Genomic DNA, 288,358 nt, shown 5'->3' with positions numbered 1-288,358 from the left:
ACAAGAGCATAACTAAAAAGCTTAGCGAAACTCGGTCTCCCCGTATAGGTGCAGTGATAGGTTTGTGTAATTGTTTACAGAATAAGCTAACATATTTATATTGAAGCATTGCAAAAACTGGTCATCTTTCGAAGCGATTCACGAATCGATCCAATTTTTTACTTCTTCATAAAACCGGAAATGCTGGTCAGCTAGGCCGTGTGCCGTGAAAGTCCGAGAGAGCAATGTCTGAAGAATACGGCGGATGGGGTAGGACGTTCTATTTTATTGATTTCAGGTATGTCTTGACAACTTTGGCAATATGGGGTCGAGCATTGTCATGCTGTAAAATCACTTCATCATGTCTCTCCTTGTATTGCGGCCCTTTGTTTTTCAATGCTCGACTCAAACGCATCAGTTGCGTTCGATAACGATCTTCAGTGATTGTTTTAGTCGGTTTTAACAATTCATGATACACTGCGCTGAGCTGGTCCCACCAAATACTGAGCATGACCTTGGAACCGTGAATATTCGGTATGGCCGTTGACATGGAAGCATGGCCAGGATATTCCCATGATTTTCTGCACTTGGGATTATCGTAATGAACCCATTTTTGGTATCCAGTCACAATGTGATGCAGAAATCTCTTCCGTCTTTGCCTTGCAAGCAGCTGTTCACAAGCAAACAAACGCCGTTCAACATATCTCGACTTCAACTCGTACGGCACCCGATTTCCTTGTTTCTGAATCATTTTATGACTTTCAGGTGTTTTCAAATGGCTTGTTGTGTCACTCCCAATGATCCTGCCAATTCTTGTTGCGTTTGACTCGAGTCTGGATCAAGTAATGCATCCAATTCTACATCTTCGAAAACCTTCTCTCTTCCATTGCCATGCTGATTTTGACGTCCAAATCATCGTTCTTGAAGCGTTGAAACCACTCTCAGCACGTTATTTCACAAATAGTGGCTTCACCGTAGGTATTCTATAGCATTCGATGAGCCTCAGTAGCAGATTTCAACATAATAATATGTTGGGTACACGCTAGACGTGTTTTCTTGGTTCCCCGTATAAAGTCGAATAAATTGTTGATATCTATAAGAACGCTTTTCTATCAGTTACAAAGTGTATAGTGTGCATAACAGTTACTTCAGAAGTGGTTTCTTTTTGTGAAAATATCAAGGGTAAGCGATTTATGAGTCATCATGCCACTCACACGAGAACAACAGGCAGAGATTAAAATTCTGGCTGAAGAAATGGTCAAGCAGATTTGTATGAATGATGATTTCATAAATAAGATCGCTAATAAAGTTTCGATCAATATTCAGAATTCAATTGACGTAAAACTAGGTCAATTCGAATCAAAACTCGATGAAGTTAAAAAAGGTATCGAGATAATGGACCACAAATATGCAGAAGAGATTACTAATTTGTCAGAACATGTTGATGAACTCCACAAAAAAGTGCATGATTTCAGGAGGGAATCCCCAAACATCGCACAGATTGTGTCTGAAGTGAACGATATAAGAAGGAGAGAAAATAACATTTTGATTTTCGGGATTTCTGATGATGTTTCTGATGAATTAAATTATGTCCTTGATATATGTAAAATAGTTATTCCTAAAGTAAATGTAGGGGATATTAAGGTTAATCGCTTAGGACGCTCCCAGCCAAATAAATCACGTCCAATTAAAGTTCATTTTCCGGATGTTAATAACGTTTCTCTTATGCTGAGGAACAAAAAGAAACTTGCGAACTATGATATATACAAAGATGTCAATATTCGTGCAGACCTAACACCGAATCAGAGAGAATATCATTCTCAAGTTTGGAATGATCTTAAGGCACGACAAAACAATGGAGAGCAAGATATCTTTGTGGGCTATATAAATGGTGTTCCAGTAATACGTAAAAAAAACCAGTCAATTCATCCAGCAAGCGGAGTGTAACTCTGAATGGTGATCTATCTGTATATTATCAGAACTGCAGAGGACTAAATACCAAAACTCATGTATTTTTAAAGAATATATTGGCTAGTAATTATAAAATTTTTGCATTATCCGAAACCTGGTTAAGAGACGGCTTATTAAGTTCAGAACTATTCCCAGATAGCTTTGTGGTATATCGTAAAGATAGATCATACGGTTGTCGCGGGGGTGGTGTTATAATTGCCATTGACAGTAATTATTTTAAGTCAGAAGTATGCGACGTTGAATGTCCTCTGCAATCTGTTGATGTTATTTGTGTTAAATTGATTATTTCGCCAAGTGTGTCAATTCATTTACTATTATTGTATATTCCTCCTGAAACTAATTATATGAAATATGATGAACTATTCGAATTTTTAGAAGGCTTCGAACACATCGACAACACTGTTGTTATGGGTGATTTCAATATTCCTGAATTGCAGCGCTTTTACGAAACTAATGAGTCATCAAACCTAGTACTCAGATATAAATCATTTGTAAGCTACTGTAATTTCGCCCAAAAGAATTTCATAAAAAACTGTAATGGCAGGTTGCTGGATTTGGTGCTTGCACCTGAAAATTTGAAATGTGAGGTAGTACAAGACTTCGAACCGTTGGTCAGGGATGACTCGCATCACCCGAGTCTTGCTGTGGATTTGGGCGTCGACTATCGATCCGAGGTGAAATTTTTCTCTTGTGTTGAACGTTTCAATTTCCGCAAAATTGACCATCGAAAGTTTGAGGAACTATTTCTTAAATCGGATTGGGACTTTTTGACAACAACTTCTAATAGTGACTTTGCTTGTGAACAGTTTAATGCGAAAGTTCAGGGTATTTTCTCTGAATGTTGTCCGCTCAAAGCTCGTAACAGCCGCAAATATCCATCCTGGTACACAAAAAATCTCATCATTAATATAAAAAGAAAAAATCATTACCGTCGAATGTATAATCAAAGAAGATCCTTATTTTATCTTGAACGTTTTAGAAATATGAGACGGGTTGTTAAGAGAGAAATATGTTCTGCATACTCGGAATTTATAAAAAAGTCTGAAGATAGTTTGGTGACAAATCCGCATGATTTTTGGTCATATTTCAATTCTAAAAATAATAAAACCCGTATTCCTGGAGTTATGTTTAATGGGGATAAAAAGTTCGATGCCCCAAAAGCAATTCTTGATGCCTTTGCTGATTATTTCAATAATGTATATGAGTGTTCGGGGGATGGGGGAACGGATGTCGGTGTTGATGATCAGGAAGATCCCTCTAAATATCTGCATATCCAGGAGATTGCGTGCGAACAGATACTCAAGGCAGCCGGAAAACTTAAAAATAGGCTGAGCTTTGGTCCTGACAATGTTCCTGCTAGTGTAGTAAAAAAACATATAAGTTTGTTCTGTCATCCATTGGCACTTATATTCAACACAATATTGAGAACCAAACTGTTTCCTGCAGTATGGAAAATCTCACGTGTATGTCCCATATTCAAATCGGGTAAGGTTGCAGATGTCAGAAACTACAGGCCCATCACACTTATATCCGTGTTTTCGAAGTTATTTGAGATTGTGCTCTTCGATCTGATCTATTCACATGTGCACAGCAGTTTATCAGAGTCCCAGCATGGCTTTGTGCGGTCGAGGAGCGCGGTCTCGAATCTTTGCACCTTCACTCAGTACATTTCGGGCTCACTGGATAATCACAGGCAAATTGATGTAGTTTACGCAGATTTCAGCAAAGCGTTCGACAAAGTGTCCCATAAACAGCTCTTGAGAAAGTTGGCGAGGTTCGGTATTTCTGTCGACATTCGGTTGCTCTTGAAGTCCTATTTGGGTGACAGGCGGTTGTATGTTGAATATGAGGGAATGAAATCTTATTATTTTACAGCTTGTTCTGGAGTTCCACAGGGTTCCAACCTGGGGCCACTACTGTTCCTCATGTTCATCAACGACGTTAGTAATATTTTAGTATCGTTAAGGCTTCTTTTCGCAGATGATCTTAAATTTTTTAGGGAAGTTGTCAGTATAGCTGATTGTGTTATCCTGCAGGACGATATCCGGCGCTTGTCTGAATGGTGTTCATCTAACAAATTACCCTTAAATATAGAGAAATGTAAAGTAATGAGTTACTCCAGAAAACTCTCACCTGTTGAGTTCAACTATACAATAGAGGGTAAAACTTTGAAAAGGGTTGTTGAAACTAGAGACTTGGGCGTCTTGTTCGACCGCAAGCTGTCATTCAGTGCTCATATCGAAAATATCATTTGCGGTGCCAATAAGTCTTTGGGTTTTCTATTGCGCAACTGCAGGGAATTCTCAAATCTTAGAGCGATCCAATCAGTGTATTTCTGCTTGGTGCGTGGCAAGCTTGAATACTGCAGTGTGGTGTGGAATCCATATCACAATAAATACATTTCTGCGTTGGAATCTATTCAGAGAAAGTTTTTGAAGTTTTTGTATTTTAAGAAGCATAATATTTATCCCATTCATCCCGACCATCAGTCTTTGTTAAGGGAGTTTAATTTTACTAGTTTGAGGAAAAGAAGAGAAATTGCTGATGCTACTTTTGCATATAAATTGATCAATAATCATATTGACTCAGCATCGTTACTTTCTCTTCTGGATTTCAATGTGCCTAGACTTGCATCGAGATCTAATTTAATGTTTAGGATTAGTGTCCCAGGTTCACAGCGCCATTTTCACAGTCCTGTTTTGTCGATGTGTAGAAGCCTGAACAATGTCCCTTCAGTTGATGTTTTTTTTCTGTCCTTAAATGAGTTTAAAAGAAAATTGTATTATCTGGTAGAAAATTGATATTGATTTTTTGATTTTTTTTTTTTTTTTCTGCTTACGGCGATTCCGTTAGTTATCATTATTTGGTAATTTTTTCATGTTACTTACACCTGTAATTGGGCATATGCCTGTTGGATGTAATACATTTAAATAAATAAATAAATAAATAAATAAATATTAGAGCAGAAAATTAAAACCTCCCGCAATGACAGGAATTTGGCCGGTAAGCTGACATGTTAACTTTATCATGCAGACTCAAATCGACTAATATTTTGATGGTGTCATGTTTACAACAGAAACATACAATTATACAATTGAAACCTTTGAAATACGTCCATAGAAAGACAATCCCATATACCAAACTGAATTAATGCTCGGTGCACACATCCAACCAGAAAATGAAAATATTTATTTCACGATAGAAACTAATACAAATTTCACGCTCTGTACATTATCCAAATTAGTCACATTTCCGGATTAAGCCGCTCAAGCGGAAACAGCTTCCGTACCATTTCAAAACGAGCTAACTCATGCCTCATAACCGAGTTCCAGAAACAACATTAACAATTTATACTCCCAATTTAAATAACCTGTAGTGCGGTTGTTGTTATATCGCTGCTGGAAATAATGGAAACTTTTTCCTTGTAGCCGTATGCAGAGAGACATTATTTATGTATGCTTCATTCATATCCTCCATATAGTACAATGTACGAATTGAGTTTATATATACCTTTTCCTGTTGGCTCGTTAATATTTCAGTAACTTTTGAATTTTGGAGTAAATGGCCTGAAATAATGCGGTAACAGTTTCCTTCTTGATATATTATGCGAGCGGTGTGACGTACGGGTATTTTTTCCGGCAGTGGAACTCGACGTGATGAAATACCGTCTCAGTGATGGACGGACAGAATTATCATATCAAAAGAAGTAAGAGTCAGAACTATCGTCTACCTAGTAGGAAAATGTAATAACGTTCAATTCAATGTTTTTTTAATCAAGCATCTCACTAAACCTAGCCTATTGTTTTTGAGTTTTTATTATTATTATTATTACATGAAATAAGAGCTGAGGTTCAGAACCTATAAAAGCTCAGAAATGAAAAAAAATTAAATTAAACAGAAGTACATTAGAAAAAACTGAACTAAAGTAAAACAAAAAGCACAAAGGTAAATATACAAAGTACACCATCCATCGTATCTTGACTTGAATGAGTTCACAGAAGGAGCCCCAACAATATCCGCTGGCAGATTGTTCCAGACGTTGAACACTCGATTTGGCAAAAAATGCTGTCCAGCAGTTGTTCTGAAATTTTGTTTCGGGAGCTTATATTCATGACCACGTAGATGGTTGAAATTGAGGAAAAAGGTGTTGACATGATCGATTCCGTAGAGCATTTGGTGCGTGACTCTATATGTAATTATTATATCCCCTCTCAAGCGACGCTCCGCAAAGGATGATAGGTGGATTAGTTTGAGTCGTTGTTCATAAGCTGGTCTAGACCGACCATATGGGATCCTTGTAGCCCATCTCTGCACCTTCTCTAGTGCTTCGACATCTCGCATCAGGTGGGGGTTCCATACTGGACCGGAAAACTCCATAATAGTAGAATGTAGACTGAATAGATCTTCACACAAACCTCGGGGTGACATCCATGAAAAGCTTTGCTCATCAAGTAGGTAGATCGTCTCGCCTTTGTTACCACGTACTCAACATGCTTGAACCACGAAAGATCCTCCGTCACTATCACTCCCAAGTCGTTATGGCTGTCGGTTGTCCTTCAAACATTATTCTGCAAAAACATAGCTATGTCTCGGGTTATTTTTGCCGACATGCAAGACCATACACTTTTCAACATTCAGGGGGAGCAGCCACTCAGTACACCACCTCGAAATCGTCTCAAGATCTCTCTGTAGGATATAATGATGTAGAAAAGGATTGGCATACAATTTGAGATCGTCAGCATATTGAGAGCAGATGGAAGTCAGAAGAGAAGGCAAATCAGAGACATATAAGAGAAAAGCAGAGGACCCAAGGCAGATCCCTGTGGTACACCACTATTGGTAGATCTGGGAGAAGACAACTGATCATGAATACGGACCTGAAATTCTCTATCACCAAGAAAGGATACAATCCAATGCAACAATTTTTTGTTCCTTTGACTGTTATTGTTTCTATCTCTTCCACAATTTTGCCTCATTGTTTTTGTGTATAACTGTGTATTTCATAGTCTCTTCTTTCTGATATTTCCATCGTAGTGAATCTCTTTCTCTTTCGAAATAGGATAGTATCCTAATCACCTCTTGGATAGGATTTGAGTCAACTAGCCCTTTCAGCTCGTTATTTGAATGTTGACTTGCTTTCTCGAAAATTCTTTTGGCCTTTCTCTTCTCTATGCTACTCAATGTACTGAGATTGACAGCAATCACGTAAAAATTTCAGAGGGTTACAACTCATTCATCTAGTCATAATACCTTCTCTGAGGCTTCAGAATAGTCTAGTTACCGAGCACCTTTTGCGCCTTTAATAGAGAGCAATCAAATATATAGATGATACTGAAGAATAGTGAAATATACTGAAATCCAAACATAATTTCAAAAAGTCAAAATGAATATTGCCTTATCCGGAGATTATTATTTAGTGATCCAGGAATGATATAATTTTTAACAAAACTAGCTCGGATACATAAATTACTGGTGAATATGATATGCTCATTATAGCTCAGGAAACAGCTACATGTGGATTTCTGGGAAACTAATGAAAATAGTACTAGAACAGTTTCCAAACTGGGGTTGATGCGCAAGAGCAAAACCTACCAGAAATATGAAATAGCTGAAATATTCTTTAAACTACTTACTACCTTACCAAAATATCCTTACCATTTTTTTAATCTATCACAAAATATCCATATTGTTCGTAAATGTCTAACTAGTAGAACAGCAGATTATCAACTGAATTGAATAAATCAAATTGATTTATCTGATTGAAAAATATATCAAATAAATCAGATATTGAAATATCGATTGATTCGATGTTTACGCATTGAATTCGTATTTGGTGAATGAAAATTAGTTATTCCAACTGAATACTTAAAAGGACAATCCACAAGTTTTTCAGATATTTTCATTAACGTCAACTCCTCATCACACCAGATATATATAATGATATAAATGCACTGGGTGCGTATATGACACACCCATGTTCGAGCGCATTCTCCATCTGAAAAAGCTGAAATCCTATAAGAATTGGAGCTAGGATGTGAGGACAAACAGACTGACAAACAGGCAGGTTGAGGTCCGGGTGACAGTCTAAAAAGAAATTAAAGTAGTTCAAGATTATCTGAAATTAATTTTTCGAGTTGAAAGGGATCCAATTTTTTTTTATTCAAAAAGTGTTGACATCGCTAATGCAATACCTAGGTGTAATAAAAGAGTCTAGAGTAGCAAAGAAGTTTCTGCATAAATGAAACTCATGTTGGTTGAAATAAAAAAAATTTGGTTCGATTCCAAATTTCTCATCGGCATGTTCTCCTGGAAAGTCAATTTGAATTAATCACTCACTGTCAGAATGAAAGGAAAGAGATTTTGTCACTTTATATTCACAGATCGAGGTACACGAAAATTGAGTTACGGATCATCTGGGCATGGAGTAGGAATTCATCTCGGGACATATTTTACAGAGGTGGTATCAATCTTCATTGAGATCCCCTCAAGCCCAGTAAAGAGTCTGCTTTGACATTATATCCATAAAATCAATCACGATTTTCAATATGCTTTCTGGATGATGGGCCGGAATATCAGGATTCTATGAAAAGGACGGCCAGAAATCCTTATCTCTTTTAGGATATGCTGAATTATATAATATATTGAGAGCATGATGTTGCTTCCATTTAGTGGGAGAAAGAAGAGAACAGTCTATATTTTATGAGTTATAAAGGCAGTAAGTAGACGAACTATTTCTTCATAACGTCCAAGAAGAATTCAAATTTCATTATAAATCCTAGTATATTTTTTACATGCCTTTTGTCCTTCGAATTATCCAAGGTATCTTTCATTTACTTTTTTTTCTTCCAATTCAGGTGTACCTTCTATAATTCTTTTCCTTATTGAAATACAATTATAGAGATAATAATTTGTTGCCTAGTTAACAATTAACGAATTTAGGCATTACAAAATTTTCATGTAGAATCCATTGAGTGTCAATTAACAAAATTGTTCAGTAGTGAATTTTTCTCAATGATATTATACAAACTCAATTGATGAGTAAGTGAGTACCTCTTCTCTTTTTATTCCTTTATTATGAATTTCATGGATAACCATAACTAACGACTGTCAATAAATTATATCTATTATGTTTTTGACTGTCATGTTCTTCCTAATGATTTTCATCGCGAACATCTCACCAGTGAATTAACAAACCTCATGCCGTATGTGAATATTTGGACAAAATCCATCAAATGAATTCAGCAGAAACTTCAATTTCGAGCATAACTGTGTATTAGTTTATCAACACTGCTAGGTATCTGTGCTCACAGATGGGATGTCATTGCAGCTAAATTGCATCCATTACAATTGATATTAATTGAATAATCATCGGGCATATTGGACGTGTCTGTTTCAAACGGATTTGCATCAATTAATTTACTTCCAATCAAAAATGCTGAATAGAATATGGGATCGCATAATTACTGGAAATATAATAATTTAGCGGCGACAGATTTTACACGTATTCGAAAATGGAACAAAAATCTAGGAGATGTTATAATGAACGAAAAGAGAGAAAAAAGTCAACAATAATTGGCATGCAAAGTAACAATGTTCAAGCAGCTTAGGGAGGATATTCTGACACTTCATAAAACCATATTACTTCTAATGATTTAAGGCATTGAGACCTAAAATATAAGGAATTGCTGAAGTGAAGTTGGTAGCAGAACGATGGATAAGAATACTAGATCACCATTTTTCGTGGACTGAGTTTGCTCCTAGGAAGCACACATTGTTGAATGATTGAAGAAGAAATCACATGTGTTCACTAGCACAATACGAAATTCAAGCAGAAGACTCCTCTCAGCATTCCTTGTCTAGCGTTTTAATCACATCACCATAAAACTCTCATGTAATAATAATAATAATTTAATAATAATAATTTATTCATACTTATCTCACAAAATACATGTAAAACAGCGTATAAACAATAATAAAAACAATAACAATATTTATCCAGCATTTTGTTACATACAATTCTAGGTTTTAATTTCAAACACTACAAGCAAACAAAATAAATAGAATAAAAACAATAAACAACAATCTATGATCTCGAGATTGCAGTATCACATATAAATGGTTGGGATTCACAGATATACAGAATCACAGAAGATGAAAAATGGAAACATGAACTCACTTAAGTTCATTGAAGAACTTGTCCGTGAGCACACCTCCATCCTCCATCTCTTCCCATGGTTTCAAGATTTCTCAGGGGATACAGTATGCCATTAAGGCTTTGTTCAAAATTTTTCAACTGAAACAGTTCTGTTTAAGAAAGAACAAAAAAAAAAATATGTATATACATATACAGGGTGTCCCGTAAAGACCACGTCAAACCGAGGGAGAATGTAGATCAAAGGATAACCCACCTGCTATGACAAAATTCCCATTATAAAAGTCTTACCGTTTTCGAGATATTTTTTTTGTTGAAAATAATGAATTTTTGCCCCTTTCAATAGTTTTGTCCTTACGGTTGCTACAATTTTACATCTTTTTGATTAATTTTTTTAGTAAAATATTGCTGAAGAATGATTTTAACGTTTACATTAAAAACATCCTCCGAACATTTTAAAGGGGGGCTATGAGAAATATTTTTATTGGAAATTTTGGTAGTGGATTATTTTGTTCATGAAGTTTAGCCCATCGTAGTGGAAAAAAAATGTACCGAGCTACTGCTGCACATTACACCAATAAATTGTCTATTTTATAGTGATTTCAAAGAGGTATCGCACAAGTCATTTGTTATTCAAAGAAAAAAGATATGGCTGTTTTTATCCAAATGGGTAGGTACGTTTCTGGCAAAATCAAGTTTGTCAATTCTGTTAAGAAATCTTCGATATTGCTTTACTTAGTGAACAATGGCAATTGTTTACGTGCGAAAATATTACTCGCATAATTATTCACCTCAACGAAATTCAATTTTGCCGGCAAATTTTGCGAAAACATCATGCAGATCCAGATTTTTTTAATAAGATCATTAGGAGGGACGAGTCTTCCTGTACCAAGGATGGGTACATGAATCTCCACAATTTGCATGGCTGGAATATCATAAATCCACACGAGGTGAGAGAAGATAGATCACAATATCGATTCAAGACCAATTTATGGACTGGAATATTTAATGGTGCAATTTTGGGCCCGATCGAACTGCCGCCATCACTGAACGCAAACATTTATCTGGAATTTTCAACCAACCAGCTGCCCATTTTATTGGAAGATGTGCCACTGGCGCTGCGACGTAGTCTGTGGTTTCAACATGATGGATGCCCAACACATTACGGACTCGAAGTTACCCCTCATTTAAATAGAATTTATCCCCACCGGTGGATTGGAAGAGAAGGTGAAATTTTGTGGCCTCCTCGTTCACCTGACTTAAATCCTATGGACTTTTATTATTGGGGCTACCTAAAAGACAAAGTATACGCAACACCCATGCGTGATGAAGCCGAATTGAGAGAACGCATCCGCAATTCGGCTTCATCACGTATGGGTGTTGCGTATACTTTGTCTTTTAGGCAGCCCCAATATTGAAAGTCCAGAGGATTTAGGTCTTCATGTACCCATCCTTGGTACAGGGAGACTCTTCGCTCCAAATGATCTTATTAAAAAAATCTGGATCTGCATGATGTTTTCGCAAAATTTGCCGGCAAAATTGAATTTCGTTGAGGTGAATAATTATGCGAGTAATATTTTCGCACGTAAGCAATTGCCATTGTTCACTAAGTAAAGCAATATCGAAGATTTCTTAACAGAATTGACAAACTTGATTTTGTCAGAAACGTACCTACCCATTTGGATAAAAACAGCCATATCTTTTTTCTTTGAATAACAAATGACTTGTGTGATACCTCTTTGAAATCACTATAAAATAGACAATTTATTGGTGTAATGTGCAGCAGTAGCTCGGTACATTTTTTTCCACTACAATGGGCTAAACTTCATGAACAAAATAATCCACTACCAAAATTTCCAATAAAAATATTTCTCATAGCCCCCCTTTAAAATGTTCGGAGGATGTTTTTAATGTAAACGTTAAAATCATTCTTCAGCAATATTTTACAAAAAAAATTAATCAAAAAGATGTGAAATTGTAGCAACCGTAAGGACAAAACTATTGAAAGGGGCAAAAATTCATTATTTTCAAAAAAAAAAAATATCTCGAAAACGGTAAGACTTTTATAATGGGAATTTTGTCATAGCAGGTGGGTTATCCTTTGATCTACATTCTCCCTCGGTTTGACGTGGTCTTTACGGGACACCCTGTATATGATCATAAGTAACGTCACAAACGAAATTACAGGATATCGGCCAGTTTTACAGTCCTCATCAAGAAAACATGATAACAATTTTTTCCTCTTTATGTAGACACATTCGGAAGGGTTTCGATGAAGTGGATACAAGGGAGATAGCAAATATATAGAATCAGCAGTTGATAATGCTATGAATTCTTGCTTTATCGGTATTCAGAGGCCAACGTTTCAGTCTTTTCTTAAATAATGATTTTGAATTGATTCCTTGAAGTTCATCAGGCAACAAGCGAAGTAAACGAGGAGCAAGGTAGGAGAAACATCTCACCCATAAATGAAATTAAAAAAAATAGGACTGAAGATAAATCTGACAAAACGAAATTAATGTGCTGCAGCCAGGAAAATATTATTATAGATAACATCATCATAGAAAAAGTAGAACAATATAAATATTTGGGGCATATAATTAAACACGAAAAGGAACATCAAACGTTAGAGATTAAGAGAAGAATATGGCTAATGTGGGCAGCTTTCGGCAAGCTCAGTTTCATTTTCAAGGATAAAAATGTCCAGTACTGTTGAAACGTAAGACTTACAACAGTTGTATTTTATCAGTGGCACTTATGGTCTAAAGACTATGGCATTGACGAGAAAAGTGGCAGAACAACTGAGAGTAACTCAAAGAGCCATGGAAAGGACTATGATGGGTGTGAGCTTGAGAAACAGAATTCCAAACTCCGAAATACGTTGAAGAACTGGCGTAACCGACATCATGGATAGAGTGGCTAGGCTTAGGTGGCAGAGGCTGGCACACGAAACAAGGTAAGATGTGGAAAAATGGTCGCACAGAGAAGCATAAGACAATTCAGGAAGAGATAGATAGACGACACAATCGCTATAGCAGGAAAACAAAGGAGGAGATTGGCAAATGACAGAGAAGCATGGAAGAAACTGGAAGAATCCTATGTCCGACACTGGATGAGTAAAGGCTGAAGAAGAAGACATACTCATATACAGTTATATAGTCTCAAAGGGAGAAATAGACGCAGAAGCTCTTGAAAGTCAATGGTTTGCTCGAATTTTTTTACACCCAATCCTTCCATAGTGAAAGATGCATTGAAATCTTCAAGAGAGAATATTCCGCCGGTATCTCACCTATCTATGAAAACGTTCAGAAATGATATGCCGTTAATTTCCTGTCGTAAGTGACAACGATCCCACTTTTGCGATATGTGGATGTGGAAGACGCTGCTGCAGCCCCATTGAAGGAAGCCAGTCGTCTGTGAGACAGATAATAAGCTTCACAATAGAACCGAGGTATCGCTTATGAGGAAACTTCCCAATAAACGCTGTCTGTTGACTTCGCATACAGCCGGCTGAAGAGTTATTCAACGACAACATTGTATTGTGATGAGGGGGGGAAGACAGGGGACTATTTTGATTGCGTTAATAGCGGAACGTTATTAAGGTCTTCATTTAGCTTCATAATCAACGGATTTCCTTTTTTTTGGAAAAGACTAAGTATAAATTGAGGTAGTGCTCCAAGATGTTCATGTGAAATGATTGTAATGATGATATTGCGTGAGACGAAAAAAGAGGTTGTAGTTATGTTTAAGGTTAAAAAAATATTCTATAAATATGATGTAAGGTTGAGTTGACGAAATAAAGGAAAGAAAACTATAGTAAGGTAGGATCCAGTTATTGTTCCCTGTAAATAATTGAGATAGTCAACAGGATGCTTGGAGACCTATTAGTTTCTTCAAGTGTCGAAGGCATGACAGTTTCAATGAATTTACAGGGAACGAATTGCTTTTGTATATAACTTAGAAAAGAAGTGTTAATTCTTCGACTGTCGAAGACATTTCGGGTCGATTACTCGATTGTAAATCTTAGGAGATTTACTGGAGTTAGGAAAGATCGAAAACAAGACGGATGTACCAGATGTGTCACATCTGTATATCAGGTTCTAGTCTTTCGAGAATATTCGATTTCCAGGAATCCGCGAAGATCTTTGTGGTGGTACGGCAAAACTCTTATAGGACCAGGGGAGGTACTTGGTACTTACCCAGATATCGAGATGATGTGAAGAATGTGGCCAAGTCGGAAGAAGAGAAGTCGATATTCAGGGGAGATAAGTAAGTCCGAGTCAAGAGAGAGTTCAAGTTCGGTCTAAGTCGAAGTAAGAGTAAGTTCAGTCGATTGAAACTTAAGACGTAAGACGAAAAGACGGTTCGCGGACTAGATTAAGACGAGTCGCGAACGAGTTAAAGACGAGACGACCGAAACTAGAATTAAAGACGAAGACGTGATCTGCGAAGACGTTTCGAGTAATTATCACTCAAGTAAGACGAAATTCAGTACCGTATCTACTGTGTTTGTACTGAAGTGTGACTTTGTAAATATATGTATATAATTAAAAAGAGTTTCATTATTACAAATACAACCAAAGTCACGGAGGAGAAGTGGAAAGGGCAGGTAATCGAATCATACCTCTAGACGATCGATTAACCAAGCCTACAGTTATATTATGAAGAGGTAACTTTTGTTTGTATGTTACTTTTGACGATGTGTGTATGCTTGTTGTGAATAGGCCCTTTAACCACTGAATCAATTTCAAAATTTCTTCCACCTGTCTTAAGGTAGTGACTGGTTTGTGTAAACGTTTACAGAATAAGCTGACATAATTTATATCGAAGGACTTCCTCTTTGGTTGAAGAGGAAGTCCTTCAATATAAATCAGCTTATTCTGTAAACGTTTACACAAACCAGTCACTACACCGATACGGGGAGACGGAGTTTTTGCTGAGGTTTTTATCTGTTCTCTTGTATCATACGTTGAAATGTATGATGCCCCGTTACATTTCCTCTGCTAATACTGAGATTCATCGACACATATGCTTGATTGTTTGAAATTAATATTTTGTATTGCTCTTTCTCAAAAGAATATATATATATATATATATATATATCGCCGAGTAACATAGACCAAGTTTTATCCCGATACCAGGGCCCCCGCAACCGCGCGTTCAACGCGTGCACCGCACGCGGGCGCCACTCTTAAGGGGCGCCAAAATCTCTTATAGACCGCATGAAAATCCGAAAGACCAAAGGTTTTTGAAAAATCTTTTTTTTTATTTTTTCAACAATTTTAAACGTTCAAAGACATCTTTTACACATCCAAACAAGTTCCCGAACGTCACAATCCCTATAAAGTAACCTCGGCCACAGATTGCAATTATACGATTCTTTTCAAGTAAACAAATCATAAATAATCATCCCTTTGTCAGTACGGGATTTCTTTATGGACCACCTTGCACCGGACGGCGGGCACCATTTCTTCGATCATCACTAGAAGGCATATGGTACACATAAACAATCATAAATACCAAAGCGATAGCTTTTAGCCAGGGGAATTACTGAAACTTTCGCCACCATCTGTAGGAAAATTCTACATGTTACAGAGAATTTCTGAAACTACCAAAATCTGCTTGCTATGCTTTAACAGCAGAAACCTATCCAAAGAATAGTTATTTTGTTTCGAAACGTTTAGGGGTTGAGGTCAAGACGCAAAAAATTAAAATACTCAGATAATTGGAAAGATTTGTATTTTGTGTAATTGTGGTTTGTGTTACTGTTTCTTGTTGTGATTAAATTAAATTTTATGAAATGGTAAGTACCTATCCACATACAGAATTAGCATTTCTATTATTCTATAAAATTCGATATTTTTTTTTTCTGTTTAAAATGGTGCACATCCTAAATTAGCCCATACCTATATACTATAATATTATTTTTATTTGCTTCAAATAGGAAAGTATTGTTTGTAATCGTGAAAAAATTGAATCGACTTTGATATTTTGAATTGGTTACCAGGGGCCACCATCATATTATACTTAATTTTTTTTTTAAAATGCACCCTGGATCTGTATTATTTATTTGATGTTCGTAGCCGTTTGACATTCTAAAAAAATTTTATTACACCTTTGCCAAAAATTAATTATTATAACAGGAACAGGGTATGTGCTTCAGATTGGTCTTAACTTATTATTATTATTAATATTAACTCCGTTTAGGTTTAAAGGCTCGGATTTAAGGTTTAAATTCATAAAAATGAAAACATACGGGTTATTCTCAAAGGGATGGCGCAAAGTAAATCATGGGTGAATGTCCTTACCAATTTTGGATCAAGTTTTTCTTAAATTCTAGGAGCCATACAAGAGAAAACGACCTTCTGGTGCAAAATTTCGAGAGCAAAAAAAAGCTAGACTTCAACAAAGGGAGAAGATGGCTGGGAGTATGGAATAATATTTAATAATTATTAATAATAATATTAATATTTTAATATAATATTATGAATAATTTAAAGAAGAATAAAGCTCAGGTTTTGAAAACTGTGCAGTTTCATTACAAAATTAAAATAAAATGCGGTTTTGAAAGAATGCTTGAATAAAATAATGAAACATTTAAAAAATGTATCATGCAACAACTGACAGCATAAAGTTCTTAAGGCATTCAATAAAGGTTGCTGATAGTTTTTTTAACCCTCCTACAAATAAATTCCTAACAAAAACTGAAACATTTTTTGCCGATTATCCTGCGACGTTTTTCTCCACTTCCCCCCTTTTTGGGGCGCCAAAATATTTTCGGCACGCGGGCGTTGATGACCCTTGCGGGGGCCCTGCCCGATACTCCCACGGGATCGAGACTTACTTGAGTTTAACTGGAAAAAGTCTGTGAAAAAAGTGCTATCGAAATTATTTCCGATAGCATTTTGAGTTTTGGTTAGCTATACGTAAGTACAATGTTCTACAAAAATGATAGTTTTGAGTAGATCTAGAAAAAAGTCGGCGACAACATATATCTATCTTCCATGAAAAAATTTGCCATTTTGTTTGGAAATAATACAAAAAAGTGAAAGCTGATTTTCGAGCATCATCTTGAAGCAAGCGTTTAAATCCTTACTGATGAAATATACATCATCGTAAAATAAATTTCATAAAGGTGGACTGTGTCTCTCAAAGTTCTCCATCTGAACGCATACTTTGTAAGATAATGTCAAATGAAGATATTAGGTGTCTATTAGATACTAGGAAAAAAGTGGGCGTGGCGTGACCGCTGGTATAATAAGTTTATAAATACCGAACTACGCTCTCCGATTCTCATTACGTATCCAGATTTGGACGAGAAACGTAAACACTAATGAGAGCGTGCAGTTTTTAACAACTTTCGACAAAATAGTTCTTCTTAGAACTGAATCAAGTTCTGATTCAACTACTTTCTTCTAATCTCTTTTATTTCATCATATATTTTCATAGAATTATTTTTTTGTAGCTTCTAAACATATAGTAGTTATATTTATTCACTGCTTTACTTTGGAAAGGTAATATTTTATTTAGTTTATTTACTCCTATTGAATTATGTATTCATTATCCAACCGCTTTTGAACAATTAATAGTATCTTTTAACAAACAGCGTGATTTATAATAACTCACTACTATAACTCACTATAATAAATCGGGAAAGATGGATATGTGCTTCTATACTTCTCTGCTTCTATTCGATTGGCCAAAAAGGAACATTCCATTATTGTTATTGAGGGGAGGAATGTCCGAGGTAATGTCACTTTAATAATTTTGACGTTTTCAAATTAAGTTGATATCTAATTATTGGGAATGTTTTGCTGAAAACGAATGATTCAGATAGTGAAGATGGAATATTCTGTACACATTACCAAAAGCAAACATTTAATGTTACCATATAGAATTACTTGCCCGAAAAATATATAAAGGAGTTTACAAAAATTTTCAAGATTGTTGTAGCAGTAAGATCATCAAGTCATCGTTTACAGGGAATTTTTTTGGTATATTTCAATGCATTTTTATAGGCAACTATTGAGGTTTTTCAATAAAGTTATATCTCTGTACTCTGTACTGAATTCGAGTTAGCCGAAGCTAGTTCAATTATGATTGGTGACACTAAGTTTTCTTCTCTATTGTACTCGGGATCGAGCACATTTGGTTATTTCCCGTTCCTTCTGTCTATATTCTAAGTCTGTATTTGTTTCTAAGTATTTATTGATATAGTCGTAGATAAAGTATAGTATTCAACTTGCGGTAATAGTCATAACTCACTTGATGAATTACAGCACTCGCCTGCGGCTCGTGCTGCAAACTTCATCTGCGTGAGTTATGACCTACATTACCGCTCGTTGAATAATATACTATTATTTTTCATTTTAGCAAGTTGAAAATGATAACGCAAAAGCATTATTCCATCTGAACGAATTCAAATTGCATTTACCACAAGAAATTAAATCTTGGAAATTATTACCCCCACACAATGCGCAATACGCTTTTAACTCTCAGCATTGTGTTCTATATTTCACGCAATTTAGCTCTTTTCACTCCCCACAAATTGACGTCAAAATTGGCTCTAAAGCTGTGTCTCGGAATAGAGTGCAGAGAGATCAACTCGACGAAATATTCTAGATATTGACGAGATGAAGTGCAGAAACAAAATCCTCGACGTTAGTGGTTCATAATGAGGGTAAGTACCAATTCAGGCAGACGAGAGAAATCCACACCTTACTCAGAGCGGGACTAATTTGATGAAAGGAAAATTGTATAATGGGATCACTCAATGCTGAATGAGAACGAATTAGATTGATGATGAGTTTCTGCGAGAAGGTAGGAGAAATAAGGCATGAAGAGGGTGAACACTCATGATGGCGGTGGGTATAATTTTCCTCTTTCTGTTAATGGGGCAAATGGGGAAGGTTGAAGGTAAGAAGTATTCAAATTTCTTGAATGTTTCGGGATATTCAATTTCGAGAGATGGGAGAATGTGTATAATATAACTTGTATGTTCAATATGTACTCTCAGTAATGAATAAATGTAATAATTATTGAACAACAATACTGCCATACAGGGTATCTAAAAAAAAAGGGTTCTTCAATAAGAAGATTAATTTTTTATAACTCGTTATATGGGTGGCTGTCACTTTTGAAACTGTCATCTTTAGAGATTTAACGAGTGAAAACTATGCCATTACTAACTAAGAATGAAGATGAACCGGATTGAAATCTTATAAAGATATAGCCCTTACACTAAGAATCCAGGTATGTAGGTATACAAAATCACATCCTTAACGGGACCATCTAGAGCAAAAATGACAACCCCTTCGAAATCTTCTCGAAACACCAGGAAAACTTTCAAACCTTCTATTTTCTCGCAGTTTTCGAGTATTCGGAGTGTTGCGGATTATTTTGACATTCAAGTCTCATTCCTTTATGAGCAATTTGAAAGTACCACGACGAAAAATCTACTTTGGGTTACAATCTCATAATTCATTAGTTATTATCTCGATATTTGAGGTTAGATGTTTTCTTTAATGATCGAAATTTTGATACTATTTCTTTCACCAATATTTGAAAAAAAAAAAGTTATTTGTATCAAATATTTTCATGTGGAAAGGAGGCAATCGGTAGGTCCTAGGAAAGAAAGTCATATGGAGTACCCTTCCTAAAATCAAACGAGTATACCGGGTGGATCGTCTAAAATCAGCTCAAAATCTGGGTGTTTTTTTTTCTTGACGGATACCCAGTGAGAGATTTACCGGCATAGTAATGGGGTCTGAGGAAAGGAGCCCCTTTGGCGATCAAAGCAAGTTTTTATAATATGATCACTGTAGTAGACGGAGCTTCCAAGGCATTGTAATAGTAATTTCCAGTATTTCTATGACAACAAATACTAAATAATCAGCTTAGTCAACTTTCTAATTTAATTACATCTCATTATCTACAGTTATGTGGTCTCCAAGGGCGCAATGAGCCAATGAACGAACGAACCGCTGACTCACATAGATGTTCCGAATTCTGAATTGCTGTACTCAGGGCCGACTTTAGGGGTGAAACAGTGAAGCGAATGTTTCAGGCGCCTCTTTACGAAGGGCGGCAATCTAGCCCAGTTTGTGGCTGCCCTTTCATATTTCTGAGAAAATATAGTCTTGATTCTTAAAAATAACATGAGGTTGGTCCGCTTTGCTGCGTTAATCAACATTCCCTGCAATAAAAATCTCCAAACCGTCTTTACTAAGCCGCAACGGTTCAATAAATAAGACATGGCAACGCAACCAATATAAGTAGTATTGCCTATTACCTTAATTGAATGAGGGATGGAATGTATTTCACAAAGACGAAAAACCACACTTCGAATTACTTGGAAGTTGTTTACACATTCAACATATGGAAAATTCCTACGATTCTGAATTTGAAACTAGTTACTGCTAAATGTTTAGTTTTCGAAGCTTTGCATGCCTTACCGCCTTTTGTATCTTGTGGTGTGATAGGTAATCATTCATCGATCATACGCAGTGTCTTGTGAATGTGAGAATCAGATATATTACTTACGCATTGTTTATCGGCGTCGAAGAAATCCAGGAATTTATTTTAGGTAAAATTGTCCGAAAAAAAAGAAATCCAGTGACTTTAGAAGAAACGATTAGCAAAAACGCTAGATCAATCAAAATTGCGAATTATCATAGGAGCAGGTAATTTTTTTTGTTGGGGGGTGTGGTGTTTATTGATACTTTTTCAGCGGGGGCGCCAAAAAATTCTTTGCTTCAGTCGCCAAAATTGCTTTCGCCGGCCCTGGCTGTACTGATTCTTCAATCACATCTAATATTTCTTCAGCTTCGTAGGCTTCATGATGTTTTCCTGGTTCAACAATGGAAGTGTTATTATTATTATTTATTTTAGAACTTCTTCATTATTATCGAATTTATATTATCTCGAAGAAGGAAATGTTTCCATGCCCAATATTTCCACCTCATCAATTTGATTTCTACGATTCTCAATCACGCACTCATTCCATAAAAATCCCCCAACTGCTATTTTATTTATACACATCATTCTAGCATCATCCATTCAATGAATGCACAACTCCCATCTTGATATAATTTTGTACGACAGTGTTTATGACGAGTTTAATGAAAAGGCGCAAATTAATGATTTCTAATGGGAGATATGCCCATACATCACTTCACCATTAAACCACACTGGAGATAATTAATTCACTTTGTATCACAGAAATTTCGTCTTGTTGAACGTCCGCAGTTTAATGAACAAAATGAATGAGTTAACATAACTCTCTGGAATTGATCGTGATTTGGTTCAGTGGAGCAGAAATTTGGATGTTGAAACACATTAATATATGTGCGAAGCGTCCTAGATGTCGAGACTTTTATCCAAATTTCAAGAAAGAACAACTTTGAAATGAATTCAGGATGTCTCTGAATAAGTGGTCTATAATTCTTACCGTATACTACCATAAAAATAATATATTTTCGAAAAATGTTTCTCGGCAGTGAAAACATTGTGACAAAACTATAGAGTGATCTGTTTGGTGAACATGATATAATTTCCAAATTGAAAATCGTTTTTTTTGTATCATTCCATACGAAAGAAAAGCGTGAAACAATCGAAAGTAAATATTTCATCATGGCCATTTCGTTCGCCGGATTTAAATCTTATAAGGAGTTGTAAAAATAATTCTATTAATTCAGCATGAAAAACAAGGCTTCGATTACCATAATTAGAATGATCCGATTCAGATCAAATTGAAGGTAATATCATTATGCCTCCCTCATAGAAGCCCTGGTCCCTATTGGCAAAAAATTGAGATTGTCGATTTTCACAAACCTCTGTTGAAGCAAATTTTTCACCAGCAAAATTGTTCGCCACGGACAGGAACAGATGATAATCACTTGGTGCCAGGTCCGGACTATAATGTGGATGCACCTCCCAGCTAAGCTCTTCGAACTTCTGGCGTTGTCCTGATGAAACACAATTCCTCTCCTATTGGCAAGAGCTGGCCGATCTGGGTGATTTTTTCAATCAGAGGGTCCAATTGTTGACAGTACAGCTTCGAGTTAATAGTTATACCGCGAGTGAGCGAGGTTATAGATGTTTCCTTGCCAATCCCACCAAAAATACAGCAAATCTTCCTGGCCGTCAATCCTAGCTTGGCCACCGGCTCACCAAGTTTCGACCAAAACCGTTTTCGCTTGACGTTGTCGTAAGTGATCCACATTTCATCACTAGTCACCAACCACATCAATAATGAGTCACAAACTGAAGAAAATTTGGTCGAAAAGCATAGGAGCCGAAGGCAGTCTACACTTAAAATTTTCAGTGACAGCAGTGCTAAAGAAATTCCATTCAAAATCATTCATGGAATCAAATTTGGAAGGGGTAAAAAGAAAAATCCGAGATAGCGAGAAAAACAAAAAAATTCGACATCTATTTAATAAAAAACTGAATGAACTGAAGATTTTGGAAGAAAATCATTAATAGAACATCCTAACTAACCAGACAAGATATTTCAAAATAAACTGTGAAGAATGCCAAGAAAAAAAGGTGACATAAGAATTAACCTTGAAAAAACATTGGATATTGCTATGTAGAATCAAATACAAGGTACAGGTTATATGAATTTGTTATGAAACTTCAATTGTTGAAGAAAATATAATTCTTAATATATATAATTTAAAATTAATCAGCTAGAAGCCACCCCCTAATTTTAAAATCTTTTTCAAAGTATAACATAATTTGATAATATATTTTTTCGGCAACCGTCCGTGAAGTGCTCACTTCCCGGACGCTTTTTCTCTGAGCAAGTAGCATTTCCCGGCCTAGTCCGGAAAGTACGTACTTACTTCCCGGACTAGGCCGGAAAAAAATCACGTCGTTTGTGTCATTGTGAATATGATAATCTTGGTAGTTATATTTTTAATAAATGCAGTTGATCATTACCATAGCAGCCGAGAAAACGGCTGACACTTCATATGAAATTAGTTTTCAACAATTTGCATGTTTTTTTATCGCAATCGCAATAAAATATGAAAAGCAGCAGCGATAGTGTTATTCTTCATGGTTGCCGAAAAAATATTGTACGCAACACGCCCAAAAATAGTTTTTTTGGACTCACAGACTTTTGTCTATTCGTCCAAAAAAAACCCTATTTTCCGGACTTGTTACGTAAATTATTATTGATCTCACACTTCGTGGAATCATATCAAGTATGTGTTCATAAAATTCCTCATAAATATCAGCGTTGCATTTCTGACTGCAATATCGATATTGCGAAGAATCAAGTTCATATTCTTTATGATGGATGTAAAGTGAAACTTTTGTCACGAAATATTTTTCTGGATCTCTAATGAATACGAGTATAATTGTTATGAGTAGTTCAACTGGAAGAACTTCACTTATTGCGACTGTAATAAACTTTCAAGTCCTATCCAGTCCCATTGACAACTCCAGATTGGAATTTGCTATGAACGAATCAAGGCATCTCGAGCAGCTGTGATTAACTCGGGAAAATGCCCACCAACACAAGAATTCGTGCAGGAAAAAGGAGAAGAAATTTAGTATCCTTCGCCTGGCGTTTCACACCCACGTAAAATTGATTGGACAATAAGTCTACCTCCGTTAAATCACCAGATAATCTAAGATGGGAGCCCGTTAACCTGGAGGATCTGTGATTCACTTTTTACATTTTGAACCGGTTCTAGGCAATAAAAATAAATCGATCGTTAACGGTTCAACGTTGAAGGAAAAGTGAGATCGGTTTGAGGTGGAGAAGTTATACGTTCTCCACCTCAAATGCTCGATCTTGGAATTAGGTTCTTGGTGAGGGAGGTGGCGATAAGTATCGTCATCGATTGATGTTGGTGGTCACCTTTTCCTTATTCTGAGATCGTTCAACTTGCACTGATTGCGAGGATTTAATCTTTTTTTTATTATTATTAATTTTTAAAAAATCTTGGTTGAAAAATATTCAATAAGCAATGTATATTTTACCACAGTATCGTGCATAGGAAAAGAACTCTGAAGTTAGAGTAGAGGACACAATTTCATACACCAGAAATTATAATATAGTATTATACATCAGAGTTCAAAGTTGGGACCTTCTTGTTCATACGCACTCTTCCTGAAATATTACATAGGCGTACAACAATGCTTCCGCCATTTTCTCGAAATTCGAGGCTTTATTGTAAAAAAACTGGTTATACATTCATGATTGTTTGTATTGTCCATCGCTGAACACTACACCTTCTTCAAGAGCTAAGAGAACACCACCAATCAGAATGCACTTCCAGCCATTGCATGATTTCCAGACATTTATGATTCAAAGTATTGACCATCTCTGGCCACTACTTTCTCCCATCTTTCAGGCAGCGTACGAAAAGACTTCTCAATTTTTGAAGCCATCCACGAACCGATCAAATTTTTTACTTCTTCATAAGACCGGAAGTGTTGGTCAGTCAGGCTGTGTGGCAATGATTGAAACAAGAGATGGTCCGAGGAAGCAACGTCTGGAGAATACGGCGGGTGGGTTAAGACTGCCCATTTCAAAGTTTTCATGTATGTCTTAACCACTTTCGCAACATGGAGTTGAGCATTGTCATGTTATAAAATCATTTTATCATATCTATCGTTGTATTGTGGCCGTTTGTCTTTCAATGCCCTTCTCAAATGCATTAATAGCCTTCGATAACGATTGCCTGTGAATGCTTCAGTCGGGTTTAACAACTCATAATACACTACGCCGAGCTGGACTCGTAATCCTGAGCATTACCTTGGAACTGTCAATATTTGGTTCGGCCGTCGACGTTGAAGCATGGCCGGGATATCCCATTATTTTCTGCGCTTGGCATTATTGTAATGGACCCATTTTTCGTCTTTAGTCACAATGCGATGCAGAAATCTCTTCCGTTTTTGCCTTGCAAGCAGCTGTTCACAAGCAAACTAACGCCGTTCAACATCTCTCGGCTTCAACTCGTACGGCACCCAATTTGCTTGTTTCCGAATCTTTCCCATGACTTTCAGGCGTTTTGAAATGGCTTGTTGCGTCACTCCTAATGATACTGCCAATTGTTGTTGACATGAGTCTTGATCAAATAAAGCCTCCACTTCTGCATCTTCGACAGGCTTCTCTCTTCCACCGCCTACTGGTCTTCGACGTCAAAATTACCGTTCTTGAAGCGTTGAAACTACTCTCGGCACGTTCTTTCTCCAAAAGCGGCCTCACCATAAGTATTTGTCTGTTTGTCCGTCTCTCTGTCACACTTAACTTCTAGAAGTATTCGATTTCAATGAATGTTTTTTGTTTAGACTGTAAATTTCAGTTTTTCCAGTAGTTTTCATCTCGATTTCTGTTTGTCCGATTTCGATGGAATTCATTATATATGTTCGGTTTCGGTCCTTGATAAAGTAGAACTTTTTTGCAGATAATACTTATAGTAAGTCCAAAAATAATGTACTGTATAGAGCTGATTTTGGGAAAATTTTAGGACGAGAAAACATATGGTCACACTCAGTAACAAGAAAAATTTGCTTTCAGTAGCTTACAAAACAATATAATCCATCACCAAGCCGCACTCCTTCCTCGCAAATCTGGCAACCTCGCATTTCTCCGATCGTCTGTTCCTGAACTGCTAACAGACCTGTCTTTCCGAATTCTCGTCACTTCCCAGGACCTAATTACACCATTCTGATTACTGGTATACAATTCCTATTGATTTCCAATCTTCCATCAGCTTGATAATGAAAAAGACACGGCGAAGAATCCAAGATTTGCGCAAGGTTGCATCACGTCGCTATCCAGCATCCGAAACAGCACACTCTGATTAGATCTCACGAACACGTGGTCAATCTTCTTTCTAACGGCTCTGCGGTACAGCTTTACAGCTTCAGTTAATGCCGGAAGACATTCGGCTTTCGTCCCTATTCCAGGAGACCGTGACGTTAATTTTCAACTTGATGGATTAGAAGCCATAATTTCTGGAACAGGCTGCTCCTGACTGTCTGGAAATATGTCGGAGACGATATTAGTTGAGATTTTCACTTCTCACTTCACATTTTCTGAATTCAAACCAACATCAATAACGGTAGGAAGCGTTTCATACCTGGAATTGAAACGGTGATTAAAAAAGGACTATTCTACTGTAGTAGGGGATATACAAAGTTGATAAAGGATTTTTAAGAACACGATTGACCAATAGTAATGAATTTTGAATGGCAGAAATCGTTCATTTCAATAAGTGGTTAAGTAACGGGTGTTTTTTGTCGAGGTATATAACTTTAGGTTGGCATTACTGTTCAAGATGGCGACCGATTTAACAGCTGTTAAGTCATTTATTCTAAGTTTGGTTTGACAATTTATCATGAATAGACTCACGCCTGAACAATGCTCGCAAATAGTGCAATTTCATTTTCTTCGAAAACGATGATGGCCAGAACGTTACAGTCAATGGTGATCGGTATAGAGCCATGATTACTAACTTTTTCATTCCTGAATTGAACAACAATGATGTCCAGGAGCTGTGGTTCCAACAAGACGGCGCAACATGTCACACAGCTCGTGCCACAATCGATTTATTGAAAGACACGTTTGGTGACCGCCTATTTTCACGTTTTGGATCTGTGAATTGGCCTCCAAGATCTTGTGATTTAACACCGCTAGACTACTTTCTGTGGGGCTATGTAAAGTCATTGGTCTATGCGGATAAGCCACAAACCCTTGACCATTTGGAAGACAACATTCGCCGTGTTATTGCCGATATACGGCCACAAATGTTGGAAAAAGTCATCGAAAATTGGACGTCCAGATTGGACTACATCCGAGTCAGCCGTGGCGGTCATATGCCAGAAATCATATTTAAAATGTAATGCCACAAGATTATCTTGCGGATAAATAAAATTCATGTCAATCGAATAATCCATCGTTATTTTATTGCAATTTAAAGTTCTATAGCTCTAAAAAAACACCCTTTAGTTCCACTGATAATTCTCATAGAAAGTTAAGCTGTGCATCAGTTTTATGAAAATGAGTACTATTGAACCAAACAGAACTACAGTATTCAGTAGCAGAAAAAACCAAGGCCAAAGCTGCCATTCAATGGTCAATATCAGTCAATTCAGTCTTTCTGATTGTTCACTAACAGGATACTTTGGGAAAGAAGAGGCTCTTAGTTCCATTGGAAAAGTTCTTAAACCAAACAAATTTTATCCGTACAAAATCAAAATTCAGCAGAAGCTAACTGGGCACGACCCAGATCGTTTGTATAATAACAGATATGATGAACTCTAATCCGCAACGCATCATTAATATTTGCTTCACATATGAATTAAGTTTTTATATGAATGTCAATGTGAATAAACAAAAATGTCGTTATCGGAGCGATGAAAATCGCTCATAATAATTTCATCAAATAATAAATTGTATATGAATTCTTTATTGGTCCAGTTAGACAATACAGTATGAGACATGTGAATTCAATCAAACATTTCACCCACTATAAATAAGATTGAGTGATCACAGAACCACCTCTGACAAGAATCTCAGAAGCCCAGAAGGCTGGTGGAAAATACTTACATCTCTCGTATCGTTTTTCTTTTGTCAAATGAACCGCCAACAATTAATTTTCATTTCACGAAATTCTAAAGAAAACCCCATTTAGTTATGTCTTTATAGTGAAGTTCACTAGCGATTGAGATACCGTAACCGGCAATTATGTGTTAAACATTATCGAAAACAAACAGCCAGGTACTTCAAACTAGAATATGAATTGTTTTTAGACACGCAACAAAAATATCGATCACGTAATTAAATTTTGTGGTTTATATAGTGGAAGGATGGATTCTTTGGTTTCGAAGGTACTTTATTTCGATAAATTTGCGATAAAACTTCTGAGGGATATTCTGTTCGTGAGATGGATGAATTATTTTCGAATGGTAAAAGTCTGCATATTGAATACTGAGATTCATTCGAGAATAAATCAAGTCTCTTCTAGATTTTTGGATAATTATTCACAATAATGAATTTTGTATTTGTTCGAGGATAATATTCTTTCTGTTATAAAATTCTGGATATTTGGAGAAGCAAAACTAAACGTACAACACCTATTTGCTGCCTGTGAAATATTATCGGGTATACCAAAATCAACTAAGATATTATTGGATAACTCGCGTTCAAGTATTTCTATATTAGGTACCTATAAATTTTTTTGATTATTGCGAATTGTTGTTTCACCAACGACACCATTGAACACAGAAACATGCTACAGTCGACGCAACGCGTCGATTGACTTTGTAAAGCCTCACTCGACGCGTCAATTCACTTTTGTGAGCAACTGATACATAATAATCAAAATATAGAATAGTTCTTCTGAAGAGCTTGATGAGGAGATAAAAGAAATAGCAATAGCTAAGTTACTATGATGTCCCGACAGAAAATATTCGAAATACGAAAACTTTATTGCCCAATTTTTACAGAATAACGAGAATGCCAAATAAATATTAATGTCTTCCACGTGGATATTTCGAAGTCAACGCATAAATGACCTTGATGAATTGACGAAAATCTGGATCCTCCAGATCGGTAGCTGACGGTAGCCTTCAACCAGCGTCAAGTTATGCTTGTAAAGGATGTTTTTTTTAGAGCTATAGAACTTTAAATTGCAATTAAACAATGATGGATTATTCGATTGACATCAATTTTATTCATCCGCAAGATAATCTTGTGGCATTATATTTTAAATATGATTTCTGGCATATGACTGCCACGGCTGACTCGGATGTAGTCCAATCTGGACGTCCAATTTTCGAGGACTTTTTCCAATATTTGTAGCCGTATATCGGCAATAACACGGCGAATGTTGTCTTCCAAATGGTCAAGGGTTTGTGGCTTATCTGCATAGGCCAATGACTTTACATAGCCCCACAGAAAGTAGTCTAGCGGTGTTAAATCACAATATGGTGGCCAATTCACATGTCCAAAATGTGAAATGAGGCGGTCACCAAACGTGATTTTCAATAAATCGATTATGCCACGAGCTGTGTGACATGTTGCGCCGTCTTGTTGGAACCACAGCTCCTGGACAACATTGTCGCTCAATTCAGGAATGAAAAAGTTAGTAATCATGGCTCTATACCGAGCACCATTGACTGTAACTTTCTGATCATCATCGTTTTTGAAGAAGTACGGACCAATGATTCCAGCAGCCCATAAAGCGCACCAAACAGTCAGTTTTTCTGGATGTAACGGTGTTTCGACATACACTTGAGGATTAGCTTCACTCCAAATGCGGCAGTTTTGTTTGTTGACGTAGCCATTCAACCAGAAGTGCGCTTCATCGCTAAACAACATAAAATGGACGTAGTGCGCGATACGTATTCTGCACAGAACCATTATTTTGGAAATAAAATTGCACTATTTGCAAGCGTTTTTCAGACGTGAGTCTATCCACAATGAAATGCCAAACCAAATTGAGAATAAATCACTTGACAACTGTCAAATCGATCGCCATCTTGAACAGTAGTGCCAACTTAAAGTTATATACCTCGAAAAAAAACACCCATTATGTTTGCTTATAGGGAAAGCAGTGCTCCAGGTTTTCGTGCTCAATATCAGTCTTCTCTGCATGGTTTCAGCCTCAAATCTGAAAATACAAATAGAATAATATGCGATTCAAAATGCTTGGAACTTGCCATATTATGAATTACAAAGATTCTAGTTACATCAGTAGACATTATTTTTATAAATAATAAACGAAAATGTATTAGTTTCAACTCTTTTTCTCTGTGTTTCATATGCATCAATTCCCCATTGAACGTTCGTTAAAGGAATTTATGCCATTTCTCCCTACCACCGACAGAGGTCGCAGCCATCCATTCTCACTTCTGAATCCGCCGAAACCAACCTTCAAGGTTTCCAATAATTGAACTCGCATGGATTTAAAAAGGGTCTGTTTAATATATTCCCGTCCCAAGGAAGCGAGAATGGCTGTGATATATGTTGGAGCTCATTTATAACGAGGTCCTCTAGGAATTTGGACTGTAATGAAGCGTCACTTCCAGTGCAGATTGGTGGCTTTGCCGCCTCTTTCAACCTTCACGAATAGGATTTACGGGGACCAATGGAAATATTCCCAATTTCCTCGGGAGCAAAAGAAACTCCGGAAGATATTCGAGTAGAAGATATTTCAAAGATATTATTATTTTGGTGCATGGATTTTTCGATTAACATTCTCTTTGAAATATTCTCGATGTATAATTAGGTACTTATTTCGTAAAAAGTTTCCAGTTGGAAATATTATTGGACAACTCCAATTTATTGGATGTATCAGGTTACAACAAATTGAAAAAAAAAATCTCAATGTCATTGGTCCTGCTACGATGATGACTTGTCCTTGGCTTCTGAAGAGACAAAACTCCACAAAACTTTTTCATATATTTTCTAAAGCATGTAACCTCTTCGTTACAACTCAAAATGCCCGAGAACAGTCGTTTGTTTGAGTCGTGGTTCAGATCCCTGAATCTACCAAATGGAAGGGACAAAAACCCAGGTCGATCAAACACCTCTTATAATTACATAAGTATTTCACAATCCGAATCTTTAAAATATCTGGTACCAGAAAAATTTACATACAATATTTATAAAATGAAAATATATACAAGTGAATCCGAAATTTATAATTGTATAAAAAAAAATGAAATTTTCTAAGATCCTAAATTACTTTCCTGAAGAGGTAAAAGTCCTAGCTCTATACTGAGCCAATCTTCCTCCACCGAAGTTGATAAGAACTTAGGTCTGGCAGTTCTTCAATTGTAAGGAGAGTAAATAATTTGACTTGTAAGTTGACAATTGACAATGATGGGCTGTCTTTAGACGAAGAACTCTCAATGTAATTATCCAACTTTCAACGTTTATCAAGAACCAATCAGGAATTCAGCAAAGAAAATTTACCAAAAAAAAACTGAAAATCAGAGAACAGAAATTAATAAGAAGCCAAATTAAGGTGATGGCTTTTCTGTTTCTGAAACAACCAAAGTTTACATAAAAGATATTAATACTCATGTACTTATTTTATCGCTTGAACAAAATGACTGCCAAATGAGATAAGAAACTAAAAGGATGATCTCAAGGCAATCATATGTAGATTGTTTCAGAAAAGATCTCTTTCAAAAATGTAACAAACGAAAAATGTAAAAAATAATAGATACGAAAAACATCCTCTACATAAAAGTTTTGTGAAAATACTCATAAACTGAGTTATAACTTATTATGCTTCATTTAAGATAAAAATTCACGATAGTTAAAACGAAGTTACATTTAAACATCAATAATAGGTATTAAAAATATTTGATTATAATAAATTATATTTAAATAAAGAATAAAAATGTTCATTTCACGTAAAATGATGAAATGTTAAAATGGCGGATGCATTCCTTTATCAAATTAAATCTTAATATCAAAAATTTTCATATATATTACGTATACAACAATCAAATAATGACGATAAGAAAAATATACAACTTACCCTTTTTTTCAGGGTTTTATGAATGAACTAGAGAAAAACAATTATAACTATTTTGCAGCGATAATTATCGATATATGTACGTTCGAAGAAACTAGAAAAGAAAATGATATCATAATTTCGAAGTATCGAGTACATATGCACGAAGATACGCATTGGCGTACGCCCAGATTTCCATCAACTGTCTGACTCAGTTGAATATATGAAATTTGAAATGTAGCACGCTACACACTCCTCATTCCCCCCAAAAAAAAGGTCTTTGCTCACAATGAGCTTTTTTTTTATCCACAAAGTTAACTGAACGAGAAAATGATGGGCGCCAGTGATCCAGGGATCACAAGGTATATCAAGGAAATTGACTTCATAGAGACATAGAACTGCATCTGAAAAGACACAAAAGACTTAGTTACTTCAAAACAACAAAACAGTTACACCAAAGATTTATGCAATGCACATTAGATACTGTATAACTGCACGTTGATTCGAACAGAGGTAGAAGCATATAATAAAGGCTGAAAAGTAATTATACTAGAGCAGAAAAGATAAAGATAATTGCAATGGCCAAGACTACTTTCCATTACAAGAAGATAATTGCTCGTAGTACAAAGAGAGATAAATAAGAGATAAAGATAAATGAGAGATAGAAATAAAGATAAGTGCCTTAAATGCTTCAATTTATAATTTTTGTCTCAATTCAATCAATTCAATCGAATACTGAAAAGGAAAGGATAAGAGGAAAGGAGGAATGAAAAACGGCATTTGTTATTCCAGGCGATACAAACCAATACCTAATACTAACAAAACACAAAACATTCAGGTCATTCGGATTGAACATCTGAGAAATCAGTAGGATCATCTTCTCTACTTAAATCGGGCTTAATGTCCTTGATATGGAAATTTCCGAGGTCTCTACCAGACAAATCAACGAGATTGTAGACAAGCGAAGAAATCGCCTTATTCACAATACATGGGACAAACCTTGGAGCAAGCTTGGCGGTGAAATTCTTAGAAGCATCAGAAAGCACAAAATTCCGCTTCCACACTCTATCTCCAACCTTCAGCCGTAAATCTCGTCTTCTGAGGTTGTATCTACGAGCGTTGATCTCGTAAGAATGCTTCAAACGTTTTCGAATGTCTTCATAAAGTTCAGGCAGTTGTTGAACAATATCGGAATCCAAAACTTTATTTCCTACAGTGACGGCGTTATTGGCATTATCAGTAATAAGACCATAAAATGATCCATCTGTGGCTACATTCCTTAGAAAAACTAAAAATGAGGGACTATATTTCAAAGTTTCACTCCTAGCAAGTCTAATTGCTTGAGCGATTTCCAGAATATTCTGGTCCCAAAGTTTATGATCACCATCAATATATGATCTGATGGCGGTGACGATCGTCTTGTTCACACGCTCTGTAGGATTGATTTGGGGATGGAAACGAGCATTATAGAAGATTTTCTGGACCTTATACTTTTTCATTAGGTTTTTAAATTCAGCAGAAACAAACTGTGAACCATTATCCACAGCAAAAATTTGAGGAACACCGAAAATCAGGAAAATTTGATTCTCGATAAATTTCACAATGGACCTGCTAGTGGCCTTAGAAAGTGGCTGAACAAAAACAAATTTGGTGAACCAGTCAGTTACAACTAAAACATACTGATTACCTGCTCTAGATCTTGTATAAGGTCCCAACAAATCGGCACTTAAGAACTGAAATGGGAAGTTAATATTCCGATACTTGCCCATTAATCCAGCCTGAGGTAGGTTTCCAGGTTTACAAGAAGCACATACCTTGCAACTCTTAACATACTTTACAATAGAGTTTTTCATCCTGGGCCAGTAATATAGAGACGAGACACGGTGTAATGTCTTGTAAACACCAAAATGTCCAGCTGTTGGCTCGTCATGAAATTCCTTCATAATTTCCAACCGATGAGGAGTGGGCACAACAATTTTCCATTCGGGAGAGTCATTTACTAAGCGATACCTAGGCAAAATATGTTTATATAAGACACGATTTTCTATTTTAAATTCGGGATACAGATCTGGACTATTACTAACTTTTGTCAGCAAATTGCTATACCATTTATCAACCTTCAACTGAGAAAGATTCAAAATTGAAACCTGTATACTGTCAGTCGACATACGAGAGAGTGAATCAGCAACAGTGTTGAGGGATCCACTTCGATGCACTATTTTGAAACGATAAGAAGATAATCTCATAATCCATCTAGAGATTCGTTGATTTGGATTCTTCATCGAATTAAGCCACACCAACGAAGAGTGATCCGTTATGACAGTAAACTCGGTGCCTTCAATATATGGTCTGAATTTCTCAATAGACAGTACGATAGCCAGTAGTTCTTTCTCTGTGGTTGAGTAGTTACGTTGACTCTTATTCAAAACCTTACTGAAGTAGGCGACTGGATGTTCTAGTCCATCTTCCTCCTGAAACAAAACTGCTCCAACACCACTATCACTTGCATCACAAGCAAGACTAAATGGTCTTGAAAAATCTGGACTCGCCAAAATAGGGGCTGAAGTTAACAATGATTTTATCTTGAGGAAAGCATTATTTGCATCATCTGTCCACACAACTGGTTGACCTTCCTTCCTACCCTTTAATAAATCAGTTATTGGACTACACACTGAAGCAAAATCTCTTAAAAATCTGCGATAATAACCGATTAAACCAATCAACCGACGAATTTGTGTGGTATTTTTGGGAATGGGATAATCCAAAATATCTTGAACTTTAGATGGATCCGTTCTTAGACCATTCTCATCTACAACAAATCCCAAAAAATTTAATGAGGGTCTACAAAACTTACATTTATCAAAGTTTATTGTCAAATTTGCCTCTTTTAGACAGTGAAATAGTTTTCTGAGGACAGCGAGATGCATTTCAAAAGTAGGGGTACAAACGATTATGTCATCGACATAATAGAATATTTGGCGAGTCTGTCTCGAGCCAATATTTAGGTGCGCCCTCTCCCGGGGGTATTGTGTTTCGTCCCGAGATCGCTGGTGGACTCATCGGTTAGGCTATCCAGCGATCTCTGCCTAAGACACACCTTCCCACCCATCGGGTGAGAAGTGAATCGGTTGCTTTGCGTCGACCCCTATAAATACGCCGGGGCCGATGTTGTGTGGCGCATTACGACCATGGCGCCATCTCTGAGCAAACCGAGTCACTACAAATACATAGGGCTCCAAAGAAGGTCCAATGACCATATCCATAAGTCTCACCATTGCTTGACAAGCACAATTTAAACCAAACGGTAATACATTGAAACAGAACAAGCCTCTGCCTGAAATAGCGAAAGTTGTTTTTATTTTGGATTCTTCATCCAACGGAATTTGGAAAAATGCTTGTTTTAAATCTATTGAGCTAAGATAACATGCATCACGTACCTTACTCAGAACAGAATCAATTGGAGGCATAGGATAACTGTCAGGTAGGGTGATGGAATTCAACTTCCTGGCATCAAATACAACCCTGTGTGTACCATCCTTCTTGGGGACCAACCAAAGTGGAGACAACCATGGGCTACACCCGGAGATAGGTTTGATAATGTTGAGCTCCAACATCTTATCAATTTCCACATTCAAAACTTTCTGCATTGCTGGAGAAAGTGGATACTGTCTTTGTCTAACTGGCTTGGCATCTCCTGTATCGATATGATGCCGATACAAATGAGTCCTACCTAATCTATCAGAGGGCGCAATTTGTTTAAATAAATCTATAACGAAGTCCAATTCGTACTTTTGAGGCTCTGTCAATGAATCAGATCCGAGTATAGCTCGAACCACAGCTACAGAGTTATCCGAAGACAAACAAGAGGAACCATAGGAAAAATCTCTGAAATCAAGAGTCAGATTAAAATCATGTATGAAATCCATACCCAAAATAAGGTCGTGAGTTATTGAGGGTACGACAAGTACCCTGAGTACCTTGGTCACCTCGTTCAAACTTATGGGAAGGTTGACATACCCCAAAGTATTCTGAGGCTTTCCATCGGCCGTTGTAAGGTTAACCGATACGTCGTAGTGGAGGCCTAGATTCATCTTCCGTAAAAGGTGAATAGAAGAAGAACCTAAAATTGTGACGTTGCTACCACTATCTACCAAGGAAGATATAAGCTCACCTCCTACCTGAACTGTTAGATAAGGACGATTGTCCTTCTGACGAAGTTCTAATAAGGGATTGGTCTCTCTCAAGACACTATGGTTCTTTTTAACCTTTCTTACCGCTTCAGGAACAGATAAATCGGAGTTCTCCATAACTATGGGTGACGAAGAAATTAATTCTTCTTCTGATTCGATTTCTGTTTCGGTTTTGGAGCAGGTTTTTGACTTGAGGGGCCTCCAATACCTGCGGGATTGTGGACCCTCTGTTCGTTTTTTGAACACCGAGGACAGTTGGACCTGATAACGTTCCTCTGACCGCAACCAAAGCAGAAGCGCGTTCTCAACTTCCTACATTCGTTGTAACGATGGTTTTCCTCACCACAGTTCCAACATCTGACATTAGATCGAGTTTCAGACACCTGGAGCTCTCCCAACTGATTTGAAACGCTTAAACAGAGAGCATCCTCAACTCTCCTACAAAGAGATGTCAGCTGAGATACTGATGCAATATCCTGTAAAACAAGGGCTTTTACATAGTCAGGAAGTAAATTATTCCTTATAATATTAACCATTTCAATCTCTGAAGGACATTTATTTAATCTATAAAATTGTGCCTCCATAAAAGTGATATACAGCGCAACTGACTCTCGAGGATTCTGCTTACGAGATTTGATATCCTGCAATAACATTGAGTCATAATTACTATGCAAAAATGTGGATTTCAGGGCATCAACGAGTTCGTTCCAGTTCAGGAAACGATTCTTGATGTGGTTGTTATGCCACCAAGTCCACGCATCATTTTCAAACAAATCCCCAGCAGAGTCGAATAGGTCCGAATCTGTACAACCTCTAGAAACCTTAAGGGACTCAACCAACTCCAAGAATGGAATTAATGGTTCCTTTCCCGAAAACTTTTTTAAACCCCACTTATAAACAGGTATACATTTAGAATTAGTTGGAGCGTTGACAGGAGACAGAGGATGATGCAAACCTGCAGACTTCACAGGTGTTGAGGTAGAAGGAAAATGAGCTTCAGAAGGGGACACCTTTTCTGCTATATCAGACTCCAACATAAGGACTTCTTTATAAAGATTCTGTCTGATAGCAGATTCATCATCTTTATCAACCGATAGCCGTTGAATTCTACCAGTTACATGAGTTAAACGAGTGAGTATACGTTTGTGATCAATTTGAGGAGAATTTGAATTGAACTTAGCGCAAATCTCCTTCAAATCTGTTAAACTCTCTTTAATGCCTTCAACATTTTCTTTGAAGGAAAAAGGATCAGACAAGACAGTGAAACTACGATCTGAGGATTCTTGTGAAAGTAAACCTCTCAAAATTTTACGTTTGTCATCCACTGATGACGGGATCTCAATACCTCGAATCGCAATCTCATAAGCGAGTTCATTTTGTTTTAGATAATTTGGGTTGAGAGACATTTTCCACGATAGAAAATTCAAAGGAATAAGATAAGGTAGAAGAGAAAAATTGAAAACTTATCAAAAAAAAACAAACAAAAAATAAATCCCGACTGAAAAATCAGATATAATTGCCGAGAGATGATCCCAAAAATAATAACCTGAACTATCCGGAACGAGGATAATGATCAACCCCAAATAAACAGTCACCCCCACCAGGCAAACTGAGAGATCTAGTGATCGAATGGCCAAAAAGACCTTAACTGCCCCACGTTGGGCGCCAAAATTATGTGTAACCTCTTCGTTACAACTCAAAATGCCCGAGAACAGTCGTTTGTTTGAGTCGTGGTTCAGATCCCTGAATCTACCAAATGGAAGGGACAAAAACCCAGGTCGATCAAACACCTCTTATAATTACATAAGTATTTCACAATCCGAATCTTTAAAATATCTGGTACCAGAAAAATTTACATACAATATTTATAAAATGAAAATATATACAAGTGAATCCGAAATTTATAATTGTATAAAAAAAAATGAAATTTTCTAAGATCCTAAATTACTTTCCTGAAGAGGTAAAAGTCCTAGCTCTATACTGAGCCAATCTTCCTCCACCGAAGTTGATAAGAACTTAGGTCTGGCAGTTCTTCAATTGTAAGGAGAGTAAATAATTTGACTTGTAAGTTGACAATTGACAATGATGGGCTGTCTTTAGACGAAGAACTCTCAATGTAATTATCCAACTTTCAACGTTTATCAAGAACCAATCAGGAATTCAGCAAAGAAAATATACCAAAAAAAAACTGAAAATCAGAGAACAGAAATTAATAAGAAGCCAAATTAAGGTGATGGCTTTTCTGTTTCTGAAACAACCAAAGTTTACATAAAAGATATTAATACTCATGTACTTATTTTATCGCTTGAACAAAATGACTGCCAAATGAGATAAGAAACTAAAAGGATGATCTCAAGGCAATCATATGTAGATTGTTTCAGAAAAGATCTCTTTCAAAAATGTAACAAACGAAAAATGTAAAAAATAATAGATACGAAAAACATCCTCTACATAAAAGTTTTGTGAAAATACTCATAAACTGAGTTATAACTTATTATGCTTCATTTAAGATAAAAATTCACGATAGTTAAAACGAAGTTACATTTAAACATCAATAATAGGTATTAAAAATATTTGATTATAATAAATTATATTTAAATAAAGAATAAAAATTTTCATTTCACGTAAAATGATGAAATGTTAAAATGGCGGATGCATTCCTTTATCAAATTAAATCTGAATATCAAAAATTTTCATATATATTACGTATACAACAATCAAATAATGACGATAAGAAAAATATACAACTTACCCCTTTTTTCAGGGTTTTATGAATGAACTAGAGAAAAACAATTATAACTATTTTGCAGCGATAATTATCGATATATGTACGTTCGAAGAAACTAGAAAAGAAAATGATATCATAATTTCGAAGTATCGAGTACATATGCACGAAGATACGCATTGGCGTACGCCCAGATTTCCATCAACTGTCTGACTCAGTTGAATATATGAAATTTGAAATGTAGCACGCTACAAGCAATTGTCCTGAAAATTTCTAATATACACATTCACAACATACACCGTATATCGGGTTATTGACAAAGACTGTAGGATAGTGTATTTCAAAGAAAGACTCGAAGTTAATACTTGAAATTTTATATAGTTGAGCTTTTTTGAGAAGGATGAGTACTTGGAATGCCTCCAGATACTTATGAATTCCCAAGAAGAAAGTTAGACTTTACTGAATATAATCTGAAAAATAGCAGACCCCTGCCTCCTTTATTGCTCGGCAGTGTTGTCCTTTCAAAGCTGTTTTTCGGATGGTGCTTGTGTGCTTTTGTCATCAAAGTTCTCATTTTTCGTTGCAGGTATTCTATATTTGATTTTCTCCACGAAAGGATATGTTAAAATTGAACATGCATATGTATTCATGGCTCTCGTCATGTTATTGCTGTTTGTTTTTGAAATTTTGTTGGTTCTTCTAATGAATAATAATAATAATAATTTATTCAGATGTTAACTTTTAACATAATGAATAATAAAGCCCATCAAGTATTACATGGTGTGTCAGTAAATATATATATATACATATACATAAAAGGTATGAAGATATATGGACAATTTAACTTAAACAATCCAGACGAACATTATAAGCTAGCAAATTTGCATTTCCAGAATTCTTCCATGCTATAATAAGCCTTTTGTATCAGAAAGCTCTCGAGTATCTTCTTAAGTTCCTCTTTCTTCATTATTTTCAATCGTTCTGGTATGCAGTTGTAAATCAATAGAGCCTCGTGGTTGACACTTGTTTGGGATGCCAATACTCTGTGATGTGGCGTCATCAAATCACCTGTGTTTCTAGTACGGTATGTGTGGTACTTCCAATTCTTTGCCATCTCATCAACACGCTACATTACGCCGGAGAGTAAGTAAAGTGAGGTAAGTGTCATGACATTTTCTGATGGAAAGTGATCTCTACAGCTTTCCGTCCCTTTTAAGTTACAGATGATGCGTAGAACATTCTTCTGTTTAGGGAAAACTCTATGGCTCTCAGATCTTCCTCCCCAGAATAGAATTCCATAACTAATGAGGCTGTGAAAAAAAGCAAAATATGTTGTTTTGGCTGCGATTTTTCCTGCTAACTGTTTGGTCCTCCTGATCGTATATGTTGCAACCGATAATCTCTTGATTAGGTGTTCAATATGGGCATGAAATTTTAGACTCGGATGCAATATGACGCCCAGAATCTTCAATGTGGTATCGACTATTGGACGAGTCTCAAATGTGTTTGGTTTTGTCTTTGTTCACTTTGAAGTTGTTCGCCCAAAACCATTTTTTAGCTTCTTGCCTAGTTATCAGGGATTTCATTTTTAATTCCTCCTGATTTTTACCCTTGTTCAAGAAAGATGAATCGTCAACATACAATGATTGAGCATCGGAATGGACATTTGAGGGTAGATCATTTATGTACAGTAGAAAGAGTATCGGTCCCAAGATGGATCCTTGAGGCACTCCTCAGTTGTTTAGTCTTCCTTCATTTTCTGATGGTTGATTCGTTGGCGTTGTTTCATTCCAAGGTATTTGTAAAGATTGTCCGATTTCATTCTATCTCTTGTCCATCCGAAAGAGCATCGGTTCATCTTGAATCATTCCACGCTCTACGCTTAAAGTACACTTGTCTAGTCCGAATAACATATCATCCTCATAGGCAACATCACGAAATTTTCTACCAGTTTGGGCATAGGTTGCAAGTGGTTTTTGTGGGCTCTTATTAGTTTCAAATCACCCATGTATAGCAAATGATTGAGTGTGATAAAATAACTATTGCCTTTGATATTGAAACTTTTTCGAACTGTGGATTCTTATCACTTCTGTTTCTGTGTGTCATCAAACCCATTTGGACGTATGGAATTGAACTTTGGGGCTGTGCGTCCAAGTCAAATATTGACATTATACAAAGATGTCAGTCAATAATTCTTCGACAGATGGTCAGTGCTCTTTGGTTTGTAACAAACCATACGCTACACACAGATCTAAACATCCCAAATATCCAAGAGACAATCCGAAGCAGATCTGAAATCTACCATCAGAAATTAGAAGCCCACCAAAACGATCTGATGCAACCTATGCTGATTCCTATAAACATCAAACGATTAAAGAAAATATGGCCAATCGAATTAACAAGTTTGACCAGGTGATGCTAAGGGGCATCAACCTGCAACAGTCTTTTTAATCAATTTTATTTTTGTATTTTTTTTACTACCTTTTAATTTTGTCACCACTTCATCTTTTAGATTCTTCTTTTTATTGTATCTGATTGCTGATTAAGGAATTCAAAAAAGACAAAAAAAACTTCTGTTTCTGTTCAATCAATAAAAGGACTTCAACTCTGAATCAAATTTTTCATAATCTTTTATGGATATAAATATGTTTTTGCTTAATTTCGTTCTGAGCACTTGTGTATTCGTAAGTTAAAAATAAATTGTCCAAATTACAAATACTGTTCCATTCTCTCCCAGAATCACTCAAACAATACGCATTGTTTGAAAGCTGTCCCAAACTCAACGAGGAGATTTCCAAAACACTTCGTTTTCGTACCTGTAAATTCCATTTTGGAGAGCAAATTCCATCGGCCAAGATATTGAAGGAACATGAACTCTACGAAATGACAAAGGGCCATATTTTCAAAGGAGAGCTGAACCGTGGGATGTAATTTGAAGGAGAACGTTGAGAATTCTGCGATATCGAATTCAGATTGTCCCAATTCACGCGCGAATCGAATTTTACCAGGGATATTTCCTATGGGAATCTATTTACAAACGTTTGACGTTCGAAAAATTTCGACTTCTGCTGGGCTATAATGATGACATGGGTTGGTATCGCGTTCAAGTTTGCTGATATCCTCTTTCACAGTGTTCAGAAACGACAGATGGAGATTTTTTCCACTTTGTATTTTTCAGTATAGCTGTAAAAAGAACCGACTGAAACAATGTCTCGTGTATCATGTCTGCAATTTTCAATATCGGAAATTTCAACTACAATCAGAGGAATTTACCAAAGTAATAATACAGGATGTTTCATTAGAAAACGGAAATACTTCACAGGTGCATAGGTGGCACCAAGGCGGTTCTGGAGATACCCCATTTATTGGGTCTTACTGTCTTCGTAGCCGAGACACAGGGTGTTTTATGAACTTTGCCCGTTTCTTTCTGAGGCCATATCAAACGAACCACCCGGTATTGTTTCGTCATATTTGGCAAATATGTTCCTAATTGAGAGCCCAAACGTATCATGCAATAACCGCCTTGAAAATCCAGGTCCGGGTTAACAAAAAATTATGAATCGTTTGAATCCTCGTAACAACACCCTGTACATCGGAATTTTGAAAATCTGTTTCAATATTCGGAAACACCACTAAAAACTTAACTGAGACATGTACTTCAAATTTTCGCGCAGACAGTTTTACTGCACAAATTTTCAACGTAAAAGTGAAGTTGTTCAGAAAGTGGATACCTGAAAGTGGTTTGAAGTGACTTTTAACAATGAATTATCAAAAATATTGCATCCATAATTATTTCAAGATTACTTGTAATTCATTTTCACATTGGTTTTTATTTTTATATATATGAGTTACTCTCTCAGCCTCTCGTCGTTTCTCATTACTGCACAAATTTTCAACGAAAACTTGAATTTTTTACGAATTTGGTTTGCTGGAAGTGGTTTAAAGTAACTTTTAGTGATTAATCTATGAGTTAGTTATTGAGATCATAGTCCTCTTTCGTGTGTGAAGTCTATTGATTCTTTCAGCAGAGCTTTTCACTACTGCGAATAAACATAAAATTTCGTATTCAATCAAGTAGGTTGACAACCATCACTTTGACAGGAGACCATTGTTGTTAAGAATAATTCAGATTAATTAATAATTTTGTTATTATATTTTTTTATTCATAATTGTTTCAAAATATACGATATCGACCTAATGCAACTCAATTCTCAATAAATAGAAACCGAAATAGTACACAGCTATAAAAAAGAAAAACAATGCAAAAATGAATTACAAAGTAATCTTGAAATAATTATGGATTCCATATTTTTGATAATTCATTGTCACTTCAAACCACTTTCCAAAGGTATCCAAGTTCTTAAAAACTTCACTTTAACGTTGAAAATTTGTGCAGTGAAACTATCTGCGCGAAAATTTGAAGTACACGTCTCAGTTTAGTTTTTAGTGGTGTTTCCGGATATTAAAACAGATTTTCAAAATTCCGATGTTGTTTCGAGGATTCAAACGATTTATAATTTTTTGTTAACCCGGACCTGGATTTTCAAGGCGATTATTGCATAATACTTTTGGGCTCTCAATTAGGAACATATTTTCCAAATATGAAGAAAATATGTTTGATATGGCCTCAGAAAGAAACGGGCAAAATTCATAAAACACCCTGTATCTCGGCTACGAAGACAGTAAGACCCAATAAATGGGGTATCTCCAGAACCGCCTTGGTGCCACCTATGCACCTGTGAAGTATTTCCGTTTCCCAATGAAACACCCTGTATATTCCCACTGGTTGCTTGAATCTTTTTTATTCGAAAAGTTTCATGATGTCTATTATGTGTACTTACCTATTACATGTGAATGCCACGTGTTAGACGATTGAGAATATTCCATGGTGAAAACCACCCAAAATTCTTGAGAACCGTAAAAACTTTTCATTGAACAAGGGGTGGTACTTAGTACTCTGCCCGATACCAAAAAGATGCTAGGTTATGGCCCAAATGGAGGGGGAAAATTAAATATCCATGGTAGAATGAGATGAGAGGACAGTTTTCGGTCAGCTCAATTAGTACAACCTTAAGCAAAGTCAACTAGAACAAGTCGATTAGCCAGGTTATAGAATCAAACCCCTAGAAGATCGATAATCCAAGCCTACATATATTCCAGCATTCGAAAAGTGGCAATACCCTAGTCACTTCAGAAAACCTTCATCAACACAACTGACGATCTTAACTGGGGTCTAAGTGGAATTACAAAATTATTACCTAGACTATTATAATGTCACTCACATTAGGTCCATGTAGGTGAGGGATAAACCATTTTGAAATCTGCCCGCAAGAAACAATCAGCTTACAGTAACAAAAAGGGTTAATGTCTGCATTATACAAACCACCTAATGTTTCCCTGCTTATTTCTTGCTCGAAGCCAGGGGACAAATTTCTTGCGTAGTCAAATTGGAAGGCTAATTACATTTTGCTGTAGGCGAAGGTCGATGGCTTCTGGATATAATTGAATAAATCGCTGCCAAACCAGTTCAGGCTCATCAGACTTTGGGTTTTATATTTCTGTTATAATAAGAGGAGTTGCGATCTCTCTGGTGCAGATAATCGAACATTTTGGATACTATGAGCGGAAATATTTCGAGAGGAAAACAGAACAACGCTGTGACTTTACTCCTAGTCGTGTTAGATCTCACCAAATTGCCTAGCTACCTACGAATACTAGGATATCCGCGATTTAGCCTACAGTTAAGATGGGACGAATCCATTGTGCTCCTTCAATACCCTACTTGGTGATAGCAAGTTAATACTCAAACGTAATGGTCAACTAACAAACTTAAATATTATAAAAATGGTGGATGCGAAATATTGATACGTAAATTTCAGACCTCAAACCTTCAAACAATTTCAGATGAATAAATTTCAATATTCATTTACACAATACAAACTTAACACATTCGAATTCTCTTCTACACCACAATGTACAGGGTGTCCCAAATTCGATTCCCACTAAATGCATAACGAAAACTTTTTATGAACAATTCTTTCTTCTTCTTCTTCCTCTTTTATTTAGGTCGTAACCTGTTCTTCTTCATGGTGTCTCTACCGAGGTGGATACCCAGCTCTCCAGCCACCTTTTTCTTGGTCTTCCTACGTCTCTCCTTCCAGTGGGTTTTCGTTAGCAATTCCACACTGTTGTTTTTCCTGCACTCGACTGTCACGCAGGTAACTATCGCTTTCCTCGAGGTTCAGTTGTTTGTTGCCATTGTTGAGTCTTTCTGCTGAAACCACCAATGGACAACTGGCTTTTGTTGTTGACTTCGTTCGTTTGTTGTTTCCTTCAAGTGTTGCTCATTTTAACACTTTTTCACCGTAGCGGCGAGTTCTTAGAGAAAAAATCTTCAAGGAAATCCAATCTCATTTTCTAAGAAATAGGATAACAGGAAGCAGATCATAGATATACTAACTGACAAAGAAACTGCAACACCCAGAAGGAGCTGTTTCAATTTAAAATTTTTTTTGGTAGAACATTAATAGTATAGCGAGGAGTGAATGATTGAAATTTGGGGAAAAAAACGAAGGGTTTTGATTTTTTCAATAAATTTGTTAATAATGTGTATGTTCACCGCATGTTGACTATACACTCCCCAACACGTCTCGGCATTGATGCAAAATGATGGTCTATTTCTTCTTGATGGATACTATCCCAAGCTATCTGTACTTCATGTCTCAGAGCTGCCAAAGTCCGAGGGGGCTGGAGTAAATTTCCAAGCTTTCTACCCATGATGACCCAAACATGCTCTATAGGCGTAAGATCGGGAGATCTGGGTAGCCATGGCAAAATATTTACATGAGCCACTTCGGAAAAGTTTAAACAAACTCTGACAACATGAGTTCGGGCATTTTCTTGCTGATATATTGGATTCTCGAGCCGGTTAAGGTAAGGAAGAATATATGGCTCCATTATTTCTTGACGGTAACGCAGCACCATGTCATGTTACCTCGAATAGAGACTAAAGATTTACTTGCATGTGCAATAGCACTCCATACCATAACGCCTACTGTCGGGTGTACATGACGCTCAACATCAAACTGAGGTTCACGTCTTTCTCCTCGAGGTCGTCTAACACTTTTTCGGCCGCCATTTGCACCCAAGGAGAATCGAGATTCAGCAGATAGGACGAACTGATGCCATTCCACATTTCAATGGTGACGATGCTCAACCGTCAGAGGTAACACAAGATGGGGTCGATAATGCAAATATTCTTGGTTTCTATTCGTGATATTCGAAAAATTCTGAAACGTCTTTCTCAGTAATTTAATGGTAATCATTGTAGAAAAACCGTCACTATCGATGTATCTTGTTGATAAATAAACTCTTTATACTAGCTATTATTTAGAAATCTTTTTCTAACTACTTGAAGTGCTATGATGGATATCACACAACACGTAGTTCACCGATTATTGCTCGACTAATAGACTACTTGGACTATCTCGGTAGTAGGTACAGTAGACTGAAGAGTTGACTGTGGTGCCGAAGGTACCGGGTTCGTATACTGGCTAGGTCATGGATGTTGTACATGCCTGGTGATGGGTAAAAATTTTGAAAGGTGTTTTAAAGAAAATAGAATATTGTTTGTGTAGATAGCATAGAAAAATCTAGCACATATAAAGGGGTAAAAAAGACAAACTAATTATTTTCAAAAGAACAATTAAAAAACCAGTTGTTGAAACCCATCAGAAAGATCCCATAACATCTCAATTCATTTATAAAAACTAATCAAATAAACAAACGTACTAATAGTTTCATGAAACTCATAAAAAAATCCATGAACGGAATAATTGCAATGTTGGTAATGGAAAAATCCCGACCAATATAATTACTCTTGGATGATTTAAAGCTTTCGCATTGTTCCGGTAATATAGAATCAGTTGCGCAAACTAAATTAACTGAATTATCGATGCCGGTTTGAAATGTGTGGCCAAACTCGAAAACTATTGCAAAAGCATCATCGCTCTAAGCATCTGACGATAAAACTTGATTTCCGAAGCGGTAAATCTTCCCAGTTTTCGCCACCGTTATTTATGTCAGCAAACCACCACAGAATGCATTTTCCACTCACACCAGTTTACTCTCTGCGGCCATTTTCAATATATCCGAAAATACTGTTTTGTTTATCCGACTCCAGCAATTTATAGCTGACAACCGAAAATTATATTCATAGATTTCTGGTCGAATTGCACACAGATATCTATAAAGCCACCAAAACTCATTTCTCTTCTAGTCATAATTCACACTTTATAATACAGTAAATCATGCGTATATTTTGAGAGGAAGTATATTTTACGTTTGGCCATATAACCTGATTGAAAACTTGTGTTTCCCAGCAGGTCGAATAGCGTTGTTAGCATCGATTTTCTGTGGAATATTGTAGCTGGTCCAGTCGACATTCTGGAGTATTATATTCTCTAATGAGCTTTTGAAATCGATTAAGGAATCATTTTTGTGAACTCACCTTAAATAATCATAGTTCAATTTTGAATGAGTAGAATTTAAAATGAGTTTTCGTGCCACACTACTTCGACCCCGGCAGATTTAAACAGGTCGTTGCAACGAAACAGAGTCACCTCTCCACGATGGTGTGAGAGGGTGTGTCTTAGGCAGAAAACGCTGGATGGCATAACTCCAAGAGTCCATCAGATATATCGGGATGAAACACCAAGCCGCTAGGAGAGTGCGCACCTCGTAACTTGGCTCGAGAACGTCTCTCCAAAATACTAAACTAACTAGCACGTATTGTCACGATTGTTCTACATAAAATCCTTTCTGGAGTAGGTATACGAGTAATAGCAATATTAGTAGCAATATGTTTATATCCGGATAAAGCTTTTTATTGCACTTGTCCAAGCATTCCAAAGCAGATTGTAAAGTGAAGGAGTCGAGAAATGATGGACAGAGCTGCCTTCCACACTTCAAGTTATCTGGTAGTTCACTGGCAACTCCAGAACTGACCGCAAAATTCGAAGGTAATACACCAGATAGTATACAATAGTACATTGTGCAACAAGTGGGGAGAGTCCAACTTTTCTCGCAAACACACGAGCGAGAAAAGGACTTTCTCCACATGTTGCACACTATACTTTTCCTGAAAATTGAGAAATTTCAATATTTCAAGTAATGGACTTGATTCAAATCAAAATGGCCTTCGTTGACAGTATGTGCTAATTTATTGCGTTTCCATAGAAACGACTCAAAAGCCCAATTTCATTGGTCTACCAAGCGAGGTGTGGGCAAAATGCCGTGAGAAATAATATTTCCCACAGTATGAGCAATACATAGTTTTGAAATTGAGTAAGCTATGGAGTATACGCTACTTTTCATAGCAGTTGTAGGAAAACTATTTTACGGTGTTTCGTAAACCCTTGAATCACCTGGTTTATTGTGTGGTCCAGAAATAGGAAGATTAAATTTTTTCATAATATGTGCAAAATTACGCAGGAGTGTTAGCGCTGTTCAAATGCTTTTCGAGCAAAACTTTCACTTCTTCATAAAGATGAAGATACTCTTTGTCAAAGTAACTTCTTGAAAGTACAGGTTGGTTGACAATAATGCTGCTCACCTCTTTTTATTACCATTAATGTTAACATCTTCACATTTCAGGGGTTTGAACCCCATAAACCCCTTTCTCGCTACGCTCGTGCTCTGTAAAACAACTGCAACCCTCTCAAAAGATTCTTCTCGATGTGAACAACAGATTGAAGATAAAAACGGAACAGTTGACAAGTATTCTGAAGGAGCTTGTTTCTGATTGAACGAACGACGAAACGATATCAAAGTTGAACCATTAGGAGACCAAGGAAACTTGTTAACAGCATTTGATAAAACGACATATTGTCTGGATGCTGGCCCATCTTATATCTCTTCCCAGGCAGATTTCATTTCAGATCTGGCCGGCTATCCCAGCACAAACAGTCGAGTTCTAATGTTGATTCGAATCTATTTGATGAGTTTTATTTATCTAGATCTTTTAAATATATCTACCGTGGGGGAACGGAACCAACTGGGATGTCCTCGTCTGTTTGTAGGAATTTGTTCAGAGATAGCATCGGGATTGGTCCCTTTTTAATTCGTTTTCACCAGCTATTTTCCAGATATAAGGTCTAATGCCGGATTAATAAATCCAGAAGTTTCCATCTACTATTCAGCTGTCCTCAGACCGCTAAGCGTATATTGCGAATGCCCTGGAATCCAATTTCATTCTTGTTTGCACAGACCCGTTCCATATATGTGGAAAGCAAATATTATTTTTCCCGCTAATTCGGGAAATGTCCCAGTTTTTTCTATATAAAGTTATCGGATATGTTTTTCCAGTGTATCCTCTATGGACTGGAGGTCTCTTGGGATGTTTTCAACCTTGTTACTGCACGTATTTACCAATCAGAATTGATAGGTCGCGTTGAAGGTTTCAACTGGAGTTTCGTAATGAGATTAGTTTGGTTTTGAAGTATCGATCGGTAGAGGGATCTTTTCCTGAAGAATCTTCTGTACTAACTAGCTTCTATCAAAATAGGGTTGTAACTAAAAGAAGACAATTATTGGCATGTTGGTAGAATGATATTTTTTCCTTCTTTTCGTGTTATTATCGTAAAAACTAATCAGATATTTAGATTTTCTGCCCAACTGCCTATCATGCCAGAGTCCACTATACTTCTGGGAAGAGAAAGTTAACACGAGTAGATAATCTACCATAGACAATTGCCTACGCTTTATTCACTATTATTGCTCGCTATTCCTTATTGTTTTGCTCAGGTTTTTAGTTTATTGGTAGTGACAGTTTCATAATTACTTTCACTACAGACACAGTGCATGTGCAATGTCAACTAAACAGCAAGAATATCCCTACAACTGCAGAAATTTCATCAGACCATAGCTTCTCAAATCGAATCATATCAAATATAGGGTTATCTAGTTTGTGGTTTCGAGACTGAAAGTAAATTAAACACACTTTCATTTATAATATCCAACAAATTTTTGTTTCAATATAATGCTTGGACCTTGGCATTATGTATGGAATTTAACATCTTTTGAAAGTCCCCTCTTAAAGTGATCTCTTACAGGACTCGGTCCTTGTGGAGGAAATATTTCACCGATAACTTGACGGATGTTGGTTTTCAGATAGTCAATAGAAGGATGAATGGTTTGAGCATAGTCCTGCTCATAACACCACAAAAAAAATTCAAATGCGATAACTCACAAGTTCTTGGCCAATTCACATCGCAGTTGGTTTTCAAAATTTTTATACATTCAGCAGTATGTATTGATCTCAGACAATAGATAGAGGGGGCATATGTCATTTTCAGTGAGCAAATTTTGTCCCCAACATGAACTATCAAATTTGACACGTAGTGCGCGGAAATGAAAGCATATCATTGATACGATATTTCACTCAATTCGTGAGTATCTCCACAAAGAACGCACTTCTTTTGTCCCATAGTAAATTAACGTTCCATATCTACTCAAAATATATTGAAATAAATACCTAAAATATCAGAAATACAGAAAACGAACCTCAAGTGCACCAAACGACATGAAACAACCGATGACACTAGGAGAGGAAAAGTTGTCAAACCTTGGATTTCAGAAGGTAGATACAGAAAATAATACTTCATATTTGCATATTTTATCGGGATTCACTCGAATAAATATATTTCATTTAATATAATATACATTCATAACGATATAGTAAAATTGTAAATATATCACAATTCGACAACGTAATCTAAAAATGTTGGGGTCATATAAAAATTGCGTATACTCCCTCTATCTATGTTTATTACCCTATGGTATTGATGAACGATCCATATTGTTAAATGGCTAACCTTCAACTGAATATATGACGCTTCGGATGACAGTACGTAATCTACCTACTTTGCTCATTTTGGTAGAATATTCACGTTTGCTAGTAATTTGGAAAGGTAGATTTCAGGTACGTTATAACGAAAAAACAGGTTAGGCAGAAAAAACGAGTTGTTGTTGAAAAATGCAGATATTTTATTAAATGAAGTTGACAAAGTTTTATAGGAAGAAACTTGTAGAAAAAGACGAATATGAGAAAGGGATAGTATTGGGAGATGTTATACATTAGGAGCATCTGCTTATCTTTTGAGAAAAATGGCTTAAGAAGACCCAGAAGAATATAAAATGTGGTTGTAAATGAGAAGCAGCTATAAAGACACACTATCGTCAGCTAAAACCAAACTTGCAAACTGCTTGTTCATATTGATACATTCAACAAAAAAAAAACAGTAAAGTAAGTAAGATTGCAATGGAGGTAGGGCAGTGAAGTGTACTATTCCACACATGCTATCCACTTTACTCTCCCCTGCACTAACTAGTATATGTAGTACTCTACTGTTACTATCTCAAAATAATAAGCACTCTACCACCGAACTCAATCATTAATTTTTCCAATGTAAACCAGGCTTAAATGATCTGGAAAAGTACAAAAACCAATGATTACCGAAGAAACAAAAAAATGGATAGAATTCCCAACGCCATAAAAATAGAATGTTATCAGGAAGCACACCGAAGTGGTTAATGTTCCGGCAAACAATTTCCCTGAATGGAAATATAATTCCAAATAATTCACCGGAATGAAAATGGGAATTGTACGGCCCTCCGAGGGAACAAAACGTAACACTGTTCGCGGTGATATTACACCGGGTAAACAAGACATTTATCAAAACCTAAAATATTCATAATTCCTGTCGTGGGAGCGATCAAGTCCAAGTGGTTGTAAAGTACATAAAAGTTTCACACAATTTCGGATTAAAAGTTCCGCCCCGGGCAGTTCCACAGCAAAACCTTGGTTCTGTTCGGGAGAAGATATAAACACTGATGATGCTGTATAAATATATAATCGGTTTGCTGATGTTCGAGATGTTTTCTCACGAAAAAATGGCATTCTTGGAATGAGGCGTTGTAAAGCAATAAAATTTTTATTAGATCGCCCGGTTTCCTGTCTGTTCGTTTCCGTTTATTAGCCAATTTTTTTATGGTTGTCGCGGACTGGTGAGCAAGGTGAAGAAAGCTTGTTGTTCGGGTAGATTCCATTCCAAGTTTTTCAGGAGCTACAATCTAATTTTCTGGGTGTTTTATCATATTTAGGGTCGAAAAAAAAACGTTCAAACATTTTAGTTGATTATTCTCTTATACGAGTATCATCGAAATTCTTTTAAAAGTTTAATATCATCTCAATTCAGAAAATTAATCGGCCTCTCAATTGTATAATAACCACATCTGTAGGGAATAATTCCTTCAAACTAACTGCTTTCCTCTAAAGTCGTTTTCAATGCTTTGATTTTGAATTTTCTGTGCGAATATAAGACGGAGCAATATAAACATAGTAAATCGCATGGTATCAGCAAAGGGCAATAATGTTATTGATCAAACGGTCATAAATCCTATCCCTTTTGTCCTTAACACACCACAAGGATCGTACTTGCAACGGAATCTAGATATCAATAATTATAAATTGATGATTTGTATATCCATTTCACAGAAGAGTAAGAAAGAAAATCTATGGCTTTAATTTTTGAGATATATTTTCTGGTGAGATGATTTATTTATTCTGTTTGTAGATTAGGTAATATGGATTTCAAACTGTACAATTATATGTATTATCTTCAGTTTTACTTTGGACGAAAAAAACCTCTTCCTATTGCAAACTCCTTTATATTGCTCCGTTTCATATTTGAACAGACTATATAATGAAATCCCTCATCTCTCTTCGTTAATATTTTTTTTTATTTCTAATTCCTGAAATTGAATACTTAAAGCATGGTTTCCTTAACCATTATGTGATTATATAAATTCCATGGAAATATTAACACTGGAGAGATGTTATGATCACCATGTTTTGATTGATTCGGATTCAAAAGAATAGTGTGTTCTATGGAAACGATTCCTTGTATTGGAAGTATCAGTCCAATTTTCCAACTATGCACTGGGACGTTATTGATCAGAAAAGTCTTTTATTACCCTTCCACTCGATAGTTCAAATTGGCCTCATTATTTAATAATAATAATAATAATAATCGTCTTTATTTCAAAAAAAGTATGTGCATACATAGATTTGAAAACAAATTTGTAGATCTTACAAGGACCAATCTGGAGCGAAGTTTAGTCGAGGACTATTCTTACACTTAACTCACAGAATGTACCCATTCATGTCGCATGTGGACTTACAAAAAAAAAAACGAATATCCGCTCCCTAATTATATAATACTTAACCTAAACAAAATAAAAATCAAAAATTGAGAATAACTAAGTACTTGAATGAATTAAAAAAAAAAAATAATAGGTATACAAAGGTTTCGATCGATTCATTGAAACTTAATAAAAAAAAATATACATAGTAGGAACTATCAGATAAGAAAAGCGAAAAAATAAAAGTAAAACAAGTTTGAATAAAGCAACACTTAAAGAATTTGACTACAAAAAAGGAGACCTCTCACATATGACCTATACTGATAAAAGTTGACCAAATGGAGACCGGACTGAAATTGGTTGGACACCTTGACAGCAATGTAGGAAAAACATTTTTGAAATCTGGCTGTTCTATGCAAAGGAACAGTGAGTTCACCCCTATTACGAACCACTCTATCGTGTGCGACCGATCTAGGCACGAGTTTGTCTTTCAGCACTGTAGAAGACGGCGTATTCTGAATTTTGAAAACGAAACAAGCAAGATGTAGTTTCACTCTGTTCTCCATACGTAGCCATCCCAACTCGTTAATTTTATGAGAAATATGATCGAACATACGTAAACCGAAGACAAACCTACAGCAGTAATTTTGAACAAGCTGAATACGACGCCGGAAGAACGAGTTCAAACATGGGCCAAACACTACATCGCAATAATTAAACCTCGAAAGAACTAAGGACTCAACAAGATTTCTACGCATATTGAATGTGAGCAAACGTCTAGCAGAATAAAGAGCCTTCAACCTATAATGCGCACTCCTCACCAATTCCATTACATGTTGAGAAAAGCAAAGCTCGTCATCCAACATGAGACCAAGATTTCTAGCCGAATTCACCACATTTATGCGAACACCATCGACTTGAATATCCAGCATGGACGAAATCGAAGCCCTACATCGTTTTTTCGAATAAACCAGAAGCCTGGATTTAGATGCATTTATCGAAAGATTATGCGCAGTAGCACACGATAATAAAACCTTCAGATCGTCATTTACTCTTGAAGATGCTAGATGGATATCTTCGACAGGGCAACAATAAATAAGTTCGGTATCATCCGCATAAGTCACAGGTTTACAATATTTAAGACCAGATAACAAGTCGGAGGTGTAAATAATAAATAACAAAGGGCCGAGAATAGACCCTTGGGGTACTCCCGCACAAACCCGAGTTGAATCTGAGAGTCTTCCACCCGCCCTTATCCTCTGGGTACGCAATGAAAGAAATGACCTGATCATAGTAACAGCAGCACAAGAAAAGCCGAAGTAAGACGCCTTGGCGCACATCAAATTATGGTTGATGGTGTCAAAGGCCTTTGAAAAGTCCAACAACAACAGCAGGACAACCGATCCCTTATCTAGGCCGGAAAAAACATCATCAGTAACCGATGCCAAAGCAGTAGCGGTACTGAAATACTTCCTGAAACCATTCTGATAAGCAGGCAATAAATCACATTTCACAACATATTCATATATCTGATCATACAAAATCCTCTCCAAAATCTTTGACACCACCGGAAGTATACTGATAATACGCAACTCGGAATGAGCAGTCGGATTGATGACTTTGGGCAGAGGAACACCAATTGCTTCCTTCCATTGCATGGGAAAACTATTACAAAGTATACAACTATTAATTAGATGTAAAATCATAGAATCGATAAAGGGTCTGGCGTGACCCAACATCGCCAGGGAAATACCGTCGCAACCAAAGGATCTACTCTTAATACCACCCAAAACCACCAAAAGAGCATTCATATCAACAATCCTGAACTCAAAAATCGACGAATTGGGGAATTGATTCTTCTGATAAAATTCTATCCTCTCCGAGCATATAGCATCATTAACCGAACCATTAAATTTAGCAAAGAAGTTATTAATTTCATCCGGATCAGAAAGTGTATCCGGAAGGAGACGGTGAGGTCTTCTGTGGACGTAAAGAGACCTAAGAGCATCCCAAGATTTTTTACAGCCACCATGACTAGCCTCGAACAGAAAGGATTTTTTGCTCTTACGAATTTCGGATAACACTCGATTGCGAAGTGACCTGTAAGTAAGTTGGTCGTGATTAGAGCCCGATCTCTTAAACTTATTCAATGCTATATCACGTGTCTTCATTAAGGCCCTAATTGTTTCGGTAAGCCATTCAGCTTTAGGTTTCGTTACTCTCTTTCTCCTCAAGGGAGCATGGCGACCGTAAGTATCGATCAAAAATCCATTGAACATATCCACCTTTTTATTCACATTCAACTCGGAGAGGAATCTGTGCCATGGGTTAGCCTGTAAGTCTGCCAAAAAGGACGCGGGATCGAAACCACTAAAATCCCTTACTTCAATTATTTTCGACTGCCTCTTGAACGGTTTCAGGACTAGCTCACAAAAGGGCATTGCGTGATCACTAATATGATCTGTGCAGATAACTCCGCATTTTCCAATCAGATTGGAGGCACAGTTGACGAAAATAGGGTCAATTAGAGTGCTCGATTTATAAGTGACGCGTGTAGGCTCCGAAATAACCTGTGTAAATCCATAAGACGATAAGCATTCACTGACCGGATTACTAACATTCATCATATTCACATTGACGTCTCCCAAACACACAACATAATCAGCCATAGGGCATATATAATTCAACATATTGTCAATATCGCGTATGAATGATTCCATCCTGGAATTCCTACTCTTTCGATTGGGAGGCCTATACATCACACCCACTACAATAACAAAACCTCTTACCACAAGCTTCACCCAAATACACTCAGTGAGACTTTCCAATGCGAAATCAAGAGTCACCAACTCGGCGCGAAAGCAATCTCTTACATACAAGCCTACACCTCCTCCCCGACCACCCCTATCCTGCCGAAACAAGCTATAACCATTCAGAGCCACTACATCAGATGATATGCCCTCATCCAGCCAAGCCTCAGATATTCCAACAATATCAAATTCTCTTTGATGGACAATTGCTGATAAATCGCACATTTTTGCAAAAAGCGAACGGACGTTAATGTGAGAGATCTTCATTCTTTAGAGGAGTTACTGAAAAAAAAACAATTAAAAAAAAAATATTGACGTACAATTATATAATGCTCTAACAACTATTAAATAATACACTATATTGGGATATAATAAAAAAATAAAAAAATTACAATATGAAACAGAAAGGATAAGAAATTTAAACAATATATTGAAATTATTTTTTGTTTTTCATAGAACGTGTGGCAGCTCTACCATCTGCTGAGCTCTGAGAATTCTTGCGAATAGGGACCAAATTCACTGCACTATTCAAAACCTTCCCCTGCAGCGCAATTTCCTTGTTTAAATTACAAGAATCAATCAATTTAATGTGATCGTACTCTGAAGACAATCTTGAAAGTCTCGAAACCGGATCGGGCGTACCTGGTGCACTGTTCGAAGCAAGTTCCACCGATCTATCTTCCTCCACCTCACACATATCACCGTCAATACTGCCCTGGTCTCTCAGATCAGCAGCTGTGAACTTTTCCCCATTAACAAACAAGTTCAATCCTCTAATAAAGCTACGGAGATTTTTCTCTTTAGCCTGTTTCAAATGCTGCTTCAAAAGCCTGAGATCAGCCCTGTCGTGTTCGCCAAGGTCTTCATTAATGTACACTTTGGTACCACGTAACTTAGATTTATTCTTTAAAATGATATTCTTCGTGAGAAAGGATGTGAATTCAACCTTTATCAGACCTGGTTTAGAGTTATTCAATCTAAAAATATTATTAATCTTATCCTCCGACACGGACACTCCCAGGCTCTGGTTCAAGAAATCCAGAGTAGACAGTACGAGATCATCACCTCCTGTGCTGAGACCTGAGATTACCAAGTTGTTTTTACGCAAAATACGATCAAAATCGCGGACACTATTTTCAACTTTAGTGAGTCTACCTCTGAAACCAGTAATAGCGTTCCTGGTTTCCTCGCCCTCCTGCTTGACTTTGACCTCCAACTTATTTATCTCCCTGCTCAAAGTAGCCGTCTGCTTAGATAATTCCTTTTTCAAAATTTCAATTAAATTTTTCGTATCTGACATGATAGAGAACAGCAGGTTTGTCGTAATGTCGGTACCAGTCCTTAGACGCGATGTATTGGGAGCTACAGAATAATAATTTATATCGTATGTTTGTAACAATACGATAAATTGGAAGAAAAAACTTCAGCTGGACAGCCGGCGATTAAGATTGCTGAGATCGAGAAGAATATTCAGTTAGATATAGATACTAATGAATACCGTTCCAGCCAGTAAGTAAATGGAAAATTTCGAATGTTCTATCAAACACAACCCATCCACAGTGACTGTTCATCAAGTATAGAGAAATTAAATCTTACTCAGACACTTTAAACTTCAATCTAGTTAGGAGCAGAACAACACAGCAACCATACAGGTTAAAGCGTCCACACACTATGACACACTTCGACTCAGCATTTGTGCCCTATTGTATATCTGTAGATCCTTTCGATTGAACGAAATTGGCATATATCTCAATATTTTCCATATTCCATAAAAAATATCTAGAACAATCAAATAATAATAATATGTATAGTCTTGGATGTGACCTGAATAGATAGTTGAATTTTATTATTGAATATGGATTATACATTTCTGAAGAAGTATACCATGTATGTACTGTCATGAATTCATTCGATGAACTTTAATTGATTTCGATGGTGTTATTATGTTATTAAGAAGAAGAAGAAGAAAAAATTGATTGGTTTCTTTTATTTTTTCTATTTTTGTACGTTTGAATGAAAACAAATTCTGCTAGCCGGATTCTAGAGTTACAAATTATCGTTTAGTATAAAAATAATTCGAATGGCCGAATGTGATTTATCAAGGTTTCATTATTGCTGATTAGTTTGTCTAGATGAGGGTGGTGTACCTTTTCCGTTATTATGCTTGAATTTTTTTTTAGTTCAGATGACGCATGACACTTTTCCATCTATTATTTTTTTGGAATTATGACAAAAGATTTTTTTCTCTTTATTTTATGTGATTCACAATCTACATGCTGTGTTTTCTCAATACCTCGAACAGAAACCAAGATTGCGAAATATTTGAAACAGTTATTTCTCAGAAACGCCCTGTAACTCAAGAACGATTCAAGATGTCTATGTTTCCTGATATCTAATTACTTCAATAAAAGAAATGGGGGATTTTTGAAAAATTTTCCTCTATGTCTTATAGTTCTCGAGAGACTTCCTGTGAGCATCGAATTTGGGACACCCTGTACACACTGCAAATCAAAAACAAAGGCTTTGGGCCTATAGTTAATGAACACAAATCGGACTCTAAATTCATGATGAACGTGTGTCAGTTTACCTTTGGGGCATCCTGTATATAGTTCGAAACCAATGCCGGCGAAGAATTCTAAAATTACAGACATTATGACGAAATATTAGACGAATCATTTCAGAGAACAACCTCTTAAAAAAATGCCAATTTAACACGAATTCTTCCTCATATTCTCCAGATCCAGGTGCAGATTTCATTTATGCTCCCCCAATGAGTGCACTGAAATTCTATGGCCGAGATCCCGAGTTCCGAATAATAAGCCGTGAAATTGTCCCATTAGCAACTGGCTCGAATAGAGAGATTCGAATATAAATTTCGAGAACATTGAGTCCTTAACGCAGAAACTTTGCCCATCTTTTCCGTACAATAATTCCTAGAATATAACATCTTACCTAGTTGGAAGATTTCCAAATGTGCGATTTATTGGCAGTTCCATTTCAGGAGGGTGAATCTGTTACTAACCATAAGTTTCCTGGGGAGGGAGATAAAATTTATAAACGGACAATTAAATTAACATACGTTTCCTTAGGAGCCGTTTCAAATGATACTTATGGTGCTGTTTTCGACTGAAGGTTCGCCAATTCGGACTTGGAGTGTCCTTTGTTATGGCTGTATAGTCGTTTTATGATTCACGGTCCAATTGTTTTGATGAGGCCGTTTGTTACGTTTTTCCATGGAGGAAGGGATGGTGTTGAAACTTTTTGCGTTACCTATAATCCTGTTGGAGTAATGGCTTTTACGATACAGTTCATCGATTAGCAGTTGCTGATGAAATAAACAACCACTAAAAGGGAAATACTCTACTGGTATTAACTGCAAAGGCTCATTCGAATTAATGGAATATTCAATTCGAAATTCATGATTTTGGTTCATAATTTCTGTTTATGACGTGAATGAGCTGTACATTTTGTGTCCAGATATAGTGTTTGTTATAGTCTATGTTCCCAAACTTTTAAATGAAAAAATTCGGACAACATACATATATAGGTCTAGAAAAATTCATTGGAAACATGGGATATTCAATACATAAGGAAGACAACCTGACTGTCTAGTCGAACAGTGCTACTATGCTTCATAACACCATTAATTATAAAAAAGACACTGTAATGAGGACTATACTTACTCCTCATGAAAGATTAAAAGCTACTATTTGATTTCTGGAAGGAATTCTCGAGACATGTAGTAGATCTCGATAAACTCCGTTACAAAGTCTCTTGATAAACATCTAACATCAGTCATTGTCACAGTCATAAGTCAACAAAACACTGTTTAATTCCTGCAAGTCTTCCGGCAAGACTGTATGCTATCAGTTTTGCTTGAATTCTTTCAAGTTCAACTTCAAACCCAACTACATCTCCAATTTCTGCTGAACATTCTCATGCAAGTCTCTCAATTTAGTCTGTACGAGCCAAGCTAGCTCACTTGCATGTCTGTTGGTATGTAGCAGGCTTCACACAGATGGTTGGAGGAGGTGGACCTTGCAATTCGACTAGACTTATGCCTACCACATACTATCAGGTACACCTCACAAGAACGCCTGAACACTTAATCCTGTCAGGTATACGATATAACTAATACCTGAGGAATACACACAGTCTTCAGTCTTCATATATACCTATCAAGTTTGTCAGTTCATTATGGATGCTTCAGAAGATGATCTGCTCTTATTCTCCTTATTTTTTGCCATTTTTTCAAACGTATAAACAGACACAAGCATCTCAAACAATGGTGTGAGGAGTGGTTGCAGAAAAGAAATAGATTTACCCATATCAATATCCTCAATGAAATGAGAGTAATGAGACATGAACCATTTGTTCGAGCTTTTGATTATAAAAATTTTCTGCACTTGAACGAGTCATTTGACAACAAGTTGCTGTCACTTTTATCTCCCTTGGTTAAGGAGACTTTTACACAAATGAGAGCAGCTATATCTCCACACGAAAGACTGACAGCACTGAGATTCTTGGCAGCTGGACCACCATATGAGTGTCTCAAATATTCAACTACGATCATTGTTAATCAGGACTTGAAAACTTGAGAATTAATCGATTCCAAAGTAATTAAACCATTCTTCACGTTGAAACACAAATTCTTCTGATCTAATCCATAACAAATGTGCGAATTCTCTCAACGCCATCATGACTGGGATCTACGACGGTCGGTTGTGGTCCATTCTGGAATTCAGGGAAGGTTGTTTAACGAACACGAAGGATCAGATCAGACCAAGGGATCGCAATTTATACACGTTTTCAATTTATTTGCGGTTGGATTCTTTACTAGATGTTGCGATTTGAAAAATGTCTTCATTCTCGCTAGTCTTAACATTTCTGTAGGTGATAATTCAGCGGTTTGCTCATCTGTCTTCGAGTGGTAAAACCTCAACTCAATGTTATTTGTTGTTTCGAATTTTTCAATTCGACGCCTTATCTTGTTGTGATATATAGATTTATCCGAAACATCGGTTCTGCATCATTTTGTTTTATTTTGAGCCATTTTGAGGTAGCCTGTCCTTAGTTTGATGTAATCATCTTTTTGGGACATGCCGCTCTAACGTTTCCCATCCATGTGTCTTACTATAATGAAAAATCATTTGGAATTAACAAGAAAACAGAATACAAGGTATATTGTGAAGTGTATAAGTGAACATTTAAAGCACGCAAAACTAATCATGATCAGATCAGTTTTCTGAGAGGGTGTCCCGGGAAGAATGCGACAAACAAATACCATAAATTAAGGTCATCAAGGAGGACCCGTATCAAGAGGTTTCAATCGCCTGAGTGCCTTCGTTTGGGATATACAGGGTGATGTTCATCTTATGTGTGAAATTTCCCTGTTGAATAACTCTTTAACTAATCGACCGATAGAAAAGGTCTTAAATTTTCCTAGTCCGGATCTGACTTACTCGATTTCAGAAATATTGAAGGAAGGCGATAGTAAAGGGCGATAAAACTTCAAAAATTGAAATTTTTCGGTGGATTTCTTGAAGAGTTATTGTAAAAAAATTTCACTCATAAGGGAATGTTTATTGATCACCCTGTATGACCGTGCCAAGCAGAGATTTAGAATTTTTATAATGAATTGATTCTTTGTGGTTCCGAAAACGGAAAAAAATCATAATGTTCACGTACAGGGTGATCCAATATTCACGAAAATAGGAAAAGTCTGAAATTTTCCTAGTCCGGATCTGATTTACTCGAATTCAGAAATATTGAAGGAAGGCGATAGGAAAAAGCGACAAAACTTCAAAATTTGAAATTATTAGTCGATTAGTTAAAGAGTTATTCAACAGTGAAATTTCACTCATAAGATGAACATCACCCTGTATATCCCAAACGAAGGCACTCAGGCGATTGAAACCTCTTGATACGGGTCCTCCTTGATGACTTTAATTCATGGTATTCGTTTGTCGCATTCTTCCCGGGACACCCTGTATATCATATGCTATTTTCCACTGCTCATTATCATAGCTTCAATCACATCTGTCCAGAATTCCTGGGATCTTCAGGGCGATCTCGATGGATTGGATCGTTGATGTCTTGGTATCACTCCATCTGAATAATTCCAAGTGTTGTGTGATGTCGCTTAGCCGTAAAAAGAACAGCGATATAGTTCGCATACAATATCGATGGTATCGTCTGTGGTAGTGTTGCGGAATACCAAATACCAAAGATGTTTTGTAAATTATGTGCCTTTGTAGTCTTAAATGGCTTCAAAACTCTTGGTTGAAACATGTCGAGACTTTTCAATGCTGTTGTGAGGTCGAGGTTTGAATTTGGATGCGTGATCTGGAACCCTCGATAGAGTGTTCATATTGACAGCTTAGAAAAAGGTTTATACAGTGAATTTTTGTACGACATTTTTCTTTTTTCTCTTTAGAATTGAAAATAGTTAAATTTATGAGGTTGCGGTTTTCATCAAATTAATTCTTTGAATATTGAGCCAAAATAAAATTTGCCATTCTTTTTCTCCTAGCTCGAAGGGATACTGAGATTCTCTCACTAGACAACCAATTTGAGACACCCGATACAAAGAAATTAACAATTTCAAACTGAACGTATAATTTCGTGTTGATCGCATCCCATACAAATTTGTGCATTTCTGTAAATAGGATAATCGAGGAGCATGTGCAAACATAGAATTTCCGGTATTTTCATATCTCGTGTTCTGCTGCCCCGATTTTGATGAAATTCATTACGAATAATTGTTGTTCTTTCGAATAAAGGGTGCATGTGCAGAAGTGAAATTCTCCGTCCCTCAATATTTCGCATACCACTCACAGGAAATTTATTGAATTCAGTATTGGTATTGACGGTATTTCTGGAGAAATTTCGTCGGATATACAGTAGGAAAGCATTGCGCACCCGCCAAAGTGAAATTCCCAGAGCCTGATTTTAATGAAGGTATGGGTCTTTGAATTGAGACATAAATATTCGAAGTTGCCGGTAAAAATTAGTTACAGGACTGAAATATTAGGTGTACAACTTTGTTACCGCCGTTTTGCAATACATGGCTGTAGCGGTAAGTGGTATTCGAAATAAATACAACGTAGATGCCATACAATAAGTTTAGGTGTATGAACACATAACGCCATCGAAATATTAGTCGAATTGTGTCTGCTTCATGAAGTTATTCTCGATTAAACACCTGCGGCTGAGGCTCATCGAATTCGCTCAAATACCCATGGTGAGGCCGCTATTAGTGAAAGAACTTGCCGAGAGTGCTTTCGATGCTTGAAGAACGGTGATTTTGACGTCGAAGACCAGCTTGACGGTGGAAGAGAGAAGGTTTTTCGAAGATGCAGAATTGGAGACATCACTTGATCAAGACCCATGTCAAACGCAACAAGAATTGGCAGCATCATTGGGAATGACAGCAAGTCATTTAAAAACGCCTGAAAGTCATGGGAATGATTCAGAAACAAGGAAATTGAGTGCCGTACGAGTTGGAGCCGAGAGATATTGAACTGCGTTTGTTTGCTTGTGAACAGCTTATTGCAAGGCAAAGACGGAGCGGATTCTGCATCATTCGTGACTGAAAACGAAAAAGAGGGTCGTTACGATAATCCCAAGCGCAGAAAACCATGGGGCTATCCCGGCCATGCATCCACGTCGACGACCAAACAGAATATTCACGGCTCCAAGGTGATGCTCTGTATTTGGTGAGACCAACTCGGCGTTGTATATTATGAGTAGTTTAAAACGACTGAAACAATCAGAGGCGATTGTTATCGAACGCAATTAATGCGCTTGAGCCGGGCATTGAAAGAAAATTGGCCGCAATACAATGAGAGACATGATAAAGTGATTTTACAGCTGTACAATGCTCAACCCCATCTTGCAAAAGTGGTCAAGACATGATTGGAAACGTTGAAATGGTTCTACCTCACCCGCCTTATTCTCCTGACGTTGCTCCCTCGGACTATCACTTATTTCGATCAATGGCAAACGGCCTGGCTGAACAGCACTTCCGGTCTTATGAAGAAGTAAGAAATTGGATCGATTCGTGGATCGCTTCAGAAGATGATCAGGTTTTTCAACGCGGGATTCGTTCACTGCTTGAAAGATGGGAGAAAGTAGTGGCCAGCGATGGACAATACTTTGAATTATAAATGTATGACCAGTTTTCCACAATAAAGCCTCGAATTTCAGAAAATAACGGCGAAAGCAAAGTTGTACGCCTATGTTATGTAATCTAGAGAGCTGATTTTAAAACGAAGGACGAGAAAGCATAGTGCCACACCCAATGCCAGTGAACTCTACTAGATCTACCATCTATCAGTGTTCGAACAGCGTATACATTTAGGTATGAACATGTTAACATATTGTAACGTTCGAGCCATACACGCCACTGCTTTCTTCTGGAGAAGTTTGGAACCGTACAGAAGGATCAGACTTATTCAATTTTATTCTAGAGAGTCAGTTGGGCTAAATCATAGACCTATAATAACATGGATTCAGGACTGGCCTTCATGTCTTTCAAATAAACTCACATCTCTTCCCTATTCAAAAAATATTGAGGGTGGTTTTCTCGGTACAAACTCATGATGAAAATTTGCCCCCTCAAAAGGGAAGTTTACCAGTTTTTTAAATCTTCGAAAATATTTTCTTCCTGAGTTCTGGGGGTTTCAAATTTTCGTTGGAACACCCTGCATTTTTTTTTCATTCGATGATCACCCAAGAAAGCGACAACACCTCACTCAGTTTCGTCTAGTTCTGAGATGCAGAATTAACTTTTCAAGTTCGCTTGATTTTTTCGAGGATGTGTTATCATCTCATCCTCAAAAAAATTAGTTAATGAACACTGTTAACAAACCCGTTCGAGCATGATTAACGTATCTGATAAAGGACTCGATATCCTACTAAGTTTTCCTTTTAGGTTCCTCTTCAGGTATCCTGTTAGGGTTTGAATATATACCGAAGGTCACTGCGTTCACTTCACGCTCATCTACGTCCAAAATCCCCAGATCGTCTCAAGTTGCAGCATCACCTGAGGAGTTGGGATTGTTTTACCCTCTATTTGGGGACAGCTAAGATCCAACCTTTGTTGAACTGCCATCCTAATCTGCATGGGTGAAGCGAGAGGGTTGAGAAAGGATTCCTTTGCAATTCAGTTTCCACTAAGTTGTTGATGCACACCCCGCTTGTTGCCATAAATGCAGATTAAATTCAGAATGTTTGTTGACAGGAGTTTACTTTCGCAAAATGCTTCGGAAATGCGATTAACTAACCTAATCTGCAAACTGAATGATTATGTTTGATAATGAAGGCAATTGAAGATGAGTTCGGTGCTGGAATACTGAAAGAGTTGAGGAAATGGTATTTGCGTTTGCGATTATACGTTAAAATATACAGGATATTTCGTGCCTAATTTGGCTGAATGGAGCAGAGGTGGTTTTTGCTTTCAGGTTTTTCGTTATTTGAAATAAAGTCAATTGAGAGTGGGCTGGCTTTTGGTTCGAGTTTAAGATACGATTAGTCTTTAAGAAGACGAAAAATATCTACATAAATAAGGCATTCATAACGAAAATGTATCATATTTCAAACAAAAACATGTAGCGTCACTTAAACTTCAATATTACTATCCAGACATGTACCGAAATTTGGACACGCACTTTCGAAGCTTGATGTTAACTAGTAGAGAGGTCTAGGACTTATTGAATGATTTGTTAAGCCTATATCAGGCTCAGGAGTTCTGATACCAGGTCAGTGATTACTTCAAATGTATATAAAGGGTGTTTTTTTTAGAGCTATAGAACTTTAAATTGCAATAAAACAACGATGGATTATTCGATTGACATGAATTTCATTTAACCGCAAGATAATTTTGTGGCATTACATTTTAATTATGATTTCTGGCATATGACCGCCACGGCTGGCTCGGATGTAGTCCAATCTGAACGTCCAATTTTCGATGACTTTTTCCAACTGTCGCATTTTCCCTATATTTGAACCAATAAAATGATGTTATAATAATCTTACCAATATAAACTGCTCTCTGCTATTCCACACAGCACCGCACTGTATAAGGAAGTAAAGGAACAAGGTAAAGGATTGAAATGGAACAAAATGGGACTTATACAATGCAAACTGACCTTCTAATGAACTGTAATCCTAATATATTTAAAATGTCCGTGAATATAATCAAAACCGTTTTGATTAACACCGAAAACTTTATACTAACAACCTTTAACTATTCTTTCCGACCGCCGATACATCTCATTTCTTAATCTGACAATACATACGTCTCGCTTTCCCAGAATGCGCGACGTTGCCAAAACCAAAAATCATAATAACTTAAAAAGGGCTAAAACATACCCCCCGCCCTGAAAACTCGATTTCAGTCACTTTGAAATCAAATACCTTTCATAAATGAACTTGTCAAAATCATCCCCTGTTAGAAAAAATTTCACCAAAAAAGAAACAAAAAATTAACCTACCAAAATATATATATACAGGAGTCAACTTTTCTGACTACTGGGTCGGTAAAGGACATACCTTTAATAAAGGTCGTGTATAGGTACTGTTAGAGCCCAATCATTCTACATCGCAACACCGCAACCCAAGCGAGACGTCGATGCTAGCGAGGAGACGAGAGGAGAGGAGAAAGCATGCATCGACAAGAACCGCGGCTGCGGCTATTAAGGCATTCGTCTAATATACTCTCTAACGTAAACATGTACACAGCTTTCACGTTAAAATAAACGTAATTATTCCATATTTGTTTTTTTTAATAATACAAATAATTCAGAAAAAGTGGTGTTGTATTCACATATATAACACACACAAGAACATATGGTCCTTCGAGACGGATGACATTTCCATTGAAAACAGTGGAAATTTGTTGAAAACACCTGCACCTGATACATCGTAAGATCCTGTTCAGCCGCTGCGGCCATCTTCACAGTCAAGACACTTGATCAACCCCTCGACCGGAGGCAGCTACATATACTTTCGCTTCGACATCGTCTACAACAGAAGTCGTTCACACAACTGGTTGAAATTCTTGGAAAAAAGGTCAGTGCGCAATCCTTTTCTATACCAATCCTTTGAAAAATACAAGCAGGATTTTATTTGACTCTTTGTTGTGCATATTTTAATTATCGCTTTACAATTCTCAATTTACTATGTCAAACCCTAAACAAAAGAGAACAGCCGCTAAAGGCGCCCTCACACGTTTCACCACTTACTTCAATAACATTAAATCGCTCACACCCGATCAAATAAATATCTGTGAACTGCAAATCAGGTTAAATGCAGCTGAAAAGTTGATACATGATTTCAATAATGCTCAGTCGGAAATAGAATCCGCGGATCAACAATATGACGATAACATAGATACATTACACGCTACAGAACGTGAAACTTTCGAAAATATCTTTTATACAGTCACAGCAAATGCTACGAAATTCATATTTGATTGCAATAACGATCAAAATTCAGCTAAGGCGTGTACCTCCAATCAAATTTCTACCAACGACATAAAATTACCTTCACTCAATTTACCTAGCTTTGATGGAGCATACGACCAATGGCTTTTTTTTCGGGATACCTTTATTTCAATAATTCACCAGAACTCTTCCTTGTCAAACATTCAAAAATTTCATTATCTGCGCCTTTCTTTGAAGGGTACTGCCGCAGAAACGATCAAAGCCTTAGAAATATCTGCTAATAACTATGATGTTGCCTGGAAACTCATCACTGAACGTTTTGAGAACAAACAGATTTTAGTAAATAATCACATAAAGCATCTTTTCAATTTGCCTAACATTTTGAGAGAATCTAATCAAGGGCTTAGACAACTTTTAGATGGATTGCAAAAACACTTAAGAGCACTTGAAGCACTTAAACTTCCTATTGATAAATGGGATGCATTAATAATTTACCTAATATCGACAAAATTAGATCACGCTTCCAGGCGTGAATGGGAGCTATACAACAATTCGCCAAACTTACCGTCACTCAGTGAATTCATTGATTTCCTAAAGGGTCGCTGTAGATTTTTGGAATCTCTTGAGTTGAATAATGAAAATATGCAGCATAAGGTCCATAATAAACAACACACTAATATGAACGTAAAAACAACCAGATCGTTTGTGACCACTCATAATCATTCCTGTTCATTTTGCAAAAACGATCACCTAATTTACGCTTGTCCCGAATTCTTGAAATTAGAATCCACTTCGAGATTGAATGAGACCAAACGATTGAGATTGTGTGTAAATTGTCTACGAGTGGGGCATTTAACAAGAGAGTGCAGATCTGCTGGTTGTCGAAAATGCAACAAACCTCACCACACTCTTCTTCACTTTAACAATAGAGCAGACACTTCAACATTATCTGCATCTACACAACGCTCTTCCAATTCTGAAATTCAATCTACTGCATCTAGTTCACAACAAAATACTTCCGTGAATAACTCTGAAATAGCTCTCACATCCACGAATACCTATATGAAACCCATTGTTCTACTTTCCACAGCACTTGTCGAAATCTTAGACAAACATGGTAATCCACATGACTGCAAGGTTCTGCTCGACTCTGGATCACAGAGTAACTTTATATCCGAAAGAATATGCAAAATACTAGGTTTACAAATGAATAAAATTAATTTCTCTATCTCTGGAATCAACCAAGTCAAGTCCAACATCAACTACACGACATTTGCAAACATTCATTCCAAAACAAACGATTATCAAACAACACTACCATGCTTCGTTCTCTCAAATATTGCTGGTAATTTGCCTTCCTTCACATTCAATAAAAATATTGTGAAACTCCCGCAAAATATTACTTTAGCTGATCCAAATTTCCATGAATCCACCCCTGTTGATTTACTAATAGGAGCTGAAATCTTCTGGGAACTTGTCAGTATTGGTCAAATAAAACTTGGCAACGGCCAACCAATTCTCCAAAAAACCAAACTAGGTTGGATTCTTTCGGGACCAATTCAAACAAAAAAGCAAACAAATCCTGAATATCAGTGTAACCTCAGTATTAATACCCTCGAATTGAACGAACAACTCTGCAAGTTTTGGGAGATTGAACAATGTCCGGAAGTGAAGTACGTTTCCGAAGAGGAGAATGCTTGCGAAACTCACTTTAAACAAAACATAACTCACAGACCTGATGGACATTTTTCAGTATCTCTTCCCCTAAAAGAATCACCTGTGAAACTGGGCGATTCAAAGACATCTTCTACCAACAGATTTCTTGCCCTGGAACGAAAACTACTTAAAAATCCAGAATTACAGGCCCAATATCATGATTTTATCAAAGAATATCTTACATTGAATCACATGTCTCTAACTGACAATCAAACGGACGAATCTGGTTTTTTCCTTCCCCACCATTGTGTCCTGAAAGACACCAGCTCTACCACGAAGCTACGTGTTGTCTTCGATGGCAGTGCCAAATCCTCTTCTGGTCTGTCCCTCAATGACATTTTGATGGTAGGTCCAACCATACAGGACGACTTATTCTCAATAGTTCTACGATTCAGAAGACATAAATTCGTTCTTAGTGCCGACATAACCAAGATGTATCGGCAGGTCTACATCAACCCCGAACATCGTTTTCTGCAAAAAATTCTTTGGCGTTTCAATCCAAATGAGAAAATCTCAACCTTTACTCTCAACACTGCTACTTACGGAACTGCCTGTGCAGCTTTCCTGTCTATTCGATGCCTACATGAAGTAGCGTATCTTCATCAAGTTGAATTTCCGAAAATTGCTTCAATCATACTGCAGGATTTTTATGTAGATGATCTACTTACTGGAAGTGATTCACTCGAAGAACTTCTTTACATAAAACGAATTTTATCCAATATTCTTGAACAGCACGGTTTTACCTTGAGAAAATGGGTATCAAACTTTCAAGAAATACAATCACAAGAAGACTTTCTACTCACCATCGGCAGTAGAGAACAAAATAAAACCTTAGGCTTACTATGGAACTCTTCCTCTGATGTTTTAACCTATACTATCTCCAGTAATCATTTTACCGAAAAAATCACAAAACGTCAAATACTGTCATCCATTTGCCAAATTTTCGACCCACTCGGGCTTCTCTCACCTGCTACGATTGTTGCCAAGATCATCTTGCAACAACTGTGGAAATTGAACATCTCTTGGGATGAAAGCATTCCCATGGATCTACATTCGAAATGGCTATCTTATCGTTCACATCTCAACAAACTGAATGAGATTAAATTCCCTCGACATATTCAATGCAGCGATTCTACTTCGATAGAACTACACGGTTTCTGTGACGCCTCAGAAGCTGCATATGGGGCATGTGTATTCATTCGTTCTATTGACGCTTTCGGCAATTATACTTGCAACATTCTTTGTGCAAAAACGAGAGTTGCACCTTTGAAACAAATCACAATACCCAAACTGGAGCTTTGTGGAGCCACACTGTTGTCTGATCTCATGAACAAGGTGAAGGACTCAATCAAAATTTCATTCAATAAAACATACTATTGGAGCGACTCCACAATCGTATTAGCTTGGATAAGATCTTCTCCGAGTTTATTGAAAACCTTTGTTGCCAACAGAGTAGCTCAAATTCAGAATTTAACCGATCCCGATTGTTGGAATTACATAAACACCTCAGAAAATCCCGCAGACTTATTGTCACGAGGAGTACCCCCTACAAAACTTATTAATTCCAGTCTTTGGTTCCATGGTCCCAAGTGGCTTGTCCACTCGGACAGCGATTGGCCAATGAATGAACTTTCAATCCCTACACCAAATGATCTTCCCGAAATGAAACCTATAAAAACTTTTCTCAGTATCGATCAAAACTTCCTGGAAAATATCGGCAGATTTTCATCCTTCTTGAAATTACAAAGGACATTCGCCTGGATAGTTCGTTTCAAAAATAACCTCAAGACTGAACCCAATTCCAGAAAACTTGGTGTTTTAATGCCTTCAGAACTCCAAGAATCCTCGAATCTATTGATACGCATTGTCCAAAGGCACGCTTTCCCTCAAGATCATAATGCTCTTTCCAAGGGACACAACGTCAATTACAAAGGTAATCTCGCAAGTCTGAACCCATTCTTGGACAGTGAACAAATCATCAGAGTTGGTGGTAGAATACAAAATTCGGACTTCCCCTTCCGCAAAAAACACCCAGCCGTGCTACCAGCCAACAATCATTTCACGACTCTTTTAGCTCGACATGAACATATTCGCCTATTGCATGCCGGTCCACAACTATTATTAGCATCTCTAAGAGAAAGATACTGGCCAATCTCTGCTCGAAATCTCGTAAGGAAGGTCGTACACGAATGTACACGATGTTTTCGCTTCCAAGCGAAACCCGAACAATATCTTATGGGTAATCTTCCCAAAGAACGAGTTTCGCCATCGCGTCCATTCTCGATATCTGGCATTGACTATGCAGGTCCATTTTCAATCAGAGACAGAAAAACAAAAAATTATAAAACTACGAAGGCTTATATAGCTCTTTTTGTATGTCTCAGTGTTAAGGCAATTCATCTAGAGGTTGTGAGTGATCTAACCTCCGAATGTTTTTTAGCTGCTTTGAGGAGATTTTTTGCGAGACGTGGAAAATCGGCTACCTTATTTTCAGATAATGGCACTACATTTGTAGGGGCGAATAATGAAATAAAAAACTTCTTTAAACATAATAGTGAAATCATTGCAAACAATTTAACCTCTGATGGAATTTGCTGGAACTTCATTCCGGCAAAGGCACCCCACTTTGGTGGTATTTGGGAGGCTGGTGTAAAATCAGTGAAACATCATCTATATAGGGTGATGGGAGATTCAAAATTAACCTACGAAGAATTTTCTACGGTATTATGTCAAATAGAATCTTGCTTGAATTCCCGTCCACTTTATCCTCTTTCTAATGACCCAAATGATACATTACCTCTCACCCCTGCGCATTTCTTAATTGGTGGATCTTTAAACACCATACCTGACCACAATTTGCTAGATACGAAAATGAATCGTCTCTCACGATTCCAAAGATGCCAGCAAATTCTGCAACACTTCTGGACCAAATGGAAAAATGAATACATATCCAGCTTGCAACAGCGTACGAAATGGAAGGAGCGCTGTAATGATTTGCTGAAGATTGGTGTTCTCGTACTGTGCAAGGAAGATGGGCTTCCCCCTCTAAAATGGAGAATTGGTAGAGTCATCGAGATCCATCCGGGAAAAGACAACATCGTCCGAGCCGTCACCATCAAAACCGCCACTGGTATCTTCAAACGACCAGCGGTGAAACTGTGTGTCCTACCAAATCAAGAATAGCCTTATTTAAAGCCTGGAGGCTTTCAAGGGGGGCGGTATATGTTAGAGCCCAATCATTCTACATCGCAACACCGCAACCCAAGCGAGACGTCGATGCTAGCGAGGAGACGAGAGGAGAGGAGAAAGCATGCATCGACAAGAACCGCGGCTGCGGCTATTAAGGCATTCGTCTAATATACTCTCTAACGTAAACATGTACACAGCTTTCACGTTAAAATAAACGTAATTATTCCATATTTGTTTTTTTTAATAATACAAATAATTCAGAAAAAGTGGTGTTGTATTCACATATATAACACACACAAGAACAGGTACCTTTACTCGTTTTCAGCGTTACATTACGGACTATACCATCTTTTCCGGGATGGACCGCTGTGACCAACGCCAATGGCCAATGCAGTGGTGGCGAATTTTCACACTTTAATATGACTACCGCTCCAACTTCTATATTTGAGCATTTCAAATGCCATTTCTCCCGAGTTTGTAAAGTCGTCAAATACTCTAATTTCCAGCGCTTCCAGAAATCCTGAACCATCCGATCAATCAGTTGAAAACGATCAAGCCTATTCAACTTGATATCCGACAAATCATGCGATGGAATACATTTTAATGGTGACATTGTCAAAAAATGTGAAGGGGTTAATGCTTCCGGTGCACTTGAATCTGATGACAGACGACAAAGAGGACGTGAATTCAATAAAGCTTCCACCTGCGTAAGAAGAGTGCTGAACTCTTCAAAAGTTAGAATTTGAGTACCTATTACCTTATAGATCAGATTCTTAGCCGATTTAACGTTGCTTTCCCACAAACCGCCCATGTGGGGTGCCCCGGCCGTATTAAATTTCCACTCAATACCATTCAAAGCTAATTCATTTTGAAAAGAAGTTATAAATTTATCCGAATTAATGAATTCATTAATTTCGCGAAGAACTTTTTTAGCACCCACAAAGTTAGTGCCCCTATCTGAATACAGAACATTACAAGTACCCCTTCGAGATATAAACCGTTTAAAGGCTTGCAAAAAATGATCCGTAGATAATGAACTGACGAGTTCCAAATGAACTGCTTTAACGCTCATACATATAAACAAACAAACATATCCCTTATATACTTGAGTTTTCCTATTCTTACCGAGTGATATTTCGAACGGTCCAAAGTAATCTACCCCCGTTTGAGAAAACACTTTTGTAGGATTCACTCTTGAAGCAGGCAAATTCGCCATCAGAGAATAATTATTTTTAGGCTTTACCCTAAAACAACGATTACATGCATGTATCTGCTGTCGTATAACATTACGACCACCTACTATCCAATATTTTTGTCTCAACAATGCTTCCAAAAGAAATGAACCTGTATGGAGATTCATTTTATGATAGTATTGAATTAATTTTACTGTAAAAGGATCTTTGCCTGGAAGTAGAATAGGGTGTTGGCTAGTAAACTTGAGCGAAGAATTTTCTAATCGTCCCCCCACCCTGAGAACTCCATCTTGGATGAAAGGGGTCAATTTGCGTAATATTCCATAGATCTCTTTTTCTGAATTCAATAACCTTATTTCCGATCCGAAAGTTTTATTCTGAACAATTTTTATCAATACGATCTCCGCTTTTTTCAAATCATCTGCTATAATAAATTTTCTCTTGGGAGGCTTCTTCAAAAATCTAAGTAACCAAACCGTAATCCGCAAAATAGAAATCCAAGACGAAACTCTAGAAAACATTGTATAAAACGATTCATTTGCTACATTCCGAACAGACACATAACACCCAGTTTTTGTCCCCGCTCCAAATGTTACCGAATTTACAAGTTGTTGATCATTAGGAATTAACTTCAATAGATCGAAAGAGTTAGAAAACCACTTAACTAACTCAAATTTTCCTTCTGCGAATAATGACACTGATTGTAAATACAAATTTAACGCTTCCTCTTCCGAAGGAATGCTGCAAACCAAATCATATATGTAAACATCTGTCGAAACTATTTTCGTTGCTAAAGGATAACTACATCCATTTTCTTTTATCAATTGCTTTATAGTACGAAGAGCTAAATATGGACTCGATTTTACCCAAAATGCTAAACGATTGAATTCAAATACCTGAACCGGATCATCAGGACTGAAACGCCAAAGCAATCTTTGAAACCTCCATTGATAATCAACTAATTTTATTTGATGATACATTCGTCGAATATCCGCTGTAATCGCTATTCGAAACAACCTAAAATTCAGCAATAAAAAAAATAGATCGGTTTGTAGTTTTGGACCACCATGTAAAATGTCGTTCAACGAAACATCATTATCGGATGATGTACTAGCATCTAAAACCACACGAATTGGCGTACTCGAACTACCTTGTTTAACAATAGCATGATGAGGAATGTAATACGCAGGTTCTGAATCTTTTAAATATTCATCCTCAACCAAATGCATATAACCTAACTGAATTGCTTCCTTCATTATATCATTATAACTCAAACGAAACTCCGGTAATTTCGCCAACCTTCTTTCTAATGAATGAAGCCGAATCAATGCCGTTGTCTTAGAATTACCCAAAGTATTCGAAGAATTCTTAAAAGGAAGCGCTACCGTGAAACGTCCCTCATAATCTCTACTAAAAGATGTAGAAAACAAATTTTCGCATATTACTTCTGCTGGGTCCGGCAAAATATTCTTTGGAACTTGTTCCATCTCCCAAAATTTACAAACCAAGTCATTTAACCGACATTCCTCCCTTAAACTAAAGAATACACCGAACTCCCCTTTTGACTCTAACTTACGAACCTTTCCCATAATCATATGACCAAATACCGTTTGTACCGCCACTGGAGATCCCGATGCTGATGGTACCGAATTACCCACAATAATCGAGAAAAGATCCGCCCCCATAATGCCATCAACTTCAGCCGGTTCGTCAAATTTTTCATCTGCCAATTGTATATTTCCAAAATTCTTCAAAACACCGCGATCAATTTTGGCTATTGGAAGTTTATCCGTAATTTTATCTACTAAAAATGCCTCAATAGAATATTTCTTAGTAAAATCATACCTAGACGAAACAATAATACTTGTAACACCTTTGATTGAATTTAAATTAGATCCAACCCCATGAATTGACGTTGAACATTGTGAAAATTTCAATCCTAATTTCTTACAACACCTATAAGTAAGTAAGTTAACCTGACTGCCACTATCTACCAAAAACCTAGCTGTTTTCAAACCACCCGAACCGTTTAAAACATTTACCACAACCGTCGACAATAAAACCGTATGAGTATCCCGATCACCCAAAGCAGTAGCACAAAAATTGATATCTGTTGAAACCAACGTATTTGTATTCGAATCCGATTTCGAATTTGGATATTTTTCCAGTTCACCCTGTATACGTCCCAAATGTAATAGGAAGTGGTGTTTTCTGGAACACTCTGAACATAATTTGTCTGAAGGACAGTCTCTTACCCCGTGATTTGGCGATAAGCAATTATAGCACCAGTTGTTATCCCGCACTATAGCATATCGTTTAGATGGCGACAGTTGTTTAAATTTATCACATCTACTCAACGAATGATTTTTCCGATTACAAAAAATACATATATTCGACCGATCCATTCCTACGCAAGAATTATTTTGATGTACAAAAAAGGATTTCAAATCACGAGTTTTATAGCTATCACCTCTACTAGTGGTTGATTGCTGATTTAGAGCCAAAATTTTCGATTGTTCCTTCACAAACTTAATCACATTTTCATAGCTAGGTATTCCATTACCCCTAATAGTCATTTCAAACGATGTCACCGTATCAGAATCAAGCTTAGAAAGGGCCTGATGCATTAAAATGAAGTCCGACATATCATCTAATTTAAGCTTTTTCAAAGCCTGTACCGCACAATCAAATTTTTCCAAAAATATATTGAGACCCTTAGATGACTCACCCTGTATCGATTTGAACTCTAAAATTTGGCGTAGATAATTAGTTGCAAGAGCGCGCTTATCCTGATATTTTTCCACAACCGAATTCCAAATGATTTCATAATTTTCTCCAGTAGGAGCTAATGAAGAACAAATAGTCAACGCAGATCCTTTCAAACGACCTACCAAATAATTCACTTTATCAGTATCCGTAAGTAACTTATTTTCATGTATCAAACTCTTGAATATTGAATAAAAGGTTTCCCATTCTCTAATATTTCCCGAAAATTCCGGCAATTCAATCTTCGGTAGTGTAGGAAGATTACGTATCAAACTTCCCTGAGGTTCAACATTAACCGAAGAAACATCTTTCTGAATTTGTTCTCGTTCCAATTTAGCCGCTGAAAATTGAATATGACAACACATTTCATCAATGGTTCTAAATATATTGAAGTCTGGTTCGAACTCATCATTAATTTCAAAACTGAGCTCTGTTATATTATCTATTATTTTCAGTAGGTCATTCTTTGTTGAATTAATCGAACTGACCATTATTAAAAATTTTGTTTTAGCTATTTCACTTGTTAATGATTTTGACAAATCCAATAAATTCTGCAGTATCCAAAATAAAGATTCTTTCTTAGCAATAAGCATCTTCATTTTCCGTTCAGTTGACGTTACACCCATTGTGTTGAAAGTCAAGTGCGCAGAATACTCGAAAACTAACCCCGCGAGTCTAAACTGTGAATTGAATACTCTTGTGTACGCTTGGCAACAAGGCTTACTCTGGGACTCGAATCGTATTTGATAACCGCTGAAAAAATACAAAAACTACCGCACGTTTTTACTTCGCTCAATACCGTATGAACGAACAAAATAAACTGAATTAATATTTCCGAATACAATTAGGAATGAAATGAAAATGAGTTCCGAAACTCTGTATACCGATTGAAACCTAAATAAATGTAACCGAAACTTGAATTAAAGTTCAAAAAACCCGTGCTCGAAGAACCAAAAAATGTCGCATTTTCCCTATATTTGAACCAATAAAATGATGTTATAATAATCTTACCAATATAAACTGCTCTCTGCTATTCCACACAGCACCGCACTGTATAAGGAAGTAAAGGAACAGGGTAAAGGATTGAAATGGAACAAAATGGGACTTATACAATGCAAACTGACCTTCTAATGAACTGTAATCCTAATATATTTAAAATGTCCGTGAATATAATCAAAACCGTTTTGATTAACACCGAAAACTTTATACTAACAACCTTTAACTATTCTTTCCGACCGCCGATACATCTTTCTACTTAATCTGACAAAACATACGTCTCGCTTTCCCAGAATGCGCGACGTTGCCAAAACCAAAAATCATAATAACTTAAAAAGGGCTAAAACACCAACATTTGTGGCCGTATATCGGCAAGAACACGGCGAATGTTGTCTTCCAAATGGTCAATTGAGGAATGAAAAAGTTAGTAATCATGGCTCTATACCGATCACAACTGTAACGTTCTGGCCATCATCGTTTTTGAAGAAGTACGGACCAATGATTCCACCAGCCCATAAAGCGCACCAAAGAGTCAGTTTTTCTGGATGTAACGGTGTTTCGACATACACTTGAGGATTAGCTTCACTCCAAATGCAGCAATTTTATTTGTTGACGTAGCCATTCAGAAGAAGTGCGCTTCATCGCTAAACAAAATGAAATGGACGTAGTGCGCGATACGTGTTCCGCACAGAACCAGCGTTGTTCATGCGAGAGTCTATTCATGATAAATTGTCAAACTAAACTGAGCATAAATCACTTGACAGCTGTTAAATCGGTCGCTATCTTGAACAGTAATGCCAATTTGAAGTTATATACCTCGAAAAAAAACACCCGTTACAAGGTGCGGCAGAGCCGACTGACGAGTTTCAAAGGCTATTTGAAAACAATGGTGAAAGTAAGAAAGAAACAGTTCTCTTCATCAGAAGCAGTAAGAAATAAAGATATTAAGCTCAAGTTTTGAACACGATATCCCTAGGATGGTGGCCGTCAGCAGCGACACACTAATTTAGTTGATTTTGGAAGTTTTCGACCCGGTTTTCGACTCAACTCGAGCGGTATGGCTCGGATTCCTTCAGTTATTCGCTGCTTGACGTCTGGCAGGGTGTGGAGACGATGTTTGAAGACCTTATCATTGAAGTGGCAGCAAAGAAAGAAGTCGTAGATGATCAAATCTGGTGAGCGCGCTGGCCAACCCATATCCCCTCTCAGTGAGACCAGTATCTCTGTGCAAATGAAGTTCGAGCTGTGTGGGCTGTAGCGCCATGCTGCTGGAACCAGATGCCATCCAAATCGTGTGCTTCAGTTAGTCCCTTCAATTCAGGCTGTAGAAAGACACATTGACACATAACGCTGGGAAGTGATTGTGACAGTGACATTTTCCCCCTCGAAAAAATAAGGGCCTATCACTCCGAACTCCGCACTCATGCGTGCCTCTTTAATTTCTCGCTGCATAAAAACCTATTCCCATCGAAAAAGGAACAAAAAACGTTATAATTCAATTGTATAAAAACTAGTTTTCACTTCGAAATCCCGATTTCTTAGATAATTTAAGTCTCTGCCTATCTTTCAGTTATCAAAGAAATATTCTGAATAAAATTTTAACCTGAAGAAGAATGAAAATTTCAAATCGTTAATTCAAGGAAATGTCGAAAAGAAATTCTTGTAATCACAAAATCAAAAATTCCAAATTAATTCAAACAAGAGGAAACTAAATGATTTCTATTCCTTTGATGAGCAACCGTTATATTTCCTGCAATGCTTATTCTTGATATTGAAGGAGGGTTATAATGAATAAAACTTCAATATCTCATCCCAGACTTAATTAATCTTATCGATTCAGCTGAACAAGGAGGGTAACAGTCCCTGAAGGGTGGTTTTTACCGAAGAGAATGTCAACATTATCACCCCTTTAATGTAAGCTCTTTAATAGCGACGTCGATCTTTGAGAGGGTTATCATTATTTTCACTCAGGCTCTAACTCGTTAGCCGTGAATAGAGGGCTCAGACTGCGTAGATTGAAAGAGTGCTCATCCTTTACTTTCAAGTCGATTTTTTTCTCAAAGTTCGATGAATGCAAGGTAAATGATGGATAGCTTTAGACGGAAAGTTGCGTCAACATCTTTGTCAGACAAAATAAACAAGGAATGTAAATAACTTTCAGATCTTTCCGAACTTGTTTGGGATGTATATAATCTGAATGGAATACAACGCCACCAATTCTGATGAAACATGAATTGAATGAAAATAAAATAAATTGGAGGTGGATATGAACAGAGTCGTAACTGGCAAAACTGCTCCCCTAGGCAGAGTCCCAATTTGCCCCCCCTAACATGAATCAACTCAGCAGAATGCGAAAAATTAATACCTATTGGGTTATCGAGGTTTTCTACCTAACAATCATAAAATTCAAGGCATATCCTAGGAAAATTTTGATGATAAGGAAAATATCTTTAGAAGAAAATCCAACAATTTCAAACTCACACAGAAAAAACAAATTTAAAGATAAGTATGACGAATGAACCTTTGTCCCTTTCCTTCATATTTTTAGTGATATCGTATTCCTGTACTCTCATATTTTTGAGAGGTAGACATTTTTTCTAGTGCGCTGACTATAACTTTTTCAAATTCACTTTCAGTCGTTTTTCCTTAAAGAATTAATCCCGAAATTTAATTTAATTTTATATTTTTATTTAATCCTAAAATATACTACCTGATTCTCATAATTCCTTCTTCACCATTATTCACTGAATGATTTTTGGAAAACTTCAGAAAACCTACAAATCTGTTTATTAATGACATCTAATAATCTTTTTGTAAATGCATTCTACGTGACTTACATTCTTGGTATCTTTTTCCCAGAATACCGAAAAAAGGATTAATACATTAAAAATTATAAAGCTTACTTCATCAACTCAATTTGTGCACTTCTCGAATCCAAAAATAAATTGTAAAATAAGAAAATGATTTTACTTACTTTTCATATATTCTTAACAATTGAAAAATATTATACATAGTTGTTTGTGGTGTGAAGTGAAAACACTCCATATATTTCTTTTGAATGATAAGATGGAGATGGTGAAATTAAATCGATTCTCCAATATTTTATTTACAACATTCTGATTGAAGAAATGTAAATGGGAATTATTCCTGAAGCAGAGCCGCAACTAAAACGGAATAAATATTGGCAAAGTTTATCCAAGAGAACGCCAACAAGCCTGATGAGTGCACGAGATTCAATAACTGGCAAAAAGGTACGTACAGAAAATACATGTCATATGAGCTATTTTTAAGTATGATGGTTTTTTTTCGTTGAATTTGTCTGTATTCATTCCTGTCGTTTCTGACTGAAATAAAATATTATTCGCACACAAGACTTTTATTGATTAAGCTTGAAATGCAGCCCCTCAATTTTGGCACCCTAGGTGCCTATGGCTACCCCCCTAACGACGACTCTGGATATGGACATCAATTAGTTAACGGAATGAAGAGGAATAATATAGAAAAAGGGGTATGGTAGTGTCATCTAGTGGGTAATCAACGAACTCGTTCGACACCGCTGATGTTTTCTTTTCTGTACAAGTTGGTCAATGTAGAAAGCTGCAAAATTTTTGGAAGGGTGTATTTTTTCTCTAATTTTTTTCGAATTCTATTGAGTAGAATACTCCAATGATAAATATTTTATAGCCAGAATGAGGTATATCATCTCATAAAGTGACTCTTATTGAACATTTTTTAATTTCATCAAAGCTTTCAGAAGTTGAAGAATATTTCAAATGAAAATTCTCTTTTCCTCTAATTGAATCGTGATTTCAATCAGATTGCAGGGTCTCCTACAAATCTATCTGTCTATAACAGACATAAATAAATAGTAAAACAGTAGGTAATAAATATTCACTGCCTCTATAGTAGATAAAATTGGTACACACATTTCAGTGGAAGTACCTACTATCCTGTGTTCTTATGATCAAGTTTTTTGAAGAAATATTATCTTTTCCTCGATAATTAGTTACCGAAAAACCACCAAATTCCTTATATAAAAATTCACTTCTATTTTTCTTTCATAATTGATAACAATATAATATCGAGAGGTCATATCAGTAAAAGCGATTAGTTCAGAATCATAGGGAATTCATTTATCCGGGATCAGTGATATCTTTCTATTTAACCTTGACAAAATGAACGGAATATCTTTCAAGTAGACACCTATAACAAGACAAAAACTCATAATATTAATTAACACAATGATCATTTTTATCAAGTTTCTGATTTTTATTTTCTGTAAATTTTTCTTTGAAAGTGACATAAATTTTGCGATTAAATTTCACTTCGATTGCCTTCATCATTTCATCTTTATCAAAGGTTGATAAAATTATACTTGATGAGGTAGCCAATAAACATAATTATATATTTATTGATTGTTACGTATAATTATGATGATGATAAAGAGACACACTGATCAACAATGGTAATGTTACGAAGTCAAAAAATTGCTAATTTTCATGTAGGTAGACCTAACTATTTTCATCTGATGAATACATTGATAATAATAAAAAAAAGGAATATTGAACTTTTGCATTGAACGTCAATGTCATTCATGGATTGTTCTTCATAACATAGGTTTTAATTGATTTGATATTTCTTTTGTATTCTTACGATATTAATTTGCAACGTTAGAATCACAAAACACAACGAACAAAATATATCACTGTGAACAAACTAAGCTACAGTTTTGTCAACTAAGCGATAAAAAATTGTGACAATCCCCCATAGAGCTTTTTGGATTTACCTACTTTTTTCTTGACAAGACGAATAACGAAGAATTGTTCTTCCAGTCTTATGAAATTTAATACTCTCACCCATTCAGCATTCTTACAGCATCATTATTTCCTCACTATATTCGTTATTCCAAACTCAGCATCAAGAAGGTTTGCCCATGAACATTTTTTGTCTAGGAGTGTAGTTAGGACGTTATCTGTTGAACGAAACTCGCCAATCTTGAGTTTGCTACAAGAATAGATACAACTGGAGTATGATAACCTTCGTCCAAAAATGAGTGTCAACTATAAATTTCAGAATCATCTTATCGGTCTAGTTTTCAGCCGAAAATTCCTTTTCTTTCTCCTCACTCAACTGGTAACAACACCCTGTAAAACTGAAGCAATGACTGATAATATCGAACATCAAAAAGTGCTCATAGTTGGTGCTGGAGTCTCAGGTATGTCTGCAATTTTCGTATAATATTGTGTTTTTCTAGACCCTTCTGTCGAAACTTGTTCTAGAATTTTTATACAAAATATCATTCTATTCGTATGTGTAAAATTTGCTGTTGAGTTCCAAAACATGATGATATTATATCAAACAAAATATTATCAGAGACAACATCTGTATCTTTAGACATCTTAATAGTTCAATATTCATTTTCTTAACGTCTTATAAACATTGTGTAAACCCACCATTGGATTTTTGAGTTTTTCATTGAAATGATTCTGAGTTGAACTTTATCGAGTATTAGTAGAAACCTTTCCATGGGATAACCACATCATATCACTCTATCTTCCAAGAGTCGTTCAATCAAATGTGAACCTAACCATTTTTATTTGAGGTGAACAAAAATTAAGTTGAACTGTAGCGGCACTAAATAAACCTATAAAAATACTGAAAGAACGAGCGGTCAACAAGGTTTTTGATAACATGAATTCCAATGTTATGATACCAAAGAACGCTTTATTTGAGGGCATCAGAAAAATGAAAACTATTTAGGAACAGGTAGAAGAATTGTTTTAATTCCCCAAATACGATTTTCATACTTTAATTTTCATTTATCACGAAATGAAATTTGGCTCTAAATGGAAATTATTGAGAAATTCTGATTATAGAAGTTCCATCATGAATTCATTCATTTTGTGTTTATCGAATTGCCTTAATCGAATTGGACGATGGAAATAATCAATTTATTTTTCACCTTAACGCCTATAATTTCCTTCTTCCTTAATGATAGTGTCCTAGCTCTAATTTTGATCATTTGTACTGATCACAAACCTGAGTGAAATGGAATCGAACACTCAAAATATTGAACACCAGAAAGTGATAATTGTTGGTGCAGGAATATCTGGTATGTCGTTATACCTAATGCATTTCTCTTCATTGTTCGAAAAAAAGATGTGTTTTTTTTTGAGAATTTTCGTCAATTTTCTCTCAACGACGTCAATTTTGAGGTCACGGAAATTAATCTGTTTTCCGGGAACTATTAATAAACTCATATCATTGATATCATTAGTTCAAAAATTCATAGATTGTATTTTCAAGGCAGGAAAATCGGAGCATTCCAATATTTGATTCATGTAAAAATTTCATATTCATATCTTTTTTAATTTCCGAGAAAAGCTATGAAGGCGTACGAATGATTTTTTCCTCGAATATTTGGATTCTACAGATTTCAAAACGGTATATGTTTTGTCAATTCAAAAAACAAAAAAATTCCTTGATTGTTTTCAAAGGATTATCACCCTAAACAACAATGGACACGAAACATCTGGGTTCGAATCCCCAATGATCCCATTTTTTTTTTATTTTGTGTTTAGTTAATTTTGCATTTGTTTTTTTTTTCTCAGGTTTCAGTGCAGCCTGCAAACTCTTGGAAAATGACGTTACCAGTTTGAGGGTCTTAGAAGCAGGGGACAGAATTGGGGGAAGAATACAGAGCGTCCAATTCGGAGATACTTTCGTAGATCTCGGCGCAGAGTATGTTCATGGAGAAGAAGGCAATTTAGTATTCCAAATCGCGAAAGACTTCCTCAATAAAACCACCGACAATGAATTTGGATGGAAAATGTACTATTCTAACAGTGAGAAGGGAGTGGATGAACTTCTGGTCCAATGCTTTGAACAAATTTACGAACTGGAGAAGAACCCAGGAGACCCAAATATAACCCTCAAAGAAGCATTCAACAAAAGGTGAGTTGAACGTAGATAGATATTTCATTTATTTGATGACCTCTATTGAGTTGAATAATTATTCAAATTCAAATTTTTCATCAAAAAATTGATTGATTATTTTTCTATCCAAAAACTTCGTTTTCATTGTCTGTAGTTGCTAACAATCACATCATATTTAAAGGAAATTCCATTGATCTTGACTTGTAACGCCTCCTTTTGGGATATTCCAAGGTTTAGAAGGAGATCTCTCAACTGTGATAACGCCAATATTCGCGATTTTACTAATATCAGAAAGATGAGGTGTTGGTTGGTTTCTTATTTTTCTACACCATCAACTGGTTCACTGTAAAGCTAGGAATGCACGTTATAGTAAAAGAGGGAACCTATACCGGAGAAAACAGAAGATTTCACTGAATATACAAAACAAAAGACAATCAGTTATTTTGAAAGCATTTTTAGGAATCATCAGATAAAAATACAAACATGAGCATAATTAAAATACACATCCGATCAAATCGACCTTTTTTTCATTTCAGATATGATACACACGTCCTACCAAAATACAAGGGTAACAAGGAAATGGAAAAGATTGCAGAAGAATTCAGGAAAACCGCAGAATCTATCCTATTATCAATCGAGGGCTCTTTCGATTGGGAAGAATGTAGAACAAAATTCCACAACTTCAGATTGTGCCCCGGTAACGAGGTTCAACCCTGGTCTGGCAAAGGATACAAGACCATTTTCGAAGCTTTGAAGAAGAGGATAGGAGTGGAAAAGGCTAAGCTCTTGGATTCGAAGATAAATTTCAAGAAAACTGTGACCAAAATCGTCAGGAAGAGAGACGCAGATAAGAAAATTTTCGTTGAGTGCCAAGATGGTTCCAAGTATACTGCTGATCATTTGATATTCACTGCATCTCTAGGGGTATTGCAGCATGATCACAAGAAGATGTTCGAACCTGGATTGGACGAAGGAAAGCTCAAAGCCATGCAGGCTTTGGGAATAGGGGGAATCTTCAAAGTAGCTTTGGAATTTCCCGAAAGATGGTGGAGAGACGATGGGGAGATGTACGTAGTGTGGAGTGAGGAGGACGAGAAGAAACTTTTCAAGGATGTTCCTTATGGACCATCAATGGTAATATGATCAACCCACAATCTTCCATTGATTGCACTATTGATTTCTCTTATAAGAATTCGATAAATTTTGAGAGTGAAAGTTCAGATGTGAAGATGTCTACTGCTCGCCTTCCACTTCCAGAGTTCTTATGAACTCCAGTATCTGGGATGGTTTTAAATTAGTAACTCCTTCGTTTCTACAAATCTGGAAGATTCTGCCAGAGTGTTTCTCATTTTCCTATACCAAACCTATACTCTCTTGGAAACCTATATGAAGTTATAAAGTCTCTAATATAATAAGTCCTATATGAAGTTATTGAGTCTCTAAGAATGCAATTGATGCATAAATTTTCGAGGTTTCGGAAGCTTTTTGAAATTTGCATGATAATTGAAAAAAAACACTTTATTCGCAATGTGATTTATATCGTATTATATTAAATTTAAAATTATAAAATTTTTTTAGTATTAAAAGAAAGCAGACTCTGATTTCTCTGGTTGTACCTAGTTTACTCCTACAACTATAGTTAATTTGAAAATATTAATTGTCTTTTGTTTTCAGGAGGGCCAGAGACATTGGCTCAGTGGATTCCACTGTGTATCGAATACAGCTAAAGATACAGTTATAGTTGCTTGGATAGCCGGCCATTATGTTCCTGCAGTTGAACAAATGGACGAGAAAGAATTGAAAGCAGGGTTGATGTACTGTTTCAATAAATTCATCAAGGCCACTAAAAAAATTCCTGAACCCATTCGAATGGTGCGGTAAGTAAAGAAACTATCATTCACCAAAATTGATAATTCTGAACGAAGGACTTATAAATTTCTAGAATCACCAAGAAGATGTTTAACAAATCTCTTTATTTTCTGTGTACTTTCAGATCTCAATGGGTAACCAACCCGCAGTTCAGAGGATCATTCTCATATGAAACACCAAATATGGAAAAATTGCTTCCTTCAGCTCACAGTGAGTTCCTAGAACCAATCAAGGATGAAAGTGGTGTTCCTAGGATTCTTTTTGCTGGAGAAGCCACCCATCCAACAAGATTCTCCACTGCTGATGGTTCATTAGCATCAGGTTTCATGCAAGCAGATAAATTGATCAAATATATCCAGTAAATAAATATTTTCACACCTTGAATTACTTTTACTTCCTCCCAGCTTTATATTTCTTCTTTTTTGACATTTTCTCAAATGGAAAATATTTTCTCATAATTGAACACTCCTATGCAAATGTCATTTTCGTGCGTGAACGAAATTCCCAAGATATATGTAATTCTAGAATTTCGGAGCGAGAATGGTCCCAAACGATTAAATTAAATCATTGATGATAAAATCGGGGTCAGAATTCATATTGCTTTCTCAAACAGTAATGACTAAAAAAATTGAATTTTGGAAATTCCGATTTCGTCGAGAAAAATAAAGAAAAATTAGGAAAGCAGTGGCAGGATGTCTGACGTTTTTGAGGACAACTATTATTCATGCGCCAATTGGACCCTTAAAGACCACAGATCGCATATCGAAGAAAAAACTAATAGTTCAGAATCAAACTGATATGATATTTTATTTTTCAAAAGTTTTCTTAAGAAATATGTTTTTCGGAAGGTTTTTTGTGTGAATAGTATTCAAAATTTCAATTGGAATGTGAAGAAATGTTTCTGAGCTCCCTCTAGTGATAGAGGAACGAATTACTTCCTCAATATTAGCAATTTCTCCTTATAGAATTATCTGCGTTTTGTCAAGTTGGAAAAGGCGCGTAGAAGATCAATAGAAAATTTATATTTGATTCATTTCCACTTTTTCACATACTGCATGAATATATCTTTATCACATTAATGCATTATCTTCACGGTTTATACGCAATCTTATCGATTTGAATCCATAGTTCAGGCTACCTTTCCTAGATGGCGAAATGTATTCTCTGCAAGGACAATAATTATATATCAGTTATATACGCATGTGCTGTAGAATTGAGAACATTCTAGTTATTTGCAAGAAACCTGGATAACTTCATTACCTGTAGGTTAAGTTTGCAAAACAACCGGTATTATTTAGTTATCTAATTTTTGAAATAATCACATTCAAAAATGAGCTGGAGATGGGAAAGCAAGATTCCCTACAAATCTAGAGATTTCCACAGTGAGTATTTCGCTATTACATGATCATTTGGAGGAGGAAGTCCTTCTATTGATATCCTGCGGGTTAAATTTAACTATAATTTTCGGAATTGGCCCTAGTAAAAACCGCATAAGTCATCAATATTTGACAAACACTTTAAATTTCAGTAGGGAAAAGTGAATAGGTCTCTGTTATTTCAGAAAAAGAAACATAGCAAAACACCTGTAATAGAGTAAACAATACCTACTGTACAAAAGATTTGTAATTTTCTTCAGAAATTGAATGAATGGTAGGTAAGTAATTAATCTTGAAGTGAAGTAGGTATTTGGTGTCTCCGTTTATTGAATTTTTTTTTAAATAACTTATGTACAAAACTTATCCATGAGATGATATATTACATTAGATTAATCACTTACGAAAAACATATTAGATATTGCCAAAACACTTCCTCAAATTTCAGATACCTAAAAATAAAAAAAATTACAGTTTGGCAACGATTCTGTTTTCGAACAAAAACTAAAAACAGAGATGAATGTGCAGAAAGGCTCTTTATTCACTGAATATGGGTAAGAACAAAGTGTGAGATGTTGCCTTATTACAAATTTTCAGAAGAATTACTTGCTTGTGGTCAAAGTGGTAGCTCTATCAATTCTATTATCTTCTTTAGTATAGCTACTGATATTTCTTTCATCAATATCGCGCTATGTTTAGTCGTCACACCATAAATATTCCATTCAATGAACACCTTATGTGTAAGTATCGCACATTCTAAAATTAGTTTACCTATCGCTTACCTAACCCAAATATTTGAACAATATTTCCTATTATAATGTATAACAATCTTATTTTTATTTGAACTAATGCGAGAGAGCACTCAAAATGATAATATTCGAAATCAACAAATAATGAATAAAAATATTCAATGCTACAAATTTGACAAATTGTGAAATGTGATACAGAAATCAATTGCTCCACTCAACACAATTCCACCTTGCCTTACAATATCAATTCACGAATTTCGAAGGCTCAAAATCAAGACATGGAATATTAGAAATATATTTTGAATAAGTCGAATTTATAAACCTATGATTTCATTGAGTTCTCTGGCTCATTCTTTTGATAATGCTTCTATGATGACGTTATATTTGACAGCTGCCATTAGTCTATGCTTAATATTTTGAAGCTCTCAACTTCAGATGGTTGAAAATCTTTCGTGTAAAAACAGATGACTCTAACAAGGAAATCATTGCAGATTCTCCAATGAGAATCATTTTTTTTGGGTGAGTAACGTTTTATTTACTGAAACTTAAGGCCTACTCACAGACAATTCGATGAATTATCCCCACAAAATAATGCAACTATATCCCTTATGGTTGCAAATATTGTGCTAATGAAATCTGAATCGAAATATTACGTGCAAGGAATAGAGGAGAAGATTAAACGTGTCTAATTTATAAATTGTATATTATTGCCCTCGAAATATGATGACTCTGCCGAACATGTCTTATACAAATGATGCTGTTGTGAGATACCGGGTGTTCAAATATGGAATATTATTTTCGCAATAATTTTTTGTTTTTACCATTTTTTTTTAAACTGGCTGTTTTACGTTTTGAGACAGAAATTGTGAAAATATAAATAAACATCGCGAAATCAATATCCATATGTTAACTTTATACACTCAGTATCTTGGACATCTTCAATATTAGCAAAATCATATTGTGAGGTTTAGAATCTACAATGTACATTTGGACATTTCAAGTGAATCACCCTCTAAAACTTCATTGTTTGAATTTGATGAAGAACTTCGGTAAACTTAGTAATATAAAAAATATTTCAGATTGATGTTTAGTTGAGTTTGATAATCAGGTATAGGTATGTTTTCTCTTAATGTTACACTCTTAAACGCCCAAAGGTCTTAATCCTTATACATCAAACGTTTCGTTTGAATGTATATCTATGTATAATTTTCAAGAAAATTTAAGAAGACTTCTTTCTTATCAATGTATGTATTGAAGAAACAAGAACATATTCATCGAGTGCGTAATAAATCTTATCATTACATACTCGGTCAAAATATTGATTTGAATTTTTGAAAAGAAAAAAGAAATGTTTTCATCTTATACTGGATCAACAAGGATCCCTCAGAGTAGATGAGCATATAGATACCAAATTAAGTTGTAATTATTGCAATGTTAATCATATCCAATTAATATTATTGGTTATTTTGTCACAAACAGTTATATTCCTGTTCTTGCATAAGATGCTGAAAAAAAGAGATCAGGTCAGAATAGGCCAGTGAAGGAACAAATCAATGACATTTGGACAAACAAGATTAAATTTTCTTCATAACATACGAAAGGATTCTCGATCAAAATAATATATTTGTACGAAATTATCACTATGCTCTGAGAAGAATGCACTCACTGACTAGACTTTTCGTCCTCTATTATGACGCACATCGATCATAGGGAAATGAGATGATTGAGAAGTTCAAGGGCTCCAATCTCACAATGCTACTATATATTTTGTCCACCTGCTAAACGAATGCTCATCACGTGTGACCTCCATAATTATACACAAAGATCTTTGCTGATGCACTGGGTAAATATTTGTTCCGAAAATTACAGATAATTAAACTGCTCTATGGGATATAAACATTACAAAGCATGCTAGCTCTCCCAAAATTCATAACTGATTCGACACTTCAATTCTCAAGTGGAATTTTCCATCCATGAAAGTAGCAAACGTTCGGCATCAATTTCATTATGAACTTCCAGTGTTGCAGAACCCGAAAACAAAACTTTATGTAATCAGCTATGATTTCTTTCGAAAAAGAATACATTTTTAAGCTCATTATATTCGTGACTTATGATACTAATAGGTATATTTCAATCGGTTTAAGGATTCCAATTCACTACTAAATTGAATGATCCTCAATTTATCAGTTCTTTGTTCTTTGCTTTGTTGTGAGTTCGACGGAAATTGATAGAGTGAAGTAAGTTGAATTCGAAAATTACCGTTGATTATGAAAAACTCAAAACTGTGCAGATATGCAGATCATGAATCCAATAATGGTTTAATCAAGATATGAACTAGAAAAATGAGAAAGCAAAAGAAAAAGATAAAAGAATACATATAAATCAATTTGGTGCGTCTAATAAGCAGAGAGATTTATTTGATCAGTTGAAGAGATGATATGCATTTGAATTGAAAACTGAGGCAACTGTGAATGATTCAAATAATAGAGAAACATCTTTTAGAAGAATAAGAAGGAAATCTTAGGGGTGATCGCGAAAAATACATAAAAAATGTTTAGTTCCACAAAGAGGAAAATAAGATTACTGCATTTGAATCACTTATTGCTCAGACTACACCTTCCACCTCCATAGTGGAGTATGGTGATTTGAAACTAGTGCTGTTGGGTTATATCCCCAGTGGTGCCGAATTAGAGAGTAACGCTTAGCCCATAACGTCATCTCTCTGGCAAGCATAGCTACTATACACTCCCCTGCCAGTTCCGACGACACCTCAGAGGGGAGTTATGAAGGTATATTCGGGAATAAATGGATATTGTGGATATTGGGAGTAAGGAAAAGCAATCCAACGCCCTTTTGTACGTTGAAGCATTACTTTTGAGTTATCCTGGACTTATTCAGGCCAGAGAATTCGTGATGATTTCACCTACCTACGCCAGAAAGCTCTTGAAGCTGTCACGAGCCGAGCTTCGGGTGATGGTGGGACTGCTGATGGGGCACTGCCGGTACAAATATAATTTGTACCGTATGGGAAAAACAGCAGATGAGATTTGCCGGCTCTGTGGAACAGAAGCAGAAACAGCTGAACTCATGGTATGCAAGTGTTCAGAGCTGGCTGGCCTAAGAACCATTCATATGGGGAAGCCGGTCCTGGATACCCGAGAGGTAACGGCCAAGGCCCCTAAGGAGGTTGTCAGTTTTATCAACGCCATTGACGACATCCTTGGTTTTTCATGAATGAGAAGGGTAGAGAACGTAAGACCTACATGGTCGCAGTTCCCTGAAGGTTTACTGAGCTACAACGGCCCCAGTTCAAATAATAATAATATCCTCGAGCGCCAGCCTAGATGACACTGAATCATGTATCCGACTAGAACTACCCTTAAGAGGTTATAGAATAATGGAACAGTACCAATAGCTATATCGCTATAATTGATGTTTTTCATAATTATATTTTATTGAATATTTTATTATTAATCCTTATGTTTCAATTTAGACAATGTCATATTTTGGATCCTTTCATCATACATTATTCTCTAAGATCATAAGTTCTTAGAGTCTTCATTACCATCATTATAAGTTGCGCTGCCTAATTACAAAAATGTTCTTTCATACCTATATAAGTATAAGTGTCAATTTGACTACTGAATACCTAATGAAGCGTTCTTCAATAAGAATGATATGTAATTTCTACTAATATCGATTGGTGAAAATGACTTTGTTTTATTTTATCTATAATTAATTTCTATCAAGTGATGACCGAATCCATTGAACAATTCAAAATGTTCATCATGGCAATAGTGTGTATTATTTTTTGAATTTCTTATGTCATATGTGTTCAGTAGGTTATGCCATTTATCACTAAAAGATATACACGCAGAGGAAAAGCCCACTTTCGGTGCGCTTAATGAGCATGTAAATGAAAAACTTCCAGATAGGTATAAGGAAAATATTTTCACCCAAAAAGTTATTACAACTAAAATAAGGAAAAACATAATATTTTCAACCTGAAATTATTTTGCTTCATTTCATTTTCATTTTTAATAATGAATTTTCATCATACAGGGTGTTCTGATTTGTTTCCGACAAACTGAAACGGGTGATAGATCACATCATTTTAAGGAAAAAAGTTCCTATGAACATGGGTCCGGAAATGCTTCGTTTCCGAGATACAGGGTGTTAAAGTTGAAAAAATAATTCTCGTTTTCTTCGATATCTTTCGACTGATTCCAAATAATTGTATGAAAGTTGGTACATAGGGTTTTTTGAGGTGAGAAATTCAAATTTGTGGTCGATTTGGTTGTATTTTCTAGAGGGCGCCACTGGCAATCATTTCGTCCCCTTTAAACCGTAGCAACTTTTCTGTGCTACCCTGTACGTCATTTTGGACTAAAAAAATCGATTCCCCTGACTTTTCTAGTTAAAAAAGGTATAACTCATTTAAGTTGCTAGGGGCAACCGTTTCAGAGAAAAACGCATTTAAAGCCAAATCCATATTTTTGTAATCTCTAAAACATGTAGAAACAAATTTGTAATAATTTTAAATTGAATATTTTTTAGAAGTAACAATTTAGAACAAAACAAAATAACATAATAATTTTTAAAGAAGGTCTTCGAAATGTCCACCGTTCTGTTGAATGCACAAATGACATCTTCGAATGATTGATTGTTTTACATTCAACAATTGTTGCGGCAATAGATTTAAAATGGCTATACACAATGACAGATTTAAAGTGTAAAAGGTTCAGATGTCATTAATTATAATTATAGTTTACTAAGTTAATAGCTTATCAACAAATACAGGAAAATGGTATTGGTTACCAAAGGCCCGAACGAAGCATACAAAGAAGAAATCATCTACAGAGAAATAGGATTTTACAGACCTTCGAAGAAAATAAAAACTCAGTATTCGTAAAGCATCCCAACAACGCAATATTTCAGGAAACAGAATATTCAGAACACTTAAAAACAACAATTACATAGCATACCACTTCTACTTATTAGTGGGCAATAGAAAATCCGCATGCATTTCGCCTTAGAAATTTTCAAAATGAATTTAAATTCAATACTTGAATACGAATAATTTCATGAAAGGATTTCGAAGCAGTCAAAACATATTAAAGAAAACGCGAATTATTTTTTCAACTTTATCACCCTGTATCTTGGAAACGAAGCATTTCCGGACCCATGTTCATAGGAACTTTTTTGCTTAAAATGATGTGATCTATCACCCATTTCAGTTTGTCGGAAACAAATCAGAACACCCTGTATAAGCACAAAGTTTATTAATTAGTGATCAAAATGCTTTCACTTCCTTCCGTAGACTCGGGAGCAATATTGCAATATTCAATGGCATTAATAAATCTGATCAGCTAGTTTATTAATTCTAACTCATCTCCTCTCAGGATGAAAGATTTATTTAAAGATAATTGGATGTCCACGCCAATTAAACAATGTCACTGTCACTTTAGTTCAAGGTCGGGAATACAACTGCAATAAGTCAGGTTCATGAAAGCATTGGCTGATTTGTGGGTCGGAAATTAATACTGAGGAAGTTTGCACTTCCGAGTGCAAATTTATTTCGAGAGTCTTCTAACTTTGGCAAGGAAATAGGTATAGCTGCACTTTTTATTATCATCAATCTATTAGGTGTCCATCAGTTTTATGCAACACACGTTCGGATGATGTTCATTCTTTTCTGAACCTTCAGTATTTCATGTGGTCTTGAGTAGAGTTTCAACAGCAGCTGGATTCGATAATGAAGGAAAAGAAAGAAGTAAATCGTTATTTGAAGTTGTGGAGGATACAAGGTCAGTCAGTATTTCTGTTTTAGAAGAAATAATTTATTTTGGTTTTCATGAATTTTACCCATCTTGGTGACATCTGATGGAGTCTATAATATGAGAAAGAATTCAAATAATACCATCTAGATTTCATAATTCCAAGTACCAACCAATTTTGCAATTTTTTAGGAAGCTTCATTAGATGTTTTCTCATGTCACTCGAAAGATCTCGAATAATTCTAAAATATCCATTGACTAACAGATATATTTGAATGTTGTGTGGTTTGAGCAATTCTGGATTAAAACTCATAACTGTGAAACATTTTGTTTTATGGTTTTGCAGTGCACAACAAAGTAAATACTGTGATCATACGTTTCCGATTTATTTTGATATAATTTCATTCAACGAATTTTTCAGAATTTATCATTCGAAATATCAACCTACTTTGTATCAAATTCCATACCCCTATATAAATAAACCGATATATTCCTAGAAAATTCCTGCCAGTCGTACAGTGGAAGCTTTTTGATTTTACACTTTTTTTTCATTATAATGCGGATTCATTCGGTAACATATCCTCTGAGATGCCTTATATGACCCCTTGTTTGTTTGGAACATTTCTTTCACATATTTTTTGACATCAACAAATATTGAATACATTCTGTATAGTATGTTTCTGAAAGAATGGATTTTTTAATTGAATTTGAAGGTTTTATAGTACTGCCCACCTATAAATATCTCCATTAGGCTATTAGAAATCATTATTGAGAATAATATACCAATATGCGATCATTATTATTTTCAAATTCAATGATTAATTATTTTTCAGTAGGTAGGTACTTTAATTCCCGATAGCCAAGTTATAAAATTGATTAATGAAGTAATTAACGATTCCAACCCATTAATATTTCAATAAGTTTGTAATTTGAAATAATTTATGATCAATTCACTGCAATCCTATTCTTTAAACTTTTCCTCTCATTTAAAGGTTGAAAGTAAGAACATGGTGTTTGTTCTAGTGCGGTTAAAAATGGAAATTTATAACTGAAACTAAAATGACACTGATACCTATTATCGACATAGAATGCTCGAGATTATTCCACCAGAAGTTTTGCAAAATTCTTTCAGAAACGACACATTCTGCAATTGTTTTCTATATAAGAAAAATACCTTCGATTGATTTCGCTGTGAACTCAATCAACTTTATAGGCATGTAATAAAATCTTATAGATGGTATAAATAGTACGTACATATAATTGTCCTAATCTACTTACGATGGAATAATCTGTTGAAAGTTTAAAGAAAGTTCATATTTTTTTTTTATTTCTTTTGCATGGTAAAAATTTGCTGTATGCAATTATTTTGAATTGAAATTTTCACCGACTAGATCAAGCAAATTCGCAGAACGTTATGAAGACATCACAGTTTTGGCCTCCTCCATATGTTATCAAGGTAGTGCAACAAAACGAATTGATATTGTTTTCATTTTATACAATGGTTGACATTCATTATTGATAAATCATTGTATATTCTTACATCTCATCTCCTACAGATCATGTTATAATCACAGCTATATCACGACACCATTTTCTATAACAATTCATTTCAAGGTTTTCTTCTCTGAAATACATTGATTCTTCGCTCTCATTATCCTCTAATATTGTTATACGAAGTGCAAATTGAATATAATCCAAAATAAACGAAAATATTTCCATACAAAAGCATAAAAGCTGGAGATGTTTGACTGTTTATAGTTTTACCTGATCAGAGCTGTGATCAAGAACGTGAAACGCCACTTAGTGAACATTTTTATTTTGCTCTTTATGTGATGTGAAAATGGGACCATCTGTGAGGATTCTTCAATTTATTCCAGAGACAGGTATTTTGATATGGCTTTTTGAGCGCTCGTTCGTCAACATCTTGACAAGATGACTTATTTGTGACTTATTGATGAAGGATTCGAGGTCAAATTTGAATTTTTACATCCGGCAATCTGTGAACACTATAACTTTCGAACAGAAGAACACAGAGCACTATGAAGAATCGGTGAGCGGTGCCAGAATTGACGATCTCTGGTTAGCTGAATTATCTGAAAAAATTTTGTCGAGAAATTTTCGTAAAATTTTCCATACTCAACTCTTAGAAAATTTAAAAAAAGTTCCTTCATGGAAATATTGTATCATTTGATTGATTGATTCGTCTATGTAGATTACGTAAATGCTTACAGTTGGGCGATTAGTACATCACTTCAGAAATTATAGTTCAAAAACTGAAATTATCGAAAAAAAACTTAATAATATTCCCAAAGCTACGTCTTTGAAACCTCGCTATGTTTCAGATGGGAACTTGATGTTTGAAAAACGTTTGTATTTGAGGGGTCTATGTTGAATAATTCAGGAGATATAACGCTTTTTGAAGGCAAATTCAATTTTTCCCCAAATTTCGAGTTAAAATTTCTTCGAAACCATGGGTTTCACGAAGAATCGGTGAGCGGTACAAGAATTGACGATCTCTGCTTAGACGAATTTTGATTTCGCCTGAAAAATTTTTTGTCGAAAAATTTTCGTAAAATTTTCCATACCTAACGCTTAGAAAATTGAAGAAAAAATAAAAGTTCCTTCATGGGAATATTGAAGCATTCAATTGATTGATTCGACTATGTAGATCACGAAAATGCTTGTAGTTGGGCGATTAGTACATTATTTCAGAAATTATAGGTAATTATCTGAAATTTTCGAAAAAAAACTTGATAATATTCCCGAGACTGCAACATCTCCTGGACATGAGCTAAGCCTTTGAAACCTCACTATGTTTTAGTTCAGATTTTGATGTTTGAAAAACGTCTTCATTTGAGAGGTCTATGACGAATAATTCAGGAGATATAACGCTTTTTGAAGGCAAATTCAATTTTTTCCCAAATTTCGAGTTCAAATTTCCTCGAAACCGTGAGTTTTACGAAGAATAGGTGAGCGGTACTAGAATTGACGATCTCTGATTAGCCGAATTTCGATGTCACCTGAAAAATTTTTTGTCGAAAAATTTTTTTGAAATTTTCCATTAGAAAATTGAAGAAAAAATCAAAGTTCCTTCATGGTAATATTAAAGCATTTAATTGATTGATGCGACTATGTAGATCACGAAAATGCTCACAGTATTACGATTAGTACATTATTTCAGAAATTATAGGTAAAAAACTGAAACTTTCGAAAAAAAACTTGATAATATTCCCGAGGCTGCAACTTCTTCTAGACGTAAACTACGCCTTTAGACCTCACTATGTTTTAGATCGGAACTTGATGTTTGAAAAACGTCCTTAGTTGAGAGGTCTATGATGAATAATTCAGGAGATATAACGTTTTTTTAAGGCAATTTCAATTTTTTCCCTAATTTCGAGTTCAAATTTTCTCGAAACCGGGAGTTTTACGAAGAATCGGTGACCGGTACTAGAATTGACGATCTCTGATTAGCCGAATTTCGATCTCACTTGAAAAAATTTTTGTCGAAAAATTTTTGTTAAATTTTCCTTACCTATCCCTTAGAAAATTGAAGAAAAAATAAAAGTTCCTTCATGGGACTATTGTACAATTTTATTGATTGATTCGACTATGTAGATCACGATAATGCTTGCAGTTGGGGATTAGTACATTATTTCAGAAATTATAGGTGAATTTATGAAATTTTCGAAAAAACTTGATAGGGTTGTAAGGTGAAGCAAGATGTATTCAAGCTACATGGGCATGGCCCTTATGGCCCCCTCTGAATTTGCCGCTGCAGTAATTTTGGGAGGGAACACAATATAACTATCGAACCAAGAGAGAAGAAACTTGAAATTTCCATGGTAGATACGGTTGAGTTCGTTAATGGACAAAACTGGGCTAGGTGTTCCGTTAATATTGTGCTACTGTGTCGAAATTTTTCAGTTATATGTGAAATAGCAATTTGAATTTCAGTGGAAAATTTCTTGTTGATAGGGAAACCGAAACCCTAGAAAACATAAAAAGAAGAAGATGATAAAATGGGGAGAATATCTTTATAAAGTTATGTGGTATCCAAGCGAGCTTTTGATCTGCAAATGACGAGAATTTGGCCTGTAAGCTGGCATGTTCAATCGATAATAACTTTGTGATGTAGATAAGAATCGATTAATATTTCGATGGCGTTATGTCTACAAATATCTAAGCATATTGTATGACATCTACGATCTACCACTTACCGCTATTGCCATCTATTGCAAAACGGCAGAAGCAAAGTTGTACACCTAATAAAAAAATCTGAATAATTTCATATGAGACCTTTTTTAGGTAAGAAAGTGAAGTAGAAAAGGAAGCACGCTGCAACCCAAATGCGAAGACAAGTGTAAAGAACAATGTCCTCGTCGCCTCGCTAGTTCTGCCATCACAAACCCTCCCATACATCCTTCTTTGGATCCTCTCCAAGGAACATCTGAGCCAGGTTCTAGTAAAGACCAAACCTTCTGGAAGGAATGGTCCGAAAATGAAAAACTTCAAAAACGGAAAAAGGGTTATGATTCTTTAATATTTCCTCTTTGACATTTCAAAATTTTTCTATTTTCCGATGTTATTTGGGTTTCAGTTGTAACTTTCCATATTACACTTTTTTAGATTGTTATTTTCTGATGAGATATCCCAACCTAATTGAATCCCATGATTTTTTAACCTCATAATAAAGTAACATCACATAAAAATCATTTCTTTAATGATGAATACCAGATAATTTCAATACCTTCTGGAATGGAATAACACTATTCAATCACAGTTAACTTTATCTCCTCTCTTCAGCGCTCTCATTATCTAATCATCTTTCATAACATAATCTTTAATCTGTAAGAACTTTTTATGTGTTAAATACCTAATAAATGTAAATGATTTCTTTTTCAAGAATCTCATAATTTTTCTTGAATCTCATAATCAATAACCAATTCACATTAGTTGTGATTACAATTTGTAATCAGTTATTCAGTTGGTGTTAAAAACCATATCGCTTTAATATCTTTTGAATTCGAACAAGACTACCTGATAAGTTCAAACAGTTACTATTCTCATCAAGTTTCTCATAACGTTATGGATCTCATAATCTTCCACTGCACAAAATTGTTGGCTACTTAGTAACAGTTTGTGAAAAATAACTGATTTTGTGTCACCTGAGTATCTATAGAACTTGAACGAAAGTAATCACTTCTAAAAGTATTTTCTTATTAAGTTTCTCATTACCGTGAAGATAATTTTTCATCGAATAAACTTGTTTGTAGAGTAGTTACAATCTGTGAAAACCAAAACGTTCATTCATTCTTATTTGGAATTCATCATCACTCTTCTTTTCTTTATTGTAGGCAATATGAATCATTCTATTGTTGCTACGATTATGCCACAACAACGAAGAATAACTTTGAGGAACAATGTTATCTGAAAAACATGCCTTCCTTGAAACTATCCGCTTTTTTGATCCAATCCGAATCCATTGAACCTTCCGAATATCTACTGGACCAATGGAATAATTGACCCACATTTTATCATTTTTGAAGAACACATGTTTGAGTTGACGATTGTCGATTTATCGGGAAAAAGCCAACAGAATTACGAAATGAATAAATCTTGTTTGTGGTGATCAAAAGTCATTAAGAGGACATTATTCCATATTCAAGGCGCTATCTCTCAAATTCGTCGATGTTGAGTTTCTTGCAATACAATACATCCTACAAAAGATAACCCTTTGCTCGTGAGCACTAAGCTCTCAGTTTTATTTATTACAAATCCGTGTTATCAGTCTAATTTTTATATTAGCACTTGAAAGTTCGTCTAATCTTTTCGTTTGCCTTACTTTCCTTCTTCGACTTGAAATTCGCAAACTTGTTCTTGGACTTTGTTTCATTGTTTCGAAATTTATGTCAAACCGTTTGTTGGACGTCTCAGTTGTTTGTGTTCTTTAGGACTGTTTGCTTAGAACTTGAAAATGACTGTTGCAGATGTCATCACTTCCTCCGGGAGTATGATAGTGGTGTCCAACCGTTTACCTTTTGTTTTGAAGAGGCTGGAAAATGGCAGACTATCGAGGCATGCAAGGTGAGTTATACATTGAAATATTATTTTGATTAAAATTAAAATATTTCACTCTTTTAATTGAATTTTTTGTCCTATTAATTTAATTGGTATATTTTATATAATATACCCTCCCCAGACTTGGGAAAAAGTTGCATAAAATTATTCTAGGAAATTGACTAATTTTTATTGAAAAATCAAAAAGTAATATTCAAAATTGATACAGAAAATTTGGCAAAATCGTATTTAGAGGAATACGAAGGTGATGCTATGGATTAGAAAAAATTAGACGCATTGGTCTCGTTCTTCTTATCAGGTACCCTTTAAACATGGAGTATTTATTATCTACTTGAAATGAACATGAAAAATAGTGATTGATTTTTACTTTGAAATTTTGAAATCTGAATAGATAGTTAGTAATTCAAGAAGGTTCAATTTCTCCTATCATCGAGAACTCCAAATCATTGTATATTTTCATTATTCGATGAGATGAGTCTCCACACTTGAACTCGTGTTCTACTTGTTATAATTATCATCATTCAAAATAATGAGGTCGACACAATTTTATTTTGTGGAATTTAAATTAGTCCATACTTTTTGAAGGTTTCTCAATATGAATATCGAATTAGTAAACTCCGAAATGCATTTAAAATGGAATAACCCTTGACATACACCTTTGTCCAGAAAAATTATTATTTTAACGATAACAAGAAGATTATTACATAAACGAGAGGAGAAATTAAATGATCCAAAACCATTTGAATTCAAAAAAATATCTGAAAGATATAATATCTCATGATACATTTTTTTCTTCTTTAAGAATATTGGCATAATAACGTTCAGCAATTCTATATTTGAATTTAATTTCGAGCTATTAAGCTTGGAACACTCAGTTTTCTCCGCTGCGTTTGACAAGCCTTATCAATTTCTCTCTTGACGTAAATGTCTGGCCTATATTGAAACAAATAACAACAAAATACGTTAATGATCTCTGCAAATCCAGGAATAGGTTATTCAATAAGAGATAATTTTGATAAGAGGGGATTCTGTGCAAATTTATGGGTCATCAGTAACAACAGTTTCGTCAAACAAAACAGCGATGGCAGGGAAAGTTATCTAACGATGAGGTGATAAGTGCTCAATCGTGATAATCACTTGTGAATAAACGGAATCAGAAAAAATACTTTTTTTTTTAAACTTCTTCAATTCAACTATTTCTGCTTTGAGCAAGAAATACTTTTGTTTTCCATTCAGGTGGTTTAATCAAATATCGCTCAAACGTTCTTCTTATCAAACAACAACTACATATAAGTGATTGTACTTTTGAACAGCTTGACAGCTTGGAAATGGTTCCAAACTATTCAATCGGTGTTGAGTCTATGGGTCTTCCAGGAATTTAATTCGAATCAGATCAATGTTTATCGAGCACATATTTCTTTTCGTTTTCCGTTCAATTCAAGGTCAACACGTGGCATTGTTTTTACAATTCATTGCCAAAATTCAAACCGCTGCGATCGAGATTTGTTTATTGATTTTCGAATACCAGGATGATAACCCCTCAATTTCGCTTTCAAAAATGTTATAAAAAAACTCTATTCAATTTATTGAACAATTATAGTTTTTCATTTCGATTTATAATTGAAATCGATCGAAAAAATTTCTAAGGAAGTTTCAATTTCAATGCGGTATTATAGGAACAATTTTGATTCCGTATTCAATGGAAATACTTTTCTTAGGTTTAAGCAAAGGGATATCTTAAAATTTGTGATTGGGAAGAATTTTAGTCTATGTACTATTTTTTTTTGTAACAATTTCAAAGGGGAAAAATTTCGAATGGCATTTGCATGTATTTGCTCGAGCAATATCAATTGTTGAATAGAATAATAATTGTTATACACTGTACCATCGGCTGTGTTTGACACTTCAATTTTGTATGGTAACAATCCAAATTTTGTGAAAAGTTACAACTTTTTGATTGGCCTAGCTTACAATAATCTATTAACATAGCAATCAATGCATGCGAATCCATTCGGATGGTAAAGATGAGATCTTACCTACATATTCTAGATATTCAAAAGAACTAAAAACTGAAAACTTCAATTCTGCTCAAAATCGGTCTTCACACAGTTGGACACCAAATGCAAGTCAGCCATATTGTGGAGAGGGTGTGACAGATGATATATCATAAGAGAGTATATTATATTGCTATCAAAGGTTAAATATACGTACTGCAAATATTCTAAAACGCATATAGAATGATATGGAATAAAATACATTCTAAGTCTTAGCTCTAATGGTTTCGGAACGATCTTTTATCGAAATCACTGGACTACGAGAATCAAATTAAAAAAAATTGATTCACAGAACCGCAAGATTAAGAATGAGTCTAAACTATTCAAAGGAACGCTATTTCCTAAGTTCCAGCTGAACAGATTCCAGAATTATGAATTTTTTTGATGAAATATTTCAAGTCGGTTAAGTGTCTAAAGGATTTTCCAAAAGATGATTCATTTTGAATATCAAATTAAACGTCCATTTATTTCTCTTCAATTATACTTGTTTTTTCAATATCATAATGAAACCCCTTATTGTAAATACTTTATTTGGTAGCCCAGAGAGGTCGAAGATTCGAAGCACAAAAGGATAAATAATACTTTTTAATTTCATAGTTCACTTTTTTTAGAATTCGAGATATTCTTTGAGGTATAAGGAAAAAAGTGTGGAATATCTCTTTTTTCGAAAGGCTGGTTCAGCTGATTTTTTTTTTAATTTTCTTTGAAATACATTCAACAAATCTGATGAAGCATTCATGATCCGATTCATGCATTTTTTTTTGGAATTTATTTACAAAAAATTATTTATGTTTTCTAGTGCTGGAGGTTTGGTTACGGCTGTAGCTCCTGTAGTAATAAACGGAAATGGGTTGTGGGTAGGTTGGCCAGGAATTCACCTGGAGGATCCCGAGGAAGCCATACCAGAATCTGAGCCTGGAGATATAACACCCACTGCGGGACTCAAATCAGATAAGGTAAATCTTGAATAGAGTCACTCCAACCGGCCTAATATGCTACAATTAAAATTTCAGTGGCACTTGTTTTAGTATGTTTTTCTTTTTTACTAAAGGCTAACAGAAATTCCATTTTATATTATTGATTTTTTAAAATCTGGAGGCTTTAAAGCTCATTTGCACCTCAAATAATAGATTATAGTGGCGCCCAAATAGAAGCAGTGAAAATGATTCGGTTTGTCGTCAATAAGAACTGATAACAATATCATTCTAATGCATAAACTAGATAGAAATAGTGACATCATTATCTATTGGACATTCTTTTGAATTCTATTCTTCACCAAATATCTGATTTGTTTGAATCATATGGTACACACTTTGTTATAAACATATATATCGTTAACTACGTGCTCGCTTGATTAGTTATAATTAAGAATTGTGAGATTGAATCTTTGAATTGAGTTCGTTTTTGAGGATGGATCAACTAGATAATAAGAAGCAAGATATACTATTCGTCTATTTAAAAAATTCATTGAGTGCACAACTTTGCGAAGACATGATAGGTGCTTTTTGTGATAGTTCAATTACATGCGACGAATTAGATATACAAAATTGCAATTTCAAAGTAACAACTATTTTGCCTGCAATTGAAACTGTGCCTCGGAGTTCGAAAAAAAAGTTAGATAGTTTGATGCAGGAATTTCTAAATATATATCCCAATGAGAAGAAGTCATATGAAAATGTAAGTAATGAACAATGAAACATTGGATTAGATGGATCAACATGTCTAGATCGAATGAAACTGTTTTTATATGATGACATAAGCTCTGGTCTTTTCTGAATTCCAAAAGTCCTGTGCAATGAAAAATAAAAGCTTTTAAATTATAAAGATGGAAAATATTGGAATAAAATTAATTATTTGAGTTCAAATGTTAGAAGTTTTGGATATCAAAAAATCTTTATCACTTTCCTACTCATAAAAACAACAGCGATCTATCGATTCAAATTATGTGCAAAATTTTGAGCTGAGCACAAATATTGGAACACAAATACCCGATTTCTCCGTAATTTTAAATCTCATCGACTTCAGATTTTGCGTGATTCTGAGATCTTGTGAATGAAATTGTCCATAGATCTACTCTTAAAGTCTATTTTTACTACTAAAAAGGACACTCAGTATATTACATCAATCCAAGCAATTAGTTATTATTAAATATGCACCTTTCAATATTCAAGGTGGTAGCAGTACGTGTGGACCCCAAAATGTTCGACTCATACTATAATGGTGCATGTAATGGAACTTTCTGGCCTCTATTCCACTCAATGCCAGACAGAGCTACCTTCAAGCTGGAAGAATGGAGGGATTACGTAGCAGTCAACAAACTGTTCGCCAACTGCACAATCAAAGCCCTTAAATCTTTGAAGAGAGGAAAGAATACTCCTGATCATGAAGTACCCCTCATCTGGGTTCATGACTATCAGTTGATGGTGGCAGCTAATTGGATAAGGCAGGTTAGTTTTGTACATAAGCCAACATACGATGTTGTACTGGTTTATCCCGAAGGCAATGATATTATTTTCACTCCACCATCATCCCAATACCACCTGCAGGTTCGTAGGAAACTACTTTCTGTATGTGTACCTATACTACCTGCAGGTTAAAAGGGATTATAAGTCCCCCTGAGACCAGATTCCCTTAGCGTTCCATTATTTTCAGTCCTCCATCCTCCCTATACTACCTGCAGGTTCATAAGAAACTGTTTCCTGTATCTGTATGTGTGCAATTGCTTCAAGTGGACAATCAAGACTCAGCATATTTTGAGATAACTTCCTCCTTAGAGTACTTCCGTATCTTCTCCACTAGATTTTTTTCTACCCATAATATTCATAATATTCTATTTTTCTCAATGTTGCTTGAGTTGTTCTCTTCCATATTTATAACAGATAAGTCTTAATCACGGAACTCTAAAGTTTGTCTTACTTGTTTCCCAATTTCTGCTTGAATTAATAATTATTTCTTTATTTCTTCCCATATATTCCAATGACATTTTCCCAATGTCCGAGCTTCAAAACTCTTCAGATGGGTATTCGCCCCCTTAGACGCCAACAATCCTAATTTCATTGTCTTCATCTTCTTCCCCGTTTTCTAAGACAAAGTCCTGTTTTGTAGCAACGCCTTGGCTTCATTCTTGGGAGGCTGAGTTCCAGCTTTCGTTCGATTTCTTCGGTGGTCTGCGTGAAGGTCTTCTCCTGCTCGATACACATTCCTTGACAATTTTGGCTCTCCGATCTTCAGCCATCCTGTCTACATGACCTCTTGAGCCTCTCCTTCGTCTTTCAACCCATCTGACAACATCTTATACTTCGCAGATTTGTCTTATCTCATTGTTCCTCTGGTTGTTTCGCAAAGTAACTGTTATGTTGATTTTATTGTGACATTTCTTTCAGGCTGCCGAACAGGAAGAGATCCCATGCAAACTAGGATTCTTCCTCCACATCCCCTTCCCGCCATGGGACATCTTTCGACTCCTCCCATGGGGAGACGAAATCCTGCAGGGAATGCTCAACTGCGACATGGTCGGCTTCCACATCACTGACTATTGCCTGAATTTTGTAGACTGCTGTCAGAGATACCTAGGTTGTCGTGTCGACCGTAAGAACCTGCTGGTTGAACAGGGAGGAAGATCCGTAAGGGTGCGACCTCTTCCTATCGGGATACCCTTCGAGAGGTTCGTGGAACTGGCGGAGAAGGCGCCCAAAGTGTTCTCGGGGGAGCAGAAGATCATACTGGGGGTGGACAGACTCGACTACACCAAAGGGTTGGTTCACAGGCTGCTGTCCTTCGAGATGCTGCTGGAGAAGCATCCGGAGCACAGAGGTCAGGTCTCGATGCTCCAGGTCGCCGTGCCGTCTAGGACGGACGTGAAGGAGTACCAAGAGCTGAAGGAGAACCTGGAGCAGCTGATTGGTAGGATCAACGGAAAGTTCACCACGCCGAATTGGTCGCCCATCAGATACATTTATGGTCAGGTTAGTCAGGACGACTTAGCTGGTTATTACAGGGATGCTTTTGTTGGCCTGGTGACACCGTTGAGGGATGGAATGAACTTGGTGAGTAAATTCAAAATTGTAATTGTAATTATAGCTGATACTTTGAAGTTACACCTATCTTTATCTACCTAATATTGCTCTAAACGACGTCGGCACAAGAGTATGGTTACTTACATTTTAGAATCGACTTGGTATGATTAGTATCGAAAGTATTGAAAGTTATATTATATCGAATTAAAGAGCGAGACAAATTCAGCCGAATAAAAAAATCAACTATTGTTACAGGTCGCCAAAGAATTTGTGGCTTGCCAGATCAACTCTCCCCCAGGTGTTCTCATAGTTTCCCCGTTTGCCGGAGCTGGAGAAACGATGCACGAGGCTCTCGTCTGCAACCCGTACGAGATCGCCGGCGCAGCCGAGGTGTTACACAGGGCTCTGACCATGCCCGAAGACGAGAGGATCCTTCGCATGAACTACCTGAGGAGGAGAGAGAAAGTTAACGATGTGAACTTCTGGACGAAATCTTTCTTATCGGCAATGGGTTCCTTGTTCACCCCTGAGGACCGAGATGATGTGGGATCTATCATGATGCCTGCTGTTACTTTGGACGACTTCGATGAATATCTGTCGAAGTAAGTCTTTATATAATTCGTTTTATTGCCTAAGTGTTGTAGGTTCATTTGACTAACCTATTTCACACAAAGCTGGTAAATTTTGGATAATTCATTATTATTAGTCGATCAAGAAAGCACTGTTCTGTACTTTTACATTTTTAATTCACTCGCATGAGAATGAGACATATTTACAAAACCTTCACAGAATATAATCGGTTCTCCTAATTGTCACCTACTCTGAGCTTCTAGGAGATATTGCTATATAGGAGATATACAAAATTAAACATATATTAATGACATTAGTGAATGTCCTATTAATAGATCAAACAAGAAAACTTTACAACAGTACAAGTATATTCAATAAAAAGAGATGAAATGAACGAATTGAAATGAAAAAAACGATGTTTCTATGGATTCAAAAAATACGTTAGCTGTCTCTTTCGTGGAAACATATTCTTGTAGATATTGAAAATCGTTCTTTTCTCCTATATAGAGGGGAAGCCTCGTTTCTGATTTATTAGTTGTCTTCTTGTAATTTATTTCACCATATTCTTATCATCAGAAACACCCATTCAAGTCAGTGTTTCTTTCATTACACAGCTGCATATTCTTAATGTGTTGCATGTTACTAGTAATTGTTTTGACTCAGTTGAACATTTGGTCAACCGATAATCTTTACAGGAAGGATCCATCTATGATCGAATTGAAACAAATTGAGTTAAATTGTTATCAAACTCATAGAGATAAGTGAGTTATTTCTTGAGGACTTGAGTGTGTGCAAGTTGGATGAAAATTGAAATTTTAATGCATACAAAAATTAAATTCCCTATATAATGAAATATTTTGTTTTATTTCAGATACATTGGAGATACTCATAAGCTCGCGCTTCTACTAGATTATGATGGTACTCTTGCACCAATCGCACCTCATCCGGATCTCGCAGTCATGCCAACTGAAACCAAAAACATTCTTCAGCGATTGTCGAATATCCCGGATGTCTACATAGCTATCGTATCAGGACGAAATGTGAACAACGTGAAAGAAATGGTATCTAACTTTCAGATTTCCTACTCAATCAATTCCACTCAAAAAATTTCAAAGCTGATTATTTCACTATCACAAAGAATAAAGTGTACCATACACTTCTATACTTATGTGATGTTTACAGGTGGGTATTGAAGGCATAACATACGCCGGCAACCATGGTCTAGAAATCCTCCACTCAGACGGCACCAAATTCGTGCATCCGATGCCTCCGGAGTGCCACGAAAAAGTGGCTTCCCTCCTTGCCAAGCTGCAGGAGCAGGTTTGCAGGGACGGCGCTTGGGTTGAGAACAAAGGCGCTCTACTGACATTCCACTTCAGGGAAGTCCCTGTCCATCTCAGGGACGCACTTGAGAAACAGGCGCGTAAGCTGGTGGAAGAAGCTGGCTTCAAGGTGGGAAATGCCCACTGTGCCATTGAGGCGAAGCCACCAGTAGAGTGGAATAAAGGTAGAGCCTCCATCTATATCTTGCGAACGGCTTTTGGAGTTGATTGGAGTGAGCGTATCAGGATTATTTATGTTGGTGACGATGTGACCGATGAGGATGCTATGATGGTAAGTATATGTCCACGGATATCAATAAATTGATAAGAATATCGGAATGTTAGAAATCTAGGTTATGAGTTAACTATAGGTGAAATTGATGTCATCGAATTTGAAGATGGATAGACTGATTTTGCTCTTTTTGGAGCTTATCAGTATAGCACAGCTCAACGTCGATGACAATCGGATAGAAACAAAGGCTATTACTGAAACTCTTTTTTCATTTGGTTCACATGATCCCGTGCAAAACGACATGAAGACTGCTCGATGACTTTCAGCCGTTTCGAAATGGTTTGTTGCGTAACTCTCAAAGATCCTTCCAATTCTTGTTGCATTTGACACGAGTCTTGATCAAGTAATGCCTCCACTTCTGCATCTTCGAAAACCTTCTTTCTTCCATTGATTGATCTTCGACGTCAAAATCACCGTTCTTGAAACCTTGAAACCACTCTCGGCACGTCCTTGCTTTAATAGTGGCTTCACCAAAGGTATTTGAGAGCATTCGATCACCCTCAACCACAGATTCCTTTATATCAAAGCAGAAAATTAAAACTTCCCGCAAATGACGAGAATTTGACTAGTAAGCTGACATGTTTAATCGAGAATAACTATGATGCAGACTCAAATCGACTAATATTTCAATAGCGTTATGTTAACAAATACCTTAACTTATTGTATGACATATACGATGAATTTATTTCGACTTTCACTTACCGCTAGAGCCATCTATTGCAAAACGCGAAAGCAAAGTTGTACACCAATAAAATCATTTCATTTGAGGTACTCGATAATTCATTTCCCAAACCTTGTTTATGTTGAGCTATATGCATAATATTATTTTTAGGCTCTCAAAGGAATGGCTGCAACATTCAGAGTAACAACTTCAAATATCATCAAAACGTCAGCAGAACGTCGGTTGCCATCAACAGATTCAGTTCTCACCATGTTGAAATGGATAGAACGTCACTTTTCCAAGAGAATGCCCAACATAATCGATGCCACAACCTACAGAAGAGGATCGTTAGCCAAAGCAATGACCAAAAACGTACACATGGAATGTGAGATCTCCGCACTTGCTCAAGCTCTATCTACCAAAAACGAAAACAATCATACCGAGGACTGAAAATTGAATCGTGCAAAATGGATGCATCATTTTTAAAAAAAGTGTTAGCAGTACGAACCAAAGATAAGGATCGAATGGAAATCACTGAAGCTTTAGGGTTAAATAAGAATAGAGCAGTTTCCGATTAGTGATTTTGATGATACTCACCTTGGGTACTCTTTGTTATCGTTACTTTCGTAGTAATCACTTGTCGTGCATAGCATATCTTTACAGATTCAAATTTTCGTCTTAAGCGTTTGAAAAATTCAGGAAAAATATACTCGACTGTATTTCCTAGACTGATAACTTGTAAAGTGATTTATATCTTCGGAAAACTAGATTTAATAGATATATTCAATGACTATTTATTTTTATAATGATGTTTCTTCACTCGAACATGAAATCATATCATATCAGTGAGTAATATTCATGCATAGAATCTTATAGCCATCTTCTAAGAATCTTGTTTGTGTGAATGTGAAATAAATATAATATGGAACTCATTTATGTTTATTGTGTTATTGTAAATTTTTTATGGAATTTTTTGATCGGTAGAAGAAAAGAAAAAATTATCTATTGAAATGGAGTAGTTCACCATAGACCGGTGTTCACCATTGCACAGTCTTGTTACCCCAATTAGCTTCAAAATAACCCATACTCAAAGGCGCAAAGAATTGAGTATAAAAAAGGACCTTACTTTTGAGCGCCGGTTTATTTATGGGCCATGTGCTCTTTTTGGACACTATACATACCTATTTTGTGGTCGACAAATAATGAAAAAATAGAATTAGAGTAGGCTCTAAACATACTTCCAACACGATGTCATCCATCACTTCTTGAGCTCATGAAAAGCTCATAAAAAATTTCCGAGAGAACCTCGGTCATCTCGTTCTATTCAGCCTATTCTGTAAAACAATTAAGATACAACTCAGAAAGAATCATCTTTCTTACAATTATAATTCAATGTTTCATCGGAATATTTCAGCCGAGACCAAGGAGATTGTCGCTACCTGTCCTCACCGGCCCGAACCAATCGAGACTAAACCTGATATTGTGTTTTAATTTTCAAAAGTTCTGCAGCAAAATCTGCATGAAGCTTGGATTTGATATTCTTCCCACGCAAAATTCCAACTCCATTGGATCCATCGCATTAGATTTTTATTCTTCGCAGGTTTTTTTGATTTTTATGATTCCACTTGATATTTGATAGAAAGCTAGAAATGATTATTCTATACAGGTGAATATAAAGAGTGAGCTGACTGGTAGATATATTTCAACAAGAGATTTAAGAAGAAATACTTTTTTCCTCCATCATTTTTTCCGATTCGAACTCTTTCTCTTGAGACCTATCTCGGCTCAAAATTACAGACATTTGTTGAGAATAATAGCCCACATGCCTACTCTTGCAGGTACGAAAAACCAATAAAAACACAAAATGCTCATATATAAACAGATAATTTATTTAAACATTCATATTTGAGATAATTACATACAATATTTACAATTATGGGAATTTTTTCTCAAATGAACGAAAATAATATATACGACTATGAAAGAATTCACAATTTAAAATCATCAAATATCATGTGCCTGTTCATTCGAGGACTCTTGAATAGATAAATTAATATTTCTTGGCACTTTGACATTTTGCGTCCTCAAAACAAAATATATAGAAATTTTTCAATAAGTCTCTTCAACAAATGCATAAATATCTGTAACATTCAACTCTTTTAAAGCTTTCTTTCCTTGAACGAAGCGAATAAACATATTATTTTCTTTCGCATAAATATTTGAAATCATTTTTAAAATTGATATAATTTTGAAACGCAACTTCTAGGTTCTATGAACATGTTGTTAAAATTTCTCTCTCTTAGGGGCATTGATTTCATTTCAACAAAGAAAGAAATTCTGGAATGATGTATTCAAACAAAAACGATTTGATAACAGAAAAAATCTTTTGACTAGAAGCAGCTTTTCAATATAAATATAAGATACTTTTAAGTGAAATTGTTTTGCTTTCCCTTTACACTTAGGATTCATTCACTATCTGCAGTTACAATCAGAAAGCCAAATTCCCGGAAAATTCATTATATATAAAGGTGAATAGCTGGTTGTTTTTCCGATTGATTTCTTTTATTGATGAAACAAAAAATTCGCAATGAATAATGAAAAATACTAGCGACTTATATATCAAAATCGATTATTATTTTTTTTTTCAATACTGAATAATAGAATTGAATTTTATTGTCAACGTTATATCTAACTCCATCAAACTGAAATTCCGTGAAAGATTCAACAAAGTTTCTAACATATTCATATGATATTCACAATTCAGAAAGAATAGCGTGAAGAGATTCTAACCCAAAACTTTTCCTACCAGGAAATTAGCATCTATACCTATTGTGTCACATCCAATAAATGTTTATTCTTCAACAAGAGCTGAATTGGTCACTGGGCACTTTTATTTCACCCACTTTTCATCCTTTGACCCCCCTAAGAAGTATAAATTTGGAAAGAACTCAAATAAAATTTACTATTGAAACAAAGCCATTTTCAATGCAATAATAATTATTGAAAAGATTGTAAAAGGGTGAAACACATTGATTGATATATTTTCTTAGGCAATGCACATCAAACATCTTTTTTGCTACTGGTTAAAGGTACCACTGAATGTTGGAACGGCTATAAAGGGTTATTCTCGAGGTTGATCATTATTCAAGTTTGTTCAAATAGTTAATTTTCACTTGTTGTAGTTTAGATATCTTATTTTTGAGGGAAAAATCTGTTTAATCTATTCGAAAAAAAACAACATCGGTTTTTTCTTCGAGAAATTATTTCTGAAATCTTAATTGTTTTTGTTCCGTCATGATTATTAGTAAGGTTAAGTTGAAACTTCTCATAACTCAGCATGAAAATGTTTGAACTCAAAGTTTGAGGCTGAGATAACTCTCGACAACTTTTTCAACACTACATATCGACAGAAAAGAGGTGGACCAGTGTGTCCTAAGAATTCGAATAGTATATAAGCAGTTATGAATCTGTATAGTTTAGAATTTATTTTTCATCAGATCTCAGTCAAAAAAACAAAATTAATTGATAAAAAAGATTCCTCGAATATGAATATAATAAATTCAAACGTTTAAGATAGAAAAACCTACTACAATACATACAGAAGCAAGAAAATTGTCAAAATAAGTAGGTATGTCGGATAGATCACTTGCTCGACAGATCTGATGATGACAGCAAATAAGAAAAGATTATTCAAAATATAGGTACAATATCAAAATAATCAATCATCATTTCTGCATACAAGTATGGACAGAATGAATATCTTTTGAAAGATTAATATGGAAATAGATCGCTTGATCTTCTGAGAAGGGGTAGTTAGTCTTACAGCAGTTATGTCCAAAATTAACAACGATGGCACTGTTCTTATTTCTAACCTTGACAAGCTATGCTATTCAAAATTCATTCGGAATAAGAAACGAAACTCTTCGAAAAAAATTTAAATTAATTCCGAAAAAGCTCTTTCATTCTGCCCCTTTGTATATTCGTATACTTCCTCATACATTCTGAACACCCTCGGTATCAACTTACCAATTGTTACGTCTACTGACATAATTCATAGCAATTACAGTCAGTTCTAAATTTACAGTTCTCAACCTCAAAAAAGAAAAAGATAAGGTGTTCTCTATGAATCAAATCCACAAATAAACCATTCTAAACGACTGTCACGTTCCTCAAAGCTTTGTTAGGGCGATGGATATAACAAGGTAGGTTGATGGAATGAAAACAGAAAGGAACTCTGGTTCCAGGTTGTGGCCAATGTCGTTCACCGATGGAAGAGTTTTGAATATCGAGATGTTGCTGTATTCACTCAGACCTGCTACATTTCTGGTCGCTGCCTCCACTTCGTATTCGGTGTTATGCCTCAGGTGCCTCAGAACATAGCTGTTGTCTGAAACATAAAAAGGGACTATGTAGGTTTCAGGTATATGTTAAACGTATCAGATACAGAGATAAACCCCAATAATAGTAGCAAATTTTATATACAGGCTGAGCCACGGTTGATGAAGCCCTTGAATTTTATTACAGTGACGAAATGTACGATTTCATTGAAAATTTGTTTTTTTGCTAGAAAACACCTCTCTATCGAATCTATCGTTGTTAGCGACGATCTTCCAAGTATTCCAAACAAGTGCGCTTATTGCAAAAGAAATATTGCGAAAATTACTGTAAAGTGTAATTCATGCACTAAAGTATTTCATAATAGTTGTGGATTGAAAATTTCGAAGTGTTGTGACCAGAAATTTGCGATTTCATCGACTGGCGAGAAGGTGAATTACAATTCAGATATGAATACAGCTGTCGGAACCGACCTACAAGTGAAAACTCCGTCTAATTTAATCGATAAAGATTCAGGCCGACAAGATCTCTTGTTTAAGATAATTGCCGAACTGGAAAGTAAAAACTCTATACTGGAAGAAAATATCGAATTAATGAATTATAAAATCTCCATCCTAGAAGATAACATCACAAAAAAAGATTCCATTATAACGCAATTGAACAAAAAATTAAATAAACAAACAAACGCAGGCAACGGGAATAACGCTAAGGTTCAGCAAAGAGATCGTGATCGACATACTGTAACTGATGCTCCCAAGGCTACCGTACTATCTACTTACACGGCAGAAATTTGTGAGGCGAGATCTCCACTTGCAGAAGCGCCAACAATGTCAAAAATAGTAAACAAAAATAAAACACCTGAAATAAAAAGTATGAACAAGAAAATATTGATAAAGAAAGATCAGGATTCTCCTCTAAATAAACAGGTCAGTCTCAGTACGAGTGTAGATATCAAAAACATCTCCTTTGATGGTGAGGTAAATAATGAATGGAAAAAAGTTTCTCGAAAACGAAATAGAAAAAGTTCCCGTCCTGCATTAGTTACAGGAACATTCTCGGGTCCATCAGCTGTAAAGGGGATCAAGAAATACAAGGCACTGCATGTAACAAACCTTAAACCTAACACTGCAGCTGAGAGCCCGTTCCCACTTATCCGATCAGTCTTTTTGCCCTGAAACCGGACGCCGGACGTGGGTGTTCACATTATATCCGATCAGTCTGTTTTGCCGGAAGGTCGGTGGTTCGACTCGCCGCCAGTTTACGTTTGTATTTTGTACGCGATGGACGGCGACGATGATGTTCTTATATTGTGGTGGTATTTGAGGCGAATGAGACGAAAAAGATGTAGAAAACGAAGACAACATTGGGTGCATCCTATACTTCGAGACCGATTTTCCACAGGGACATTTGAAACATTGATGGGAGAATTAAGGAATGATGAGGCGAAGTTCTTTAACTACTTTCGAATGTCTTTTTCCTCTTTCGACGATCTCTTGGGAAGAATTTCAATGGACATAAAATTACAAGACACAAGATTTAGAGAGTGCATTTGTCCACAACAAAGGCTGTCCATATGTTTAAGGTACGACCTTTTTTTCTCTTCAAATATTTATATAGGAAATGCTCTTCCAAGGTGGCTAGTTGGATTGGAAAATACTTTTAGGAGTTAAATAAAATACAGATATGTAATTATTGAAATATTTTTATGGAAAACAGTCACATGAGAGCTTTTGCTTTAGTACTCTTGATTAAGATATAATGACTAAAATTCCTCAAAATCATAATTTGATACACTTGATGCTGCTGAAGATTGTTGAGAATGATACGATGACTGAGAGGTTGGTGATGGTGAATGTACGAACGCTGTCGTTTGCTGAATAGATTGTAATGCACTTGTCGCTGCAGGAGATGGTTGAGAATGATACGATGACTGAGAGGTTGGTGATGGTGAATGTACGAACGCTGCCAGCTGCTGAAGAGGTTGTGTATGGTATCCACGATATGGATCTTGCCATTCAGTTTGATAATCATATCTTTGGAAACCAACTCTATTTCGGCCTTTGATTTTTTGTATTAGAGCTAAAACTCCTGCTTGGAACTCTAAAGTTTCATCCATTGTGAAAGAATCGACGGCGGGTAATACACCCTTGAAAAAAAGTAAATTTGGATTTTCTTTTTGTTGTGTCATCCTAGAGTCCAGGAACTTAGATATCTTTTCATCGACGTCTGTTGTGCTCTTCGTGCTTTTGGGAATCGAAGGTTTACGAAACTCAGTTGCATTACTAGGACCACTTTGTACATTTCCTTCATCGCAGTTTTGAATAGACTCTTGGGTTGATCTTGGCTCATAAACCTTCTTTAAAAACATCAACTGTTCTTCGTGTATATAACGTCGAGACTTTTTGGCAGCAGATCCAGATTTTTTTTCATCTTTCTTATTTTTCATCGATTTTCGCCATGTGTCTCGAATGTTGTTCCATTTATCAGATACAGATTTTCCTGCAAACAAATAATAATATCATAAAGTTCTGTTGTTTAAGTGTTTCATCCATTTTATTTGTTTTCAGATATTTTGCTTCTGGGTGTTCGTTTAAGGAACTCCACTACTCATATAGGGTAGGAATATCGACTATTAGTAAAATAATAAAAGAAACAAGCGTCATTATTTGGAAGAGATTATGCACAGATTTCATGAAGTTGCCTGATACAGAGGGAGAATGGGAAGCCATTGCAAATGGATTTGAAACAAAAGCTAACTTTCCTCATTGTCTTGGAGCTGTAGACGGAAAGCACATCAGAATTATAAAACCATGCCATAGTGGTTCCATGTTTTTTAATTATAAAGATTATTTCTCGTTTGTATTACTTGCTGTGGTAGATTCAGAATACCGATTCATCTACATAAGTATTGGTTCATATGGGAAAGAGTGTGATTCTACCATATTAAAGAACAGTACCTTTTGGCAAAAGTTTAATGATGGTTCATTAAATATACCAAACCCCAAGCCTGTGCATGAAACCATACATGAAGAAATGCCGTATGTACTCATTGGGGACGAAGGCTTTAGCTTAACACCGAATCTCTTGAGACCATATGGGGGTACACATCTAGATCATGAAAAAAAAATCTTCAACTATCGCTTGAGCCGAGCTAGAAGATATGTTGAGTGTGTCTTTGGTATTCTAGCCAATAAATGGAGAATCCTGCATCGGCCGATAGATCTTCAAATAGAAACGGCGATTAACGTCATAAAAGCTTGTACGGTTTTACATAACTTTGTCCGAGATAAAGACGGTATTAATTTACAACAAAACCCAATAAGTATGGAAACAAGTGAAGAAACGGGCCCGTTTCCACGTCGTCCACATCCTCGACCGTGTAGAGGTGGTCCTACTGCAAATATAATTCGAAGAGCATTTGCTGAATACTTCTCGTCTGATCTTGGTTCAATACCTTGGCAGGAAACAGCTATATGAAACTACCTACATAGCATTGAATAAAAAATTAACTTACCATATTTTTTTCTTTCCTTTTCGTCCAATTTCTCGAATTCAGGATTTAATATTAAGCAAATTTCACGCCATGCTTCTAATCGTCGATTAGTTAATTTGTAATCGTCCAAAGTTTTATCCCACAATACGGGTTTATTTTCGACTAGCGATATTAACGCGCAAGCGTCCACGTCCATTTTCCACTAGCACTAACAACTAATGAGACTAGCGACGCGAGAAAGAGCGGGCTCGTCTTCAGTCTTGACCATAGATTCATCTATGGTCTTGACGGAACGTTCGTTCACACTCATCCGATCCGGGCGTTTTGACTGATCATCGCAGTGGCAAAATGTCCGTCAAATAAATCGGATCAGTCTTTATTCCCGGATCAGTCATAATGTGAACAGCTCCTATGGAGCTGTTCACAAATTGTACTGCCACTGGCACATCCGTCTATTTAGACGGACCGGGAAAATAGACTGATCGGATAAGTGGGAACGGGCTCTGAGGATCTTACAACGTTTTTAAAGCAGAATTTCTCTGAAGTGATATGTAAGCCAATTAAATCACGATTCCCAAATAGTTACTCGGCTTTTAAAGTCCTTATTCCCACTGGTGAAAATGACAAAGTGATGATAGAATCGAATTGGCCAAATAGATCCACAGTACATTATTTTCACCAGCGAAAAAGAAGAGAAGAAGAACCCTAAGTCTCAATAATCATACAAGTGAACAATGTGAAGAGATATTCAAGATGAAAATACTACATAAAGAAATGAATGTTAAGAAATCTTACTATTGTAATTTTTGATAGAGCCGTTGAAATTGTGTTGACTTGTCCTATACATTGTTATATGTCTCACAGGATTAATAAATATTATTATTATTAGTATTATCTATCTATGAAAAACTTGAGGTGTTGCCGCTAACAACTTACTCGATGAAAATTCATTTGAATCAAACTTGTAAAACAGTTATTGCACTTGATCTTTGATTATATATATGAACGGACTGACAAAGAAACTGCAACAACCAGAAGGAGCTGTTCAATTTTTTTTCTTTTTTTGGAAAATGAAGATAGTAAAGCAAGGGGTGAATGATTGAAATTTGGAGAAAAACGAAGGGTTCACAATTTTTTCAAAAGAATTTGTTTGAACTTAATGTGTTTGTCCACCCCGATTATATATACACTCCTCAACACGTCTTGGCATTGATACAATAAGATGGTCTAATTCTTCTTGAGACATACTATCCCAAGCTACCTGTTCTTCATCATTCTCATGTCTCAGAGTCGCCAAAGTCCGTGAGGGCTAAATTTCCAAACCTTTTAACTATGATGTCAGGAACATGCTCTATTGGCGAAAGATCGGGGGATCTGGGCGGCCATGGTAAAAATTCACATAGATCGCTTTGGAAAAGTTTGAACTAACTCTGGCAACATGACATCGGGCATTATCTTGCTGAAATATTGAACTCTCGAGCTGGTTAAGGTAAGGGAAAACATATGGCTCCAATATTTGTTGAAAGTAACGCAACGGTGTCATGTTACTTCGAATAAAGACTAAAAGTGACCTACTTGCATGTGCAATAGCACCCTATACGCTAACGCCTACTGTCCGGTGTACATGACGCTCAACATCAAACTGTGGTTCACATCTTTCTCCCCGACGTCGTCTAACCTTTCTTCGGCCATCATGTGCACCCAAGGAGAATCGGAATTCATCAGAAAAGACGACCTGATGCCATAACATTCCAATGTTGACGTTCTGTGCACCACTGTAACCGTCACACAAGTCCTTACTCGGCGGTAAACCGTTTGGACAGTTACAGGATGGCCTTTTTCTCCTAACCACTAATCAGTAAAAGATTTCGCGTTTTCGCAAATCGTTCTCCAATGGCCATAAGTCTTAGACGTAGATCTTGAACTTCATTTGTGCCCCTTCGACGTCCGGTGCTTATTCTTCTTCGATTTTGGGCATGATCAAACCACCCTTGTCAACATCTCATAACAGTAGTTGGATATCTGTTCGTATGGTTAGCGATTCCTCTAAATGACAACCCCGCCTCCCGTAGACCAACAATTCGAGCTCTTTCAAATTCACTTAGCTGGCGATAAATTCGGCGTACACGTGCTCCAGGCATTCTAACAAAAACTGAACATCGACTTTGGATCTCCTCGCACATTTGGTGTGTTGTAAAATTCAAAAGAATTGTTTACGTGAGAAAACCTTCACGATTTTTTTCTTCAAATTCAATCATTTACTCCTTGCTATACTTTCTGTTTCACCAAAAAAAATAAATTTTTAATTTGAACAGCTCCTTCTGACTGTTGCAGTTTCTTTGTCAGTTGGTATAAATAAGCAAGAGCTCATGATGTATCCAACAACATTTGTGAGTGCACTTTCAAGGTAGCGTACCTATTATGCATCTGCTTTAATCTACGGGAGAGTGCTTCAACATCAGATAAATCATCTGTTTAAGGTCTCTCAACCCATTGCTTTTGAAAGAGCCCTTTTCGAATTCAACAAACTCCCAAACTTCGTGAAACAAAGCATTCCCTAATAGATCTTCTCAGGGGCACTGAAATACGAAGTTTGTACATTCACCGATCCCAACTACGCGGAGATTCATGATAATGTGAAACGGACTGTACTTGCCTCTACAACGGCGCCATCAACTTCTTCCAGAAATTCTGCGGCATTTTTGAGAACTCATTCAAATTCATAACCTGAAATGTTTATCCTTGAAATTCTCGTATCTCATTACCCGCGTCACTTTGATTTATCGCCAGAAAGTTTTCATTAATCAGAATCCACATCTTCCCCCGCTAAGTATGATTAATTACCTCGAATTCAAACGCATTTGTGTAGGCCTGGGTCTAGTAAGCTATGGTTTTCGAAAATCGGGAAGTCTTAGTTGGGACAAAACTCTGACGTTGAAACGTTGTTGTTTCTCAACTAGCTACTTGTTAACTAGTTGAAATATGTTCACACCTTAAGGTTAATTGGAATGTTTGAGTTCCACAATGAAAAAAATGTACCGGGTTTTTCACCATAATTTGACCCCCCCTTTAACTTTGTTACTAAAAGAGGTACAAAAAATGTTTTCTACAAAAGTTTCAGGAAATCGTCTAGTGTTTTTTAAAATGATTTCACAAAATGAAATATAAACGGAGTGGTCAACATATTGATATCAACTTCATTTTTTCAAATGGAACACCCTATATATTTTTCTATATTTGACTAGCTCTTTTTCCCCTGATTTCGAATATATAACATATGTTTGGCCTATCTCTCTCATTCTGAGTACCACAGAGTTTCAAATTTTAAGAACCACCTGGCATGCTCAGTAATCAGTTTTCAAGTGGTAGGCTGCGATAACTCAAAATGTCCTTTTTTGAGTTATCTCATTGTCAACGATATGAAATATAGTCAAATTGCCAACGAGATAACTCAAAAAAGGGCATTTTGAGTTATCGCAGCCTACCACTTGAAAACTGATTACTGAGCATGCCAGGTGGTTCTTAAAATGCCCTTTCTTGAGTTATCTTGTTGGCAACGATATGACATATGTATAGTCAAAAAGCTAACGAAATAACTCAAAAAAGGGCATTTTGAGTTATCGCAGCCTACCACTTGAAAACTGATTACTGAGCATGCCAGGTGGTTCTTAAAATTTGAAACTCTGTGGTGCTCAGATTGAGGGAGATAGGCCAAACATATGTTATATATTCGAAATCAGGGGAAAAAGAGCTAGTCAAATATAGAAAAATATACAGGCTGTTCCATTTGAAAAAATGAAGTTGCAATCAATATGTTGACCACTCATACACACAGTATATATTTCGTTTTGTGAAATCATTTTAAAAAACACTAGTCGATTTCGTGAAACTTTTGTAAAAAACATTTTTTTGTACCTCTTTTAGTAACAAAGTTAAAGGGGGGGTCAAATTATGGTGAAAAACCCGGTACATAGGCCTACACATTTGCTTCCGCCGTTTTTTCTTCAAATTCGAGGCTTTATTGTGAAAACTGGTTTTACATTTATGATTCAAAGTATTGTCCATCGCTGGCCACCACTTTTTCCTATTTTTCGAGCAGCGTAAGAATCACGCTTCAAAAAATGGGCATCTTTTAAAGCGATATACGAATCGATCCAATTTTTTACTTCTTCATAAGACCGAAAGTACTGGTCAGTCACGCCTTGTGCCATTGATCGAAACAAGTGATAGTCCGATGGTGCAAGGTCTGGAGAATACGGCGAGTGAGGTAGGACTTTCAACGTTTCCGAGTATGTTTTGACCACTTTAGCAACATGGGGGTCGAGCTGTCATGCTGTGAAATAGCTTCATTATGTTTGTCGTTGTATTGCGGCCGTTTGTCTCACAATGACCGGTTCAAACGCCTTAATTGCGTTCGATAACGATCGCCTGTGATTGTTTCACTTGGTTTTAACAACTCATAATACTTCTATGGCACTCAAATGATATCTACATTTGCAAAACTTCGGATAATGAATATTCAATATTATTACTATTTCTCCAAAAACTTAACCCTTAGGTTCTTAGTCAAACACTTCAGATAAAAAATGTCGTCAGAGGTTGAGGTCATTTTGTTCATTATGTTCAAAAATAGAGGTAACTTATGTTCAGAAGAATTTCAATTTCTGCAGATGAAAGTATTATTACCAACTTTCAAATCTAACAGAAACATAATGAATTCAAGAATAATATCGAAAAAAATGAGGAAAGTCAGGAGCTTCTGAGCATTTGCTCATTGGACTTAGATTCTGAGCACTTGCTCATTTGTCTTAGATATGTATCTGAAGCTCCTAACTTTCCTCATTTTTTTCGATATTATTCTTGAATTCATCATGTTTCTGAAGCCGATATTCACATAAAACTTGACACGAAACTTATCATTGCTACCTTATAAATAGGTAGAGTCTCTGACTTGTACATATATTTCAACCGAAAATTCCTGAGTTTGAAGAAAACACTTTTTTCCTACACCATTTTTTCCGTTTCGGCTCGATTGAAAAGATTCAGGCTGTTGAAAATCCATAAAAAATATGAATTTTAGTAAGAGAAAATATATATTGGCATAACAGACAATTTTCAATTTTGGAAAAAGTACTTTCTCGATCAGGAATCGAACCCGGAATCTCCGAATCACTAGTTCAGTGCTCTCACCAATGAGCAGCCCAGGAAGTTGAAAGCTCCAACCGCATACAAGGAAGCGCTTCTCCCAGAATCAAATGTTAGTAGGAAGTTGATTTTCAAATTCATCTTTGGCCTAATTTTCAATTATATCTTCCAAATGGAGTGATCGAAGAAAATAACTTTCCGAATATAAAATGCCATCGAAGTCCGGTCATCTACAGAACGCCTGCTTTACTAAGTGAGACAACAAAATCGAATCGAAATAGTAAAGAAAAAAAGTTGTTTTGCTCCGATTGACAGCGAATATCAATTTTGCAGACACATATAAATCAGAAAAGTGTTACTCTTTCTGCCTAGGCAGCAGAGTAAGGACTTTCCTACCTAGGCAGCAAACGGATTTTGCTCAATAAGAATAAAACATTAGACATTTTTCACAACTGATATTTTTTTATGAAACTCTCAGAAATTGCTTAAGTAATCAAACTATAATCATTATGCACATAGCAACCAACCGTTGGAACAATAGCAATTTCTATAAAATTTTGTTTCGATTTACCGTTACAAGAAAAATGAGAGGATGTGGAAATTGTAACACAATAGAATATCCTACATATATCATTATAAACAATCGGAAAAAAAAATATATATGTTCAACTCAGCAGCAAAGTAGATTGTCAATCTACCATTTAGCTGCCTAGTGAAACAAATAACTATTCTTTTGACCTCAGGAATATTCGGTTGAAATAAATGTACCATATAAACATATTTGTCACTTTAACTTATTTTGTTTGTGTTTCTCTGTAGCCTAGAAAAAGTCATAATAAATAGATGAAACGTTGGCTTAGTCCAAATTGGTCTTGACCCTGTAAATTGAATTTCACCACGTCAAAATTTTTTTCACCACGAATGCTTCCAAAGATTTACTATTGAAAATAACAAACCAAAAACTACACAATACAAACCACCATACACACAAACAATCCAAAATAACCAAACGTAACAACGCATCAACATCCGTAATTTCAAATAGCACCGACATCAATTCGTTTTTACATCATTAACATTCAAGCACCGAATCCTACCCGAACGATTTGTCAATTAAACTCCCCGTTAAATCCGAACACCTGTACCTTCTGGCAAACCTTAATCTTCAATTATAAATTGGGAACTCACCCTGAGACACGTTGAACTCCCTCTGGCTCCAATCACTTCCCTCCTCCTCTTTGCGGGACCGGTACCTCACGTTGAAGCCGATCGGCTGCATGCTGTCGCTGGCATTCAGCTTTTTCATGTCCGGACCCTTTATGCCCAGGTCTAGGAGGTCTGAGTTGGCCCCTCGGAGTTCCAGGAATTCGGGGGGGTCGGGTCGCACCCCCTCCTCCAAGATAATTATGCGTTCCGCCTTCCCCAGGGAGTTGGAGGCCCGACATTTGTACTTGCCGAACGTCGATTTCTCAAGTTTCAGCTGCAAGAGAGGATCGGAAAGAGGAATGAGAAAATGAACTTCATTATATTTATTGCTGGTCCACTTCTGCGGCTGAGATTTCCGGCTGATTGATAGCGGAAGTAGGATTGGATGCGATCAATCGCTGAGGTTCGGGGCGGATACGACCCTGTACGTTATTGACGGTTTTGTGATTGATATTTTAAGAACCACCCGTTGCGTTGGAATGGGTTCTTTAGGGAAGTAATGGGCGGTATGAATAAAAATGAGGTTAATGCTTATGTTACACATTTAAGGATCTACTTCGAAGTTTTTACTCTATCCCAAAGCATCCACTCGGTTTCAGTAGTTAGAGACTGGACGTCGAAGTGTATATACTACACTGCTTAGAGTATATACTTTTTTGCGTCCGTATATGTGACATTTATTCCACTTCTAGTCCAGTCAATATGTGTGGTTTGGGGTGCTGAATCCGAATCTGAGGTTTGCTACCAAAATTTCGTGATTGAAAAAAATGCAAATTCCACTTTTTGACAGTTTTTTTCATATAACTCGGAATTTTTCGTGAATGATCTTTCTATACGAAAACAAAGAACATAAAAATTCATACAAATTTCTTTCATTGAGTCTTTTTGTCCGATAAACCGTTCTGTCCCAAACGATAGGTGAAAATAGGCGTATTTTATCTGTCTCTACAATAACGCACTTTTTGAGATAGTTTTGAATTTCTTCGATTTTATATGATTTTTTGTGATGCCGAATCTGAAATCTGAGGTTTTCCACCAAAATTTCGGGACGGAACATTGAAAAAATTCAACAAAGGTAAATTTTTTTATTTTTTGGCGGTTTTTTTGCATATTACTTGGAAAATATCCATTTTTCGTGAATGATTTTATCATTCAAAAACGAAGAATATAAAATTTCCTACAAATTTCATCTATTGAGTTAAGTTTTTTGTGCGATAATCCGTTCTGTCTAAAATGATAGTTGAACATTGGCGTATTTTATGTCAAAAACGCACTTTTTGGGGTAGTTTTGATTCCTTCGATTTCATATGTTTTTTGGGATGCTGAATCCGAATTTGAGGTTTGCCAATAGAATTTCGTGATACCTCATTGCGAAAAATATAAGAAAATGTTGAGTGATGATGCTTTGCCTTGGTACGACGAAATTCATGTTGATAAAATGGAAAAAAGACTTTCAACTCTCCTTCTGTATAACTTTCATGTGAATTCGGTACTGTGAGCCCCCTCCATCGAAGAAATCCTGGATTCGCCACTGATCTCTACCAAAACCCGCTTCTTCTGAATACTTCATTATTATTAATATTGACATATTTTCTACTCAATAATTCCTTATTCTGATATAATCCAGATAGGTTTCAACTATAAACCCATTATTAGTTTGGAAAAAAGCATTTTCAGATTCACATTTTTTTGGATTGAGTTTATTTTTTTAAATTGATTCCAATTAATTCATTGAGAAACTGATACTGTGGTAGTATTCAAACAATAAACTACTCAAATTCAAATTTTTGTATAGGTCATTCACGAAAAATTGATATTTTCCGAATTATATGCAAAAAGCTGTAAAAAAATGAACATCTTCATGTTTTTTTTGCATTTTTTTTCAATATTCCGTCACGAAATTCAGGTCGTAAACCTCAGATTCGAATTCAGCACATCAAAAATAAACATGAAATCGAAGAAATCTAAACTACCCCAAAACTTTTCCGTGAGAGGCCCTTCTGAGCACAAATTGACTGGAGTATTCGTCCGCTCGGGAACAAGTTATAACTAGTTTATTACTCTAATTCTGTGGCTAATCCGTTCATCCTGTCTCATCTTGTAGAACAAAATCGTGCGAGAAAATCGCAGATTCACACGAATTTCATAGTTATATTTTATCATTATATGATAGTACTCGGAACTTTCCTACTGCGGATTTATCTGTCATCTGTCAAATTTGTGATACAGATAATTGTTCTGCCAACTAAAATTTTCAATGCAAAAATTACCGTAACTGCAACCCCCTAACGAGGGTTAGTAAAGCCCCTTGATTTTGAATAGTGATCAGGGGTATTGCGATACTCTCATTTTGAAGATCTTCAAAATTTCCATCGATAACGAAATGACAGGTGAAATAGTAGAAGAGTACTCACTACTTAATACCTTTGAAATGTGTCGGATATGAATATTATTCTCGAGATAAATTTCACATTGCTTTTTTCACTATTTTCGATGTTATTTCATTATCGATTAATATTTTGAAGCGAAATTTAGGGTCAGATACTCAGATAGAACTCGATACGGTCTTCAAAATTAATTATTGCAATACATCTCATCCCTTTTCAAAATCTAGAGGTTGTGCTCACCCCTGTTAGGGGGTTGAAGTTACGGGGATGAAAAAAGCGGAAAAATTGTTTCCCCTCGAATCAGAAATTGACAGGTCCGAGCGATTCTCCTTATTTTCATTTTGAATCGGAAAATCGAAGTGTCAAGTTTTCATTGGATCACCCTGTATTTTTGAGCTGACTTAATCCTAATAAATATTGTGATCAAGATATAGAACAAATTTCATACATCTGATAAAAATATATGAATGTCTTTCTATATTTAGCCACTTCTATCAAAAACTCGAACTGCTTTGCTAGTTGTTATGCTAAAGATAGCTCGATATAGTTCCACAAGTTCAATTTCAAGTTATTGCAGCGACAATCGGCATGACATATCGCCATTCTTTAATCTCAAGGGCGCCCTAATACGTTGAAAGTTCTAAAAATGGGCCCATATCGTTAAAAGTTTCGAATAAATAAACGACATTTCCTTTAGTATCATTTTCTTAAATTTCCAGAATAAATGTACCCGAAACCCCTCGTTAATCTGATACTTAAGTTATAGAAAAACATATTTATGGCTGCCATAAAGAACTGGGATGAGGTCTAAAGAACATTTCATAGAGTTTTAAGCTCGGCGTCGTTCCGAGTAAAATGTAATCAAACAAGCGTAGCCCCAATTTCCATGGATATTGGAAGAAAAGGGATAAATTCCACAATAAAGCTGGAAGAATATAATTAGTAATATTTCAAAATGAATTCGAGAGAGGGTGGTTTCTCTGGATCGCATAGCCGCAGACCTATTTCTTTTTAGCCCAGATATAATTGAAACAACTCCGAAGAACTTCGGTATTAAAGCAGTTGGAGAAACGTCTCGAAATTAAATGTTTCTTGTACTGAATATCTCATTCTCTGTTTGTTCACTTGAATGATGCTCCAATTGAAAAATGTCCATAATTGTTCGTTTGAAAATATAACCCGAAAACATTTCTATATGAATAAGTAATAAACATAGATAGAGGGAGCATAAAATGAAATGAAAACATATCAGTGATTTGATATTTAACTCAATTCGCGAGTTTCTCCACATAGATCGAACTTCTTATGACTCATAGTGAATCAACGTTTCATATTAACTCAAAATATTATCAGAAATTCAGAAAACAAACTTCAAGCACGCCAAACGACGTGAAACAATGGATGACACTAGGAGAGCAAAAGTTGTTTAAGCTTTGATTTCAGCAGGTAGGTACAGAAAATGATAAATATTCTGCATACTATACATTGGACAATTAGGAAAATATCGAGTTCCAAATATTCAAATTTCCATATTAAATTGAGAATCACTCAAATAAATATATTTCATTCAAGATAATATACATTCATAATGATATAGTAAAATTGTGGATTTGAAAATAAATCACAATCCGACAAAGTAATCTAACCATATTGGAGACAAGTTAAAATTGCCCATACTCCCTCTATCTATGTTTATTACTCTATGGACATAACCAAAGTGTTTGCGCCATCTGTACATTTAATGATTCAATCAATTGAGCTTTCACACTTCGTTCAAATGAAACCTGCAAAATGTATAAAATTTTCACATGCTTTTTCTCTTCAGATAATATGGTTTTGTTTCATATGCACCATTAGGTGAAAACCAATAATTAATGTAATACACACTTGCAATTTTGCTTCCAAGTAATCACTCGTCCGTATTTTTTTTGAGAAAAACATCCTAATTTGAGTTTGTTCCAGAATATATCTCGTTTATTTATCTCTTCATTTGTAACTTACTTCGGACACAATACTGTGGAAGTAAATCAAGACTTTACTTCTTTCTTCAACATAGTTCATGAGCCAAGTGGCATAAAAAACAGTTTTCAACTTCCCCAGATTTTCAACACAGTCTTCTGCATATTCTGGATTGATTCTCTTCTTGCCAAATAACAATATAGACGCAGACTTGTTAAAGGAAAACTTAAAGTTCAACACTCTAAGATCTACCAACGTGGGTGAGTGCCCACAACTTTCCTTAGTGTTATTTGATTTAAAATTTCAATTGAGCCTCCGATTCAACGACTATAAAATCATTAATGATGTAGAACATAACATTTTAAAAGCAGTAACCGTTCTCAGTCTCAGTTGTTTCGAATAATTCGGTATCTAAAATTCAATCCAATCAATAACGAAATTCTTCCTTTATTGGTATGTGCATATAGATGATATGTTGCTTCAAGAGTATAACTAGAAAATCTTCTTTGACTACGGCATATATCAATAACTTTTACTCGATCATGGTTCTGTGCTGAATACGTATCGCGCACTACGTCCATTTTATATTGTTTAGCGATGAAGCGCACTTCTGGTTGAATGGCTACGTCAACAAACAAAACTGCCACATTTGGAGTGAAGCTTATCCTCAAGTGTATGTCGAAACACCGTTACATCCAGAAAAACTGACTGTTTGGTGCGCTTTATGGGCTGGTGGAATCATTGGTCCGTACTTCTTCAAAAACGATGATGACCTGTGAATTGGCCTCCAAGATCTTGTGATTTAACATCGCTAGACTGTGGGGCTATGTAAAGTCATTGGTCTATGCGGATAAGCCACAAACCCTTGACCATTTGGAATACAACATTCGCCGTGTTATTGCCGATATACGGCCACAAATGTTGGAAAAAGTTATCGAAAATTGGACGTCCAGATTGGACTACATCCGAGCCAGCCGTGGCGGTCATATGCCAGAAATCATATTTAAAATGTAATGCCACAAGATTATCTTGCGGATACATAAAATTCATGTCAATCGAATAATCCATCGTTGTTTTATTACAATTTAAAGTTCTATAGCTCTTAAAGAAACACCCTTATAAACTCATCCCCATTATTGAATATCTTCCAGTAGTTTGGAAAACCCTGCGGGAAAATATCCCATATACCTGTGAAGTTTGTTAGGTCCTTTTCATTTTTTTATGAATATTTCGGTCAACGTTCAAAATTCAACTACATAAGATGATCTATACCAATTCCATTTTGCATCAGTCGAAATATAAAATTAACCTGAAGAAGTAACAGTGTTAGTATAGCAATCGTTGTTTATATTAAATTATCTGTGGAAATCATTTTGTGTTATTTTATTTCATCAGTCCATCTACCTTCACAGCATCAAAAGTTAATAGAAATTCCATCCAATTTTTTACAAAACCTATCTCGGAAATAACATAATCCTCACTCAAAATTCCATCTGAAAATCAAATCACCGTTCTCGACTGGCAAAGAAGACAACAAAATATCTTCAGGCATTTACTTGAGTGCCCGTGCCTAGCATCTTCCAGGAGATTCAATCACCATTGAAATATGGCTGCGAAAGTCTTCGTCAATCCTTTTGAAGTATTTGATAGCTTATGGCTTATCATTACAGTAATGTTATGGTTTCAATTCGATATAATAAGAAGCTCAAGATTCGTTGTCCAGATTTTACTGTACAGGGTACAATGTGTTTGAAATGTACAGGGTGGGTAAAACTCATTGAATTTTTGAAAAATATGCAGGATCCACTCTATTTCTGAAGTGAACATTTTATTTTTTTCGATCTTTTTCCTAGTGGGCTCCTTATATTACCTTCAGACGCGGTATTCGTTTGGACATTCTCAACAAAAGCAAGAATTAAAAGTGCAAAATATTGTAGGGGAGGCAGTGTAATATTTCAACAAGTCATTTCATACCCATTTGTAAACGTTGACAATGAATAAATTAAGTTCTACCTACTTTGTTTTATTCGAAAAATCATATGCATATTCTGTTGCGAGTACGAACCTGGCAGTCTGTTAAGGAAGAATGAGGGATAGGATATACCAATAAGAGTGGCCCTACGAGTAAACCATCCAATTTACTTGGTTTATATTGCTCCGTTTTATATTTTAACGGACTATAGGAGAGTCGGGATAGAAAACATAAACATAAAAACCTTAGAACATTAATGAGAGGAACGGAAATCGCCTTGTAACTGATGCATTTGTTTTGGTTTCTACATTCGTCGCTTCGTGTTTGACAGGACAATATAGCAGTAGCGTAACCTAATTTGATTCATTTCAAAATTATCAATTGATGCTCAAAAATAGTTTACAATGTGATTTGTTTATGAGAATTCTTTCGTGCTTCAAAAAGGTCAATGTTTTTCTCAGTTTAATGATTGAGCTATTCTGAAGTTATGAAAAAGGATATCTGATAAAACATTCAACAATCAAATTCCGCACGCCTATGGATTCAGCTAGCTCGATTGTGATTGGCGACGCTAAAGTTCCATCTCTTTTGTATTCGTGATCAAGCAGAAATGTTTACATTCCGTTCCTTTTATCTATACAGGGTTATTCACCGGGATGGCCTTTTAGACATTTATAGAAAACTAATCATAATTTAATGCTGAAAATTTGTATGTTGGGGTTTGAGACAATGATCTTCATCCCTAAAATATTGTCAGAAAGCTGCTCGACCCTAGGTCGATGGCCATTTGTATAGAAATAAATAACAGTTGCTACTATTTTCAGATTTCTACAATTTCCGGTTATACCCTAAACAGACCACTACTTACCTATCGTAACTTTAGATGTGGAGAAACCACAATTTCTGACTGAGTGGAGTAGTCTGTGACTTCCGGAAAACACAGAAAGAAACTAAGATTCGATGTTAGGATAACTAAATTTGACATTTCATGATTTATAATCAATTTTTCGTTGGGATTGTTGAGAAATACATAAACCAATACAATTTTCAATTACGAATAACTCATTACAATTCTTGAACTGTCAAATTCAGTTATGGAAACATCGAATTTTAGTTTCATTCTGTGATTTTCGGAATTCACAGACTACTCCACACAGTTATAAATTGCGGTTTTTCCTCATTTGAAATTCTTCCTCGATAACTCTTAAAGTATTGATTTTAGGTATAGGGTTTGCTGAAGTAAAACCCATTATTTTTGTACTTGGAATCAAGTGAAATAATAAAAAATATAGGTTCTAATTTGAAAATCTTGAGTTTTGATGAATTTGAGTTGTCCAAGTTCAAGACCATGGCCCCCCCTGAGATTTTGATTGCCTCATTTTTCAGCACAACACCCTCAATATTACTTTCCCAATCCAAAGGGCATGGAAAAAAGGGAAGTAATGGATTCTCAACAATTTTCCGGTTTTCAATGACAATCATGGGCGCCTTATCGTTTTTCAATAATTTTCATTTCACCCCCCCCCCCCTGTGAAAAATTTCTGAGGGCGCCCATGCCCTTCATTCTAAGATAAAAACATATCATGCCATCATCGATATTTTTTGACATAATCTGTGTTCTCATAGTATTGCGTCTTGTGCTTTCAAGATATTCATTTCAGTTTGAATAAGAATCATTCCAATTCATCGATCAAAAAATCAGTCAAATATCCGAAAATAGCACAACTATAAATTTTCACCTGAAATTCTTATTTATCACCATTTCCTGACAATCCCAACCCACTCTGGATACGAAAAGTATTGTTTCGCGAACAGGAAACGCCACCCCCTCCACTCCGTTCGATTTCCCCGATTCGAACCCCGAAAATCTGGAAGTTACAAGGGGGCACGTTCCAGGTTTATATTTTATGGAAACTTCTGATAAATCCCGCCTCGATATCTAGACAGCCGAGGACGTTTCGCGTCACGTCCGCTTATACATCTCGAACTTGTATTGTGAAACTTACATTACCTGCAAAATCGACTGGTTCGGCGATTCCGTAACGTTGCCGGTCTTCTTGAACTTCGTGGGCGATGACAGCCACTCGAACTTCGCTGGTGGCTCAGCCTCCACAAGGCACGTCAGATTGGCGTACCCGTTTAGGTATCCGTACACGTGATCTGCAACACCCTGTGGTGGGATGAATGTTGGTGCATCTACAAAAGAATGACATTATGATTTTATGTGATTATGGCATAAGAAGATTGTGTATTTATAGTTATTATGAGGTGCTGACAAATTTTCAACTCTGGAAAAAGTACCTCCTCGAGCGGGACTCGAACCCACAACCTTCGAGTCACTATGATATGATAATAATAATTCATTGCCATCAAAAAAATTGTAATTACATGGCTCGTCAATAAGAACGTAAATACAAGTATATAACAAACAGATCTAAAATCTATACAAGATAACTAACACTTTAAAATGTAAAAGGATTTTACAATTATATTACATTACCCAGTCAAAAAATTCATTAACATAATAGATTCTTTTCTCAAACAAGAGGTTCCTAATTTTTCGAGTGAAACTTCCATGAGGTAAGTTCTTCAGATTGTCCGGAATGTTATTGTAAAATCTTAAACACCAGAAATTAACTGCGACTTGCGTTGTTTTCAGTCGATGATATTCTACCAACAAATCATTCCTCTTTCGTGTGTTGTATGGGTGACAATCGCCATTTCTCAAGAATTTTTACCTATTGCCATGGACGTATTTCAGACACTCCAATATATATACAGACGTTACGGTAAGTATTCTTTCTCTCTTAAAATATTCTCGACAACTTGTTATCTTTGATATGCCACATAAAATTCTAAGAGCTTCCTTCTGTTTCAGAAGAATTCTACTCAGTCCAGGACTATGTCCCCATAATATAATGCCGTAAGTCGCAATTGAATGAAAATTGGTATAGTAAGTTGTTTTGCAGATGCTTCCTGTGCTGATCTCCTTCATACGTCTAACAGTAAACAGAGCTGTTGATAATTTACCGGTCAAAGTTGTTATGTGGCCATTCCAGCTTAGGTTATCCTGAAAAGTTATCCCCAACAGATTCAAAGATCCCGCTTCGTTGTCACCCAATAAAATCTTCAGCTTTTGTGTCTTTGCCATGTTCACTTTCAGGCCATTGACGACTGCTCCCTCAAGACATCACGGTTTGGTGCAAAATTTAAAATGCTGGTATCGTCGGCGTATAGAGAAATAGCACCAGAGGAAACATTCACTGGTAAGTCGTTGATGTATATCACGAAAAGAAGAGGTCCCAGAATGGAACCTTGTGGTACACCCATCAAATCAATCTCAAATCAATCTTTATTCATCATTATCATAACAAAAATTACAATTAAAATTCACATACATAAATTCAAAACAAAATATTAATACTTCTCTCATCTGAAATACTATTTTTCCATGTAACAATTTGACTCCTGTCTGTCAGATAAGAATTGAACATTCCAAGAGCCATTCCTCTCACTCCATAGTATTCCAATTTCACCAACAATATTTATCGTATAACACAAGGCCTTGCTGAGATACAAGGCCATCACTTCAGATATTTTTTTTTTCCATCTAAGGCCTCCGAAATTCCCACCACAAGCTCAATCAATGTTGTAGTAGTAGATCTTCTAGGTCTAAATCCATGTTGTGAATCACTGATTGCCCCCTGTTTGTCAAGAAACGCAAGCAATCGACTCTTCAATACCTCCTCCAATATCTTCGACATGGCCGGTAAAATGGAGATCGGCCGATAATTGTTACAGTCATTTATGTTTTCTTTATTGTAAATTGGGACTACCCTGGCCACCTTCAATCCAGTGTCCACCCACTGAGCTACCGAGGAAGGTTTCTTTCCAAAATTAACCTTTCAAAACTCTTGCAAACTACATAGTTTGTAAGGGATACTACTAACATTTGATTCTTGGAGGCAATGAATGTCACCTCTCATGAAGATTAATTTGCCTAGAAAAATTTCACGTTCGTGATCCTGCTGAAACCATGTTCTTTGATTATAGCCAGGAAAGTTTTTCAGTTGAGGCAACAAAAATTCATCGAACATCCTCACACGACTCTCACTAGTAAGTGCACTCCCTTTTTCATTTCCAGAAAATGTTGTGCTCACCTCTATTCCCAATCTTTCAGAATTTGGAAGAAGTATTTTCACGAAAAAATGTTGGGATCACCTCTATTTCCAATCTTCCAGAAAGATTTGAAAGAAGTATCTTCAAAAGCCTCTGCAAGGGCACAAGAATACTTCAATTCGAAAATTAATTATATTGTGTCGAAATAATGAAGTTATCTGCTCGGTGAACGAGCACTTTGAATTGAAAAATCCACATTTAAGTATATATTAACTTATACCATCATTTTACAGAGGCTACCGTTGTCAATTACATTTTCGAAACTTTCTTTCAAAAGGGAAAGGTAAATAACCAACATTGTGAGTAACTCCTGACATTTAACGTGATCATCAGAAATGAAGGTTAATAGCAAACTTGAAAATAATTAATGCCAATAGGTCACCGTGCCAGGTGTAATCCATCCCCTTAGTCAGGTGTAAATTACTCCCAACATTAGGTGTAAATATTAGCAACAGACCTAATCTGATGAATGAATTATGATGGAAGGTTATGCACTGCTATGAGGAGGTGATCCTTCTTTTTGAGCATCAAAATGTTTTGCATCTCATTCATATAAGTAATTGCTTTGTTTAATTCAGGAAATTTTCCAGAACCTTGCATAGAGGTATGGGGGAATTTTAAGGGTGTTATGAACTCCTTTTAGTTGACACTGTTTCATTTTGAATTGTTTTGTAATAAATATCTTTTTCATTGTCGCCGACTTTAGGCTATCAGCAAGAGAAAACTGCTCTTGCAGTTAGATTTCTCACTCGCCGGTAAACGGAACCTCATCATGCTCTTGCTGTTGAGATTTGTTTTGAAAATTTTCTTATTCTCCCAATGCACTCAGTCGTCCTTCATTCTTTTAGGGTTGATTCATAGGTTTTGTTTCATTCCAAGGTAATTGTTAAGATATTTCGATTACATTACTTTTATCTATTGTTATCATTATTATATCAGAAGTATTCTGCAATTTTTTTGAATAATTCAAAACTACAAAGATATATCAAAAGTTTATTTCAATGTTTTGAGCTTAAAACTCACTATAATTCCATGCAAAAACAGATCCATTTTGAAGCCGATTTGGAATTTAATGGATGTTATTCCAATGTTCAAATGAACAAATTGAAAGGATCGGAATAAATATTGACATATTGATAGTCGAATATGATGACGCGAAAGGCATTTGCGTCTGTTTGCTCAACCACATAGTTAGGCACCAACAGATATTTTGTGATATTCGGACAGCAGAGGAATTGATAGAATTCATATAGTTTTCCATGAAATATTCTTAGCCTTGACAAATTATTCACTTATTTTCGGATCTAGGATAATAGGATGGATAATATGCCCAATATTTGAAGTGTACGAAAAATTCAATTAATATAAATAGTCAGTGTGTTGAAGCTTGGACCCTCACTGACGCACTGCTTAAAAGACTGGAAGCATTCGAAATGTGGACTTATCGCAGAATTCTTCGAATATCATGGATAGATCACATCACTAATGAAGAAGTATTGAGAAGAATGAAAAAGAACAAGGAAGTTGTGTTCACCATCAAACAACGAAAGCTTCAATACTTCGGACACGTCATGAGGAACAGCAAATACCAAGTACTGCAGTTGATAATACAGGGAAAAGTGGAAGGCAGAAGGGGACCGGGTAGAAGAAGACATTCATGGTTGCACAATCTCAGGAAGTGGTTTGGCCAGACATCCATACAACTTTTTAGAAACGCAGCGAACAAGATAAAACTTGCCATGTTGATTGCCAACGTCCGGAACGGATAGGGCACGCCAAGAAGAAGAAGTGTGTGAGGCCCGAGGTGAGGCCTTCACTTGATAAATAATAAAATGGTTTATTCTGTAAGCTACAGGGTATAAACATTTAGTCACAGAGGCGTGAGCCTGTACGTGACTTCTAAATAAACAAAATATAATGCAGTAGCCAGTATTCAAATAAATTCACAAATCAAGATCAAATTCTTTTAACATATTTCAATAAAAATATAAAAATCAACAAAAACTCAATATCACAGTAATGATCATAGATAAGTGCCCATTCTATACATACAATTATATACATATACTCGTACATATATTATATCATAAACTCAGGGGCGCACTCATTCGGTCATGTCCACTATCAGCTACTCGGTCATCAAACAACACTGCATCAAAAAGCTCATTCTCTATTTCAAGTTACATCAATATACTTATATGGAGGAAGGTTGAATCCAGTAAGTAATTTATTCATTTCTCTTCTAGCAAAAATCAGTGAAAAATGGTGAGCGTTATTGGGGATTTATTATTGAATTAAAATATCTTCTGCCCTTGTCAATTACCCAATTTTTCAATCTTTTTCTCTTCTTAATGAGTGTTGTGATGTTCTTCAATTCTTTTGGAACAGCGGCATATATTCTTGGGGCCAGATAGGCAAAGCATCTTTGGCCTATACGTTTTCCTGCTCTTGGAGTAAGGTATTGATTCGTCTTGTTCCGTGTTTCATATTCACACTTAGTTAATTGGAGTTGAATCTTCTTTTCACTTATACCATTTAAAATCTGCTGTACAAATAATTGGTGGGGATTCATGACCCTGGAAACAGTAAACAATTCATCTGATGGATACAGAAGAGGCTTTCCGTAGATAATTCGTAGCAACCATTTCTGGATCACCTCAACCCTCCTCATATGACAACTATACGCTCCACCCCAACCTATTATCCCATATGCCATTTGGGATTGACATAAAGCTGAGTATACCATCATCAAGCTTTTTGTATCCAAGTACTTCCTAAGATATCTAAACTTGGTAAGTAAACATCTCAGTTTGATCACCAAGATATCTATATGCTTGTCCCATTTTAGATGTCGATCAATTGTAACTCCTAGATATTTTATATATTCAGTTTCGGGAATTGATGTTTCGTTGTCAACGTCCAAATTGCCCATATGTGGAAGTCCTGATTGATAAGCAACAAATGGTAAATATTTTGTTTTCTGCAAATTTATTGTTAATTTATTCTCTCTGAACCATTGCTTTATAATTGAAAGATCTCCCTCTGCTTCTTTTTTCAGTTTTTTCCAAGTACTATCTTCGTACATTATGACAGTGTCATCTGCGAAACTGATAATTTCTCCTTTTCTTTTCATTAGTAATAAGCTGTTCATGTATATAATGAACAAAATTGGTCCCAATACTGTCCCCTGTGGAACCCCATATTCAACAGCTTTCCCTTTACTCGTATGTTCATCTATCTTCACAAATTGGGTCCTATCTGATAAATAGCTTTCCATTAATTTGAGTGCTTTGCCCCGAAAGCCATTGAGGTAAAGTTTTCGCAATAGTTTTTTGTGCGATACGGTGTCGAAGGCCTTTGCAAGGTCGATAAATACGCACAGACCTACCTTGTTTCCATCCAACCATTGGTAAATTTTCTCCACTACATTTTTTATTGCATCCTGTGTAGATTTGCCCTTCCTGAAGCCGTATTGATTATCAGATAAAATTTTATTCTTCTCCAAAAAATTAACAATACGCACCTTTAATAATTTTTCCACTATTTTAGACAAATTAGATGTTAAGCAGATTGGTCTATAATTTGATAAAGAGGTTTTATCTCCCGACTTGAACAATGGCTTGATCACACCCACCTTGAAAATGTTCGGAAATTCAGCCGTCTCAAAACACAGATTTGCAAGCAACATTATTGGTTCTATTATTTCATCTTGAATATTTTTTATAAGTTCATTTCTGATACCGTCATTTCCCGGAGCTCCACCATTTTTTAATTCCCTTATCATTCCTCTCACTTCATCTTCAGAAGTTGGAAACAGAAAAAGTGTATTATCACAACAACGTTCTCCCTCCTCTTTTTCTGGAACTTCATCTATGTTTTCCGCCAGTCGTTTTCCTATTTCACTGAAAAAATTCCCGAATTCCTCCACCATTTCTTTTTTTGATGTTAGTAACTGTCCATCAGAACTTATAACCGAATTTATTTCTGTTTTAGGCCTAGTTCTTCCGCAGAGTTCATCGACATACAACCAGAGAGATCTTGTCTTTGAAGTGTTCTCTGTTACAAAGCTATTCATATGATCTTTTTTTGCAGTTTTAATTAACTTTTGTAATACATTTCGATATCTTGCATATTGCATCTTCAATCTTCCATTAAGTGGGTCATTAATAGTTTTCTTGTATAAGCTATTCTTGACATTTATGGCTTTCAAAAGGCCTGGTGTAATCCAGTCCTTCTTACCTGATTTTTTACATGATAATCTAACAGTTGTTGTGTTCTTTTCTATATAATAAGTTAATGAGTGGAGGAATTCTTCTGCAAAAGAGCTTACACTTTTATTTTTAATCATATTACCCCAATTTATCTTTCCAAGATCTTTCTTCAATTTGCCATAATCAACATAGCTCTTACATTTATGAGCCTTTTCCCTTTGTATTTTTTCAATATCCAGGCACAACAATACCGCATAGTGATCGGTAACATCTGAACGAAGGATGTGAATGATGATGTGAATTCATCATACATAAAATAAAACAGAGTGATTTCCACTGATATCTTTCGAGATCAATGTGTTTCATTTTGATGAATGTAAATAATATTAATTTTTTCGGCAACCGTCCGGAAAGTGCTCACTTCCCGGACGCTTTTTCTCTGAGAAAGTAGCATTTCCAGGCCTAGTCCGGAAAGTACGTACTTCCCGGACTAGGCCGGAAAAGAATCATAGAATCCATAGCAACCGAGATAACGGCTGACAGTTCATATGAAATTAGTTGTCAAAAATTTGCATGTTTTTTGGTCGCAATCGCAATAAAATATGGAAAGCAGCAGCGATAGTGTTATTTTACATGGTTGCCGAAAAAATATTGTACGCAACACGCCCGAAAATGGTTTTTTTGGACTCACAGACTTCGAGGACTCGCTTACGCTCGTCCTGGAATTTTGTCTATTCGTCCAAAAAAACCCTATTTTCCGGACTTGTTACGTAAATTACTATTATTATGAGAAAATTGGAATAATTGACCCACTCAATAATAATACCAAATCATTCATTCAATGTTTCAATGGAATGCCATATTCAAGCCTCCACTGTTAATTCAAAATCTCTCATCGACCTATCCAACTGAAAAATTATAAACGGAAAACTCGAATTGCGATTTAATAGAAAACTGTTACACCAACCACTACGAATTCAGCACTTCAAAATTGAAGTTTCTGAACTACCCGACGTGTTGCAATACAAAAACACTCATGAGTTTTCATACCAAACTCTACAACTTTCATTCCATAATTAGGCTGAGGGGTTTAAACTTCCGCAGCGTCCGGCCTGACGCTGAAAACGATTGCTAATCCCTTGTTGCCGGATTTACACATAGTTTGAAAGTAGGGCTCGATTTGAAGAATCAGGCTGTGACTAGTCTGATATTTTATATACTGATTAACTATAGCCCATTGGACAGGTTATACTGATTTGAAGTAGTTGTCAGAAGTCGTGACCAATCTGAAGTCCATCCTGTCATGAGCAGCGTTGCATAACCTCCTAGCAGCTGAATTCGGACGATACTGTTCTAATCTCAATCGCCAAATCCGACAATGTGCATGAGAGCATTGGCTATCACTTCATGAGGATTTAAAACTGATTCTTTGATCAAAGAGTAACCGGTACTGGACATTCACAGCGTATGAGTAGAGCTGCTTCCATATCAGATTTGCAGTGTCCACAAATTTTGTCAGTCGACAAGTTCATGTGGTACACAAGGTACTCATACCGACAGTCAGCAGTCAAACAATAATCTGAAGCTCAGCTAGTGGCAAATACATAAGTCTCTTCATGTGGAACGTAGAAATTCCATAATTGATTCTACTGGCGTCTGGAGATATTCCTCCAGAGGTATATCTCAATCGTGTGGTATATCACAAGAATTCTGTCCTGGAGTATTTTTTTCATTCCTATAGAATGATTTAGGTTATTCGAGTATTACCTTTGATACTCTGCAATATCACCAGCTTGTTTGTTGCCTTCAATAACATTGTGCCTGGAATCGATGCCAAAGTACATAGGCGTTCTACTCTGCTACAAGGCGATTAAAAAATTCTTTCCGTCTTCGTCTTCCAAGCAGCTGTTCACAAGCAAATAAACGCCGTTCAACATATCATTTTTTTTCTGTCCTTAAATGAGTTTAAAAGAAAATTGTATTATCTGGTAGAAAATTGATATTGATTTTTTTTTGTCTGTCGACGGTGATTCCGTTAGTTATCATTATTTGGTAATTTTTTCATGTTACTTACACCTGTAATTGGGCATGTGCCTGTTGGATGTAATACATTTGAATAAATAAATAAAATAAAATAAATAAAAAAATCAAATAAATATCTCGGCTTCAACTCGTACGGCACTCAATTTCCTTGTTTCTGAATCATTCCCATGACTTTCAGGTATTTTGAAATGGCTTGTTGCGTCACTCCCAATGATCCTGCCAATTCTTGTTGCGTTTGATACGAGTCTTGATCAAGTAATTCCTCCAATTCTGCATTTTCAAAAACCTTCTCTCTTCCACCGCCATTCTGGACGTCAAAATCACTGTTCTTCAGGCGTTGAAACTACTCTCGGCAAGTTTTTTAGTGTAACCATAAAAATTTGAGAGCATTCGATGAGCTTCAGCCGCAGATTTCTCCATATTGAAGCAGAAAATTAAAACCTTTCGCGATTGACGAGAATTTGGCATGTTTAATCGAGATTAACTTCATGATGCAGACACAAATCGAATAATATTTAATGGCGTTATGTTAACAAATACCTAAGCTTAATGTATGACATCTACGATATATTTATTTCGACTAACACTTACCGCTACAGCCATGTATTATATTGCGTCAATGTAGAAATCAATGATTTATCAATACACCCTGTTAGATTCTGCCATAAGAATTTACTTTTTTCCGTCTGCATGTCCAATAAAACTGGATCCTGTTTATAGGACTCTCTTTCTTGAAATAATCCGAGGAATCTGTCGTTTTTGTTTGAAATGTCAATTAAGGAAGACCCTGTACTTATAATTGCAATTTTTCATTTTCTTATCTTATTATCAAGGTATTAGTAGATAATTTCTCTAATTCTGTGGTTATTCCGTTCATTCTTCCACATCTTGTAGAACAAAATCGTGCGAGAATATATCAGAAACGCACAGTTTTCATGGTTATATTTTATTATTCTATGTTGGTACTCCGAACTTTCCGCCATGGCTTTATCTGTCAATTCATCAATTTGCCTTAAAGAAATCAGTTCTGCCAACCAACATTTTTCAATGCAAAAATGACTAAAATATATTTATGGAAATATTTCATTAATTTCAATGAAAATGCAATGAATTAGAGAAAATAATGTATAATACACGTAGAGAAGGCTCATTCTACCACTCGTTCATTCATAAACTCGCCACTTCGTGGCTCGTTTTTGAATTTTGAACTCGTGGAAGAATATGAATGCCTTCTGCACTTGTATTATGAATAACTATTCTGACATTCGTGGAAAACATTCTTCCAGCAAAATTTACGGGTAAAACTACAGATAGCTTGGATAATCTGGCAACGCCGCGCAACTCTAATCCACTTCCAACTCCGCCAAACAGCGCGGCTCAGAAGACCTCGGCCACGTCTCGAGATTTTCCTATTCAAATTAATCTACGGTAATTCTTAAGTGTCATTTCGCGTTTCGTTTTAAATTGGCCGAATAAATCCGGACTGTTTATTCATTCAACATTCCGATATAACCGGAGCTCTGGAATGATTAATTCCGGCTGGGCGTCCGCCAACCGGGCAATTTACATCTCTTCAAACTCGAAAACAATGCCCATCGCGATTTTAATTATACTTCTGGATGCTCCCCCCTTCCATTTCTCACCTCCCCTCTTCCCCGATTGGGCCAAAACCATGCATCATCAATCATTTTTTTATGTATCATTACAGTATTTCTTTCTACTTCGCCACTGGCGCATTTGCATTTTCATAATGGCTGCAGCTGTAACAAATGTAGGACTTAAATGTTTTTCTTTCGGTCTAAAACTTCGTATTGAAACGAAAATCAACTATTCTACGGTAGTTTATTCCGTTCATGAAGAGAAAATAGCTCGGTTAGTTTCCATTCATTCATGGAGTACCACATGGTACGGTTATAGGACCTATATAATTCTTTCTGTTTTTATTTCTGAAGTTGTCATCTAGTTATTTGTAAATCTCCTTCATTGTAGACGTTTTTCTGGAGGTCTCTTCATTTCTGAATAATTTCTATATCCATATTTCGAAATATTTTTTATATCGGCGTCCACCAACCAGGAATTTACATCTCTTCTAACTCGAAAACAATGCCCATCGCGATTTTAATTATACTTCTGGATGCTCCCCCCTTCCATTTCTCACCTCCCCTCTTCCCCGATTGGGCCAAAACCATGCATCATCAATCATTTTTTTATGTATCATTACAGTATTTCTTTCTACTTCGCCACTGGCGCATTTGCATTTTCATAATGGCTGCAGCTGTAACAAATGTAGGGCTTAAATGTTTTTCTTTCGGTGTAAAACTTCGTATTGAAACAAAAATCAACTATTCCACGATAGTTCATTCCGTTTATGAAGAAAAAACCGCTCGGTTAGTTTCCATTCATTCATGGAGTACCACATGGTACGGTTATAGGAACTTTATTATTCGTTCTGTCCATATCTCTGAGGTTGTAATCAGGTAATTTGTAAATTTCCTTCAATGTAGACGTTTTTCTGGAAGTATCTTCTTTTTTGATTACTTTCTTTATCCATATCTTGAAATAATTTTCAATTTCTAATGGCTGCAGCTGTAACATGTTTATCTTTCGCTCTAAAGCTTCATGTTGAAACGAAAGTCAGCTATTCCACGGTAGTTTGTTCCGTTTATGAAGAGAAAATAGCTCAGTTAAGAGTACCACATGGTATGGTTATAGGGCCTCTATTATTTGTTCTGTGCTTATTTCTGGTTATTTAGTTCTGGAAGTTTAAGTCAACTATTTTTCTTTTTCTGTTCCATATTGTTTTTTGTGATCGGACCAGACGATTCTTAAAGAATAAGTCTTAGAAATAGAAGACACTTGTGCAAACTGGACATACAAAAATTGCAACAATCCCTAAAAGCAGGCTTCTCAAATGATTAAATCCCGGTACTTTCTTGACACAATTGAAGGAATGAATTATCCAGTTGGCAAAACAAGAAATTAAATGAGCAGACACCATATTGTGCTCATTCATATAACTGCCAGAGGTAACTGGGGTTTTTTCCATTTAACACGAGCAGTGATGCCAGCGGCGTATTTCGTTTTCCGTGTCTAGTAGTAAGCCACAGTTCCGTCCCTCTATGTTTGCGGTTTTGTAGGATTTACAATGCAGTTTCTAGTTGGATGACAATATCTCACAATTTCAAAGGGAGGAAATATAATTCATAAGCTAGACAAAGTGATGAACTGAAAAAAACATTGTTTTGATGGTACAGCAGCAATTCATTCTTATTGAGTATTGTGTTTTGCGCTTCGCATTTTTTCTGTAGATGTTGGAAAACCTTTTATTTCCTTACCTGATAATCTTGAAAATTATTTTTTTTATCAAACGAATTGAATGAAAATAAAATGAAATATTAGGTGTAGGTACAACTTTGCTTCCGCCGTTTTGCAATAGATGGCTGTAGAGGTGAGTGGTAGTCGAAATGAATAGATCGTGGATGATATACAATAAGCTAAGGTATTTGTAAACATAACGCCATCGAAATATTAGTCGATTTGTGTCTGAATCATAAAGTTATTCTTGACTAAACATGTCAGCTTACGAGCAAAATTCTCGTCATTTGCGGGAGGTTTTAATTTTCTGCTAAAATATACAACAATTAGCGACTGAGGCTCATCAAATGCTCTCAAATACCTATGGTGAGGCCACTTTTAGTGAAAGAACATGCCAAGACTGGTTTCAACGCTTCAAGAACAGTGCTTCTGACGCCGAAGACCAGCATGGCGGTGGAAGAGAGCGGGTTTTCGAAGATGCAGAATTGGAGGCATTACTTGATAAAGACTCGTGTCAAACGCAAGAAGAATTGTAAGGATTTTTGGGAGTGACGCAACAAGCTATCTCAAAACGCCTGAAAGTCGTGGAAATGATTCAGAAACAAGGAAATTGGGTGCCGGGCGAGTTGAAGCCGAAAGATACTGAACGGCGTTTGTTTGCTTGAGAACAGACGGAAGGGAAGTCGGAAGTAAAAAGCTTTTGGGGGAGAGTTAAAATAATGCATCCGCTATAATCGCCCTCACTTATTGTTCCTAATTTTCGTGCTACTCAAATATGGACATACCTTTAACATTAAAGAAATATTTAAAGATTATTCAAATAAAACAAGTTTATTAAATCAAATTAGTAGTCATCTAAATGTTTCATTTGAACTTAGGCGATTAGGAAAGGAAACATTATATGAAAAATATTCAGTATTTCATAAAAATTTCAAAAGGCGAAGAATATACAAGATGGTCCATTTGAAATAATAATGTTCTTTATTATTCCGAATAAACGGAAGATCTGACAACAAGGTTAGTAGGGAGATTTTGAGAGAATGTCATTCCTGCTTCAGTTCCATGCTTGTAGACCACAAAATACAATTTGAACCTGGTTCCTAACATCACGTCAAGATTTCCCCATCATTTCCTTTCAAATAATTCGAAACATACTGAAAATTTTTAAAAGCTTCGGTGAATTGTGGCTAGCTGAGCACGAAGAAGGAAATACGCATACTGGCAGCGAAAGTAGCAATTATTGCGGAGTTGATAATGCCAACAATGCCATTGAAGGGCTAAGGCGAAAAGCCATTCAAACTTGCGTTCATTGCAAAAACTCGACAGCATGGGAAACATGAATGCTATAACTGAATGAAAGTGGCCATTATGGGAGGGTTGAAATGGTGAAGAGGATTCAGAAAATTGTGCTTTTATTCGAGCAATGAGAGCGTTGTAGATGGGATCGATATTTTACACTGGTAAAGAATTGAAGACATGTGGAGAATAGTGTTGCTCGAGACACTTTTTTCAAGTGAGGTTATGCCGTTGATTCATCATAAAAAATTCGTAATAATTGAACATTTTGTGAAATTTTGCATCAATGATTTGATAACAATAAATATGAACTGTTTTAATTTCCACAGATTTTATATTTTTTGTATCATATTCAATATAAATTTCCATCAAGTAAGGACTGAGTCTATTGAATATTCTCAACAATGCCAACTTTCTCGGATTTCAGATCTCAAAATACGTTAATCCAGTATTTCCCAACAAACTTTACCAGACTGTTTTAGGTCCGGAAAAGTTTCTTTTCCTGCCTTGACTATAAAGAATAGAACTCTCGTCTGTATTGTAAACAACTAGAAGGCGCTGTTTAAATTTTTTTTTTTTTGGTGAAACATAGATAGTTAAGCAAGGAGTAAATGATTGAATTTGGAGGGAAAAATCGCGAAGGTTTTTTTCATTTAAACAGTACCGGACAGTAGGCTTTATGACATGGAGTGCTATTTCACACGCAAGTAAGTCACTTTTAGTCTTTATTAGAGGTTACATGACAGCGCTGCGTTACCTTCAAGGAATAGTGGAGCCATATGTTCTCCCTTACCTCAACCGGCTCGAGAATCCAATATGTCAGCAAGATAATGCCCGACCTCATGTTGCCAGAGTTAGTTTAAACTTTTTCGAAGTGACCCATGTGAATGTTTTGCCATGGCCGCCCATATCACCCATAGAGCATATTTGGGACATCATGGATATAAGACTTTGAAATTTACCCTAGCCCCCACGGACGTTGGCAGATCTGAGCCATGGGATAGTATCCCTCAAGAAGAAATAGACCATCTCATTGCATCAATGCCGAGACGTGTTGGGGAGTTTAGCGGTGGACAAACACATTAATAACAAATTTATTGAAAAGAATTGTAAACCCTTTGTTTCCTTCTCCAAATTTCAATCATTTACTCCTTGCGATGCTATGTATGTTTTACCAGAAAAAATTTTAAATTTAAACAGCTACTTCTGGGTATTGCAGTTTCTTTCTCAGTCAGTATAGAATTAAATTGAAATTGTCAAACAATAAACAGCTATTCATTAATTCTTGTTTTCATTACAGATTCCGAACTTGATCCTCCAGTTGATTGTTCGTTCAACTCTCAATTAATAGTTGATATGGCAACTAATACCACATTAGTTGCCATATCAGTTATTAATTAATAGATGGATTGATATCTAATGAAGGCCATAAGCAAGTTATTCCTTTCACATCTTTGTCAGTTAGTATAGTAACCATGAAGAATTAAATTGAAATTGTCAAACAGTCAAAATTTATCTGCTCATAAAGCAATAAACAGCTATTCATTAATTCTTGTTTTCATTACAGATTCCGAACTTGATCCTCCAGTTGATTGTTCGTTCAACTCTCAATTAAAGGTATATTTTAATGCTGTAATTTTAGCGTTACTATAGCGACGCCCCAACTAAATATCATGCAAAAGGGATAGTTGACAGTATTGAATTTGGCAAGTCAAAGCTGCCTCGATTTTGATATATCAATATGTGGGCTTAGTTGCCATAACAGTTATTAATTGATAGATGGATTGATATCTCATGAAGGCCATAAGCAAGTAATTTCTTTCACATCGATCAGATCGAGTGGAGGCAACATATCAAATTCCGAACAATTGTGGAAGCAGGATGTAGGTCATGCCCAACATTGCAGGAATGTTCGTCGATTTTCGCAGGATATGTCGATGCTAATTTCCCAATATACCTACTCTTCAGCTGAAAGGATCCCACTTCGATCAGGATCACCGGAGACAAAACGGATCCTGTTTCGCTCGAAGGGGAGATGAGTCCCGACGAAAAATTACGTGACCGAAATTCCTGTCGTAAAATTCCAGAGGAAACGTCACTGATAGCTTTATTAACAGTTTGCCCTATTAATAGTTCATACTAGCTGCAGCTGCATAAGAGTTGCTAATGAGAGCAGGAAAAGAAAGATATTCGATCATATCTTATTATTTCTCCCAATTCGTCAGACAATCAATGATCTCTTAAAAAATAATCATCTCTTCAAGTATCATGGTTCAAATTTTGTACCTGAACCTTTCAGCCCACACCAAGGAGATCGTCGCTACCTGACCCTGTCGACTTTACCAAACTTCCGAACCAGAATCAGTACTGATGTTGACTTTACGTTTTCTTAATTTTCAGATATTCAGTTTCAATTTTGAATGTTTTTGCCATTATCGATATCAATCCCATCGAATATGTCATCACGAAAATATTGAGTTCTTCTTTTTCAATATACTTCCTGAATTTTTGATAATTTTGATAATGAGAATTGCCAGAAATTTCGCACGGAGCTTGAAATGATTCATGCAACCAACTGGAATAATGGCCAATTGAAAAGTCCCCGGTCTATCATAGTAAAACACAATTTTTTGGAAAAATTCGATTTTATCATCCAACACAGTTGCCTTCGAGGGCGATATAGCGATCTTCCAACTTTTCGATACCATTTTTGTAATACGATTTGTCTTTCGCTTCAAAATAGGCCTCAGATCCGGCGATTACTTCTTCATTGGCGCTAAATTTCTTTCCAGCGAACATTCTTCCGAGGTCTGAGAACAGAAAAAAGTCGCTGGGGGCCAGATCTGGCAATACGGTGGATGCAAAAGCAATTCGAAGCCCAATTCATGCAATTTTGTCATTGCTTCCATTGATTTGTGTCACGGCGCATTATCTTGATGAAACAGCACCTTTTTTTCTTCAAATGGGGCAATTTTTCATTCTTAAAACGATCCAATAACGCTATATAATAATCGCTGTTGATATCTGGCCCTTTTGGAGGTAATCAATGAATATTGTCTTGATCTCGATCAACTTCACTTTACGGTCATTCAAAATTATTTTGTGAACTTTTTTGATTTTTGCATCGTTGACAGCCTCTTTTGGGCGTCCACTGCGTTCGCCGTCTTCGGTGCTCATTTCACCACGTTTAAACTCAGCATACCATTCAATGATGATTGATGTGCAGACCCCGGAAACTCTTCATCAAGCTAAGATATTGCTTTAACTGTATTTTTTCCCTTCAAAAGCAATAATTTATCAGCACACGAAATTCTTTTTTTGCCATCTTTTTTCATATAACAAAGGTAGCTACACTCACAACGCAATATCTCACAAACTAATTGTCGGACTGCTGTCAAATTTTGACACGTATCGTTTGAAGGTTTGTACCAACTAAAAATCATATGAATTTAAAACTAGCACCGCCATCTGTGCATCAGACCGGGGTCTTTTAAATTCACCTAATATGTCGACTATACAGGGTGTTTCCTAAACATGCGGCAAAAATTCAGGGGGTTGTTCCTTGGACTATTCTAAGAATATTTTGTCCTTTGATGATTTTTGAAAAACCTATTTGTTTCGAAGATATAGGGGAAACAAAATTTCAGATAATAACATTTTATTATGAAAAATTACATGAAAATTCAACTCAACCTACAAAAACTGTTGAAAATGACCACCTCTAGCCAGCATACAAGCATCCAATCTTCTCCTCATTGACTGCCGAACCCTTTCAAAAACACCAGGATCATTTCTTATTAAGTGTATTATTAAGTGTATTCCTTTACCATCTGCACTTATCAATTTTTAGTCAAAAAACTGGCCGTTTTTAGTAATTGGAATGTTGTTAAACAAATTTAAAAATAAATTGTACCTACTTAGTAAACACAGTGCGGTACGCATTTTTATTTAAACTATTATTAATTTTAAAAATATGAAAAATGTTGTTCGCCCTGTATCTTCGAAACAAAGAGGTTTTTCAAAAATCATCCAGGGACAAAACATGCTTAAAATAGTCCAAGGAACAACCCCCTGAATTTTTGCTGCATGTTTAGGAAACACCCTGTATACTTCCATCAGGATCACCAAATACAAAAAGGATGTTTCGCTGGAAGCGAGTGATGCTTCTCAATGAAAAATTACGTGTCCGAAATTCCTGCTGAAAAAAATTCCAGAGGAAACGCAGATTCCTTTCGCTGACAGGTAGCTTTATTAACTGTGCATGCTATTAATAGTTCATTCTAACTGCAGCTGCAGTAGAGTTGCCAGGGTCCAAATGAAAACAGGAAAAGAAAGATATTCGGAAAATGGGAGAAACCCTCGTCCTGCGACATAAAATTGTTTATAGTCTGGATATTTTGCTCTGACGATAAAAAAAATGATGCATGAGCTTTCAAGTATATTAAAATATGAGATATGGCGGTTTGAAAATATCATTTCGGATTTGTTCGTGGCATAGTGATGTATGTTTATTCAAAACATAATATATTTCGTTGCTAATGCACATATTCGCCTCGCGTTGCGATATTCTATTTCAAGATGGAATATATAATACTTATAATCTCTAGAATTTGACAAGCGAAGATGAATAAACTTGGAATTCTTTCAAACAAAGTGGATAGTAGGTATTGTATTGCTCTCTTCTTTATCAGTATGAGTTTAAATCTAATACGATTCGAACAAAATATTTAATATCTATTTTATTAAGATTTATAAAATACAGTTCGTTTAATCATTCTCATTATCAAATTTTTGTGATTATTTTTTGAAACTTTTCATAGTTGATGAATGATCGCGAAGGAAGTAGTACCAGGAAAAGAAGAAGATGACATCTACAGAATTTTCGAAAAAAGAAAACTTCAGGACTATCTAGTGACAAAACTCCCTGTTCAATAGAATTTTTTCAACCTGGAACGAATTGCCTGAGGATGTGGTTTATACTCCCAGTTGAAAGCCTTCAAAAACAAATTCGATTCGCTTGGATTTTGCCCACTTTTTGTTTTGAAAGCTTGAATTTGTTCGATTATACGAATCCAAAATTTTATGACAATAACAAACCAAAAGTCTACACAAAAAATTTGTCTCTTCTGAAAAAAAATTAGAATGACGATATTTTTTTGTTACTCCTCTGGTGTTTTTCAATCGAAATGACCTGTATATTCGAAGAGGTTTCACTTATCGAGTCGATTATGGCCTTTTTTCATTCAATTCTTTTCATCAGTCATTTATTCAATAATTAGTATTTAAAATACTCAAAATATTTAGAATTTAGAAGAACACCAATATAAAAACAAAAACAACTCAGGAAAGCACTGACTTATAACCAAAAGCAAATTAATGTTAATGTAATATTTTCAAGAAATAACTTAGGAGCAAACCATTATCTTACAACCTAACAGTAATATTCTGCTTGATCATATTTAAAATTTGAGGATAAGATATTTCAGTGATTTTCAATGTTTTCGAATATTATAGGTTTATTTATACATTCTATTGGCTCCTAAACAGTTGGAAGTCTGAACATCCTGGTATCTTAATTAGTAAAATATATTTCCTTGAAGTACAATTATTATGAAAGACGATTACTCTTGAAAGAAACGTGTCATGAAAATATTCAATAAGATTATCAATTTTGTTGTGGAAACGAAAACTCTCATAAAATTCCAAAGTACCTCGGTCATCTCGTATTATTACGGCAAAATTTTTGGGTGTCATTATTGATGCGAACCTATCGTGGCAACAGCATTTAGATGAATTGTGTAGATTGCTTTCGGGGATTTGTTATGCCCTGTTCAGATTGAAACAACTCACTGATGGGGATATATGCCTTTTATATTATAATGCACACTTCAAATCGAGAATATTGTATGGTATTTTGTTTTGGGGGGCTTCTGTACATTGGAGAAGAGTCTTTAGACTTCAGAAGAAAGCGCTAAGGTATGTGGCAGGTGTATCAAGCCGTACATCATGTAGATCTTTGTTCAAGAAATTTAAAGTGTTGCCATTGGCAAGTTTGTATATATTGGAGATTTTGATTTATGTTAGAAACAATTTGAGTTCATTTAATAGGAATAATTTTTGTCATAAATATGACACGAGGTCTTCTAATGATTTTGTGATACTTCAGCACTCCATTTCTGCCTTTGAAAAAAGTCCCAAATACATGGGGGTCAAATTGTTCAATGCTTCACTGAAAAATTTGAAGGATGAGAAAATATTCAGGACCTCACTCTCTGAATTGTTGTTGTCTAAATGTATTTATAGTGTTGATGAATATTTGCGGAAGATAAATTAGCTTAATTTAGGTTATTTTTTGTATTTGACATATCCTATACCTATAGTTGTTGCTGTTGTATATATAATTGATATTGTGTATATGATGTAATAATGGTCTAAAGGATAAATATTTATTATTATTATTATTATTATTATTATTCGTCTTTTATTTAATAATTAACGCTCACTTTAGAAATTATCATCTCTTTAGCTATCACGGTTCAAATCAGAACCTTTCAGCCTGCCGGCTCTACCGATAGTTCGAACCAGCACCGGGACTACAGTGGATTTCAAGTAGTTCTTTTTTGAATTTTGGGATATTCTGTTTTAATTCTCAATGGTTTCATTATCAATCTCAATCCGATCGAAAATATTATCACGAAAGTAATGGGTGTTTTTGTTTTCAATGTTCTACTCGATCATTTGAATTTTTTAAGTCTTTCCTTTCGAAAATTATCGCGTATACCTACGATTATCATCAAATTTGAAGATGAATTCCATCAATGAGTTAAACCTCATATTTTGAAACTATTGCCGGCTAAAAACTGAAAAAATACAGATATCATCACGAAATGATAGAGCAGTCGATCCAGAGACGAGCGCTCAAAAAGCTCAACTGTACGTCCTTTTCAAATGAATCAATCCACGGATCCACGCCCAGAAAATACACCTAAAAGCTATAACAAATCGTCCACCGGGATTTAAGCTCCACACATAATCCTACGATCCACGCCAGTTTTATGCAGATAACAAATCCACAATTAGTTCCCAGTTGTGCTCACAGAGTTGACGATTGACACATCCGAGCTGGCCTTTTTTTTCATCCAGTGGAAAATACCGTATCGTATATCCATTTCAGAGAGGAAAGAGTTATAATATGTATGACGGAATTGCATTCCTGCAGCCGGGAAATTCGAAATGTTCGAATGATTTGTCGGTGACTAGAATTGGTAGAATGAAACTGGAATGAGTATTGCCATTCGTCGAGTAGAATTTGCAATTATTCACTTCTTGAATTTCCAATTAATGGAATGATATGAAAGTGGAAAATAATTCATACAATTATATAGGATATATGAAATTCATGATGAAGAGTTGATCAGGATTAATACAAAGCTAATGATTGGTCTGTCAAATTAGCAGAAATTTCATAATTCAAATGAGAGTGCACTTTGTACCGGGAGAGGAATTTTCTGGTTTTCTGGTAACAGAGAATTTCTCACTTGCCTTCTGTTGTATGAACGTACAACAGTGTTATACATGTAGTGGTGATAAACTTTCCATAGCCACAACCTGGTCTTCTAACTTGCTGAAGCTTGAAGCATGAGACGATATTAATTCAAATATTACTCTCGAGATATTACTCCAAATTGGAGATATCCATGCCTCTAGTTCAGGAATCGTCTTGCAGGTACAAACCATAGTTGTATGTATTCTGAAGAAACCTCGAAGGGATATCCACTTCTAAAACCTCATAAGGATATATCCAGGGTTCCCATTTGAGTTCTGAGATTTGTAAATATCACAAACGATCTTCTTGAGAGTTTATGATGAGGCTATAAAAGACGAAAAGGCTGCTCGAGTGGAAATCGCGCTTGGACTAAAGAAAAAGTGGGAGACCCTCTACAAGTTGGATAGTAAATCTAAAGAGGTGTGCAGTCCAATGGATATAAAGAGCTAAAGACAGAAAGGAATGGGCAGAAATTGGGGAGGCTTATGTTCAGCCGTGGTCATAGAGAGCTGAATGGTGATGATGATAATAAAAGAAGGGATCAAACTGGTCACAATGCTGGAAGACTGGCTATTTCCTGACAAACCAAATCCCTACCTCCAATTTGAACTAACAACACAATCAAAAACTTGTGAAACATCATTTAAGGGCTCGTAAGGGACACTTCAAAATGATAGAAGGAACGTATGCATTCTTCAAGAATGAACATCAAAATGGCCTTATTCAGTCCGTACCTGATTTTTGCTGATGAAAGATATCAGCCAAAAAAAAAATCCAGTCAAGTGGATCTAAAATTAAAAACTTATGCACAGAGACAAATTGCAAAAAACACACTATATATCGGACATAAGATGACTTAGAATACCCCTCTTCTCATAGTTTCGATTTGCCCGTTCACTCGTCAATCACTCTGTATCCTAAAGCTTGTAAATAATATAATTCAGAAGAATTTAGACAGAAGAATATTCATGAATGATTTCAAAGCTTCCTTATTTATATCAGGTGTGTGAATAAGTCTTTCCCGTTTTTTTTCAAATTTTGAGCCTTTATTGTGAAAAAATGGTTACAAATGAATTATTGAAAGTATTGGCCATCGCTAGCTACAACTTTTCCCCATCTTTCTGGCAACATACGAATCCCGTTGCGAAAAAATTCGACCGGTTTGGCCACTATCCAGTCATCCACCCATTTTTTGGCTTCCTCGTAGGAATGGAAGTGCTGGTCAGCCAGGCCATGCGTCATCGATCTGAAGAGATGGTAATCAGACGGAGCAATGTCTGGACTATACGGCGGGTGGGGTAGGACTTCCCATTTGAGCGTTTCTAAGTATGTTTTCACCGGCTGTGCAACATGTGGGCGAGCATTGTCATGTTGCAAAATAACTTTGTCGTGCCTGTCGGAGTATTGTGGCCGTTTTTCTCGCAGTGCGCGGCTCAAACGCATCAATTGTCGTCGATAGACCTCGCCTGTGATCCTTTCATTCGGTTTCAGAAGCTCATAGTAAACCACACCTAGCTGGTCCCACCATATACAGAGCATGAGCTTGGCGCCATGAATATTTGGCTTGACCGTCGATGATGATGCATGGCCGGGTAGCGTAAAGGCAAAAGCCTGTATAGTACAGAGCGCGAGGTTCGCGCGACGCTCTGTATCACTCGTGGTTTTGTTTATGAATATGCTGCGTTGCGTGTGACAAATCGCAGTACGATACAGAGCAACTGTCGCAATTCCTCGTCCGCCTCACTTGGAATCGTAATATTGACCAGTTACTAGTTGCATATTACACGTTCACGTTGTTATAGGTTATAATTTCTATTTTCTCTTGATTCTATCGCGTGCATCATGGATGAATCAACCTTAAAAAGATTGTTCGGGCGTTTGTGCCAAAATGTAAACATTCTCAATATAACAGCTGTGGACAACAACGAAAAGTTCAGTATTTTAGTGCAGTGTAAGCTTTCAGGAGTGGGCACAGTGGATGAAAAATGTGACAATTGGGTAAAAGATTTTTCATACTCGACCAATACAAACTGGATAACGTTAAGACGTTATCCTAATGCAACTCGCTATGAATTCCGAAAGCTATACGTGTGTCAACACTCATCATTGAATAAAGTAGCTGAACGAAAACGGCAGTCGTGTGAAGTTAGGAACAAAAATTGCAAAGCACAAATAGACATTAAATTCAAAAAAATTAATAGAAACACAATAAAAAATGATGTGCTGTTAAAAGACGGAATTAACGTAGTGATAAAAATAAATTTTCAACATTCCCATAGGATAAATGTGGCACAAGCTTTTCGATACTTGCGTGTGAACAAGACAGTACAAGACATTTTTGAGTCATACTTTATTTCGGGAATGACTCCGTCAGCTGCTAGATTTTATCATGAAATGAAAATAATTGAATCTGGTTCTGAAGAAACGAAGGAAATACAGAATGTAAGTACAGCATATCTTCTTGCTAATGCTAGAGAAAATCCTACTGAGAGGCAGATAAAGTACTTGTATGATAAGTGGCGTTTCTCTCAGTACGGTAGTCGAGAAGAAAAAAGTATGATAGAAGTTCTCAAGAACAGACAGTCCTTGTTGCAGAAATCCGGCGGTACACTAGTCATCAAAGAAAATCCTTTTATCGCAGTTGTTATTACTCCAATAATGCGACGCGCATTTCTTCAAAATTTATGCACTGAAATGGTTTTCGTGGACTCCAGCGGATCTTGCGATCAGACAAATACTTGTGTCACATTTCTATTCACTTCAAACAAAACAGGGGCTGTTCCTATCGCATGCATTCTTCACACATCCCAAACTGAAGCGAATTATACTTTAGCTTTTGCGTCTGCCACTGAAGCAATCGAAGTAGAAAATAGAAAGTTCGATCCAAAAGTGTTTATGACTGATGACAGTGCATCCGAGCGCAATGCGTTATCAGCTGTATTTCCGAACTCCATATTACTTCTATGTACATTCCATCTTTGTCAAGCTTTATGGAGATGGCTCTGGCAAACTGACCATAACGTGAAAAAGGAGGACAGAAGAACAGTGATGGAAATGTTTAGGAACATACTTTACGCTCCAACATTACAAGATTCAGAAGAGAATTATGATTTCTTGATGAGTAATAATATAGTGCAAAGTAACAAAGCATTATATGATCATCTGGAGAAATTGTGGGTCCGCAGAAAAGAATGGTGTATTTCGTACAGAAATAATATAATAACAAGAGGTAACAATACTAATAATTACACTGAAGCTTCAATTAGGATTTTTAAAGATATAGTTTTGCAAAGGTGCAAGGTTTTTAACTCTTGTGCATTGGTTGATTTTATCATCAATGTGTTCGAAAACTACTATAAGCGAAAATTGTTGGAATTTGCAAATTCAAGAAGATCTAAACCCCAAATTGATTATAGAAATATGTGTTTTAGAGCAAAAGATATTAACATTATTTATCAAAGGGACAATACAATTTTCCATGTTGCATCTGAAAAAGATTCCAATTTATTTTATACAGTGAATGCTAAAATTGCTTTTTGTGATTGTCCATCAGGCACAGGTGGCAAATTCTGTAAGCACCTATGCGCAATAGAACAAAAATTTGGTATATTATTTAAAACGTCTCCAGTTCTAAGCGTTCATGACAGAATACAATTAGCCAAATTAGCTGTTGGGCATTCAGCACCAGAGGAATTTTATAAAAATATGGATTCAAACACAACTGATCTTGAAAACTTTGAAAACTCAGTTCAATCAACTAATTCTGTTCCTGCTGAAGTAGACTTAGCAACATCAATGGATTTACAAATGAACGCCGAAGAATGTGAAAGCCGATTTAAAGAAGAAATTAAAAGAATGCGCAGTGAATTTGAGCGCATAACAAGTACGCTCGAAGACAATCAAAGCCCAGAAGCTACTTTATCCATCATTAAGTTTAATGCAGTAATGAACAGCCTGAAAACCCCTTCCCAAATTTTAAACTTTTTGGAAGCTAAAAGTCGAATATGCGGGAGAAAATCTAGAAAAATTCGAGTGCAGCCAACGTCAATTTCGCGACGTAAAAACAAAGCATTGCCTCAATCTGGGAGAATTCAAGCTGGCAGGCCTTCCAAAATTGAAAAACTAAAACGGAAGCACAGCCTTGGAAGCAACATTTCGCATAACCTACCAAATGCTAAGTTACATTGAACTTAATTCTGTATTTCGTTATTTAAAATATATAATGACCCATGTATATATGACTTTTATTGTACGAATATCTACCATTCATCAGGAAGATGAAGGTAGGAATGAATAGATTTTAAAATTCACGAGACAATCCTATACTGTTCAATTGGGTATTTCGCCACAATATTCTCAATTAAACAAAAAGTAATTTTAATTCAGAATCATATGCCAAATTTATGTAAAATAATATGAAAATGCAGTGTTGCAAAATACCTAATTAAGCACGTATAAATATGAACACGACACAAAGACATATATAATTTATTGGCTCTGTATTACACTGGAATTTGTCGTCTGCCATGCAGCGTATTCATAAACAAAGCCACGAGTGATCGAGAGCGCCGCGCGGACCTCGCGCTCTGAACTGTACAGGCCTTTGCCTTTACGCGGCCGGGTAGTCCCCATGATTTTCTTCGCTTCGGATTATCGTAACGGATCCACTTTTCATCGCCAGTCACGATACGATGCAGAAAACCCTTTCTTTTATGTCGCTGAAGCAGCTGTTCGCAAGTGAAAAAACGCCGTTCGACGGTCTCTCAGCTTCAGTTCGTACGGCACCCAATTTCCTTGCTTTTGGATCATTCCCATGGCTTTCAAACGCTTGGAAATGGTTGTTCGGTCAACTCCCAATGCTTCAGCAAGTTCTTCTTGCGTTTGACACGAATCTTCATCAAGCAAAGTCGCCAATTCTTGATCTTCAAAGATTTGCGGCCGCCCGGAACGCTCCTTGTGTTCCACGTCGAAATCGCCACTTTTGAAGCGTCGAAACCATCCGCGAACACTTGAATCATCGACACAACCTTCTCCATAAGCTTCCTGAAGCAATCAATGCGCCTCGGCAGCAGATTTCTTTAAATTTAACCAATAAAGTGAAACTTCCCGCAAATGACATCGACTCGGCTCAAATTTCGACATTTTCACGATTTCAAAAATTTATGATGCGAAAAAATTTCAACTAATGTGTTAGTGTGGAATTGTTGACAGATGAATAAGCTTTGATTATGACATATGTAACCATTAAATACTCGCACAGTATTGGTGGCGCCATCTCTTACAAAAAACGGGGAAATACTTATTCACACACCTGATATTATTATCAGAATCAACAATAATAAACATACACAGTGAATCGTCGATATATAAGAATATCAATATCAATATTTTATATTTTCTGAGAGTTGATGAAGATCGGAAAACAACATTGACAAGTTTTTTCAGGAGGAATTCATCTAGCAATCCTTGTTATTCTGACACCCGAATGAATAATTCAGGACAGATTAATACAGAAATATCCTTTTTTCATAACGAATCCTTCAATCGGATTTTCGAGAAGGGGATATAATACATGATTAGCCCACGCAATAACTCAGTCCAATCAAAGGAAAAATGAATCATCGTTTCATTACAGCGCCAGCGTATGAAATTGGATATTGTCAGGAAATTTCCATATACGTGGTGAAAAATGGGAAAATGAAAAGAATTTTTCACGACTACGCGACCCTCATACAAAATTTCAAGGAAGCGTTCTATGCTTTTCCAGTGAAAACCATGATCATGTAAATTATCCATATGGCCAATAAATTCCACCTTGACCATTCTGAAGAGTCAATTGTGGTAGATTTGATTAGAAGAGTTTCTGAGAGAGAGAATTCAACAATATTCTTTCAGAAAGTGGAATAAACACTCAAGGGTATTCTTGAATATATAACTACTAATTATTCAAGAGGAATATTATACTCTCTCAAACTCATTCAGGTAGGACTTCTTTCAGTTGAAGTTAACCTATGTATCGAAAAAGTAAATTCTTTAATTACAGGAATTTATATTTCCCCTTGCGAACTCGAGCCTATTTTTATGTAAAAACATCAAACATTCAAATAAGTTGAGACCATATATCGTTACAATATTTCTCAATCTAAATTTCCCTCTACATGATTACCTAAAACCCAATTCATATATTATACGAATTGCTCTCTTATGTACTAAAAATATTTTCTCCAGATTCTCATTTGTTCTCCAGAAAATGATTTCATATTAATGTGTAGGTGATCGTTATAATTGATTGATCAATGGAAGATTTGCTTAGTTACGGTTGTCATGAAGTTGATACTTTACTTCATTATAAAAATATATAATTTTTATCACCTTTCCAAATGAGAGAATATTATGTGATCCAGCCTGTACATCGGGATTTCTCTCAGTGTAACAGGGGCGGATACAGGGGGGGGCATAGGGGCCATGGCCCCCCCTCGCGGACCTCATAAATATAAAAATGTATCCTGAAAAATCGAAAAATATGCGTGGGCACTCACAAGGGTGAAAGATTGGATATGAACTAGAATGGTTGAAGACAGGTTGAATGTATTGGCATTACTGCATATACATAGAACCATTTGCAGCAGTCTTAATGTTGAAAGATACGATAGTCCAAAAATTCGAGACTAGAATTTGTTAATAAATTTTTAATATTTGATCATATGTCTTAATTTGATAGGTGTAGTAAAAAGGGATTCATTATTCGTCCAATAGATGGCTTTAGTTATCTGTATCTTGCGTTATACAAGTCCGATCAGGTTGCACTATATGGCGTTAAAAAGATGAGATTTCGCATTACAAAAACATTCTGACAGTTTTGTGATGGATCGACTCAGTTAAGTTTGAGCGCGCCACAATGATGGACACTAGCAAAAAGAAAATACCCTAAATTTTATAGTTTTTTTTAAATAAAGACAAAAATACCAGTCAGGCGGGTGAAAATGTAAATAGTGTTTTTGCCCTTATACTGTAATAGCCAATTACGTGCAGTTTTGGTTTCGTCGATTGCGTTCCGGTAATTTCGATGTCAAAGATGCACCACACACTGAAAGGCCACTGGCCAATAGTCGAAAGTCGAGTCGAAAATAGTCGAGTCCTATTTCGATTGCTCAAGAGCTTAAGAGTCCACAATAAATTGTTTGGAACACTATTTGCATAAGGCTGATCTCAAGAAGGTGCTTAATGTTTGGATATCACATGAGCTAACCAAAAAACCGCATGGACCGAATTTCCACTGCGAATCACTGGAGAATCGCAACAAAATCGCCCTATTTTTGAAACGCTTGGTACCTGATGAAAAGTGGATCATTTATGACGTCAAGCAAAAACGGTCGTGGTCGAAACGCGGTGAGCCTTCGGAAACGAGCAGAAAGGTTTTGCTGTGTGTTTAGTGAGATTGGCAGGGAATTATCCACCAAGAGCTGTTCACCTAAAGCACAACTGTGTTAACTATGGTAATTGAAGCCTTGTTCTTTATGCAATAATAATGGTTTTCTTTTTACTACACCTTATACTTTCTTGCGGCTGGGTTTTCTTATGAAATGAATTTACGGAATATATGTAGGATCCAGTTTATTGTTCCCTGTAAATAATTGAGATGGTCAACCGGATGCTTGGAGACCTATTAGTCTCTTCAAGTGCCAAGGGCATGACAAATTCAATGAATTTACAGGGAACGAATGGTTATTGTACATAATGTGAAAAGGATGTGTTATTCTTCGGGGTGTCGAAGAATGTGTTATGTCGGTTGTAAAACCGACCGAGATATATGGGGTTGGGAAAGTTTCAGAACAAGACGATTATGCCAGATGGGTTACATCTGTTTTCTCAGGCTCTAGTCCTTCTAGAATATTCGATTCCCAGGAATCCGCGAAGATCTTTGGGGCGGTACGGCAAAAGATTTGATTGGACTAGGAGAGGGTACTTCCCCTAAGGGTGTGGCCAAAACGAAAAGAAGGGATATTCGAGACAGGGTAGTTCCAATCGGCAGAGAGCACATTTAAGATTAAACCGAAGACGGGTACAGACGGTACAGTTTTAACTTAAGTCTAAGACGAGAGACAGAACAAGTTCGGTCGGTCAACTTAAGACGTACGACGTAAAGACGGTTCGCGGACTAGATTAAGACGAGTCGCGGACTAGATTAAGACGAGTCGCGAACAAATCAAAGACGAGACGACCGAAAACTTGAAGTACGACGAAGACGTGATAAACGAAGACGTTTCGAGTAATTAAACTAGAGTTAAAGACGAAATTCAGTACCGTAGTGAGAAACTTGTTAATTGAGACATAATAAGGATCTTCTCAATACTGAGTTTGTACTGTATAATTGTGGCTTTGTAAATAGATGTAAATAATTCGAAAGAGTTTAATCATTACAAATCCAACAAAGTCACGGAGAAAAAGACGAAAGGCCAGAGGTAATCGAATCATACCTCTAGACGATCGATTAACCAAGCCTACATATATTTATGGAATATGTGAAATTTTTCCTTGTTTTTGTCCAACAAAAATTTTGGAAACTGAATACCTATAATATGATCTACTTAAATCCATTTTTCTATAAAAAAAACACTTGACCCGGTAGGTACCAACAAAAAATTCCGTTATTTTGCTAACGTATATGAGCCGTGACTTTCTATTCCCCCCCTCTCAAACATCGTCTGGATCCGCCCCTGCAGTGTAAATGAAGTGAAAAACGATACAATTGAAACATAGAGTAACTGCGTTTCTTTGAACCCCTTTGTAATTCAATGCCGTTTCAGAGTTCCATTGTCTGATTGAAATGAAAATAAAACTCGAATGAGATGCACGATTCGCTCTTGCGCCCTGGACCTGTATAAATCTGTCCCCAATTCAGCGTACGACGTGGAAAATCATCAAGTGTTATCTACGTAGTCAGGCATTCATCTCCGCCCAACCGAAGTTCCTCGTGGAAGCGCAAATTCTCTTTGGCAGGTGGTGGAATTAACTTCCCTATCTTGGAGGGAACTCAGCCTCACAATGGGACAAACTACCCCAGTAAATCAACCTTAGTCTAACCTTGTTTCGGATGTTCTTAACGTCGAAAATAATTTCCTTACCTGCGAGGCGCTATGAAATTTCAATAAGAGCATGCTCGGTGATTTGTTATTCATCCTGCATATAGGTATCCGAATGGGTTCATTTGTCTTCCTATTAATGCGGAGGACCTGGGGGTTTAGGGTGTATTTGGGGGTGGCGTAGAGAAAATTCTGAACGGTATGGATGACAGTCATTTGCAACACATCTGGCAGAATTTTATGCTTGAAATTTTCTTGGTAGGGTTATGTGGTCCTTATGTTATCTCAATTATTTCATTTCATGAAAATAATAGTGGAGCTCATACAGAAAAAATTGCAGTTTAATATCCACTTCATTATTGTGAAACTAATTTTTTTTTTGCTGGTTGCGATGATTTAATTTACCGTCGTCTTCTAATTCATGGTGAAGGATATTATTGGTTCTGTACAAATATTGTCTGATAATTGAAATTTAATATCAAGTGTTTGACCTAAGCTATTCAGTTCACGAAAAAAAATAAAATAGATATAATATAGGCAGCCAATCAATTACTTGATTTTTCAGACTCTGCTTCATCTAAACAACTATCAAGAGGTGGTATGCTGGTTTTGAATGTGATCGAAGAACTATCGACGATGCTGAACATTCTGATCGCCTGAATTCGAAAGTTGTTTCAGAAAACATTGAACAAGTGCACAGAATGGTTTTGTGCGATCGTAAAACGAATTGCGCTAGATAGAAATGGCGTATAAGATATCAGAAGGCAGTGTATTTACTATTTTGCGTGAATCTTCTATCTTACAAACGGAGACAGGAGCTGTCTATGCTTGAGCCCAAGAGTGATTCAAGAAAAATCTCAAAGGGGCGCGTTTTCACATCACTACGGACAGCCAGGCCACGCTGAGATCACTGGAATCTTATTGCCAGAGATCTCTACTGACATGGGAGTGCCTGACCAGAGGTAATAAAGTAACTCAACTATGGGCACCGAACTTGCAAAAAGGCATCAAGGTTAACACCTGTTGGTGCTAAGCACTTTTGTGATCTCAAAAAAAACAATACGACAGCCGTCCAACAATGGGAATGAGACAATAGGAAAACCCTCTGGAGAAACACTCCGGGTCTTACTCAGGCAAAGAAATTTGTGGTGCTTTCACCGACCTTCTCAGGAAGCTTCTGAAGCTTCCACGAGCTGAGCTTGGGGTTATGGTGGGACTGCTGATAGGACACTTCCGATGCAAATACCTTTTGTACCGCATGGGTAGGTCAGCAAATGTGATCTGCAGGCTCTGTGGAATGGAGGTAGGAACAGCCGAACACATAGTGTGCAAATATCCGAGACTAAGAACCACTCACATGGAAAAGTCTGTTCTGGATAATCACGGACTTGAAAACCAAGGCTGTCGTTGCTTTCGTTAACCGTATCGACGGCCTCCCTGAGTTTGTGTGAATAGGTGAGGTTAAAAACAAATGAACAAATTGGTCACAGTTTCCGGAAGGCTGACACAGCCGCAACGATCCCAATTCAGTGAAATAATAATAATAATTCAATTTTGCATGAATATTTGATCACGAGAAAGCTTTGCTAGAAATGGGTGCAGCGCTTGCTCACCGTTGATAAAAAAAAACAACGCATGGTCAATTCCGAACGCTGGAGCTTTCCATGCAAAATAAACAATATTTTTTGCGTTGATATGTGGCAGTGGATGAATCATGGCATCATCATTTTTCTTTCGACTCGAAGAGAGAGTCAAATAGGTGGAAAGCAGTAGGTGAGGGACGTTCAAAGCGACCAAAATCTCAAACGTCAACTGGCAAGGTTATGTCATTCGTATTTTGGAACGTGTATAGTATTGACTTTCTTAACAGAGGTGAAACGATCATTTGGATCAATTGGAAAAATTGAAACCCATCATAAATATTATGAAGTTGTAGAAGTTGCGATGGAACAAGATGAAAAGTTGAAAGATTTAGGAACTTATGAAAAGCACCTAAGAATTCACAACTTCAAGAATCATCAAATTATTATGAAACGCCCCGTATAGTAGGAAATGTCATCATTCCTGGAAATCCTTTATGGAAATAAGAGAGAATACATATATCATAATGTGTTGGCGTTTCCAGAGAGACTTCTATTAATAGGGTACAGAAAGTTCTTCCAGAGAATCCCAATAAAAGTTTTCAGAGAACTGCGTTATTTTCCTGAGTAAATGGAGTTGATAATTCCATATCAAAACGACCCGCCTCCTCTCTCAGCGCCATACTGCGACACCTTTCACAGCAATATTCTCAGAAAAAAAAATCCAGAAGAAACACTCCGGCGCTCGGCCAGGCCATTATTTTCAAATTAAATCATTCGATTGAATCAAATTTGCAGTGGGCCGTGGAACTAGAGAGTCTGCCCTCATTTTTCATCCAGTTCAATGCTAACGACCGAGGTGAGCAAAGGAAAAGAGCGACGTGAAATTTTCCTCATTTCCCATCAATTTTCAATTTCTCATCGATTAACAATTTGGATGAGCCTTGGGACGAGAATGGGGTGTGATGAATGCGCCTGACTGGAGGAGGTTATCTCTTCAGGATTCATATAAGCGAGAGTGTCATCAGGACATGAGTGATTGAAGATATTCTGATCGAGCTTCTGATGAATAAGCAGGAAGGGTATGTGAAAAATGTGAGGCACTCCGGAATCAACTCATATCAGATATGCTTATGAGGTATTCGAGTGAAAACGTAAAAAGAATAGCGAATTCAACGATGAGTTAATGGCATTAAAGTATTCTGAACTTGATGGTCTTGAAATGCTTCAAATGTCAGTGTTTTTTCTTGTTCTGTAATTACTGCAATGAATCTATTATAAGGTGTAGTAAAGACACATCCATTTTTTCACCAAGGCTGTAATCACCATAAATCAGAATGATCTGATTTATGTCAAATTTGCACCGTTTTGTTCGATAACTTGTTGTCATTTTGAAGGTGATATCATTATGCCTTTCTTGAATTAGTCCTGGTTTTTATTGGTAAAAATTGAGGCATTCAATTTTCATTAGCCTTGTTCACCATGAACTGGAGAAGATGGTAATCACTTGGTGCCAGATCCGGAATATGAGTTGGATGCATACGTATCCCCCATCCAAGCTTCCGGAGCTTCTGGCGACTCACTATTGATGTGTGTATCCTGGCGTTGGCCCTATAGGCCAAAGCTGACCGCTTCTGGGTGATTGCTTCCTTTAGCAGTACAATTGATGACAGTTCAGTTCTTAGTCAACAGTGGTGCCGTAGGGGAACAGCGCATAGTAGATAATTCCCTGCAAATCCCACCCATCACACAGCAAAACCTCGCTAGCCGTCAATCCTAGCTTGGCCACCGTTTCCGCCGGCTCACCACATTTCCAACCAAGGCCGTTTTCACTTGACGTTGTCGTAAAGTGATCCACTTCTCATGACCATGACTGCTTCAAAATAGGTCGATTCTATTGGGATTCAGCAGCGATTCGCAGATTCAAATTCATTCCTTGAGATTTTTTGCGTTAACTCATATAATATGGAGCTTCTTCTTGAGATCCGGCTGTAAATGTATGTAAATGGTTCCATACGGTTTTTTGTGCAATCTTTATCTCTTGGGAAATCGAAACAGTGCTAACATGATGGTCGGACTCGACAATGTGTTCAGCGACATTTTCGACAATTGCCCTTCGACATCGAAATTAACAGAACGGAATCGATGAAACCAAAATTGCGCGTGATTCGCTGTTACACTATTTACATTTTCAGCTGCCTGGCTTGCATTCTCGCTCTCATAGAAGAAAAAGTGTGAAATATAACGTATTTTCTCTTCGCTGCTGTCCTTCTCAAACTGAACTGAGTCGACTAATCACAAAACTGTCAGAAGAGTTTTTGTAGTACGAAATCTCATCTTTCTAACGCCATCCAGTGGAACCCGATCGGACTCAAAGAACGCAAGACACTGATAACTAAAACCTTCTCCAAGAAAATAATGTATTTCATTTTAATATACCAAATATTACTACTTATTTTATTAAATCCTCCACATCTCCTTTCATTGGTAAAATGAAAAACGACAGAGGTATACACCTCTCCGTCACGAATTTCATCCAGTAACAGAATTTATGCATGGAATATATCATATTATACGATGCGAACCCGCGTATTCCATTATTTCATTTTGAAGTTTGTGTGTCACTTGCACCAGTCTCAGTCGACTCACTACCCGAAATCGTATCTCTCGACTCGACTAGGCAAAGCAGGGCAAGACGCCTGTTTGAGAAAGTTTAGCTCACGTCCACCAGATAATGCGCTTTCTTGTAACGTCTTCTGACGTGTTCCTTTGTCGCGCAGCGAGCACGGCTAGACAAAGAATCGTCAGGTGCCAGCCAGACTTTCACGCGCTAGCGACGTACGTTTCTGCTCCCAAGACGAATGAACGGCGTGGAGAATGGGCATCAAGTTTAATTATTTGTTTTGTTTGGGAGAGTAGATGCATTATAGTGGAACGGTGAGGGATTTCGAGATTGGTTGAGGGTTGAATTGTTGAACTTGCAATTTTCAAATTTTGAGTTTTGATGGGTTTGAACCCGCTCGGTCGGCTCGATATTTTCATTATTTTTTATGATTTTGGTGACGTGATTTCAATTTAATTTTGTGCAATACTTGAAATTGTGAATACACCAAACGGGTGTTCATGGTTTATTGAACAGTCACAATTTGGCATTTCGAATGAATATAATATAGAAAAGTAAAAAGTTATTTTCGAGCACTATTATGAGACAAGCCTTCGAATCTTTACTAATGAAATTTACTCATCATTTAATAAGTCCCAGGGACAAAGATTCTCACTGATCGACATCGACTCAAGAAACGAATGTTTTGTTCATTGGCAACTATACGTTAGCATGTCTCGCGAGGGATCTGCGGAAAATCGATTTATTTTGATTGACAAAAATAGCACGTCCATTATACTCTAGAAGCCTTACTATAATTCGATATATTTATATCTAAATTATAATAAAATACATGTTACCCGATTTCAGAAAGGTTATATTTCATTTAATGTATTTTTATTTTGGTTTTCTCCGTCTATGCACTTCTTCAGAGCGCTGGTGAAACAGTGAGCTTCAACTAGTTATCTATATACAACAATATAGCGATAAACGACTATGTATGGAGTTTAATCCATCTTTCATCCCTCCTTATCTCCTTCTGGTTCTAGTGCAAGGCATAATGTTGTTATGGTCCTCTAAGAAATCGAAATTTAACGCAATTCAAATGAATGAACTCTGAATCCCAACATCCTTAGGACCAGTATCGAAAAGGATAGTTGACCGTCGGTTGAGTTTAACCGAGCGTCAATGAATGAATATGAGATTATAGACATTGAGGGATGAGAATAATCAGTTTTTTGTTTCTTCCTGTGTTTGGACTAGGAAATCTAAGAGAAAATTGTCAGAATCGATCGAGTGATGTAGCCAACTGAAATAAATTGGCCATAATCGATGGTTGTACAACCAGCAGAAAATATATCTTTATACTACCCGCCCTAGAGTCCTAGCATCCTTAGACTATAAGAGATTTGCAACTAGATAACGAGAAGTGGCTATCGTATCCTTATAAAACGCTGGAGTGAAATGGTGGATTAATTAGGGAACTATGTATGTAGGATCCAGTTATTGTTCCCTGTAAATAATTGACATTGTCAACAGGATGCTTGGAGACCTATTAGTTTCTTCAGTTATCGAGGGCATGACAGTTTCAATGAATTTACAGGGAACGAATTGCTTTTTGTATATAACATAGAAAAAAAGTGTTAATTCTTCGGGGTGTCGAAGATGTGTCATGTCGGTTGTAAATCTTAAGAGATTTACTGGGGGTTGGGTACCGGATATCACATCTGCGTATAGAGTGCTGGTCCTTCGAGAATATTTGATTTCCAGGAATCCGCGAAGTGCTTTGAGGGCGGTACGGCAAAACTCTTATTGGACTAGGGGTGGTACTTGGTACTTTCTCCCGATATCGGAGTGGCGCTAAGGGTGTGGCCAAGCCGGAAGAAGGAAAGTCGATAGCCAGGGGAGGTCAGTAAGTTCGAGTCGAGAGACAGTTCAAGTTCGGTCTAAGTCGAAGATAGAAATCCAAGTCGAGTTGAAAGTAAATTCGGTCAGTCAACTTAAGACGGTTCGCGGACTAGATTAAGACGAATAGCGAACGAGTTGAAGACGAGACGACCGAAACTTGTGATAAGACGAAGACGTGACATATCAAAGACGTTTCAAGTAATTAACACTCGAGTCAAAGAGGAAATTCAGTGCCGTATCTACTTTGTTTGTACTGAAGTGTGGCTTTGTAAATATATGTAAATAATTAAAAAGAGTTTAATTATTACAAACCCGAACAAAGTCACGGAGAAAAAGACGAGAGGCCAGGTAATCGAATCATAGTTCTATACGATCGAAGCCTACATGTATTTGTATTTGTATTTGTATTGTCTACAACGAGCATACAATATTTTAACCCATCAAAACATACATGGGGTGTCATTAAAGTATAAAATAGCAAAAGCTGAATAATATATCTATATACACTAGACGGTATGAAAGATTTAAATAAAACATTCGCAGACAGGGATATTATGTACAGTAATAGTATAAGACCATGGACATTTTTACATTTATGACAAACGGTTTAACATATAGGGTTTGTGAAATATTCGTCCAGTTCGTAGTTGGCTTTCTGCATCAGCTTCTTCTTGAGTACGTTCCTGAGTTTCTTTGTTTTTAATTTTTTGTAGTCTTCAGGTAACCTATTGTATATCTTTATCGCCAAGTAGTTGACACTAAGCTGCGTTGTTTTAAGCTTGTGGTGAGGAATGATGAGACTGTTTGCATTTCTGGTGTTGTATGCATGATTGAAATTATTTTGGAGGAGACTATCTTTATGGTCATGGACGTAGTTGACACAGGCAAGTATAAAAAGAGATATCAAGGTAAGTATACTCTCCTGTCTAAATAAAGGTCTGCAGCTGTCCGTATTTCTAGCATTGCATATAATACGCAAAGCTCGCTTCTGCTTGATGAAGATCCTTCCTTTTCCAGTCATGTCTCCCCAGGCTAATACACCATACGATATAGCTGACTGGAAAAGACCAAAGTACGCCACTTTTGCCGCCTCCTTTCCAGCCATCTGCATCATCCCTCTTATGGCGAAGATACATTTTGAAAGACTCGCACTCAGTTCCTCTATGTGATATGAAAATTTCAGATCTAATTGTAGTTGGAAGCCGAGGAACTTCAGGTGCGTGGTTTCAGTATCTGAAGAGTTGAAAACTCTCCTAGCTTTTATAGACCCGGAACAACATATACGACTCGCTTGCGTTGGGACACCATATATGGAGTTCAACCAGTCTTTCATCCATGTTATCCCCTCTGGTTCTAGTGCAAGGCATAATGTTAATATGGTGCCTCTTAGGGATCGAGATTTAACGCAATTCAAATGAATGAACTCGGACTCCATCCGCTGATAATAACTTTCGGTAGGCGGGTTGGTTTGGGGAATTCCAATCCGGGCTTCAACAGTTCAGAGTCTGCAGATATGCTCGGTTTTATTACAGCCTGGAATAACTCATTAGGACGGGCAGATAATGAAAGATCTTTGCGAAAGAGAGCAGTCGGTTTCGAAATTCTATTTCCGATTTGGTCTGCGCGTTTCCGATGGCAAATAAAAAATCATGCGGAGTTCGCAAGAATTTACAGCGATTCCGCTTCATTATGGACCATATTACGTTTATTCCAGCTTCCAGCAATTAATGGGCCTAACGTGTAGAAAATTGTTAGATAAAGATTGGAAAAGCGTTCTGAATCGTGCACAAGCTGCTTGAGGAGAAAAGTTGAATAGTTTGCCTTTCATTTGTATTTCACTCAGAGAGAAACATAGCATCATTTTCAGTAAGAAAATTTTGACCTCAACATGAGCTATCAAATTCGACATAGAGCGCGCGGAAATTATAACATATCAGTGATACGATATTTCACTCAATTCGCGAGTTTCTCCACAAAGAACGCACCTCTTGTGTTCCATAGTGAATCAATATTTCATATTTACTCAAAATATATTGGAATAGATACCTATATATATATCAGAAATTCAGAAAAAAAACTTCAAACGCGACAAATGACGTGAAACAACCAATGATACTAGGAGAGCAAAAGTTGTCAAACCTTGGATTTCAGCAGGTAGATACAGAAAATAATAAATATTCTGCTTATAATAAATTCAACAATCAGAAAAAATATCGGATTCCAAATATTCAAATTTGCATATTTGATCGGGAATCACTCAAATAAATATATTCCATTCAATATAAAACACATCCATCACGATATAGTAAAATTGTAGATTTGGTCACAATCCGACAACGTGATCTAACCATGTTGGGGACATGTGAAAATTGAGTATACTCGCTCTATCTATGTTTATTACTGTATGGTATCTCTTTTTCGCACTAGAATCTCAAACATATTTCGATTCATCTGATTTCAAATTTTAATATACAGGGGGAGTCAATAGTGCCCGATCAGTCGATTATTACTGTAAATTTTGGGATGGAAGAATGATTCAAATTTTGATGGAATCGACAGCACTGAACGCATAAGCTTAAATTATTCTTAATTCTACTGGCTGGTCAGAAAGCGGTGAAACACAACACCACCCTATTTTTTTTCAAATAGGAATACGCGATTTTCATTTCATAGTCATAATCTTTATGAAGAATCTGATTTCGAAATACCCCAATTGTAATAATTTATTAATGGTCCTTTTTGACGTAGACCATTTTTTTTTTCTTGAAAACCTTTCAGGATAAGTGTACGATTAATTTTTTAATAGAATTTTTCAGGTCTTCTGCAAATTCACCTATCACTTCGTAAGTCCGAAGGACACAGCAATTAATTTTAAATTACCTTTAAAAATGGTCAATAGGTCCATTATTAGGCATAATTATAATCTGAATTCGCTTTTCGAAATAATATACTTGAAGTCATTCAATAAGGAAATATTGTATTATCATACTTCACACTCGCTGACCTGAAACTGCCGTGGAACATAACATCTGGCTAGAGGCAATAAACTGAACCTCCTTCGGGTGAAGGAGTATATTCAAGTAGTATATTCAAAGCAAGCGGATGCACTCACAAATAAAACAACATGGGTAACACCAACTTGACCTGAACGCTCCTGTGGGCTTGTAAAAGAACATCACAGGACAGCAGTTTAACAATGGGCATTCAGGAATCCTAGAGAAATACACGTCAAATAAAAGGATTCGGGGAAAATATCCTGCATCCCACATAAAAAAGCTCATTCAGTTTCCACGAGCTGAGCTTAGAAATATGGTGGGACTACTGAAGGGCATAATCGATTGAGTACCTTCTCAACCACATAGACAGGCTCTGCAAATCGGACAAAGGATTAGCTGGACAATTCACATCTACGTTCAATTGTACCTAATCACACTTTTGTAGATGAGGCAGAATTGACGAACGTTTTTAGGATATCTGATTTCATTTACAATTTTCGAATAACGACTATTTACCATTTACTATTTGGTTTGTGGCATAATCATTCTTTGGGCTTGGATTTATTTGCCAATTCAACATTCATTGAACAAGCGATTCCTATAAAATTAAACTATTTGATGAGTTAATGAACAGCATATACGGAATGTCCTTATAAAGAGAAGATAAGTTGTAGCTCACAGGGTATAGAACTTTTAAAAAAAGATTTCGATGTTATGAGAACGGTTTCTATACTTGAAGGTATTTTTAAAACCCCAATCTCGATAAATTCACTCACTCAAAAAAATTCGTGTAACAATAGTCTTCAGTTACCTCATAAATCATCAGACATTATTAACTCCATACCTATTGGAGTTCAAAATGTCTTGAACAATAAACTGAATGGATTTTGCTGGGTAGGATGAGAAAATATTATGTTCATCCTTTATCATCGAGTTATATTAGAAGGATAGGAAGACTTATAACGTTCAAAAGCAAAGGAAGCCGTTGAGGGAACTGTTGAGGAATATTGGTTAAGTTTGGGCTCCATGCATCCCTCTCTTTGAATTAAGTTGAACTGGAAATTCTGAACATTATTCAAAGAAAATGTTCGAAATAAAAAACACATGCAATTGTTTATTCTCTGTCTTCTATTTTTTTCTGAAAAAAATCTCTCCACTAGTTCATTTTTCTATTCAAAGAATGAATCCAGTAATCCTCTCTTTCAAATTTGCTTTTATGTTCGTAAACAGAATTTTCAATTCCTCTATTATGCAGCAAATACATAAATTCATTCCAATTTTGCAAGATGTATGGACGAGAGCATTATTCGTTTCTTTTATCTCCCATGTACCTTATACATTCTGACTATTATATTCTTTCTAAGCTGAATGGAGCAGGCTCTCCTTGATAATGCAAGATAATGAATGACCATTGATACAGATGAAATATCTCTGTTGTTCATTTAATTGGCTACATATTCAGTCATTTTCCGATATTTTTCAGAAAGAATGTAATTAACAGTACATATGGAGGAAAAGCATTCAGATAGGTATATTATTCTCTGATAACAGAGAAAAGCACAGTTCATTACGATTCATTAAAGTCTGTACTGAAAAAAAAAATGATAACTTACGTTCCACCTTCAGTCTTATCCTCTTTTCTAATATTGTTCCTGTATTTGGTTGGATAGCTTTGCAAATGTATATCTTCGAGTACTTCCTAGTCACATTTTGAATTAGTAGTCCATCTCCTATCGATTCTATTCTTGTATCTGGAAGAATCAATTGAGTTAATCAAGTGGAAAAGAAAGTTTATTGTTTCTAGTGTTTGACACTGACTTTTTATTGTTCATTTATATTCTGTCCTAATATCATTGCAATATATTTCTTAATCTGATAAATCAGGTTTTATCAGAAAATTAATGGGAAACTGGCGTATAGAGCAATAAATGAAATTATTTAGACTCATATCAGTCCATTTCAAATTGAAAAGAAACTGAAATATACAGTATTCAGTGTTTTTTGTGGTCGTGAAACATTTTTCCTGTATATATGATGCCAGCGGATCATTACAAAAAATTTTATGGGGCAAAAATGAATGGAATCTTTAAACGTAAACTATGTTTCAAATTTGGTCTAAATATCTCAAAACTTCATGCAGCTTTGAAGAAAAAAATGGAATCTGCTCGTACAATAACCTCAGAAGTCAAAGGAGCTATATAAAGAATATTATATCCATATAACTTACTAAAATGTTGCAAAAAACGCAGATTTTCCTCGGAAAACATGTTTTCGGCATGTTTTCATGATTTATCAATGAAATGAAAGGATGCATAAAAAATTCAATGCGAAATCGGATGAACATAGCAAATACGTTGATCTCTTCAATAACTTGCTCTAGCCCTGTGTTGAACAAGCCCTAAACCACGAGAATACTACTCAAAATACTACGCACACAAACAGCATATGAAAAATATGTTACCTCTAGAGCTTTTACACAATTTCTCCGCTCCGGGTTTTCGTTTCAAAAATTGTCAAGTTACAATAAACTGAGTGTCATTATGGAATAGGCTTTGAAGTTTCTATTTTTGTTCATTTATAAAAATATACTTATTCTTTTTCATTAAATTGATTTCACGGTATTCAGACAATTCTTCGATTCCGGAAAAATTACCTCCCCGAGCAGGACTCGAACCTGCAACCTCCGAATTACTAGTCCGAAGCTCTCGCCATTGACCTATCAAGGAAGTATTCTTTTTTATTTTTCAATCCTGGAGGAAGAATAGATTCCTCAGACTCGTGATTCACTAATCAGATCTTCATTCTAACCTCGACACAGGACATTATATTCCTCCAGTTTGTTAATTCTACTGAAAAATAAAAATTTACTCATCCAAAAACGTACCGTAAACTGGTAAATCCCAAAACTCAAATTCAAATCTGATAGAAATTCGCTTCGTGAAGAGTTGCATCATAGCAATTTTTCCACATCGGAAGGCGTCAAGATAGAGATCCGAAATCCATCAAGTTACCCTCCTCGGTTCGCCAAAATCGCGAGAACTTTAATTACCACGTAGACTGTCCAAGTCGGTATCTTCCATCTGAACGGATATTGCGAAATAAGTTAGTTGGTCTTTCCATTCATCAACGCCGACAACTCTCGAATTCATTGAGAAAATTGAATTTCCCCCCGAATTGAGTAATCGATGGGATCATTTGGGAAGATGACTCCTTTCGTCCGAATCCAACTGAGACAATGAAGAGGAAGAACGATGATCTTCGAGATAACTTTCACATCAATCGTGTATGGCCTGATTGCAAAATCGTGTTTCGTATTGTTCTGTCTTGATACTCTGCGAGGATGGCCGGACGGATAGAATCGAATTTCATGTTCATCAACACTGGGTCAACCCTCATTATTTAAGACTATTACCTGCTCAAAATTCGATAATTACAGACTTTGTGATCAGGTCGGAATATCAGAATTATAAAAGATTCAATAGGAATATTGGATCAAAAATGCCTAGTATGTAGTGACTCTGTCTGCTAACAGATGGCGCCATGGGGTTTTCGCGTTACGATACTTTGGACCCGGCGGATTTAAAGGAGTCGTCGCGTTGCAACAGAGTCGCTTCTCCACGATGGTGTGAGAAGATGTCCTAGGCAGAGATCGCTGGATAGCTTAACTGACGAGTCCACCAGTGTTCTCGGGACGAAACACCAAACCTCTTGGAGAGGAAGGCGCACCTAGTAACTTGGGTCGAGATAACTCGCCAAAATAGAAAATTCAAGTAGAATATCAAAAATTAATGGGAAAATCACTGCCTTTGAGTCAGGAGCTTTTAAGCGCTCATTCAGTCATTATCCAATTATGCCCTTGCAGACCACATGTAACGGGTGTTTTTTTTCGAGGTATATAACTTTAAGTTGGCATTACTGCTTGAGATGGCGACCGATTTAACAGCTGTCAAGTGATTTATTCTCAGTTTGGTTTGGCAATTCATCATGAATAGACTCACGCCTGAACAACGCTTGCAAATGTGCAATTTTATTTCGAAAATAATGGTTGTGTGTGGAATACATATCGCGCACTACGTCCATTTTATTTTGTTTAGCGATGAAGCGCTCTTCTGGTTGAATGGCTACGTCAACAAACAAAATTGCCGCATTTGGAGTGAAGCTAATCCTCAAGTGTATGTCGAAACACCGTTACATCCAGAAAAACTGACTGTTTGGTGCACTTTATGGGCTGGTGGAATCATTGGTCCGTACTTCTTCAAAAACGATAATGACCAGAAAGTTACAGTCAGGGGTGATCGGTATAGAGCCATGAGTACTAACTTTTTCATTCCTGAATTAAACAACCATGATGTCCAGGAGCTGTGGTTCCAACAAGCCGGCGCAACATGTCACACAGCTCGTGCCACAATCGATTTACTGAAAGACACGTTTGGTGACCGCCTAATTTCACGTTTTAGACCTGTGAATTGGCCTCCAAGATCTTGTGATTTAACACCCCTGGACTACTTTCTGTGGGACTTTGTAAAGTCATTGGTCTATGCGGATAAGCCACAAACCCTTGACCATTTGGATGACAACATTCGCCGTGTTCTTACCGATATACGGCCACAAATGTCGGAAAAAGTCATCGAAAATTGGACGTCCAGATTGGACTAAATCCGAGCCAGCCGTGGCGGTCATATGCCAGAAATCATATTTAAAATGTAATGTCACAAGATTATCTTGCGGATAAATAAAATTCATGTCAATCGAATAATCCATCGTTGTTTCATTGCAATTTAAAGTTCTGTAGCTCTGAAAAAAACACCCTTTATTATATCTATATGTAATCTCCATGGCGCATGAATGAACGAGCGAACAAAATCTCCCGACTTCACCTCTAAGTTTTTCAGTGTAATTTGTCACATACTTTCTACAACAGTTATTTTTCATATTCCCTTTATCTCCGCAATTTATCCAAGCAAAATTCGTGTATAAATCAAATTACCAGATTTTCCACCCTTACCCCCTGAAACGAGATTCTAATTCCCACTTTATCTATTTGTGCTGGAGGTGTTCGCTTGAACTGTGCGATAACTATCAGACCGTCCCTAATGTGAAGCAATGAAAAACGAATTCTGAAGTTGGTGCACGCAGAGAAGATTCATCGTGGTGTAAACGATCCTCTTTGCCTCATTTGCAAAATATGTGTGAATTGAGGCTCAAATAATTGTGCTACTGGGGCGCCTGCCTTCAGACTTGAAAGCCACTTTCTGTTGAATATCTCTCTTATTCAAGATGTTGCAGTATTACATTTAGGAGAGCAGTAACCTGAAAAGAAATTTTTCAGATTAAATTTCAACTTAGGTCCAATTGGATTTTCCTCTTGAGCATATTTGACTCTTCCTCCTGAACAGTGGCGGCCCGAAAGCCGAGGCATTCCAACAGACTTTCTCGTCTCAATTTCATTGTTAAAACTTCAAAAAAAGCTTCGAGAGCTTTGGAGCGCTCGTCATTCGTTCGCTCATTGCTCCTTTTGAGACTCAGAACATTGTGGTCACACTGAATTTAATTATGGAACATCTCTATTATATCTGACATGGCTTGCACGATTTTATATATTTTGTTCTCTGAGGATTCTGTAGTACTAGTACTAGTAGTTTTGGCGATATGGTATTATGTTCATATATATTTTAATTGTTGCTATATCTTTCAATTTTAAAAAATGAAATGTACTTATATTATTTAAAACGGACCACCGGTATATTTTTGAGTGCTTGTTTTCGCAACTGATATGCCAATGACGGCCTTGGAGACCACATAACTCTATAACGGTATAGGTGGTCTTCAGGAAATGCTCACTATCTTTGCAAAAGAAAGACTTGTGGAAATTAACCTAGCAAGAAACTATCAAAAATGTGATATAGCGATACATTCTGATAGTCTGGCTGCATTCAAAGTACTGAGCTCACATATCATCGATTCTAAGATGCTATTGGAGTGCTGAAGAAAGTCAATGAAATAGTCAAGAATAATAAGGTTTTTTCAGTTCACGGCCACTCGTGAATTTAAGGGAATGAAGAGGCCAACGCACTTGCCAGAAAAGGAGCACAAACTCCTTTCATCGCCCCGGACCTATCTGTGGCGTAGGCAAATGTTCCTACAAGAAGATCCAGGAGAAGGAAAAAACTAAAAGAGGAATGATCTGGCTCAATCTTCCTGGGTTGAATCATTCGAAAAAGTTCTTCAAACTTATTACAATGAAAATATGCTCCATTGGATTCCTCACAGGATATTGTCGCCTCAAAAAACACCTCCTGAGAATAGGTCTAGCCGAAAATGATAGAAAGTGCAGATTCTGTGTGGAGAAGGAAGAAACTCCGGATCATCTGGTGACGGAAAGCCTCAAACTTCAACATAATGTACTCACATCAAATGTCGAAAAAATAATTTTCAGAAATATGTATCATTCAACAACTTCATTATTGTCCATTTTCTGGATATTATAGAACCATATTCTGAGAGCACGAGCCGCCCCTGCCCTAATAATATTTGAGTCTTCGTATCCACCCACTTGTCGGTCACATCATATTCCATCCATTCAATTCGAAATTCAACATTATTTGGTTATTGGTTTTTATTCACATATGTTGCCCATATATCCGACTCAATCTCCAAAATGATGAAAGGGAGGAGAAAACATATGACCCCTTTCTGATTCGAAAGAAATCACATAACTCCTTCGAAACTTCGAACTGTTTGAGATCGTTTTGGGTGCGTTTCTTAGGAATATCCACTTAACCCTTATCAGGTAGATTGAGGAGAATATAGTGATGAAATCGAGTGACAAGTTTTATATGATGGGAGAAATGTATCGAGAAACTTCCAAATGGAAAGAACTCTCAGGGATGAAAAATCTACTTGAAGTCTCAGGCGAAGCGCTTGAGAAATAGATGATGATTGAAAGATTCTGAAAATTTTTCTCTAATATATTTTGATTGATATAGATGTAGAATGATTCGTGTGAAGGTAGAGAAATATCGAAAAATAACATACGTCAAAAGTCTTGGCCACCCTAGGTTTCTCAAGAAATAAACAATCTATGTTCTGGAAATGAGATGAATATTTTTCTCTATTTCAACTGCAATTAGATAGTTAGAAAATCTTTGTTTGTCACTCTTTGCTGTGTTGTTTTGATGAGTTAAAATGGGAAAAATGAGAAAAAATCTAAATTTATCGATCATTTATTTTTGAAATAAAAATATAAATAAAATAAACCTCTCAATTTTTTGAAAATCACTGAAGATTTTAGAATCTTTTGACTCACCTTGTATATCTTGTGTGCGAGCAGGCATCATTCTTCTCTGTAGTGGATTTTAATCAGCTGTATGAACAATCGATGTACACTCGATTTGGTTTATATATTCAAAAATTTTTTACCACAATGGTCTTTTGAAAGTTACTTTCAGCGCTCTGTATAATCTTAGCGGATGCATTTAGAGCAATGATGCAATGAACACATTTGATCATCATGATGAGTTCTACGAAACTGAAAGCTAATTCTACAATGTTGAAGCAAATTCACTGTAATACTAAGCGTGGTCCTTACCATTTGAAACTAGTTGCTGGATAGCTTTCACAATTTTTTTATTGAAATTTATTTCATGATATCTTTCACCCTACTCAATAAATTCCCATAAAAATGAAAAACAAGTTCAAAATTAGCATTTTCATTGAACGACATCAGTTCGGGAGATCTTAACGCTAAACACTCATTTGCGCCACCCCGTAATGCAGTCAAACCGCTTTTTCCCCCTTCTCCTTATTATTATTAATAATTTTAATGAGTTCCAGCACCAGGAGACCAAAAATGCCGGCAGCTTTATCAGGAAAACCTCTCATTGTGCATTATGTACGACTGATTAAGCCCAGAAATTGTACACCTGGTGCGCACTAGGAGCTTACCGTTGATCTCGTTATTATCCTCATCGGACCACGTCCTGCGGCCACCTCTAACCTCGCATCGTATAGTCACATCTCTTCCCTCGAGGGCTTTTTGCTCGGGACTGGTATCCATGAACTCCAACGGTGCTGTAACAGGTCGATTTCATTAGGTTCTTGGCACTCTAGGATAAGTTCGGGGTTGATAGGTTGGTCATGGTAAAAAATATTCAATGAAGTTTGGATTCAATGAGAGAAATTGAATGGAATTGGTTACACTCATAGAGTAATAAACATAGATAGAGGAAGTAGATTACGTTGTCGGATTGTGATATTATTTTCCAATCCACTATTTTACTATATCGTTATGAATGTATATTATATTGAATGAAATATATTTATTTGAGTGATTCCCGATTAAATATGCAAATTTGAATATTTGGAATCCGATATTTTTCCTAATTGTCTGTATCTACCTGCTGAAATCCAAGGTTTGGCAACTATTGCTCTCCTAGCGTCATCCGTTGTTTCATGTCGTTTGGCGCGTTAGGAGTTTGTTTTTTGAATTTCTGATATATTTAGATATTCATCTCAATAAATTTTGAGTTGATATGAAACGTTGATTCACTATGGGATATAAGAAGTGTGTTCTTTGTGGAGAAACTCGCGAATTGAGTGAAATATTGTATGACTAATATGTTTTCATTTGCGCTCACTTCATATCAAATTTGATAGTTCATGTTGGGGACAAAATATGCGTACTGAAAATGACATATGCTTCCTCTATATATGTTTATTATTCAGAGGGCACACCCAACAATTTTGTCATACCTTGTAGAACAAAATCGTTCGGCAATTTCACATAGATTTTATGGTTATATTTCATAACCATATGTTGGTACTAGAATTTGTCAAATAAAGACACTATTATTAGACTCTCCTGTCGCGGATTTCTCTATAATCTGTAAAATTTGTGAGACAGAAAACAGTTCGGCCAACCAACATTTTTCAATGCTTAAATTACTAAACGATAGTTATGGACATATTTCATCAATTTCAATAACAATTCAGTGAATTATAGACAATGGTACAGAATATCCATTTTAACACTCGTTCATTGGAAAACTGGCCAGTCTGTGGCTTGTTTTTGAATTATGAACTCGTGAAAGAATGCATTAGAGTCCGAGGTAAACAGTTTGAACATTTACTGTAAGTTAGATTTAAGAATTAAATAAATAATCGAAAGTTAAGTCTGTTTTTAATTAATTTACCTTTTTTTTCAATAATATTCCTTTTTCGCTTCCCCTAATCCATCTTTTTCCCTATTGTGACTTTAACAAATAATAACAAAGCCCGGTATCAAATGTAATGTCATAGCAAGCGGCAAAATTACCTGATAGCGGGGTTCCTAGTTTCAACTTAGTTAAGTAGGGCATCGGTAAAATGATGAAAATACCTAGTTTTATGGGCATAAGATTCGTGTATTATACCATTTCTAAATCTGTCTAAAATGCCCAATTTTTTGATGATACTTGCTCGTTTTGTTTCAAGGATTTTTTTTTCACAGCAGGTGTCCAAAGTCGAAGTTCTCGTTTTGCTAGCAATTGAAATCAAGATTTATCCATTAATTCACGGAAATCCACATAACTTTTTGACAGAATCATACTCATGTCATCTTAAATAACTATTTAAGATTCCATTACAACAAACAAATAAGCTTCGAGAGCTTTCCAGCAGAATTCTGACCCTGACAATGTAAAAAAAGGTGAAAATTCACTAAAAAACGTAATTTGGTAATAACTCGAAAACCATGCAACTTTTACTGGGGTCATGTTAGGCTGGTTAGGTCCCTCTTTAGCTGACGTACCTCCGGTGTCACTGTGACGTGCCACTTATGGGACACCCTGTATAAGGAGGGGAACAGGTCTATTTATCGTCATGATAGCTTTCACAGTATACGTTACTGCAACCGTCTTTTCCGAATCGATGGAAAATATTCGAAGCTGATTAACCAGCATAATCAAAAATCAATCTCCCAATCTTTTCATCTGCGCTGTCAGCTCTCACCATTTATAAATCTCAATTTTTTTAACGTGTTCAATACATTTTCTTTCAGAATGAAAATTCTTATTGTGCAAAAGGCTCTCACGAAAGTGTAATGAAACTACGCTACGAGTATGAATAGTATGATGCTGACAGAGATGAAGATCAGCTTAGCTGGAGATGTATTCTCCTCTGGTTTCTAATTGGAGTTTCACTGTTTGTAGAAGGGAAAGGGGGAAAACCTTGTCATTCTCTGTTTGACTTATGGCATTCTTATTTATGCATTGATATTACATCCTGAGCTACCGACTTGATATTCAAGCATCCTCTTCTACAGTTTAATTCCATCATGACGAACCCTTTCTTTACTTCCTTCACGCATGAATACCTATCCATTATTGATATCTATCTGTTTCAAACGAATACCATTCTCAATTCCCGAGATGACGACCCCCATTTCGACCCCTCTCAAACTGTCAAGATGAAGATGTCAAGAGAGCCTCCTTCGAATTTTTTGCCTCGATCGGTTAATAATGTGAGCATACAACGAAATACTCGTCGAGAAGTTTTCTTGTCCTTATAACGGAAATTTTCAACCTGTTCGTTCATAAAAGTTTGTCGTTTTCTTCGTTCATGTCTCATGAATATTGGCTCGAACTTTTTCAATATCATCGGAGGTCGTTCGAATTCGTGAAAGGAAGGAGTATTTTGAGTTATTGCCGACCCATGTTTGAGAGAAGATCGATTGTTGCGGACAATGTGCTCTGCATCTTTTCGGAGGAGGAAATTCGTAAGTGGATTTATGTCATAATTTGGTCAGGTGACGCGGGAATTTCTTGCAGAAATGAACCATCGAAATTGGAAAGCTTCGACTTGAAGTGAGAAGCTTTAAAGAGAATGGAGACCCCATAATTGTATGAAGATATGCATGCTGAGTCAATAGTGCTCCATGATTCAAATTTCAATGGAATCCACAGTGCTCAGCGCATGAGATTAGATTATTTTTTACTCTTCAGGCTGGTTCGAAAGTGGTGATACACAATTCGATACTGTTTTTTTAATGAAAATACCAAATTTTTATATCATACTTGTAATCTCCATGGAATTTTCTAAAAAAAATCCCCTTATCATCATTTATCTATGGTATTTTTTGACGAAGGCCACTTTTTTCGACAAATTCCATGCATATAATAGTTTCAACCAAAGATCATATAATAGCATGATATATGATGACTTAAGGACAATTTTTAATTCCGGAAAAAGAACCTTCTCGAGCGGGACCCGAACCCCCAATCTTCGAATCACTAGTCCAGTGCCTACACCAATTGAGCTATCGAGGAAGTTGAAAGTTCCAAGCGTATACAGGGTGGCCACTTTTTCAATGGGATTGTATTGGTAACTTTTAAACCATAAGAGTTAGCAGGTCGCTCAAATGGAGAAAAAGTTGCATGCATAGAAGCATTATCAAGCAGTTCAAACAAATCGAGATTATCAGGGCCGGTTATTGAGATATCATAAGAAAAGTAAATTCTGTCATTTTGATTTTTCTTTTTTTCCCACTTTATTTCAAATATTATCAGAAAATGTTACAGGAATTTTTTATTCGACAGTAAGTTTTTCTCAATTTGACGTAATCAGATTTCCAACGTTCCGTGCTCTCTGGGCCACCCTCAACCACATATTTTTCAATACGGACCTGTATACGTTATGACACTTTTCGCAATAACTTTTAACGCTGAATTCAACGATATATCATACAATATCATTCAAAGTTGATTTTCAGGTGATTTTGACCCTTACCCAATTTTCTTTAGGTCGGATCTGTACTGAATGCAATTTACCAAAAACTGCTGTTAATAAAATAGTCAAGAGACGCGAATACAATGATTTTAAATTTTAATACCAAGCCTTGCAAAACTTATATCGTAATGATATCAAAATAAAGTTCGATTCTGTAATTTGTTTCAACGGAACAAATGACAAATCCAACAATAGTGATTTCTCGCGAGAAGATTAAGAATGTATTGGAAGGTATTCAAGAAGACGAAATAAGCAAATGTATAAGAAGTATGGGTTCCAGAACCTTTTAGTACATTTTACAAAATGGTGGACATTTCGAACATTCACTACATTCATTTTCATTTACTTTCGAATAATCATTCGATTTTTCTTTCATTAAATGAAAATTCGTTTAATTATTATGAATTGAAATATGTAAATAATTATTACTTGTTTCTTGATTTGATTCTGATATGTTCCATTTAGATCAATATGAGTAAGTTGATTTTCTCATCGAAATGTATTGCATGTTGTTAATTAAACTAAAGGTACCTAAATGTAATACAGATCCGACCCAAAGAAATTTGGATAAGGGTCAAAATCACCTGAAAATCAACTTTGAATGACATTGTATGATATATCGTTGAATTCAGTGTTAAAAGTTATTGCGAAAAGTGTCATAAAATATACAGGTCCCTATTGAAAAAAACGAGGTTGAGGGTGGCCCAGAGAGCACGAAACGGTGGATACGAAATCTGATTTCGTCAAATTGAGAAAAATTTACTGTCGAATAAAAAATTCCTGTAACATTTTTTGTTAATATTTGAAATGAAGTGGGAAAAAAAGAAAAATCAAAATGACAGAATTTACTTTTCCTATGATATCTCAATAACCGGCCCTGATAATCTCGATTTGTTTGAACTGCTTGATAATGCTTCTATGCATGCAACTTTTTCTCCATTTGAGCGACCTTCTAACTCTTATGGTTTAAAAGTTACCAATACAATCCCATTGAAAAAGTGGCCACCCTGTATACAGGAACCGCTTCTCCCAGACTCAAATGTTGGTAACATGCCTTACGAACTATGTAGTTTTCAAAGGTTTTGGAGGGTTAATATTGAAAGGGAAATTTCCTCAGTAGCTCAGTTGGTGGAGCACTGGACTAGGGATTCGGAGGTTGCGGGTTCGAGTCCCGCTCGAGGAGGTACTTTTTCCGGAATTAAAAATTGTCTGATAGCTGGAGCTAATGATACTGTATCGAAAAAATCAACCTCTAACCATGATAGACGTCGCATCAATGGTAGAACACCCTGTATAGGTATATATGAAAAACATCTTACATGTTTCATCAGGTAACCCACTAATATAGCTTTCGTGATAGCATATCGATGTATTTATCACGTATCTAGGTCAATAACGCATGATCACAAGATATTGTTCACACAAATATAATCTATGGTACGTAGTCTCTAACAAAGAGCTATGTCAGATGTACTTGTTTGTGGTAGAAAGCAGCGCCCTACAGATAATTATTACGATCGCTCGCATAATGCATAGAGTTCGAAGTTTACTATAATGAATTTGATTATATGCTTCCTCATAAGTTTATCTATCTTTCAAGTATCAGTATCAAGATTTTGGATTTTCAGAGAAAAAATTGTTGAGTGAGTGTCTGTCAGTCTTCTCAATTTTGTACCCTTACAATTAAGACAATTTTTCCTCTCGAAATATTCAATGAAGCCCTCAAGACTATTTCTTGCTCTGTGAGCCTTATAATTTCTCTTAACTGAAATCATTATGGTGTAAAATAAAAGAGTAGAAGTTTATTCTTTAATATGTTTTTTTTTAAATTTTACTAATTATTTTGGATATTTGAATATATCCTCTCTTTCTAAATTAATCTTTCTTATCAAAGTACAAATATTTTATAAATTTTGAGTGCTTTTCAAAGTTGCAGTAGGTACCTGAATTGAGAACGGTTTAGATCAAGAGATATGATTTCATCCGTCAATTTATTGAATCTCATATCATTATGAATTTATCTCTCTCTATGTATCTATTTTATTTGAGCAGAGACACCCTGTCAGGTGAAATTCAAAAACTCTCCAATCATATTGAAATCAAACAGGAAAGGAATAATCGATCGTTTAATAAATCAGTAAAAGAATATTTGTTGAAGAAAAGCTTTTATGCTCTCTAAGAGTATTTTACGGATTACTTTCAATTTATGGCTGTTTTTTTGTGATTTTTTTTTCTGGTGACAGGTCCTATGCCGAATGTATTTCAATGTAAAATTGTTGTTAAAATAAATATACATTATTATTCAACTCACCTTCCACGACCAATTTGAACTGTATACTTTCATTCTTCGAAGATGTACATAGGTATGTCCCATCGTCTTGTAAGGTGGTCATGTTGAACCAAATCCTTGTGCCATCTTTTCCTGTCTGGACCTTCGGGCGTGTATTGGGGCCTAGTTTACCATGACGTCCACTCCATTCTACGACCACGCTCTTGTCATTGCTGTCGTAGCAGGACACGATAAATGACTTATTCACCGCCGTGACCACCAATGTTGGTGTTACCACCAGGGAGCCTTGAATGGACTTGTTGACTGGAAAAAAAAATGAAAATAGTTGAGTCGTAGGAAGAAGCAATAGTTGGATATGAAGGTTGTTTTTTTTAGAGCTATAGAACTTTAAATTGCAATAAAACAACGATGGATTATTCGATGATTGATATAAATTTTATTTATCCGCAAGATAATCTTGTGGCATTACATTTTAAATATGATTTTTGGCATATGACCGCCACGGCTGGCTCGGATGTAGTCCAATCTGGACGTCCAATTTTTGATGACTTTTTCCAACATTTGTGGCCGTATATCGGCAAGAGCACGGCGAATGTTGTCATCCAAATGGTCAAGGGTTTGTGGCTTATCCGCATAGACCAATGACTTCACATAGCCCCACAGAAAGTAGTCTTGCGGTGTTGAATCACAAGATCTTGGAGGCCAATTCAAATGTCCAAAACGTGAAATTAGGCGGTCACCAAATGTGTCTTTCAATAAATCGATTGTGGAACGAGCTGTGTGACATGTTGCGCCGTCTTGTTGGAACCACAGCTCCTGGACATCATGGTTGTTCAATTCAGGAATGAAAAAGTTAGTAATCATGGCTCTATATCGATCACCATTGACTGGAACGTTCTGGCCATCATCGTTTTTGAAGAAGTACGGACCAATGATTCCACCAGGCCATAAAGTGCACCAAACAGTCAGTTTTTCTGGATGTAACGGTGTTTCGACATGCACTTGAGGATTAGCTTCACTCCAAATGCGGCAGTTTTATTTGTTGACGTAGCCATTCAACCAGAAGTGCGCTTCATTCGCTAAACAAAATAAAATGGACGTAGTGCGCGATACGTATTCCGCACAGAACCATTTTTGTCGAAATGAAATTGCACTATTTGCAAGCGTTGTTCAGGCGTAAGTCTATTCATTATGAATTGCCAAACCAAACTGACAATAAATCTCTTGACAGCTGTTAAATCGGTCGCTATCTTGAACAGTAATGCCAACTTAAAGTTATATACCTCGAAAAAAAACACCCGTTAGTTATTGGAGTTTCAATAAAGGGGCGTAGCTATCGCCTTATCAGGTTTATCAACGTTGTTAGGCCCCTGGTCTTCAGGGGGCCTGAGCGTCAGTAACTTCTTGCTCATCAATTCAATAAAAAATTATATCACTTCCAATTACTATAGAGGGTTAAAACTATTAACAGGGGCACTACAGGGATATCGAAAACCGTCAGAGATACAGGGTGGCTTAAATTACAAAAAGTTGCATTATTTAGGGATTAGTGAGTTCGTGATAACAGATCCAGAATAGAATAGAATAGAATAGAATAGAATATATCTTTATTTCTGGGTACTACAACAATAGCAAGAAGAAATAGTGTCAATACAGATATACAATGTATGAGCTACATGTTATTGAATTCATTCATATCATAGGGTTCTGAGTTAATTAACATTTCATATATTGCTTTTTTGATTTTTTTTGAGTTTGTTTCTTCACGTATGTGCATAGGCAATCTATTGAATATACTTAAACAAGAATAATGGCAGTTTTTCTCAGTTATTGTGAGGTGGTGTTTAGGATATACGTAATGTGGATTTCTACTTTCGGTTCTGCTTGAATTTACATTATCAATGAAAAGTTCTTTATTCTGGAAAAAAAAAATTAAGCATTCCTGAATATACACTGCATAAATTGTGAGGATTTTATTATTTCTGAATAAACCTCTACAAGATTCTCTAAATTTGAGACCGAATATAATCCTCAGGACCTTCTTCTGAGTTGTGAAGATGTTGTTGATGTTCCTATTAGAACCATAAAAAATCATTCCATATCTCATTCTCGACTCAAACTTGGCAAAATATACTGTTTTCAATGACGTCTTGCTTAGGTATTTAGATAATACCCTGATGGAATAGCATACTGAATCAAGGTTGTTATTTAGAGTTTCTATATGTTCTTTCCATGTTAGGTGTTCATCAAGTGTTATTCCTAAGAACTTAGTTGTTTTCTGTAGCTCTGTAGAGAATATCTCAAATGGTTTCCGAGAAATCGCTAACTGTATGAACAGAAATCCTCCTGTTATGAGATGTTGTCAAGCGTGGTTTGATAATGCCGAAAATGGAAGAAGAGTAGGCACCGGATACCGAAAGGGCACAAAATAATGAATTTCAAGATCAACCCCTAAGACTTATGGCCATTAGAGATAGATTTGTGACAACTCTATCTTTGGCTGATGAGTGGTAAGGAGAACAAGGTCTTCCTGTAACTGTTCTAACAGTTTACCGCCGGATAAGACTGAAGCATTATTGAACCCATCTTATGTTAACTCTGACGGTTGAGCATCGCCGGCAACGATTACAGTGGTGCAGAGAACGTCAACATTGGAATGGCATCAGGTCGTCTTTTCTGATGAATCTTGATTCTCCTTGGGTGCACATGATGGACGAATAAGGGTTAGACGACGTCGGGGAGAAATACGTGAACCTCAGTTTGATGTTGAGCGTCATGTACACCGGGCAGTAAGCGTGATGGTATGGGATGCTATTTCACATGCAAGTAGGTCACCTTTAGCCTTTATTCGAGGTAACATGACAGCGTTGCGTTACCTTTAGGAAATATTGGAGCCGTTACCTTAACCAGCTCGAGAAGCCAATATTTCAGCAAGATAATGCCCGACCTCATGTTGCCAGAGTTAGTTTAAACTTTTTAGAAGCGACCCATGTGAATGTTTTACCATGGCCGCCCTGATCCCCCGATCTTTCGCCCATAGAGCATGTTTGGGACTTCATGGGTAGAGAATTGGAAATTTACCTTAGCCCTTACGGACTTTGGCGGTTTTGAGACATGAAGTACCTACAGGTAGCTTGGGATAGTCTCTCAAGAAGAAATGGACTATCTTATTGCATCAATGCCGAGACCTGTTGGGGAGTGTATAGATAATCGCTGTGGACAAACACATTATTGACAAATTTATTAAAAAAAATTGTAAACCCTTCGTTTTTTTTCTCCTTATTTCAATCATTCCCCCAAAAAAAAATTAAAATTTGAACAGCTCCCTCTGGCAGTTCCTTTGTCAGTTAGTATATATTGGTTATTTTTTTCGTGAAAATTCTCTTAGCTTCTGCCATGACATCATCTGAAAGTTTTCATCACGATAGAATATATAATTTTGAAAGGATCTGGAAAACAAAATTATATTTTCGAACTTTACTTGGAAATTTTTATTTTCTAATTCACTTCGTTTAGGAGTTACGAGTTTTACGGTTGGAAAAAATCAATTCGAGAATGGATTCCTCATGGATGAGTCGAACCTCGAAATTGTCTATGCTTAAAACTGGATAATAACAGACATTCAGACGAAATAATCTGTCCGGGGAACGAGAGCTCAAAAGCAACCAATATTCAATGAAGAACAGCACAAATCGTGATGGAAACGAATCATAAATCTTTCAACCTTACTAATATACCGAATTTTTTCCTCTCCGCGGAAAACTCGAGGTCGGAATGCTGGAAAGGAGAGTGATACCTTTTTTTTTCTCGTATAAGGCCATATATTTCCTGCCATCAACGGAATGACTATACTGCTCTATCCTGACATGCCGAACAAGATGCCCATGTGATGAAAACAGCCCGGATGAAGATTTATATTTGCCTGTTTTGACGTTCCCATTCAAAAACTGGGGAAATAAGAGCCTTTCGCGGAGTTATGACTGTCAGGATTAAATTTCGAAATTTCCTCGTTGAAATATGCTGGACTATAAAACTTTTCCTCGTGGAAAAGGCTCATTACGACGGTATTTCAATCACATCAGATGGAAGTCTCGTTGAAGAGTGGCCCTGTTGATAAATATTACAAGTTTCAGGAAGAACTTTAATATTTGTTTGAATTTTTTGTAGTTTGTAGCTGAATTTCGCATCAAGCATTTCATATCTGCACACAAAATGGTCAGGCAGCACTTTATGGAAAAATTGAATTTTTCTGGATTTTTCGTATCTGTACAGGGTGAGCAAATTTCGATGTTTTAGCACTACAATTTTTGAACCAGAGAAGATCGGATACTCTATTCTCGTTCTCTTTTTCTGATAAACTAACGAGAGTTTTATTCATTTTTGGCCAACTTCTTTTGTTTTCGAGTTATAGACGAAAATTGGAAAAATGGCGATATCGAAAAACATTCATTTCTCTGCTAATACCGATGATAGAGCTCTGAAATTGGAACATCATACATGCACTTTTTACGTAGAACCTAGTGGAGTGCTCTTCTTTTTGATAGGGTTCTCAATTATCTCACCGAGAACATCTTAAGAACTCATCAAGCTCAAAGAAAACATTTTCAAAGACCCCTGAAGAGTGGTGGCATCAGCACCGCTGGAGAAACCAGCTAATTTTTGACAAATAGTTATAAAAATACATAATGCATTAAATGTATGAATGAAGAGAAACTGTATAATTCTAACATGGACGAAAAATAACTTTCAGGAAGCTTCAAATGCATTAATTAACTCCTCTCTGTCGACAAAAAATGATGTTAATCAATGTTTTCAAAGCAAATCACCGATCTCTTTTAGGTTCCCAAAACTTCGAAAATTAAAATACATGTCTCGTCTTTTGACAGCTTTATGTTTACGTGCACTCGTTATAAGTAGAGGATGATGCATTTTGCATTCTAGTTGATTTTATTTCAGTAGCGTTTCGGATACAGACTCATAGAGCTACATATATGAAAAAAGAAGTTTAATCCACATCGTTCGCCTGCAGGGTAGTTATTCGGGAAGATAATTTATTATGGCCGCATATATCTTTGTGTGCCACTGACATTATTTACTCATATGAAATGGTATTCAGATATTTCAGGGACCGCTACTATACCCGAAATTTCGTGCATCGTTTTTTTGAATTTATTAGACCGTGATTTTGTAGAGGTGTGGTTTATTTTATACAGGGTCTTGCATCAGAGGTGTTCCAAGGAACAAAGAATTAGTTCCGAATTACTTTATACATTTAAAGCCATTGTATATGTCACAAAAAATTTGCCATCAGTTATCATTTTTCCTTACACCTTAAAAACCAAGGTTTTCCGAAAGAAATTGGGTCATACGCTTTTGACCGGTCCAATTGTATACCCAAGGACATTTGAGCGGCCTGTAAGATTCCATGCTTCATTTGGCTGAAGAGTTCATATTCTACAAATAATAATCCATCAGCCTTGACGAAATCAGCATTTCTTTAACTCTCGAGAAGTCTGGTAACCAACTTAGGGTACTAATCGATTGCTGAAATATTGGATTTTCGAGTCGGTTGAGGTAAGAAAGAACATATGGCTCCACTATTTCTTGAAGGTGACGCAGCGCTGTCATGTTACTTCGAATGAAGACTAAAGGTGACCTACTTGCATGTGCAATAGCACCCCATACCATAACGCCTACTTTCCGGTGTACATGACGCTCAACATCAAACTGAGGTTCACGTCTTTCTCCCGTCGTCTAACCCTTTTTCGGCCATCATGGGCACCCAAGGAGAATCGAGATTCATCAGAAAAGACGACCTGATGCCATTCCATATTCCAATGTTGACGTTCTTTGCACCACTGTAATCGTCGTCGGCGATGCTCAACCGTCAGAGGTTATACAAGATGGGCTCGATAATGCTGCAGTCCAAAAGACCGTTCGGGCAGTTACAGGATGGCCTTGTTCTCTAAACCACTCATCAGCCTAAGATCGAGTTGTCGCAAATCGGTCTCTAATGGCCATAAGTGATGGACGTCGATCTTGAACTTCATTTGTGCCCTTCGACGTCCGGTGCCTACACTTCTTCAATTTTGGGAATTATCAAACCACGGTTGACAACATCTCATAACAGTAGTTGGATTTTCGTTCGTACGGTTAGCCATTTCTTGAAATAACAACCCCGCCTCCTGTAATCCAATAATTCGACCTCTTTCAAATTCACTCAGCTGGCGAAAAATTCCGCTTACACGTGCTCTAGACATTTTAACAACTAAACATCGACTTTGGATGTCCTCGGACAGCTGGTTTGTTGTAAAATTTAAAAAACTTGCAGACAATGACTATAATATTCAAGTAACAAAAATTGTTTACAAGAAAAAACGATTTTTGACGATTTTTTTCTCCAAATCATCAATCATTTACTCCTTGCTATGCTATTTATGTTTCACCAAAAAAAAAATTAAAATTTAATTAGCTCCTTCTGGGTATTGCAGTTTATTTGTCAGTTATAGTAGTAATAGTTTCAAACTAACCTTTACTTGACATCTCTTCTCTATTAAAAAAATGTTGGGGATTGCTGTTCGGAACCAACTCATTATAGAAATTCGTTCTCCTCAAAACATAAGTTGAATCTTTTCTTACTATATTCTATATTCTATTTCTATATTCGTTACGACACCCTATAAAACAGGATTCTTGGACCTTCAATAGGTGCATAGATGAACAATTCATTATTTATTTGAACAATATTTTCTAATATTTCCATCATCCCGATTTTTGTTATACGCAGATGATCTTAAGGTGTTTCTCAATGTGAAATGTTTAGACGATTGCACTTTGTTGCAGGAAGACGTTTTTCTCAGTATTGTTAGGAAAATCACCTTTTTCTAGACTTCAAAAGAATGTTCTCTGGAAAGAAATTTACCGCCAATGAAGAAGTAATCGCTTAAACTGAGGCCTTTTTTGAAGCGAAAGACAAATCGTACTACAAAAATGGTATCCAAAAATTTGAAGATCGCGTTAATCGCGGTATTGCCCTCGAAGGCAAGTATGTTGAATAATAAAATTGAATTTGGCCAAAAACATGTGTTTTACAATGGTAGACCGGGGACTTTTCAATTGGCCTGTTATGTCTCTTGATCAATTCAAATAAGTATTCGAGGCTGAGATTCCTCATTTGAGTCCTAAATAGTTTACATTTCGTTATATTCTCGTCCAGCGAAGGTTCCAGTTTATTGTCATTTGTTTTGTCGGTTTTGTTTTTAGTTTGTTGTTAGTTTTTATAAATTTAGTTTTTATGGTTATATGATATTCTCAATATTAATATGTCAGTACGGTGTTGGGGTGAGATGGCTGTTTGTATTCCATTTCAATTGGCCTGTTATATCTCTTGATTAATTCAAAAGGTTTTTGAGGCTGAGATTCCTCTTTTGAGTCCTGAATAGTTAACATTTCAATATATTCTCGTCCTGCAAAGCTTCCAGTTTATTGTCATTGGTTTTGTCGGTTTTGTTTTCAGTTTGCTTAAATTATTGTTAGTGTTCATAAATTCAATTTTCATGGTTGTATTATACTCTCAATATTAATATTTGAGTACTGTCTTTGTTTGAGATGTTCAATGATTATATACAGGTTGTTTCCTAAACATGCGGCAAAAATTCAGGGAATTGTTCCTTGGACTATTTGGAGCATGTTTTGTCCTTGGATGATTTTTGAAAAACCTCTTTGTTTCGAAGATACAGGGCGAACAACATTTTTCATATTTTTAAAATTAATAATAGTTTAAATAAAAATGCGTACCGCACTGTGTTTACTAAGTAGGTACAATTTATTTTTAAATTTGTTTAACAACATTCCAATTACTAAAAACGGCCAGTTTTTTGACTAAAAATTGCTAATACATCACAAAACGAATTCAAATGAAAACCGTGTTTAATCTGTATTCCTTTACCATCTGCACTTATCAATTTTTAGTCAAAAAACTGGCCGTTTTTAGTAATTGGAATGTTGTTGAACAAATTTAAAAATAAATTGTACCTACTTAGTAAACACGGTGCGGTACGCATTTTTATTTAAACTATTATTAATTTTAAAAATATGAAAAATGTTGTTCGCCCTGTATCTTCGAAACAAAGAGGTTTTTCAAAAATCATCCAAGGACAAAACATGCTTAAAATAGTCCAAGGAACAACCCTCTGAATTTTTGCCGCATGTTTAGGAAACACCCTGTATATGAAGAAACGAGCGCTAGGAATGTCCAGCGAACGCTTTTCTGCAGTTTCAATTGCTTAGTACAACGCTCACTTCCCATTTTCTAATTGCGCGAGGAGAAAAATGTTATGATTCCGCAGATAAGCAAGACGATTATGGACCAACGGCACTTCGAATCGAAACGATCCACATAATCCCGATTATACCCAGCTGCTGATCTTCGGGGAGCAATCGAAACCCGCAATCCCGCAATATCCGTTAGAAATAAATGTTTTGTATCGCGCGCTAGGGGGCGTTTTGGATACGATCTGCAATCCGGAATCCATCATTCCTTTTTAATTAAACGAAGAAATTCCGGGGTGTTATTTTGCCTTAATTGGCTATTAGGTTGGCAGTAAGGCCTGGGAAATGCCACCGAAATCCATGGACTCTGGTTTTATACGACGAAGGCGCCAGATGCTGTCTAAATACCAGCCAATAGGGTGATTTATGTGGATTGCGGGGTTATGACCTGAATACTAAAATGAGATATAATTATTTCGACATCAATTCATGGGTGGAATCACCGGAGCCGTGGTTAGTCAGTCGTGATCTTCCATGGTTGCGTTAAGAGCAGGGATGATGAGGCGTAAAATCAGTAATACCACATAATTTTTATGGAATTTCAATCAATATTCAATAATTTAGATTAGTGAAATTTGATTTGTTTTATTGAGCCCTATCAATTAAATGGCACAAAATTCTTTTACAACATTCATATAATTGATAGCCCGGAAGCTAAAGGTGAAATCTTCTCAGTCGGCGATCTTGAAATGAGGTTAAAACGAAAACACAGTCTCCCTTCACACTCAGAATGGACAGGACCATAAGTAATGCGGGTAATCCAACGTTGTTCTGCCTCAAAATGCTCCATGTCAGTCTTTAGGAGAGGGTTAGGATAAGTGTTTTTCAAGCTAGAACAGACAGAGGGAGAACAATCACGAAAGTACTTCGATACTATAGAAATTAGGCTTCTTGCTCTGGATGTTACCTTCTTTACATGCAGAGACCAGTTCAAATCAGGTGTGATGGTTAATCCTAGGTATTAATGTGACTCTGTTGTAGTCAGCTGACGTCCATCGAGAAAATAGTGAACCATCAGGTTCCGCTTGCCGAAATGAAGAATCACCCACTTCTCAAGGTTCAGTGGAAGAAACCAATTGCTGGCCAGTTAGAGATCATTCAGGTCCACCGAAAGCAGTTATAATCAGAAAAAGGATTGTCAAAAAGCTTCCAGTCGTTCTCAAGCTTCGGGGTGAATCGGAAATTTAGACCAAGAGGAGGAGAGGACCCAGAACTGAGCCTGAAGCACACCACTGGTCACATATATAAGCAAAGAAAAAGAGATAGACAAACAAACTCCTTTCCTGATAAGAAGCCTGAATCCACCACAACAAATGGCCTCTGAACCTAAAGTGCTCAAGCTTGCAGAGATGGCGTCCATGAGGAACACGGTCGACGGCCGAGGGTAGATGATATCAGTGGGAATACCACTATTGAAAGTTTTAGTCCACTGATCTATACCCTGCAGCAAGTTGATGATGACAGAACGGCCAGGTAAAATCCATGCTGAGTGTCAGGAAGAATGTTCCAGTAGGAACTTGGTCACATTACTCGATATCCAACGTTCACACACCTTCAGGGCTAAGAAAGTCAATCTTATAGGACAGTAGTTATTAGGACACAGTTTATCACCCCTCTTGTATATAGAAGTGATCAACGCCTGCACCCAAAAAGGAGGCAACTGCCCAGATTGGACTGAAGCAGTGAATGGTTTACACAATGAGATTGCACATCTTTTCAATGTTCAGAAGCATTGAGGTCAGTTAGCCTGGATCCTTGAACAACGCCAGAATGAGGCAATGAAACAGAGAAGAAATTTAATAAGCTGCTCAAACGATGTTTCGGCCACATAAATCGATGATCTCCAATATTACTCTTTGTCTGCCGCGTTGAACTGGAAAATGAAAAATTTTTCTCGAATTCAAAATCAGTTTCACTTGAACTCATTTTCAACTTTTACCTATCCACGTACAAAAAGATGACTTGGAAAATTCAACCTAACCCAACCTAACCTAACCAAAATTGTTTGACAGGAATGGAACTGTATCTCTGCTGTACAATACTGTCCAGAATCAGAACAGCTGTTTTGCACATTTCAACATATGTTTTCCGTATGGATCCATTTACTTCTGAGCAGAAGAATTTGTATATTGTGAAATAATCAATCGAATGTTCAGAAAGATTTCTTGTTGATTCACTAACCGACGATAATGACGTCATAAGGAATCTCAACTTATATAAAATCATGTGGTTTTCAAGGACGCAATAACCGCGTGAATCAACAAGTTTTCAGTAAATGATGCCAAGTCAGTGTTTTCCTCGAATATTGATCCAATCGAAATATTTTATTGCCCATATATAGAAACTAAGTGTCACTTTCGGTTTGATAAGTGCCGCTATCCTGCTGAGACCGTTTATCGTTATATATTCCAACTAAGTCTGATTCTTTATTGGATTCGATCCGATCCGTTAATGTTTACTGCCGACGTTAGAAGGGGAAACAAACCATAAAGTTCAGATGGAACTGACTGAATTGGTACCGGTTCTCGGATCCGATTACTTTAAATAAACTCCGATTCCTCCAGACCTCAAAAAGTGGAACAAACAAGGTTGATTTCTAGTTAATTGAAACGGAAATTATTATTTCCGCGAACATAAAGGAATTTCGACTTCATTATTTTCATGATATTGAAGATTAATTTCTTCTTGTTTATTTTCACTTCCAGTGACGATCAGCGGTTAAACTGACGTCTGTGACGTCCCAGCAATGATGAGGAAAGTTTTAGTGGAACTTCGGAAAGGTAGTAACGATATACATATATAGGGTGTTTTTTTTCGAGGTATATAACTTTAAGTTGGAATTACTGTTCAAGATGGCGACCGATTCAACAGCTGTCAGGTGATTTATTCTCAGTTTGGTTTGGCAATTGATAGTTCTGTGCGGAATACGTATCGCGCACTACGTCCATTAGCGATGAAGCGCACTTCTGGTTGAATGGCTACGTCAACATAAAAAACTGCCGCATTTGGAGTGAAGCTAATCCTCAAGTGTATGTCGAAACACCGTTACATCCAGAAAAATTGACTGTTTGGTGCGCTTTATAGGCTGGTGGAATCATTGGTCCGTACTTCTTCAAAAACGATGATGGCCAGAACGTTACAGTCAATGGTGATCGGTATAGAGCCATGATTACTAACTACTTCATTTCTGAATTGAACAACCATGATGTCCAGGAGCTGTGGTTCCAACAAGACGGCACAACATGTCACACAGCTCGTGCCACAATCGATTTATTGAAAGACACGTTTGGTGACCGCCTAATTTCACGTTTTGGACCTGTGAATTGGCCTCCAAGATCTTGTGATTTAACACCGCTAGACTACTTTCTGTGGCGCTATGTGAATTCATTGGTCTATGCGGATAAGCCACAAACCTTTGATCATTTGGAAGACAACATTCGTCGTGTTATTGCCGATATACGGCCACAAATGTTGGAAAAAGTCATCGAAAATTGGACGTCCAGATTGGACTACATCCGAGCCAGCCGTGGCGGTCATATGCCAGAAATCATATTTGAAATGTAATGCCACAAGATTATCTTGCGGATAAATAAAATTCATGTCAATCGCATAATCCATCGTTGTTTTATTGCAATTTAAAGGGCTATAGCTCTAAAAAAAACTCACTTTTATCACATAAATACAGGGCGATTCACCGCATACGTTTATGAAAATCTAATCATAACTGCATGCTGCAAATGATCTTTCTCCCTTTAATATTTTCAGATCTTTACAACTTCCGGTTATAACGAAAAAATTTTTTGGCAATGTTTTTTGTTCCTTTGTGAATACCTCTTACTTTTTAGCGATTTTCACTAATGATGATCGGAAAGGCTTTTATCGTTTTTCAAGACCTATTTGTTGGAGTAGTGCTATTGCATAAAACTAAATATTAGATTCCCATAACTTCATCTAGCGTGATACAATCAATATGTCAGTCTCACTGAATTAGTTACACACTTATACAGTATTATGTCAGGAAACTTCGAATTCGGAATATTTATGAAAGAATAAAGTATTATTTTAGTCGCACAATTTGCCTATTATTCACACCAGTTATTTACTAAGTCCCTTGAAAATTTCGTGAAAATATGGCTATAAACCCTTGCATATTTATTGACCGACCTTCGTAGCTGTTCTATAATTAACTCTCACAGTCGAAGTCAGCAGTGCAGAAGCAAGGTATCCAGTTCGATAATTAAGTGCCCCGAAGAAAAGCTATCAATTTTAATCCATTCGATTCTGGCTGAATAATCATTTCCTCAAATTTTCCCGTTTTCGAATATAACCTCCTCTTTGTGATTTCCTTTCCTTTTGTTCTTATTTCTCTTTGTTATTACAGCATCAAAACTCACCTGATATCGATTGAATTTTTCAGGAATTATTTCGTTAACTGAGGTTTATGATTAGTTATTTCCGTCATGTCTTCACCATAACCACAAATTTAAAGTTGTTCGATATCGATTTTCTCATTTCAATGTCAAGGTTTGACTTCGTACTTGAATGATTTCTTGATAATAGTGATTTGACGACACCTGATCGGAAGATCGGAAAATTTATCATTAATTCAGGGATGAGGAAATAATTAATTTTTTCATTTTTGTGTCACTCAATGAGTCCTGAGCCAACGCATAGATGACACTGCGAATTTTTCTCATTACTACCGAGTTTCAAAAGATACGTGTTGAAATTTCGGAATATGGAGTAAAGTCTGTATCAAGATATCGAATGATACCACATACTTTGATCTACTTTGAAAAATGGAGCAACGATTGAAAGATGCTCCAGGGAATGAAATTAGGTTCAAATGAATAAGGAATTGTCGAGGATGACGGCTATGTCCCTTCTTATTGTATCTTCACGGAAATCTAAGCATTTTACTGATAATATCTGCAGAAAATAATGAATTACTGAAAAATCTGAATGAACCAGTCCCTTCTTCGTTTTTTATGCTGTGATTTAGAGTGTTATGAGTAGGGATGCACTCAATAATTTTTTCCATTTGAAAGCTATACAGGCTGTTCCTAAATTGGAGGTATAAAGGAAAATGAGAGATTCCTTGGATAATTTTGAGCAAAATAGTCCTATGAACATGGACCCGCAAAAACTTTGTTTTCGAGATACAGGGCGTTTCTTCTAAACCTTTTATCATGAAGATTTCAAGGATGTATTTCATTCCGTTCTACAGTACACAGCGTTCGGACGGGGAAAATCGATTCATAGTGTCAAACGCAACCATTCAAGGCTGAAAGTACTCTTAAAAACATAAATTCTATTGGCAAAAATGGTATGAATCTCTATCAATTGCGTCATTCGAATGTACCTACTTAAATTGCGCCTACATAAAAATGCATATTTCCTGCATGGCATAATTCTCAATGAACAGGGCCGGCGTTAGGGGTGAAACAGTGAAGCGACTGTTTCAGGCGCCTCTTTTCGAGGGGAGGCAATTGAGGTCAGTTTGTGGCCGCCCTTTCATATTTCTGAAAAAATATAGTCTTGATTCTTGAACACAACATAAGGTTGGTCCGCTTTGCTGCGTCTATCAACATTCTCTGCAATAAAAATCTCCAAACCGTCTTTACTAAGCCGCCTGTTCAATGAATAACACATGGCAACCCGACCAATATAAGCAGCATTGCCTATTACCCTAATTGAATGAGGGATGGAATGTATTTCACAAAGACGAAAAACATCACTTCGAATTACGTGGAAGATGTTCACACACTCAATATATGGAAAATTCTTACGATTCTGAATTCGAAACTAGTGACTGATAAATGCTGAATGTTTTCAGCGGAACATAATATGTTTTTAATCCCATTTAGTTTTCGAAGCTTTGCATGCCTTACCGTCCTATGTATCTTGTGGTGTGATGGGTAATCTTTCATCGATCGTATGTGATCGATTGTGAATGTGAGAATCAGATATACAGGGTGGCCATTTGAAAACGAAACAGACGAGATTACAGACGAAATAAAGTTTTTCGATAGAAATGCTCGGATAGGTCGATTTCTGTTTCGAGGGGGACAACTTAAGATGTAGGTTACGGACGCATAGCGCTTCAACCCTTGCTACTACAACCCTCACCCCCAAATTTTGAATAGGGAAGATGGGGTGAGTGATACCTCATTTGAAAGGTATTTTTATACTGATTTCAGCACAGTAATTGTTTTTTCATTTTATGCATTAGTTCTCGAAATAATCTTAACTAAGTATTTGAAAATGAAGTGGTGTTTTCATGGCACTTGTAGTGTTTTGTGAAAAATCGACATTTTGAGCTTCAAAACAACCATGACTGTGGCTTCCTTCCTAACTAACTAACGCATGAATATTTCGAGAACTAATGCATAAAATGAAAAAACAATTACTGTGCTGAAATCAGTATAAAAATACCTTTAAATTGAGGTATCACTCACCCCATCTTCCCTATTCAAAAATTGGGGGTGGGGGTTGTAGCAGCAAGGGTTGAAGCGCTATGCGTCCGTAACCTACATCTTAAGTTGTCCCCCTCGAAACAGAAATCGACCTGTCCGAGCATTTCTATCGAAAAACTTTATTTCGTCTGTAATCTCGTCTGTTTCGTTTTCAAATGGCCACCCTGTATTACTTACGCATTGTTCATCGGCGTCGAAGAAATCCAGGAATTTATTGTAAGTAAAAATGACCGAAAAAAAGAAACCTAGTGGGAATGACTTTAGAAAGAAACGATTTGCAAAATCGCTAGAGAAGTCAAAAATGGCGAATTATCATCGAGGCAGGTTTTTTTTTTGTTGGGAAGGGGGGGGGGGTGTTTATTGTTAATTTTTCAGCAAGGGCGTCAAAAAATTCCTTGCTTCAGGAACCAAAATTTCTTCCGCCAGCCCTGTCAATGAATACCACAGAACCTAAGGTAAAAATCCTAATTACAGTGACATACTCCACTCATTTTTCCGCTCTGAGTGCCTCTTCTTCCTCGAAGACAGAATACTTATACGTGTCAAGCTTTTAAATGGGAACGCATCTCCTTCCCTCGATGTTTTATGCAGCAGGCGTTGAACGTTAGGGGGACAAATCAAACCGCCGCATGCTATAATACTTTGAATTGAGTTTTGGGAGTTTCTCGGAGTTCGGAGAGGCAGGAATACTTCAGAAATTATTCCCATAATGAAATTCGGCTTATTCGGCTTCCTTCCGTTCCATCAATTAATTCATTTCGATGAAACGATGGTTATTTTTGCTATTGGAATTATGTAACTTCAATAATCATTGAAAGAGATTCCTTGAAATACGCAAAGAACGCTCAAGTGAACCATTATTGAATTGGTTACTCTGTATGTCTTTTATACATCAATACTCCACTAAGCCGATCACCTTGAAACTTTGGAAAGTTTCCGGTGTACTGAAATGTCATGATTAAATTTCTTGAGTTTTAGAGATACATAAAAAAAAGAACATTCCTTGGGTAATTTAAATAAAAAAGTACAATTAACATGGACCCGAAAACGCTTTGTTCTCGATATACATGTAGGATCCAGTCATTGTTCCCTGTAAATAAGTGACACGGTCAACAGGATGTTTGGAGACCTATAAGTTTCTTCAAGTGTCGAGGGCATGACAGTTTCAATGAATTAACAGGGAACGAATTGCTATTGTACATAACGTAAAAAGGAAAGTGTTAATTCTTCGGGGTGTCGAAGATATGTTGTAAAACTTAGGAGATTTACTGGGGTTGGGAAAGATCGAAAACAAGACGATTGTACCAGATGTGTTACATCTGTGTATCAGGTTCAAGTCCTTCGAGAATATTCCATGATCCATGGCTGATGAGATTTCCAGGAATCCGCGAAGAACTGGGCGGAACGGCAAAACTCTTATTGGACTAGGGGTGGTACTTAGTACTTTCCCCCGATATCGGAGTGGCGCTAAGGGTGTGGCCAAGCCGGAAGAAGGGAAGTCAATAGCCAGGGGAGGGGAGGTCAGTAAGTTCCAGTCGAGAGACAGTTTCAGTTCGATCTAGGTCGAAGTGAGTTCAAGTTAAGTCCAAGTCGAGTAAAGACTAAGTTCGGTCGGTCAAGACTTAAGACGTACGACGTAAGACAGTTCGCGAGTTAGAATAAGACAAGTCGCGAACAAGTTAGAGACGAGACGACCGAAAACTTGAAGTACGACGAAGAAGTGATACTCGAAAACGTTTTGAGTAATTGACACTTACAGACGAATTTCAGTACCTTAGTGAGAAACTTGTAGTTAAGACATAATTAAGTTCTTCTCAATACTGAGTTTGTACTGTATAAGTGTGGCTTTGTAAATAGATGTAAATAATTCAAAAAAGTTCAATTATTACAAATCCGACAAAGTCATGGAGAAGAAGACGAAAGGCAGACAATCGAATCATACCTCAAGACGATCGATTAACCAAGTCTACATACATTGTATTTCTTGTAGTCTTACTTCTTTGTCATGGTTATACTAGTTTATCGAATCTTTATGAATCTTCGCTACAGAATGAGTATTATTATTATTATCATTATTTCACTGAATTAGGGTCATTACGATTCCGGTTGCCTACTGGGAACTGCGACCGAATTGATCTTTTGTTCTTAACCCTACCTATTTATACAAACTCAGGGAGACCGTCGATGCTTTTAACGAAAGAGCCTTGGCTTTTACTTCGGGAGTATCCAGAACTGACTTCTTCATTTGAATGGTTCTTAGGCCAGTGAGCCCCTGGCATTTGCACACTATGTGTTCGGCTCTTTCTACCTCCTTTCTACAGAGTCTTCAGGTCTCTTCTGCCGACTTACCCATGCGGTACTAAAGGTATTTGCACCGACAGTGTCCTGTCAGGAGTCCCACCATTACCCGAAGCTCATCTCGTGCTATCTTCAACTTTCTGGCATAGGTTGGTGAAAGCACCACAAATTTGTTTGCCTGAGTAAGACCCGAAGTATTCCTTCAAGCCTACAGAAGGGCTCAGAACCCTAAATTGTCAACCTTGATGCTCTTTTTGCAATTTCATCGGATTTTGAATTCCCTTCAATACAACAAAGGCCAGTAACCCATACTAGAGTTACTTTAATGCCTCTGGCTAGTTGCTTTATGGTATTACGGCATTCCCTTCTCAGTAGAGGTCCCTGGCTATGTTTCCAGGCACCTCTCTGTAGCTTGGCTGTCCATAGTGATGTAATACGCTCCCCTTTGAAGTTACTTTGAGACATTCTTGAGCTCAAGTGTAGACAGCTAGTGTCTCAATTAGCAGGATAGAGAGCTCATTTCCCAGGAATCTAGAGATCCTCGTTTTAGGCCCATATACCCCAACACCTGTGTTTTTTCTGATTAAGATCCATCGGTATATCATATGAAGGACTATTTGTCCAAGTTTGGCGGCCCATGTTCTCAGGACTTTTTTCTTGAAATGATCCAAGGAATCAGTTATTTCCGTTTGTACCTCCAATATAGGAACACCCTGTTTATGGTAAGTGCGACTTCAATTCAATGAAGTAGTATATTTGCTCCACTAATTTTTTTAGCCTCAGAAATCAGAAGGCGGAGCTGCGCATTCGACATTTTGTCAAGTTCTGAATTTTTGCAATGGGTTAGTTTTATTTTGGAATGTTTTACACATGAATAATTGAGAGCAACTTCAAAAAGAATCCTTCACTTGATTCGGGACCGAAAGGATTGTTCAATTCCATAACCATAGGATTAGAAAAGGTACCAAACACATATTCATTCGGATTCATTGGTTGATTATGATGAATCTGAATGTGTGTTCGTTACCTTTTGACTCCTAAACGGGTAACTTTTATCTCCAAAAATCTTCATAAAAATAAGTGATTGATTAATCAAAAATAACTACATTTTCATGTTGAAAATTTATGAAGAGTAAAATCATGAAATGAAGTTCAACGTTCAAACACTCCATATTTTGCGTTTGCGTTAATAACTTTGAAATTAATATCACGAGAAATTCGTAATTATGGCATTAAATGAACTGATTTTCAAACAATTCAACCATGAAAACGAGCGGAGATGGAGTTGAGCCATAAAATATTTCAATAAACTGACATTGAGGGATCAGTTGAACTTTCTACATAATAGGAAATTATCGAAGTAAAATTCAACTCCAAGTGATCTCCAATTTCTTTCAAAATTCATTCAACCAATACACAATTTCGTGTATTGAAAAAACACTGTTTTTTGATGAGAAAAATATCGTCCAAGAAAAGCAATAGCTTGATTTGTATATTTATAACAAAGGTAAAAAAGTGAGGCAGGGAAAGAAATTTGGCTGTAAGCAAAAAATGGTTCAAGCCTATTTCGAGAGCAAAGACAAACCTTCCTTCATAAAAAGGTTTAGAAACGTTATAGGAGCGTGGGAGTACCTTCATGTATCTCTTTTGAAGATCACTTTGTTAACGAATAATGTCGAATTTTTGAGAAAAAACGTGTATTTATCAATTAAAAAAATACCTATTATGATCAGACTGAAAAACAAACTCTAAAAAAACTTTCCGACTTGTCAGTGTTGTTAAATATTTGTCTGCAATTCATACTGGAACTCAGTATGACTATTCTACTTAATCTGAATATAACGAGGTAAAGGAAACGTGTGTTAACAACGTCTCGTTATGAAATGGTAGTGAGAAAGCTCACAATAATAAATATTCATACTCGCAAGAAAAATGATACCAGTCTGTCTCGTGAGTTGGTGAACTACACAAGAAACGTGCTCAAGATAATCCCGCCACCTGGAAAGCAAGGCTTTTATTTTGAATTTACGGGACGTTAGGTAAATGTCGCGAATAATATGAAGAGAATGTCGGAGCAACAAATTACCTCGTGGTCGGATGAACTTTAGGGTTTTTTGACGATCGTTATCCGAACCAATCGCTCCATAATTTGGTCGAAAAGTAATTTTAGAATTTCAAACTGGCAATGGTCAACTTCAACCAAAAGATAAAATTGTTACTTCAAATGTAAATGTTGACTTGCATACTTTTTTCACAGAAGAGTAAGAAAAAAGATATTTGACTACCTGTTGTAATTGCTATATGTGAATCCATACCAGAGGAACAGTTTCCTACAGTTTGCAAGTTTGTGAAATGAATAGGTATAAAACTTTTGAGTTTGTGAATGCACTAAATAATAAATAAAGACACTGATGAAAAAACGGCTTCCTCAATTTGTACAGTTATGAATAATTTATTTCACTTTTGGATGGTTTGTTAATATTTTATTTATTTTGTATTGTTTTTCTCAATGAAAATGTGAATATCAGAAATATATACCTATCAAATAGTGAAATTTTTGACACAATGTTGTTATAATTTTTATTATGATTTCGATATCTCAACTCAGAATACACATTTTGTTAATCAGTTCAAGAAAGCAATAAGGGATGCCCATGCTCCAGCTCGAAAAAAGCTGGAATTTTAGCAGGACAACGTATGCTGAACATAAAATTTAATTTTCGTCTTGAACTTCCCTCTCCGGATACTACTGCCATATTTCTCTAATTGAGAGTGTTGCAATTCATTCCAATATATAAAAAAAAGTCCAACGTCCTACTGAATACGAATGGAATGGGAGTTAAATTGATAGCAATACTGGATGCAATAATACCTAACCTCTGATGTTTTGACGTCGATCTCCTGGAACAATGTAATAATGAAATTCTATTGTATTTCCGTCGGGAAAAATATAGCCAGCTATTATGAAGCTTTGATGAATTAGCAGTTTATCTCCATATATTCAGGAGATACTGTACGGATGTTGGGTATATATGGCGAATATACGAACAAAGAGATTAGACAATAGAAGTATTTTCATTGAAAATAGATGAAAGATTCTATAAACCAGATGCAATTCAATGGATATCTACAACTTTTGTTTTTCATCCAGTTGCGTGAACTAAAGAATTTTTTGATATTCGAATATCATCCGGGTGATTTTTTTTCAAATTGAATCAATCAAAAATCTTGAATTGCAGATGGTAGAGAAGTTTATTTTTCAAATTAGGTTGAGAGAAGAATAGACGCATGGTGAAGGTTTGAGCGTTGTTCTACAGTACTCAACAATTTTTTCTACCTAAGCTAAATCTCGCTCTCAATAGTGTTGTTTCAAATTTTTCATAATGAAGACTTTTGTTGTTATTTATATTGATGAAAGGTTCATGGTTTTGAGTGGGGAGTTAACCTCTTTCATTTCATTCTCTCTTGGGGCCCATTGCCTGTTGACGAACTTAACCGCGACATTCGAGATCCTAATCTACCATGAAAATATCAAAGAACTTCGCTCAGATGATTCCAAATATATCAAATTCGTCAGATTTCCCAAAAATCTACCGATGGAATTACAATCATTTTCAAATATTTTGTGACATATCAATATCAATTGCGATTGATGATATTAACATCTCCTGAATTAAATTAGCATATTACATAACATTGAAACGTTTCTGAGAAAAAACGCTAAAAAAGTTTGGAAATCATTCAGTCACTGTCAAGCTCTTGACACCTATTATAGGAAAAGTTAACAGCTAATTAGCTGCAAACTAGCGTAAGCGTTATACAATATTAATGAACAGCTTTGGGATAGAATTCGAAGGAAAGACTTCATGCATCTACCATTTCCAATTATCTGGAAATGCTTTTAGCTGTATCATAACAGTATGAAGAAAATAACGAATGTATGTAGTTTCCCAAAACCGGTCCTCTTTCCAACACCAGCAGGCAGTATGGGGATGTTAACTCCGAAAATGGTCCTAAAGGCCACATTCTGAGACACACCCGAACGAGATGGAAGAAGTAAACTCATCACGTAGTCAAACCATCAAACGAATCAGCTTCTTGGAATATTCATGGGAAGATCGTTCAGAAATACCCAGAAGGTTCGGCTTTCACTATACGGCTATTTTAGAATTCACTTCAGACCAGCAGGAACATAGAAAAATAATTTTTCCATTTAGATGGTATGTTTATGAATTAATTTTCAATCAGGCATTGGAATTTGAATGGAATCTTTTCTGAAGGTGAGATGAGAGGTTTTTAACTTTCCGAAACCAAGAACTCACTATAATGCGAGACTTCAACTGTGAGTTTGGAAAACAACTTAAGTGTTTTTTTTTCTCAAAAAACTCGTAAATACTGCCATGTTAACTAAGCTCGAATTTACATCTCATCCTACAAGTCTGCATTTTCTAGAGAAGCGTGGGAGTAGCAAATTTTTCCTAACAATTTTTATGTATAAAATGAATTTTGGAGAAATTGTGTTTCAATTTGAACTATCAGTTTTGAAATTATTCATTCGATGAAAAAATAAAACAGACTTTGACAATGAATAAATTTAGAATAAATATTTTCATGACTTAGAAACATTTCTGGATTTTTAGTTTCTAGCCAGATTCTATACCTCTACTTCTTTACCAAATTGTATTACATTACCTCAAACTGTTCTATCTTATATGTTCATTATATATTTTATAATCAGAAGGTAGTTGAACTTTTTATATGTAACTTTTTTTTTTTATACGCATCTCAACGAATTAGTAACTATTCCACGTTCAAAATGGAAATTCTGTTATAACATATTATATGGGATCCCCATTATTGTTCCCTGTAAATATTTAAAACAAATGATCACCAGTATGCTTGGAGATCTATTAGTTCCTCAGAGCGTCAAGGGCCAGACCTATTCAGTTGATTTTCAGAAGAACCAATTACTAGTGTACCTCAATCTAAAGATATGTTTTATTAGTTCTTTAAAGTAGTCAAAGTTCGATGTTTTCAATTGATTCACTAAGAAATCAATTTCTGTTGTAGATCTCACGAGATTCATTGAAAATTGAGAACGCTCGATGTACCACGTGCAAAACACTCTTCGAGTGAGAATATTTCATGGTCAAAACCACCTAAATTTCTAGGAATCATGAAGTGTTTTGTGGGCGGTACAATCAAAACTTTTTATGGACAAGGGTGATACTCACTACTTCCCCCGATAAAGGGGAGATGCTAAAAGTGTAGCCCAGATGAAAGGGGAAAATAGGATAAGCCTGGTTATCGAATTATTCCTCTATGCGATCGATAAACCAAGCCTACATATACTATATGGAAAAAGCCGAATTCGCTCTAGAGAGTTATAAAAAATTTGACTGGCCCTTATAAGAAATGCATAGGTACTGCAAAAATTCTCGTAAGCCATGATCATAAATTCGTGTGGAATTGAAATAAGTAAGGATATAGCACTCATCTTAAAATATAAATAAAAACAACATTTTACTCCCACAAAGCGGGGAAAAACACAACAGTCAGCTGGCAAGCTTATGCCATCAGTATTCTGGGATGCGCAAGGTATATTCTTTGTTTGCATCAACAGTGATTATTAGATAGCGTTATTGGATCGTTTCATCATTGGTGCTGTTTCATCGAGACAATGCGCCGTGTCACAAATCAATGAAAACAATGGCAAAAATGCAGGAAATGGGCTTCGAATTGCTTCTGCATCCACCGTTTTCGCCAGATCTGGCCCCCAGCGACTATTTTCTGTTTTCCACCTCGAAAGAATGCTCGCTGGAAAGAAATTTAGCTTCCATGAAGAAGTGATCGCCGGAACTGAGGCCTATTTTAAAGCGAAAGACAAATCGTACTACAAAAATGGTATCGAAAAGTTGGAAGATCGCTATAATCGCTGTATCGCCCTTGAAGGCAACTATGTTGAATAACAAAATCGAATTTTGCCAAAAAAAATGTGTTTTACCATGGTAAACCGGGGAATTTTCAGTTGACCTGTTATGTATATTCAATAATTTTGAAACAGGATCCTTTTCCCCTGAAGCAATTCTACTACAAAAAAGTTTAATATATTCCTGTAAAACCTGTCGATTTCAAATATTCACACGCTTCATAGAAGAACATCGAGGTGAAGCAAAAATGTCTAAATGTTTTATCGATTTGAACGTTCGACTTCCACACGGGAAGACGGAACTTACTTCCCATGAATTTTTCCTGGGATGAGGAATGGATCCATTCCCACAGTTTGGAAACCTGGGAAATCCAATGCTTTCAATGTTTGACATGAACCCACGCGATGCTACCAAGGTATCGTTCAAATATTCATCAGGTAATCCATCTGGATTGTTTTCACTTTTTCATCGTAGTTAATTCATGGCAAAGGTGCGTTGGCGATGACAATATGATCTTATCCAATCCCCGTTGAATCTTGGCGTTGACAAATTAAAATGAATGCGAGCTTAACGTAGATCCAAGAAAATTTTCTGGAAGAGACGGCTTCATTATTCACGGGGATATTATTTGAAAGAGATAGAAATGCCACTCAAATATATATCATAGGATTACAGCGAATTCATTTGTCTTCACATAATTTAAAATTCACCTACTCGCCCTTTTAGACAAAAATTTATACAGAATGAGGAAACTTACAGGATGTAAATTGAAGGTACAAATGAAAATTGAAGATTCTTCGGACCATTTCAAGAAAAAGAGTCCTATAAACATGGGCCCGCAAACGCTTTGTTTTCGAGATACAGGGTGTTAAAGTTTGATATTTTTTCTCATAGCACCTTCCCTTCGCAAGATATTCAACTTAATTTTTGCATAGATATTCCAATTTGAAGTTTTCAATTTGTAATATGCTAATTTTGAATGCAAATCTACAGGGTAATATTTTTTCTGGAACAATGTCTGTTTCTTTCCTCCAGAACTAATTTTCCGTATCTGCTACTGATTTCAATAAAAAAAATCATCAGTAATCCTCAGTGGAATCCAAATTATTATAAAGATCCAGTAATTAAGCTGTCATGAATAAATTAATTATATGTTTTGGTACTAATTTTCCAATCTGAGGCGTTTATTAATGAAGATTCAATAAACTGATATAATTATTATGAATAAGGTAGACTACAAGAATATCGAAAGCAATTGCAAGCCCAATAAGTTATAAGACAATATTTTTTCTCAAAATTATCTAAGGTTTTGTGAAGAAGATTCAAGGCATCAACTCACCTATAAACAGCAGGAATATTATCACATAGCTAGTCATAATGGTTCAGTTTGGAGCTCGCAGAATCATTCCTGAAAAAAAATTGAAAAAAATAATTATAAACAGCAACGCAAAAAAAGACAAGAATTTCTATTTAAAAATACCATAAAAAAAGGAAGTGTACATGTCTGAATTTGAATTCAAAATTGATTCCCGATTTTTCAACCTTAAATATGAATAAAAAGCTGATTTACTTCACCAAAATTAATCAAAAGATTTTACAATGGATAGGTTCTATTTGGAATAGCCGCTTATCTCAGCAGCTGTCATATTTTCAATTTTAACAGGTAAAAACTACACTTTTACTGAAAATGGAACGATGCACGCTCTGACAACGCATTGAAATTGTTAAAATTCACCACGAAAATGGTGACAATAGTGAAGACACAGACAAAACTGAAGCACTTTCGAGCAGTCGCATAACAATCTTGGGTGATACCATAATCATATGAAGATTATTTCCCAATTTTCTCAGGATTTGAATCAAAATCAGAAGAGATCATCTCGAAAATGTGAAATTGATAGATTATTTACAAATCCTTCCAATGAAGGAAATACGTTTTCCCTATTTTAGGATGAGCTTTCAATTTTCCTGTCAGGTTCACAAGTAGGTACAAAGTATCCATTGATGGACATTTCCCGGAAAAACTGTCAGTGGTATTGAATCCTGGTGAAATTTGTATATATCATTACGTATATCCGCCATTTCGAGTGACGGTAATCGATTATAACGGGTCACATATCAAAAGATTCCAATCAGGTTACTGATGACTGAGTAATCAATAAACGTTCAAGGTTTTTCCGTTCATTTGCCTTCATGACCAGATGGAAAACTCCCGCTATATATCCAAATGGAAATAAGGACAATACCAACAACCCTGAACTATTCAAAGCAGAACTGAATTGTTCCCTTGTTTTCTAATACAATTCGAAATGCTCAATTACTGAATACACCATCAGGGACAAGAATATAAGGGACGAATATTTTGAATTCAGGAATAAGGGAAAAATGATCTTCCAAAGATAATTAACTCTTCAATATATCAGGAAAAATATAATAAAGACTATAATATCGAATAACTGTAAATTATTGAAGTAAAATTGGTAAACGAGTCATTAAGGAACAAAAACTATGAAACAAACACCCTCAATCATGAAAGAAAATTCCAGATATAACAGTTTTTTTTTTCGAGGTATTTAACTTTAAGTTGGCATTACTGTTCAAGATGGCGACCGATTCAACAGCTCTCAAGTGATTTATTCTCAGTTTGGTTTGGTTTGGCAATTCATCATGAATAGACTCACGCCTGAACAACGCTTGCAAATAGTGCAATTTTATTTCGAACATAATGGTTCTGTGCGGAATACGTATCGCGCACTACGTCCATTTCATTTTGTATAGCGATGAAGCGCACTTCTGGTTGAATGGCTACGTCAACAAACAGCACTGCCGCATTTGGAGTGAAGCTAATCCTCAAGTGTATGTCGAAACACCGTTACATCCAGAAAAACTGACTGTTTGGTGCGCTTTATGAGCTGATGGAATCATTGGTCCGTACTTCTTCAAAAACGATGATGGCCAGAACGTTACAGTCAATGGTGATCGGTATAGAGCCATGATTACTAATTTTTTCATTCCTGAATTGAACAACCATGATGTCCAGGAGCTGTGGTTCCAACAAGACGGCGCAATATGTCACACAGCTCGTGCCACAATCGATTTATTGAAAGACACGTTTGGTGACCGCCTAATTTCACGTTTTGGACCTGTGAATTGGCCTCCAAGATCTTGTGACCTAACACCGCTAGACTACTTTCTGTGGGGCTATGTAAATTCATTGGTCTATGCGGATAAGCCACAAACTCTTGACCATTTGGAAGACAACATTCGTCGTGTTATTGCCGATACACGGCCACAAATGTTGGAAAAAGTCATCGAAAATAGAACGTCCAGATTGGACTACATCCGAGCCAGCCGTGGCGGTTATATGCCAGAAATCATATTTAAAATGTGTAAAAATGCAATATTATCTTGCGGATAAATAAAATTTATGTCAATCGAATAATCCATCGTTGTTTTATTGCAATTCAAAGTTCTACAGCTCTAAAAAAAACACCCTTTATTTCCATAAAGTATATCAGGGTGTTTCTGAAACAATTGTCACGTATCTCAAAAATAAATTAAACTTAAGAACCTCTTTTAAACACTCCACGATTTAAATCGAAAATAATATAGATGTGTACTATATAAGATGATCATTTTAAATTGAGGAGGCACTGAAAGTGTTACGTAAAAAGACGAATGTTAAATGTTCACCAGAAACAGGGCAACACTGAACTTGTTGATATGTTTTCCCAAATTCGAATCACTACTTCCAGAAAAACCATTTTTAGTCAATGAAAGATATCGAAGATATTCAAAGGAAAGACCAAACTAAGTCATTCAAAAATAAGTAAAAAACCATTTTTCCTGTGAGAAGTGAAAAATATTCTGATCCAATTTGTCGAATAGTAAGCTTGATTATGAATGTTCAAATTAAAATTCTTTGTTGGAATCATTCCAGAACAATTGCCACTGATAATACTCGAAGTCAATCCTGATTATACATAAAGGAGACTGTTTAGTATGCTTCATTAAGTCTGCCTCTGTGGATTATTCACAAGGTTCATTCAAAGTTCTAATTGAAGACCCTCATGTTCTCAATAGACAAGAATCCTTATCGAATTTCACTTTAAATAGATTCAATTACGTATAAAGCTCATCTTACATCCCGGCGAATGAGGTGCCAATAGACCAATTTTGAATAGACACAGGGTGTTCGATAAAATATGAACACATTCAGATGGAGCTGTTCTGCAGCTTGTGATGTTTTCTCAATCATCCCCAATTTTACCTACATGGATTCTGGATAATGAATTCAGTGAATCTGTCAATCCACTCACTGGTTCACCAAATACCAATATTTATTCCAATCAGGACTAGGTAATTATTGGAAGGTGTCATCCTTTCCTATACGCCCCTGTAGATTAGCTCCCTCGAATAGAAGTGAAATACACAATCAATTCCAAATACGCTGTAGGGTTGTTATTTCCCATTTTAATCAGGGGGCCATGCATCTAGTTAAGTCATCCCACAAATTGATAATCAGTTGTGTTATCTAGTGAGAATTGCGATTATATAGAATTATAGAGGCAACACTGTGTAATATTTTATGACATTTCTTATTTCTTTTTTTTTTCGTAGGTTCAGTGATGACACTATTCAACTAACCAACCCACTATTCGTATCATTGCAAACTAATTTGAAATTGGTACTTAGTACGGCTCAGTACGTGCTATTAGCACTCACTATGTTTTTTTATCGAAAAATTTTCGTAAAATTTTCCTTACTAACCCTTGAAAAATTGAAAAAAATAGGAGTTCCTTCATGGGAATGTTGTATCATTTTATTGATTGATTCGACCAAGTAGATCAGAAAAATGCTTGCCGTTGGACGATCAGTAGGTACATATTTTAATTATAGGTGAAAACCTGAAATTTTCGAGAAAAATATTGATAATATTCCCGAGACTGCAACTTCTCCTGGACGTAAGCTACTTCCTTGAAATCTCAGTATCTTTTAGATCAAGATTTGATGTTTGAAAAACGATTTTATTTGAGGGGTCTATGACCGATAGTTCAGGAGATATAACGATTTCAGGAGATTTCAATTTTTCACAAATTTCTTGTTCGAAATTCCTCAAAACCGTGAGCTCTACGAAGACTCGGTGAGCGGTGCTAGAATTGACGATCTCTGATGAGACGAATTTCGATCTCACCTGAAAAATTTTTTGTCAAAAAATTTTCTTTAAATTTTCCATATCTTACCCTTGGAAAATTGAGAAAAAAACAAAAATTTATGGGAATACTGTATCATTTTATGGATTGATTCGACTATGTAGATCACGAAAATGCTTGTAGTTGGGCGATCAGTACATTAATTCAGAAATTATAGGTTAAAACCTGAAATTTTCAGAAATTTGTCATAATATTGGCGAAGAAATAACTAGTATTTCTGTGACAATAGATCCAATCCGGGTAAAATACTGCTTCTACATAAAGAATTATAATTTCAAGCTTCGTGATGATATCGTCTGACAGGAATGACGTTACGGTAAATCGTCTTTCATATTATGTTCAGATGTACAGTTCCTTGATCTTCAATAGGTGAAAGCATGAACAATCGCTCGAAAGTTCCCCAGGCGAAGCCAATGCTTTTCTCGGAGCTTTTTCAAGTTGATTAGGACTTACAATCAAAATAGAATGAAATAATTCATTCCCGGTAATGACTTCTCCTTATTTATTCCGGGCATCAGACTTGGGATCTGCTTAGATCCCAGGACTTGATGATTAGACAAAGCGATCTGCAATCCTGATTAAGGGACAAGAAATGGGATAAATCTAGAGAACCTTCAGAGGTCTGACTCGAAATTTGCATAGCCCAATTCGGTTTTACCCCACTGGTTGGAATTCCAAAGTCTGTACATATTTCTTCCCTCTCATCGAATCCCGAAATACACGGTGTCACAATAAGAAGAAAACAGAGGTCTTGTCGGGTAGAAAACACTTTGAACTTTAGGGGCACATTTTTTTACGTGAAAACTATTATAAAGGGTATTTTTTTTAGAGCTGTAGAACTTTAAATTGCAATAAAAAAACGATGGATTATTCGATTGACATGAATTTCATTTATCCGCAAGATAACCTTGTGGCATTACATTTTAAATATGATTTCTGGCTCGGATGTAATCCAATCTGGACGTCCAATTTTCGATGACTTTTTCCAACATTTGTGGCCTTATATCGGCAATAACACGGCGAATGTTGTCTTCCAAATGGTCAAGGGATTGTAGCTTATCCGCATAGACCAATGACTTTACATAGCCCCTCAGAAAGTAGTCTAGCGGTGTTAAATCACAACATATTGGAGGCCAATTCACAGGTCCAAAACGTGAAATTAGTCGGTCACCAAACGTGTCTTTCAATAAATCGATTGTGGCACGAGCTGTGTGACATGTTGCGCCGTCTTGTGGGAACCACAGCTCCTGGACATTATGGTTGTTCAATTCAGGAATGAAAAAGTTAGTAATCATGGCTCTATACCGATCACCATTGACTGTAACGTTCTGGCCATCATCGTTTTCGAAGAAGTACGGACGAATTATTCCAACAGCCCATAAAGCGCACCAAACAGTCAGTTTTTCTGGATGTAACGGTGTTTCGACATACACTTGAGGATATGCTTCACTCCAAATACGGCAGTGTTGTTTGTTGACGTAGCCATTCAACTGCTCTGATGGACGATTTTGTCGACGATAAAATGGACGTAGTGCGCGATACGTATTCCGCAAAGAACCATTATTTTCGAAATAAGATTGCACTATTTGCAAGCGTTGTTCAGGCGTGAGTCTATTCATGATGAATTGCCAAACCAAACTGAGAATAAATCACTTGACAGCTGTTGAATCGGTCGCCATCTTGATCAGAAATGCCAACTTAAAGTTATATACCTCGAAAAAAACACCCTATATCTTCATATCATTTCAACCCTCTGCGTGGTAATCACTCACCCTTAAAGTTGAAAATGGAAGATGAGTCCCGCGATATGTTGCTGAAAAGGTTTTTTGCTCCTGGATATGACAGTGAAAATGATTTCGAGATATAAGTATTCATTTGCATGATTAAGGTTGGGAAATCAAATACAACTAAATTTATCCGAAACACAAAATGTACCTCGGAAACGAAGTGTTTGAAATTCTATATTATGTTTATAGGACTTTTTTCTTAGAAAAATCCGAGGAGTCTGTCATTTTCATTTGTACCTCCAATTTAGGAACACTTAAGAATATCTAGTCAGATCCACAAATCTGCATTTTTTGGTACCACTTAAAATCGAAAATGGTTGCCAGAGATAAATACCCCTCTTTGGGAGAATTACGCCAGCGAATTGCTGAGGAATGTAGCTTAATTTGAACCCCCAAATACTTCAGAATATGAGACTGAAGTTTGAGCAGAATGTATACAATTGTATGTACTTGTTTGGGTTAATGCAAATAAGCCGAATTTGCCAATTCCAGGAATATATGAGATTTCTCTTCAAATATTTGTCGAATAACAAGGATAAGAACGTTAACTGTCGGATGATAACGATCTCTTAATCCATATAATAGGATACATGTGGAATGCGGATTATGGAGAAAATATCCAGATTGATACGTAGATTTATATCAGCTTATAAAGGTAGTAGGTATTCGTATTGAAAGAACGACGTTCGAGAATTAATACAAGGACTTCAGATGAGTTATGTTGTAGGGACTCTGCATGCCCGAGAGGTGGCGTTGCTCGCTTCCCGTCACTCCCTAGTAAAGCATGGGTGGGTTCATAAAGAATCTCCGAATTTATGTAGAGTTACTTCCTCACAATGGTGTGGGAGGGTTTGTCTTGGGCAGAGTTCGCTGGATAGCACAACTGATGAGTCCACAAGCGATCTCGCATCTACGCCATCTGGACCGATAAAGACTCGCCAAAATATATTCAGACATTAATCATTTAACAAATGCCAATTATCATAATAAATAAACAGTAACTGCGAAATTCTCAACGCGAAATCTAAATGTTCCGGACCACAGAAATATACAGGATGAGCCTTTGAATTGTACATTCATTTCAACAAGTTTCTTGAGCTCAAAAGAAACACTCGATTTCTCCGCAATTTTTTCCGATTTGACTATATGTGAAGATATAGCCGATTATATTTTCAGAATAAGCTATGCCATCCCTACATATTTGTAAACTTAAGTTTTCTCAACAATAATATATACGATTCGAACCTTGAAAATCAGCTATAACATTTGAAACACCATCATAAACTCACTTTTTCTATTTAATTTCGTGAAAGTTGGCGATAAATATTGAATATTCTTGATTTTATATCATTTTCGATAATAATAACGAATTCAGCTCAGAACCAACCAAATTAAGTCTGATATTTATCTTCAATGGTTTATTATCGTTGTCTAATTCATTTCGTATATTTTACTTTACATTTTCATTTTCACGTTGCCAAGTTAAAATACAAACCACTATAATTACCAAAATTCCTTTCAACAATAACTATGGATAATATGTTTCCTAAAACTTAAAATTATCTATGTCTAAAATATTCACACTGTGTTTATGTTTTGCTTGTTAGAATTTTCATTAAATAAAAATCATAAAAATTTTGTAGGAACTCAACAAAATATAGAAATTCGGAACATAATTTCAAAAAATTTTAAATAATTGATTACAACTTCCCAAAAAATTATTTAGATACAACACAAATTACTGTGTAATATACAATTTATTCAGATCGAAAGCAATTTCTCTATAGAATGAGAAGCACTTGCTTTGTAACAACTATTCCATATAAAAATATTCATTAGTATCACTCAGTTCAATATGTCTGAGGCCATTAGAATGAAAATCTAGGTCTGAATTGAAAGAATGTTATGACTATGTATTCAACGGATAATGGAAAAGTTAGACTCCACTTGCGACCAAATGAATTCTATAATGTGTACCTCCACCTGAACTGTAGTTATATCCAAAATTAATCCAATTAATCTTCGTACTCTATGTTTAACTATCTTATGCAACAAAGACTGTAAATATTGCTTAAACCTAAAAGACAGGCTAACCAAACTCTTATTTTTCATCAACGTATCAAATAAAAGAGGATATATTCCACTATAAATTCCACAACCGTATACATTTCAAGCAATTTAATACAATATTCCGGGTAGGTTATATAACCTCAAAAATTGGCCATCGCCGTAGTCTCGTCAGCAGTAACTTCTACAAGCCACAACAACTCGATAAGGGCATGTATCTCAAGCACTGTTTATACCTCGGTAGGTTACGAGTCTCGCATAAAAATTTCTCTCAAATGAAGGTTTGCTACACTCACGGCCTCTGATCCCACATTTTATGGCTCCACGTTAATGTGCCTCTCATTCCTTGTTCTCCACTGAAGGGTCATTCTCTGATGAGCGATTTCCTTCAGTTCTTTCATGGTCTCCTTCTACTTCTCTCTCTATCTCTCTCTTTCTGTATTGCGAGTTGCTTGTCAATTAGGGAATGGGATCGAGAACTGTGATGTACTTACAAAGGTCCATCAAATAGAGCACTGTTTCTGAGATTGGATTATATATAGGGGAAAAGTTGTGGCGGAAAATTTGGTGGAAAAAGTTGCAGGCGGTAGCCGCGATGAAAAGAATGCAAATTTTTTACATGAGGCCTCTTTGTATCCAGAATTACCCTTGGCTTTATGGGGATAATTTGTTCTTTGCAAGTCACCGTCGGGTCTCGTTTTAGGTTTCGAATATCGGAGCATTTCTTCAGATGAATTGCGGTTTATCCATGAATATCTAATTCCAGTTCATCGATGGAAAAATCCTTCAGGTGATTCCGTACCCATACGAATTTTATTTTCCTATAAATTGAAAAAATACCCATAATCGGTTGGAAAATGAGAGTGGTTCTCAGGCCAATCAGTCCTGGTCATTTTCACACTACGTGTTCGGCTGTTTCTACCTCCTTTCCACATACCCTGCAGATCTCATCTGCTGAATTACCCATGCGGTATAGAAGGTATTTGCAATGACAGTGTCCTGTTAGCAGTCCTACTATTACCCGAAGCTCAGCTCGTGGTAGCTTCAGGAGTTTTCTGATATAGATCGGTGAGAGCACCACAAATTTATCCTCCTGAGCAAGACCCGGAGTGTTTCTCCTGAAACTATGTTTTAGATCAGGAAATAAAAAAATCCTTCATTTAATATTGTATCTTTTTATTTATCGATTCGTTTACGTACATCACGAAAATGCTTGCAGTTGGATGATTAGTCCATTATTTCATGAATTATAGGTAATAATCTGAAATTTTCGAAGAAAAATTTGATAATTTTCTCGAGGCTGTCACTTCTTCTGGACATAAGCTACTCACTTGAAACCTCACTATGTTTTAGATCAGAACTCGATCTCTTAAAAACATTTTCATTTGATGGGTCTAGGACAAATATTTTAGGAGATATAACGCTTCTCGGATAGAGATTCGATTTTTACTGTTTTCTCCCAAGTTTCGAGTTTAAATTTCATCAAAATTGTGGTTCTACGAGAAATCGCGTTTTCTATTGTCTTACTCCCATTGTTACACCGCTACCTTATTTTTGTCTTTTCCAAGCCCACAGAAGGGCTCGGGACCAACGGGTGTTAACCTTGATGCCTTTTTTGTATGTATCATCGGCTTTTTTTTTTCTGCAATACCACAATACCCCGTACCCATAGCAGAGTTACTTCATTCTCTCTGGCCAGTTGCTTTATGGTATTACGACGTTCCCATGTCAATAGACTCCTGGCTATATGATTCCAGGGATCTCAGCGTGGCCTGGCTTTCCGTAGTGATGTAAATATGCGCCCCTTTGAGGTTTCTTTTGAGACACTCTTGGGCGCTCCAATTTATAATAGATCGTAGTTAGATCACATTTGACAGATGTTATAGCTATGTTCTGTGAATTCTATATTCCATGGTTATGGTTATAGTTTGTATACTCTTATATGGTACACAAAGAATAAAAAAATTGCTAAATTAAAAAAGTGTGTTCTAATTTATCAAAACTACAAGTATTATATTATATTGTCACTGAAGCATAGCCAGTTAAAGTTTTCTCAATTTCAATAAATTCACACAAAATAACATACAACAAGAAGATCAATAACGTGTCAGGAGTTTTTGCTCTACCAGGCTCAGGACTTATTGAGTGATGTCTTATCTCATAAATATAAAGGTTCAGACTTAGTATATCTTACAACAATTCAGACTATCCAAATTGTCCCTTATGCTTAAACGCATTCACATGAAAGATACTGCATTGGTGAAATTATGTAAATGTAAGTAGAAGATGATTAAATTGATCGATGTCTATTGAAAACACAATTTCCTATAAATATTAGATCCTTATTTTCATGAAAACTTCATGACTAAAGTGAGTAGGAACGCAGGGATACAAAACTGTATTCTACAAACGCTGTCGAAATATGAACTCCTAACGCGAGTGAATTTCAAATTGCCAATATTCTGTTTCAGATAGCTGAAAATTGAGATGGATTCTGATGAACCCAAGTCATACGAACGAAATAGAATAGCACTATGGAAACGTATTTTAATCATCTCATTCTTCATAGTGGATGGGTAAAATCAAAGAACTAAGTTTAATGAAAAATATAAGCAATTGTTTCTAGGATGAGACGTTGCAGATACAAAGTTTATTGGATAATTTCAACTCGGAAGAAGGGAAAATGGCAGTCGAGGAAATTCTTTCCGCTGTACTTAAGGATTATTAAATTTCTGCATTCAATCAAAATGATGTAATTGTTTCAAACTCGTTGTTTTTGAACGCAGCATTAAGAATATTCTCTTAACATGATTAAATTGGATTAAATCGTGCAACTGCTTATATAAGACGATAACCTTCAACGCATTGTAGCATTTTCAGTAAAAACCAGACCCAATCCGAAAGCACCGACATAATGCCAAGCAAGTTTTCATCATTTATCTTAAGAATATATGAATGCTCGGATTTTTTTATTTACAACGCTACACACGTAGATACACATAAGCGGTCACCCTTCTGCTTACTGAATCCTTCCAAAGCTTGGTCTCCCATCAGAAATTTTCAATATATTGTTCGCGAGGAAGTTAGGATAAATTTGATTAGGAAACCTTACAATTAAGTTATAGGAGCATGTTATATCTTATGCTACGCAGGTCATTCCATTTGAAAAAAAGTATTTTTATCATTTCAGTATGTCTCGATTGAAGCCTGTGATTTTGAACAACCCTGTATGATTTGAGACTTTTTTTATAACACGTAAATGGCATATTGGTAATTCATTACCGAAAATAAATATTTCTAGAATTCCAAGTACCGAAGTGATGAATGTTTAATTGAAGCTATGTTTGCACAAACAAAGAAGTAAATCAATCGATTATTTGGAAACTGGGTATAGATAGAAGGAAGTTAATACATAAATAATCAAGAAGCTACGCATCTATAACAGTTATTACATATAGGGTATTCTATTTGAAATATGAATGTTGTTAGTACTTTTTGATATATGCGCCAACACCGCAGCGCTGAAAATATACTAACTAAGAAATTAAAATTCAAACAAATTGTTTTGATGATGATCAACTACCAATAATAACAGCTGAAACAGTTCAATTCTTGTAGTTGTCTCTCAGGTATACAGAATCTTATCAAAATCAAGTGTACAGGGTGGGCAAATAAGCGAGGTAAGCGGCTATATCTCAGGATCCACTCATCGGAGAGACTTGCGGTAAAAAATTTCACCACTAAAGTATACAAGAAAACACACTGGAAATTGTTTAGAAGTTCATACCCCTACCTCTAGGGGGTGTAATAGCTATCGTCGAGTAGAAAAATGAATTTTACTGGAAAATGTTTCATATGAAGTGGACGAAAAAATATTATCAATGTAATCCTTGTAAAATTCTCTATCTTTTTGAATTGTCACTTTCGATTTTACGACATCAAATAAGGGTAGAGGAAAGGGAGAAATCTGACTGATTGAAATGCATGTAACTTCAGTTTGGCTCAACATTTTTGAGCAAATTAGATCTCGTCTAAGAGATAATATCTTGTTGATTGAGGACAAAAATACTCATGATGAATTTGTTTTTGCTGTTTTTGATAGGGAGCGCTAAGTCAGAAGTTCATTGTTTTGTTCATTTACTCCGAAATTTCAAATGTGATGATGGGATTTTCTTAAGAGAAACAGGAGTTCCATCAAATTTGCATGAAAAAACCTAAAGATGACTAAGCGATAGTTTCAGGCGTTCTGGAGTTATGGCCGAAAGAAGATATTCTTCAACTGATGCACTGCGAAAAACCAAATTGTGTCTTCAGGTTCTGACAAAAACAGAAATTCCATCAAATTTGTATGAAAAAACCAGAAGGTCGCAAAGCGATAGCTTCAGGCGTTCTGGAGTTATGGCCGAAAGAAGACACAATTCATTTTTTCAGTGCATCAATTGAAAAATATCTTTTTTCGGCCATAACACCAGAACGCCTGAAGCTATCGCTTTGCGACCTTCTAAGTTTTTCATACAAATTTGATGGGATTTCTGTTTCTGTCGAACTTAAAGACACAATTTGGTTTTTCGCCGTGCATCAGTTGAAGAATATCTTCTTTCGGCCACAACTTCAGAACGCCTAAAACTATCGCTTTGCGACCTGCAGGTTTTTTCAATCAAATTTGATGGAATTTCTGTTTCAGTTGAGAAAATCCTATCATTACATTTGAAATTTCGAAGTAAAATGAACAAAACAATTAACTTATGACTTAGCGCCCCCTATCGAAAGCCGCAAAAACAAATTCATCCTGAGTATATTTGTCCTCAATCAACAAGATATTAGCTTTCAGAAAAAAACTGATTTGCTCAAAAATGTTGAGCCAAACTGAAGATACAGGCACTTCAATCAGTCAGATTTCTCCGTTTCACCTACCCTTATTTGATGTCGTAAAATCGAAAGTGACAATTCAAAAAGATAGAGAATTTTACAAGGATTACAGTGATGATCTTTTTTGTTCAACTTCATATGAAACATTTTCGAGTAAAATTCATTCTTCTAGTCGATGATAGCTTTTACGCCCCCTAGCGCTAGAGGCGTGAACTTCAAAACACTTTCCAGTGTGTTTTCTTGTACACTTTAGTGTTTAAAATTTTTACCGCAAGTCTCTACGATGTGTGGATCCTGAGATATAGCCGCTTACCTCGCTTATTTGCCCACCCTGTACAATTTTGAAATATCGAAATTCGAAAAAATAAAATAATACGATTCTGACGAAAATTTCGCCTGAACCATCATGTTGCTATTAAGGGACTAACTACTCTAGGATCAGCCTGAAAAATAACGAAATCAAACATTCATGGCTTCCCGTAATCGAAAGCCTAAATTGATGACGATCATCAGTTCAGAGCAAAACAGAGCGAACGAGTCATTCCTGAAAATTTAACACATTCTGGTCGTTCAAAGCTACATGTGTCGAACTGTTTGTGGAGCGAACACAATAGACCGATTAATCAATGCAAACCAACAAGACAAAAGAAAAAGCGTTCGCCGAATAGAGCCTATTTCTACTTGTCAATCCATTGTCATTTTCATACCAAAAAATTACGGATATGAAATTAAATTTCCAGATACAAATGAAGTTTTGATCAGAATAGGCCCTGAGGAAAGTTGAGTTTGTTAATTTCATTAGACAAAATAATATCATCATAAAAAAAAGGAAAAAGACTGACCTGAAGTAATGGGCTTTTGATGTTTTTTTCTTTAAATCTGCAATAGCACCTCATACCACAACGCCTACTGTCTGGTGTACATGACGCTCAACATCAAACTGAGGTTCACGTCTCTCTCACCGACGTCGTCTAACCCTTCTTCGGCCATCATGTGCACCCCAGGAGAATCGAGATTCATCAGAAAAGACGACCTGATGCCATTCCACATTCCAATGTTGACGTTCTCTGCACCACTAAAAGCGGTGCCGGCGATGCTCAACCGTCAGAGGTAACACAAGATGGGATAGATAATGCTGCAGTCCAAAAGACCTTATCCGGCATTATATCGTTCGAACAGTTACAGGAGGGCCTTGTTCTCCTAACCACTAATCAGCCAAAGATCGACTTGTCGCAAATTGGTCTCTAATGGCCATAAGTCTTAAACGTCGATTTAGAACTTCATTTGTGCCCCTTCGAGGTCCGGTGCCTACTCTTCTTCGATTTTCGGCATTACAAAGCCACGCTTGACAACAACTCATAACAGTAGTTTGATTTATGTTCGTACGGTCAGCGATTTCTCGAAATGACAACCCGCCTCCCGTAGACCAATAACTCGACCTCTTTCGAATTAACTTATTTTGCGATAAAGTCCGCGTACACGTGCTCTAGGCAGTTTAACAACAACTAAACATCGACTTTGGATCTCCTCGAAGAGCTGGTTTGTTGTGAAATTTAAAAAAACTTGCAAAAAAAGTCCTCAATATTTAAGTAACGAAAATTGTTTACATGAAAAAACCTTCACGAATTTTCTCCAGATTTAAGCATTTACTCCTTGCTATACTATCTATGTTTTACCAAAAAAAATTTTAATTTGATCAGCTCCTTCTGGGTGTTGCAGTTTCTTTGTCATGAGCAGTTTAAATAATTTCAGGTGGAGTAGGTATTTTGGAATACCAGATTGATCAATCCATCTTAAACACAAAATCGTGCGAAATTATCGCATATTCCCACAGATTTCATCGTTATATTTAATTGTTATATCACTGCACATAATTCATTTCAGATAAGCTTTCGAAACTATGAGGATTTATACAGAGTGACTCGTGAATGATATGTACAGTGCATCCCATTTTCGGTGAGACTGCCAGGTTTCTCCCTTGTTATTTAAGATAGAGCCTTGCGGTTTTCACGTTCCTGTCCTACTTTTTCGTGAAACTCAAGTTGGTCTAATCAGATTGTGCATAACTGTTTCCGTTCAAAAGATACAGGGTGATTTTGGAAATTGATACTTTTCGGACCCCTTCTTTATCTCCGAAGTTATTAGAAATAATGCTGAGGTAAAAACTACGTCTGAATCAGAATTCTGCGTAGAATCCAGTGGCGTACTCAATTTTTTTTTTTCGGGGTATGGTTTTGAAGATTCAACACAAACTTATGTTTTTTTTAATGGAACACCATGTGTATCATTACTTCGTTGAATTCGTTATTTTTTTCCCTTCAAAATGATATATGACACTATGTAGGTAGGATGTTCAGAAACGTTAAAAAAACACTAAAACATCAAATAATGATGATTTTTTGTTAATGGGCAATGGATTTCTCATAGAAAAGAAGAATCAATAATGATAACAATAATTTATAGCGATGACAGCTAGATCAGATTGGTTTTTTCCCTCCAATGCCTACTTGATAAAACAATGCTCCCAAATGCATAGTAGCCATAATAACAACAAGGATGTTTGTGTCATCAATGACCTACTACTTTTAAAAATCGAAAGTAACAATCCTCTTATTGAAACATAGAAAATTCATGGCCCATTTACAAAAAAATCATCATTATTTGACGTTTAAGTATTTTTTTAACATTTCTACCTACATAGTATCATATATCATTTTGAAGGGAAGAAAATAACGAATTCAACGAAGTAATGATATATAGGGTGTTCCATTAAAAAAAATATAGGTTTGTGTTGAATCTTCAAAACCATACCCCGAAAAAAAATATTGATTTCGCCACTGGATTCTACGCAGAATTCTGATTCAGACGTAGTTTTCAGCTTAGCATTATTTCTAATAATTTCGGAGATAAAGGAGGGGTCCGAAAATTATCAATTTCCAAAATCACCCTGTATCTTTTGAACGGAAACAGTTATGCAGAATCTGATCAGACCAACTTGAGTTTCACGAAAAAGTAGGACAGGAACGTGAAAACCGCAAGGCTCTATCTTAAATAACAAGCGAGAAACCTGGCTGTCTCACCCAAAATGGGATGCACTGTACACTTGAAATGTTTAGTTTTCAAATCAGAATTTACCTATCTAATAGTTAATCCAGAAAATCTTGCAATCCACACCACTTCAAAACCATCCTCTATTCCTCTTCAGATATGCTAGTAACGTCAAAGTTATTAAGCCGACATCTTGCGTCCATTCGGCCACCTTTATTGAACTTATGAGCATTATATATGGACAGGCTTCACCTATGGGGCTTTCCATGATTGAGTTTGTGTGCAATTTGTATTATGGATGAACTGACTATCGGAGCCACGCTAAGTTTACTGAAACCCACCTGCTCTATGAACCTTCTAATGTACGACGATATTCAACATTGGTTCACTATTTCCGGTTTGAACCTTTCGCACACTTGGGATGTTAGTTGAGCGTCTTCTGAGGAAAGGCAGGCTTTGTATTTTACATACCAGACCATAGCATGAAATTGTAAAGTGAGAATCTACAGGGTTTTCAATTAAGAGGTTTCATTTTTATATTGAAAAGCAAAAGCTAGTGTATTTTCAGAAAAATGAATGGATATTTATCTCTTTATCTCAGCAGTTGTAGCACCATATCCTTTTTATGAAATTTTCCATGTACACTTCGAACATTTTTGGCGGTATGTCTTCGATAACTTCACGAATTCCATCTTTAAGGTCTTGAATCGATTGTGTAGTATTGACATTGACCTTATCTTTCACATGACCCCAAAGAAAAAAGTCTAAAGGTGTTAAATCACAAGATCTAGGTTTTCAATTGTGATCACCTCTTCGAGAAATTACCCGGGAAGGAAGCTTTTCTTTCAAAATTGCAACTTTTTCGCTACATGGCATGTAGTGCCATCGTGTTGGAAATAAACATTGTTCGGATCAGTATCTTTCGATTACCATTATAATAATGTAGGCTTGGTTAATCGATCGTCTAGAGGTATGATTAGATTACCTGGCCTTTCCACTTCTCCTCCTTGACTTTGGTTGGATTTGTAATAATTAAATTCTTTTTAATTGTATATATACATTTACAAAGCCACACTTCAGTACAAACACAGTAGATACGGTACTGAATTTCGTCTTACTTGAGTGTTAATTACTCGAAACGTCTTCGCATATCACGTCTTCGTCTTTAATTCTAGTTTCGGTCGTCTCGTCTTTAACTCGTTCGCGACTCGTCTTAATCTAGTCCGCGAACCGTCTTTACGTCGTACGTCTTAAGTTGACCGACCGAACTTGGTCCTAACTCCACTTAGACCTGACTTTCTTCGACTTAGACCGAGCTTGAACTGTCTACCGACCGCTACTTACTGACCTCCCCTGAATATCGACCGCCCACAAAGATCTTCGCGGATTCCTGGAAATCGAATATTCTCGAAGGACTAGAACCTGATACACAGATGTGACACATCTGGTACAACCTTCTTGTCTTCGATCTTTCCTAACCCCAGTAAATCTCCTAAGATTTACAATCGAGTAATCGACCGGCCATGTCTTCGACATCTCGAAGAATTAACACTTTCTTTCGGAGTTATAAACAAAAGCAATTCGTCCCCTGTAAATTCATTGAAACTGTAATGCCCTCAACACTTGAAGAAACTAATAGGTCTCCAAGCATCCTGTTGACCATCTCAATTACTTACAAGGAACAATAACTGGATCCTATAATTGTACAAGGTTCAAAGCTTGAAAAAAAATCAACATAATCGTTTTTCGTTTTCGTGGCACCTACCAAAGGTTTTATCTCATTGGTTATTCGCCATGCAATTTACTTTACCCGATGCTACCGTATTGGTTGTTGATCGTGCTTTCTGTTTACGGTGAACTAAATCGCACAGCTAAATAGTTGGCGAGTTGAACAATTTTCGTTCTGTAGGGGAGTAGAAAAAATGTTTTAATGTATTCATTTGTTGTTCAAGTTTCAAAATCTACTTGTAGTCCATGTTTATTTACTTTCTTTTCGAACTAGGGGTAACATAATTACTTGAAAGCAGCGATATGTACAGAGGTGGTGTTGATCACTGCAGAGACACAGAAACGGGTGTGAAGACTTTCTCGTCTGAGGGAAGAAAGACTTCACTTTTCTGACATGGTAAAGTCGTAAAATGAATGGAAGATACCCACAACTATGTAACGTAAGTTGAATAAATATTATCTTGAAAAATTGATATTCCTTTATTGATTCTAAAATCTGAATTTTTCTCGGGATCACCTTATATAAGTGTCAGATAAAAATTATAATAAATTGTTAAGACTTTCAATATTTCATTTACAGATTTCAAAAAATTCAGAAGGAATATTTTTCTTTGTTATTCTGTCTGTTTCTTCCAAGTCGGAAAAAACGAATGTGCAAATTATATCCAATTCCAGAGGCAATCATTAAAGGCAGTTTTCTCTACTGCCTTCTTTATTTTCCATGGGACAATGACGAACGTTCGCTCATCGGAAGCGAAGTTTGTGAGAAAGAAGAGCTCATAAATCAATTAAAATCTACCCCGAGGGAATAATTATACAATCCAATGGCTGAAGTTAAGTGAAGGGAAAGAAGTGAGGTTAATTGAAAAATCTGAAAAGTAATCTGAGATTTTCAGGGATCCTATTTTTCCAGTGATCAATGGGTATTTTGAGGATTCCAGGTTTTTCATTAGAACACAAGCTCTGCTTCTCGAGGCGAAAAAACAATATTCATTTGGGATCCCAGGCAACGAATAAGTCTTTACAATTGCGTGTATCCAATCTTTAGTAAAGAATACCGTGAATAATTTGTTATACAGAAATGTTTCTCTCTTGAATTTATCGATTTTTCAACTTTTTATGTCGGTTTCATATACAGGAGGTCTCAGAAGTAGAGGTCAGTAGTTCAGAACCGTAGTTCTGAAGTTCAAAGAGATATTTTCGTTGAAACCTCGACACAACAACATCCTTCTGAAGGTACCACGATTGATTTGTGGGATAACAAATTTTATGATTTTATTGTATCAGTTCCGGAGAAAATAAATGATATCCAGCTCACCTTTAAGAGGGATTACCACCACGTGGATTTTTGCATATCAGTCAAATATTAGGTACCCATTAATTTCCCCTCTAGCGCTCTTACGATGACTAAACTTTGCACGGTGTACATTCAATTCATCTTCTTCCTTTTCACGAAGCGTATAAGTAGAGGGCGGTACTGTACGACAGTCTAATATGTTTTTCGCAAAATAGTAGTTTCAGCTCTTTTTTAATGATTTTTGCAGATTTTTACGAATATTTTAAAAATATATCAGTGCTTTGGACATTGAACATATCATCAATTTTTTTTTGTGGAAAATGAAAAGGTACTATCCTTTTTTTTCATACGCAAATTGAGAATATTGTCATTTCACAATGGAGATTATTGTTTCGGGAAATTATGTAAAAACCCCATAAAAATCGGTGGTTGTAAGAGGAAAAATCTATAATTTCGTTTTGAACTGCGCAGTCACGTTGAAGGTATTCCCGGTATTCCCTCTTAAGGGTTTACACTACCTTTCTCACCATGTTCTTCAGTACAGATTAATTTTGATTCTGTGCGGAAATCGCTAAATAGATTTTCTCAATTTCTGGAAGTAACCTTCGTCTGGCAATTCAGAATAAACAAACTAATTTTTTCCATAAAAATTCATAGTTTTTGTTTTATGACACTCTGAATATTGGAAGGTTTTACAATCGTATCTCAATTATATTGATAATGAATTTCAAAATCTGAGCAAAATATAAATACAATTTATTTCTAACTACTTTTTAATTTGAAAAAAATATATACCTTCTCGTTTATTTCAATTCGAAACTTTAGAATATCAGTAAATGAAAATGTTACTAAATGAGAAACTTGAAGTAGTGTTTGAGAAAAATTGGTATTTCTATCATTGAAATGATTGGGATACGATTGACATAGCGATGGGACGAGTCGTATAATTCTCAACTCGATCTACTCGAGTTGAATCGATGGCCCACTCGGTTTGAAATTCGAGTTGACTCGAGTCGGCCGCAACCGACAGAATAACTCGATGCGTTCACCGCACCGAGTGAAGGCTCATCACGTCGACTTCGACTGCCGCCGAGTTGAACTCGATCCATCCGAGTTCAACTCGGTCGACGAGTTGAATCGTTGAAACTCGGTTGAACCGAGTTCAGTTCAGTGAAGGAAGGTTTAACTCGGCGAGGGGGTCGCTTCATCCTACCACCAACCACACGATGGCTTGATTCGGTTTACGTCGTATAGTCGTAACTCGTAAGATCGAGTCCAACTCGGGCCAGCCACAGCTCGAACTGCAACGGCAACGAACGGGGATTCACGATTTACCGAATCGTATAGTTTCTTCCGAGTTCCGAGTCGACTCGAATAAATGCAAAGGTAAATCGAGCTGACTCGTTGAGATTGCAAATCGAGTTAATCGAGTTGAACAGCTCGAGTTGCCCATCTCTAGATTGACAAACCTTTCAATTTTCAGTGTAATATGAAACTGAAACTATTCATTTCTTTTGTCAAAAAAACTAAGTTTATTATCGAAAATCGAAAAAATCGATCAAGCGATTTTCGCACAGAATCTAAATAATTATTCACTGAAGAACCTACTGTGAAAGGTAGTGTACGCCTTTCTGGGTCATTTGAGAGCCACTCTAAGAATTTCCAAGTTCTTCCGTTCGAAAGTTGATGATTCCATTTCCCAAAGAGGAAAATAATCACTTTTAAATCCTGAAATTTTCATATCGAAAATGTAAACAAAAAGTTTCTTCCTCTCCTTTAGAGAGTTATACTATTCTTCGCTTATAATTAGAAGTTGGAATAACCTTTTGCTCCGAAATCTCTACGACCATATCTCACGGAACACAGAAAAGTTTAATTCTATCTCATCACGATCCAGATCCTGCCGTAGGATAATAACTCGTACCAATGTGATCTCAACGAAAATTATGGAAAAAGAGACAAGCTTCTCCGGTCCATCAGCATCCCTACTCCCGGGACAATGAACAATCCTGTCTCTGCACCTGATCCCTAGAAATCTCAGCTAGTTCGTCTCGGTGAAATCCTTTATTTCCACCCCATCCCTTCATGGGTTCTGATTTGCACGACACTTGGGAGCTTGATATTTATTTGATTGGTTGCGTCCGTAGCTTTCACGGTGAGATATAGCGAGAACGAATCATGTTTTCTTCCACGACGTTAGGAACAAGTTTGGTATACATTTTTTTTGTCTGGGAATGGTCCATTTAGTTGTCCACGAAACGGGGAAAGTTTTGAACATGTTGGATCAAGAACGAGGTAAATTTTTTTGTGGGTCGACTGTGAGTTTATTCGGAATGTGTTCTAAAAATATAGGTAACCAAACGTGAAGAGAAAAGATTCACTCCATGGTCTCCATGGAAATTAATTTTCTCTAATTCTGTGGTTATTCCATTCATTCTTCCACCTCTTGTAGAACAAAATCCTGCGAGAATATATCAGAAACGCACAGTTTTCTTGGTTATATTTTATTATTATATGTTGGTACTCCGAACTTTCCGACACGGCTGTATCTGTCAATTCATCAATTTGCCTTTAAGAAATCAGTTCTGCCAACCAACATTATTCAATGCAAATCTCACCAAATGATATTTATGGAAATTTTTCACTAATTTCAATAAGAATGCAATGAATTAGAGAAAATAATGTATAATATTCGTACAGAAGGCTCATTCTACCACTCGTTCATTCAAAAACTCGCCACTTCGTGGCTCGTTTTTGAATTTTGAACTCGTGGAAGAATATCAAAGCCTTCTGCACTTGTATTATAAATATCTATTATGTACCACTGTGAGGTGATAAAGGAGCATATAAGCGATTTTTCGAATTAGTATTCATGCAATATTTTCACGAAATTAAGCATATAGATTCGGTCTCATATACTTACTGACAAAGAAACCGCAACACCCAGAAGGAGCTGTTCAAATTTCAATTTTTTTTTGGTAAAACATATATAGTATAGCAAGGAGTAAATGATTGAAATTTGGAGTAAAAAACGAAGGGTTCACAATTTTTTTTTAAAAATTTGTCAATAATGTCTTTGTCCACCGCGATTATGTATACACTCCCAAACACGTCTCGGCATTGATGTAATAATATGGTCTATTTCTTCTTGAGGGATACTATCCCAAGCTACCTGTACTTCATGTTTCAGAGCCGCCTAAGTCCGTAGGAGCTGGGATAAATTTCCAAGCCTTCTTTCCATGATGTACCAAACATGCTCTATTGGCAAAAAATCGGGGGATATTGGCGGCCATGACAAAATATTCCCATGGGTCGCTTCAAAAAAATTCAAACTAACTCTGGCAACATGAGGCCTGGCATTATTTTGCTGAAATATTGGATTCTCGAGCCGGTTATGGTTGGGGAGAGCATATCGCTCCATTATTTCTCAAAGGTAACACAGCGCTGTCATGATACCTCGAATAATGACTTAAGGTGACCTACTTGCATGTGGAATAGCACCCCATACCATAACGCCTACTGTCCGGTGTACATAACGCTCAACATCAATCTGAGGTTCACCCCGACGTGGTCTAACCCTTCTTCAGCCATCATGTGCACCCAAGGAGAATCGAGATTCATCAGAAAAGACAACCTGATGCCATTCAACATTCCAATGTTGACGTTCTCTCCACAACTCTAATCGTTGCCGGCGATGCTCAACCGTCAGAGGTAATTCGACCTCTTTCAAATTCACTTAGGTGGCAATAAATTCGTCGTACACGTGCTCTAGGCATTTCAACAACAACTAAAAATCGACTTTGGATCTTCTCGAACAGCTAGTTTTTTGTAAAATTCAAAAAACTAGATGGGCCTAACAGCTTTTGTGTACATGAAAGGCCCCTTTTAATATTCCTCAAGGAAACACTCTGTAGATATACCGAGAATGGTCAACGTGTACCTTTGTCAGCAACCACTGAATTTTTTATAGGGTGATCTACGTCCCAAACTGAATGTCCATACTCGATTCCATTAAAATCGTATGAGAATTGTAGAAGTTGAGGCTGTTACAAGGATGTGCTGTAACAAAGGTCGACAGACAGATAGAAGGCAAACAGACACGATACTAAAGTGGTTCAGGATGGTCTGGAAAGCATTTTTGCGAATGGAAATCCGACAAAAAATGTAGTCCCCGAATTTTTTCATCCTTAAAATTACATTACCTTCAGAGGATTACAAAGCAATAATTAATGCATGCTCGAAAGGATCGACTTCACCCCTTTCGATATACATTAAAGGGTTTTCCAATAAGAAGTTTTACTTTGGATAGCCCGCTATCTGGGTTGCTTTTACCTTTGAAGAGGTCGTTTTTTACTTTTGGGTCGTCGTGAAACACCTTCTTGGTGGATAATAGTGAAATTTGTGGGCAAAGATTTGAGCTGTTGGGGCAAGTTAGGGATGTAAAGAATCGAAACCGTATGCGTCGCTCAAGAACAACTGAGAATATTTTTAATTTATTCCATAGGATATTAGGCATTCCCCAGGCGATATTCTGCATGAAAACTTAAGTCTTAAGCTTTTTAAAGTTCAGTTAACGCAAGAACTTCAGCCGGTCTACCCCCAGCAACTTAGTATAGTCGTTGATTAGGTACTTGAAATGCATGAAAATAAGGAATTCCAGGCTTGGCTTGATATTCAAGCTACTTGACTCAAGATCAATAGAAGATTTTCAATACATATTAATTCAAGTACTTTATGAAGAAATAGTTGGCTTGACATTGAAAAACTACTACTTGACTCAAACTCAAGTTGATTTCAAGTCAAGCTCAAGCTACTTGAGGTTGAGTCAAGTAGCTTGAATATCAAGTCAAGCCGTGAATCCCTAATCAATATGATTATCTTCTGTGAGGAGACCCCATATTCGCCTTGGATGCTACTTTAATACAATTTGTTTGTTTTCTCTGCAGCCTTGATAAAATCTAAATGTATAGGCGGAACGTTAGCTTAGTCCAATTTGGTCGTCTGATTTCAATCATCCTAACCTTGGAATTTGAACTTGAACTCAACATATTAACCCATGGTCGTGAAAGCACAAAACCCAATGTTGATCATTCATTCATAATCAATTTCCATTTCTATTTTCTCATCATTATAACGAGTGTATATGACATGGCTGACCTCTGAGAAACTGAACTATATAAGATTGCAATATTGATCAAAACATAACTTCACCTCTATGGAAAAATATTTCACAAATATAGAAAAACATTTGATATTTTCTTTCAATTTGTTTCAACTCGAAAAAATTAATTGATATATTTCCAATGAAGATGAAACTGAAACTTGTCTTGGATCTATAGTCGAAAAAGATCAGTTTTGGAGATATAGGCTGTTAAAAAAAAATCTGTATTTCTCCACACATTCACTTCTATAAAGAGTTCTAATAAAAAGTTGTCTATTGAAAATCCGATACAGTTCGTTAGAACTGAACGAAAACTTAGTTCAAAGTTGTGAATCATATTTTTCAACAAGAAACTTTTCTACGTGAGGCTGTCCTGACAAAAATCAGGAAATTAATCAACTCTTCCTCAGACCCTGAAATTTCATTTAGATCAAATTATCAACAAGTTTCGAATTCTATCAATAAATCCATTATTTATAGGATAATATAGCTTAAATGCTCATCAATTTTCCACTGCAATGAATCGTCAAAACCGTATCCAATACTTCACATATATTGCGATTGGAATGATAATATGCAGGTTATTCCACCTAAAAAAAAAACGCTCTTTTAATCATTTCAGCTTGATGCTTTTGAGCAACCCTGTACGATCAGGGAAGTATATCATTAGACGTAAATAATAAATGAGATATTTGTAATCCATTACTGCAATTTCAGCTTTCTAGGACTAGTACCGAAGTAATGAATGTCCGATTGAAATTATGTTTTGCACAAAAAAAGTAAATAATTAAATTACTTGAAAACCGCTACAGATAGTTACAAGAAAGTTACCACATAAATAATTAAGGGACTATGGTGGACCAAAAAAGCCATAATATACAGGGTGCTCCATTTGAAATATCGAAGTTGAACGTATACCTTAACGCAGAAAATATTTTAGATCGATAGAACAGTGTTTTCTGTCCAAGAAAACAAATGATCAATAAAAATGTATCTTCCGTTCTCCGTAAAAGTCTAGGGTACCATCGACCCTGAATAACAATAACAATAGCTTTATTCCCTGAATCCTGCACACAAATATACAAAGAAATGGGAAACTGTCAATAACAGAAAAAAATATTCAAACTAAATCCTAGAATCTATATCACAATTACTCAAAAATTCAGAAATAGAGTAAGGTTCCATATTTATAATCAAGTCTGTGAGATCTTGAATTTCCTAATATCAACTATATCTAGTACATTTTTGGGTAAATTATTATAATATTTAATACACATATACTTAGTATTTTTTTCAGTTAATGTCATTTTATGTATCGGAAAGTGAAAAGGAATAGTATGTCTTGTGTTATTAATATTTTTTAGATTCTCAAAATAATGGGGACTTGTTTTCACAAAAAGGAAGCACTGATCTTGGCTGAATGCGGGGATGACCTACAGAGACTATTATATTCATTCTTCCTAGAAGCATGCAACTTCAACATGGAAATATCGATCACAAAAACAAAATCAATGGTCATAAGCAAAGAACCAAAACGATGCAAACTTGTCATTGCAGACCAACCTATAGAACAAGTTATGTCTTTCAGTTATCTTGGCGTGGAGATATCCTCGAACCAAGATAGAACACACGAGGTTCGTAAACAGGCAGATAAAGTATGCAGGGTTGCCGGTGCACTTCGCGACGTCATATTCAACAACAAACATATGAGTAAACATTAGAAAGCCAGGATATACAAAACTGGTGTTCGACCCATCATGATGTACGGCATAGAAACTCGAGCAGATAACAAGAGGACAAAATCAATCCTAAGAACGACGGAAATGAAGATACTGAGAGCCATATCTGGGTACACGCTGAGAGATAGGAAGAGGAACACAGCCATCCGAGAGGAATGCCAGACTCAGGACATAGCTAAATGGGGAAGAAAACGACGACGATATTGGAACGACATCGTCAGCAGAATGGACGCAGGCAAAATTGCAAGGATAGCCCGAGACGGAATCCCAGGTACCAGAAGACCAGTCGGCAGACCCCCTAAGCGCTGGAAAGACTCCTGCATATCTACATCCACCGAGGACTAAAGTGGAATATACAAGCCCTAGGTTCAAATTAAAACGAAGAAGAAGAAGAAGAAGATGGATCTTGTTTCTTATGAACCCGTCGAGATAACACCCTTATCATATAAGTAGAGTCTTTTTCATAGTTGATGAATATGTTCGCACCAATTCAATTGATTGTCCACATAAACTCCCAAAAATTTAGTGGTATGTGATATTTCAACTGCGGTATTGGTGAACATTATTGTTTTCGGGAAATTTTCTTTAGATCTATTAGTCCTGAACATGACGCATTCAGTTTCATCAACATTTAGATGGAACCCGTTCTGACTACACCAAATATTTATTAGATCAAAGGCTGTTTTCGTCTGTTCGATGCAAGTTTTGAGGTCTTTATTTTTAATAAGTGCATGTGCATCGTCAACAAGTAAAACTATATTGATAATTGATTGTATTAAAGTAGATGATATAGATGAAGGTAGATCATTGATGTATGGAAGAAAAAGAAGGGGTCCCAAAATACTACCTTGCGGTACACCCATATCAACTAACGGGTGTTTTTTTCGAGATATATAACTTTGAGTAGGCATTACTCTTCAAGCTGTCAAGTGATTTATTCTCAGTTTGGTTTGGCAATTCATCATGAATGGACTCACGCCTGAACAACGCTTGCAAATAGTGCAATTTCATTTCGAAAATAATGGTTCTGTGCTGAATACGTATCGCGCACTACGTCCATTTTATTTTGTTTAGCGATGAAGCGCACTTCTGGTTGAATGGCTACGTCAATAAACAAAACTGCCGCATTTGGAGTGAAGCTTATCCTCAAGTGTATGTCGAAACATCGTTACATCCAGAAAAACTGACTGTTTGGTGCGCTTTATGGGCTGGTGGAATCATTGGTCCGTACTTCTTCAAAAACGATGATGGCGAAAACGTTACAGTCAATGGTGATCGGTATAAAGCCATGATTATTAACTTTTTCATTCCTGAATTGAACAACCATGATATCCAGGAGCTGTGGTTCGAACAAGACGACGCAACATGTCACACAGCTCGTGCCACAATCGATTTATTAAAAGACACGTTTGGTGACCGCCTAATTTCACGTTTTGGACCTGTGAATTGGCCTCCAAGATCTTGTGATTTAACACCGCTAGACTACTTTCTGCGGGGCTATGTAAAGTCTATGCGGATAAGCTACAAACCCTTGACCATTTGGAAGACAACATTCGCCGTGTTATTGCCGATATACGGCCATTAATGTTGGAAAAAGTCATCGAAAATTGGACGTCCAGATTGGACTACATCCGAGCCTGCCGTGGCGGTCATATGCCAGAAGTCATATTCAAAATGTAGTGCCACAAGATTATCTTGCGGATAAATAAAATTCATGTCAATCGAATAATCCATCGTTGTTTTATTGCAATTTAAAGTTCTATAGGTCTAAAAAAACTCCCTTTACTTCTTCTTTAGACGTGTGAACTTTGTCGCCCGTGCTAACAATATAGTATGTTTGTCCAGTTTATGATGAAAAACCCTGTAAAATGACTCTGGATTATCAAACACATGTTCCAATCATCCAGACTACTTGAAAGAAGAGGACTAAGGAGATGATTGATTGGATAACGTGGCGCCCTCGATGAATATGCCGAACGACGATATTCACGACACAGCGGCGTGCAATACACAGACCGAAATGAAAAGTAAATAGAGCAGGAGACAGGCTCTTATGTGATTGTGTATGAGAGGCTGGCGGTTATTCGAAGCGTTTCATTCCGAGATGATTGATACGATTTATCGGAGCATGGTTTTCCCGGCGAAAATGTGTGGGTTGTGCGGTAACGAAGCGGCAATATCGAGCGAAAATGCAATACATGATCGAGAGGAATTCATTTGGAATTTTCAGGACCAACATGTCGAGTGTGTGATTCCTTTAGTGTTTACGGCGTGGCGTTCTGAAATTCTAGTGATGGAAGGGGGGATAAACTAAGGATAAATGATAATATAATACCCCCTATGTGTAGATTAGGCATTCAATTGTGCCTAGAAAGCGTTTTCTGATTGTTCGTTTGGCCCTTTACTGACTTGTTAGTACGCTATCAATAAGCTCTCTGTATCTGGGAAACTGGAAATGACATATGGGGATATTGAATCAATCAATTATATTCAAACCTCTTGACAAAATCATCGGATGTAATCGGATACCTAGATATCAGCTATAAAAATTTACTTTTATCAGAAACTCTATGAATATTTTTACGTACTCATTTTTGATATATTTATGTAGCCCACGATTTACTTAATGTGACACTTCATATTACATTCAACTCATTGAGAGCTTTCTAGCAATATACCTAATACAACCAATATTGATTTAAAAAAATGAGGTCATAATATGAATTTAACTTCTTCTTTCCTAATCATCGGAGTCATCACGGTTTATCAAACAAGTTAATGCATTGTAGAAAATATGTTATAAACTTTGGGAAATACTTAAGAGACGTGATGGTGATTGAACACTATTTTATACTTATATATATTTTATATCAGGTGTGTGAATAAGTCTTTCCCGTTTTTTTTCAAATTTTGAGCCTTTATTGTGAAAAAATGGTTACAAATGAAATATTGAAAGTATTGGCCATCGCTAGCTACAACTTTTCCCCATCTTTCTGGCAACATACGAATCCCGTTGCGAAAAAATTCGACCGGTTTGGCCTCTATCCAGTCATCCACCCATTTTTTGGCTTCCTCGTAGGAATGGAAGTGCTGGTCAGCCAGGCCATGCGTCATCGATCTGAAGAGATTATAATCAGACGGAGCAATGTCTGGACTATACGGCGGGAGGGGTAGGACTTCCCATTTGAGCGTTTCTAAGTATGTTTTCACCGGCTGTGCAACATGTGGGCGAGCATTGTCATGTTGCAAAATAACTTTGTCGTGCCTGTCGGAGTATTGTGGCCGTTTTTCTCGCAGTGCGCGGCTCAAACGCATCAATTGTCGTCGATAGACCTCGCCTGTGATCCTTTCATTCGGTTTCAGAAGCTCATAGTAAACCACACCTAGCTGGTCCCACCATAAACAGAGCATGAGCTTGGCGCCATGAATATTTGGCTTGGCCGTCGATGATGATGCATGGCCGGGTAGTCCCCATGATTTTCTTCGCTTCGGATTATCGTAACGGATCGACTTTTCATCGCCAGTCACGATACGATGCAGAAAACCCTTTCTTCTATGTCGCTGAAGCAGCTGTTCGCAATAAAAAAACGCCGTTCGACGTCTCTCAGCTTCAGTTCGTACGGCACCCAATTTCCTTGCTTTTGGATCATTCCCATGGCTTTCAAACGCTTGGAAATGGTTGTTCGGTCAACTCCCAATGCTTCAGCAAGTTCTTCTTGCGTTTGACACGAATCTTCATCAAGCAAAGTCGCCAATTCTTGATCTTCAAAGATTTGCGGCCGCCCGGAACGCTCCTTGTCTTCCACGTCGAAATCGCCACTTTTGAAGCGTCGAAACCATCCGCGAACAGATCGACACAACCTTCTCCATAAGCTTCCTGAAGCAACCGATGCGCCTCGGCAGCAGATTTCTTCAAATTGAACCAATAAAGTGAAACTTCCCGCAAATGACGTCGACTCGGCTCAAATTTCGACATTTTCACGATTTCAAAAATGTATGATGCGAAAAAATTTCAACTAATGTGTTAGTGTGGAATTGTTGACCGATGAATAAGCTTTGATTATGACATATGTAACCATTAAATACTCGCACAGTATTGGTGGCGCCATCTCTTACAAAAAACGGGAAAGACTTATTCACACACCTGATAATTTTAACATTTATTGGTTATGTTCTTTCTTTTATATTATTTCCATCAATAAACCATTCTCTAATTGTTATATTATAACATCTTTGTCCAAATTATAAAAGACAACAATGATGATTTAATTCTTCACCTTATTGAGACATAAACGAGAAAGAAAATGGAATGTACCTTATTCTTAATGAAGTGGCATTGGAAAAAATTAAAATCGACGAAGTACGCTGTCACTATTCGAGCAGTATGTGAGCGTGCATCAAGGGCGGCCCTAGCCTTGAATTTTTGGGGGGTCGCCGTTATGGCCTTCAAGTTTTTTGATGGGATTATTTCGTACCTTGTCTGATTGAAACTCATTGTTAAACAATTGTTAGGTTCCATTTTGGGGGGGTCATGGCCCCCCCTTGACCACTTCCTCTGGGACCACTCTTGGCGTGCATTGTCTTGCATAAAAATTCCCTGCTCAACAACAACATGGTCCATAAGAATTTCCTCTATATGTATACCTTACTTCTGTTAAAGATCAATTTATAAAAACTAACATTGTGTGGTCCCCTAAAGACATACCTCCCCAGACTAAATATCTACGATCATCAGCTCCTCGAATGCTGAATCTGGATTCATCAGAAAAAAGTACCTGAGCCCACTCAGCTTCTAACCAATTTGTGTTCTCGCGCAAATCGATGCTCTCTGAGAAGTTCTGGACCTGTCGCAGGTCTGTATGGTCATAAATTCATTTCTGGGTGACGTCATCTCATGGTCTATTCACTAAAGGTTATTTGACATACCTCCATCAATCGATTTAGATCTTCAACAGCAGTAAGACTTGTAGAAACCATGAATTTGTCATCCCTCAACGATGTATACTGTCTTCTTCCAGATCCAGTTCTTCTGGTCAACCTGCCTGCCTCTTGCTGCATTGTCAATATTCTTTGGACTGTAGATCATTTTTCTAGCAACAAATCTCTGGCTCAGCCCATTTTCAATAAGTGCCACAATCTTCAATTGATTAACTCATTCTATGAAATTGTTCCTTTCAGAGAGAGGAGAACAAACTTTTCAATGAGCTTTGTTGAATGCATCTGATAAACAATGAATTTATCGTAAAGTATTCTTCATTATCAGTCTTCAAGTTCATATGGCTACAGTTTGCACGTAATTAGTCTTCTTCTTCTACATATTTTAAGCCGGTGGATTGTATTTCCCAATTATTTATGCCTCTTGGGAGATTGACATCCACGAGTCCTTCCACAGTTTAGGCGGTCTTCCCAGCGGTCGACGTGTTCCTGGATTTCCATCCCTCACTATTCTGCCAATTCTTTCTTCATCCATCCTTTCCACATGGGCATTCCAAAATCTTCTTCTATTGCGGCCCCATCGAACTATATCTGGAACTTCACACTCGTTGCGGATGTCTTCATCTCTCTTTTTATCTCGTAATGTGAAGCCTCTAGGATGTTTCTGAGTACTTTGATTTCGGTTTCTATTGCATACGTCATCATTGGTCTCACAATAGTTTTATATATTCTGGATTTAGAATCTTTCCGCATGTATTTGTTGTTCCATACAATCTCTCTGAGAGCACCCGATATCCTTGCCGCCTTGTTTGTTTGGTCTTTGATTCCTCTGGTTCTATCCTGATTAGCTCTTATTTGCACGCCCAAGTAAGCAACTGACATCACCTGTTCAATTGGTCGATCCTCCAACACAAGTTTACATCTTATTGGTTTTTTTGAAGCCACGAGTGATTTCGTTTTCGCCGTCGATATTTCTATGTTTAATGTTTTGACCTTTGTGTAAAATTTGAACAGGAGCCGTTGTAAATCGTCCTCGCTCTCAGCTACAATTACTGCATAATCGGCATAACAAATTATCTTGATCTCACCGGTTGTCAGCCTTAATTAGTTGATTTTCTAATTGAAGATAGATGAAGATCAAAATATGAATCAACCAATTTGTACAACAGGTGAGTCTATTGAAAGAAAAACAGTGTAAAATCCGAGTGATTTTGTGTAGTTACCCTGAGTCTTGAATTATTGAAGTTAAGTTGCTCTATAGTAATTTAAGCATCACTGTATATATTCTCGAACCACCTTACCATGTTGTCACGATCATCGTTCGGCATTATTCATGAAGTCTGCACGTTATCCAATCAATCATCTCCTTACTCCTCTTCTTTCGAGTTTGTTTGGATGATTCGAACCCGGATGCAATATTCCGGGACCTCCATTATCGGATGGTATTAGGGAGTCCCGGATAACTTGTAGCCCCGGGTTCCAAGGGCCCCCAAGATACGATTCAGAGGGTTGCGGTCTCACGGGTGATTCAAAGTGAAAAAATTTGCGAACCTCACCTTTTTTACCCTCGCTCAAAGTGATTTCAAAGGAATTGGGTTTGGAGTTGATTTAATTCCGGGATGTTTTCTTTTGGATCGATTGTTTCTACCTCGGCGGTTTGCAGAGGTGATTGAAATATCTGTATTTTTTTTAGATTTCGGATGCTGGGGTTGAACGAGAATTGTCGGAATGATTTGAGTTATTATAATAAACTTTATATCGAAGCGGGCACTTTGAAGAACTGTTTGAGGGTTCAAAATATAACTTTGACTACCGAGGACTGCGAAATTAGCATCTCCAGCGCTCGTTCCCTGAACAGATCTAAGATTTTGTCACATTGAGCCATATTAATAAAAACTAAGAAAATCATTTTACTTTCGATTAATCAAGCAAATCCTTCAAAAATGATCTCAGAGTAATAAACATCGATAGAGGGAGCATATGTCATTTTCAGTAAGCAAATTTTGTGCCCAACATGAGCAATAGTTTCAAATCTTGGATTTCAGCAGGAAGATACAGAAAATAATAAATATTCTGCATACTATAAATTCGACAATTAGGAAAGATATCGGATTCCAAATACTCAAATTTGCATATTCAATCTGAAAACACTCGAATTATTTTATTTCATTCAATATAATATACATGCATGGCAATATAGTAAAATTGTTAATTTGAAAATATATCACAATCCGACAACGAAATCTAACCATATTGGAAACATGTAAAAATTGCGTATACTCCCTCTATCTACCTTCATTACTCTATGTGTACAACTTTGACAGCCGAGGACTGCGAAATTAGCATTTATTTGCGCTCGTTCCCTGAACAGATGCTTGCATGCATGCAAAATTCGAAGCTGATCACATCATTAGAACCATGAAATTTCAAGAAGAATATGCAACGATTTTGCATGCTTCGGTCCATGTTACGCTACTGGAATTTTCGAAGACGCGGTAATTTGTCAGTTGATCGTGTACCATCGGTCGGAGCGCGGATGCGCGGATCTAGAGAGAATCTTCTGAGAGATTTTGAATAGTTGTCAAGACTTCAGCAAGGATACGTACCTAAGATTTAGATTTCAGTCATTATTAATTTAATTTGAGATTTGGAATCTAATTTATCGGCGAGAATTGTGTCGGGATTCTCGCACCTCCCGTGGAATTGGATCAACAGAAACCTTTCTTGGGTTTGAGAAATATCAAGAAGTACTTCCTTGAGATACAGAATTTGGAATAGTACGTACGTTAAACCACTTTTGTTCCTGAATCTGAAAGAATACCTGTGTAATACCTGACGTTATCACATCAACTTCGCTGAATGGGAATTGGAGTACTATAGCTTCCTGATAAGATCTGGTGTTCAGAAGGCTGAAAATAATTTACAGAAGAGGTTCCATCCTAATAGCAGAGTAACTCATTTAAAACCGATTTAAGTTAGGTTTTCATTTTATTATTTGTTTAGAGTGAAAAGGATCGATCTTTGTATATTTTGATTTTATTGAATTTGTAAAAACCTGGGTAGGAGTTTTGTTGCCAAATAAGCCAAACCACCCCTAGAAATTAGTCTTTAGAGCCTCATGGGCAATTGTAACGTTACAAGTATAGTAAAAAAACCATCGGATTGTTCAAACCATACTTCGATATGCAAAATAAGCTTATACTGGAATTATCTCCTTATCTTCCATATTGATTAGCTCTTTAGAAGCTTATATATGCTAATTTCAACATAACACCAACTTGGGTTCATCTCCAATGTCAATCCCATTTGTCCTGAATAAACAGTTCATTTCAATAATCATTTCCAAGAGCCCTCAGCATGAAATTCGTCGACCTCAACTAACTACAGAAATATGGAGAGAGTAAAGTTCATTCAGGACCAAACTTATCGCCCAACCAACTACTCTCATTACTTTTGAAATTCATATCAAACGTAGCATGCATATGTATAGAGCTTAAGATCATGATGGTTTCTGATGGATGAGTTTATTGGTAGTCCTTTTCATTCATATAAATGTGGCATTTATTGAAATAGTCGAAATAAATAGATCATAAATTTCATGCAATAAGCTTTGGTACTTGAAAACATAACGCCATCGAAATATAAGTCGATTTGTGTCTGCATCATAAATTTATTTTCGAATAAACATATCAGCTTACAAGCCAAATTCTCGTCATTTGCGGAAGGTTTTAATTTTCTGCTTAAATATGAAGGAATCTGCGGCTTATACTCATCGAATGCTCCCAAATACCTATGGTGAGACCGCCATTAGTAAAAGAACGTGCTGAGGGTGGTTTCAACGCTTCAAGAACGGTGATTTTGACGTCGAAGACCACCATGGCGGTGGAAGAGAGAAGGTTTTCGAAGATGCAGAATTGGAGGCATTACTTGATCAAGACTCGTAAAACGCAACAAGAATTGGCAGGATTGTTGGGAATGCCGCAACAAGCCTTTTCAAAACGCCAGAAAGTCATGGGAAAGATTCAGAAATGAGGAAAATTGGGTGGCGTACGAGTTGAAGCCGAAAGATGTTGAACGGCGTTTGTTTGCTTGTGAACAGCTGCTTGCAAGGCAAAAACGGAGGGGACTTCTGCATCGCATTGTGACTGGAAAAAAATGGATTCATTACGGTAATCCCAAGCGCAAAAAATCATGGGGGTATCCCTGTCATGCTTCCACGTCGACGGCCAAACCGAATATTCACGGTTCCAAAGTCATGCTCAGTATTTGGTGGGACCAGCTCGGCGTAGTGTATTATGAGCTGTTAAAACCGACAGAAACAATCACAGGCGATCGTTATCGAACGCAATCAATGCGTTTGAGCGGAGCATTGAAAGACAAACGGCCGCAATATAACGAGAGACATGGTTAAGTGATTTTACAGCATGTATGTACAATGAAATAAACATGCATTAATCTGTCTTAAAATAAACTCGTTCGTTTTAATATCAAAATGGAATCTCTCATTGGAAAACCCTTCAGATCTGAAAAATGACGCGAATATTTAATTAGATGTCAGGATCTAGAAAGATCAATTTTAAACCCTTTAATGTTGTCTATAGGATTCGAGTTGGCTTTCCTAAAGTTTTCGATGAACCTAACCTAGATGAGTTCCGTCGGTCCTCAACATTTAACGAAACCGAGTTCAGACCACAGATTTGATTCCGCATAATGAAGGAACGAAATGGAATCTGCTGCTGAAAGTTTATATCGGGAATTTCTGAGTTGGATGCGAAATCTTCTCTGGACTAAGTTACTCGTTCAGAACTGGAACAATGGGTATTATTAACAAAGTTCATTTGGACGAATAAATTTCATTTAATAATTAATCTGAAGATCTCTCGAGCATCATGGCCCAGCTAGTCTATTATTGGAATATTATGGAAAATTCGCAGTCTCGGAGTTTTACTAATTATTTCGGCAATTAAGATCTCCCTGATTGCCAAGTTTTGTTATTTCTTTTTTCAATGTAAACTTCTTGATGTTTCCGAAACAGTGATTTCTCCTTGAAAGTGAACCCATCTAGAAAACTTTTCCTACTTTTTTTATACGTAGAATCGACTGAAATAATAAATAATATAGGTTTCAATTTGAGGATTTTGAATTTTGAGGAATTTGTGTTGTCCAAGTTCATGATCTTCATATTAACACCCTGTACATTTTTGGTCCAAACCGCAAACAATCTTATAATACTACTTATTTGAATAATCGAGACAAAGAAAAAAAATTCCGAAAAATCCTTTTTCTGCCGAAAAATTCAAAAAAATGTGAGTCCTCATTACCATTCTTTTCATAAGAATCCCATTAACTTATGAACCGTTGAGTTTTCACTCAAGGTATGGCATATTGCCAAAATTTTCGTCAAAAAAGCTATCTAATGATGCAATAATATACTGGGTGTGCCATTTGAAATGAAGAAGTAGTAGTCTGTTTCCGTTATAACCGGAAGTTGTAAAGAACTGAAAATATTATAGGGAGAAAGATCATTGTCTCAAACCCCAATATGCGAATTTTCAGCTCAAAATTATGATTAGTATTCCATAAACTAGACGTTCATGGAAATATAGGCGATTTCGGTGAATCACCCTGTATATTCCGAGCATTAGGTATCAACTCTATTAAGATGTCCTTTTTTTAATATACTGTATACAGCTTTGCGATAGAAAGGTTACCGACAATCCTTTTGCGTGGGCTTTTGAATAACTTAATTCCCCTCATTTTCTTGAAACATTGCATTCTCGGAAATAAAGGGTTTTTTTTTAGAGCTATAGAACTTTAAATTGCAATAAAACAACGATAGATTATTCGATTGACATGAATTTTATTTATCCGCAAGATAATCTTGTGGCATTACATTTTAAATATGATTTCTGGCATATGACCGCCACGGCTGGCTCGGATGTAGTCCAATCTGGACGTCCAATTATCGATTACTTTTTCCAACATTTGTGGCCGTATATCGGCATTAACACGGCGAATGTTGTCTTCCAAATGGTCAAGGGTTTGTGTCTTATCCGCATAGACCAATGACTTTACATAGCCCCACAGAAAGTAGTCTAGCGGTGTTAAATCACAAGATCTTGGAGGCCAATTCACAGGTCCAAAACGTGAAATCAGGCGGTCACCAAACGTGTCTTTCAATAAATCGATTGTGGCACGAGCTGTGTGACATGTTGCGCCGTCTTGTTGAAACCACAGCTCCTGGACATCATGGTTGTTCAATTCAGGAATGAAACAGTTAGTAATCATGGCTCTATACCGATCACCATTGACTGTAACGTTCTGGCCATCATCGTTTTTGAAGAAGTACGGACCAATGATTCCACCAGCCCATAAAGTGCACCAAACAGTCAGTTTTTCTGGATGTAACGGTGTTTCGATATACACTTGAGGAATAGCTTCACTCCAAATGCGGCAGTTTTGTTTGTTGACTTAGTCATTCAACCAGAAGTGCGCTTCGTCGCTAATGGACGTAGTGCGCGATACGTATTCCGCACAGAACCATTATTTTCGAAATGAAATTGCACTATTTGCAAGCATTGTTCAGGCGTGAGTCTATTCGCGATGAATTGCCAAACCAAACTGAGAATAAATCACTTGACAGCTTTTGAATGGGTCCCCATTTTGAACAGTAATGTCAACTTAAAGTTATATACCTCGAAAAAAAACACCCTATAGAAACGGAACAATAAATCATGTTGTTGAATTTCCATTGTTGAGAACCTAAATGAGATTACACTCTCCCCAAAAAAAAACAATTCCAAATATTTAATACCAGCTATTGAGTATTCGAAAGAAGAAATATCAGTTAGAAAAACAAAAACAGGGAAATGCCGTTTTAACGAGGCAATTTTAACGAACGAATTTCTTCTAACACAAGTCACGGACTGTAATAAAACAAATTTCCTTAATCAACGAAATATGAATGCACCGCCGACCAAGAATCGAAGAGTTAAGGTTGAAGTTGCCGAATAATTCACGTTTTTTATGTTTACGAGTCGTTGCCATTGTTTCGAAAGCAGATATAAAACAAAAGGAAATATAATAAAAATTTGTTCTTCTTTATGTCTTCCGATAACGAGCATAATGCTACACCGTTACAAAAGTTCGCTGTTACAGAACTTCTGCGCTCCAAGCTTTTCGTGTTTGTTCTCTTTTTCGCCCCCCACCCCGCTTGCTTTTTCGCGAGCCTTTGTTTCACTTTATATTTCGACTGAGCATTATGTTCACATATAAATGCCTGTTGAATATGGGAAAAACACGAATGAGAAATTTCAACGATGGTAGTGGGAGTGAATTATTATTTGGGACTTCAAACGGAAGTAACGAAAAATGAGCGGGAAACGAAACGAGAACACAGAAGGCTCATCATTGACAGTTATATCAGTCGAAAAAGATTATGAGCTTTTTTATATTCCAATTCTACTGCATGAGTTCGACTGGTTAACATCTGCTCCATACGCTCCGTGAACTGGCAAAATTCAAATAGTGATATTAAAAACAATATTGAACTATTTACATAATGTGTTGCAAAAAAACTTTCCTCCAATAATAGGAAATACGTATCACAAATTAATGTCAAGGAGTAACAACTCCGTGGAAGAGGATTTTTAGCAGGTTATGTTTAGATAGATTCTCTATTGACTTTTGTTTATGGTCACTTCACAAGCTAATGATGTGAATGAAGAATCGATAACGTGTGCGTCGCTTAAGAACAACTAGAATATTGCTGCTGTAGCGCGTGAGGTCTGAAGCTTTCTTGCTCAGTTGGACCATTGGATTATCATAATACAGTGTGTTCCTGAATTGGAGGTACAAACAAAAATGATAGATTCCACGTATCATTTTGAGCAAAGAAAAAAACCTCTAACATGAACCCTGCACAAGATATTCAACTTAATTGTGGTATAGATATTCCAATTTGAATATTTCATCATGTGACATTCTAATTTTGAATGCAAATCTAACGGGCGATATTTTTTCTGGATCAGTGCCCGCTGCTTCTTTCCTTCAAATTTTTTTTTAAATAGTTTAGAAGAATGTGAAAAGGAACTTTGGTCCAGTTCTACCCTTTTTGATTTTCTGTAGTTTTTTGGTATCTGCTACCGATTTCAACAAAAAATTTCAAATAATTCTCTAGTATTCTTCTGCAAACTCCAAATTATAATAAAGTTAGTACCCAGTTAGTTTGATGAATGAATTTATTATAATCCATAATTATTTATTCAGTAAATGTGTAGCGAAGGTAACATTTCGATAATCTGATATAGTCATCACAAATAAGTAGGACTACAGGAAACACTCTGTATCTCAAAAATAAAACGTTTGGGAGCCCATGTTTAGGGGATTTTTTCCTCAAAATTATCCAAGGAATCTCACATTTTCATTTGTACCTCCAATTCACCCTGTACACAATTTTGTGTTCTCCAAGAGCTCAATTGTAGCAGGAGTCAACGAAAACTGATTTCACATTAAAATTTTTTGAAACTTTATAAATTTTTTCAATGAATACCTAATTATTTTCTCTGAAATTGTTGAAAATTCAATCTGAAAAAGATTCACATTTTTACTGCTAATGAAGCAATATATCTATAGCTACGTAATATTTCACAAATTACGACCTTGTGTTGTAACAGTTCACATCTGCTGATGACGATGTACGAGTATCTTCTGATGTTACGGTTTTAGTGATATTATTATGCCTAACATAAAATGAAACTTTCAACTCCACTAATATTAATTAGACAGTATGAAGGAATCGAAACATCATTATGTGAGTTCACCTGAAGTTTCACATGAACTTCTTATAGCCTGTTGAATATTCGATCAACCTAATCCAAAGTTTTGATAGAGAGCGTGGCTTGCCATCCATTTACCCTTATTAGGGAAGGTAACAGGATTTCAAATAAAGATATGAGAAACTTATCATATATTATATGTAAAGGACAGGTTCCTTGAGAGGGAAATAACATATCGAAAATTATGAAATATGGCAAGCCTCAAGTACAGTGTAGTCAGTATTCGGTGAATATATACCCTATTAACAAGGGACATTAGTTGGTTTCTCTTTGTAATTGCCAATGTTTGCCAGTGTTCAGTGCATTTTATATTATTAATAGCTCAAAGTGCACAGATTATTTATGGTTTTGAAAGAATTCTTCTCCATTTTCGCTCACTATTCTATCGAATCTTCATGATCCCTTTCGGCATATATTTTTTACTGACCCATACACAGGGTCATTCATTGACTAATGGGCGGAAGCTCAGCGTAGATAGAGTACACTAAAGCGAGTCGGAATAATCTATATTTAAAGGTCTATCTCTCTTATAAGCATGATACAAAGTGTTTTATTGATTTTGTCAATTTTTTCAATTACTTATAACTTTCGAACCACCATATATTTTCATGATATTTGGTACGTTTATTCTCTGCATCAACTACTTCATGCAGACATAGCAACTGAATTTTTTTCAAGTATGGCCTACACCTTTCATCTCCATAGCGAAGGAAGGTCTATATCCCAAGCAGTTCCGATCTTCTGATAGATGCGTAAACCATGACGACATCACTCGGTCTAGCAAAGAGACACTACAACATTATTTTCCAAACTCTATGGACCCTTCAAATCGAAACTAATCATATTTTCATATGCATATTCCATTAACATAGGACTATCATATCATCCTGTTGAATATGCATCATCTGATTGAAAATAATAAGGTCACATGTTGGTAGTCATACCTACTGTTAACACTAGGTCCATTGAACTTCATTTCACTTATAAATTTCAATTGAGTTGATGAATAATTCGATGGAGTACTGGCTGATCCACAAAGTGCATTATAATGCACGTTGTTTTGTTTGTTTTGTCGAGATTATCGTATTCTCCTTTATGTGTTTAATTTGTACCCATTTGTTTCTAACTCACTAGAGTAATTGAATTAACTTTTTTATCGTTATCTATATTCCGTATATTTCACTTGAATATGGATACTCTGATGCATTATGTAGTTCAGACAATCAAATTCTTACGATCTTGAGGTTTATTCCAAAAACTACAGACACAATAATCATCAACGTTTACAACCTCTAGACTCGAACACATGGACCTCTTGATAACTGAACACATAGATTACAAACCACAACATATTCTAAATACTCACGAAGCAGCCAAGGCTTCCATAGACTTGTCAGACTTGGCATATAGCTGACGATCACATAGGGATATCTTGAGCAGGGTATCTATAGAATGAATTAGCAAACTGGCAGTATCTAGTTCTGATGAGTATCAAACCAAATCCTTCATTCAATCTTATCAAGGAAAACTTATTTGCTTAACCACAAAACTCATTAAAAAATTAACTCATAATTCATTAAAAACCAACCATAGCAAGAATACCCATTACCTCTAGTTATAACACTCTATCAAAAGAAATGATGATACTTTTCGAATACAACTGTAATCATTTGAATATTTGCAATTCAGCCATTCGATGTGTAGTTATGTTTTATGAGAAAGATTGGCTATTTTGATTGAACACATCTCATAGAATAAATATATCATAGGTTGTACAAATGTATATGGGACGATATTCACCTCTCAGCGTGAATTATAGATTTTTTCATCAGAAACATGGGAAATACCAAGTTTAGATTTCATTTAATCGCTTTCAACTTGTTTGCATTCGTCCAATAAAACCCTCCAAAAAAAATGTAATAGAAAAAGTATTATTCATCAAAAATTAATATCATTCAAAACCGATGATTGTTCGGACTGTAAAACCATCAAACTCAAATGCTCAACCTATTTCCTAGGAACAATAATGATATGATATTGTGTTAGCTATTTCCTTGATGAAGGCTTCGATGTGATTTAAATAACTAGTTTAATCAGAGCTTATTGATCGTACAAGGGTTGGATACCGTACTCAGATGAGTGTCAACTGTCCTCTTCAAATGGTGGTCAAACCTAAATAAAGGGTTCAGTCGTTATCATGATGTTTACCCTAAATTAAAGGCCAGAAATAGGTCCAATATTCAACAAAGTGGTGAACATGTGGGATTTCATGTTGAGTTCATATTCCTATTATTTTCTGATATGATCCTTTGTTAGTTCATTTGATCAATACGCGTCATTAAACTCAATGATTAACAATCAACGCCAATTTAAACAATGCTAATTTTAAACTATCCACTGTATTTCTTCCCAACTCTCTTTCTGCAAGACCAGTACCTACAGATCATTGATTCCAACATTAAGGAGCGAAAAGTTGAACCTACTGTCATGTTAATATGGAGGTAGGATAAGATTTTAATTTCAACATATGATGGAATAATATTGATTGGTTCAATATGTAGAACCTACCAAAACTATGAAGACAAAACAGGATCATTTTTTGAACTAATCACTTTCAGCTCCTTCCTAATATGAAATGTTCAATATTCACATCTCTCTTCACTATAGATTTCAAATTGAAATAAACATGTTGATTAATTGGTCTAAGTTTTGTGAAACACACAATCAGTTATTATTGAATATTTGATTTCGATATGAAGATAAACATCAGTAGATAGGATTAATTCGTATAATGCTAGATAGAAACCAGGCACCCTCTTCATTTCAGATGAAGGATGAGAGTAAACTACCGTAGAAAACAAAGGATTATGTAGGATAATCGAATTCGAAGAATGTATACTCAGCACCAATTATTATATATTGGGTAGATATCCCTCTTTTAACAATCAATATATGAGTGCTTTCTGCTCACATAAAATATTGATTAGGCTAGCAGTTTGTGTACTCAGCCTGATGATATTTATCCAGGAGAAAGAGATTCAATTGAAACAATTCTGTTTGTCTTTCCATTTACGTAAATTGATGTCTAGAATGTAGTTGCTGACGTAGGGAATAAAGAAACCACATCCAATTATATTTCCTGGAAATGAATATAGGTTAGATTTTCGAGATTTGGAATTATCACTGTCTCTATTCTAAGAATCAATTAACCGAGCATTTCACGGAATCTTCTTGAAACATTCTTATCATTTCATTATTATACATGTTATAGTTTATCCATTTAATTTCCGAGATTTGGAATTATCACTGTTTCTTTTGGTGTATACCGTATTGAATTCTAAGAATCAATTAACCAAAAATTCCAAGCATGCTTCTTGAAATTTTCTCTTCATTTCATCAATATCTATTATAGTTTATCCCTTCAAGTCTCTACGATGAGTGGATCCTGAGATATAGCCGCTTACCTCGCTTATTTGCCTACATAGGCGTACAACTCTGCTTTCGCCTTATTTTCCCGAAATTTGAGGCTTTCTTGTAAAAAACTGGTCAAACATTTATGATTCAAAGTATTGTCCATCAATGGTCACAACTTTCTCCCATCTTTCGGGTAGAGTACGAATCCCAGGTTGAAAAAACTGGTCGTCTTTTGAAGCGATCCACGAATCGATCCCAATTATTCACTTCTTCAAACAAGGGAAGCGCTGGTCAGCCATGCCATGTGCCATTGATTGAAACAAGTGATACTCCAAGGGAGCAACGTCTGGAGTATGAAGCGGGGTAGGATTTCACATTTCAACGTTTCCAAATATGTCTTGATCACTTTCGCAACATGGGGTCGAGCATTGTCACTTTATCATGTCTCTCGTTGTATTGCGGCCGTTTGTCTTTCAATGCTCTCCTCAAACGCATTAATTGCATTCGATAACGATCGCCTGTGATTGTTTCAGTCGGTTTTAACAACTCATAATACACTACGCACAGCTGGTCCCACCAAATACTGAGCATTACCTTGGAACCGTGAATATTCGGTTTGGCCGTCGACGTGGAAGCATGTCTGGGATATGGCAATGATTTTCTGCACTTGGGATTATTGTAATGAACCCAATTTTTGTCTCTAGTCACAATGCGATGCAGAAATACCTTTTTTCTTTGCATTGTGAGCAGCAGTTCACAAGCAAACAAACTCCGTTCAACATCTCTCGGCTTCAATTCGTACGGCACCCAATTTCCTTGATTCTGAATCATTCCCATGACTTTCAAGCGTTTTGAAATGGCTTGTTGCGTCACTCCCAATGATCCTGCCAATTCTTGTTGCGTTTGACACGAATCATGATCAAGTAATGCCTTCATTTCTGCATCTCCGAAAACCTTCTCTCTTCCACCGCCATGCTGGTCATCGACGTCAAAATCGCCGTCCTTGAAGCTTTGAAACCACTCTCGGCACGTTCTCTTACTAATAGCGGCCTCACCACATGTATTTGAGAGCATTCGATGAGCCTCAGCCGCAGAATTCTTCATATTGAGCAAAAAATTAAAACCTCATCCAAATGACGAGAAATTGGCTCGTAAGCTGACATGTTCAATCGAGAATAACTTTATGCTGCAGACACAAATCCACTAATATGTCGATGACGTTATGTTTACAAATACCTTAGTCTATTGTATAACATCTACGATCCATTTATTTCGACTACCACATATTGCTACAGCCATATGTTGCTCGAGGAAAAGAAATCTCTAATGAATTATAGATTGTAGAAGTTAAAGCCTATTTCGATCGCAAAGACGAATCTTTCTTCAGTAAAGGTATGGAAAAGTTAGAAGAGCGTTGAAGTACATGTAACATTTGGAATTAGCTATCATTATTATCTGATTGTGCATGAATGAGACTTCGATACTTCCAGAAGACATTCTCCATGCTGAAATGAAACGCTAAATCGAATCAAAATATGAAATTCATATTCTATGGATAAGCGGAAACGTAGTTGTCAAGTATACTCGTATCAGTATACTCACTCCATGCTTGCTTGATTGCTATTCGACATTTTTCGGATGCAGTGAACGGGAAGGCGAGAAAAACATTTTTCTATGGGAACTTCAGAGTGGAGATAATCCAATATTTCGGAAGCTGTTCCATCCGTGAAATATAATTTGAATGGAATCTGAGTGGCTGCCTACAGCAACGCAGTCGTGAATAACTCAAAAAAGTGTTTCTCTTGATGATGTGAAATTATTTCAGATTTTACAGTTTTTAACTCGATTTCGAAATTCACTTTGTTGATTTTTGGGGTGGGAATTCAGGATGAAATTTTTGAAGTACTATTTTTAATTCGTTAGTTCTTCTCAAATGAATATAACAGGCCAATTGAAAAGTCGCCGGTCTACCATAGTAGAGATAGTTTGGCAAAATTCGATTCGATTATTCAACATAGTTGCCTTTGAGGGCGATACAGCGATTATAACGATCTTACAACTTTTCGATACCATTTTTGTCTTTCGCTTCGAAATAGGCCTCAGTTTCGGCGATTACTTCTTCATTGGCGCCAAATTTCTTTCCAGCGAGCATTCTTTTGAGGTTTGAGAACAGGAAACAGTCGCTGGGAGCCAGATCTGGCGAATACGATGGATGCAGAAGCAAATCGAAGTCCAATTCATGCAATTTTTCCATTATCTTCATTGATTTGTGACATGGCGCATTGTCTTGATCAAACAACCTTTTTTTTTCTACAAATTGGGCCAATTTTTTACGATTTGATCCTTTAAACGATCCATTAATGTTATGCAGGGTGTTTCATTGGGAAACGGAAATACTTCTTCACAGGTGCATAGGTGGCACCAAGGCGATTCTGGAGATAACCCATTAATTGGGTCTTACTATCTTCGTAGCCGAGATACAGGGTGTTTTATGAATTTTGCCCGTTTCATTCTGAGGCCATATCAAACGAACCACCCAGTATACTTTTTTTCATATTTGGCAAATATATTCCTAATTGAGAGCCCAAACGTATCATGCAATAACCGCCTTGAAAATCCAGGTCCGGGTTAACAAAAAATTATGAATCGTTTGAATCCTCGAAACAACACCCTGTGCATCGGAATTCTGAAAATCTATTTTAATATTCGGAAACACCACTGAAAACTAAAGTGAGAAGTGTACTTCAAATTTTCGCGCAGACAGTTTTACTGCACAAATTTTCAACGTAAAAGTGAAGTTTTTAAGAACTTGGATACCTGAAAGTGGTTTGAAGTGACTTTCAACAATGAACTATCAAAAATATTGAATCCATAATTATTTCAAGATCACTTTGTAATTAATTTTCACATTAGTTTTTCTTTTTATTGCTGTATACTATTTCAGTTTCTATTTATTGAGGATTGAGTTGCATTAGGTTGATATCGTATATTTTGAAACAATTATGAACAAAAAAATATAATAACAAAATAATTAATTAATCTGAATTATTCTAAACAACAATGGTCTTCTGTCAAAGTGATGGTTGTCAACCTACTTTTTCATTTTTTTTTAAATAAAAAATCGACGTGTTTCAGGATTATTTCTTAAAATGGTCTGTTCAGCTAAAAACGAATTTGTTCCATACTTTACGGACACAGTGTACAACATACGTGATAACGACATAACTCGGAAGGGAGAATAACCATTGATCCCAATAAACAGAAAGGTCCAGTACCGTATCTAGGGCGTGGCAAAGGTGGCACTTGCCACGGGCGCAAGGTCTGCAAGGGCGCCCAAAAATATCAAAAGAAAAAAATATTGGAGCACCAGACATAATAATTCGAAATATCACAACTCGGTTTTCATGTATACGCCTCGCAACGAGCAATGCTGAGGAATCTGGAAACCAAGGACGGAGATCTTTCTTTTTTCTTGGAGGGGGTTCTCGAAAAAAAAATTTTTTTACTTCAACGTTTACTCATATCTGTAATGTGAGAAAAAGAGGTTTGATAACGAAGTTGGAACTTAATTACTCAAAATATTTTTTTCATTACCAATTCGATTGTTCTCACCTTATACTGGGTTTTCCTAAAACGGAGTTACGAAGGAAAATATTCCTTATTTCAATAAAAAAGTCCCATAAACATGAGCCTGCAAACGCTTTGTTTTCGAGATGCAGGGCGTTTCTTGTAAAGTCATACTTTTCAGTGATGCTTATATTCATTAGTTTATCGAATCTTTATTAATCTTTGCTACAGAATTTGTTGATAAGTACCAAAAGTTATAATTAATTTATTCATCACAGCTTACTAACTGGATTTTATAATAATTTGGATTTTCCTGAAGATTACCAGAGAGCTGTTTGAATTTTTTTTTCGAATTCGATAGCAGATACGACAAAACTACAACAAACCACAAAGTGTTGTACTAGACCAGAGTTCCTTTTCACATTTTTCTATAGAACCAGTGCTTCACCAAAAAATAGTTCTGGTGGAAAGAAGCAGGTACCCTTCCAGAAAAAATATCACCCTGTAGATTTGCATACAAAATAAGCATTTCACAAGATGGAAACTTTAAATCGGAAGGACTATGCCAATTCAAGTTGAATATATTGTGAAGGGAAGGTGCTATGAGGAAAAAAACTTTAACACCGGTATCTCAAAACCAAAGCGTTTGCAGATTCATGTTATAGGACTTTTTTCTCAAAATGATCCGAAGAATTTGTAATTTTCATTTGTACACATACACATTAGGAACACCGTTTGGATAAAATCTATTCAAAACTGATATCCGCACAATCAAATTGCAATTTGAATGAATCACAACAAATTGTATAACACGGCCCAGACAATTTTTCGATGCGAATTACTCAGTGCAGTACTGATAACTACAGTATTGAAATTTTGTGTCGAGAATGAAACAAAAAACCGAAAACAACGAGTAAGTACATACCGATTACGAATGCGAAAGTTACAGATGGCAAATAAGGGGCGACACCGACAAAGCGGATAGATAAGGGAAAATAATAAACCTCAGACATAGGTGTGCTCGTAGTGCAGTAAAAGTACTCATCTTGAAACTGATAATAAACTCATAAACCATAAAAGAGTGCGATTTTGTACTCCGTGTCGATTTCAGAGGGAAGTAGAATGATAATTGGTTCTTTTTATGGAAAAAGTTTCTATTTTCGTCTTTGCGAGAATTCTGAAATTCTATATTTTGGAAATATTGGGGGGGGGGGTGAACTTACCACCCATTTCTACGCCCTTGCTGGAAGCATTGAAAATATTACTAGCCTTCCCTAGAATTTGCGTACTAAGCATAAAATAATCACAAAATATATGACTTAAGTTATGAACAAAAAAATACTATAAGAAAATATAATCGATGAAAAAAAATCTTCGAAAATGGGGGGCGCTGTTTAAGATATTGCCACAGGCGCAATAGTACCTAGATACGGCTCTGGAAAGGTCGAAAGGGTTATCCCAGATACTAAAATCTATTTCATAAATAAAAAAATGAATACCCCTTGGACATCTTCGTTACGTATAGGGATCCGAACGTTTTCCGGATGAACTACCCTTAAAAGTACTTAACCGGATGAGATTCCCCTCCATATTACACGAGTTGACGTGAACATCAAGTTACAAAAATAGCATCCGACGTGGTAAGTGGACCGAGAAATGAATTGATTCCACGTTTAGGAAATTTCAGACCACTCGGGGAAAATTCCGATCAGTCAGCAATTATTTCCTGAGAGAGAGCGTATCCCGTGGTGATTGGCATCATCTGCTCAGAATTATCTGGCTTTCGACGGTCCAGCGATATCAGAAATTCGAACTGAAGATTCAACTCGGATCTGTGCTGCTGAAGCTGCTTCAAGTACAGGTCCATTCGTTTGCCATCGCGTGTTCTGTCTTTTTTGACATACTGGTTTCAGTGCGCCCATTATTTCAGCATATCGGGTGTCCCAAGGTGAGTGGCCTATTAGATTATTATGGAAACTATTGATGGTAAAGATTTAAAATTTTGTGGATAGATATTTGGCCATGTTAGGTACATTTCTCAAATAATTTCACATTTCCAGTATTGTCGGATGTACGACAATTTGGCAACAACTTTGTTATTTTAACTGGGACCTCCGGTATTTCTATTTTTTTTATGATACTCCATAAAATATTAAATCTATTCACTCTTACTTTTCCATCCCTATCTTCAACGGTTTTTGAGTTATTAATTATTTTTCGAAATTTTAGATCAAATTGGCGTATTACGAAAATGACTCTAGTTCGCTCAATATTTGAGATTTCCGTCAGAAATTTTGCAAGTGGTTAGATATTGATCTGATCTGTGTCACTGCTTCTGAATTATGGTTGTCAATAATACAGGACGGACCAAAAAAATCATCATTTTCCAAGTTACAAAATAGTAAAAAAGTCTGTGTAAGTGAATAGAAAAATTGTAGAATTTGTTGTACTGATTCCAAAAATTGAAAAATATACTAGGTGTCTAATTTGAAAAAATAGACTTTTTTACAATTTTGTAACTTGGCAGATGATGATTTTTTTTGGTCCGTCCTGTATTATTGACAACCATAATTCAAAAGCAGTGACACAGATCAGATCAATATCTACCGACTCGCAAAATTTCTGACTTAAATCTCAAATATTGAGCGAACTAGAGTCATTTTCGTAATACGCCAATTTGATCTAAAATTTCGAAAAATAATTAATAACTCAAAAACCGTTGAAGATAGGGATGGAAAAGTAAGAGTGAATAGATTTAATATTTTATGGAGTATCATAAAAAAAATAGAAATACCGGATGTCCCATTCAAAATAACAAAGTTGTTGCCAAATTGTCGTACATCCGGCAACACTGGAAATGTGAAATTATTTTAAAAATGTACCTTAACTGGCCAAATATCTATCCACAAAATTTGAAATCTTTACCATCAATAGTTTACATAATAATCTAATAGGCCACTCACCTTGGGACACCCGATATATCTGTGCTTTTCGGATTTTGTGTCAAGAGGTTCTTGAACGATTAAATCAGTCTGGCCGGGCGTAAACACGATAACTGTGATGCACTGGATATAGTGATAGGATAATTGTCAATATATCAGTGACTTGAGGCAATGTTAAATATTTAATATTGATGGATATAATATATTGATAACGGATTTATGTTCAATATCATCTGTTTGACATCTCATATTAATGTTTGTCGTGTAATATTCAATTATAATTTGAATTTGGATGTTATTGTTTTATGTTTTTCTTTTCAGTTTGAATGTCTTAGTTTTGTATTGGTGTGAAAGTTATCATTGGTTCAATCTTTGTTGCTTTTTTAATGTTTATTATGATTTTCTGCTTGTTGGTAGCCTCATCTTCATTTCTGTCTAAATCTTAGTTCATATATTTCCACACGTCTTTGTATATTTTTTATTCATTTGTCTTTGTCTACGTATTTGTTCATGTCTTTATCTATTTCTATATCTTTGTCATCGTTTATCTCTATCTTAGAATCAATAAATTATGTTATGTTGTGTTAGCTATGTCTTGTCTTTCCTTATGTTCTTGATCTTTATCTTTGTCCTTGACTCTGTTTTGTATTTGTCTTTTTCTTTGTCTTTGTCTTTTGTTTTATGTGACAGTTCTATCCAGTTATTACCTGTTATTTCTTTGATCATTTTTACGTTCATATAAATCTCATATTTCTGATAATGCTGGTTGCTCGTTTCTGTCGTAATGTGTTCTGTAGATATTTGTATTCAGTTCAGTAGTTTGTCATCTCATTACTACAGGTGTGTAACGTCTAATAATGTGTTGTTCTCACGTTGATTAGGATCATTTTGGTTGTAAGTTGTCGAATTTTCAATATTTTCTCTCTATTTATCATATTATTGTATGTTATATGGGATTTAAATCCGCTTGACAGTGAGGCCATGGTGAAAAATATTAAGCCAACTTTTTGAAGAAGGTCCATGGTTAGACGAATTCTCTCGCTTAGAAGAGGCATGCATCTGACTTTAAAGATAAGAAATTGAAGTTATGGTAATCCTTTTGTAATAGATCGGTTAGTCCAGTAGATAGTCGGGAGTTCAAGCTCTGACATGAAAATAAATTTTTGGTAACGAACATTGTTCTTCTACACAGTTTTTTGACTGTGTAGAGATGGATTACAGAAAGAGGCCCAACTCGTACAAGATATAATTCTGATAGTTCTCACAGAGGCCAAGTATAGTTGAGATAGAAAACATTTAACACCTGTGAATGAAATTTTGCAGGAGAAGCTGTGGAAGAACAACATTTTTAGAGATCTTAAAAAAATCTGATTCTAGTTTAAACACGTCCATCTAAAGGGAAGGTTTGAAATAAGTGAAAGGGTTCCACATACATTGTCAGAATCTACTTCAGGTAGTACAAGGAACAAACTTCAAGAAGAAGCCTGATATTCCTGGAACGGTTGAACCATTGTGATATCAAATGAGCTGAATGAGAATAAACTGGATCATCTTCGTTATGTATTTCAAAATGAATCCATAATTCTCAATTTTCCTTGATCGTTTTCCTATAATGGCGTAATAGCTGGCTCTTTTACCTCTGATAACAAAGTAGTTCGTTAGTGAGTGAATTCTCCAGGGTGAGATTGAATCCTTTATTTTGGAGCATGGTTTGGGAATTCTGGAGAAAATTTGAATACTGAAGGTTATAACGATATCTTTTGTTGAATTCATGCAGAAAAGGGAGAGAAATATTCTGAACTATCAGCGTAGAATTTCAAACAAAATTAAAACGGAAATGTTTATCAATAAAGAATTTCTTGAATATTCATGATGAGGCATATTGAAATACTAGCTTCTACCTGAAGGTCCGCTCGCGTAGATACTGATCTCAATATTTGCTCCACCATGTAAGTAAATGTTTTGTAAACAAATCTCATCGAATTATTTCATTGGAAATATGACTATGTTTTGTATGAAGCCTTGAATTTTAGGTTGCTTTTTCCTTCCTCTCATCTCAAGAGAACCATAGAATATCAATAATACAGTCACGGAACCTACCCTTTCGACCTTCGTTCTGTACATCAATCACGTCCATGTTTCCCTCAATATTTTCTGCCTCAAATAGCGTTGGAATGTGAATTTTGTGGTGATTGTGAAACCAATTTTCTCCAGAGGAATTAAAAGAGGGAAGGAAAACGGAGTTCTGTTATTGAATAGGTGTGTTCCATTGAACTGGTCCACGGAATTTTCCAATGCATTTTTCATTGTGTATTTCCAGAGTTGGTATTCATGTCTCAGAAGAAAACCGTTTAGTTCTCTTTTCTGAGATTGCAATCGATTTTAAATGACGAAATCATCTTGGCTCTCTGTTGTGCCTTGTTCACATTATTAACTCTAGGGTTAGAGAAGATGAAGTGGAATGGTGAGGTCAAGTTACACATGGGGATAGATTCCAGTGTCGTCCCCTTAATGATTTTGCTATCCAATGTAGTAAATTCTTACTTCGAATAAAAGAACATTGATCAAAAGGGAACTTTAGGAATCAATTTTTTATTCATCAAATACAGGTTATCTGGACACAAACAATAGTTTCTACAAACTAAAAGAGTATTGTATTTTGTCGAAATACGAAAATCGAAGCCAACAGTGTGTCGAAACAATTGTCGTATTAATTATAACGGGTGTTTTTTTTTCGAGGTATATAACTTTAAGTTGGCATTACTCTTCAAGATGGCGACCGATTTAACAGCTGTCAAGTGATTAATTCTCAGTTGGTTCTGTGCGGAATACGTATCGCGCACTTCGTCCATTTTATCGTCGACAAAAGCGTCCATCAGAGCAGTTGAATGGCTACGTCAACAAACAAAACTGCCGCATTTGGAGTGAAGCTAATCCTCAAGTGTATGTCGAAACACCGTTACATAAAGAAAAACTGACTGTTTGGTGCGCTTTATGGGCTGGTGGAATCTTCAAAAACGATGATGGCCAGAACGTTACAGTAAATGGTGATCGGTATAGAGCCATGATTACTAAATTTTTCATTCCTGAATTGAACAACCATCATGTCCAGGAGCTGTGGTTCCAACAAGATGGCGCAACATATCACACAGCTCGTGCCACAATCGATTTATTGAAAGACACGTTTGGTGACCGCCTAATTTCACGTTTTGGACCTGTGAATTGGCCTCCAATATCTTGTGATTTAACACCGCTAGACTACTTTCTGTGGGGCTATGTAAAGTGATTGGTCTATGCGGATAAGCCACAAACCCTTGACCATTTGGAAGACAACATTCGCCATGTTATTGCCGATATACGGTCACAAATGTTGGAAATAGTCATCGAAAATTGGACGTCCAGATTGGACTACATCCAAGCCAGCCGTGGCGATCATATGCCAGAAATCATATTTAAAATGTAATGCCACAAGATTATCTTGCGGATAAATAAAATTCATGTCAATCGAATAATCCATCGTTGTTTTATTGCAATTTAAAGTTCTATAGCTCTAAAAAAAAACACCCTTTACATATAACAATTTGTGAAAACAAAGGTAAAATTTTTTTTTTTTTTTTTTTAATTGAACATAATTCAAGTGAGGATCGAATCTATCAAATATCCTGATAAACTGATTGCGTATTTTCAACTATGTAACAAACAACTTCTTCCGAATATTCACTCCTCCTAACGAAATAAATTTTATATCTTGGACAAACCTAATTGTAAGGATAGGCTGTAATGCCATCCTTATGAAAATAACGCCTGCCCTGAATGTCGATACATATGTATGTAGGATCCAGTTTATTGTTCCCTGTAAATAATTGAGATGGTCAACCGGATGCTTGGAGACCTATTAGTCTCTTCAAGTGTCGAGGGCATGACAGTTTCAATTGATTTACAGGGAACGAATTGTTATCGTACATAATGTAAAAAGGATGTGTTATTCTTCGAGGTGTCGAAGATATGTCAAGAGTTGTAAATCTTGAAGATATTTATTGGGGAGTTGATAAGGTTCGAAGACAACACGGTCGTGCCAGATGGTTACATCTGTTCATCAGGTTCTAGTCCTTCTAGAATATTCGATTGCCAGGAATCCGCGAAGATCTTTGTGGGCGGTACGGCAAAAATCTTATTGGACTAGGGGGATGGTACCTTCCCCTAAGGGTGTGGTCAAACCGAGACAGGGTAGTTCCAATCGGGAGAGAGCACAGTCCAGATTAAACCGAAGACGGGTACAGAAGGTACAGTTTAACTTAAGTCTAAGACGGGAGACAGAACAAGTTCGGTCGGTCAACTTAAGACCTTCGACGTAAAGACGGTTCGCGGATTAGATTAAGAAGAGTCGCGAACAAATCAAAGACGAGACGACCGAAAACTTGAAGTACGACGAAGACGTGATAAACGAAGACGTTTCGAGTAATTAAACTAGAGTTAAAGACGAAATTCAGTACCGTAGTGAGAAACTTGTTAATTAAGACGTAATTAGGATCTTCTCAATACTGAGTTTGTACTGTATAATTGTGGCTTTGTAAATAGATGTAAATAATTCAAAAGAGTTTAATTATTACAAATCCAACAAAGTCACGGAGAAAAAGACGAAAGGCCAGGTAATCGAATCATACCTCTAGACGATCGATTAACCAAGCCTACATGTATAGTGTTCCAACAGCTTGAAACTTCTAACGAAGTAATCAATATTCTCATCCCAAACTTATGTACGTACGTTGTCCATGAGCACAATGAAACCTTTTTGTTTGAGGGAACAAATTTCGTTTATAAAAGGAAATTGAACTTCAAAAACATTTTAAACTTATATTAAAATAATATTCTTCCATCTCCCAATTCTACTTTTCCTTTGATATTTGAATATTTGAAATGATGTAATACTTATAAAATACTAGGTAATCTTTGGTAACAATAATTATCTCTCATATTTTCCACGCAGCTCGAGTATTGTTGAAATAATTGGATGTTCTTGGTTATTAATATATAACTGAATTCAAAGAAAACGCAAAAACGAAAACACTATGTTTTCTATTGAAATCATACCGCTTCAAAGATGAAGTTGGTTTATTATCTCTTGCCCTGAATTACTACTTGTTTTCATATTCTAAATAGAATTATTCGTTCAGCCTTTGTGTATACTATATAACCTAAGGATATCCTACGAACTTTACCAAATCTGGAAAGTTTTCGTACATACCCTGTTCAGAAGGCAGGTAACAATACCGAAATTATTAATTATGGACCGATTGCCCTGAACTCACAACATTTTTTTCTTCAAAGATGTGGCTTGACCTATTTCCCTTCCCTCCTTTATTTCTTGTGAGAAATTATGGATTAAGAGACAGAGTGCATTTTAAAAACGGAAAAACTCAAGACTCAAGAAATTTCACTTTAAAATATGTATTCTACATTCTAATTTTGTTGAGGAGCTTTCATCAATGTTTCATTGTCATTGTTCTGATCATGTGCCTTGCAACATTCAAATAGGTACAATTGAAAGAAAATGTATTGACTACTGAAAGAGGAATGAAATCAAAGAACTCCACATCGTAAAAATGTTTTTCCCTATGATTATAGAATAAATGTAGAGAACATCCTATACAGATCAAATTGAGGATGAACGAATTCAGAATTCACGCTTCGTGCATGATTTTTTGTTGATACTATGTATAGTTGCAACAAGTTCCTACAGGATCCCTCTCTTCAGGAGAGCGCTTCGAACATAGAAGGGAAGATGAAAAGCTTGCCAAAAGATAAAAGACTTGAGTATCCGAGAAGGTTAATAGTCCTGAACGAAAAGATATAAACTCTACATACGAATGGAAAAATGGAACTTCCATGTCATAATACGTATCTAACTTTCGATACAAGGGGCATTACCGAGGGAGATCCCAAATGCTTCATCCGTTGACCTAAATACTCAAAATACCGTGATGTAAAACTGAAAAAAAAAACACTTATCCCAGGATTTAGGGAATAATATGGCCTATCTGAATTAACAAATTCATAATAACCTGTTTAATGAGGAACACATTTCTCATACAAATTGAAATTGGATAAAAATTGTATTGGAGTTCCGGCTATTGGAATATTTGTAGGAACACAAACAGACAGATTCAAAATCTAAGTTTTCCAAAATTGTCAGGAATAAACGCCAACGGAATTATCTAGAAGAAAGCTTTCTTTTCTCTATAGCTATGGCTTTAGTTTTTTAGATTTCACTAGAAACCAGCTGTTCAAGGAGATCCAAAGTCGATGTTTAGTTAATGTTGAAATGCCTAGAGCACGTGTACGCGGAATTTATTGCCAGTTGAGTGAATTTGAAAGAGGTCGTATTATTGGTCTACGGGAGGCGCAGTTGTCATTTCGAGAAATCGCTAACCGTACGAACAGAAATCCAACTACTATCAAGAGAGGTTGTCAAGCGTGGTTTGATAATGCCCAAAATCGAAGAATATTAGTCACCGAACGTCGAAGAGGCACAAATGGAGTTCAAGATCGACGTCTAAGACTTATAGCCATTATAGACCGATTTTCGACAATTCGATCTTTGGCTGATGAGTGATTAGGAGAAAAAGGCCATCTTATAAATATACGAACAGTTTACCGCCGGATGAGGCTTTTGGACTGCAGCATTATCGACCCCATTTTGTGTTCTCTCTGACGGTTGAGCATTGCCGGCAACGATTACAGTAGTGCAAAGAACGTCAAAATTGGAATGTAGAATGGCATCTTTTCTGATGAATCTTGATTCTCCTTGAGAGGAAATTTTGAAACCAAAATATTTTCCATTGGGAGCTATATAAAGTTTCTAAATTTGAAAATATAAGGCGATGCTGACTGTTTTTCTATAGAACAGAAATAATTAACACAAGAATCCCAATTTTCAATTTAATCCTATAGTATGTTCATGTAGAAACACTATTAAATCATAGAGTTAAGGACACCAGTATTTTCTTCAAGATGGTTGCAGAACTATTTGGAAAGAATTATGAATATGTGCAATAATATCAACTAGTCATTGAGTAAATAAATTTGGAAGGAATGGTGATAAGCTAGTCTGGATCTGGACAGAATACGCTTTCCTTTGCTGCACAATTCCCATACCTAAACTAAATATAGCACGCTACGAGAGATAACAATCACGTCGTTAATTAAACTTATCAGAAATATATATGCATAACGTCCAGCTCTATACAGCTCAACCGCATTTCAGATAATGCGTTTAACCAATTCCACTACATTCATTCAACATTGCTCGACCTCAAAGAGGAAACCGTTGGCATGTATCGTACAAAGGAATCCTTATATAAGACTTCATCGAGAGGTAATCTAAAAATATAAATTGAACCCTAGAAGATCAATAATAGTCTCTCTAGTCATTATAAATGAAGCAATTGATTTTTTTTTCTAATCTATTCGAAATTGCCTTTTTCGTCGAAAGCATTTTCATGTTGAATATCATAGTTTATTATCATTACTGTAGGTATTATTTATTGTCTGTATAGTCTGGAAAACCTGCAATGTATTCTAAATATTCATATATGTGATATGGCTAATTATATTTCATCAGTAGTTATTTTTCGATAAACACCTAGCAAAATAAATATAATGAATGCATATTTGAAATATTCCAATACTCAGTTATATAATTTAGCAATTATTTCAATGGAATGCAAGCATGCAATAGAATATCAATTAAATTGTTATTTTTGAATTGAAAAACCAATGTTCTGGGAAAATAATGTATAGGAACAACTACAAAACCTTTTTCGGCATTTGCGGCAACTGATAAGCTGCATAAGAATAGAAAAAAATCATTCTTTTTATTGTATAAATAACTATTTTGAATGTTGTCTCATCTGTGAAAAGGAAGGAAGTCGATTTTCAAAGGATTAAAAGAAAAAACTAATCTAATATCAATCGATCCCCATCGATGAAAGATAATATTGTTTAAATCTCTATTTGTTGCAAAATGGCGAAGGCGCCTAACTTCATGTAGCAGTGAAAATAATTTTTTAAATCCAAAGCTTTCACAACGTGGTGAACGTAATCCTCTTATTACCTATACATATATAACAAAGGCAGTATTAGTGGATTTATTGTTATGAATTTTTCATTTGTTGAACTTTTCTGTGCCATCAAAAAATTGGAATAGCATCTTGAACTCTTCCACTTTTCAAAAGCCCAATTTCATTGGTCTATCAAGCAAGCTGAGGGTAAGGTGCCATGAGGAATAATATTTCTAACGGTATGAGAAATACATAGTTCTAAAATTCAGTGCGCTATGAAATATAGGCTACTTTTCATAGCAATTGTAGGAAAATATAGGTTCACATCAGTTTGAAACACATTATGTAGAATGTTGCTGATCAAAGAACGTGTTGGGATTTGTTCCACGGCATTCTAACCCAGATGAAAATTATAATTCCGCTCTTAATTCTGTAATTTTAAAATTTTAGTATGAGACCTCAACTGATAATTAACATTATGTAATTTTGTTGAAAAAGTTAAAGTAATTTTGGAAAAATAAACTTTTTTTGGAATACAACTTTCTAGACTTTCTGAGAATTAGCTGATGGGGTAAAAGGAAATTTCTCAAATGAATGGATATATCAAGAACAACTGAAGCCATGCCTACCTCGTTCACCGGATCTCCATCCGTTGGATTTTTATTCATGGAGCATCTAGTCTATAATATTGAAATCACATCTCATCACAATGCCTAGATATGACTCAAGATGCAGCAAATTGAATAGTAAACGACTCAAATTTGATCCTCCTAGTATTGAAATATTATTTCGTTGATGTGAGAGCTGCTTCTAAGCGAAAAGCAAATCAGACCTTTCTTCGTAGAAAAAATACAGCTATAATATATGTCAAAATTTGTCATAGAGCTTTCATTTCGAAAAAAAGGAGGAAAGTGAAATCAGGAGCATTTGAGCACTCGTCATTAATACACCTATTACGTTCTTGGAGACCACATTTACCTTTACACAATTCTGTGGTCTGCAAGGGAGCAATTGGCGCATGAATGAACGAACGCTCATGCATCCATAGAATTTCTGTAGTTTGAAGGACCACAAGCCGCATCAAAAGAAGATTGGATTTCTGTGAATTTGCTTGAATTTTTCATGTTGTAGAACTCGTGATGCTTAACAAATGTCTCCATTGCATCACCGATCTGAATTAATTAAACCGCTCAAATTATATAGGGTGCTAAAAAAAACTATTTTGAAATTTCAAATGACCTTTGTGAAGAAACTTTTTCGAAAATATATATCAAGTTGAGTATTCATCAACTGTTTATACAGCAGGATTAAAGTCTACTATACTGAAAAATGATTGCTGCACACACAGGAAATATACAGGGTGAGTCGAAAGATAAAAAAAAAACTTCAGTAATTACCAAAAAATTTGACTGTTGTAATTATTATTATTATATATTTTCAGATATTTTTGTAGGATATCAATATTAATTGCGATTGATGATAATAACATCTGAATTAAGTCACTTCGTGGTCTGTTTTTGAATTTTAAACTCGTGTTTTTGAACTTGTGTTATAAATTCCTATTCTCTCTAGTAATGAACTGTATGAACCAATGTTGCATAATCGGTTTGGTTTATATATTCGAAAAATTTTTCTCATAATAAACGGTTGAATTGAGAGACATTTGATCTGCACCACGAGTTTTTCAACATAAAAAATTCGAGTAAATTCAACAATTTCCCTTTGATGCGGTGTGTGGTTCTTTCATCGGTTTGTATTTTGATGATGTAATTGTTGATACGTCCACGCAAGTATCTGGCTGAAAATGCCGGCCTCTCTTTCAATTCCTACTGTAATATCATTCCAGCTCCTCCAATTTCAGTTATAGCCCTCGCTTCACTCTATTCAATTCCAGTCCTCATCACATCATTAAATTGACCTGAAAAATTCAACAATTCTAATTATACGGGCACCTGGAAGCATCGGAAATTATTTTCCTCCGCTGAATTTCAACCCATGATCCATCTCTCGTCATTAACGCAATTTAAATGAGCGGAAAAACCAGTAATTGTTTTCGAAATGAAGAATTAGAGAAACAGTAATACGATAAAAAATCTCAGTTTTCCATGCGCAATTATTTTAGAATTTTGGAATTTGATGAAAAATGAAAAATGAGAATGGTTTATGATGATATGCCACAGAAATATTGTTTTTTGTCGATATTTTGCGTGAATTTTAAATCCGACTATGTTATCAACAAAAAATTATTGCAGAATATCGAGAAAAAAAATATTTCAAAAGAACAAGATACCACCAAGATTAAATTTCAGATGAAGACATTATAATTACAATTCCAAGCTAGATGCAAAATCTCATATACATTACATAACCAGAATAAACTATATTTCAAGCAGAGTACAAAAAAAATTACCCTGTATGACCGTAATTACGAATTTGATTAGGTTGAAATTGAGTTTGTAGATGTCAAATATACATCATGTATGCCTAAATGCAATTCTTTCTTATCCAATCAAGCATTCATGCACCAATAGGAGCATGAATGAATAAAAGCCCATTTTTTGATATTTCCATTTTCCAATTTTCCATTTGGTCACTCGTTCCCAGAACAGATCGTTATTACTTCACAATGTCTGTAATTTCCCAAATTCTGAACATAAAACGTGTGATAACTCTCGAACAGAAAGATCTACAAACTTGAAATTTTCAGGGCAGCTATGAGGCCAAGTGAAAAGTCCCCGGTCTGATGCACAGATGGCGGTGCTAGTATTAAATCCATATGATTTTTAGTTAGTTCCAACCTTCAAACGATACCTGTCAAAATTTGACAGCAGTCCGACTGTTAGTTTGTGAAATATTGCGTTGTGAGTGTAGCTACTTTTGTTATTTGAAAAAAGTAGAAAAAAAAGAATTTCGTGTGCTGATGAAATATTGCTTTTTGAAGGGACAAAATACAGTTGAAGCAAAATCTTGGCTTGATGAAGAGTTTCCAGGGTCTGCACCAGGAAAATCAACCATCATTGATTGGTATGCTAAGTTTAAACATGGTGAAATGAGCACCGAAGGCGGCGAACGCAGTGGGCGACCAAAAGAGGCTGTCACCGACGAAAAAACAAAATAATTTTGAATGACCATGAAGTGAAGTTGATCGAGATAGCAGACATTGTGAAGATATCATCTGAACGTGTACATCATATCATTCACGAATATTTTTACATGAGAAAGCTGTGTACAAAATGGGTGCCGTGCGAACTCACAATAGATCAAAAGCAACAACGTGTTAATGATTCTGAGCAGTGTTTGAAGTTGTTTAAGTGTATTAAACCTGAATTTTTGCGTCGATATGTGACAATGGATGAAACATGGCTTCATCATTTCACTCCGGAGTCCAATCGACAGTCAGCTGAGTGAACTGCACACGATGAACCGAATCCAAAGCGAGAAAAAACACAACAGTTAGCTGGCAAGTTTATGGCTTCAGTATTCTGGGGTATAATATTCATTGATTATACTTCGAAAGTGCCAGACCGTCAACAGCGATTATTAAATAGCATTATTGGATCGTTCTAAGGATGAAATCGTTAAAAAACGGCCCCATTTGAAGAAAATAGTGCTGTTTCATCAAGGCAATGTGCCGTGTCACAAATATACCTGAATTCAGTTGTATCATCTCCAAAGAGATTGGAGTCTGTATGATCAAGCGTTCAAAAGATCCCGATTCCAATGAAGTTCTTTCCTATTTTTTTTATATTTTCAGTTGACCCAAAAATGGCGCAAACCGAAATCTACCACTGATAGACGAAACCGAAATTCTTCCACGTCTGAGGCCAATAGGTTACCTTTTCGTTTAGAGAACTCCTTTTAAAATCAATTAACAGTCCTACGTTCAAGTAGATACATCTCAACCTCGAAGTATTCTCGAGAACGTTAATTGAACCGTCGGTAGCAATATATATCCCTCTTTCTCAGCCTGGAATGCATTTTCTTTCGTTTCGTTTAACTTATGACCCTCTCAGACTAACTCGTAACTCAAGCTTTTGAATTTTTCGTCTCATCCAATGAATGGAAATGATGTCTTCATTCTGGCTTATCACGTGATGAGTATCCTCTTTTTGTATGTTGTGCACAAACATATTCTGTGGCCAGGGGCGGATACAGGGGGGGGGGTGCATGGGGGCTTTAGTTATCTGTATCTCGCGTTGTACAAGTCCGATCGGGTTTCACTATATGGCGTTAGAAAGATGAGATTTCGCACTACAAAAATATTCTGACAGTTTTGTAATGAGTTGGCTCAGTTTAGTTTGAGCGCACCACAAAGATGAACACTAGCGAAAAGAAAATACGCTATATTTTATAGTTTATCTTAGATAAAGCCAAAAATACCAGCTAGGCGGCTGAAAATGTAAATGGTGTTTTTGGACCTGATACTTTAATAGCCAATCACGTGCAATTTTGGTTTCGTCGATTCCGTTCCGGTAATTTCGATGTCAAAGATGCACCACGCACTGGAAGGCCAAGCCAATTGTCGAAAATATCGATAAAAGCTTGAACATTGTCGAAACCTGTTTCGATTGCTCAAGAGCACAAGAGTGCACAATTAACAGTTTGGAACACTATTTGCATTAGGGTGATTTCAAGAAGATGCTAGTGTATGGATACCACACGAGATAACGCAAAAAACCGCATGGGCCGAATTTTCACTGAGAATCATTGCAGAATCGCAACAAAATTGCCCCATTTTTGAAACGCTGGTGATGAAAAGTGAATCATTTATGACAACGTCAAGCAAAAACGGTCGTGGTCGAAACGCGGTGAGCCTTCGGAAACGGCCAGGAAGGTTTTGATGTATGTTTAGTGAAATTGGCAGGGAATTATCTACGAAGAGCTGCTCCTCTAAGGCACAACTGTTAACTTGGAACCGTAGGTATCGAACGAAACAGCGACCTAAATTGGATCATTCTAACTATGGTAATTGTAGCCTTGTTCTTCATGCAAATATAATGGTTTTCTTTTAATTACACTTTATACATTCTTGCGCCTGTTTTTTCTTATGAAAAAAATTTACAAATATTTATGAAATAGGTGAAATTTTTTTTTAACTTGTTTTTGTCCCACAAATATTTGGAAACTGAATATGATATGATTTACTAAAATCCATCTTTCTATGAAAAAAACACTTGACTCAGTAGGTACCAACAAAAAATTCCGCTATTTTGCTAACCTATATAAGCCGTGAATTTCTATGCCCCCCCCGCAAACATCGGCTGGATCCGCCCCTATCTGTGGCGTTATAATGTTTATTGTTGAAGTAACGACATTGCTGTCCAAGAAATCTTTATTTATATTGAACACCGTGTTTTCAGTGATGCTGTTGGATAATCTCATGCAACTAGGAATATTGAGCTACCCCTATGACTCGATCTACAGGGTGTTTCTAAGCCAAAGGAACAAACGAAAGTGACAGATTCATCGGATCATTTTAAGAAAAAGGAGATTTCCAATTTGAATTTGGCATAGATATACAAATTTAAAGTTTTCTTCATGTGATATACAAATTTTAAATACAACTCTACAGAGGGATATTGTTTCTCTATTAGTGCCCGCTTCTCTTCTCCAGAACTTTTTCAATGGGGACCACAGGTAGTTTGGAAAAATATAAAAAGGAAGCACTACTTTTTTCGGTTTCTTGTAGTTCCAAAGTCGATGTTTAGTTGTTGTTGAAATGCTTAGAGCACGTGTGCGCCGAATTTATCGCCAGCTCAGTGAATTTGAAAGAGGTTGAATTATTGGTTTACGGGAGACGGGGTTGTCATTTCGAGAAATCGCTAACCGTACGAACAGAAATCCAACTACTGTTATGAGATGTTGTCAAGCGTGGTTTGATAATGCCTAAAATCGAAGAAGAGTAGACACAGGACGTCGAAGGGACACGAATGAAGATCAAGATCGACGTCTAAGACTTATGGCCATTAGAGACCGATTTGCGACAACTCGATCTTTGGCTGATGAGTGGTTAGGAGAACTAGGCCATCCTGTAACTATCCGAAAGGTTTACTGCCGGATAAGGTTTTTTGGACTGCAGCATTATCGACCCCATCTTATGTTACCTCTGACGGTTGAGCATCGCCGGCAACAATTACAGTGGTGCAGAGATCAACATTGGAATGTGGAATGGCATCAGGTCGTCTTTTCTGATGAATCTCGATTTTCCTTGGGTGCATTTATGACGGCCGAGAAGAAAGACGTGAACCTCAGTTAGATGTTGAGCATTATGTACACCGGAAAGTAGACGTTAGGGTATGGGGTGCTATTGCACATGCAAGTTGGTCCCCTTTAGTCTTTATTTGAGGTAACATGACAGCGGTGCGTTACCTTCAAGAAATATTGGAGCCATATGTTCTACCTCACCTAAATCGGCTCGAGAATCCAATATTTCAGCAAGATAATGCCCGACCTCATGTTACCAGAGTTAGTTTGAACTTTTTCGAAGCGGCCCATGTGAATCTTTTGCCATGGCATCCCCGATCCTCCGATCTTTATGTTTGGGACATCATGGGTAGAAGGCTTTTAAATTTACCCCAGCCCTCACGGACTTTGGCGGCTCTGCGACATGAAGTACAGGCAGCTTGGGATAGTATCTTTCAGAAGAAATAAACCATCTTATTGCATCAATGCCGAGACGTGTTGGGGAGTGTATAGATAATCGCGGTGGACAAACACATTATTAACAAATTTATTGAAAAAATTGTAAAACCTTCGTTTTTTTCTCGAAATTTCAATTATTTACTCCTTGCTGTTTCTATGTTCCACCAGAAAAAAAAATAAAATTACAGCTCCTTCTGGATGTTGCAGTTTTTTGGTCAGTTAGTATATCTTAGATCTGAATGCAGTGGTTCTTTCCCTAGAACCAAAATTTTCAATAAAATCATACGTTCAATTTCTGTATAAGTCTAGGGTTCCAACGACCGTGGTCCACCCTTTCAATTCATTATTCAACCAGCCACCGACATAATCCCAAGTTATCTCGATATAAAAATCACAAGGTCAAGGAGTAAAATAATCTCATATTTCCTTGTTTTCATATCTTCCAAAAATTGCTGGCAAGAGCATTCACTCATATCGTATATCACAGTAATCTTCTACACTATCCACCCCAAAATGCAGACATAAGCTGCCCCATCTTGGTCATTCACAGAGAAAAACTTCAAAGTAAACGTCGGCAACACGGCAGTGAGAGAAGGTAGCGACGAAATCGCCTGTTGGAGAGAATTGCACACGTTTTTTCATTTGTTTTCATACGAGATTGTGCCTTTCAGAGCTGCAGAGTCCAATCGAAGGATTCTTCCACTTGAGGTATTCGTGCTTTCGAATTCAAAGGTTGGACTTTAATGATAGTTGAATCGTTTATTCGACCAAATCTATAGTTGAACGAGGACCAGGGTTGCTATTAATTCTATGGACGTCCGCTTTGTGGGTCAGATTACTCAGTGGTTCAGGGAATAACAATCAGAACAACCAGCTTGGATCTTAGGTTGAAATGTCAACCAATGACCACTAAAAGAATAATATATTTATTGGGAAAATAATGAAAATGTATCAATAACGCATTGAACTCGGTCATTACAGACTTGATGGTAATTCATTTTGAATGTAGAATGAAATGACAGTTATTCTATTTACACTCTTCAATCCTGGTGGAGCGAAACAATTGGAAATCGTAGAATTAAAAAGCTTAGAATGGACATATAATAACAGTCATTTCATTTCCAATTTAACATTAATTTATATACTCAACTAGTGAAATTACCTATAACTATAACTCTTTCAGGAATTTGGCTTCCTGATAAAACTAGCTTGTGATCAATCAATCATAAATTTTATACTATAGATATATATTTATAGTGGTATTATTCATACAGGATATTACCAAGTAAATGCTTGAATCTGTGTCGTATAAGGGTATCTTTCAGTATATAAAATATCGAAGTAATTTTCATAGAGTAATCATCATAGATAGAGGGAGTATACGCAATTTTTACATGGTCCCAACATGGTTAGATTATGTTGTCGGATTGTGATATATTTTAAAATTCACAATTTTACCATAATAATAATAATAATAATAATAATAAGTTTATTCATCCATTAAGACACCATACAAAAGGTATATAGGATAAGTCAACATGAAAAAAAAAATTACATAGAAGCTTAAATCTAAGACAAAATATCAACACAATATTCCCCAACTGAATAATAACATTTTTTCAACAAAATTTCCTTTACTTCAAGTTTGAATTTACGTAAGTCCAGTGATTTCACAGAAGATGGTAAGTGATTGAATAACTTTATGCTCTGATAAAGTGGAGAGCATTCAAATTTGTGAGTTCGGTGCTTAGGCACTAAAAGAATCTGTGAATTCCTGGTCTTGTATTCATGGTTGCTGGATAGTCTTGTCCAGTTTTTTTCATTTTCTTTTGCATACACAAGACATTTCAAAATATAAATGCAAGGTAAGGGCAATAACCTATTTGCATTAAATACTGGCCGACAACTTGTTCGAGAACTCAAATTAAATATTTTTCTTATTATTCTTTTCTGTGCGATAAAGATTCTTGAGATATCTACACAGCTGCCCCACAAAATAATATTGTATGTTAAATGGCAATAAACCAGGCTATAATAAATGTCTAATAGTGAACCAACAGGAAGTACATTTTTAACTCTTAATATTGCAAAAAAAGTGGTGTTGAGTTTTTTGCAGAGATAATCAACATGGGTAGTCCAACTTAGATTTCGGTCTATATAGACACCCAGGAATTTGGTACATTCACTTGGAACAATGATGTCCTCCATATAACGAATTCTCAAATTACCCCTCTCGAAATTTTTCAGGCCGAAGTAAACACATACCGTCTTATCTACATTTAACATCAACCTATTCGAGTGACACCAATTCACAAATTGTGTTACAAGGGTCTCACAAGCTACTTGTAATTCCCCACAGCTCCGGGCCGAAATGACAACCGAAGTGTCATCCGCAAACAGTGTCAGCAACAGGCACGTTAAATGATGAGGCAAATCATTAATAAATAATAGAAACATTAACGGTCCCAGCACGGAGCCCTGGGGAACGCCAAGATCTACACCATACTCTTCCGAAAAACGATCATTCACTCTAACCGACATGGTTCGCTCCTCGAGAAAACTTCTAAGCCATTCCAAAAATATCCCCCTGAATCCTAAACTATAACATTTGTCTAGAATGAACTGGAAGGAAAGTGTGTCGAAAGCACAGGAGAGATCAAAAAATAAACCCGCTACACAAAAGTTGTTATCCAGACACTCGTAAACAGATTCTACAAACGAAAGTGCAGCTGTCATATCGTAATGAATGTATATTATATTGAATGAAATATATTTATTCGAGTAATTTCCGATTAATATGCAAATTTGAAAATTTGGAATCCGATATTTTTTCTAATTTATAATAAGCAGAATATTCATTATTTTCTGTATCTACCTGCTGATATCCAAGGTTTCGCAACTTTTGCTCTCCTAGTGTCAAAGACGTGAAACGTCGTTTGGCGCACTTAAAAATTGTTTTCTGAATTTCTGTTATATTTAGATATTCATCTCAATATGTTTTGAGTTAATATGAAACGTAGATTCACTATGGGATATAAGAAATACGTTCTTTGTGGAGGAATTCGCGAATTGAGTGAAATATCGCATCAATCAATCAATCAATAAGTTTATTAAGACAATTGTCAATAAACATCACTGATATGTTTTCATTTTCGCGCGCTTCATATCAAATTCGATAGTTCCATGTTCAAAATTTGCTTACTGAAGATGACATATGCTCCCTTTATATGTTTATTACTCCGAAAAATACATGGTTCCAAGAAATGAGGAAACAACTTATTCATTTTTTGTTGGAAGTGCTCAAAAACCTCAAAATTATTCGCATGAGAATTCCACTCAAAAAGGTTGTGGGAATTTAGGGTTCTTTCATTGATAGAATCATTTTTATGACATTGCAAAACTTCAACATTTTATTTACGAGATAATCATCAGCTTTGAATGTAAAAATAATTCAGGAAATCATAATGTTTAAAACAATTTTTTTCTATTGCCTCAATACGAAAGAAACGGATGAAAATATGAAAGGAGATGTTATTTAAAATTCCAGCGATGTTTTTGGAGAACAAGAGAGAACAATTATGGTGAACCATTGTTCTCAACATTGCAACAGTTCAATAGATATTGAAGATGTAAATTAGGGCACAAACCAAATTATCACAGTTATTTATGTCAAAATCTGTTTTCAAGACCAGAATATTACTGATTTTTAACAATATGCCTCCGTATGGCATTAAAGGTACCAACATTCATCGAGTTCAAACAATTTGAGATTATAGCAATAACGAGTTTTCAAACTCATTCAATTCCAGACCAGAAGTCATTATTTTCACGTTAAATCCTATTGCAATTAGCATTTGTACTGACAATATGAAAAGCTGCACGAGAAACGTAAAAATTCACTACAATCAGTTACAAAAGTTCTACGGATAAATAGACTCACTAATGACTCTGTCAAGAACTAATTCAAACTGAATTAACACTGCAATTCAACGAATTACAAGTCCTGTCGAGGTAAAAAGGGTTACAAGCCTTTTGAAGAACTAAATCAATAAAAACGCACGAGTACACGTATGTCTTTTCCACGAAGTTTCATTACAAGACAATGCATACCTAACCTAATCATAAGTTGAGAACTTCCGCTACAAAGTAATTAATGTAGCAGAATTAGGGACTGTATTCACAATTCCTGGAAAATGCTGAATTAACCCATATTCCACATCCTTGCTCATATGAATGATTTCGTGAACTTGAATGGTATGCTGGATGAGGGTTTGCTGGGATGATTCTAATTTCTAGACTGCAGTGGAATAATCACAGAGAAGAACATGTTAATAAATATCAGTGGAAAATAATTTGAAATATAATTCCGAATAATTCAAAGTCAACAAACTTTTTGTTTTCGTATATGAATCATTCAACAGGACAAATATGAAAAATAGTATATTATGTACAAAAAGGAGAACTGTTACTTTTCATGTCGACCTTGGGTTTGAATTGAAGGCTATCATTGAAAAATCACTTCTCCTCCTATTGAAATATGTGATTTTTTTTCGAACGTTCGAAATCAATATAAACCTGGAGGTTCATACTTAAATTGAAGTCATGTTTATTTTACGATCGTTATAATTGAGTAATCAATGGAAAATTTTCCTAGTTATGGTTGTCATGCTAAATTAATTGTGATAGACATGAAGTATAATAGTTGATAATAAATTATCATTGCTAGTTACATTTTCCCTCCGGCGGACGGAAAAGTAATTAATTTTTCACATAACAATACTTTTCCCTTTGGCGGAGGAGAACTTTTCGACAATCCTGTGAGTCAAAATATGATATTTTTATTGTACGTTTGAAAAAAATTTGCGAGCATTTTCCAAGCGAAGAGTGGGTTCTCTTTTTTCATAATTTTATGTAATTTTCCAATTTTCAGATGAAAATGTTTTTGAATGAATTCAAATCAATTGCTTCTTTAGGTGAATTTTTTTTTTATTGAATAACAAGCTTCTACGAAAGGTTAAGAGAAAATGAAACTAGGATTATGTTGCAGGTACCACATAAGCAGATTTGCAAAGGTAAGGAATGAACTTATTTCCCTCTTGTTTAAGAAATGCAGGGCAAATGCTTAAATAATAACCAATATTCTACATCTTTGCTCATATGAATGATTTCGTGAATTTGAATGGTATGCTGGATGTGGCTACGTTTTGCTGATTTATAATTTCTGAACCGTAGTTGAATAATCACAGAGAAGAACATGTTAATAAATATCAGTGGAAAATAATCTAGAATTCTGTTTGGAACGAACTGCTTATGCGAAAAGCTAGATGAATCTGTAAGTTTTAGATTATACCTTGGCACTTCGAAAGAAGTTAATAATTCCGAATAACTCAAACTCGACACGGAAGTTATGAATCTTTTTGTTTTCGTATCTGAATCATTCAACAGGAGAAATATGAAAAAAATATTTCGCGCGCTTTCTCCAGAGAAACGCTGAGTTATCCTTCAACAGAATTGTATGTTATTCACCAATTTTCAGCCGAGAATGTTCTTGAATAAATCCAAATTAATCTCTTTTCCAAGAAAATACTTTTTTGGTAGAATGACAATTCTTGATCTGCGAATGGATTCCACGAACGACTAATTGAAAATGAAACTAGGATTATTGTTGGTGAACATCATGTGCATTCATTTTAATTTTAATAACCATGATGAAGAATATTTCTGCAATGAAAAAATATGAGACTAAAATCATACTTGTATTCACCCTGTATGTAGAGATTCAACAAAAATTAATACTCTTCATTAGTTAATTGAAAGACCTTCAGAGGTAGATGTCATATGACATACTTCCCCTTTAAAAAAGTGTTAGCATCTTCACGGTCATACCAATGACGTAATTTTGTTCGAATACTAAGGAATTCTTTTCGAAATACTAAGGGCTTCCGTATATGGAGCATATCGTCTTAAACATTTGCCAAATTCGTCATGTAGCGACGAATGACCGAACGTCATATATAAAGGGTGTTTTTTTAGAGTTATAGAACTTTAAATTGCAAAAAAACAACGATGACATGATTTTATTTATCCGCAATGGCATGACATGAATTTTATTTATCCGCAAGATAATCTTGTGGCATAACATTTCAAATATGATTTCTGGCATGTCAATGCCACGGCTGGCTCGGATGTAGTCCAATCTGGACGTCCAATTTTCGATGACTTTTTCCAACATTTGTGGCCGTATATCGGCAATAACACGGCGAATATTGTCTTCCAAATGGTCAAGGATTTGCGGCTTATCCGCATAGACCAATGACTTTACATAGCCCCACAGAAAGTAGTCTAGCGGTGTTAAATCACAAGATCTTGGAGGCCAATTCACAGGTCCAAAACGTGAATTTAGGCGGTCACCAAACGTGTCTTTCAATAAATCGATTGTGGCACGAGCTGTGTGACATGTAGCGCCGTCTTGTCGGAACCACAAATTCTGGACATCGTGGAATGAAAAAGTTAGTAATCATGGCTCTATACCGATCACCATTGACTGTAACGTTCTGGCCATCATCGTTTTTGAAGAAGTACGGACCAATGATTCCACCAGCCCATAAAGCGCACCAAACAGTCAGTTTTTCTGGATGTAACGGTGTTTCGACATACACTTGTGGATAAGCTTCACTCCAAATGCGGCAGTTTTGATTGTTGACGTAGCCATTCAACCAGAAGTGCGCTTCTCCGTAAACAAAATAAAATGGACGTAGTGCGCGATACGTATTCCACACAGAACCATTATTTTCGAAATAAAATTGCACTATTTGCAATCGTTGTTCAGGTGTGAGTCTATTCATGATGAGTTGCCAAACCAGACTGAGAATAAACCACTTGACAGCTGTTAAATCGGTCGCCATCTTGAACAGTAATGGCAACTTAAAGTTGTATACCTCGAAAAAAAACACCCGTTATATACCATGTGTGGATTCTTATGCGCCGTCACTACATGACGAATTTAGTCACATATATACACATCTACGATAATATGCTCCGTATAATAATATCTAAATCTGTGGAAAGTGTCATTGTCACACTACATAGAGATGTTGAAAGATGCAAATATTTATCTGAAAAAAAATAGTACTCAATTTGAAGTGCTATAAAGTCATAGAAATGGATTTCACGAAGGACTAATTGAAAATGAAACTAGGATTACGTTGCAGACATCAGAGAACAAGATTTGCGGAGGTAAGGGATGTATTTTCCTCTTGTTTGCGAACAGTAATCACAATTCCGAGAAAATGCTGAATTAATCCATATTTCACATCCTTGCTCATATGAATGATTTCGTGAACTTGAATAGTATGCTAGCTATGAGTACGTACGGCTGATTCTAATTTCTAGACTGCAGTGAAATAATCACAGAGAAGAACATGTTAATAAATATCAGTGGAATATAATTTGAAATTCTGTTTGGAACGAACTGCTTATGCAGAAAGCTAGATGAATCCGAAAGTTTCAGATTATACCTTGGCACTTCGAAAGAAGTTAATAATTCCAAATAACTCAAACTCAACGGAACTTACGAATCTTTTTGTTTTCGTGTCTGAAACATTCAACAGGAGAAGTATGAAAATAAATTTCTGCGTATATTTTCCTAAGGAATCGCCTTGCTATTCTTTTGTACAATTTTAAGCCTAGAATGTTCTTGAATTAATCCAAATTAACCTTTTTTTCAATACATCCTGAGATACCGACAGCACTGTGAATAAGATTACAATTTCAACTGAATTTCCTGAGTATGATATCATCAGGTAAACTAAATAAACTAACCGATAACAATTACATCAGAATAAGTCGAATCTTATATACACTCCAATATACCCCAATGAACGAAAGTCCAAAAGCTCCTGAAGTCGTTGCTTCTTTTGAAACTTTTCATATAAATTTGAATATGTATTGACGTGAAATGGATTATGACTCTTGTTTCAATTATTAATTTAATTATTATTTAATTGAAGTTAAGCCTTCACACGTTCATAATTTGAATGAATGAGTCTATATTATTGTTCTGTCATTGACCAACACAAGAATTATATCATTGAGAACATGGGAGTAATAGAAATGCGAGATATTACCACTAATAACTCGATAAAGATAAATCAACCCTATTCATATTGAATTCATCAACTCAGCCTATCTATAACAACATGATTCGTGGATGGTTCATTACACTAATGACCTAGTGTGGAATTCGATAATGAAATTAAAGCTTTTAACTCTACAATTTTCAGTCATGCGTTAGCTGATTTGTTTATCTTTCATTTATTTTCATTTTTGTTCAGGCAGTCATTTCGGAGCATTAATAAATCAAGTTTTCCTTTGTACTGAAGCACAATAGGAATTTGTTAATGACATATCATCATTGTATTAATTTAATAGCAAACAATTTCTTGAAATTGAAATTACTTTTATTTGAATCCACACGAACATTACAGATGAATTCGAAAATATTATAACCAGAAAAACATATGTTTATCATAATGTTTTATACAGGGTGTTTCATTGGGAAACGGAAATACTTCACAGGTGCATAGGTGGCACCAAGGCGGTTCTGGAGATACTCCATTTATTGGGTCTTACAGTTTTCGTAGCCGAGAAACAGGGTGTTTTATGAAGTTGCCATATCAAAAGAACCACCCGGTATATTTTCTTCAAATTTGGCAAATATGTTCCTAATTAAGAGCCCAAACGTATCATGCAATAACCGCCTCGAAAATCCAGGTCCGGGTTAACAAAAAATTATGAATCGTTTGAATCCTCGAAACAACACCCTATACGTCGGTATTTTGAAAATCTGTTTTAATATTCGGAAACGCCACTAAAAACTAAACTGGGACGTGTACTTCAAATTTTCGCGCAGACAGTTTTACTGCACAAATTTTCAACGTGAAAGTGAAGTTTTTGAGAACTTGGATACCTGAAAGTGATTTGAAGTGACTTTAAAAAATGAATAATCAAAAATATTGAATCCATAATTATTTTAACATTACTTTGTAATTCTTTTTTACATCGGTTTCCTTTTTTATAGCTGTATACTGTTTCATGTATATATGGGGTATCTCCAGAACCGCCTTGGTGCCACCTATGCACCTGTGAAGTATTTCCGTTTTCCAATGAAACACCCTGTATAACTTAACATTATATTTATTAAAAACTAGCTGCACACCCCATATTCAAGCCAAAGCTAGATCAATATCAATTTAAGATCACTAAAACGTACAATTACAAAGAAATGATCAACTGCAACTGAAGCAATTTAAATTAATGTATTCACATTATCACCTCAATATTACAAGAGTTTTTTCTCATAGCACTTTCCCTTCTAAAGATATTTAACTGAATTTGGCAAAGATATTCCAATTTGAAGTTTTCATCATGCGATATACTAATTTTGAATGCAAATCTACAGTCCATTTCTCTCCTCCAGGATTTTTTTTTGGTGGACCACTGGTAGTTTAATGAAAAGTAGAAAAAAAGTCTGGTCCAGAATTCTACACTTTTTGGTTTCTTGTGGTTTTGTCGTATCTGATGCAACCGAGTCCGAGAAGAAAATTTCAAACAATTCTGTAATAATCCGAATTATAATGAAGATTCATTTCATGAGCTGGGTTGAATAAATTAATTATAAAATTTGGTACTTATTTACCCAATATGTAGCAAAGATTAATAAATATTCGATGAACAGGCATAATCATCACAAATTAGGATTACAAGAAACATCCTGTATCTTGAAAATAAAGCAATTGCAGGCTCATGTTCAAAGCACTTTTTCTTAAAATTACCCAAGGAATATCTCATTTTCCATTGTACCTCCAATTCAAAAAAAGCTTGTATAATGAATAAGTATTTACAAAATCTTATAGAAGAGGTGATTATTTACTGAATGGAATTTTCTCTTCGAATGAATTACGCGAAATGAATATTACATTAATTTTTTTTCTCAAAATATGATAATTAATCCATTATTGAAATTTGATTATTGTGTATCCAATGTCTCTGCCCAAATATTCCAAAATAATATTTACTGAATGAAATTTTCTCTTCGAATGAATGACGCGAAATGAATATTAATTTAATTTTTTTTCTCAAAATATGATAATTAATCCATTATTGGAATTTGATTATTGTGTATCCAATGTCTCTGCCCAAATATTCTAAAATAACGAGAAAAAAAAACTGTTAAACATCAACAAGAAGCTTAGGGCGCTGAGGATCAGCTCATTAGATTTCAAAACGAAATGATCCATATTCAACCAAATCTAGATCAACATTGATTTAAGACCACTAAACGTGCAATTATTAACAAATGATTAAACATTAACAGAAGCGATCAAAATTAATATATTCGCATTACCACCTCGATATTACACCAGTACTAGTACATACTAAGTATTCAATCACACAGGAGAATCCTTACAAATAAAATTCCAAAGCAAATAATAGCATAGAAAAAAATTCCCAATAACTGGTGAAAAGTTTTAAGTGATTGTTATCTCAAGATTCGATTTTCTCATAATTTTCCAGTGAATAAGGAAGTACTCACCATATTGGCAAACAGAAATTAGCATTATAAATTCGAGATAAGAAACCGTTAAACATTAACAAGAAGACTCTTCATTTGAAGTCACTGAGGATGAACTTAATGAAATATTATGTGAAACTACGAGCAAATGATTAAACGTTGATTGAAGCAATGGAGATTGATGTATTCACATTTTTACCACAATATTGCACAAGGTATTTAATCACGAAGGAGAATTTGGAGAAATCAAAACTCCAAGGCAAAAATATTCGCAAAAAAAAAATTCCATTGACCGGTGAAAAGTTTAAAAGTAAATATTACCTCATGTTCTCTCATGATTCGATTTTCTTATAACTTTCCAGTGATTATTGAAGTACTCACCTTTTGGGCAAACAGAAAGGATCATGGATCATCATATTCGAGATAAGAAACCGTTGATAATTAACAAGAATTCATCTGAGGGCACAGAGGTTAAACTTAATAAAAAATTACGTGAAATTACGAACAAATGATTGAACGTTAATTGAAGTAATCAGAATAAATTATTACCTCAATATTGCAGGTATTTAATCTCGCAGGAGAATTCGTAGTAATGAAAACCTCACATCAAATATTCGCAAAAAGAAAAATATTAATTGACCGGTGAAAAGTGGAAAAATAAATGTTATCCTATTATTCAACTTTCTCATAACTTTCCAATATATAGGCAAACACTAGTAGGATCACAAATTCTAGATAAAAAACATTAACAAGAAGACTTCATCTGAAGGTACTGACAATGAACTTAGTGAAAAATTATTTTAATTACGAACAAATGTTTGAACGTTGAATTAATTATTACTCCAATATTGCACTATTTAATTACGAAGGAGAATTTGGAGAAATAAAAACACTATATCAAATATTCGTCAAAAAAAATTTTTTTCATTGATCGGTGAAAACTTGAAAAACAAATGTTATCGCATGATTCAACTTTCTCATAACTTTCCAGTGATTAATGAAGAACTCACCATATGGGCAAACAGGAAGTAGGATCACAAATTCGCCTAATACGACCACAAAACCACTCTAGTCCGTCGGACCGTCCGACCAAAGGGGTAATCAGCTGTTATCAACCACTCGAAACTTTGGGCTATAACGCGTAGCGACGGAAATACTGTCGGACGGGATGAGGGAAATCGGAACGAACTCGGGTAGATAACCGGTTGGAACAGCGCAGAGCTGAAAACTGGCGCCACATGGACCGAGTCTATAGAAAATTGTGCCGATCCACATCGATTGCACATGGTTATTGCGACCCTCTCTGATTTCTCGGCCTGGAATGAAGACCCAGACGGACATAAGAACTACCCAAAGTCATTAACGACCCTCAATACAACAGTTTAAGTGAACAGAATTTCAAAAATTCACCACCGTCAATCATCGTTAAAAATATTCGTGATAATTTTTTTTTTTTTCAATTTAAAGTTTCTTGAGAAAGCAAAGGCGTTTCAGAGGTATGATCCTCAAGAGGGAAAACCACTACGTGGCTTTCCACGTATCAGTCCAACATTGGGTATCCATATATTTTCCCTCTGGCTCTCCTGCGATGACCAAACTTTGTGCGGCGTTCGAAGTCGTACATTCAAGTTCGAATTATTGAGACCCTCTCTGATTTCTAGACCTGGAATGAAGATCCAGACGGACATAAGAACTACCCAAAGTCATAAACGACCCTTAATGCAATAGTTTAAGTAAACAGAATTTCAAAAATTCACCACCGTCAATCATCGTTAAAAATATTCGTGATAATTTTTTTTTTTCAATTTAAAGTTTCTTGAGAAAGCAAAGACGTTTCAGAGGTATGATCCTCAAGAGGGAAAACCACTACGTGGCTTTCCACGTATCAGTCAAACATTGGGTATCCATATATTTCCCCTCTGGCTCTCCTGCGATGACCAAACTTTGTACGGTGTTCGAAGTTGTACATTCAAGTTCGAATTATTGAGACCCTCTCTGATTTCTAAACCTGGAATGAAGATCCAGACGGACATAAGAACTACCCAAAGTCATTAACGACCCTAAATGCAATAGTTTAAGTAAACAGGGTGTCCCAGAATTTCAAAAATTCACCACCGTATATCTTCGTTCGAAAATATTCGGGCATGTTCTTTTTTATGAAATTAATTTCACGGCATTTAGACAATTTTTCAATTATGAAAAGTACCTCCTCGAGCGAGACTCGAACCTGCAACACCCGAATAACTAGTCCTATGCTCTAACCACTAAGCCACCGAGGAAGCTGAAGACTCTCCGCAACGAGGAACCACCAATCCCAGACTCAAGTGTTGGTATGCCTTACCAACTATATTTATAATTCTCCAGGGTTGAGGACAGTTGAAATTGATAAAAAGAACATAATGGTTGGTTGTTTTTTTTAATATTTTTTGAGGATTCAAAAGCGCTTCGAACGTATGATCCTTAAGAGGGATTACCATAACGTGGCTTTCGGCGCATCTGTCAAACATTGGGTACCAATACATTTCCCTTCTGGCGCTCCTGCAATGACCAAACTTTGTACGGCGTTCGAAGTTGTACAGGGTGGGCAAATAAGCGAGGTAAGCGGCTATATCTCAGGATCCACTCCTCGTAGAGATTTGCGGTAAAAAATTTTACCACTAAAGTGATAAAGAGAACACACTGGAAATTGTTTTGAAGTTCATACCTCTACCGCTAGGGGGCGTAATAGCTACCGTCGAGTAGAAAAATGAATTTTACTCGAAAATGTTTCATATGAAGTTGTAGAAAAAATATCATCACTGTAATCCTTGGAAAATTCTCTATCTTTTTGAATTGTCAATTTCGATTTTACGACATCAAATAAGGGTAGGTGAAAGAGAGAAATCTGACTGATTGAAATGCCTTTAACTTCAGTTTGGCTCAACATTTTTGAGCAAATTAGATCTCGTCTGAAAGATAATATCTTGTTGATTGAGGACATAATATAGTCATGATAAATTTGTTTTTGCTGCTTCTGGTAGGGGGCGCTAAGTCAGAAGTTCATTGTTTTGTTCATTTTACTCCGAAATTTCAAATGTAATGATAGGATTTCCTTAACAGAAACAGAAATTCCATCAAATTTGCATGAAAAAACCTGAAGGTCGAAAAGCGATAATTTTAGGCGTTCTGAAGTTATGGCCGAAAGAAGATATTCTTCAACTGATGCAATGCGAAAAACCAAATTGTGTCTTTAAGTTCTAAGAGAAACAGAAATCTCATCAAATTTGTATGAAAAAACCAAAAAGTCGCAAAGCGATAGCTCCAGGTGTTCTGGAGTTATGGCCGAAAGAAGACACAATTTAGTTTTTCAGTGCATCAGTTGAAGAATATCTTTTTTCGTCCATAACTCCAGAACACCTGAAGCTATCGCTTTGTGACCTTTTGGTTTTTTCATACAAATTTGATGGGATTTCTGTTTCTTGTAATGTTTTTTGTTGAGGTTTTTTTTTCACCTCGGTAAATAACCATTAGGAACAGCGCAGAGCTGAAAACTGGCGCCACATGGACCGAGTCTATAGAAAATTGTGCCGATCCACATCGATTGCACATGGTTATTGCGACCCTCTCTGATTTCTCGGCCTGGAATGAAGACCCAGACGGACATAAGAACTACCCAAAGTCATTAACGACCCTCAATACAACAGTTTAAGTGAACAGAATTTCAAAAATTCACCACCGTCAATCATCGTTAAAAATATTCGTGATAATTTTTTTTTTTTTAATTTAAAGTTTCTTGAGGAAGCAAAAGCGTTTCGGAGGTATGATCCTTAAGATGGAAAACCACTACGTGGCTTTCCACGTATCAGTCAAACATTGGGTATCCATATATTTCCCCTCTGGCTCTCCTGCGATGACCAAACTTTGTACGGTGTTCGAAGTTGTACATTCAAGTTCGAATTATTGAGACCCTCTCTGATTTCTAAACCTGGAATGAAGATCCAGACGGACATAAGAACTACCCAAAGTCATTAACGACCCTTAATGCAATAGTTTAAGTAAAAAGGGTGTCCCAGAATTTCAGAAATTCACCATGGTAAATCTTCGTTCAAAAATATTCGAGGATATATTTTTTGAAATTTTCTTGAGGGAGCATAATCCCTTCGGAGGTATGATCCTTAAGATGGATTACCACTACGTAGCTAACCGCGTATAAATCAAACATTCGGTATCCATTCATTTCCCTCTGGAGCTCCTGATGCGATGACCAAACTTCATACTTTGTTCACTTCGTATTCTTCCTCTTTACGAAGGATATAAGTAGAGGGCAGCACTGTAGGACGGTCGATTTTTTTTTTCTCTAATTCTGTGGTTATTTCGTTCATTCTTCCACATCTTGTAGAACAAAATCGTGCGAGAATATATCAGAAAAGCACAGTTTTCATGGTTATATATTATTATTCTATGTTGGTACTCCGAACTTTCCGCCACGGCTTTATCTGTCAATTCATCAATTTGCCTTAAAGAAATCAGTTCTGCCAACCAACATTTTTCAATGCAAAAATCACTAAAATATATTTATGGAAATATTTCATTAATTTCAATGAAAATGCAATGAATTAGAGAAAATAATGTATAATACTCGTACAGAAGGCTCATTCTATCACTCGTTCATTCCAAAACTCGCCACTTCGTGGCTCGTTTTTGAATTTTGAACTATTGGAAGAATATCAATGCCTTCTGCACTTGTATTATAAATAACTATTTCCAAATCATAGTTTCACCTCTTCTGTAATCTTGATTTCCATTTTGACCTTTCATGACGCTGTTTTCTGTTGTAATTGATATTTCACTTAATGAGTTGTTTTCAATGTATATATTCTATATTAGCCTTGAAAAAGACCAGGAATAAATGTTGAAACGTCGGCATTTCATAATGGAATTTCATTTCCTTAGTCCTCTTAGCCACTACACATACAGCATACTATTTTGTAATGTTTTTTTTGTAGGATTTTTTCTCGAATATTTCAGAAAGATGTCAGTGCTTTATACATTGAAGATATCATCAATTCTTATGAGAAAAAAGAAAAGTAAGCAACAATTTTTTTTATTCGGAAATTAAAATTATTGTCATTCTACAATGTAGATTACATTTCAAAGAAATTATGTGAAAACTCCATAAAAATCGGTAGTTGTGAGGTGCCACTAAGACACTGGCTGTCTATACTCACACCCATAAGTGTCTCTAAATTTTTTCCCATATCTGCCCGATATTGATGGAGAAGTAAGTTGTTTTTGGTTTGGATAGTTCACCTCAAATAAATAACATACTCTCGTTTTATCTTGACATCAGTCCATAATTAAAAATTGGAATCGATTTTTTTCTGACATTCTCATTTTCAAATTGAATTGATGCAGTAACGATTTTAAAATCTCTTGACAACAAATAGTCGTTGCATTCACTATTATTTCGATTGAAAAGACTCTTCTATATGCGAACTCTTTGAGCAATTTACAATGTTCAAATTATTGTTGGTGAACGTCATGAAAATTATTTTTATTTCAATATCCATGATGAAGAATATTTCTGCAATGAAATAATATGAGACTGAAACCATAAACATGCTTGTAT

General features: G+C 36.1%; 7 protein-coding genes and 1 non-coding gene across 16 annotated transcripts; 5 read left to right on the top strand and 3 right to left on the bottom strand.

Annotated features, from left to right (window-relative positions):
* Positions 1 to 34,228: 34,228 nt before the first annotated feature.
* On the bottom strand, positions 34,229 to 37,192 carry LOC123684534. The gene is made up of 4 exons (XM_045623826.1): positions 36,130 to 37,192; positions 35,034 to 36,061; positions 34,820 to 34,930; positions 34,229 to 34,567 (listed from the first exon to the last, which is right to left on the bottom strand). Exons 1-3 carry the CDS (start codon positions 37,190 to 37,192, stop codon positions 34,889 to 34,891), a joined length of 2,133 nt encoding a protein of 710 aa, XP_045479782.1. The 3' UTR covers positions 34,229 to 34,567; positions 34,820 to 34,888.
* A 29,514-nt stretch (positions 37,193 to 66,706) lies between these two features.
* On the top strand, positions 66,707 to 71,869 carry LOC123684533. Its single transcript, XM_045623825.1, has one exon. It carries the CDS (start codon positions 66,707 to 66,709, stop codon positions 71,867 to 71,869), a length of 5,163 nt encoding a protein of 1,720 aa, XP_045479781.1.
* Positions 71,870 to 81,826: 9,957 nt separating this feature from the next.
* LOC123684432 (spermine oxidase-like) lies at positions 81,827 to 86,019 on the top strand. 2 transcript variants are annotated; one of them, XM_045623694.1, is made up of 5 exons: positions 81,827 to 82,045; positions 83,442 to 83,784; positions 84,303 to 84,900; positions 85,441 to 85,643; positions 85,760 to 86,019. In XM_045623694.1, exons 1-5 carry the CDS (start codon positions 81,880 to 81,882, stop codon positions 85,995 to 85,997), a joined length of 1,548 nt encoding a protein of 515 aa, XP_045479650.1. In that variant the 5' UTR covers positions 81,827 to 81,879; the 3' UTR covers positions 85,998 to 86,019. The 2 variants fall into 2 exon arrangements, with proteins under 2 accessions (XP_045479650.1, XP_045479649.1); XM_045623693.1 differs by lacking the exon at positions 81,827 to 82,045 and adding an exon at positions 82,845 to 82,942.
* An 846-nt stretch (positions 86,020 to 86,865) lies between these two features.
* Positions 86,866 to 109,459, top strand: LOC123684930 (alpha,alpha-trehalose-phosphate synthase [UDP-forming]). Of its 8 annotated transcripts, XM_045624456.1 has the most exons (10): positions 88,143 to 88,276; positions 97,840 to 98,059; positions 99,522 to 99,618; positions 102,466 to 102,622; positions 103,838 to 104,113; positions 105,050 to 105,712; positions 105,938 to 106,284; positions 107,124 to 107,313; positions 107,435 to 107,866; positions 108,699 to 109,459. In XM_045624456.1, exons 3-10 carry the CDS (start codon positions 99,545 to 99,547, stop codon positions 108,975 to 108,977), a joined length of 2,418 nt encoding a protein of 805 aa, XP_045480412.1. In that variant the 5' UTR covers positions 88,143 to 88,276; positions 97,840 to 98,059; positions 99,522 to 99,544; the 3' UTR covers positions 108,978 to 109,459. The 8 variants fall into 8 exon arrangements, with proteins under 8 accessions (XP_045480405.1, XP_045480410.1, XP_045480409.1 ...); XM_045624449.1 differs by lacking the exons at positions 88,143 to 88,276; positions 97,840 to 98,059 and adding an exon at positions 86,866 to 87,017; XM_045624454.1 differs by lacking the exons at positions 88,143 to 88,276; positions 97,840 to 98,059 and adding an exon at positions 87,264 to 87,285.
* On the bottom strand, positions 109,108 to 283,971 carry LOC123684931 (neural cell adhesion molecule 2-like). Its single transcript, XM_045624457.1, has 8 exons — positions 283,761 to 283,971; positions 208,211 to 208,279; positions 183,858 to 184,139; positions 177,728 to 177,853; positions 171,397 to 171,534; positions 131,036 to 131,220; positions 122,689 to 122,980; positions 109,108 to 112,914 (listed from the first exon to the last, which is right to left on the bottom strand). Exons 2-8 carry the CDS (start codon positions 208,245 to 208,247, stop codon positions 112,697 to 112,699), a joined length of 1,278 nt encoding a protein of 425 aa, XP_045480413.1. The 5' UTR covers positions 208,248 to 208,279; positions 283,761 to 283,971; the 3' UTR covers positions 109,108 to 112,696.
* Positions 114,014 to 116,376, top strand: LOC123684932 (protein ALP1-like). Its single transcript, XM_045624458.1, has 2 exons — positions 114,014 to 114,444; positions 115,430 to 116,376. The coding sequence occupies exons 1-2, from the start codon at positions 114,143 to 114,145 to the stop codon at positions 116,337 to 116,339; spliced, it is 1,212 nt and encodes a 403-aa protein (XP_045480414.1). The 5' UTR covers positions 114,014 to 114,142; the 3' UTR covers positions 116,340 to 116,376.
* On the bottom strand, positions 114,547 to 116,858 carry LOC123684933. Its single transcript, XM_045624459.1, has 2 exons — positions 116,377 to 116,858; positions 114,547 to 115,361 (listed from the first exon to the last, which is right to left on the bottom strand). The coding sequence occupies exons 1-2, from the start codon at positions 116,549 to 116,551 to the stop codon at positions 114,625 to 114,627; spliced, it is 912 nt and encodes a 303-aa protein (XP_045480415.1). The 5' UTR covers positions 116,552 to 116,858; the 3' UTR covers positions 114,547 to 114,624.
* Positions 182,657 to 182,729, top strand: Trnap-agg. Its single transcript has one exon. It is a non-coding gene; the product is annotated as a tRNA-Pro (tRNA).
* Positions 283,972 to 288,358: the final 4,387 nt, after the last annotated feature.

The sequence above is a fragment of the Harmonia axyridis genome, chromosome 7 (genome assembly GCF_914767665.1).
Source record: "Harmonia axyridis chromosome 7, icHarAxyr1.1, whole genome shotgun sequence".
Classification (NCBI taxonomy): domain Eukaryota; kingdom Metazoa; phylum Arthropoda; class Insecta; order Coleoptera; family Coccinellidae; genus Harmonia; species Harmonia axyridis.
This window is presented reverse-complemented; position numbering and strand designations above follow the sequence as displayed.

Excerpts from the sequence above, each read along its gene's own strand:
- LOC123684534 (XM_045623826.1), bottom strand. The coding sequence starts at position 37,192 with ATGTCTCTCAACCCAAATTATCTAAAACAAAATGAACTCGCTTATGAG. Across the intron at positions 36,062-36,129 it reads TGTCAGATGTTGGAACTGTG|AGGAACGTTATCAGGTCCAA; the intron begins GTGAGGAAAACC and ends GGTTGCGGTCAG. Across the intron at positions 34,931-35,033 it reads TTGATTCTGTTCTGAGTAAG|GCAGAGGCTTGTTCTGTTTC; the intron begins GTACGTGATGCA and ends TCGCTATTTCAG.
- LOC123684533 (XM_045623825.1), top strand. The coding sequence starts at position 66,707 with ATGTCAAACCCTAAACAAAAGAGAACAGCCGCTAAAGGCGCCCTCACA.
- LOC123684432 (XM_045623694.1), top strand. The coding sequence starts at position 81,880 with ATGAGTGTCAACTATAAATTTCAGAATCATCTTATCGGTCTAGTTTTC. Across the intron at positions 82,046-83,441 it reads AGTTGGTGCTGGAGTCTCAG|GTTTCAGTGCAGCCTGCAAA; the intron begins GTATGTCTGCAA and ends TTTTTTTCTCAG. Across the intron at positions 85,644-85,759 it reads GAACCCATTCGAATGGTGCG|ATCTCAATGGGTAACCAACC; the intron begins GTAAGTAAAGAA and ends GTGTACTTTCAG.
- LOC123684930 (XM_045624449.1), top strand. The coding sequence starts at position 86,966 with ATGAGCTGGAGATGGGAAAGCAAGATTCCCTACAAATCTAGAGATTTC. Across the intron at positions 102,623-103,837 it reads CGGGACTCAAATCAGATAAG|GTGGTAGCAGTACGTGTGGA; the intron begins GTAAATCTTGAA and ends TCAATATTCAAG. Across the intron at positions 105,713-105,937 it reads TGAGGGATGGAATGAACTTG|GTCGCCAAAGAATTTGTGGC; the intron begins GTGAGTAAATTC and ends CTATTGTTACAG.
- LOC123684932 (XM_045624458.1), top strand. The coding sequence starts at position 114,143 with ATGGACGGCGACGATGATGTTCTTATATTGTGGTGGTATTTGAGGCGA. Across the intron at positions 114,445-115,429 it reads AGGCTGTCCATATGTTTAAG|ATATTTTGCTTCTGGGTGTT; the intron begins GTACGACCTTTT and ends ATTTGTTTTCAG.
- LOC123684933 (XM_045624459.1), bottom strand. The coding sequence starts at position 116,551 with ATGGACGTGGACGCTTGCGCGTTAATATCGCTAGTCGAAAATAAACCC. Across the intron at positions 115,362-116,376 it reads AAAGGAAAGAAAAAAATATG|GAAAATCTGTATCTGATAAA; the intron begins GTAAGTTAATTT and ends ATTTGTTTGCAG.
- LOC123684931 (XM_045624457.1), bottom strand. The coding sequence starts at position 208,247 with ATGACTAGCTATGTGATAATATTCCTGCTGTTTATAG. Across the intron at positions 177,854-183,857 it reads GTTCAAATTGGTCGTGGAAG|CACCGTTGGAGTTCATGGAT; the intron begins GTGAGTTGAATA and ends GACCTGTTACAG. Across the intron at positions 122,981-131,035 it reads CGAACCAGTCGATTTTGCAG|CTGAAACTTGAGAAATCGAC; the intron begins GTAATGTAAGTT and ends CCTCTCTTGCAG.